This window comes from Myotis myotis, unplaced genomic scaffold (genome assembly GCF_014108235.1).
Source record: "Myotis myotis isolate mMyoMyo1 unplaced genomic scaffold, mMyoMyo1.p scaffold_m19_p_2, whole genome shotgun sequence".
NCBI classification, from domain to species: Eukaryota; Metazoa; Chordata; class Mammalia; order Chiroptera; family Vespertilionidae; genus Myotis; species Myotis myotis.
In genome coordinates, this window is record NW_023416324.1 from 208,582,837 (window position 1) to 208,859,772 (window position 276,936).

General features: G+C 51.9%; 10 protein-coding genes and 1 pseudogene across 22 annotated transcripts; 5 read left to right on the top strand and 6 right to left on the bottom strand.

The window, feature by feature from the left end:
* Positions 1-52,781: 52,781 nt before the first annotated feature.
* On the bottom strand, positions 52,782-91,481 carry FAM207A (family with sequence similarity 207 member A). Of its 3 annotated transcripts, none has more exons than XM_036351290.1 (6): positions 91,242-91,475; positions 74,526-74,634; positions 63,274-63,342; positions 56,414-56,564; positions 55,352-55,417; positions 52,782-54,002 (listed from the first exon to the last, which is right to left on the bottom strand). In XM_036351290.1, exons 1-6 carry the CDS (start codon positions 91,377-91,379, stop codon positions 53,879-53,881), a joined length of 657 nt encoding a protein of 218 aa, XP_036207183.1. In that variant the 5' UTR covers positions 91,380-91,475; the 3' UTR covers positions 52,782-53,878. The 3 variants fall into 3 exon arrangements, with proteins under 3 accessions (XP_036207183.1, XP_036207185.1, XP_036207184.1); XM_036351292.1 differs by lacking the exon at positions 91,242-91,475 and adding an exon at positions 76,051-76,203; XM_036351291.1 differs by lacking the exon at positions 63,274-63,342 and having other exon boundaries at positions 91,242-91,481.
* A 10,455-nt stretch (positions 91,482-101,936) lies between these two features.
* On the top strand, positions 101,937-130,436 carry ITGB2 (integrin subunit beta 2). Of its 2 annotated transcripts, XM_036350638.1 has the most exons (17): positions 101,937-102,173; positions 104,813-104,958; positions 116,602-116,662; positions 116,912-117,000; positions 117,516-117,696; positions 117,938-118,108; positions 118,931-119,172; positions 120,230-120,385; positions 122,027-122,122; positions 123,286-123,375; positions 124,256-124,396; positions 125,876-126,063; positions 126,175-126,419; positions 126,574-126,790; positions 127,150-127,379; positions 129,277-129,443; positions 129,663-130,436. In XM_036350638.1, the coding sequence occupies exons 1-17, from the start codon at positions 102,155-102,157 to the stop codon at positions 129,723-129,725; spliced, it is 2,502 nt and encodes an 833-aa protein (XP_036206531.1). In that variant the 5' UTR covers positions 101,937-102,154; the 3' UTR covers positions 129,726-130,436. The 2 variants fall into 2 exon arrangements, with proteins under 2 accessions (XP_036206531.1, XP_036206532.1); XM_036350639.1 differs by lacking the exon at positions 104,813-104,958.
* Positions 107,763-107,879, top strand: LOC118678087 (annotated as a pseudogene).
* Positions 130,437-132,694: 2,258 nt separating the features above from the next.
* Positions 132,695-154,164, top strand: LOC118675290 (PTTG1 interacting protein). Its single transcript, XM_036347771.1, has 6 exons — positions 132,695-132,900; positions 140,322-140,374; positions 143,424-143,532; positions 148,516-148,693; positions 149,700-149,746; positions 152,217-154,164. The coding sequence occupies exons 1-6, from the start codon at positions 132,786-132,788 to the stop codon at positions 152,258-152,260; spliced, it is 546 nt and encodes a 181-aa protein (XP_036203664.1). The 5' UTR covers positions 132,695-132,785; the 3' UTR covers positions 152,261-154,164.
* Positions 154,165-164,930: 10,766 nt separating this feature from the next.
* On the top strand, positions 164,931-174,683 carry LOC118675291 (small ubiquitin-related modifier 3). 2 transcript variants are annotated; one of them, XM_036347773.1, is made up of 4 exons: positions 164,948-165,115; positions 168,891-169,019; positions 171,645-171,716; positions 173,268-174,683. In XM_036347773.1, exons 1-4 carry the CDS (start codon positions 165,095-165,097, stop codon positions 173,358-173,360), a joined length of 315 nt encoding a protein of 104 aa, XP_036203666.1. In that variant the 5' UTR covers positions 164,948-165,094; the 3' UTR covers positions 173,361-174,683. The 2 variants fall into 2 exon arrangements, with proteins under 2 accessions (XP_036203667.1, XP_036203666.1); XM_036347774.1 differs by lacking the exon at positions 171,645-171,716 and having other exon boundaries at positions 164,931-165,115.
* A 2,204-nt stretch (positions 174,684-176,887) lies between these two features.
* Positions 176,888-205,070, top strand: UBE2G2 (ubiquitin conjugating enzyme E2 G2). 5 transcript variants are annotated; one of them, XM_036350215.1, is made up of 6 exons: positions 176,888-177,042; positions 188,932-188,967; positions 189,060-189,105; positions 198,177-198,295; positions 198,999-199,078; positions 203,347-205,070. In XM_036350215.1, the coding sequence occupies exons 1-6, from the start codon at positions 177,000-177,002 to the stop codon at positions 203,647-203,649; spliced, it is 627 nt and encodes a 208-aa protein (XP_036206108.1). In that variant the 5' UTR covers positions 176,888-176,999; the 3' UTR covers positions 203,650-205,070. The 5 variants fall into 5 exon arrangements, with proteins under 5 accessions (XP_036206108.1, XP_036206106.1, XP_036206110.1 ...); XM_036350213.1 differs by having other exon boundaries at positions 176,890-177,042; positions 198,954-199,078; XM_036350217.1 differs by having other exon boundaries at positions 176,890-177,042; positions 198,999-199,094; positions 203,347-205,069.
* A 30,455-nt stretch (positions 205,071-235,525) lies between these two features.
* On the bottom strand, positions 235,526-241,460 carry LOC118676611 (keratin-associated protein 10-3-like). Of its 4 annotated transcripts, none has more exons than XM_036350776.1 (3): positions 241,287-241,460; positions 240,849-241,163; positions 235,526-236,125 (listed from the first exon to the last, which is right to left on the bottom strand). In XM_036350776.1, the coding sequence occupies exons 1-3, from the start codon at positions 241,458-241,460 to the stop codon at positions 235,526-235,528; spliced, it is 1,089 nt and encodes a 362-aa protein (XP_036206669.1). The 4 variants fall into 4 exon arrangements, with proteins under 4 accessions (XP_036206669.1, XP_036206670.1, XP_036206672.1 ...); XM_036350777.1 differs by having other exon boundaries at positions 235,526-236,093; positions 240,832-241,163; XM_036350779.1 differs by lacking the exons at positions 240,849-241,163; positions 241,287-241,460 and adding an exon at positions 236,206-236,245 and having other exon boundaries at positions 235,526-236,157.
* Positions 241,461-249,620: 8,160 nt separating this feature from the next.
* LOC118676482 (keratin-associated protein 12-1-like) lies at positions 249,621-250,058 on the bottom strand. The gene is made up of 3 exons (XM_036350471.1): positions 249,976-250,058; positions 249,816-249,885; positions 249,621-249,758 (listed from the first exon to the last, which is right to left on the bottom strand). Exons 1-3 carry the CDS (start codon positions 250,056-250,058, stop codon positions 249,621-249,623), a joined length of 291 nt encoding a protein of 96 aa, XP_036206364.1.
* Positions 250,059-254,748: 4,690 nt separating this feature from the next.
* LOC118676480 (keratin-associated protein 10-12-like) lies at positions 254,749-255,450 on the bottom strand. The gene has a single exon (XM_036350469.1). It carries the CDS (start codon positions 255,448-255,450, stop codon positions 254,749-254,751), a length of 702 nt encoding a protein of 233 aa, XP_036206362.1.
* Positions 255,451-269,677: 14,227 nt separating this feature from the next.
* LOC118676481 (keratin-associated protein 10-7-like) lies at positions 269,678-270,472 on the bottom strand. The gene is made up of 2 exons (XM_036350470.1): positions 270,166-270,472; positions 269,678-270,066 (listed from the first exon to the last, which is right to left on the bottom strand). The coding sequence occupies exons 1-2, from the start codon at positions 270,470-270,472 to the stop codon at positions 269,678-269,680; spliced, it is 696 nt and encodes a 231-aa protein (XP_036206363.1).
* A 2,083-nt stretch (positions 270,473-272,555) lies between these two features.
* LOC118676713 (keratin-associated protein 10-7-like) lies at positions 272,556-273,707 on the bottom strand. Of its 2 annotated transcripts, XM_036351047.1 has the most exons (2): positions 273,510-273,707; positions 272,556-273,401 (listed from the first exon to the last, which is right to left on the bottom strand). In XM_036351047.1, exons 1-2 carry the CDS (start codon positions 273,651-273,653, stop codon positions 272,889-272,891), a joined length of 657 nt encoding a protein of 218 aa, XP_036206940.1. In that variant the 5' UTR covers positions 273,654-273,707; the 3' UTR covers positions 272,556-272,888. The 2 variants fall into 2 exon arrangements, with proteins under 2 accessions (XP_036206940.1, XP_036206939.1); XM_036351046.1 differs by having other exon boundaries at positions 272,556-273,707.
* Between the last annotated feature and the right edge of the window lie 3,229 nt (positions 273,708-276,936).

Genomic DNA, 276,936 nt, shown 5'->3' on the forward strand with positions numbered 1-276,936 from the left:
ACAACCCACGAGGTTGCCATGATTACGGTCCCCACTCTCGGATAAGTAGATTTAGGTACAGAGATGCCACGCAGCCCTCCACTCAGGCACAAACAGCAAGTGGTCAATTACCATGAAAACCAGCCAACTTAGCTATAAAATGGTAAAATTAAAGGAGTAACCAGGCACCAGCTTTAGGCACCAGATTAGCAAATACTAAAAAGAATGTCATGGGGGAGGACACTTCGGGGACATGGGTGCTTTTGTCGCTTGTCTCTGTGGGATACTTGGATGTCACCTACCAGAAACCTTAAAAATGAGCCCAACTTCTTAGAATTTGTCCTGAGGATATGAGATATGCCCCCAAATATAAGCACAGCCATATTTTCACAGCTTTCTGACAAAAGCTAAAATCTGAACAACTTAAATGGTCAACAATGAAGAATTAGACAGTAAATTGTATTTCTTCAAACCACGTCAGTCTACGCAACTCTCCATTTACTGACCTTGAAAACTGCTAGTGATGTCATTGTTAAATGAAAAATCCATACGACAGAGAGTATATTACGCGCTCATATAGCACAATGTGCAGAGTTATCTATGCTCAGATAGAGACAGGCATATGAGGCATTTTCTGTGGGGTGGTGTTATGAGTGTCTTCTTTTTGTTTATTAATTCTACTGTTTGCCATGAAGATGTGTAGCTCATGCAGCAAGCATGGAAAAGGTGCCTCCCATGGTGTGAGCAGACTCCGTGTTCCATTTCTTAGGTCTCAGGTCTCTGGAAAACGTGGAACAGCCGACCCTCTGCAGTCTGGCTCCTGCCCTGGCTCTTGCTCAGAGCTCTGCCCGCGGTTAGAGCCTTCTGGAAGGAAAGGCCTTGCCAGCTCCCTTTGCTGGAAGAGTCTGCAGTTAATTAAAGCCTCTCCTCTGAGCACACCTGTCTGGAGTCTGGTCGCTCGGCCGCATGGAGCACCTGCGGGGCGCTCGGGCATCCTGGGGATGGAATGTGCTGGACGTGCAGCAGCAGGTCATAGCGGGAGCTCTAGCCCAGGACGGAGAGAAAACAGCGAGTGTGAGCTGAGCCTCAACGATGGCTGCTGGGAGGACAATGATCACAACGCAGTGCTGAGAACACACGCCCAGTGTCTGAGGATGACGCTTCTGGAGAGTTCCAGTCACAGAGCAGAAGCTGGTACCATGAGGTGAACAAAAAACCCAGAAATGCTCAGCAAGATCTCAGAACAAAGGGGTAAAGGAACTCTTACAATTGGCTGGGCGTGTGGGGTGGGCTAAATGCCCCAACCAGTAGTCACAAAAGTGCTTCATTGGCTCAAACACATGACCAGTGTGGTCCTTGAAAGGGGTTCATCTGCTGGGCAGCAGGGTGAGGGCCGTGGGAGGGCCTGAGTAGCACAGAGGGTCCTTTCCCCACTCAGCCATTCAGGGACCAAGCTGCCATCTTCCAAGGGACTTTGCAGGTCGCTGGGCTGCCTCCCTTCCCACCGGCTGCGAGGAAGAGAGCGGGGAGGCGAGGGCCTCTGGGAGCATCCTGCTCCCACAGTTTGTTGGCTAGAACTTGGTCCCGGGCCACTGGCCACAAGGAGGCTGGGAGTTGCCCCCAGAGCGCGGCCCAGGCAGGATGACGGGGTCTGTGAAGCAGCGGCTGGCGTCTGCGTGCATTAACAGTTAACCGTGGAATATGCTGACCCTTGAGAAGTTGCAATGTTTTCTAGAATAAAAAAATGATTAAGGAAAGTTTGCGTGTGGCCGTGACAGGTATAGCTTCGTGAGCGGCCCTGTCATTAGACAGGGTGGGTCGCTGCAGCTCTGCCACAGAAAGCAAGCCGCAAGGACCCACAAACCTGCCATTTATAACATCTTTTCTCCTTTAAAAGAGCAAATGTAAGTAGTATAATTATTTTGTGAGCATAACAGAGAAACAATGATTTTAGAATCACAATTACTGAAAGTATTTAATTATGTGGTTCTTTACCAAAATTAATGCAAATATCATAAAAATGTGAACTTAATTCCCCGGGCCGGTGTTTCTCGGTGGTTAGAGCGTCAGCCTGCACACCCTAGGGTTGCGGGTTCGATTCCCAGTCAAGGGCATGTACCTGGGTTGTGGGTTCCCTCCCCGCTCCCAGTCGATGTGTCACTCTCACATCTATGTTTCCCTCTCTCTCTCCCCGCCTCCCTTCCATTCTCTCTGAAAAAGGTTTGGAAAAAATATCCTCAGGTTGACTTGAAGATTTTGTTTCTAAAAAGCACTTTTGTGGCAAACATTGCATATCTTTGAATGGCTTTTAATTTTTAAAACACATTTTCCTGTTTTTCTTCCAATGTGTTTTTTTCTGGGTTTTTTTTTTTTTTTTATCCCCGTACAACTTTGCTCTGACCACACTTATTTTTCCAAATTCTTTTGTAATTGAATCCTGTATTTTCAGTTTGTACCAAAACTATGTGAAAGCTACCTCGACCAAGAAGTCCCTGGGCTAATGTTCACCAGATGGGCTGCCGCATGGCCTTCTCTGCAGGACGCATCGGACTCCCGCCCAGATGGGCAGGACGCTTCCTGAAAATGGACAGGGTGGGGGCAAGACGGTGTGTTATTGCCCCTAGAGCCGCCGACACGTAGAAATGAAGAGAAGAAACCGTTCCTCTATCTAAACTGTTTTCAGGTTGAAGGACATTGGATGGGAAATCCTGATCAGAAGAAGGTACATTTAGCATCATCATTGATAACTATTTCCACTCAACATATTTTTAATATGGGTAACCCCCCAAATATAAAATTTTTAAGTGCAGCTATTGAATATGGAACTTTCCTTGAAAATTATTTCTTACCAAAAGGACATGTCAATCTAGTGATGGAAGTCTATTTTAAGGGCTTACTTTCTCTCCCCAGTGGAATGCGGGGAGTCCACAAGCAGATGGAGAAAGCCGGATCCTGTTTTACTGTAGCAGGCGGCCCATTCCTCAGGCTGAGGAGTTTTTCAATGTTGAAATGTATTCTGCAGAAGAATCTTAGGCGTTAACTATCCAACCTCGTGTTGGCCTGTGAAACTTAATCTTCGGCAAAGAAATAAAAGCAACTCTAGGCTTCTATGTTATGGAGCTCCTCTGAGAGTAAAATTATGCAATCACATAATGGAAGTGGCTTTTTTTTTTGTTTTTTTGTTACAGCTTCTGGCTACCAGTCTTCACCACCACCGCTTTGGACACAAAATCAAAAAGACCAGCTGGAATGGAATGATATGCATACCAGCAATATTTCTTACTCTCATCACATTTTGTGCAAAATAAACACCTAATAGTTTAAGAACAACTTTGGATGTATTTGGTTTACTTCTAATATGTATGTGATTACTGTTTGCACTTGATAAGAGTCCATTCTCCCATCTTAAGCTCTGCATGCTGAGCGCCCCCACGAGTGGTGCCCAGAGGGGTGTGTTGTGGGCTCCTGGCCTCCCTCTCCTCCCCACCCCTCCCCCGCCTTTCTTCATGCTTACATTTCACTTTAAATATCCTTGCACCTCCATCACCTGCTTCATTAACCTCAAATAATGCCTTTGGGCCGCTGGCCGCACAGATGTGGACACGAGCACACTCTTTCTCCTACCCACCTGCTGGCCCCTCTACGCTCCAAACCCTTGTGAGTGTTAGGATCTCTCCATGGTCAGAAATTTATGACCTAACATCCTCACACATTTAGTCACTTTGCTCTGGCCTTCGTCCTGTGGTTAAACGGATTCACAGCTCACTGCTAGTTATTTTGGTAATTTTTAAAAATTCATTTTTAGTTGGCTGAAATATACCCACCAGCGCATAAGAATCCTATCTCCTGAGTGTGGCATGTTGAAAAATGTTTGTAGTTGCCTGTCCCTTAGGACACACATAGGGACTATTTCTGCACTTATTTCGTTCTTTGTTTTTTGTTTTTTGTTTTTTGTTTTTTGTTTTCATCAAAGCTTTGTGGTTTTCCTCATAATAGATCTTGTACATATTTTGTTAGATATATACCTAAATATTTCATTTTTGTGGTGCTAATGTAAATGGTATTGTGTTTCTAATTTCAAATCCCACCTGTTCATTGCTGGTATAGGAAAACAATTGACATTTGTACATTAACCGTGTATCCTGCAACCTTCCTATAATTACTTATTACCTCCAGCGGGGTGTTGTTGTTTTTCAATCTTTTGGATTTTCTACAACAGGCATTCATGTCATCCACAAACAGTTTTATTTCATCTTTCCCGATCTCTCTGCCTTTTGTTTCCTTTTCTTACCTTATTGCATTAGGTAAGACTTCTGGTATGATGTTAAAGGAAGTGAGAGGGGATACCCTTCCCTTGTACCCGATGCTAGTGGGAAAGGTTTGCATTTCTCACCATTGAGTATGATGTCAGTTGTAGCATTTTTATAGACATTCTTTATCAAATTGGGAAAGTCCTCCTCTATTTCTAGTTGACTGAGAGTTTATACATTGTTGGATTTGCTCTGGTAATTTTTTGTGGAGGATTTTTGCATCTATGTTCATGGGAGATATTGGTCTGTAGTTTCCTTTTCTTGTAATGTCTTTGGTTTTGTTACTAGAGTGATGTTGGCCTCATCAAATGAATTAAAAAATAATTTCCTCTGCTTCTCTATTTTAAAAAGATTGCAGAAATTTTGTATAATTTTTTCCCTTAAATATTTGGTAGAATTCACCAGTGGACCCATCTGGGCCTGGTGCTTCTGTTTTGGAAGGTTATTAATTCTTCATTAGGTTTCTTTAATAGCTAGAGGTCCATTCAAATGGTCTATTTCTTCTTGTGTGGGTTTTGGCAGATCATGTCTTTCAAGGAATTAGTCCTTTTTACCTAGGATACCAAGTTTGTGAGCATAGAATTGTTCACAGTATGCTTTTATTATCATTTTGATGACTGTGATATTTGTAATAACGTCCCCTTTCTCATTTCTAATATTAGTGATTTGTGGCCTCTCTTTATTCCTAGTTCGCCTGGATAGAAGTTTATTGGTTTTATTGCTCTTTTCAATGAAATAGCTTTAGGTTTTGTTGATTTTATCTATTGGTTTCCTGTTTTCACTATCATTGATTTCTGCTCTAATTTTTATGATTTATTTTTCCCTACCTGCGTTGGATTTACGACTTGCTCTTCTTTTTCTAGCTTCCTAAGGCAGAAGCTTAGACGCTGAACTTTAGCTCTTTCTTCTTTTCTAATATATGCATTCGAGGCTACAAATGTGTCTGTAAGCAGTGCTCTCACTGCGTCGCAAACATTCTGGTACGTCGTGTTTTCCTTTTCATTTATCTAAAAATATTTTAAAATTTCTCTTGGGATATCTTCTTTGACCCATGTGTTCTTTAGAAGTGTGTTGTTTAATCGCCATGTATTTTGGGATTTTTCCAGTTATCCTTCTGTCACCGATTTTTAGTTTTACTCCATTGTGGTTTGCGAGCAGATATGATATGATTTCTCTTCTTTTAAATGTGTTAAGGTGTGTCCTTGACCCAGAATGTGGCCTCCCTTGGTGAATGGCCCATGTGAGCCTGAGAAAAATGTGTGTCCCGCTGTTGTTAGATGGAGTCAGTAGATGTCCAGTGTATCTGGTTGATTGATGTTGTTGTTGAATTCAACTATGACCTTGCTGGTTTTCTGCCTGCTGGAGGCTCCATTTCTTGAGCCCATTATTTGAATCACTGTGACCAGTGTGCTGTGTTCCTATGGCTGCTATTGTGATTTTCTACTGATCTTTGGTTTCCAGTGATTTTACTATGATGTACTTAGGTGTGGTTTTCTTTTATATATATATATATTTTATTGATTTTTTGCAGAGAGGAAGGGAGAAGGATAGAGAGTTAGAAACATCGATGAGAGAGAAACATCAATCAGCTGCCTCCTGCACACTCCCTAGTCGGGATGTGCCCGCAACCAAGGTACATGTCCTTGACCGGAATCGAACCTGGGACCTTTCAGTCCGCAGGCCGTTGCTCTATCCACTGAGCCAAACCGGTTACGGCTGTGGTTTTCTTTATATTTGTTCTGCTTAGGGTTTGCTGAGCTTCTTAAATCTATAAATTTATTTTGTCCACCAACATTGAGAAATTATAAGCTGTTACTTCTCTCCCTTTCTTCTAAGACTATAGTTAATTGTATACTACTATACTTTTTAGTATTACCTACAGGCCCTTTAAGACACACTTCATTATCGAAATCTTTTTCTGTATCTGTTCTTCTGAATGGATAAGCACATTAAAAAGTGATCAACGACATTATGTATCTGGGGCCCTGTGAACTAGAGCCTGCCCTGAGGCTGGGGAGTGTAAAATACAGGAAATTCACCCAGTGCAATCCCGTCCCCCAGTGTCCCCCCACCCCGTCCCAATCTGCCTCATTTGGGTCACTGCCCAGTGCCCTCATGGAGCTGCCTTCATCTATCATCTGAGTTTATAGTTGTCATCTGGGACGGCGATGGACAGATTAGGAGCTGCCTGGACTAAAAGTGGAGCCTGCTAAATTTCTTCTTTTGTTCACAAGTTCCCAACGAAAATATCTTAAAATATTGAGGTAAACCTAGCAGGGGGAAAATCAGCCATCGTCTGAAATTTCTCAGAGAAGAATTGTGTTCCCTGATCAAATCTTTATTAGTCCACATTCAAATTTCTTCAGATGCAAATAAGAAGCTGACATTTTATTTTTTAAATATATTTTTATTGATTTCAGAGAGGAAGGGAGAAAGAGAGAGAGAGAAGCATTAATGATGAGAGAGAATCATTGATTGGCTGCCTCCTGTGCATTCCCCACTGGGAGTCGAGCCCGCAACCGGGGCATGTGCCCTGACCGGGAATTGAACCGTGACCTCCTGCTTCATAGGTCGATGCTCAACCACTGAGTCACACCAGCCGGGCTGACATTTTATTTTTAATGTTGAAAATAGTTGGCTGATTTATATTTAGAGTGACAACTAAACCCTCCTTACACCAACGACAGTAAAGACCGTTCTGTGTCAGGCAAGGGCAGGTTCCCTCGGGCTCTGTCACATCCACTCAGGGCTCAGCATTCCCAGGGAGGCCCCGGCTGGGACGGGAAGGGCGTCTGGTAGTCACCCAGCTTTGTGGCCTCATGAGCCCTGTTGGGATAGATACAGTCTGTCTTGTTATTTTCCACTTTCTTTTGGTGTTAAATTCACTAAAAAAGGAAAAGAAAAAACCCAAAGCTGAACATCGGCACCTTCCGCATCGCTATGCTCACCTCTGCTCACCTCAGAGCCCAGGCTCCGGAGGTCACAGGTCGACATCGGGTCCCTGCCGGCTCCTCCCAGCCTCCCCAGCACTGGGCAGAGCCTGCGTCACCTTGGCTGTGTTCTCCCTTGCCTGGGTCTCACCTCCTCTCTAATCAGGGAGGTGGGGTCTACGTCAGAAAATCGCAGCGCTGCAGTGACGCTCAGAGACGCAGAGAAGGAGTTGGCAGTTGGCTTTGAGTTGACGGGGGTCTCAGGGGAGGAAATGGGCCTCGAAGCCAGCCTTGCTAGCTTCCCACAGGATGGATTCGGTAGTCCTGGCATGCAGGGTTCCTAATATCGAAACCAGGCCGAGAGAGAAGCGGTGAAGGCAGGTGATTTTACATTCCCTGCTAACTCAGCTCACCCATATTACACAGCGGTGCCATCATACCCACAAAGGCCTCCCAGAGACTATCAAGTGATAAATGTGCAAAGGCCATTGGCCAGCTAACGGGTTCCCTTAAGGCTGGGACAATCCCTGCGAAGGCAGAAATGTGTCAGGGAGGTAACAAGGCCTCCGGTCCATCTCACCTTGACCGTGGCTCCCTTACCTTACCAGGGGCCACCTATACAATTGCTCAGGCGGGGCCTCTGGGTACATGAATGAAGTATCCTGGTTAAAAGGATCACCTTGAAAACTTATTTGATTTTTTTTAGATTTTCTTACTCTTTCAGATTTTTACAATCCTTTTATTGTAACACAAACACATACTAAGAAAACCACGCAAGACAAGCACAGCGGAATGAATTGTAAAGTGAGCACCCATGACGTAGAACGTTGACCCCGGCAGCCCCTCTGAAAGCTCTTGCAGGCTCTACCGCCCTCCTCCCTCAGGAGCCACGACCCTGACCTTCACAGTGATCACTTCATGCACTCTGTCTAGTTTCATCACCCAGACACTGCAGTTGGGTCTTGCCTGCACTGCTTTATAGCACTGTGTGTCGTCCAGGTCTCCTTGAACCTACAGGGCCTCCCTCCGTCCCCATCTTGGTGCGATCAGCATGTTCCTCTCCCTCCTGAGCGTAGTGGTTGAGTGAGGGACAGAAACAGGCTCAGGCCCCACCCCTTTGCCAGGAGCCCAGGAAGCAGGGCAGACCGTGTTTCTTCGGGATATCAGCAGCCACTGATGCTTCGTACTTAACATCTCTAAATTCATTGGGTTTACAACATGGTGGCATTCTCATTTTATTATTTCTTTACCATTTGTTAGTTGTAATCTATAATAATAAAAGCATAATATGCTAATTAGACTGGACAACCAAACAACCCTCCAGACGTCCTTGCAGATGACCTTCTGGACGAAGCCGGGGCTGTGAGGCATGAATTTCATGCATCGGGCCTCTAGTACTACCAAAAGAGGCATGCCTCCCTTCTAGTATCTGGCTGCACATGGGACTGCTCAGATAAGAAAATCTTGACTTTTTCCTTCACTGACCAATTTTCAAGAAACAGATTGGTACACTATCCCTCTGATGATGATTAGTTGCTTTTATTAATACTATTAGAGGCCTGGTGCATGACATTTGTGCACTGGCGGGGAGGGGTTCCTCGGCCCAGCCTGCACCCTTTAGCAGTCCGGGATCCCTCGGGGGATATCCAGCTGATGGCTTAGGCCTGCTCGTGGGGAATGGGCCTAAGCCACAGTTGGACATGCTTAGAGCTGCAGTGGAGACGGGAGAGGCTCCCGCCATTACTGCTGTGCTTGCTAGCCGTCAGCCTGGCATGTGGCTGAGTGGCACTCACCCTGTGCGAGCGCACTGACCACCAGGGGGCAGCTCCTGTGTTGAGCATCTGCCCCTGGTGGTCAGTGTGCATCATAGCGACCGGTTGTTCCACCATTGATTTGCATATTACCCTTTTATTATATGGGATTATGAATCTGTGGCATTATTTAGATTGGTTTAGACCACTGCTGTGTTCATTATTGAAGCTCAAATTGTTCCAGTAAGAACCTCTTCAAATGGGTTCCTGGGTCTTTTTTAAATACATTTTTAATTTTCGTTTCTTTTAGATTTATAGAAGAGTTACAAAAATAGTACAGGGTGTCCATATGCTCTGTGCCCCGTTGCCCCATTGTTAGTTAAGGTTTTACTACAGCATATTTGTCACAACTAATGAACCAATATTGTTATGTTACCAAGTTTATGCATTCCTTAGATTGCTTCAGTTTTTATTTAATGTCCTTTTTTTTGGTCCCAGAATCCCATTCAGGGCACCACCCTGCATTTTGTCATCATGCCTCCTGAGGCTCCTCTTGGCTGTGACACTTTCTCAGACTGTCCTTGTTAATGACCTTGACAGCTGAAGGAGCACTGGGCGGGCATCTTATAGAGCGTCCCTCAGTGTGGGTCTGTCTGCTGTTCCCCCGTGTCCTTCTGACGTGACCCCTGTGGGTATCTGAACGTCTGCTCAGGCAAATCCTCACTCTTGGCTCTTCTCTTTCAAACTTGACTCACGTCTGTGTCAATCTCTCTTCTTTCCTATGCAGATATAGAATGTTCTATCCAAAAGAAATTCAGCTAGAATCCGATGGGGTTGCATTACCTTCACAGATCATCTTGCAGCGAATGGACAGCATTGCAGCATTAAATGTTCCACTCAAGAGCATGAGGTGACTCCATGTAATCACATCTTTTATGAATAAATTTAAATGCTTGTCTTCTTAGAGGTCTTATGTATTCTTTGTCAGGATAAATCCTAGAGATGTCATAATTTTTGCTGCTATTTGAATGGGATAGTTTAAGTGTATTTTCTAGTTTGTTACTTACTGTCTAGTGTACTTCCTAGTTTATTAGTGGAGAGAAATGTCACTGAGTTTGCGAGTTGGTCTTGTATCTGGTAACTCTGCTGCAGTCTATTACGAGACCTAACAGTTGTGTGTCTATACTGTTAGCTTCCCACCAGAGATGATCCCTTCACTTATAGATGATGGGTTTTATTCCTCCCCTTTCTGACCCTGCTTACCTCATTTCCTTTCCTGTTTCTTCAAGTGCAGGCCAGGACCTGTAGCCGTGTTACCCCGAAGCAGCGACACTGGGCATCTGTGGTTTCTTTCTTTCCCAAGCTGAAAGGGAAGGTGTTTCCTCACTGAGTGTAATCGTTGCTGTAGTCACTTGCTAGATACACTTGGTCAGGTTGAGGAAGTCCTTCTAATTCTAGTTCCAGCCCCACCTGTTTGCCTCCACACCTGGCCTGTGTCCATGTCTGTGCACTTGACTCCCAAGGGCTCTGCCCCGGGTGCAGAGAGTGATGTGGAAACAAAGGCTGGACTCAGACTGCTTTCCCCAGTTTTATTTTTCTATAGCTTTGTTCCCCCCACCCAGACTGTAGTCACCACACACATCCATGCACACGCACACGTTCACATATGTGCACACGCACACCCATGCACGCACACAAGTTCACCGGGCAGCCTTCTGACCCACTAGGGCCTGGACTAGGCTGATGAAACGGCCCAAAATGTCAAGGGGCACCAAAAACTCAGGAATTGGGATAAATAATGTTTTAATGCAATATCTTACAAGATCAAATTGAATAGAAAGAATCCGTGCAGAATAGAATATCAACACAGTGGGTGAAAGCAGGAGCAGTGTGACTGACCCTTTGGCCTCAGGCCCCAGTCGGCCAGGCCCTGCCAGCTCTCCCGGCTTCTCCACTGTGATTTCTAGGTGGCAAGACGTTCCCGGACAGTCCCTCAGGGCCGGCTGGGACAGGAGCCAGCAGCAGCCCAGGCCGGGCCAGCATCTTGGCAGGGCCCAGAGCCGGGCTTAATTCTCCTGGTTCCTTTCTCCTAAAGTGGATTTCTGGGAAAGGGAATGAAAAGGGCATGAAGGGGGGCTGTTGTGTCCCTTTCCTCCATCACCCCAGGAGACCCGTCCCGGATCGGCTGTGTCAGCCTCCGGAAGGGGACGCGACAGTTACCACAAAACTTCACCAGCACAAACAGCTCTGACATGAATGAGATCCCAAACTCACCCTAGCCAAGCAATTTTTCAATTACTTATAATTTTGTTATTTTTTTTTCTTCCCAGAACCCCCCAGGAGGACTCTCAGAGAAGACCAGACAAATGAAAATTTTCAACATTGAAGTCTCGGCTGTTTTAGATTTATCTGTAGGCAAAATATCAAAATCCTTAAGACGCCTTTCAAGTACAAGCAGGGAATGAATGAATCACCTTATGTAAATTTTAAAATGAAGGAAATTGATTCAGTTTGACTCTAAAATGTGAATTTAGACTGAAACCTTCAGGCTGGAAATAAACATTCGTGGAGCCTTAAAATAAGAGTGACTGTGTGAGGGCTGTTTCCACCTTAATTACCACCTTCCCAGCCACAAATAGAGGCCTCTGTGCCGGGTGCAGGACAGAAGCCACGGGCACACACGCTTGGTGGCTTTGTCATCTCTGGCTACTGTGCTTAGTTCTCGCAGCACCTGAGCACCCAGTGTGTGCCAGGCACTAGGGGGTTTTTCGCCCTTTTTCCCAAATAAAATCTTACCCCATCATATAAATCAGTTCAGAGGGAGCTCTCAGGCCACCTCTTCCCCACCCACACATGAGAGAGAGAGAGAGAGAGAGAGAGAGAGAGAGAGAGAGAGAGAGAGAAGAGAGAAGAGAGAAGAGAGAAGAGAGAAGAGAGAAGAGAGAAGAGAGAAGAGAGAAGAGAGAAGAGAGAAGAGAGAAGAGAGAAGAGAGAGAGAGAAGAGAGAAGAGAGAAGAGAGAAGAGAGAAGAGAGAAGAGAGAAGAGAGAGAGAGAGAAGAGAGAGAGAGAGAGAGAGAGAGAGAGAGAGAGAGAGAGAAGAGAGAAGAGAGAGAGAAGAGAGAAGAGAGAAGAGAGAAGAGAGGAATATTGGTTTCGTCCCATACGGTCCCTGACTAGGGATCAAACCCACAACCTAGGTATGTGCCCTGACCAGAAATCAAACCTGCAACCTTCGGTGTACAGGACAATGCTCCCACCAGCTGAGCCACCCAGTCAGGGCGCAAGCCTCACGTTTATTCAAGTCCTCACTGCACCCGACCACCTGTCAGAACGTCTCTGGTTCGCCCTGGGCCAGAAAGGTTACTTCACCTATAGCTTCTCTAATCAGCACAGAAAAGAGATTTATAATGTTTTTTTAAGTACCATCAGGCCCAAATGATTCATTTCAGGTTTATCTCTGAAAATTAGGCTTGTGTCCCTGTGTCCTAATTTCCATTGTCACAGAAAGGGCTGGTTTCACTCTTACTTCAGACCATGACCATGAGAAACACGTCTTTTCACGCTTTGATTTGAGTCGTGACATGGCCACGTGCCATTCGAGGCAGACCCGAGCCTGGGGCACAGGCAGGCCCTGTCACCTCACAGTTCTGCAAACTCTTGCCACATGGGGTTGGCTTCCTAGTTGGATGTCAACTCACTTGAATAGCTTGTGTTTATCTCGGAATTCCTAATTGCATTTCTTTTTTCTTGATGACAGAAATATGTCCTCAGCCAGCTCGTTTTGCTTCTTAATTATTCTGTTGTTGAAGGACTCTGCCTGCATTAAGAGACATCACTGGGAGGCCTGGACTCCTGCCTGATGTGGATGCTGCCATAGGGACCTGGGCCACCTTCCTTGACCCGGGTTCCTCTCTGCTTTGGGGTGAGGCCACTTTTGCTCAGGTCCCATGACCTCCTTCCTTTTCCTTTCAGATTTTGTCTCAAGTAGGATGGGAGTCTGTGCCTGAGCTCTTGCATGGCTACACAAGTCTCTACTTTGTTGTTGGTCTTGGTGGCCTGTTGGGCTGGGTATAGAATTCTGGGTTCTAAATCCCTGGTTATCAGAAGCCCAGAGACCCTTCCACAGAAATCTAACACCTGCGATGTTGATGGCAGCATGATTCCTTCCTTCATCGATAGCTTATCCTTTCTCTTGCCAAGCTTTAGAAACTTCTCTTTGTGCTCCACATTCCAAAGTTTCCCCAGGTGTGTCTGGTGTGGGTGTTCTGTCCTCACCCCACTTAGGACACCATGGGCCCGCAATCTGATAGTCTTTCTTAAACTCTGGGACATTTTCTTCTATTAATTGTTTTAGTATTTCCTCCCCCAGATTTTCTGTCTTCTCATTCTGGAACCTCTATCAGGTAGTTTTCTGAGTACCTAAATTAAGCTTCCATACTTATTAATTTTTCCCTCATTTGTCCGTTCTTTGTTTATTCTGCATTTAAGAATTTTTCGTCCTCTTCCATCCTTCTCACTAAATTTTTATTTTTGAAAATATTGTTTCAAATTTAAATCCATATATAAGGGGATTCATGCATTTCAACTATAGTTATGACTTTGGGATCATGTGATTCTTTCTAATGGTTTCTTAAAGAAATTAAATCTCTAAAAAATAAATCTATTTTGTGTAAATATTAAATTACAAAAAAATATATTATTTCAAGAAACTTTAAAATGAAGTATTTTGACTACATATTTCTAGTGGGAAATATTCTAAGGACTCAAAGAATCATGTACTCATGTTGTTAGTTCCATTATCAGTGCTGTCATTTTGAAACTATTATAGATAAACTGCCCAACAAAAGACAAGAAAGATACCCTGAGATACCATATAAAGTCAATGAAATGAAGTAAACTTCTTTAAAGTAAATTGAATAAATAGCAAGCAATGATGCTTTTATTCTCTTAAAAATATGTGCATTTCCTAAATCTGTCCACTGATACAACTCAACACAATAGAAATTTAGCAGCAATAGGCACATAGAGCACCCAAATCATGGTTTCTAAAGACCACTTCTCACTCTGGGAAGCCAGGACTTCTTAGAGAAATGACTCTTTCAGGCTTAGAACAGGAAATGTACACCATCAGCCTGGCAGAGAGCAGGGAAGGGCTGGGGGCCTGCAGGGGAGCTCAGAGCGTGGCATCTGACCCATGAAGGGTGGGGCTACAGTTCAGACTGAGGACCCAAGGGTGCACCATGTGCCGCACAAGGTGAGGGTCTCACACCCTCTAGGGACCCTGATATGGGCTCAGGTCATGGAAAGTGCTTTCTATTTCCAACCACCCTTACTCTGGGAGACAAGAGTATTTCCACGCAGGTCTGGTTGTATGACTCTCTAGGCAGGAGTGGGGGGTGGAGGGGGAGGCACACTGCATATCCCATCATCTCTTCACAGCATCGTTCCCATCTCAGAAGGGGTTAAGATTGGGGCAGGCGTGTGACTCCAGTTCTAGGGCTGAGTCTCTCCCATGTGCTCTGCTCAGAAATGGCAGCCATTGAAATGCTAACCATGAACTTCTGGTAATGAAGGTGGCCTGGCCACTCGGAGGGAAACACAGGGAGCAGCTACTAGTATGTGTTGGGGGTCTGGGCGTGGTCCCAGTGTAGTGGTTGTTAATGACAGCAGGATGCTGTACGCAGGCATGGAGGCCCCGACTGAGGCCAAAGACACCACACTCAGCTCTTCCCGGGCTGTAATCCTGCCCTGAGGGAAGTGCTCCCCTGACTCGCACCCTCCACACTCTGTGATCCCCAGGAAAACCCAAAGGCCCAGAGGAGCCTGCCTGCTGCATGCTCAGCTGCCGGCACGAGTGGGGCGGTTTCCTGGTCTGCAACCCATCACCCTGGGGTCGGTGATGGTCACCACTCACAGAGTGGCCCCTCCAGTGGGGGAATCTGTGCCCCGGCCTGAGAGCCCAGCCCCTGCCCCAGCCCGGAGAGTCGTTTGCTGCCTGGTCCCACAGAGCCTGGTCCCTCCTGGCCAGTGGTCGGGGCTCCGGATACACGGGAAGCAGAGCATGGGCAGCTCCTGTTCGCCAGCGTGGAGCTGTGACCCCCTATAAACAGGAGCAGCCTGGGGTCAAGGGATATAGTTCTCATCTTAAAGTTGGCCCATCTTTAAAAAATCCAAATCCTATCAAGCATCGCATTCCTAAAGCTAAAAATAAAAGTACAGCCCGACATTTCCTAAGACCCAAACGTCCTGGCCAAGAACTTTCGTGGCTGCAAATCCCACTGCAAAGCGAGACTCAGACAGGACAATAAATCACCGTGCTCCACAACAGACACGCGGGACCAGCCCTTCGCCACCACTGGGCTCTTATGAACTCTGCCTGTCCCCTCACACACGTCTGCAGCCATGACCCGTCCTCGGACCTCTCCGCTCAGGCGTCAGTTGGGCCAGGCTTGACCCGAGTCTCCCGTGCCCACCGCAAGCCTGGCGTTGGCCTTACCACGGGGCCTTGAAGATGCCCCACGTCCTAGAATATGGGTGCCCCCACTCACAGGGGGCTGCGAACCCCACAGTGAAGCATGAAGACTGGACCGGCTTCTGACTCATGAAGTGGACGCCTCTGGTTTTTCTCCCACCTCCCCAGCTCACTGGAATCACCCAAAGGGACAGGAACCTCTGTGGGGGAAGTGTCTCCCATGGAACACATTACTCAGAGTTTCTAGAACATGCGCACAGCCCAGTGTGATCGCGGGAGCAAGCTGACCCCATAATTCCTTACACTCAGGAATGGAGATGGGTTCAGTGGAGGCCCCCAGGTTCACCCCTGGTGGGGTGGGAACGAAGGAAGGCGGCAACACAGGGCTTCCCAGACAGTCCAGCCCCTTCCCTGGCTTAGCACGTTCTGGGGGGACATCACCCCACAGGGGGGCCAGTGCCTACCCCGACCATTGCTGCCCCCCCACACACTGACTGGGGGTTGAGTCCCCCATGAGACAGGGCCAGCCAGTGGGGCCTGAAGTTTATGATATCCCACTCCAGCACTGGGCACAGACTCTGCTTAAGCTGCCCCTCAGGGAGGGAGGGGGCAGGAACCCCCACATGGGAGAGAAGGGGCCCATCCAAGGAGGCAAGACCATGACCTCTGACTAGGCCCCTCCAGGACACGGGAGCAGGGCTCAGAAACACCACCTGTGCACGCAGCATGTCTCACAGGGAGCTCGTGTCTATAACGTGACTTCCGACGGTTGAGCGGGACTCGCTCTGAGGGGAGCACAGGGTCTTGGAGAGAAGAGATGGGCTTGTCTCCTCTGAAATGCAGCGGGAACAGCTCAGGGTGGCTTGGCCACCCCAGAAAAACAAACCCAGATATTTGGAGATGTTCGGAGATCCTCTCAGGACTCAAAAGATGGACGTAAAAAGTTGGATGTGGCAAGGGGACCCAGCTGTCTGCAGGGACAAGAGGACCCCAGTCTCTTACACAAGACTGGGGTGCTCTCTGGTCCCTGCTGACCTGGCGACGAAGCCAGGACGCAAGGCATACACCGCAATGCCTACAAACAGGGGAGGCAGAGGTGGAATCAGAGACGGAGGCCTTCCCTCTAAGATAGAGACAGACGTAGGTCTCAGGTTGGAAGGGCCCCTGCGAACAGAACTGATTATAAAGTATAACCCTGGACGGGTGGCTCAGTTGGTTGGAGCATCGTCCTATACACCAAAGGGTTATGGGTTCAATTCCCAGTCAGGGCACATAACTGGGTTTGGGGTCCAATCCCCGGTTGAGTCGCATCCAGGAGGCAACCGGTAAATATTTCTCTCTTGCATTGATCTCTCTCCCTCTCCTGCTTCTTCTCTCTCTAAAATCAATAAACATGTCTTTAGGCGAGGATAAAATACTAAATAAAATAAAAAGTGAGAGAGAAGGAGAGGCAGACAGAGACAAAGAGAAACAGACAGAAAGAGAGAGAGAGACAGACAGAAAGACAGACCTATTTTAAAGGATTTGGAATAAAGAAACACCCGGAAGCACATTGCTGGTGATGAGGGATCAGTCCACAAAGGGTCAACCCAGCTGGCTTCTGGGCCTCCACACAGCGGCACCCTCAGGCCTGGGGAGAAGGCGGGGGCGCCTGCCTGCTCGTCCCCACACGTGTGTTTGCAGAGGTGCCTGATGAGGATAAACCCGGGATGAACTTCTGTGGGAGTGGAGGGCGGGCCCCTAGCTTCCCCAGCAAGACCAATGGAGTCAGCACCCCAGGAGAGGAGGCACTAAGCCACTGTCAGCTCCTTAGAAGGACTGGGGAGAACCCTCCCCAGCCTGACATCACCTTCCAGCTATGTTACGACTTGTGCTGCTCGAGAGAAATTTCAGATTCTTAGACCATCAAACAGGTCCCCCTCGCTCTGTGACGCTTGGCCTTCAGGCCACGCTGACGTCCTTGCCCGCCTCAGGGTCTCAGACCATCACTCTAACTTGTTCCAACGGTTCGCGGTTTCAGTGGTACATTTAGATCCTTAAATATCAGGCTCGTTTGGGCTGCGCACGTGAGCTCGCACCTTCTGAGAGACACGTGCAAACTGCTGTCTGCTTACCCATCATTTGGATCCTCACGGGGCCCTTGGCAGCAGCCTGCGGTGGCAGCTCCACGGTGTGGGAGGACGGGGTGCCTACGGGTACAGGGTCCATGGGCCAGAGCAAGCTGGGTGCTCAGGAGGCAGGGACAGAGAGTGTCGCTGGTGGGGTCCACCCCTGGGCATGTGATGAGGGGGCCAGGCACACTCGGGGGCAGTGGGAGCCCATGTGGGCTCGAAGGGGAGTGGGCATAGGGACCCTGAGTGTGCAGAACAGTGCTACAAACAGGCCTGGGGGGTGACATGCCCCATGAGAGAACGAGCAGTGTGGGGGGTTCTCCCCCAAGGGAAGTCAATGCCCAAAGCCATCCCAGCCTCTGGGTGAGTGTGGTCACATCTGTGGATCCTGGACCCAGACACGGCGGGGGGGTGGGGGGGGGGAGGGGCGTGCGGGGGCAGGCTGTCTGGGGTCCTGGTGAGACCAAACTTGAAATATTCTCTGCGTTTCTCCCTCTCAGAGCCCTCAGGCCTCTGCACCCCGAGTTCAGGCTCCTGTGGACACACTCCCGCCCGATGACCGCAGGGTTGGCTGTGTAAGAGACTGGGGCCCTCTCTTGTCCCTGCTGACCACTGACCCCACCGAACTGCCCAGAGGCAGGACCTCACTCTCCGAACCTGAATGCGAATTCCCCAAGAACTGGGCACCTCGATCCTTTCTTTGGAACCAGGTTTAATCTCTCCTGAGTTCCGGGGGGTCGGGGGGCGTCCAGGACACAAGAAGCATTCCATGGTGGGGTCTCTGTCACAGCAGCCCCTCCCCAGAGAGGTCATGCTGGACGAGGGTGCAGGTAGCCTGAGAGGAGCCAGGGTGTGGATGACAGCAGTGGGTAAACGAATGGGAGCAGCAGCAATTGTCCTTCCTCAGTGGCCACCAGCCCCGCCAGGTGGGGGATGGACGGCGAGGTGTGTGCAGAGTTGTGCTCCCTCCGGCTCCGCTCCCTCCAGGAGCGCTCGCCCGCCTGGGAGCATCTCTCAGCTATAAATACATGTGTGAGTCAGAGAAGGAACGCTCCGCAGCCGGCTCTCCCAGCAGTGGCTCCGCAGCCCTGTGAGGGTCGAGGCCCCTCGCTAGCCAGCCTGCCCTACTTTCCAGTGCAGACGGAGGACCGTTAACAAAGGAAGGATTTCTGCTCCTCTGCCCCGCCCCGCCCCAGGCTGGGGAGGGTAACTGTGCTCCCTGCACCCTGGCTGGAGCGAAGAGGACCCCAGGGGCCAGCAGGGAGGTGCCTCACTGTGCAGGGCTGGCTGCCTTGGGACCCTGCAGGCGACTGTGGGACCCCCTCTGGGGAGAGCTCAGGTGTCTGTCTCGATCCCTGCCTCCCTGATTCCTTCCTCCAGACAATAAGTTCATCCATCAAAAACCAATGGAGTCTTAATGTGTCCTGGTCCCACTGTCAGGAGCCCAGCTAACAGGAGTGCAGCCCGGCTACTTCAGGGCAGGCAGAGCCAAGACCCAGATGGGCCTGGAGGGATCTGGCCTTGTCCCCCCCTAACCCCCTTTCCCTCTTCCCATCCTGCCCCAACCTATCTTTCCTTCCTCTCCCTCCTTCCTCCAGGCTCCAGCAACACAATGGAGCACTGATGTCCGGGACTGGTTCCATGGAGACCCTGACCTCTGACCCCTGACCTCCGAAGCAGCTGAGAAGGAGGAGGTGGGCAGAGCCTGGTTTTCAAGTCTCACAGCCTCAGAGTCTCGGGTACTGGGAACCCCGGATTTCGTGGGCTCTTGCCTCCGGCATTCATACAAGCAACTTGCAGCATTTAGAGGACGCTCAGGCGCCCCATCTCTCAGGTGCCCCATGTCTTAAGGGTTTGGAGAAACAGCTATTTCCTGTCCACACCTCTCCCTGGGTCCCCTTCCCCGAACCCTGCCTCCCTGAGCCACTGACCCCAGTGGACACTTGGCCCCACCCTAGTCCCTGCAGGTGCATCCATTTAGGTGAGATCCCCAAATCCTGGACAGAATTTTAAGCCAATCTGGACGGTGTTTATACAACCACGCACATGCTGTGGGACAACTGTGGGACAACTGTGGGGACCACATCAGAAAATAACGTAACATAAAATAAAAGGCTGGTGTGGCTTCTCTGTGTGTTCACGATGTCCCGTATTCTCCACGGCCAGCGTCACCACCTACAAGCACAGAAGGAGCACACCAGTTTCCCACGCCCTGCCCGCCGCCTCTGCCCGGTCCTCCCTGCTGCCTCTCCCCCCCGCCCCATGCCCAACACCTGCCCACAGGCAGCATCTGCGTCTCCAACCAGAGTTCCTCCTCCACGTTCCAGATGCCACCCCCATTCCTGTCAAACAGGAAGCTGCGTGTGCTCCTAAGTCCCTGGGCATGGACTCTGCTGAGGTGGGGCCGAGGGCACATGAGCTGCTCCCCCACCCCCAGACCAGAGCCAGAACCTACATTTCATCCAGATCCCAGCCACTCGTGGGCCCACCAGCGCACACGAGTTTCAGAATTCACATCTCAGAGCTCGAGAAAAGCTTACCCGCTCGGGGCAGGGGGACATGACCTTTAGGGAGAGGTGGAGGCACCTGCCGTACCTTTGGGGGACACCTTTACAATTCCAAAGCAGCTCTCTCACTAGGCCACCGTGTCTGGTGACTGCGCCAGGACGGGCATCAGCGGTACCTGGTTACACCTTCACCTTTGAGTTTGTCCTTCGCTCATTTAAACTGTTTCAAAAGGGGCAAGAGCTGCCAGGCCTGCAGAAGCCATCGCCTACTTGCTGTGCCAGTTGAAGAGGAAGATGAGACACAAACAGAACATTTCCCACCATGGGAGGCGCCATGGGGGGAGGCCAGGTTGGGGCTGGAGTCCCGTGGGAACAGGCAACTTCAAATAATGGGCTCAGCTCCACAAAACCCAGTCAGGCGAGGTGACCAGACGCAGGTTGGGGGAGGGGGGCGGGACTTGCAGAACTGGGCACTCGGGACTGCTGACCACCCAGCCGGGAAGGATCTGCCGCCCCAGGACGTGTTGAATGCCACCCTTGTCCGGCAACGCCGTCATTAGTTCCATTTTCTGAGCTGTCACACAGCAGTGTCTGCCCGTCTGGGGCCTCGTTACATTCATGGGGACGGAGGGAGGTGGGTGAACGCTCCTTCTGGGCACATGCTCAGACGTGTCCATTCAGGAGCGGGGGCTGGGGGCCCCACGGCCAGGTTGTACTTGAGATGAGGGGCTGCCCGTCACTCCTGCTCTTGGGGAGGAGAGCTGCGTCCTGGACAGGGGGCCAGACACAGCCCGATGGGGTGGGGGGCAGGCAAGGCCATCACCACCTGTGCCCTGGGCTCTGTGTTCACTATTAAGTCCTTATAGAAAAGGTCAGCACCCGCCCCCAGACAGAGTGCCCCAGGGCTGCGGAGGGTCCACGCTGCCCGCCACTGAGTGCGGGGCCTCTTCCCTGCAGACCCTGGGCCAGGCCTCTGAGGCGGGTGGGCAGAAGCCGGAGACAGGGTCCTGAGCTGGGCGGCGGGCTCAGTCCCCCCGCCTCTGTGGGACTCTGTTCGCTCCAAGTGACCTGGTGACCCCTGCCCGTCTGCTCTTGTCCTGGCATCCAGGGCTTTGAGCTTCCAGGTGTGGGCTCGCCACACCATTCATGAGTCTGGACCGCACCGGGCACCTCTCAGATCCAACCTGCACAAGAGAGACCAGCCCAGCTGCTTGCGGGCCCGCGGACAGAGCCCCTTCCTCCTGAGCACGCTGCCCGCTTGTCACACCAGCGCCATCCTTAACCAACACTCGGAAAATCCGCCAGCCTGCGGCCCACGGCTCCCTGCACAGCCGCCTTCCCGTGGGCCTGCAGTGGGGACAGGGGTTCTTCTACAAAAGGGTGACTGCGGCCCATGTCGCTCTCAGGTCTCGCCCCCTCCGCCTGCCCCTTCCACCTCTGAGTGTCCCCGTGTCCCCACACTGCCTCCCGGTCCTCTCTGCTCTGCCGTGGCAGGCATAGCCCCCGCTCCAGTGTGACGCGGGCTCGTCTGTCTGGCAGGCACTTACCACATCCCAGAGTGTGTGACAGACCCCTGAGGCCTCTGGTTTGGACCCTTCTGATGGGGCACGTGTGGCCTCAGTGGGACCTACAGCCGGTGCCTGGGCTCGGATGGCACCACCTAGGCTCTGGTCTGCACAGTCAGGTTGCTCCTGAGTCCTCGAGCTAAAAATACAGTTGCTGAAATTACGACAAAACACAACCGTGTTCTGCGAATCTGCTAACAGCCCTCCTGCCAATACATGGACCCGGAGGCAAAACAGCTGCTCCAAGTCTGCTCTTTCGGTGATACTGAAACCAGTGAGGTCACATGGCGTCTTCAATCCCAGGTCAGAGCTGTGACCCATCACCTCCATCACATGGCCACCCTGGCCTCCTTCCTTAGTCCAGCAAAGGGGCTGGAGGTGGGGTCGGCAGTGGATGGCAGCGTATGGCATAGCTCCTGGGTGGGGGCAAGGGGACGACCTCTGGTCCTGGCCTGGGCCACCAGTCTGCCCCCTGCCTGGGCTCTCCCCCAGTTCCAAGCGATTGTCCCTGACCCCTGGCCTCATTCTCCATTTGTTCTGATGCCAGAATCCAGGTGACAAGTAAGTCTGACAATATACTCTGGCCAGTGGGGTGGAAATGGAAGTGGTCTATATGCCTCTCAGGTCATGTTCAAACATACTTGTCAAGAGCAGACATACTTCCCTTTCACACAGCTTTCTCCCGTTGGCTGGAATACAGATGTGATGGCCAGCACTTGGCAGCCGTCTTAGGCTATGAGTTAGCAACCAAGTGAGGAGGAGACTGCGCAGCAGGATAAAAAGAGGATGGTGCCCATCCCAGCCCAGGGACACCAGCCTTTATATGAAAATTCTGTCTAAGCTGCCTTTTATTTCTTGTCTCGTCTTTCCTACGAAACTTTCCTAGGACTTATATAACGTTGACGAGAATGGTGATGGTTGACACCTCTGCCTTGTTCCTGATCTTAAGAGGATGCTTTCAAAAGTTTACTATTCACATATGGTATAGGCTTTTCTAAAAGTCTTTTTTATATATACCCTGAAATAATGATTTCTTTCTTAAATGTTGGTAAAACTTGCCAGTAAAACCATTTAGGTATTCTTTGAAAGGTTTTTATCAACCCTGATCCCATTTAATTTGTTTATAGAACTACTGGGGTTAGTTATTTCTTCTCGGTTTGCTTTTAAGTTACACTGTCCTAGAATTTTGTCCACTTCACCCACGTGTCCAACTATAGCAGCATACAATTATTCATAACATGTCACCTCTGGAGCTCCTGTGTTGTCCTCTTCTGTTCTCACTCCCTTCACCAGGGTCACCAGAGGCTTGTCAGTTTTCTCAGCCATCTTCAAAGATCAGCTCTCAGCACTGTTGATTCCACATGGCATGTTTATTTTAAACTTGACATTTGTCTCCCCTTCTCCTTTTCACCGTCTTTGAGTAATTACACTGTTCTCACTCCTTCCCTGCAGGCTGCCTCTTCCCTTTAGCAAGTTTCAAAGCTGTGTGCTTGGCGTTAGGTTCTTACTGGTTATGTAACCCACCAAGATCTAAAGTGAGCCCTGCCCCGCCATCTGTGCTCTTGCGCATTCTGCATCAGTTTCATCTTGGTGGATGGGCATTGTGGCTATTGTCTTAGTCTACTTTTTAGGTTTAACTGTACATATTTGCTAATTTCTCTCCCACTAACCATGTACTCTTTACGTTTCCCATGTTTTGTTTCTGCTGAATTTGAAATAATTTCTTCAGATCTACCTTCCATTTCACTAGTTCTTTCTTTAACTGTATCTAACTGCAATTAAATCAATCCAATGATCAATGAACCTTTATTTTTTAATTTTATTTATTTTTTTAATCCATTGAGTTTTATTTCCATTCATTATATTTTTCATTTCAAGAAATTCTAGGGGGTCTTTTTTAAGTTGGCTTGATCACTTTTTTTTTTTTTATGGTCACACACTCTTTATTCATATGCTAAATCCCTTTTGATTTACTTAAGCATACCTCGATTACTGGCTATTCTGCCCTGAAAATCCCATAGTCGAAGTACTTGTGAGTCACATTCTGTTGCCTCTGGCTTTTCTGTGATGCTTTATTGCCTGCATGCTTTATGATTTTTTGCTATGATTTCATGTGTCTTGGGCTTTTACCTGTGGGAGCCCCTTGAGATGGGGCTGAGGTTGGGTCCTCCCACAGTCACTGACTACCTAGAACAACTTGAATTGAAATGCGGGGCTTTGGGCCCTCAGGTACCGTAATTTGAGATGCCAACTTCATGAGGGCCAGCTGGTGGTCACAGGTTTTCTCCTCCACTCAATGCCAAAACTAGGGACTGGCATTCCCCTGGCTGGCGGGGTCAGGATGCTGTTCTAGTTCATCCTTAGGGAGAGGGTATGGTCCCTTGAGTAGCAGAGGTCTCCCACTAGCCTGCCCTCCTCCAGTTGGCTTTGATCTGTCATCTTCTATCGAGGCCTCCAGGCCAAGCTCAATTCAAATTTTCAGTCCAGCAAATGCCCCCCTAGGCACAGAGCTTCCCCCAGCTCCCCAGGTTCCTATGCACACTCCAGGGTCAGCCTGTGAGTGCGCATTCCTCACCGGCCAGCTCACTCAAGGGTCTGAGAAAACACCACTCATGTTTTATTCAGCACTTCTGCTTCCAGTGGGAGTGATGATGGGCAGGGAACCAAGTCCCCAGATCTGCCAGAAATCGCAGTCCTCTCTGTGTGTAAGATCCCTGGTGCTAGAAGGGCTCCCCTGCCGGGCCTGGGTGGGGGAAGGGAGGGGAGAGGATGCCTCTGCTGCCCCCAGGGGACCTGTGCTGCTGGAATCAAGGATGTTCCCGGGAGAAACGCTCTTGGTAGTTGCCACATAAGAAAATGTAAAGGCCCCTGTAATACAACAGAGTGCCAGGCCAGCTTTGCTGTATAAAATGCACGTGCTGTAGCTGTTTATGTTTGCTGGGCAGGTGTTTTTGTCGCTGTTCTCACCTCACAGCATTTGAGGGGACCGGCCCTTGTTCCCCACAGGCCGTATGCCTGCTGCTGGGATCCCACTCGGTGGGGACAGACGCTCACCCAGCCTCAGCCTCTCTGTTCCTGAGACAGCCCAGCGAGTCATGAAATGACCTTGTATCACCCGCAAAGGCCACTGGACAAAAAGCCCCTCTGTCGGGCCATGGTGGACGGGGCCATTGTTTGCTGAGAAGTGCCTGGGTGAGCAGAGGGGGCTCCAGTGACCCAGGGAGGCGCCTCCCTACCTGGGAGATGTGAAAGGCACAGCCACAAAACGCAGAGGAGTGCAGCCGGCACAGCAGGGTGCTCGGTGATAAAAATAAAACCGTTTCTGCACACATAGCACTGGCGGTTACAGCCACTTCACTTCGCACGTCCTTTTGTCTTCATCCCTCCCCACTGTTCTCAACGACTTGCCAGGCTTTGCAGACTCCCCAGGAGGCCCACTTTGCAACAGTCCCAGGGCCATGTCTCCCCGGTGGGCAATCCCAGACCAGAGCTCCTCTTTCCTCTGGTTCCACCCAAGTCCCGGGAGGATGCTCATTGGCTGGTGTTGCCCAAGAGGCTGCGTATGTATGTGGTTTGTCGTGGGCAAAGGCGACCTGCTAGGTCCAGCTGGCCGCTCATCTTGCCAGTCCTGGTCCTCAGTGTCCTACATGTCCGTGGCCTCCAGTCCAGGCTGGTGCAGTTTGTTGGCTATGGCTTTCTAATTTTTGAACACCTTTCTGTTGTCCCCAGTTGAATGTGGCTGGGTTTGGGGGAGTGGGGGATCCCTGAGCTAGTTGGCCTAGGGAGGGGAGTGTAGGGAGTGGGGACTCTTGGGCTCCCCTGGCACTGGTCCCACAATCTCCCTTTCATTTGGCCCTTTGCCCCTGTTGGTGGGAAATCCATCCCCTCTCCCAGGGCTTCCACTTGACCTTGGTGCTCCAGGGGCATTAGCCAGAACCCTGGGACATGAGCAGAGGGTCCTCCCTCCTTTCCCGAGCCCCCTCCCCACAAGCCTGACCATGGCTAAGGGTCCCAGAGCCTCCTTCTCCTGCCTTTGGCCTGGGCCTCCTGAGTTGCATTGGAGGAGGCAGGGCAGGACCCAGACACATGTAAGCCTGGCCCAGGGTCCAGCACCTGGCCATGGCTCAGGTCTACTCTCCTAGAAGTCACCTGTCCTCCTGGGAATAGGAGCAGCAGCAGCCCCTCCTCTCAGGCTGTGTGACAAGGAGCTTGCCTACTCAGTGGGGCCAGAATGGAGCAGGACCCTCCCACAGTGAGAAACACACAGCACATGTGGTAGGCATGTCCTTGCCCCTCCTGTGAGTCCCAACACCCTGATTCCCATGGGGGTTTCTCCCCATTCTCACCTGATGAGGTTCTCTGGGATTGACCCCACCGTCTCTGCTCAAGTGATGGGCAGTGTCCTGGCCTGATTAATCAATGCGCTCTACCCATGGCCCCACCACTGTGATTGGCTCAGGATGAGCATGTGACTCAATCCTGGCCAATGAGCTTCTTCCCTGAGACTTTAGCTAGAACCAGAAGGAAAGAGGCCCTCTCCACTAGAATTGCCCTCCTGGGAGAGAGGACCTTGGGGCTGGCTGGGGCTTTTGAGAATGAGCCTAACAGAAAGTTACCAGAGCCGAGGAAAAAGCAGACAGATGACTCCTGGGGTGAAGGCACATCTATTCCTGGGGAGAGTGCCCCCTGCATGCACTTAGCTGATTATAGCATCCCTGCCTTGAGGCTGAGCAGCCAGGGTCTCATGTCCCTGCCGTGACAGGCCAGAGTGGTGGTGTGCAGACCTCACTTCCGGATTTGAGGCACACACCAAACATCAACGATGAGCAACAGCACGGCCTGTAACTGACAGAGCGCTCCACAGTCAGCGATGACGCTCTCCGGAAGAAGCAAGTGCCAGGTTCTGTCAAATCACACAACGAATATACATTTGTTATAGGAAAATGAGAAAACGTAGGCAAGCAAAACAAATATTTAAGGCCATCGCCATTCCAACGTGACCGTGGTTGAAGCTTGCCCTTTCTAGACATTTTCCTGTGCAAAAATTACACCTGTCAGCATCCGCGTATTTATAGAAACGGGCCACTGCTCTGCAGGCTGTGTTATAGTCCCACCTCTTTCGCTTTATGTATCATGAGCGTTTTTCTATGGCGGCAAAGACATAATGCAGCCATCATTTTTCATGGCTACATGGACTTCATCGTGGAAATCAGCGATAATTTACATGAACAATCCCTTGTTATCGGGCTTTTGAGTCCTGTTGCTTTTCCTTGTTTTCACTTTGAACATCTTGTAACTGCATCAGTTTGCATATTTGTGCAATTAATTCCTTGGAGTTAACGACAGACGTGGAATCACGTGTGTCTACTGGTCGCCATAGACGGCAGGCTCACAGGCTCCGGGGCCCAGTTACGCTTTCTCATGATATTAAGACTCCACCCATCTCGAGGGTGAAATATGACTTCCCATTAGAATTTGCAATTCTTATCTCCCTGAGCATTCTTGTGGAGTTGCTGGCTATTTGTGTTTCTCTTTTGGGGACATTCTGTTTATCACTCTAAATGGGTGATATGGTTTTGTTTGATTCCCTCCGGAGTAGATCCCAAGTCTTTGCAGGGTTTGCCTGTCAGTAGTTTATTTGGGAGGTGGTCCCAGGACCCACCAGGGAGTGAGAGAGTGAGCTGGAAAGAGAAGGCAACCAGTGAGGGTCTTATAAGCTACGTGCCCCAGTCCCCCCTCGGTTAAGACATCCCTCCCAAGAGTGAGAAAGCTGGGGGATTCACACACACACACACACACACACACACACACACACACACACACACTCCGTCAGGCACTGTTAAGGCTGCTGGCTTGGGGGTGTGGGGGTCATAAGACCCAGGACTTGGGCCAGTAGAGGGCAGGCCCAGAAAAGAGCCTCAGGGGGGTGGTGGCAGGTGGGCGGGTGGGGGCACCTGACAGGGTCGGCCAGGCTGCTTGTCTTTCTCTCGGTCGTTTGAAAGCTCTCTTTATAGCTCAGTGTTGATTGCATCCTCATTTTATGTCATAAAGGCTGAAATTCCTGCCCCCCTGCCATTCTATTTTGTTCATGGGATACTTCTGCCACCCCAAAAATTAATAATTTAAATCTTAATCCTTATAGTTTCTGCCTTTATGCTGTGTTAGAGCGTATTTCTTCACTCTGAGAGAACATAATCATTTATTTCTTGTATTTTAACCATTTTGTTTTAAAAATAAATCTTTCACCCTCCTAGCACTTGGCCTTTTGAGTCTTCACTGGTTTGGGGGGGAGGATTGGGAAGAGGTGCACGCAGGGCTGCGAGACCCCAGTGACCCAATTCTGATTTTGTATCTGCAACAGAAAAGGGGGTGAATCTAGACAAAGATCAATGACATGAGATGAGAAGTCCCTCTTGTAAGCAGTAAGAGCAAACATCTCTGCACAGGTTGTCCCTTCCTCCTCCGGCCACCTGCTTGGACCCCAGGGCGGGTGGTGGAGGGGGGTAGGGAGCTCCAGGCTCAGGAGGAGCTGAGGCCCCGCTCTGCTATCTGCCGCAGGGGGTGAAGGGCGATGGCACACTGAGGCTGCCCATGCGGGCGGTTCCTGCCTTTTCGGGGCAAGGCCACGGAGGGAGCCACGCAGCCTCGGAACTGCTCCCCAGACCGCAGTGGGCTGTGCTCTGCTGCACCTGCGGCTGGGAGTCCCTCTAGGAGGGGCAGGAAGTCCGTCTTCAGGCCGTGGGCTATGTGGCCTCTCGCAGCCCCTCAGCGGCACGGTCACAGCACAAAAGCAGCCACAGACGGTGCACACATGAGTGGATGCAGCTGCGTGTCGGTAACACTTATGAACACAAAACTTGAATTTCATGTAAATGTCACATGTTGATATTCCTGAGTCGGCATCCTCACGGCCTCCCATCCTGTTCTGTGGGGGGCTGTTTCTCTCTTTTCCACGTCCCGCATGGAAAAGGAAACAGTCCATTTGCTGAGTGGAGGAGCTGGGGATTAAGAAATTAAAGAAAGACCAGGACGCAGAAATAGATTTTAAGCTGGGGCCAGGTGGGCGCCATCCTCTCTGATGGAAAGGCGGCAAAAAAGGGCTGAGCCACACAGCAGGTTTATTTTAAAGGCCTAGATTTACATATCTAGTTCTGCCCCTGCCTGATTAACATGTCCAGCCTTATTGGGGAAGCATGTTCCCAGGGCGTGGCTCTGCCTATGCTCTGAGTTCAGCTGACAATAATTATAAGAAAATGCCTAGGTGCCTCCCTGGCGGCCCTCTACACTGTTCTTTTTTTTTTTTCCAGGGAAACCTCGGAGCCCTCCGCCAAAGGCAGTGTCCTCTCAGACGACCTGTGAGACTCTAGGCAGCGGTTCTCAACCTGTGGGTCGCGGCCCTCTCACAGGGGTCGCCTAAGACCATTGGAAAACACATCTATAATTATACATTGTTTTTGTGATGAATCACTATGCTTTAATTATGTTCAATTTGTAACAATGAAATTGGGGGTCACCACAACATGAGGAACTGTATTGTCTGTCCCACTCTCTCCCACCTTCTCTCCCCCGAACACGTCACAGAGGGGCCTTGGATGCCGCCGGCCGGACCTCCCCGTGGACATCTCGAGGGTCATGTTCCTCCGAGCAAGGACTGCAGATGTCTCCAGGGCGCAGACACCCAGGGAAGGTGGCCTCAGACGGCGTGTGGACTCCGCACATTGGCCCACACGTGCTGCTTCTGGGACACAGCCCCACCTCTGCTCGGGGAGCTCAGGTCACAAGCTGCCAGCCCTCGCCAGCACAGCCCCGTGATGCTCACACCTGGGTGCCTGCTCTGCTCGGTGCTGCAGGAGGCACGGCACGCCGCTGTCCCGCTTGGTGAGGTGGCTTAGCTGCGCCCAGTCCCCACCGGGGCTCATCCTAGTTGCCAAGGGTCAACACACAGACCCCAGGGACCCAGGTGGCATCTGGCCTTGTCATGCACGGAGAAAACAGACTTCCCCATGGGCTTCTGCACAGACACCGGGCGTCAGCGCTGGCCGCAGACTCCGCACCCCAGTTGGTCTCCATTTCCTCTGCCGGTGCCAAGTCCAATGTCATGAAGCTTCCCCTGTGTTTCCTCCCAGGAGTTTTATTTCTTACATGTGGGTCGTTGGTCCATTTTCAGTTAATTTTTGTACAGGATGTTAGGGAAGGGTCCAACTTCATTTTTGCATGTGGGCGTCCAGTTCTCCCTGCACCACTGTTGAAGGGACTGTCCTTTCCCCTCTGAGTGGTCCGACGTCCTTGTCAAAAATCACTTGACATAGGTGTGAGGGTTCGTTTCTGGACTCTGTGCTGTTCCATTGATCTGTATGTCTGTCCTCAGAAATCAGAAGGAGCCTCCGTGAGTCCTCTTCTAAGTGTGCCTGGGAGCAAGCTGCGTCAGGGTGCTCACCTCTCCCCAGCCTCAGCGCCTCTCCCACCCCCCCTGCACACCTCCCCCCATCCCCCGGGCAAACCGGACAGGAGGAGGGAGACGGAGCCCTCCCTCCCGTGAGGACGGGGTGGGGGAGTGGGCCTGGCTCTCCTTGAACTTCAGAGACTGTGAGACGGTGCAGATGGACCTGACCTACCAGGGCCTCGGGGCCATCGCGGTGACCCCTGCATCTCTCCTGTCTGGGCACTTGCTGTTCCCAGTGGGCAGTGCTGCCTGTTCCATCCCTTACGTTGCCTTCTCACCTTTAACCGCAGCAGCCCAGTTGCTCACACTGGCCAGCCTTGGGTCCCTGCCTTGTCGTCTCATGGTCCCTTTCTCCTGTCCTCTCCTGCTGGGCGTGTGTTCTGTGGCCCCACGAAGACCTGCCAGCCCCTCGCTGTTACCTTTGCACACGTGTGTCTCCATGAGCCACGGTGTGTGGCCTTCTCTCCATGCCAAGGTTGGCATCCACATAACGGTCGGGGCCGGGGCCACATCCCATCGGCATCAAGTTTTGTCATCGGCTCTGTTGGAACATGCAGCGTCCAGGAGGTGCTCTGGGCTTCTGGATAACGCTCCATAAGATGCTGGCCGCAACGAGTCAAGTCGTCCAAGTTCCCGCCCGGAGGACTTCAGGGGCCAGAGACAGACAATGAGTGAGCAGACAGGTGGTTGGAGGAAAGTGTTTGGAGAAAGATGGAGCCGGCTGAGACAGCCAGGGGTGCCGGGTGGGCCGGGCTGGGGCCTATGCTGTAAGAGCACCTGTGAGGTCACATGTGAGCAGACAGCTGAAGGAGGATTACCAGGTGCGGCAGATGCCTGGCCAGCGGGAGTGAGGCCAGAGTTGGGGTGCGAGGTCGAAAGGGTTGGCAGGTGAGGAGGCAGGTTCTCCTGGGAAGTAGCAGCCCTGGGAAGGGGCCTCTCCAGCTGTTGTACCCAGGATGGCGGGGGGCGGGGGGGCGGGGTGCAAGGACAGAGCAGAGGTGGGTTGGCCTGGGAGGACGGGTGGCAGTGGGGAGGGGGTGGTGGCAGTGGGGAGGGGGTGGTGGCAGTGGGGAGGGGGTGGTGGCAGTGGGGAGGGTTCTGCCGCAGTGTTTGATTTCTCTGTTGTGAGGCTGTTTCCAGGGTCCAGCTACTGCCAGTGGCACGGCCGTGGAGCGCGTCCTTGTCCCAGCTTCAGGAGAGGCACCCAGAGCAGAACTGCTGATGTCGGATGTGCAGGCTCAGACACGCTGGGCTTGACTCCAAGTCTCAGACACGCTCTGGACCACGTGCAGGCTGTCCTTGGTTCTGACTACCGACCTTTCTGGGCGCACCTAGCTACCTCCCCTGCTCCACCCCTTCCTGCTCCCAGCGAGGTTTCCTGCAGCATCACCGGCACCACTGGGAGCTGCTTAGAAACGCCGCCTCCCAGCAGCCCGGACCCTGGACCAGATCCGCATGGAGCCAGGAGATGTGCGCGTTGCCTGTGAGAAGCTGCGCTCCATCCCGACACTAAGCGTCGCCCGCATCGTTGACAAGCACTCGGGTGATCTGATGCAGGTTGGAGAGGACCCTCCTCCCAGGGGCGCAGGTGCAGTCCCCTGCGCTCTTGTTAAGGCCCCTCCTTTTGCCCAGCACCCTGGGGCCCATGGGTGAGGTCTCAGCCCCTCCCGATGGCCAGTGTCCTCTGCCAGGTCCCAAGGCCAGCACTCCTGGGTCCCATGCAGTCCCAGGGCAGAGCCCTGATGACGGTCATCAGCAGAATAGCGGCCCCAAGACAGCCATGTCCCAATTCCTGGAAGCTGTGAGCCTGTTAGGTTCCATGGCAAAGGGGAGTGCAGGCTGCCATCAGCAGACCTTGACGGGAGCCTGTCCGCGACGATGGAGGTGCTGAGCATGGAGGGAGGCAGGAGAGGACAGTGGCCCGAGCCGAGCCGAGGACTCGCCCAGGTGGCAGCTGTGAGATGGAGGAGGGGGCACGAGCCAAGGAGCACCGCAGCCTCAGCAGCTGGAGGAGGCAGGGAGGTGGTTCTGCCTGGAGCCGCCAGAGGAGCCGCCTGCCCACACCTCCTTGTCAGCCCGGGGGACTGTCTGAGCCACTGGCTCCGGCTTGTTCGGTGCAGCAGGAAACGCAGAGTCGATCTGGAGTCGGGACCAACCCGCGGGAGGCTCCCCAGCTGACCTCTGCTTGGGGACTCTCTGCTGGCCCGGGACCCCCTCCCTGAGCCCCAGGCTACTTTCTGTCTCCCCACTGCACTCCAGCCCCAACATGCCTGCCTAGAGCCATGGGGCAGGGCAGCCCCCAGCCCCTGGCCTGGACCCCCCAGGTTTCCTGCCAGTGACCCACAAACGGGACCATAGAAAACACCAGCTCCAAGGGCAGGGACTGGCAGGAATGGTGGCCTTTTAAGCCCTGGGTGCCCCCGCCCCCAGAGATTCAAACCTTCGGGGATAGGGCTACCTGCTAGAAACACCTCAGTGACCACACCCACCCCCTAGGGAGACAGCCCACCCGGATGGACGGTGGCAGCCTGTCTGCAGCACCCTCGGTCTCTCAACTACACCCACAGCCCTGCTGACATCACAGGACGACTGTCCACAGACCGGGCTGGGCTGGGTGGCCTCTGCCGGCCACGTAGGGATGAGGATGAAGGCTGGTCCCGGGAAGTGAGGCACAGACCAGCCCCGGCAAGCGGCTGAACTGCCCTTTGGAGGAGAACGTTATTTCTATTTCTATTTTACTAGGTCTTCCTGTCCAGAGCACATCACATGGCTGTATTTTTCCTGAGGTCATCCTAGTCCCACTAGGACCTCGGACTCCTTTTCATAAAGGCACCACCGAGTGCATGAGGCCACCGTCCCCTGCCTCCCTCCAACCCGGCAGCTTAGTCTCTCCATCCATGGAATCCAGGGAGGGAAGGAGCTGCAGAGCACTGCCCAGCCTCTGCCAACTGCCCAGCTGCCTGGGCGCCGGGGCCGGCCAACCCCACACCCGAGGCCGTGGAGCCCCCAGCCAGCTGCTCCCTCCTCAGAGCCGTTCCCTGCCTGTCCAGGCAGCGGTGGCCCATGCACAGGGCTCCTCAGGCCAGCAGGGCGGCCGGGGCGCAGGGTGGGAACGGAGCCCCTGGCTGTGCTGCCCACGAAAACAGCGGTGACCAATGGCTGCCGTGGTGACAGAGCTGGGCCTGTGGGAGCCGGAGCCGGGCCCTCTTCCCAGCACCGCCCACCAGGATGCCAGGGGCCAGGGGCCCCAAAGTGTCTGGGAATGTCCAGTATCGGCCGGGGGCGAGAGTTTCCAGCCGCCCGGGGCGCAGCGAGCCTCCAGGAAAACAGTCTCAGATAAGGCCGGCGCGCTTGCCTTCCGGGCCCTGCTGCTGACTTTGGCACTGCCAGCGCCCACTTAGGGACCCGGCGCTGGGGACAGTGGGGACTGGAGGCTGGAGGGAGCTCGAACCTTCCACGTCCAGGTCCAACTCACAGGAGGAAGGGGGTCCCATGGGGGGCTGGGCCCTGCCCAACCCACACCTCACACGCTGCTCCTGTGTTCCCACCACGTCCCATGGGAGCCACTGACCCTTCTCTGGCCACAAAGGGTCTGCTGACAGCCGCAGCCTGAGCACCAGTGGAGGACAGGACAGGAGGCTCACTGGGCCCGGGGACCCTGAGCTGGGTCTCGGGCTGAGCACAGCTCCTGGCGGTGGGCCTTCTGTGGTGTTTGCTTTTACTGTGCTTTTAGTTTGTCAAAGCCACACCAGCACATGGGCGTAGAAGTCCGAACAGCACTAAGGAGAAAACCCAAGTGCCGGCCTGGCCCTGCCACCGGGAGCTGCCTCCCTCCGCCTCTCCTGCCACCTCCTGCCTGGATCCGTGCTCCCCAGGCCCACACTGTCTTCCTCCCGGCTCCAGGTTTCACTGAGCCACGGTGCAGTGCCTGCCCAGGGCAGTCCCCGTTGCCACACGAAGGAAGTCTGAGCCCCACTAACCACCCCCACCCCCCTACCCCGAGATCAGAGGCCGCCAGGAGCTCAGGGCTGGCCCTGGTGACCTGCCACCCAAGGGCGGTTAAGATGGAGCAACTCAGGCCCAGCGTTGCCAGGAAGGGGTCGGGGCTACAGCCCGGCCAGGAGCTGCCAACAGCCCAGCTGGATGGTCAGAGGAGGGGCCCCCAACATTTCTGCCTCATCCTCTCAGGGGCCATGTGCAAAGTTAGCTGTCCACTTCTCACACTGGGGGCAGGGGTCCAAGGCCACCCAGGGCTGGAGCTTCACAGCCGCTTGTTTGTAGAACTTGGGGTTCCTGTGGTTTGACTGCATCAACTCAGTGGGGGATGGGGGCCATTGCCAAAAGGAGAAAATGGTATTTGACCTCTGGCCGAGACTCTGCCTGAGGCCCTGCCTATGTCCCTCGGCCCAGAGATGAGGGGCCACAGGCTGGGAAGGGAGGGGAGGCCCCATTCATGCACCCAATGGAGAGTGGGGCCTCCAGAGGGCGGCCCACAAGGGGGAACAGTAAGGGACCTGGGGGACGAGGCTGTCCAAGGGGTGGGTCTGGCCTCGTTCTGGGCTCAGGCTTCCTGCCCTGGCCTCGCTTTGGAGAAGAGCACCTGCTTTCCCACCCTGAGGGGCACAGCCTCCCGCCCGTCAAGCTGGGACCCCCGCCGTCCCCTGAAGGGGCTTCTCCCTCGTGGCCGTGTTCTTCCCCCCCCCCCCCCCCCCCCCCCCCGGCAAGCGCCTGAGCAGAGCTGGGCCGATAGGAGTGCGAGGCTCCGGGAAATGGCCAAGAGAACATTCCTCGGTAAGCCCCTGGGCCCAGTCCAAGGCCCAGCGACGAGGCAGGAGGCGCACTCTGCCACGGCCTGGCTGGGTTGCCCTGCCTGGGGCCAAGGAGCCCCCCTTGCCGGCCCCCTCCGGCGCTGCCATATGCAACACCCCACTCCTGGTACCACTTACCTGTGTCCACATGCTTCCGACTGCAGACCCAGGTCCACCCTGGGTGTGTCTTCTGCCGGCTCAGACACAAGCAAGTGCCCTTGACAGCTGCCACAGCAACACAACGGGGACTCGGATTTGGCCCTGCTAAGTCACCAGGCCCTGTCCCCTCACACTCAGGGTCTGTTTCTCCCTCCATGGTGGCCCAGAGGTGCCCCCACGGTTGGCATGCTTCAGGAACAGCGGGCACCTCTTTCCCGGGAGGGTTCTGATGGCTGGACTCAGGCCACATGACCATCCCTGACCCATCTCCGCCTGGGAGGAGTGGTCCAGCACACCCACATCTGAGAATGGGGATCCCCAGTTACAGGTCAAGCAGATACAAGACCTGCAGGATTCACAGAGTGAAATCTGGGAGAAACGGAGTGTGTGGCCACGGGGCTGGGTCACACAGGCTCGGGGACATGCACCCAATGGAGAGTGGGGCCTCCTGTTACAAGGCCGGAGTGCAGATGGACAGATGCTCGTATCATGAAGGAGGAGATGGTGCCAGACGATACAAACAGTGGAGGCCCCACATGCCTGAAATGCCGTGTGATACAGCAAATATCCAGGGATTCTGTCTGAGTAGTTGGAATACCAACAAGTTTTATTGTCTTCCTTTGGCCAATCTGTACTTTCTCAAGTTTCTAAAGGGAATGCGCACACATTTTGTAATAAAAACGGGGAGCAAGGCTACTGATGACACCTTGGCAGAGGGCTGGAGGGGAGATCCTGGTCCTCCCCTGGCTTTCACAGGACTGGGTGCCCCTCTGGGGAACCCGTGGCTCTGTCTTCACCCGTGACGTGTGGGCTGCAGTGGACGCTGGAGCTACTTGCCCGCTACTGGCCATCCTCCCATACGGACAAGGCGGGGCCTCCAGCCCAGGCCAAGGGGCCTCACAAAGGCCCATCTCCACCAACGGTGAGCCTGGCCCTCCCCTGGCCATGGGGCTCCCCGCTCCCTGATTCACCTGGCAGGTCCAGCGGTGCCACCTGAACCTGAGGGCAGGTCCCCATGACTGTCCCTCCCACTGTCACCCATCCACTGCTGCGCTGTGTCAGCAGGGCCCAGCCATCCTGACCCCAACAGGCCCCAACAGTGGAAGATGTGGTTATCTCACCAGAAATGCGCCCTACTACACGCACCACCTGCCCCTGGTGCCCCACAGTTCCACGGGCACAGTCACCCCAAACCCTAGCTGGCCATGGGCTGCTGCTCAAAGCCTCTCCCAGGATCACTCAGTGGTTCCTCGCTGACCCTGCTTGCCAGCAATTAGCGATCCTTTTAGGAAAATAAAAACTCAGAACCCAAGTATTGATCTCCTGGGAGGCTCGGTCCATTTCCTGATGAATAATTCACTGTAAAGCAGGCCCACTGCTTACATTTAAGATTCACATCAAGCAAATGGATGGAGATACTTAATTTGACGGAGAGCATGTGCTGGCACTGGGGAGCCACTGGCCTGAGCCCAGCTGCGCTGCGGGTGAGGCCATCTGTGGCCAATCCCTAACATCTGGCCTCTTGGCCTCCCAGGGTGACAGCGGACTCCTAGGAGACAGGCTGAGTTCATGCAACCTGCCCACAAAAGACAAAGAAAGGTACATTTTGCCTCAGAGCGCTCAGACAAATGCATCACTGCAGCGTTGAGGAACACTCCTACTTCCAGCCAAGATGGAGTGGCAGGGATCGGATTTACTTTCCTGCCAAAGAACAGACAAAACATGTGAAACCAGGGTTTTCAAGGTGCTGGACACCAGGCGACAAAGAGCCAGGAAGCCCGAGAGAAGGGAACAGAAGAGGTGAGTGCCCCAGCTGTGCCTGGGGGGAGTTTCCAGGCTACAGGGCAGGGAGGGGAGCCTGGTGGACTTGCTGAGTTGGGGATGCTAAGAATCGGGGATACCCAGGCAGCTACAGTTTGCAAGATGGAGAACCAGAGAGAAGCGTGCTGCACTTAGGGAGACGTGGAGTTTCCCCAAGTAAGCAGCAGAGGACCATCAGCAAACTCAGTTAAAAACCTTCCCGTGAAGACAACCCCAGGACTAGATGGCTGCCCTGGGGAATTCCATCAGACAGTCAAGGAAGAACTAGTAGCAATTCCACATAAACACTTTCACCGAATTGGAAAGAAAGAAAGCATTCCCACGTCATCCTATGAGACCAGCATTTTCCTGACACAAAAATCAGACACAACATTACAGGAGAAAAATGCAGACCAAAACCTCTCATGACGTAAATAAAATTCTAAATAGATGTTTGTTAAATGGAATCCAACAATATGCAAACAAGATAAGACATCAGAACCAAGTGAAGTTTTAGCCCAAGAATTTCAGGGTCGATTGAACATTCAAAATTCAGTCAACAGAATTCACCATATTAACAAACTAAAAGAAAAACAATACGATACTCTCAGTAGACACAGGAAAAGCACATGACAAAATCCAACATTCATTCTGATAAGAATTCTCAGCAAACTAGAAATAGAAGGGAACTTCCTTCACTTGATAAAGGGTGTTTACAACAAAATCTCCCGACTGGTGAGACTGAACGCTCTCCGTCTACGATCAGGAACCAGGGAAGAATATCTGCTCTCTCCACTTCCATTTAGAATCCCAGCCAGGGCGATAAGCAAGGAGGAAAGAAAAAGCACGGCGATTGGAAAGGAAGAGATAAAACGATCTCTATTTGCAGATGACATGTTCATCTCTGCAAAAAAATTAATGGGATCTACAAAAAAGCTACTAGAGCTAATGAGTGAGTTTAACAGGTTTTCAGGATCACGATCAATATACAAAACAACTGTATTCCTATAGACTAGCAATGAACAACTGAAAATGGAAAAGAACAATGCCATTTATAATTAAGTAAAAAGTGAAATGTTGAAGGATAAATCAGACAAAAGATGCATAAGACTTCTACACATAAAACAATAAAACACTGCTGAAAAAAATTAAAGAGAACCTAAAAAAAAATAGAAAATTTTTGTGTCTGTATGGGTTGGATCACTCAAAATTCTTAAGTTATCAGTTCTTCCCAAATTGAGCTGTAGCTTCAAAGTCAGTCCAGTGGAGAAAAGGGAGTCTTTTATTTTCTAATTGATTTTTCCTTTGGCGAGAGAGGAAAGGAGAGAAAGGGAGAGAGAGAGAAACATCAATGTGAGAGAGACACATGGATGAGTTGCCTCCCCAATGCACTGTAACGGGGGAGGATCCAACCGTGCCCTAACTGGGAATCAAAACAGCAACTTTTCGGTGTGTGGGACGACGTCCATCCAACTGAGCTACACCGGCCACAGCAGTCTTTTTAACAAATGCTGCAGGAGCAACTGGCTAGCCATATGAGGAAAAATAAACATTTATCTACACCCTGTACCATATGCAAATACCAGCTCAAAATGGACCACGGATCTAAATGTAAAACCTGTAACTGTAGTTTTGTCTTCTTTCTAGAAGAAAAAATAGGAAGAAATCTTTGTGACTTTGGGTTAGACAAAGATTTCTTAGATTCAATACCAAAAGCATGATCCTTAAAAGAACAAACTGATAAACTAGATTTCATCCAAATTTGAAACTTCTGCTCTTTTTAAAAAAGTTTTAATCCTCCCCCAAAGACATGTTCATTGATTTTTTTAGAGAGAGGGGAATGGAGACACAGAGAGAGAAACATCAATCAGTTGCAACCTAGGTATGTGCCCTGACTGGGAATTGAACCCATGCCTTTTGATGTATGGGACGAAGCTCCAACCAACTGAGCCACCCAGCCAGGGCTAAAACTTCTGCTCTTCAAAAGTCTCTATTAAGAGAATAAAAGACACACCAAAAACTTGAAGAAAACATTTAGAAACTATGTATCTGATAAAAATTGTATCCAAAATATATAAAGAACTCTCAAAACTCAATAATAAAATTAATAACCCCTTTCAAAAATGAGCAAAGAATTTGAACATACAATTCACCAAAGAAGATACTAGTACCCATGTAGTAAATTAAAACACAAAAAAATTGCTCAATATCACTAGTCATCAGGGAAATTAAAACCACAATAAGATACCACTATCTACCTATTAGAATGGCTAGAAATGACAGACTCAGGGTTGGTGAGGACGTGGAGCAATTTGTACACTGCTGGTGAGAATGTACATCTTTTAAAAACAGTTTGGCAGTTTCTTAAAAAGTTACACATATATTGCCCTAACTGGTTTGGCTCAGTGGATAGAGCATCAGCCTGTGGACTCAAGGGTCCCAGGTTCGATTCCGATCAAGGGCATGTACCTTGGTTACAGGCACATACCCAGTAGGGAGTGTGCAGGAGGCAGCTGATCGATGTTTCTCTCTCATCGATGTTTCTAACTCTCTATCCCTCTCCCTTCCTCTCTGTAAAAAAATCAATAAAATATATATATATATATTTTTAAAAGTTACACATATATCTCCCATATGATCCAGCCATTTTACTCCCTAAGGTAAGTGAAGGCACACACCCAAAGAGAAACTAGTACATAAATGTCCATAGCAATTTTATCTGTAAAAGCCAAAAACTAAAAGCAACCCTAATGTCCACCAACAGGGCAATGAATAACCAAACTGTAGCGTATCCATGCAATGGAATTCTAATCGGCAGTAAATAGGAGTGAAACACGGAGTCACACAGCAACACAGATGGATCTCAAGGTAGCGATGCTGAGGGACAGAATGACTCCACTTAGATCAGACGTAGCAATGCCAACCAATCTCCCGTGACAGAAAGCAGACCAGTGGTTGCCTGGAGATAGGGGGCGGTACAGGAGGCAGAGGGAGGGATCACAGAGGGGCACGAGGAGATTTTGGGGGTGATGGGTATGTCATTATTTTGATTGTGATGATGGTTTTATAGGTGTATACATGTGTCAAAACTTGTCAAATGGTGTACTTTAAATGTGTGCAGTTTCTGGTATGGCAATTTTATATCTATAAAGCTGTTTTTAAAATTCTGAATAATGACATCTGTAAAATGGCAGAATAAGAACATCCAAAGAGCCTCTTATTCATAAAAGCGAAGAGAACAGTGGCAAAATTCAGTGAGTTCTCACTAGCATATCTGAGCAAGCAGAAGAAAGAAGTTGCCAACTTGAAGAAAGGTCGGCCTATCCAGTCTGAGGAACAGAACAAAAACATAACGAGGAACAATGAGCAGAGCCCAGACCGGTGGAACACCACAAAGCAAACCAAAGTACACATAAGAGGGTCCCAGAAATAGAAAAAAGGGGCACAAAGAATATTTGAAAAAATAATGGCCAAATTTCCCCCAAATTTGATGGAAAACATTAATCTACACATTGTAGAAGCTCAACAAACTCCAAGAAGGATAAATGCAAATTACTTCACAACTGGACACATTTAAGTCAAACTATGAGAAGTCAAAGTCAGAGATCTTAAAATAGCAAGAGAGCAGTGACTCATTACATACAAGGGATCATTAATAAGATGAAAAGCTGATTTCTCATCAGCCATGGAGGCCAGAAGACAGTGGGAAGCCATATGCAAAGTACAGGAAGATAAAGACAGTCAACTAAGACTTCTATATGCAGTAAAACTGTCCTTCAGAAATAAAAAGAAATTAAGGGGAAACAAATCACAAAATAAAACAATAAAATTATTATTTCACTTATATTTTCACTGTAAATATATAAAATGAAAATATATAAAACTTTTAATGAGCCAAAACCGGTTTGGCTCAGTGGATAGAGCGTCGGCCTGCGAACTGAAAGGTCCCAGGTTCGATTCCGGTTAAGGGCATGTACCTGGGTTGCGGGCACATCCCCAGTAGGGGATGTGCAGGAGGCAGCTGATCAATGTTTCTCTCTCATCGATGTTTCTAACTCTCTATCTCTCTCCCTTCCTCTCTGTAAAAAATCAATAAAATATATTTTTTAAAAAAAACTTTTAATGAAATGAACAAAATTAAATAAAACCTGAGAGAATTCGTTGCTAGCAAACCTGCCCTGCAAGAAATATTAAAGAGAGGCCTTTAAGCTGAAATGAAAGGACACCACTGGGCAACAAGAATCAACAGGAAGAAATGTAGAGCATTGTTAGTAAAAGTAACTCCAGAGGTAAAGATAAAAGACACTGTAAATGTGTTTTTTCATTTGTAAACTCAAAAACAGTTAACAGTTCCCCTATGAGCCAGCAATTCCACTCTGAGGCATACACCCAAGAGAATGAAAATGTCCTCACAAAACCTTGCTCTGTATTTTTGTTGTAGCATTACTCATAATGGTGAAATGGTGAAAACAACCCAGGTGTCCCTCGACTGATGAATGGATAAACAAAAGGTGGTCTATCCATGCAATGGAATCTTAGTTGTGAAAAGGAAAGTGCTGACATGTTACAACATGGGTGAGCCTCAGAAACTTGATGCTCAGTGAAAGAAGCTATACACCAAAGATCACATGCTATATGAGTGCATTCATGTAAAATAACCAGAAGAGAGAAATCCGCAGAGACAGACAAGAGATTCGAGGTTGAGGGACTTTGAGGAGGAGGACGAGGGGGAGGGACTGCTAATGGGTATAGGGCTTCTGTTTGGGGTGATGAAAAAGCTCTGGAATGAGAGAGTGGCGAGGGCTGCACACCTGTGTGTGAATGTTCTAAATGACACTGAACCGTATACTTTCAGGTGAATTTCAAGATAGGTAAATTATACTTCAATCTTTAAAAATGCCATAAGAGGTGATTTTCTTTTTAAGTAGGTAACTATGATTAAAGGGATGCACCAATGACAGGCCATGCCCCTGTGCTCTGTGGTCCCAGGGGGTGGGTGCTGGGCCTGACATCAGGGGAGCAATCCACCTGTGCACCCAGGCAGACAGGCAGCACGTGGGGGCTCGCCCAGGGGCACGGAGGGGCCCACAGAGCTGGTCTCCTCCTGTGACTCTCAAGGAGCAGCTGGCCCCATCCTGACCCCGGATGCCCTTGTGCCAAGAGCTCTGGCATCCCGCCACAGCAGCGGCAGTGTCTGGCGGGCTCCCGGCCCTCTCCTCTGCCCTCCAAGGCCTAATTTACTCTCATCTGCTATCGATTTCTAATTCTAAGGATGCTGTGTTTACAGTGCGGTGAGGTGAGTGTATTCCTGCAGGAAATTCTAGAAGCCAGTCCTCAGGGTGAGGAAGGTGGTAGGCTGGGTACCCCCTGCCCCTTGGTAACTGCCCATCCCTGGAGAACCTGACCTCAGTCCTGGACACCTGGTGCAAGAGGCCTTGGGGTACCAGATCGGGGGGCGTGAGAGCTGGGAGCCCTGGACCATGGTTCATATCTTCACCTTCCAAGAAAGAACCGAAGGCGAGAGGCAGGAACTTGTCCAGGTCCTCAGGGCTGGGCAGTCAGCCTTGAATCCAAGCCCCTAGCTCCCGCTCCTGGGAAATTGTACAAGAGGACTTCAAATTCCCACGTTTTAAGAAATCACGTATCTGGGCACACAGTTCCTTGGTTGTCTTATCTGCTTTCTGGGTCATGCCTGACTCTCTTGATCTCTATAAATTCTATTCTTTCTGGCATGAACGCAGCCAGGGCAGCCTCCGCAACCCCCCACATGCCAGCCCTGCTTGTGACCCCTTCCTTTTCCGCCTCTGGTCTTGCTGAAGACGTGCCCTGGAAGCTCCCACCTGCCCTCAGGGGCATCTCTTTGGTTGCAGAGGGATGCAGACGGAAGCCTCAGCTGGGCCCCTTCCAGGCAGGGCCCCCAGGGCTACCCGGCCGCCTGGTCCCAGCCCTGTAAGCTTGGCCCCACCACAGTCTCTCATTTTGTCCACAGGGGGCTACTGCAGAATGGAGGGTTTTCACCTGTTACCTGGTGTGACCCCACAACAGTAAGGCGGGGGTGGCCGGAGATCCTACTTGTGGGTGATGAGACAGCCTCGGTGGCCTCGGTGGCCCCGGTGGGGCCGGGACACGTGACTGGAGAGGAAAACGGTAACAGCATCTTACTGACCTTGTGTGTTAGTTCTATTTCTCAGCCAGTTCTCTCGGGCGTTTGGAGTTAGCCGGGATCCAGCCTGCAGCAATGACTCATCCGTCATCTGTCCTGGCTGGTGGCATCGCTGCAACTCCTGGGCTGTGTCTGACCTGGACGTGCTCTGTGGCGGTTTTACTGTTGGCTGCGATGCGGGCCAACGGCTCATGGTGGATTTTCACACTATCTTAAAGGGTGTCTCTCATGCCTAATTCTCTAAGATGTTTTTATACAGAATTAAATGATCAGGACAGGGAGTCTCTTTATTAGGGGATGATCACCAGAACGAGCCCTTTATTTGCACAAACGTGAGATTGATGCCACTGAGTTTTTTTGAGGGAACTGTAAAATCACCCTTAGGCTGCCTCTGGCTATGTTGTGCCAAGGGGCTCACGGTACCAGCACTGCGCCCGCCTGGCCATTCCACTCCCTCGGTGTTGATGCCAGGTGAGCAGGACACAGGGTCCCCTGCCCTCTTTGCAAGAAAGTGGCTGGGCTGCTTGGAGAGAATGTATGTCTTGGAAAACATCACAGCAAAGGTCTGCTTGCTACTGCAGAGTTTGCAAATATCACAGAACAATTGGAGATCACCCTGGCCTGGAAAAAATTTCACACAACTGATCCACCAGCCAAAAACTTTGTGAGAGAGAAGACAGAGTGAAGTCCAGGCCATGTTTGTCCAAAGCTCCCCACACCCCAGAGGGAGCTCTCGTTTTGTTTCCCTCTGTTTGAAAACCCAGGTGCCTCTGGGCCCCAGCACCAGGCGGAGCCACGGCCCCCATCCTCCTGACCCCGCTGCCTCAATCCCTGAGGCAGTCACGGTGGGCTGGGTCGCACTCAGACTCGCTCCCGGCCTGTGTGGCTGCCAGGGAATCACTCCAGGCCCAGGCGGCCAGAGCACGACCACCTGACACATGGGGGCAGCAGAAAGAACCAGAAGGAACCAGGGCCCTCGTGCCCCTGCCCAGAAGGGACACTTCCTTCCCCTCATTTTATCCACAGAGAGATGCCAGTGACCAGGTGGGTGGGCCGCCAGAGACCTCCAAACATAAGCCTGCTAATGCCCCTCTTATGGGCTGAGCGGTGTCCCCCCAAATCCTATGTGGAACCCTAGGCCCCAGCACCTCAGAACGTGACTGTATTTGGACACAGTCCTTACAGAGGTGATTAAGGCAAAATGCGGTCTTTAGGGCGAGACCTGATCCAATCTGGCTGGTGTCCTTAGGAGCAGAGATCGGGACACAGACACACACAGGACAACCGCGCGAGGACACAGGGAGAAGACGCGCCTACGCCCCAAGGAGAGGCCTCAGGGGAACCAGCCCTGCTGACACCTGCATCTTAGACGTCCAGCCTCCAGACTAGAGCCGTCTGCTGTGCAGTCCCAGTCTGCGTGCCTGGTCTGTGGTAGCTGTTACAGCCGCCTGCGCCGATGGAGACAGCCTTGAACTCTGGCAAAAGGCAGACAGAAAGAGCCAAGAGCCCGATTCTCTTAACAAACAGAAAGAACTCGGGGTTGCTGTATCTTCACCATTTAGCCATTTGGGAATTTGGGGACAGCTGGGCGGCACCACAGACCCTGGCCCGGCCCCAGCGCCAGGCTGTGCCATCCTCCGCACACTCAGAGCTGCCACATCACCTTTAGTAGCTTCCTCGCCTAAGAGAGCCTGGGTGCCCGTAAGCCAAAGGCGTCTCCAAGAAGCACCCACCTTCGTACAAAACGGCACTCGAGCTGCTCACCCCATCCCTGTTCCCAAGCCCTCCTCACCGGCAGGAGGAGGGGCCGCCAGCACAGGGAGCCGATGCAGGACCGAGAGCCAGGCTTCATGGCGTGGGCCTCCTCTCCCCACAGCTTCCCAGGCCTTGTTGGCTTGGCCCCTCCCTGCAGGCCCAGTGGCCCTGGTCCCAGGGCACCAGGGTGGTGCATGGCAGAAGCGAGGTGACTGCGCAGGCAGAGGCCAGCAGTTCCCTGATGTCCCAGCCCTGTGCAGGGAGTGAGGGTGCTGATGGGTCCTGCAGGGAATGAGGGGTTTTGTCTGATTGTCACATGGCCCTGCACCCCATGGGCTAGACCAGGCTGAGGGGACTGCCTGTCCTCAGGGAGCAGATGACCCCAGAGCCACCAGGGGATTCCTGGGCCGAGGGGAAGGGCAGGGAGGGGACAGTCAGCACTGGGGGTAGCGCAGGGACAGCTCGCTCAGCCTCCTGCAGCAGTCCCGCCTCAGTCCTCACACCCCGCAGAGCTGCAAGCACAGCCTAAAAATAAAGGTGTTTCTCCTGGAGGCGCCACGCTTGTGATGCCGCCCCCACCGCGGCCAGCTGCTGGCTACACAGAGCCTGTGCTGGAAGGGGCTCCGGGGACCATGTGACCCACAGAGAGGGAACCCAGAGTGCCACTGACAGACCGCCACAGAGCCCGGCCCAGCGGCTCTGGCATCGCCCCTTCCGGGCCCACAGCCACCTCCCCCAGGAGCACAACTTGGGGGGCGTTTCCCTCCCCTCCCCTGGCTTAGGAGGCTTCAAATGCAGCTGCACTTGAGTCTCACTGGGAAGAGGGGTTCAAATCTGGATTCCAGTCCCCGCCCAAGCCCTAGGGCAGTGATGGCGAACCTATGACACGCGTGTCAGAGGTGACATGCAAACTCATTTTTTTTGGTTGATTTTTCTTTGTTAAATGGCATTTAAATATAGAAAATAAATATCAAAAATATAAATCTTTTACTATGGTTGTAAATACCAAAAAATTTCTTTATGTGACACGGCACCAGAGTTAAGTTAGGGTTTTTCAAAATGCTGACACGCTGAGCTCAAAAGGTTCGCCATCACTGCCCTAGGGTATGAGGACCTCAGGGGCCGGACCACCAGAGTTAAGTGGGAGCTGGGGCCTTGGACAGAGGCCAGGTGAGTGTGGGACTCAAGGGCCAGGAGGGGGTGGGGGTACAGGCTGATCCAGCACTGGCACCGGGCAGGGCAGCCCCTCATTGACTCTCTCTCCGGACACGGAGGTCCTCTCAGCCTGGGGCTCAGTGCAGGGCACAGCGGTTTGCAGAACCTTCCCGAACCCTTCACTCACCCCTCCCCATGGCTGCCACCTGGGCCCACACAGGAGAAGGTCCTGGGAGAGCTGGGCCAGGCTCTGCTTCCACATCTGGCTTCCAGCTGCCAAGGGCTGCAGCCTCAGCAGACAGACCTGGGGCCAAAGCAGAGCGGGCCTGCTGGTCAGAACTGTGGCTCATGTGCAAAACGAGCAAAGGTCAAAAGCCAAGAAGAGGCAAAGCTGTGTGGGGGCCGGCCTCCTGTCTCCCCAGCAGGGCTGAGGGTTAGAAAAATCCATTTTTCTACAGAATGTCTGTCCTAGGTGCGTCCTGACAGGGCCCAGGCATCGTCCTCCCCTGGGAGGCCACCAGCAAGGCAAGGTCCGGGGAGGAGGCCATAGTCCCGTCTGAGGATCCAGGCCTCCTTGTCCTGTAGCGGGGCCCGTGCTCAGAGGGACTATGAGGGCAGAGTCCCCTCTGAACAGGAGCAGGTGCTGAGGCAGAGGCTGCAGGTCCTCTGGTCTCCATGTGGCCCCAGCTCTGCCCCAGGAAGCCTCTTTGCAGATGTCATGTGGGTTCCTGCTCATCCTTCCTCTGGCCCCAGGGGACAGGCTGGTGGAGCTGAGACTGGAGCAGGCCTCGTGCCCACCTGCTCCTGGGCCTGGCAGTGGTTAGGCCCTGGGCCCAGGCAGCAGCCCTGAGTCTGCCACTGACGTTCACAGGGCCTTTGCATGTGCAGAGCTGCCAAGTCCAGGCCCCTGTCACCGAGGTGGCCGCCAGCTGTCCTAGGTGTGGCAGCCGGCAGCTTCTTGTTTACCTTCCTCTTCTGAAAGACGGGCTGTTCCTGCTGCTTCCGGAAATTGTTTATTTGGATCCTGGAAACACCATCTGATCCAACGGGCTCACCCTGGCCTGCCAGTCAGAGGCTGCAGGTGCCCTGGGGCCTGCGGCAGGAGAGGCTCTGACTTCCCTCTCGACTGACACTGAGACGGGGTTGTCGACAGGGAGAGGGAAGAACTGGGGAGTCTGAGAGAAAATATCCCCGGGACTTACCCGCCATCAACCTGCTGCAGACGCTTAGTCAGCAGGTCATATCCTCAAGCAAATGAGCGCCCAGAGCCCAGTTCAGGTTTAAAAACCAGTACATGGAAAGGTTGCCGGTTCACACCAAGGTTTCGGGGCACATACAGGAGGCAACTGATTGATGTTTCTCTCCCCCATCCTCTCTCTAAAAATAAAAAACAACAACACAAGAGTCCCATTTGCACACATGTGGATGTGCACACACATATATACATGTGCATACAAGGGGCACATTTATGCATTGTGTGCACCCCACATGCAAACAGTGCACATGTTGGGACATACATACACATGAATGCGTACAGGCATATGCATGTGGGACTGTCTCGGCACTGTAGTGCACTTATAGAAAAATTGGCCAAACACCTAATAAATAATTGGACAGAAATGTAAGTTGTTAATAAAGCCTCATCAATGGAAATCAATGGGAATGGTGTTTCGAATGCGTGGGAATGCAGGCTACACTGGCAAACACCTCCCCCATCACCGACCTGCAATGCTTGACAGCTGTCCCCAAACATTCCTTCTTCTCTCCAGGTGCCCCAGCCCCCCAACCACAGCCCATAGCCTTGAGGACACAGACCAAGACCACAGCCACCTAGCTCAGGCAGGAAGGGCTCCTTGGGAGGGACCGGGTCTCCCCTGGGCCAGTCATGATCTGGCCGCGGCTCACATAGGACCTGCGTCATTGCCACATGGGAGGGACTGCACTAGGAGGTGGGGGCGACGGGGCCGGCCGCCAGGCTCCTGTGCCTCAGTTTCCTTGTCTGTAACATGCAGCAGTAATGACACCGGTGTGGAGCCGACAGGGTTCTGAGATACTCGGTCAAGATCCCGGCACCCACTTATCACTCTTACTGACACCCGGTTAACATCTCGGATGCCTCCCACCTCCTTTCAGTCCCGCGGGGAGCAGTGACTCCAGCGGCCTTTGGAGTTTGGGCGCATGGAGTCGGGTCTTGAATGACAGCAGGGAGGCTCCTGGAATGCGACGCTCACTGGGCTGAGGTCGCGCTCACATTTTTCTAGGTGCGCATAGTGGAAACAGAACCAAAATATTATTACAAGGCTAAGTTCTGCTTTACAGTCGTCATTAATACATGACAGTCTTGTTTTAGTTTCATCTAAACACTTTCCCTGCGCTCCGGGCAGCTGCTGGTCTCCCCGCTCAAGGCCCTTGAGCTGGACACAGGCAAAGGATGGCGGTGCTCAGGCCACTTGCTCAGCTAGGAGAGGCCACAGCAGACACGGGGTTCCCCAGCCAGTGTTGCCCCCAAAATGCCGGAGAGAGACCCCTGCTTTCTCCTGATGGGGGGAGGGAGTGGTGCTTACTGAGCAAGTTCCGTTCTTGGTGTTGGGAGGGAGGAGAGAAGGGACCTTTTTCCTTCGGTGTGGGGGTCCCTGTGCTTTTGGAGCTGCGGGGTAGCCTACGGACTCTTGAGACGTCTATGGTCAGCTCTCCTGGACAGAACAGAGAAGACGGGGTCCCAGGACTCACTTTGGCATGGCTGTCGTGGGCACTCTTGGGCACCAGCCCCCCGCCGTACCCCCACCCCAACTGGCCCTGGATGCGGGTGCACAGGGAACCCTCCTGCTCCACAGCCCCACTGCGGCCCTCAGACACCCATATGCTCAGACATCAGAGCCTCCGGCTCTCTGCTCATCACTGGGGGACCACTTGGCCATGAGAAACGACCCCTTTGGGCAGCACAGGCCCTTGACTCCCTGCAGCATCTTGGGAGCCCCGCTTCCTGCCAACCCTTCTCCTTGGTAGAAATGGCGCCCACTGTCTGCCCTCTCCCAGCAGCACCGAGTGGAGCAGAGCACTCCTGGCCAGCGAAGCAGTGTCAGGGGAAGGCCCACCCGTTCCTCCCAGCAACATACAGCGGCCACACAACCAACACTGTACGACTAGGAATGACGTTTGTAGAACCCGTCACTGTCCCCAGTGACGGGTATGGGGGCTGAGCAAGGCACCGAGGGGTTGCCTGGCTGTAAGGGACAGACTGGACTGTGATCCTCCGGCCCCAGGGCTTGTCCCGGCAGAGCGAGGACCACTTTCCTCACAGCCCCCAGGTCAGAAAAATCAGGTCACAAGATTCCTCGACAGGCAATTCCCAGGGGCCGTTAGGTCTTGGCTGGATGGATTCTAAGTTCTACCGTTTTCCTGTTTGCCAAACCGGCCACTTCTCTCATTTTTTCCCCACATCTTCCTCCTGCTTCCTTGGGCCGCGGGCTTTATCTCATTTTTCTTCTCGGCAGCCTGGGAGTGAGTGCTTAGCTCATGTGCTATTTATGCTCTCTTGTACATAATGAAAATATCTGAGATGTACGGTCCCTCCTGAAGGCTCACTGGCCAGTGGGTTCTGTCGTGGTGTTTCCTGAACGGGCTGTCGCGGTGTTTCCTCTGCTTGGACCGCTGTCGCCTGGAAGCATGTTCCTCTCCCGAGCTGTCTGCTGGCCTCAGGGAGGCTGAGGTCACGTTGGCTCCACCAGGAGGGGCAGAGCATCGTCCTTGGTGCAGCTGGGCCCAGTGTCTGCCCGTACACAGGCTCCTGCAAGCAAGGGCTGTCTCTGAGCTGCCCCACAGGGGACAGCAGAGGACAGCAGAGGACAGCATGCGCCAGGCCAGGGTGGGAGCCATTGGAGGCTCTTCTTCTGCTGCTCCCCGGAAGCCTGACTTACCGTTTCTTCCAGAAAGTTCTTGTTTCTCAGCCCTCTGGCCTGACTTGATGATGGCACCTCCCCCAACCTCAGAATGGATAGAGTGATTATTCCTCCATCTCAGTGGGAACCAGAGGGGATGTGTCTCTATCACCACATGCTGGGATGTGCTGCGTAACAAACACTACCACACGGCTGACGATGACTTCTTGCTGGCAGGGAGTTGGCTGGCAAGCCAAGCGGTCCAAGCAGTCCTCATACCAGGACCCGGGGCAGGCCACCATGTGAAGCATTGCCGGTCACCACGTGAGCACAGGGCATCGTGTGCTGACTCAGGAAGCTTCCCCAAAGTGTCATATGTCATGCACATGCACTTGTGTGGGCAGGTCAAGCATATGGCTGTGCCTGAGTCCAGGTGGAGCAGAGGGCACAGGCCGCTCTGAGCCCAGGAGTGCCAAGCCGATTGGCACCACCACTCCCCAGGCCCCACCTCCCCTGGGCTCAGCGTCTCTTCTTGATAAAAGAGCTTTATACTTAGGCTTCACTCCTACTCAGACAGAGCACCCACTTGGACACAAATGCCTTCCTAGTACCTGCTTGGCTTGGCCCCTGAAACACACACACTCACACATGTGCATGAAAAACGTGTGCACACAATGGGAGCTACACAACCACACACATGGGTACCCTTATGTGTGGGCATATACACATACACACACTTGCACACTCGGGAGCACACACGACACCCTCATACCCATGTGTATGCACATACATATATGCGTGCTCACACACACCATAGCTATGTTCCCAGGAGTGTGGGTTGGTGTCACGGAACAGCCCCCTCATCTAAATCAGGGGTCTCTGGGTGCAGGAGCAGTGAGGGAGTTGGCTGTATGGCCATGTTGGGGTACCTGATCCCCTCAGGGCAGCCATCAGCCCCATCCCACAGGAGCCACCCTTCCCAGGGTGCTTCTTCCCTCTCTCCCAGCCTCCCTCCCTCCACATTCTCCCTCATTTAATCCCAGTACATTCTTTCCCATCATTCCCATTTGGGACTGGACTGCCTAGGATCCCCGAGGGGCTAGTGTAAGGATGTGAGGTTGCCTGGGCACCAGGGTGGGGACTGGTGCTGGACATGGCAGGGTGTCCGGTACCACTCACCCAAGTCTTATTTCCAACAGTGGGTATTTCTTTTCAGCTACACAAACCGAGGATCCAGTGCCCAAGCGACTGACCAGGCCCCTCAGATGGGGCATGGGGTGGACCCCAGTTTCTCTGGCCCCCAACCCATGGCCTGCCATCCTTATCCAGTGAGGAGGGCGGCCCCAGGCTTCGGAAGCAAACCTAGACACCCCCTTTAGTTGCAACAAGGGCTGTTTTCAAATGGGAACTCCCCCAGGATAGGACAAAACCATTATTTCCCAACTGTCCAGCACTGCTATGAGAGAAGTTTGCATTTTAGTTTGTAGGCTTGACATTCTGATACCATGTAACACTTTACATAATTATAGAACAAATTGAATGTATAAGAAGCAATCCCTAAAAATCAAATGAGACGAAGAAAGCCAGCTGACCGATGGCAGGAAGAGTCGGGTGCTCCGAGGGTCTTGAACATGGAGAAGTGACCCCAACAACGGCCAAGAAATGGGACACTCACACGACGTGGAGGCAGAAGACGGACAATAAGACACTGTCATTCGTGTTGTCTGGTTTGACACGGGGCCTGTGGTCGCACTTAGGAGCCCTGCCTCTGAGATGCCTGGAAACACTCCAGGGGCGGAGGGAATGCCTGCATCTCCTCGGTGGGGCTGGGGTGGGACCTGAAGGTTTGGACACGCAGGACCGCCTTAAACTCCTCTCTGGCTTCTACGTGCCTAACACCTATACAACAAAGAGCTAAAAGATGCCACTCAGACTGTATTTTGAGGAGCAAAGGGCTATTTTTGGAAAAGACGTCCATATGGGTAAAGGGTAGGCTTTCTGGGGAGCCTGTGGAGCAGGCGCTCTGGGCTCGGTCTAAAGGCTGCTGGGGGGATGCAGAGCTGACCCCACACACTGACCCTCCCCAAACTGGGGAGGGGAGTGGGGAGCAGGGCTACCTTTGTGCTGGTGTCTTCTCATCAGGCAGAAGACACAAACAGGCAGCACGTGGTCCTGGAGCCCCTGAGGCCCGTTAGGAGGCCCAGCTCCGGGCTGACCCTCCCCAGGGCTGGGGCCCAAAATACACTTGGATAGACCCGGGTCTCTCTGAATGAGTGAGATGGAGCTGAAGATGGGTCCTGCCAGGTGACAGGCCAGAAGACAAGGGGCTCATTAGCCATGGGGGGGGGGGGGGGCGCGGCACCTGCAGGAGGCAGAGGGAAGGCTGCAGCTGGTCCCGAGGGAGCCCAGCAGCCAGAGGGCTGATGGTACTGGGTCCTCTAATTAAACTTTGTGATGTAATTAGAATCAGCTCCCCAGCCCAGGAGAGACGCTGAGGTGGGAGTGATCACCGCTGTGCTAGAAGCCCAGGCACAAAGGCAGGGAGAAGGCATTCCTCCCAGGGCACCCTGAGCTCCGTGCTGACCTAAACTGAGGGCAGAGCTCAAGTGTGCAAGTGGTGGTCAAGGGGGATCAGGAAGCTCTGAGGGCGGCATCGGGGAAAGCACTGACAGCTCCCAGAGCCCGGCCACCACTCAGCCTGTCACGGGAGTGGGGGGTCTCCTCCTCTCTGTGCCTCAGTTTCCGCTCGGAGAGAAGGTCCTAGCCAGTGCCCAGTCTGCCTGGATCCCAGGGCCACCCCTTGGGTACAGGGGACAGTAAGGGTAAGGCTCCAGGCCTGTCGTGAGGCCCCACGGAGACTCCATGGTCCAAAGCCTCTGGTACCAGGAAAAACACTTGTGCTCAGAAACACAAGAAATCACTGTTTTTGTACCAAGAATCTTACAATTAAGATGTCTCCAATCTTAAGAAAAACTTAAGAAACACAGGCCAACATCAGGAATATGCATGTAATTGTCATTTTAACCAACATTATTTGAACATCTTTAGAAGAAAACAGTTTGGCCGAGTCTCTCTGACTGAAATTAAAAAGCGTCTTTCTTCATGCAGACGCGCTGTCTTAGGTCCAGGAGCAGGGGACCAGCTGCCCTAGGAATACATCAGAGAAAGGCCCGGAAGGCCGGCGTCCTGCTATCTCCGCCAGCCAGCTGGCTCTCCCGATATCCTGGAAGCAGGCACCCTGGAAAACCCCAGTCACCGGGCGAGAGCCCATGGAAGCATGAAGGGGCTGAGCCCCCATGTCTCAGCACAATGACCTCAGCCCAGACTGCCGGCACCAGCTTTATCGCTGCACAAGGAACGTTCCAGAAGCAGCACAGCCGCCGTTTGTACAAGAATTGGCTTCAAGCAGCACAGGACCTTGAGGGGTGCACCCCACTGGCTGATGTTGCATGGGCTCCATGCACCCCCCTGTCCAGGACAAACCTGGAGAAAGCCAGTGCGTGGAGCACACATGGGGTCTGAGACCCTCTGAGGGCTGGCACATGACGCGTCGGCATGTTGGATGCCGGGAAGGTGGCCACACGCAACCCCGACGCAGCCATCAGTCCAATCGTCCAGCCGTCTGAGGGCGGGCCCCACACACCAGCCAAGGCTCCGAGGCAATTCCAGCAACCAGTGACCAGGGACCTCAAGCAGAGGACCCAGCGTCCACCCTCCTGAGCCACATCCTCCACTGCCCCTGAGGTCATGATCAGCTGGTCCCCGCACAGCACAAACCCCATCTCATTCCCGAAGGTCTGAGAAAGGCACCCACCCCCTTCCACATCCTCAGATTGAAGGTTTAAGTCAATGCTCCTACAGCCCAACCTTCAAACCCGGGACTTGTAACAATAACTGTCTTGCTCACGGGACAGCCAAGGCACAGAAGGAAGCGCGGTCCCGCTGCCTGAGTTCATGGCGTTTATTCACCCTCCAGAGGGGGCAGGAGGCCGAGGAGGCTGCCCCCAGGATCCTGGTGATAATGGCGAGGAGTCGACCCTCTCTGGCACCTCATGTGCATCCTTGGAGCTCACGGCACACCCCAGGCCAGGTCAGAGCAGGCCACCGCCGTCCAGCTGCATCTGCCGGGCCAGCTGCTGCCCGATGGTCTGCAGGGGGCTCGCTCTGTAGGCGGGACTGGCCAATAGGTCCCGGAAGCGAGTCCTTTCTTCCTCACTGAAAAATTGAGGTTGGAGGTCAGCAGACTCCATGCCCCTGGGGCAGTGGGATGCGTATTCAGCACCCAGGACCCACCTCGGCTGGGCCCCCCCACACCCAGGCGCTGCAGGGCAGGCTGAACCCTGGATTAGACAGGAGAGGCCAAATCACCACAGGAAGTGGGGGGGGAGAGAGGGGGGATACCAGCAAAGGGCTGGGCGCGGGGTGGGGACTAAGGAAGACAGCCTGAGCTTCTTGAGGGGGCGGGGCAGGCCAAGGGGGCCAAGGGCTGAGCAGGGCTTTGGGTAGGAGAGGAGAAGCTGCCTGGGCCTCCTCATGGTCACGCAGTGACCCTGGAGCCACTGGGCCCACCCATGGGGTTGGGGTGCTAGTATCCCTGCCCCTTCCCCAGGGAGGGGACTCTAGGCTCATCCCAACCTTGACAAGGAGCTGCTATTAAAAGCAAAAGGCTGCCAAATGCAGGGAGGCAGCAGCCTGCACACACCCTGCAGACACACAGCCTTACATAAGAGGCGCCCTCCCTCTAGCGCTGCCAAAATAGACGCGGCCACTGCAGGAACGAAGGGCCAGGAGTTGTGAGTGCCCACAGCCCCAGGTGGCACCACTGCCTCACAACAGAGAAGGGAGGTGATCCTTTCCTCCTGCAGGAGCCCTGAGCCCGAGTCCACAGTGCAGGCTGCTTTCCCTACACGCCTGTCTCTGAACCCAGCCAGCCCCTGGGTGCATGCACGGTCATCCCACTTCCTGGAAGCGCTGGGACAGCTCAAGCTCTGCAGGCCCTGAAGCCCAGACATGGTCCCTGCTACCCTGGCCAGGGGTTCCTGGGGGACAACACCTCTGCCCCCAAAGCAGAGGTGACCCAGCCAGAAACCTCAGGTGGCAGCTCCAGGACAAGTCCACATGGGCCTGCTGTGGTGGGAATGACCTGTGTGTGGTGTGTGTGGTGGTGGGGGTGGTGGGGGGGGGGGGTTGCAGCCTGTGCTCTATCCTGCATGTGTGACTGTGGGCAAGGCCACACCATGCCACCAGGCCCCAGCTTTCCTGGTTGTTAACAGGAGAACTTGAACCCCACTGGGCGAGTAATTACCTGAACCAGGTAACAATATCTGGGATGCCCTCCCCACCCCAAACCCAGGACCGGGGCCCGAGGGCAGCCTCTGAGAGCCAGCAGCTGCTCCCCTCCCCACCCAGGGGAAGGGGCTTCCTGACCTCCCCCTGGAAACAGGCTACTTCATGCCAACCAGACTGTGCCCCAGAGGCAGCCTGGCTGAGCTGACCACGGCACCCGAGTGGACTGAGGTTGGGGGCCCTGGCCAGAGCCTCACTGCGGTGGGGGCGGTACTCACAGGAGCTGGAGCCTCTGCGCCGCGCTCATCCGGCTGAGCTCCGCTGGCCGGGGCTTGCTGCTTGTCCTGTGGACAGAGAACCAAGTCAGGGCCACGCCCAGTTCACCCGGACTGTCTGCCAGAGCACATCTCTGAGGCTGCAGCCACCCACAGTAAGGCTTTGGGATGGTGCGGGACCAGCACCCTCCCCTAAGGAAGACTCTGTGAGCATGAGGCTCTGCGGAGAAGGACCCAGATTGGGGCGGGGGGGGGGGGGGGGGCGGGGAGAAAAACTGCCCAGTCCTGACCAACTCAGCTCCAGGTCAGAGGCCCTCATCTTTAATTGAGATTTCTTTTAAAGTAGGAATGAAAAACATTTCTGGCCCACCCAGGACAGCACCTGCACCGCATGCTCCTGTCACCCTGGCTCAGCCCGACTTGGCCCCAACTCTGCCTGTCCAGGGCGTTGCTCTGCTCTTTCAGCCACTGACCCAGTCCCTGTGTCCACCTGGGTGTGGGTCCCTTGCTGAACACCCACAGCTCTTCCAGGCCTGCATGTGCAGAACTGGGCTCAGGGCTCCCTTCCCCCCCGCCAGAGCCCAAGAAGGTGGCCGTGCGCTAGGAGGTCCAGAAAATAGGGTCCAGCATAGCCCTACTGGCCGAAGGCCTAGGGCCCTGGACCTCCACCCCCCGTTACTAAGGTAGAATGCGAGGTGGGCTGAGGCCTCCCGCAGGTCCTCACAGCCCCAACGTGTCTCGTCAGTGAGAGGCAAGAGGGAGCAGGACCCTCTCCAGCCTCAGGGCCTGGTAGGCAGCTCCCAAGCCAGGCACAGCTTCCTCCCCAACGGGCTTCCCAGGAGTTAAGGACACGGCAGACAAAGCCAGGCGGGTAAATCCCTCACTCGGTAGCATGGGGCAGGGCTTTCACCCACGGTGCGAGCCCCAGTCCTGCCCGCTGTCCTGGCAGGTCTGGGCTTCGGCCCTAGGACGTTTTTCCAGTGGAGAACCCCTGGCTGGGCTGACTCCCTCGAAGCCGAGCCATCGCAGCTTGGAGCTCTCCAGGTAGCTAAGATGGACACTCACCCTCGGGTGTGTGGCCGCCGGGCGCCAGCTTCCAGCTCCAGCAGCTCAGGGAGGGCGTCCCGGAGGGGCTGCAGGTCCCCCACCACCACCGTGGCCCGCCGCCTCCGCTCTGCCTTGAGCTTCTGCTCAGCCAGCTTTATGGCTTCGATTTCTGAGGAAGGGAAACAAGGAGTTAGCGAGGGAGCAGAAGGCTGAGGAGCCCAGCCATCTGAGCCCAGGTCTGGGCTGCTCCCTTCCTGCCCCCAGTTTCTGGCTGGCTGGCACTTCCAAGCCGCCTGGGAACTGGGGGGCAGCCTGGCTCCGGCTATTTCTCCCCTAATCACAGAGTTATGCTTTTAAATTACAGGGTTGATGATGAGACATGGAGGACTTTTCCTCTTGAAAAGGGACTTGGTCACAGGGCCTAGGCTCGTAGTGGCTGCGGAGAGCCACACAGTCACAGAGAGGTGGTGGGCGCATCCCATTCTTGCTCGCTCCCCGAGCGCCTCCTGGGGATGCACATGAAGGGAGAGTCCCCGTGGGAAGAGGTGACAGTTTGGGGAGAGGGGAGCCAGCTTCCTAACACTGAAATGGGTGAGGGGCCGAGTGCTGCGGGGGTCTCACAGCCCTGGGAAGGAGAGCGGGACAGAGGAGAAGGTGGCGGGGCAGAGCAGGGTGTAGAAGAGGGAGAGGGAGAGGCTGAGGTCAGTGGCATGCAGCGGCCTGTGCCCTAGAAAGAGGTTTGGGCAGGGCTTGAATGGAGCATGGCCTTGCAATTTGATTTCCACTTAAAAATATATTTATTTCAAAATTGCTAATAAAATACATGCTGAAAATTGCTAATAAAAAACGTGATTTCCAGTGTGGCTTGTGGAAAATGCTGGCTCGCTGGTGGGCATGCTGATCTTGTACAAAGTCCCTCCCTTCCCCAGGGATGCAGGGGCCAGGCCCCCGACTGGCAGCCTAGATGGGCCTGAGGAGGGCCAGGGGCCGCTCTGCTAACTGAACCTGTGCTAACTGATCTTTAACTGGCTCTGCACCAGGTTTCTCTCATTTATAAAAAGGCTCTGCGCTTGGAAATGAGGACAGCGATGGGCTTGGTGTGAGACCTGAGCTTGACACTCATCTCACCCTGCTTTGTGGGCTATAAATAATGGGGTGCAGACTCTGAATCACATGTAACTGGGAACTAAAACCCCCTTCCTGACAAAGGACCAGGACAATTCACAGCCAGCTCCTCACAGAGCAGCAGGTGCCCCTGGAGGGAGGCAGCCAGTGCCCAGTGAAGGGAGCGGCCTGCTCCCCCTGTGCATTCCTGTGACTCCATGGCCAGGGCCATCAGAGCGCTGCGGCTGCCGTCAGCCCCACAGGGCGGATGCAGGAGACAACGACAGGCACAGAGCAGGCACAGCACAGGGTCCTGGCTGGGAAACCCCGTGCACAAGGACAGACTCAGGACAGCCCACTGATTAGTGCAGAGAAAGTGTGCACGGCACAGGCCCCCGGCAAGTGTGTGAAAGTGAGAACCCTAACAGGCGTTTTCAAGAGGTGACTTTCCAGAAACCGACACCACTCATCTACCAGGGGGAAGTGCCTGGCAGGCTTCCCAAAGGCCAGCTCCTCTCCCAGCCCGCAGCCGAAGCAGCACTGACGGCCCTAGAGCCCCAGGATGGCCAGAACAAGCTCTGGACGGCCCACCCTGACCAAGCCCACTCAGGGACACATCCTCCCCCTCCCCGAAGGGCCCTGTGTAGAGAGGGTTTTCTCCTGGCCCCAGATAGCTGAGTCCAGGGGACAGACTACCCACCCTCCTGGGTCCTTGTGCACCAAGCCCCATACCATCCCTCAGAGCCCGGAGTTATTAGGGCTCATGAGGGGACAATCCAGGTGTTCCCATACTTCCCAGTCAAGGGCAAACTGTTTGCCCAGCACCTTGTCACACCAGATGCCTCTTCCCGAGAGCTCAAGCACCCTGGAGGGCGGGGGTGGTGGTGTCTTAGGGTCTCAGGGTGGTGGCCTCAGGCAGGGGAAGGAGATGGGAAGGAGAGAGGAAGGGTGGCACCCTGGACCTCAGGCAGGGCGCCAACGCCACACCAGGACCAAGCACAGCCTGTGGCTCCCAGGAGGACAGAAGCAAACACTAAACCAATGAAAGCCAAAGCTTTTTAAATTAACGTGTGGTGCCCAACTGGGTTGTGTCTGAGGCAGGCAAGTCTGACTGACCTGGGGACAGCTGCCAGGCAGTCCACTGCAGTGGCTGCTTCAGAGGGGAAGGCCATTAGTCTCCACAAAGTGCCACTCATAACGACAATGACAAACCACAGAAGAGGACCTGCCTTAATCTGACACATGACCTCCCAGACAGGCCGGCAGTAAGTATCACCCGTGTTGGCAAAACACTAGCCACACTCGTCACGCAGCAGAGCAAGGAGAGGAGACTGCGACCCCGTGCCAGTCCAGGCAGTCAGTGCGGTCCCAGGGAAGGGGTGGACGGCAGGCCTCCGCCTGAGGACACACCAGCTGCCGCGACAGCCTGCAGGGCCAGCTCGGCCGCCCACCAACCCCAAGTCTGACACGGCCTCAGTCAGAGCCCACAGGAGTCTTACCCAACCAGGGACACTAGTTCTATCCCAGGCCCACACGTATTGTCTCTCCCACACGTATGTTTCTCTCTCTCTTTCTTCCCCTTTTCTCCCTCTCTCCCTTCCACTCTCTCTAAAAATCAATGGAAAACTACCCTCAGGTGAGGATTAACAAAAAAAAAGGGGGGGAGGGGGGAAGCAAACATATGCAAATCAGGTCTCTAAAACCAACCACACTGGCTATGTTGAACATGGAAAATTTTTATTGGCTGAAACCTGCATTTCAATATGGTGGCCAGGATGGCTGGCACCAGCTCCCTGAAAGCCCACCCATGCCCATAACAGAATTCAGAAGACAGGCGACAAGAGAAGTCCCTGTCATTCCTCCTGACTTCCCACCCATTGTTTGCTCATCTACAAATAACTGAAGGGAAGTTCCATGTAAATAGGGCCTGAAACAAAGCACTTGACTGCAAGTTGCCTTATGCAACACGTGCCTGGGATTCCTCCTCCTGAGCAAAGCAGGCTGGTAGGGCACCAGCACGGCCTCAGCCCCTGATCCCAAGACTAGGAATGAACCTCACAGCTTTTATCACTGCACCAAAGGTTTGAGTCACTGCAGTGAGATGACAAGAAGACTCTGAAACAAAGCTTGGAAGGACGATATACAACTGTCTCTATTTTAAGTCATATTAGTATTAGTGTAGTAAATTCTAAAGACGCTACTACCAGAACTAACATGATTTTAGCAAGGTCAAAGGATACTAGATTAATATTTAAAAATACTTTTACGTACTAACCAAAAACTGGAAAATGTAGATTCCATCTATAATAGCTTTAAAACTAGAAAACAGCAAAAAAGTTATATTTTAAAAAAATGTGAGACCTTTACCTAGATAACACTGATGACAGAAACTAAAGAAAAACCTCAGTAACTGGGGAGCTATACCATGTCCATGGACTTGAAGAGTCAATATTGTTAAAACAAAAATTCTCCCAAAGTTGACCTATAGATTTAAAGCAATCTCAATCATAATGCCAACTAGATTTTTGTTGGGGATGGTGGTTTTTGAAATTGACTAGCCGATGCTAAGATTTATAGGGCAATGCCGAGGACCTGGAGTATTCAAAGCAATCTTAAGACTGAAGGACTTCCATATCTGAGTCCAAGACTTGCTCTGAGGTACAGCCGTCCAGGCTGCCCAGGACCTGCTAAAGTACAAGCAGCAGGAGGCCATTTGGTGTCACAAAGACACCAAAGCAATTGAATATCCACATTGGGGGGGAGAGGGGGGTGCGGCTCTACCACAGGCAAACATTCAAGATGGATCAGAAACCTAAATATAAAAGCCAAAATGGCCGAAACCGGTTTGGCTCAGTGGATAGAGCGTCGGCCTGCGGACTGAGAGGTCCCAGGTTCGATTCCGGTCAAGGGCATGTACCTGGGTTGCGGGCATATCCCCAGTAGGAGATGTGCAGGAGGCAGCTGATCGATGATTCTCTCTCATCGATGTTTCTAACTCTCTATCTCTCTCCCTTCCTCTCTGTAAAAAATCAATAAAATATATTTAAAAAAAATAAATAAAGCCAAAATGATGAAGTTTTTAGAAGAATAGGAAGTCACAGTCAGAGAGAAAATTATTTGCGAAACACACAGCTGACCAAGGACTGGTGTGCAGGACATTGGGATCCTTAGAGCTCAATGATCAAAAGGCAAAGAGCCCCAGGAAACACTCGAGGGAAGAGGATGCACAAAGGGCAGCTAAGACATGAAGAGGCTGGTTCATGGCAATGAACGTGAATCCCACTATGAGCTACCACTTTGTGCTGAGCAGACGGCCACCACCACATGCCGGCAAAGCCATGCCACAGCCAGAGCTCCCAACGTCGTTGGTAGAAGTGTAAATGCACAACCACTTTAGAGAAACATCTGGTAGTTGCTTGTAAAACTAAACATACAACTACCCTATGACCCAGCGTTCCATTCCCAAGTATTTACCCAAGAGAAATGAAAACATATGTCCACAAAAAGACTTGTAAAGAATGTTCATAGCAGCCTTAGTCATAGCAGCTAAGAGAGAAAAAAGACCAGGTGTCCATCAACAGGAAAGTGGGCACTGAATACTATGTCCATATAAAGAAACGCTTCTCAGCAACAGACCGGCATGGACCACAGCCACATGCAGCACGGATGAATTTTAAAAACACAGAAAGAGCACATCCTACATGACCCCACTCACAGGAAGTCCGGAGCAGTGGACCTAAACTGCGACCCAGAAAGAGCCGCAGTGGTCACCCCTGGGCAGTCATGGGATTTCTGGGTGGGGAGGTTCTGAAGTGGAAGAGATTATGGCTGCACAGGTGTGTACAATTGTCATAAATCTCTCAATGGCACACTTAAGATCTGCATTTAATTGCATGTAAATTTTATCTAAAAATAAAAAGAACCATAAACAAATACTGAATTCTAGCCAAATTATTTGGGAGAAAGTGTACTGATGTCTGCACTTACTTAGGAATGCAAAGATAAAACATGGGTTGGAAGATGGATAGGCAGACATGAATGAACAGATGAACAGATGTGTGACAAAGAGTTTAAAAATTACAGCACATACAACTACGTACAGTACATAATACCTGATCATTATAATAAACAACTGTTACTGGTTTATGTATTGACTACATTATTTTATTGTTTTGTTTTTAATCCTCACCCAAGAATATTTTTCCATTGATTTTCAGAGAAAGTGGAAGAGAGAGGAAAAGACAGAGAGAAATATCGATGTGAGAGAAACACATCGATTGGTTGCCTCCTGCATGTGCCCCGACCAGGGCCCGGGCCCGGGAGGAGCCTGCAACCGAGGTATATGTGCCCTTGACCGGAATCAAACCCAGGACCCTTTGGTCTGCAGGCCAACACTCCATCCACTGAGCCAAACTAGCTAGGGCTACTACATTACTTTAGAGTATCCTCTTTCTACTTCAAAAAAGTGTTATTCAGTGATTAGAGTATCAGCACAGGCACCAGAGGGTATCGGGTTCAATTTCTGGTCAAGGAAACATATACTGGTTGCAGGTTCGATCCTCGGCCCCAGTCCCAGTGCGTGCAGGAGGCAACCAATGTGTCTCTCTCATATTGATATTTCTCTCTCTCTCCCCCTCTCTTCCAATCTCTCTAAAACAAGATCAATGGAAAAAATTTTCTTGGGTGACAATCAACAACAACAAGTTTCCTGTAAAACAGTAGCTGTGTCACACTGCAGCAGCCTCATACATGAGGTGTTTATCTCATCTCTGACGGCGTCATTTCTCCTGTGCTTGATTTAACCGTTTTGTACGGTAATCTCCTACACAGGCTTGCAGCCCAGGAGCAAGAGGCTGGACCATACAGCCTAGGTGTGTAGTACAGGCTGTGCCATTCAGGTGTGTATAACTGCCCCTGTGATGTTCTCCCTAATGAGGCCTTTCTCTGACCTGCCCCATCAAGTGGCATGTGACTGCATTTTCTATCAAGGTTGGTTGAATCAAAGGATGGATACAGAAAGTCAACAGAGTAACACTAAAACCAGTAAGGAAAAAAAATTACAAAACTATGTCCACAAGAAAATATTTAGAAAAACATTAGCAAATACTCAGCATCATGAAAAATAACTACTGTATTTTCCAAAACAAAATTAGTGGGAAGAGTGGCATTCGACCTGTCACAAGATGTTTAGCCCGCAATGCATGAAGGAAATTCACCGTTAGAGACAGGAACTTGGAGAGAAAGGCCCTGCTGACCCCAGAAGACCCGGGACCCAGGAGTCCTGGGATCACGCAGAACACGCCGCCCAAATGCCCTGTGCAGGTGCGTGCCTGGAGCCTGAAAGGACACTCGCCAAAGGGACATGACTTCATCTACCACTTTAGACAGTTCTGTGTCCTAATGGACTCACGACCAGCATGTGCTCTTCTGTAATTACAAATTCATCATAGAACTAAAAGCAATCATTTTTAGATGCAAGAAGCTGGGTGCAGCACCTTCTTGAGACCATTTTCTTAGGGAGAAGTAAGCCAAGGCTTTGCAGAAACTCATACAGAGCCACCTCCTCTGGGACCATCTGCCTGTCACATCACAGGCCATCGCAGGCCCCAGTCCCCCCACCCACCTCCATGGTGGGGCCTTGAAAGGGGTTCCAAGCCAGCCCTTGAGCATGCGTCCCCACCCCAGTCCTCGAAAGGTGCAGAGGACGAGGAAGCCTGTGCCTTCCTGGCTATGAGTGAGCCATGTCACCGCCAGGAGACAGGGGATGCACTTACTCTGCAGCCACCGCTCACGCCTCAGCTTCAGTTTCTCCTTCTTGGGCAAAATCGTCTTCGCCTCGGCACCTGAGGACAGAGCACACGTGCAGTGAGTGGAGCATCCCGTTCCTGCAGGACAAAGTCTAAAGTTCCCCACCCACAAAGCCTGGGAACAGAACTGGGCAGGTTCTGATGGTGCCAGGCAGCACTGCCGCCCCATGGGCCACCGTGCCCACAGCAGCCGGGCTGCACCTGGGGGTGAGGCCAGCCCCAGCCTTTCACAGCCCCCAGGGAAAGAGGGAGCAACGGCCCTGCAGTGCTGGGGACACGACACTGCACGTCAGCACAATGTCAGGAGGGTGCCCTAAACACAGGGTCCCCCTGAGGCAACAGCCTGGCACTTACCACGGGGCTGCCCCAAGATGCCAGGCAGGCCTTCACCTATCATCCTCGCCACCCCAAACCCAGGATGACCCTCAGGAGGGCTGCTGCAAAAGCATGCTGACAAGAGAGGGCCATGCAACTCAAGGAGGAGCCACAAGCTGTTGAGAACGGGTGAGCACCTCAGAGCACCAAGGCGCCCCTTCTGCCGAGCCCAGGACCTGAGCACACTGGGCTAGGCTCACAGTCCCCGAATGCTTGCAATTCCTCTGCACAGGTGCTGCCGGAAGCCAAGAGGGCGCAGGTGAGATCAGTCTAAGCAAGTGGTGGTCCCACCTCTTGTCACTGAAATCAACCGGGATAATAAAACCCACTCCCTTCAGACGTGCCTTCTCCCAGAGCCCTCTGTCCACCCTCGCCTGCCGCGTGGGGATGTCCCCAGCCTCACCTCCAGCATGTGTGGGGTACAACACACACCTTCTCCTTTGTTCCCAGCTCTGTCGTTAAACACTGGTCACCTAGCTGACCCTCCCACTGCCCACCCTTCTCCTCTCAGCTCCTGTCCCATCCCCCAGCGCTGCCTGCTCTGACTCTGTGGTGACTTCAACTGCCCAGGTCTGGGGCCTCCCCTTCCTTCATGACCCCCTCCTCACCACCATGGCCTGTCTGCACATCTCTACTGTTAAGGGCTAAACTGTGTTCCCCGAATTCACATGTGGAAGACCTCATCCCAGTACCCCAGAACATGGCGGTGTTGGGGGAGAGGGTCTTTAATGAGGTCATTAAGTTGAAATGAGGTCACATGGGTGGGCTCTAATCCAGTAAGACTGGTGTCCCTATCACAAGAGGCGATTAGAACACAGACATGCACAGAGCGATGACCATGTGAGGACACAGGGAGGAGGCGGCTGTCTACCCACCAAGGAGAGAGGCCTCAGGAGGAACCAGCCCTCCTGTTTGAGCCACCTGGGCTATGGTGCTTTGTTATGGCCACCTGAGCTAACTAAGACACCCATCTTCTCTTGAATAACTGGGAGCATCGTGCTTCCCGCATTCAGGCAGGCTGAGCTTCACCTCCCCACCCCTCCCCTCCCTGTAAGCAGCCACCTGTGACCCTCATCGGCCCGCTCCCCACGAGGAAATGCAGCAATCAGCTGCCAGGCGCCAAGACCCCGTCACACTCACTAGCTATGACATTGCTAACTACCTGGAGGAACCTGATGACCGTTAGGAGCCCTGGGCACATTGTGCCAGTGACCCCGTGACTAGTCCCATTTTACAGTTGAGAAAAGCAAAGCTTAGAGGGGGCCAGGCCATGGGGAACTGCTGTGGCTCAGGCCTGGAACAGAGTGTGAGGTGGGCCCACAGCCATCAGGCCTCCGCAGCACCATGTCCTTGGCTGGGCCCCGCTGAAGCACCCCTGGGACCAGGCCACTGGAGGGGTGCTGGGGACATGGGATTCGGGAGTTTATTCCCCCAAATAAACTATGAACCAGGGTGTGTACGTAGGCGCAGCTCCTCAGAGCACCCAGATAATGCCCACGGCCCCAACTGCAGGACACGGAGTGTCTCGGGTCTGCCTCGCTGGTCCCCAGGCTGCCATCTCCTCCCTGGCAGGCAGGGGGTGGGGAGCGAGATACAGACCCTTTTCCCCAACAGGCACATTCGGGGTGGGAGGCCCACCAACACGCAGCATGGTACCCGCTGCACCGGGTGCGAGCCACACCCCATGCTGGCCAGACCTGAGTCCCAGCTGAACAAAGACAGTCAGTGTGTCTGAAGCCGTGGGGCCTCAAGAAAGCTCTGTAGTGCCAGCTGGCATGTCAGGTGGCACTGGATTCCGTTTGGACAGGCTGGAGCACCCAGACAGAGCCCCCCACCCCCACCCCACCCGCGGGAATGTGCACTAGGGGGAGCGGACGGTGCCAGGCTGGCAGGTGCGCCACTCTTGGAGCACAAAGACGATGTAGTCCAACGGCTGTCTGCCTGACATCAGGGCTATGGCACGAGGGCACGCACATGGGAGGGCGGTAGGTCAGAGACGCTGGACCTACTGACAGCTTCTCTGCTTCCAGCTCTAAAAATGGAGCAAACTCCAGGCTGCTGCACTTCCTTGGCCTTAACTGGGTCCCCAGAGATAAGGTGGCGTAAGCCCAGGACGTTCTATATGCGATGCACGTCCTGACATCTTTACTTCCCGCAGATGTTCTTGGCTGTTACAACAGATCCATGACATCTAAGAAAAAACAACGAAGGAACAAGTTCTGTCGAGAGCCAGGTGGAGATCCTGCTCATGAATAAGCCTGGGGCACATGACTTCATGGGAATGACAGCCCTTTTCCAGGAACGAGGCGCTACGTGTCAGGCCCCATGTTACCTTCTGGACACACCCCAAGTCGATACTGGCCACGGGGGAGAGGGACAGGGGAGGGGGATGAGGCATCCGAATGACAAAGTGAGAGTGACTCCACACTCTGGGCAGGTCATCCCAGCCTGAGGGCTCAACCTGAACCTGGGCAGGTACCAGAAATGCCTAATCCAGGGCAGGCCTGGCCAACCTGGAGTGTCCATGTGACCCAGCGAGCAGTTTGTTCTTATCTTAAAGATGAGTAACATTCTCCAGAACCTGAGACAAAAACATTTAAAACCATCAACCAACCAAGCTGAGCACAGGCAGGGAGGGTGGGGCTGGCCACCCTGGGCCTCCTGCTCAGCACAGCAGGCTTCTCCCAGTGCCCAAGCCTGCCCTAAGCCCGCCCTGAGGCGCCTCCATGCCGCTGGGTGCCAGCAGTAACCCTGGGTGTGGACCCAAAAGGTACCCAGCAGCCCACAGAGAAGGCCTGGTGCAAACTCAGGCACAGGTTGCTTTCACAAGAAAAGTAGAAGGTAAGACCCTGCTGTATATAACAGAATAATGAACTTTGGAGCTTTGATTGTAGAGATACAACTTGGGCAGCTAACTGAGCCTCAGTCTTCTCATCCAGAAAATGGGAGTGCAACTACAGCAGTGTTGATGAGGTCAGTAACCCTCTGCTCTATTCTCATAAAGGAGCCTCGAGGAACGGAACGCAAAGTTCAAGCAAGGAGATGCCGTCTGCCTGCCCCAGTGCCACCCCTGTACCCGGGAGGCCCACCCCTACTCCCAGTCCTTGTCCAGTCACCACAGCTGCCTCCAGTGGGGATAGTCAGAGGACAGGATACGCTTTCACAGGTGTTGCATTTCAGGAGGATATGGTTAAAGGGATATCACATGAGTACATTCTAATGGAACAGTAAGGAAAATCAGTTTGTAATCAGCCTTTCTATCAACAACATCAACAACACTGTGGGAAAGGACCTGGGCACAGGCAATGAGAGATAACTATAGGTTATAGCTGATGTGACCGAAGTCATAAAATACAAGGCATCTGGGATACTGACTGTCTCCTCACCACAATGGTAAACACAACCTAACACGCAGGTTTGGGAGGAATCGTTTACCTCCCTCTGTAAGGTCCCAACAGATTAATACGTAAATAAAAAAATAAAGACACAAAAGTACTACAAAAAACACAGAATTACAAAACACAAAGAAAACACAGATTTGGCTACACACAATTTTTTTAACATATGTATATTTTTATTGACTTCAGAAAGGAAAGGAGAAGGAGAGAGAGATTGAAACATCAATGATGAGAGAGAATCATTGACTGGCTGCCTCCGACATGCCCCCCACTGGGGATAGAGCCACAACCTGGGCGTATGACCAGGAATCGAACCATGACCTCCTGGTTCATAGGTCGATGCTCAATCACTGAGCCACACCACCTGGGCAACCACATGCAAACTAAAAACCTCTGCAGAGAAAAAAAATTATGTGAACAAATTAAAAAAATTATGTGCACTACCAATGAGGTGGGGGGGAGGGCGGAGGGGAGACAAACATCTGCAAATAACAAACAGGTTTTTCCTATAGCTCTTCCAAACCAGTAAGAAAGAGCCTAGACCAGCCGTGGGCAAACTACGGCCCGCGGGCCGGATCCGGCCCGTTTGAAATGAATAAAACTAAAAAAAAAAAAAAGACCGTACCCTTTTATGTAATGATGTTTACTTTGAATTTATATTAGTTCACACAAACACTCCATCCATGCTTTTGTTCCGGCCCTCCGGTCCAGTTTAAGAACCCATTGTGGCCCTCGAGTCAAAAAGTTTGCCCACCCCTGGCCTAGACGAAAACTAGGAAAAGGACATAAAAGGCCCTTTACAGAGAAACACAGCTAATGAAAACTCTTACTAGCCCCTAGCCAGTTCAGCTCAGTGGACGAAGCGTCGGCCTACGAACTGAAGGGTCGTGCGTTCAATTCTGGCCAAGGACACATGCAGGCTCGACGCCTGGCCCTGGTCGGGGCGAGTACAGGAGGCCACCAATTGATGTGTTTCTCCCTCTCTGTCTCTCCCCGTCCCTTCCACTCTCTCTAAAAGTCAATGGAGAAATATCATTGGGTGAGGATTAACAACAAAAAAGCTCATTCTACCAGTAAGAGCACATTTTACAAACCAGACCCCACTGTCCACCCTTCATATGGCAGAGAACCGAGTCTGGAACCGTTGGCACAAACCAGAGGCAGACTTGTGCGCGCTGGGTAGAAGCTCCATGGCAGTGCCTTCACCAGGCAAACTGGCACCATCTACTGGCATTTCCAATGGCCGCACATATGCCTCAGCAATTCCACCCCTATGGTTTTATCTGCAAATGTATTCACTTGTGTTGACAGATGTGTGGTCCCGTCATCCCACAAACATCAACACCTGGAAAAGGAACAAGGCCTTCGTGTGCTGACCATCGCCAAGCCTATGTGTGGGGACGTGAGGGTGGGCATGCCCGCGTGCAGGGAGAGGGGCAGAGACGGAGACCCCTATGGTGGTGAAGGCTGCACCAAGGCCCTGCGCCGAGTTTTCATGCTCACGTGGGCCACATCCCAACTTACTAACAAGAAGGCAGTGGTATGGGTATCAGCTCAGGAGCCATCAGTGGGTGAGCTCCACAGGGAAACCCGGGGCGAGAGGACAGCCCAGCATCAGGAAGCCAGAGAAGCAGCCGAACACAGGAGGGCACAGCATTACCCGCTATGGGCATGGCTGGACACAGGTGATCACCAGCAGAGGGTGCAGGTATGTGGGCTTTGTTCCCTCGTTTTTCTGTTTTCCAAGTTTTCTTCATTATTTATACTGCACACTGACCTCCCAAAGCCCTGACGCAGAAAAGCCAGGAAACAGGCCCCTCCACCACCAAGGAGGAGGCAGGGACCCTCGGGCCCAGCCCCACTGCCATTCATCCTGCTCCAACCCTTTCCTTCTCAAAATGCCCAGGCAGTCCTCCTGGGGGTCCTTCCTTGCCCTTTCCCTTCCCTGCTTCTGTCTGTTAAAAAGAACGGGCTCCATGCAGACAAGGCGAGAGCAGCCCGGCAGCGGGGCCCCTCCCTCCTTCCCCCTATGCCACTGCAGGGTCAGAGCCACAGCATGTCCACGCCTCTGGTCCTGCACTCGGCCAAGCACACAGGCCTTCAGGCCCTGCTGGCCAGGGTGGCCTTGGAGACAGTGGATGACCTCCCCAGGGCCTGGTGGAGGCATTCCCACCGAGGACCTACTCCCCAAAGCAGACACCAGGGCCCAGGAGGCATGCAAGAGCTCACAGCCAGCAGCTGCAACCACAGAGGATGTAGCCCTCTCGGACGGCTAGCAGCACAAACATGGCAGAGACAGGCTCCCAAATGCAGTAAATGCCACCCACTCGACGCCCATCCCCTGTCCTCAGGGACCCACACACAGCTACAAACAACTCTGAGACAGTCATTCCCCCTCCATAGCCCCTCTTTGTTGGTTCCCCTTTTACAGCTGGGGGGGGGGGGGGGGAGAGGAAGGGAAGTGGTCTAAGGGTCTGTACTACCCCTGACTGCAAGGCTGGAGGAAAGGTGGAAAACTCCTGAACAACCCCTGGAAAGCCTGAGGGTTCCCCGGGTGCTGGAGCCCGGCCTTCCCCAGCTCCTCTCAGAGCAGGGCCAGCCTCTCCAACCTGGGCTCGGCTGTAAGAGGATGCAGCTTTGCCGCCCTCTGCCGAGCAGTCCTGGGCCTGCACCTGCTTCGGACTGGGTTTCAGAGGGAACCCGTGCGGAGGGTCAGGCACAGCGGGCAGCTCCAGCGTGTGCACAGGGAAATGCACACGCAGCACTGTGGTCTGCACGGCCGTGAGGCCCGGAGCTCTCTCCGCTAGGGGGACACAGGGGTCTCAGCAGCAGTCCTGGAGACAGAGAAGGCGGGTGCACGCACTCCAGGTGTCAAGGTCCCTCACCGCTTGTCCTTGTCCAGCACCACTGCCACTCACCACTGCCACTTCCCCGAGCTCTCCCGCCAGAGCCCAGCAGACATGCTTCCACCGCCGCCCCTTGGTGGCCTCCAAGTTGTCCAGCGTGCTGACCGTCCAGCGTACTGCCCACCCAGCATGGCGGCAATGCTGAGACTCTCCTCCCATACTTCTGCTCCTGCCTCCCTAACCAGGCCTATCCTCCTCCAGTCCCACCCCACCCTGCCCACCTCTCCAGGCGTAAGTCTAGAACTAGTGATACCCAGAGGCTGCAGGATGGAGTGCTGGCCTAATACCCCAGGTGCTCATCTGAGAACTGAATGGGCTTATTCGCTGCAAACTTCCAGCATAAAGGAATATAGGACTAGAAGTAGATGGGCAGAGCAGCAATCTGTGTGGGGGAGGAACGCACAGCCACACATCCCCACATAGGAGAGGACAGAGGAGCGAGGAAGCTGCTTCACAATGCAGGTCCATGAGCCCCGGGACCCTGACTCTCAGGGCAAAGCCAAGCTGGCTGGTGGTGGAAGGGGGAGCTGGGCTGGTGGTGGCTGGGGTCCGTCTGCAGGGGGAGCTGGGTGGTGGTGGAAGGGGTCATCTGCAGGGGGAGCTGGGTGGTGGTGGAAGGGGTCATCTGCAGGGGGAGCTGGGTGGTGGTGGAAGGGGTCATCTGCAGGGGGAGCTGGGTGGTGGATGGGGTCTTCTGCAGGGGGAGCTGGGTGGTGGTGGAAGGGGTCATCTGCAGGGGGAGCTGGGTGGTGGATGGGGTCATCTGCAGGGGGAGTTGGGTGGGGGACAGCCTCTAGCTTAGTGGTTCCCCCACAGGAAGTATGGAGCCCCTGCCTGCAAGAGGGATCGAAGGGAAACCGCGGGCAGACTGGGCTCCAAAGGCTGCACAGCTCCAAAGGCCGCAGGGCTCTGTGCAGAAACCCTGGCACAATGCCACCAGCAAAGCAGGTTCACCGGGTCCTAAGGCTGCAGGGAGTGTGAGCACATCTGCCTGAAGGAGAGGAATACACACAAGCACATGGGAGCCGCACAAGGGACATTCACCCATTAGGGTGATGGACCCACAACCAGGCCAGGCTCACCTGAGTGGGCTCAGCCTCTTCCAGTCCATACCGGCTACAGGGCAGTGGCACAGCAGCAGAGACGCAGGCATAGTTCTATTTGTGACTCAGCCCAGGGAAAGATGCAAAGGAAGGACGCCTCTAGGCTAATCCGGGCAGACAGGTGCCCTCACCTTCACAGCCCAGCAGGCCACTGATCAGCCAGGGTATGGGTCATCGATATGCCTTTCCATATGACCTGCACCTGCCCAGGCCACCAGTCCAGCTCAGGCCTGGAGACTACAAGAGCCATTGTTCCCGTGTAGGATCAGGCACTGGCCAATAAGGAGGAAGCAAGGCTGAGGAACAACCTAAATCGGAAGAGATGCTGAAGTGGGAGGCTCGGGTGGGGGAGAGGCTGAGACAGTCAGTCACCTGCCACCAGGAACCTGGGGCATCTTGACTCCTTGGGGGCTCCATCGGGAGCTGCAACAGCTGTGACAATGTCTCACAGAGAACCATTCAGCAGTGCTGGAGGAAGGGCCATCAGGACCCCCATTCCCAGATGGGCTTCAAAGCTCTGACTCAGCAAAGGGAGGAGCCGGCACCTATGATGGGGCTTGGCCTCCCCCTGCACCGCATCCTTGTCTGTGAAAGGGGACAGAGTGGGCCAGCCCCTCAATGACATGGGAGTACCCTGGGATGACCCCAGCCAACACCAGCCCAGCTCTCCCTGGAGATGACCCCCAGCTACCACCAGTAGTGGGCATGACTGAAGGCCAGTAGGACTTCCAGGCAGGCCCACGAAGCACACTGCCCAGCAGATGCCACGCTCATTTGATGCATGAGGAATTAACGGTCCTGGGAAGCCACACAGATGCCCCCAAATCCAGTGGCCAACGAAGCAGAGCACCGGGACCTCAGCTTGGCTCCTTTGACTGCAAGCTAAAGCTTTGTCCCCTCCACTCCCTCCAAACTGCTCGGGGATACCGGCTGTAGCACAGATGGCTTCTCCTTCAGAGTGTATGCACCACCAACAGGCAGGGCAGCATGCCAACCTGGACCAAGAAGGCAGAGCCCGTTCTATGGACAGAAAGCAAACTTGGCCCCACAACCAAGGAGAGAAAGGTTGCAGAGGTGACAGGCAGGAGGGGCGAGAATAGCCGCCACAGGGAACTGTCAGGAAACGGCATTGTCAGCTCTCTAGGGAAGTAACTTCCTCAGCAATTTTTAAAATCCTAGAAGAGTTTTTTGTATGAAATGACAAACAGCTAACCTCTGTAATAGGTAAAGCACTCATCCAAGGTTAAGAAAGGTGATCAGCACTGCCCCAAATACACAGACGAGCCTTAAGAGAATTGGTGAACATACAATACCCTTGATCGAATTGGTCACCAAAGAAATTTCTGAACAGGGGGGCAGGGTCGGGCTGGAGAGGGTCAATGAGGGGAAAAAAGGGACGTATGTAATACTTTCAACAATAAATAATTATTTTTTTAAAAAAAGAAGCTTCTGAAAAACGAGGACTGCTAGGAATCCCCTCTCGGAGGAAACTCATTGTGAAGGTGAGGGAAGGTCACAGCCCAGATGGAGCCTCACAAACACCTTCCTCATTCATTCCCCGTGACTTACCTTCCCACGGTTTGTGCCCTGCAAGGCTATAAACATACTGCTTGTTGCTAAGATGCTATAGAAGCCAAGTTCTCACCACCCCTTTGAGTTTCTCATCACACCCGTTTCTCCTGGGTGAAGTGCACTGCACACATTAATAAACTGCTTTCCCTTGATCTGTCCTTAGTGAATCTAATTTGCAGGATCCCTAGGAGAGGAGAGGGAAAGTGTTTGCTCCCTGCAGTTTCAATGCACAAAGAATGGCAAGGAGAAGCACGTGTATCTCCCCAGTGACATGAAAAAATCCAGAGCAATGATGCGAACAACATAACCCCACAGAAGATGCTTGATGTAAGTCAGACCTGTGAAATAATCACATCTTACAACTCTGAGCTGTTTGCAAATGACCGATGGAAACCTGAAAAATGATACTAAAAACCTGGATGCTGCTGAATCCTCCAACAAGAAATCATTCAATTCACTAGAGAGCCCCAGGAACACAAAGACTGTTTGTTAAAGCAGTAAGACAAAAAGGACAGCTACTTACAACTTCAAAGATGAGAACATACAGTCAATTAAACCAATGGAAATCGATGTGCAGGTAAAGTACAGTAGGATTACAGAGACTGAGGCAAACAGCCCTGCCCGGGAGGCCTGAGTGTTCTTAACAAGGTTACACACCTCTCTTATTTCACATGCTCAGCGGCATATGTGCAGCTCACACCTACGCAGCAGTAAGGTTTCTCTCCAGGCACGGTGGTGGTGCACCCACCCAGGCCTTGGGAGCTCACTCCACCTCCAGGGCAGTGTGATCGGGAGCAGCGCTGCTCTCCTCTTCCAGGGAAGCTCAGCCAAAAAGCTCTGGCCAAGAACTGGGCTGGGTCAGAGAAACATGGTAAAGACACCAAGAGAAGGCAACAAGCAAAATCCAAAATGGGAGAAGTGCAGTCAGAAAAATGCCCTCCCCACATCATAAAAACATGAGGGAAAAGGTTGGGAGGGGGCACTTGTTTGCACCCTGATTTTTTTTTTTTTAAATATATTTTATTGACTTTTCACAGAGAGGAAGGAAGAGGGATAGAGAGTTAGAAACATCGATGAGAGAGCAACATCGATCAGTTGCCTCCTGCACACTCCCCACTGGGGATGTGCCTGCAACCAAGGTACATGCCCTTGACCGGAATCGAACCTGGGACCCTTCAGTCCGCAGGCCGACGCTCTATCCACTGAGCCAAACCGGTTACGGCTGCACCCTGATTTTTACAAACAACTTGATGAGGCGATCAAAAAGGTGTGAGCACTGCATGTATATTTGATAAGAAATTACTGCTAATTTGTTTAGATGTGAAAACAGCACTGTAGGTATGCTATTTAAGAAAGAGCCCTTAGAAATAGATACTAAAGAATTCATGAGGGAACCCATTTGCTTCAAAATAATGCAGTATGTGTGTGTTAAAGATGGGTGCTGGGCACAGGGAATTTCTTTATGCCATTCTTTCTATTATAGTATATTTTAAATTTTTCCATTAGTAAAAACCTTTTAAAAATATAGTTAGCCCTGGCCGGTGTGGCTCAGTGGATAGAGCGTCAGCCTGCAGACCAAAGGGTCCCGGGTTCAATTCCCATCAAGGGTGTGTGTACCTTGGTTGCAGGCTCCTCCCTGGCCCAGGCCCTGGTCAGGCTCATGCAGGAGGCAACCAATCGATGTGTTTCTCTCACATCGATGTTTCTTTCTGTCTTTCCCTCTCTCTTCCACTCTCCCTAAAAATCAATGGAAAAATATCAAGTGAGAAAAAAAAAGTAGTTAACTGAAATTTGCTCTTGCCTACACATCTGAACAACTCAAAGCCAGCTAGGCACTGAAGCATGCAAACCCTAAGGTCTCTCACCTCTCCTCATGGAAGCAACACTCCTTGTGTCCAAGTCCAGCTTCTGCACCAAGGCACTGGGGTCTATCTTGGTCCTGGCAAAGATGTCCGTGTTCACAAAAGCCCATTCCTAAGAACGAAAGAAAGAAGACCAGGTAAGACTTGCACCATGGCTTTGTGGTGAAATGCAAGGCCCGTCACACGGCAGGGAGACCCCTGGGTGAGAGCCTCCAGATGCACAAGACTGGCTACCACGGAGGAGGACCTGGAGAAACCAGCCTCGCTCCACAGGGAGGAGGCCCCAGGACCCCCAGGAGCTCAGACTCCAGAGCACTACGGCAGCACCTCCCTGCCCGCCTCACATCACCAGGTGGGCCGTGCTCCTGGTTTAAGAACCATCTTGGACCAGATTCAGGATCTCCTTCCAAACCTCACACCTTCTTACTTGTACAGCCCTCTCCTGTGTCACATCCCTTCCTGCACCTCACACTGTCTCTCCTAGGTCTGTTTCTGACCTGCATTCATCCCTACATCAAAGTTTTTTGTGTGTGTGTTTTTTTTATATTTTATTGATTTTTTACAGAGAGGAAGGGAGAGAGATAGAGAGCTAGAAATATCAATGAGAGAGAAACATCGATCAGCTGCCTCCTGCACATCTCCCACTAGGGATATGCCCGCAACCAAGGTACATGCCCTTGACTGGAATCAAACCCGGGACCCTTCAGTCCGCAGGCCGACGCTCTATCCACTGAGCCAAACCGGTTTCGGCCCTACATCAAAGTTTTAAAACCCTCCACGTCACTCTGCTCATCACACCGTGCTCACCCAGCACCCACTCCCCATGCCCATCTGGCTCATTCCAGGGCCAATCTCCAGGACAGGGGCCTCGGGAGGGACCTCAGCATCCACTCCCGGGAGTCACACACCAAAGGACAGAATGGGGATGATGCAGAACTTGTCTAAGTGCCAAGAAGGTGTCGGGCTGAGTGCGCCCACATAGGACCTGACAAAGCAGCTCTGGCTGGCTCTTCGGGACTTCTCAGGAGCAGGAAACAAGAGAGCTCAGAGAAAGCGAGGGAACAGTGCTGGAGCGTGGGGGACGCAGGGCGGGTGAGGAAGGCCATATCCGCTGACACCTCCCAGCAAAGGGGAGCCCAGGTCACACACATAAATCTGTACACACTGACGCTCAACTTCTCTCTACTCTCACTTGGACATTTTCTGCAGTGGTAATTTATCTCTCATAACTTCACATTTTGGAGCTTAATATAAAAGGTACTGATGACACATTGACTGTTTTCCACAAATAACCATGTCATTATGTGACTAGAAATCAGAATTGTTTGTCTATTCCATGTTAAAGTTCAATGATCATACCCCCCTGCCCCCCTCCCCATCCCATCTTCCAAGAAGGTGAGGGCAGAAAACCAGGACTTCCTTCCCCTGCCCCCCTTATTAATACAAGGTCTATGTACTGCTTTTATTGCGAGTCTTATTCTCTTTTCTCCTATTTGGTTCCTTCATGTCTTTCATATTTCAGGCACACCTATCTTGTAGTCTCTAACAATTCCGTTTTCTGACTTCACAGCAGTCTGGTTTTGATGCTTGCACTGTCTGCTGACTCTCGCTTCTGGTGGGTTGTTTCCTTATGATGTCAGCTGCAGTCTGAGTCTGGCAGGATTTTATCTGCTGAGGGAATCCCAGCTGACCTGGTCAACACAGGGCAGGGTGAGGGTGTGGCAGACCATCTCCCCAAAAACCATTTAACTGGAGAAAAGTTTAAGTCTCATTAAGAACAGAAAGAATTTACAGCATATCAGAAACTACCAAAGAAGCTTTATCCCTTCCCCCAGCTCCCAGCCCATGACTATGGTTTCACCAGGGTCAGGGGAGAGGGGAGGGGAGGTAGGCTGCCAGCAAGTTCCCTCCACCCCACCCCACCCCACCTTCCAAGAAGGTGAGGGCAGAAAACCAGGACTTCCTTCCCCTGCCCCCCAACCCCTCTTGTTGGGTAGACACTCCACCCTTGGCAGAGCAGGGAAGGTCTAGAACAAGCATGTCAAACTCAAAGGCTAACACGGGCCAAATAAACAAGGCTTAAGTTTATGTGGGCCGCAAAAAAAACAAAAGCCTCAATTTTCATAAAAGATTTATTTCGATAGAGACATGCTGAATACAAAGGGCTGAAATAAACGAGTAATCATTAACATAAAATAGAACATTTTAATAAAAATTAATATTTTTTCCTTGAACATTAACTTACCAGACACTATATAACTGCACAAATTAATAAGGGTAATGCAAATAAACCTATTTTTCTTGTTCTCCGAAAGCAAAATTATTTCCTGTTGCGCACACCAAACAAATCAGTTCAAGACTAACGACGTGCCCATTGGCTGCTAAAATATTCACTGCTAGTATTAGTGGAGAGAAATGGTGCGCCTGCACGTAAGGCGTGTAATGAATGCAACACGCTTATAGTAATCAGTCATTAGCGAACGTTGTAATTCGTTATTAATAATTATGTATAACAGGATATTATAAAAATTAAGTTATGAAATTTTTATTAAAATGTTTCTTAGAAATAGAGATTGGAAACCAAGATGGCAGCATAGGTAAACACCGGAGTTAGCTGCCTCAAACAACCACTTCAAAAATACAACTAAAAGACGGAACGGACATCGCCCAGAACCACAGGAAGACTGGCTGAGGGGAAATTCTTCAACTAGAAGGAAAGAGAACAGCATACGAGACTCAGAGGAGGCGCAGTGCGGAAAATACAAAGGTGCGGAGGTGCGTGCGGAGCGGGCTGGTAGCTGAGGGCGCGGTTGTCGTTTTCAATCGGGAGGGAGTCTCAGATTCTGAGCTCCAGTTCTGGGCGAGTCTCTAGGGACCCAGACTCAAACGGGAGAAGCGGGACTGTCTGGCATCGGTCGGAACGTGAGGGCAGCTTTCTCTCCGAGGTTTGCAGCGGTTGCTGGGACTCTGAGAGGCAGAGCCTCTGGGGACGGGACTGAGAGCCGCCATAACTGCTCTCTCCGGCCCACCCTGTTGGTCCTGTGCGACCCGCCCCGCCCAAGCCCTGCACAGAGGCATTTGCCGGATAGCCTCAGGCAAAGGCTAGATTAGCACCTCCCTAGAGGACAGAAGTTCTCCCACTGCAGAAACAGCTGATTCTCACAGCAAGTTGGCCTGGAGGTCAAATCCCCCTAGTATTAACTACAACAATCAAGGCTTAACTACAACAAGACTGCGCACAAAGACCACTAGGGGGTGCACCAAGAAAGCATAAAAAATGCGGAGACAAAGAAACAGGACAAAACTGTCAATGGAGGATATTGAGTTCAGAACCACACTTTTAAGGTCTCTCAAGAACTGTCTAGAAGCCGCCGATAAAGTTACTGAGATCCTCAAGAAATCTAATGAGACCCTCAATGTTATGATAAAGAACCAACTAGAAATTAAGCATACACGGACTGAAATAACGAATATTATACAGACTCCCAACAGCAGACCAGAGGAGCGCAAGAATCAAGACAAAGATTTGAAATGCGAAGAAGCAAAAAACACCCAACCAGAAAAGCAAAATGAAAAAAGAATCCAAAAATACGAAGATAGTGTAAGGAGCCTCTGGGACAGCTTCAAGCGTACCAACATCAGAATTATAGGGGTGCCAGAAGATGAGAGAGAGCAAGATATTGAAAACCTATTTGAAGAAATAATGACAGAAAACTTCCCCTACCTGGTCAAAGAAATAGACTTACAAGTCCAGGAAGCGCAGAGAACCCCAAACAAAAGGGATCCAAAGAGGACCACACCAAGACACATCATAATTAAAATGCCAAGAGCAAAAGACAAAGAGAGAATCTTAAAAGCAGCAAGAGAAAGAAACTCAGTTACCTACAAGGGAATACCCATACGACTGTCAGCTGATTTCTCAACAGAAACTTTGCAGGCCAGAAGGGAGTGGCAAGAAATATTCAAAGTGATGAATGCCAAGAACCTACAACCAAGATTACTTTATCCAGCAAAGCTATGATTCAGAATTGAAGGTCAGATAAAGAGCTTCACAGATAAGGAAAAGCTAAAGGAGTTCATCACCACCAAACCAGGATTATATGAAATGCTGAAAGGTATCCTTTAAGAAGAGGAAGAAGAAGAAAAAGGTAAAGATACTAATTATGAACAACAAATATGCATCTATCAACAAGTGAATCTAAGAATCAAGTGAATAAATAATCTGATGAACAGAATGAACTGGTGATTATAATAGAATCAGGGACATAGAAAGGGAATGGACTCACTATTCTTGGGGGGGAAAGGGGTGTGGGAGATGCGGGAAGAGACTGGACAAAAATTGTGCACCTATGGATGAGGACAGTGGGGGGGTAAGGGCAGCGGGTGGGGTGGGAACTGGGTGGAGGGAGCTATGGGGGGAAAAAAAGAGGAACAAATGTAATAATCTGAACAATAAAGATTTAATAAAATAAAAAAAAATAACAAAAAGTAAATAGAAAAGATACTTAAAAAAATAAAATAAAACGTTTCTTACATACCATTCATTATATTGGCTGGGCCGCAAAAATATTCGTTGTGGGCCACATGCGGCCTGTGGGCCACAAGTTTGACATGCTTGATCTAGAATACTGGGTCCTGGCGCCCTCTTAGCGCAGCAGGCAGCGCGTCAGTCTCATAGAATACTGGGTCCTGACCCAGCTCTGCAGGGTGGAGCTACTTACAAGCCAGGGAGATTAGGGGCCACCCTCCAACTGCACTCTCCGAGGGGCTGTCACCAGGGAGAAGCTGCACTGTCCCTGCCCCCTTCTCTAGTGTGGGCACAGAGGTCCTACCGAGGCGAGGGTCAGGCTCCAAGGAGGGGACTGACTCTATCAGGACAGAATGAGAAGCCCGTGCCTAAGGGTGTTGTGGGTGTGAGAACCATGCCAGGTGCCCAGATAGTGAAGGCCAGTGGGAGCACAGAGGCCTTGTTATCCGTACACCAGAATGACCAAAGGCCGCTCTGGGCATGAGCCTAAAAGGAATGTTCAAGGACTCTGAGCCTGGGAATCCTAATCAGACCAAGATACCATGATGGGTGTAAGGACACATGGTACACTGTGCCCTTCAGTAGCCAATATGATTGATGTAACAACTGGCATGAAGCCTTCTTTGTCTAAATGGTATAAAAGTAGGTTACTGACCAGTCTAGTCGGCTGAGGCGGGAGTGAGAAGAAGTCTGCTGGAGTATGGATTGATTGCAGCTAGGATGGAGTGTGTGAAGAAGTCTGCTAGAGAGAGCAGCTGGGCAGAAGAGACAGGAGAAGCTGCTGAGCCAGAGAGCTCAGGTACCGCTATGATGTTAGGCAGTGAGTCTAGGAGGCAGCGTGCGGCTGCTCAGATAATAGCTGTGGGTACAGAGACTGATGCTGCTTTATGGGAAAGATATATGTTCACCAGCCAGTGTCCGGCTGCATGCCTGTATGGACTTTGCAGTGAAGACTGTTCTTTTTTTATTATTATTATTTTTATTAATATTTTATTGATTTTTTACAGAGAGGAAGGGAGAGGGATAGAGAGTTAGAAATATCGATGAGAGAGAAACATCGATCAGCCGCCTCCTGCACACCCCCCACTGGGGATGTGCCCACAACCAAGGTACATGCCCTTGACCAGAATCGAACCCAGGACCCTTCAGTCCGCAGGCCGACGCTCTATCCACTGAGCCAAACCGGGTAGGGCCGTGAGGACTGTTCTTGTCTAGTGGGTAGATGGCCACTGGCTTCAGCAATAAAGACTCATTCTTATATACTCACAACCTCTCATGGTTTCTCCATCTACGACCCAGCATTCTAGGAGGTCCAGCCCCAGGCAGAGGGGCTCAGACCCAACACCTGTGACTAGTGAGCAGAGGATAAAGCAGGAACTTGGACTAAGTTCCCAACAGTTAGTACAGTGGGCAGGGTTTGAGAAGAACCAGCCCTGGCGCAGCTGGATAGGAGAATTTAGAAGAATCATGGACTCACAGCTCATGTATTCAACTCAGAGCACCGTGCAGGGCTCTGGTTGTGCCCTAGCAGTGGGACACAAGGGATCTGTGCAGGCTGTGCAGCTCATGGTGCCACAATACTGGCAGCAACCAGCTACACGTCAGAGCAAGCAGAGTGTAACAGAGAGAACACCACAAAGACAGCCAAGAGCCCTCCTGTGATCAGAGTCAACCCTGAAGTCCAGGTTGCACCCCCTCAGCAGCAATCTACTGCGAGCCCTTCCCCATCACAACCACCTCTGGATGGGCACGATGGATGGCATTCCCCAAGCAAACCCAATGCAGGGCGGAAGGCCCTGGGCGCAAGGGCTTAGGCACAGCTCTGAGCTAGCACTGGCTGAACGTCACCTGCTCTAGACCAGGAGCACCCCCAGGAGTGCACCCATGGCAGTCTGCAGGCCAAGGGGCTCTAGGCCATGATGGTTCAGGACCGATCAGAGGGAAATTCAAAGCTGCTAGTTCCTGACTGAAGGTGTCAAAAATGTAAACTCCCAAAGGTAATAGCAGCCTACAGGCCCCATGCACATCCAGTGGAGATGGGCCAAAACCTAATGGGACCAAAAGGGCTTTCACACAATATATATATCCATCCTATATAATAAAAGAGAAACATGTAAATTGACCATCCCTCCAGTCACCAGCCAATCAGGAGTGAGTACGCAAATTAACCCAACAAAGACGGTGGGTTAATTTGCATACACAGGCGCTGGGTGGAGAGCAGAGTGGGAGAGCCAGCAGCTTGGAGGACTTGGCAGAGTGGGAGGCCATGAGATGGAGACCGAGCAGGAAGGGAAAACCAAGAGCACGGGGAGCACCAGGAATTCTGGGAATAGTAGTTCTGGTGGCAGCCCCAGGACCGGAAGTAGAATGCTGGAAATCGTAGTTCTGGTGGCAGACGGATCTCCTAAACCAGTGATGGCGAACCTATGACATGTGTGTCAGAAGTGACACGTGAACTCATTTTTTTGGTTGATTTTTCTTTGTTAAATGGCATTTAAATATATAAAATAAATATCAAAAATATAGGTCTTTGTTTTACTATGGTTACAAATATCAAAACATTTCTATATGTGACACGGCACCAGAGTTAAGTTAGGTTTTTTCAAAATGCTGACACGCCGAGCTCAAAAGGTTCGCCATCACTGTCCTAGACACTAGAGCAGCGATTCTCAACCTGTGGGTCGCCAATCTGTGGGTCACGACCCCTTTGGGGGTCGAATGACCCTTTCACAGGGGTCACCTAATGTTATGGGTTGGCTCAGCGAGATAGACCACCGACTCCGAATTTAAATTTAAGAGCCTTTATTAAGCTGGCCAGCTGACCACAGTCACAGCACTCTGCCGAAGCAAAGGCTGAACTGCAGTACAGACTGCAAAAGTTACAGTGTTTTATCTGCAAAACCCATAAAGTTACAAAGCCTTGTTTACGCAATTAGTTCCCAACACAGTATAGCATTATCACCTTCCTATCTATGTTTTCCTGGAACAGAGAGCACAGCATATTGAGGAGGGACCATGAGACCATATCTCAAGGCCTGACCTGATGTCAGTACCTTCCTATCTATGTGTTCCAGGAACAGACAGCACAGCGCGCCCCGTCTGGCCGAAGTGCCAGATATGCAGCCCAGTACACCTAAGACCATCAGAAAACACGTATATAATTACATATTGTTTTTGTGATTAATCACTATGCTTTAATTATGTTCAATTTGTAACAATGAAAATACATCCTGCATATCAGATATTTATATTACGATTCATAACAGTAGCAAAATTACAGTTATGAAGTAGCAACGAAAATAATTTTATGGTTGGGGGTCACCACAACATGAGGAACTGTATTTAAGGGTCGCGGCATCAGGAAGGTTGAGAACCACTGCACTAGAGCAAAGCGAGCCTGGAGCAAGTTACTGTTGAGGTGGGGGATGGAGGGAAAACAAAGGTGAGAGACATAAGGAAAAATTAAAGGGAAGATACCCTAAAACTTCCAGGAAATCTCCACCAATGAAGCAAAGAAAAAAAAAAGCCTCTATTATTCTGTGAAAAACAAACCAAACTGAGTTGGGGTCTCAGAAAATTCGCTCATATGATTGCAAAGACAGACAGAAACTCCCGCATTGGAGAGGGCTCCCAGATTGGAGAGAGTGCAGGTCGGGCTGAGGGACTCCCATACCCCCAGTGCATGAATGTCGTGCACCGGGCCTCTAGTGTGTGTGTGTGTGTGTGTGTGTGTGTGTGTGTGTGTGTGTGTGTGTGTAGAGAGAGAGAGAGAGACAGAGAGACAGAGAGACAGAGAGAGAGAGACAGAGAGAGAGAGAGACAGAGAAAGAGAGATTTGAGGCTGCACACCAGAGGGAGAGTAGAATAGACTACACATAATTAGTTCAGAGCTAGGCCAATGCAAACATCAACCCTCTGGGGTGCACAATGCACTTCCCAAACATCCTGTTTTCCACAACAAAGTCTGATACATGCAGAGAAAAGTGTGATCCAGGTAGTGGCAGCTGCAGTGAGGGGCCACATGTTGGACTTAAGACTTCAAAGCAACCATTGCAAATAAGGCCACAGAACTGAAAGAGACTGTGCCTACAGAACTACAGGAGAGTACAATGACATCTCATCAAACAGAGACGATCAGGAAGAGAGAGAAACTATTAAAACATAAAATAAAATCCTGGAGTCAAAAAGTAGTGATCAAAATGAATAATTTCACTCAAGAGATTCAAAACTAGATTTGAGCTGGCAGAGGAAAGGATCAGCAAATTTAAAGAAAGATTGATAGGGAGGATGCCATCTGAAGAAAAGAGAGGAAAAGAACAGAGCATGACAGAAAAATCAATAGAAATAAATTTATAGAATAGGCTTGCAGAAGTGAAAACAAAGGCAAACCTGACTGAAATGGAGTGACCAGGCCAGGAGGGGAGATCCAGCCAGTACCCACCTGACATCAATTACAGGAAAATAGTCAATTATAGGCTCCAACAGAAGAATCCTCGCAGAAAGGAATCATCAATTACAGGCCCAACAAGAAACGCTGTACACGCTGAACACGGCATCTCCTACAACAGGGGTGGGGAACCTTTTTTCTGCCAAGGGTCATTTGGATATTTATAACATCAAAATTATCAACTTAAACTGACCTCCCCAGCATCTCAGCCCATGAGACACGTCACCTCCCTGAACTCCCCCTTTTCTCTCATGGCCTTTCGTTCAAAACAACCCTTCTAGCTTTCTCCTTTTTCTCCATAAAATAACTCTTTCCCTTTGTTAGACTTGCCTGCAGTTTTTGCTGTAGCTAGCTTTCCCAAATTGCAATTCTTTGCTGTTCCCAAATTAAACGATTTTTGCCAGTAAGATAACTTTTATATTTAAGGGCAATGTGGAAAAATGAATGGCTTCTTAGAGTACCTTTAAGCATGCCAACATAAGTAATGGAAGTACCAGATGAAGAGACAGAGAGGGAGATAAAATATTCATAGAAACAATGGTGGAAAACTTGCCAAATTTGATGAAAAACACTAACCTACACATCCAAGAAGCTCAATAAACTCCAAATGGATAACGAACTCCAGACAGAATAAACACAAAGAGATCTACGTCAAAGCACATTACAGTCAAAATACTAACCTTGAAAGCAGTAAAAAACAAACAAACAAACAAACAAAAACAGAAGAAGATGATTCATCACAATGGAGTGCACCCCTATATGATTAACAGCCGACTCCTCATCAGGAACAATAGAGCTCAGGAGGCAGTGGTATAGCATAGGCAAAGCGTTCAAACTATCTTTCCAGAATGAAAGTAAAACAAATACAGTCCCAAATAAATCAAAGCTGAGAGAATGCGTTGTTCACAGACTTGCCTTCTAAGAAATACTAAGGATGTTTTTTAGGCTGAAAGCAAATGATACCAAACAGTTCAAATCCACAAAAACAAAACAGGGAGTCTAGAAAAGGTAAACACGTAGCTAATTATAAAAGAACAGTCATAACCTCAGGCTGGGCTGTCACATATAGAGGAGTGGGCACACGTAGGTTAAATTGCTAGGCATCGTAAGAATACAAAATAAAATCAAGAAGACAAACAATACAAATAAATACAACAATTAATAAATAAGTAATACAAGAATAACTGTGTTCCCTGAATTCACAAGTGTAAACCTACTTTTGTCTACCCCTGTATAAATACAAGTTGTATAACAATATAGCAGGACAAGGGGTGACAGGAAATGAAGCTGTACAGATTCTATCTTTTACTGGAATTAAAACGTAAATACTAAAATATATCGAGGGCCCTACAAAGGATAACCGTTGTCAAAGAGTCTCTCCATGACCAAACACTGCTCAAGCTCTCCTGCGATTTCCTCAACTTTTCATAACACCAAAAGCACAAGCAACAAAAGAAAACAAAATAAATTAGACCTCATCAAAATTAAAACCTTTGTGCTTCCAAGGACAGTATCAAGAAAGTAAAAAGACAACTCACAAAATTCAAAAAAATATTTGCAAACCATACATATCTGATTGCCAGAAGCTGGTCCATCCTTGCTGCTTGACACAGTCACTGCAGGGAAGAAACATCTGCACAGCATATGTTTCAAGGGACCTGGAGTATATGGCATACTGTTCTTAATATGTTTGCTCCTCTACTTAGCGCTATATGTTTCAACCAAGGTCACGTCTCCAAGAAAGGTTGTTTCCCCAGGTGGGGATTTTTCCCTGGAGTTAGGGATTAACAGGACTAAGGAAGGGAATAAATCAGTAAAACCCCTTAACTAAGTGCCAGGTAGGTAATCACTTTACGAACAATCACGCTTAAGCTACATAATCTTTACTTAGGATAATCTCCTTCAGTTACTTCCTTGTAGCTTAACAGAACAATAGAGTAGTGACCTTGGAATGGAGATAACAAACGCCCTAACCTTTGGAATAGAATGGATAGGATTAAAATAAACTGGTATAAATACAGATGTAACAGGAGAATAAATATAGAACCTGGCTAGAGAACCTGGCTGGAGAACCTGACTAGAGAACCTGGCTAGGCTGCTGATCAACTGAACGCTGTCTCCGTGTCATTCCTTCTTCGCCGACTCCGTCCACACCTTTGGGAACCCCTGGACCTGCTGGGGCTGGACCCCAACATCTGATAAGGGCTTGCCATCCAGAATATATAAAGAACTGTTAAAACTCAACAAAAAGACAAACACAATTTTGAAATGGGCAAAGGACATGAACACACATTTCTCTAAAGATATACAAATAACCAACAAGCGCATGAAAAGATACTCAACATCAAATGCAAATCAATGAAATACCACATCACACCCACTAGGATGGCTATAGTAAAAAAAGGCAATAACAAGAGTTGGTGAGGGAGAAACTAAGATGGCGGCATAGATAAACACCGGGAAATCGCTGCCTCCCACAACAACTTCAAAAAAAACAACATAAAGACAAAACGAACAGCATCCAGAACTACAGGAAAGCTGGCTGAGTGGAAATTCTACAACTAGAAGGAAGGAAAAGCACACTGAGAACCAGAGGAGCTGCGGAAGTGAAGTGCAGAGGTACGGAGGCTCGCACGCATGGAAAGGGGCTGGTACCTGAGGACGCGGCTGTCTTTTTAAATCGAGAGGGAGTCACAAGCTCCCAACTGCTCTGAACTCCGGTTCCGGGAAGTCTCTGGGGACCCAGGACTCATACGGGGAGAAACTGGACTGTCTGGCAGCGGGCAGAACTCGGAACTTGAGGGTGGCTTTCCCTCAGAGGTGCTTGCAGCAATTACCGGGACACTGAGACGCGCGGCCCCTTAGGGCAGGGCTGGGAATCCGCCATAGCTGCTTGCTCCGCCCTTTGATTCCCTGAGACCCCGCCCCACCCAGACTGCAGCAGAAGCTTTTGCATATGAATGCCCCGGCCCTTTGCAACCTGAAAATTACCTAACAAACTGCAGCAGGGCCACAGACCCAGAACTTCCAAGAGAAGGCCCAAGGCCCCACAGCAGCTTGCATTGCTTCACAGCTGGGCCTCATCAGGGTACCTCCAAATTCCAAAAAAGGAAGGGGAATCTGCAGTTCTCTTCGTAGCTCCTGCTGTGTAACTGCAGGCAGAGGCTAAATTAGCACCTCCTTAGATCCAAGAGCCAGTGGACCCAGTGGTCAGAGGGGGACCATCCAGATTACAACTCCTCAGATCCATAAGGGACACACTCAGGGGGCAGACTCAGTGAGCACCAAATCCCCACTGAAGCAAGTCTTGCCCCAGAAGGGGGTCTTCAGCACAGAAGTTCTCCCACTGCAGACACAGCTGATTCTCACTGCCAAGTGGCCTGGAGGTCAATTCCTCCCAGTGATCCTACAACAATCAAGGCATAACTACAACAAGACTGTGCACAAAGCCCACAAGGGGGTGCACCAAGAGTGTCCACCTCAGGTAACTGGGGAGGCTGAGCCACTGGGCCCTACAGGACACCTAGCACACAAAGCCACTCTACCAACACAGGGAAGCATAAAAAATGCGGAGACAAAGAAACAGGTCACAAATGACAGAAATGGAGGAAAGCAAACGACTGGATATAGAGTTCAAGGCCACGTTTATAAGGTTTTTCAAGAATTTTATGGAAACTGCCAATAAATTTAGTGAGGCCCTCGATAAATCTAGTGAGACTCTCGAGGATATGAAAAAGGACCAACTAGAAATTAAGCATACACTGACTGAAATAAAGAATAATATAGAGATCCAACAGCAAACAAGAGGATCCCAAGAATCAAGTCAAAGATTTGAAATATGAAGAAACAAAAAAGACCCAACCGAAAAAGAAAAAAGAAAAAAGATTCCAAAAATATGAAGATAGTGTAAGGAGCCTCTGGGACAACTTCAAACGTACCAACATCAGAATTATAGGGGTACCAGAAGAAGAGAGAGGGCAAGATATTGAAAACCTATTTGAAGAAATAATGACAGAAAACTTCCCCTACCTGGTCAAAGAAATAGACTTACAAGTCCAGGAAGCGCAGAGAACCCCAAACAAAAGGAACCCAAAGAGGACCACACCAAGACACATCATAATTAAAATGCCAAGAGCAAAAGATAAAGAGAGAATCTTAAAAGCAGCAAGAGAAAGACAGTCAGTTACCTACAAGGGAGTACCCATACGACTGTCAGCTGATTTCTCAACAGAAACCATGCAAGCCAGAAGAGAGTGGCAAGAAATATTCAAAGTGATGAACAGCAAGAACCTACAACCAAGATTACTTTATCCAGCAAAGCTATCATTCAGAATAGAAGGTCAGATAAAGAGCTTCACAGATAAGAAAACGCTAAAGGAGTTCATCACCACCAAACCAGCATTATATGAAATGCTGAAAGGTATTCTTTAAGAAGAGGAAAAAGAAAAAGGAACTCTTACCATTTGTCACAGCATGGATGGAACTGGAGAGCGGATAAATACCACATGATATCACTCATTTGTGGAATATAATGAACAACATAAACTGATGAACAAGGACTGATCCAGAGATGGAGAGGCACTGATTGGACTGTCGGGCCTTGGAGGGAAGGTAGGGGAGGGTGGGGGTAAGGAGGAAAGATCAACCAAAGGACTTATATGCAAGCATATAGGCCTAAACAATGGACACGGACAACAGGGGGGTGAGGGAATGAGTGTGTGTGGGGGGGGGGGGGGGGTAAGAGGGTAACGTGGGGATAAGGACACATATGTAATATCTTAATCAATAAAAAATATATTAAAAAAAAAGAGTTGGTGAGGATGTGGAAGAATTGGAACCCTCATGTATTGCTGGTGGGAATGTAAAACGGTGCAGTCACTGTGGGAAATAGTCAAGCAATTCTTTTAAAAGTAAAACTCAGCATCCTATACCACCCAGCAATTCCAATCCATAAATCCACTGGAAGCTCTGCACAGGAATGTTCACAGCATTATTCCCAATAGCCAACATTTAGAAACAACCTAAGTATCCATCAACTTATGAATGGACAAACAAAATGTGGTGGGTATGGTACACTACACCCATACAATGGAATGTTTTTCAGCCATTTAAAAAAAAAAAACTGAATGCTACAAAAATAATACTATGAGGAACCTCAAAAGTATGCTAAGTGAAAGGACCCAGATATAAAAGGCCACATATTGTACACTAGAGGCCCAGTGAGCGAAATTCATGCACTTGGGGGAGGGTCCCTCAGCCCGGCCTGCGCCCTCTCGCAGTCCAGGACCCCTTGGGGGATGACCACCTGCTGGCTTAAGCCCGAAACCCCCAGGAATCGGGCCCAAGCTGGCAGTCAGACATCCCTCTCACAGTCCAGGGTTCTCGCAGTCTGGGACCCCTCGCTCCTTACCACTCACCTACAGTGGAGGCAGGAGAGGATCCTGCCACCACCACTGCACTCGCCAGCTGTGAGCCCAGCTTCTGGCTGAGCAGCGCTCCGGCTGTGGGAGCACACTGACCACCAGGGGACAGCTCCTGCGTTGAGCATCTGCCTGCTGGTGGTCAGTGCACATCATAGTGACTGGTCATTCTGCAGTTGTTGATTTGCATATTAGCCTTTTATTATATAGGATTATATAGGATTCCATTTATATGACATGTGCAGAACAGGTAATCATTGAGACAGAAAGTAGAAACATGGTTGCCTCAATTATTGATAATAGGGATTGCTTTTTAGGGTGATGAAAATGTTCTGAAATTTGTAAAAATAACAACTCTGTGAATATACCAAAAAATACCCAGTGAATAGTCCACTTTAAATGGGTGAATTTTATGACATGTTAATTATACATCAATAGTTTTTATAAAATCCAGAACACTGGTACCAGACCCTAGGTTCAAACATCAGCTCCTCCATCAGCAGCTGAGTGTCCTTGTTAGTTTAAACACTCAGCTTTTTCATCTTCAAAACAAGGGTTAGGGACGTGGGGAAGATATAAAGTGGCTGGCACTTAAAGTGCTCAATAAACATGGCTGGTCTCAAAGTCTTGGTCCACCTGGTCTTGTTGCTTTCCCCCTGCCAGCCCTTTGGTTGCACACTAAATGTTTCCACAGCAGCCCAAGGGTCAGCCACTGATAGATAAAATGCAGTCTACCCATACCATAGAGGGTCATCCTGCCACAAAAGAATGACGCACTCATATACACAAGGTATAATGAAGGTTGAAAAACATGAGAAGTCCAAGAACCCAAACACAAAAACCACATCGATGACTCCATCCATGTGAAATGTTCACAGGAGACAGAAAGTAGATCAGTGGCTGCTCAGGGCAGAGTGGGAGGGGAGGGGTGACTGCTACATGGCAAAGGGTCTCTTTTCAGTCCCTTCCTCACTTTTTCATTAACTTTGGAAATTTCCTTCCTATTCCTAGATCAGTAGGGACTTAAAAAAAAATTCTGCCATATTTGTGTGGCATTTATGTTGTGGTGGTGTTACCGGGAAGTGGCCTGGTCCTGAGCAGGTCTGCCCAGGGCCAGCCTATAGTGTGCGGGTTCTTCGTGCAGGAAAAGTTTCACAACACGAGTGCAGGTGAATTTCAGAAGATGTTTATTAAAGCTGGGGACAATGAAACAAAGGAAGAACTGGGGAAATGAGCCTTGGCTCATTCTCTTAACTTCATCTGTCCTTAGGTATGGTTGGCATGAATGGCACTAACTGGATTTCTGTTACCTGTCTCCCTGAGTAGGGTGATTTAAGCTATGTACCCTCTGCTTGGGGAGAAGTGCAAACCATCCTATCCTATATAATAAAAGGCTAATATGCAAATTGACCTAACGGCAGAATGACTGGTAGCTATGATGCACATTGGCTACCAGGGGGCAGATGCTCAATGCAGGAGCTGCCCACTGGTGGTCAGTGTGCTCCCACAGTGGGAGCACCGCTCAGCCAGAAGCCGGGCTCAGCCAGAAGCCGGCAGCACTAAGGATGTCCAACTGCCAGCTTAGGCCAGCGGGCCCAGCCAACAGCCGGCCATCCCCTGAGGGCTCCCGGACTGTAAGAGGGTGCAGGCCAGGCTGAGGGATGCCCTCCCCACCCCCCCCCACCCCCACCATGCATGATTTTCATGCACTTGGGCCTCTAGTCCTAATCTATATAGTAAAAGCCTAATAAGCAAATTGTCCCCTGGACTGGGAGTTGAAAGAAAGTTGACCAGGGCGGGGCCTTGGGCCAACCGCAGGAAGGGAGGTCCCAGCCGGCAGCCCAAAGCTGCTAGGGTCCCTACCCATGCACGAATTTCATACCCTGGGCTTCTAGTTTACTCATAAGTGTCCTGGTTGAGAGAAGACAGAATTTACTAGCTAGCTGAAACTGCTTGGCACCTTGATTTTCTAGATGGCTGCACAGTGCTGTCTCCGTTCCCCTGTTCCACTTGTCCTGGCTTACTGGCCTGTCTCAGTGGGAGGTGCCTGCCTGGTTCTCGCACACCTCAAGGCTGGGGCAAGTCAACCCTACCAGCCATCTCAACGTGGGAAGAGCCTGGGGGCCCCCAGACCTCGCCGACGGAGGTCACACAGCAAACACCGCGAGGGCAGTCCCCCGGGTCGCAGGAGACCGGCCTGGGGAACCACAGGGCCGAAGCCAGCACGGGACCCCCAAAGCTGCACAGTGTGGCGCCCCAACCGACCCCCGCAGACCCTACCCCCACCCCAACCGCCGAGGGCCGCCTCCTGGCTCCCAGTTTACCTTTCTCCCGACTCCGCCAGCCGAGGCCTGCGGAGGAGCCCCCTCCTGGACCGGAGGCGCGAGGCCGGGCGCGGACTCGGCCGAGAGCCTCACGGCAGCCTGGTGCACGCGGGCTCGCAGCCCCCTCACTTTCCCCATGTCTCTGGGCGAGACCCACAGTGGACCGGAAGCCGCCGGGCGCACGAGACAGAGCCTGCAAGAAGATGCCCGGGCGGAAACTGGAGCCCAGGCAGCTAGGTTCCGATATCCTCCCTGCAGCGGCTGCGCAGCCGCTTGGAAGGGGCGGGGCCGCGGAGAGGTGTGGCCACGGAGGGGCGGGGCCTTGTGTCCTAGTCCCGCCCGGTCCCCGCCCCCGGGAACGCCCCGCCTCCCAGGCGGATGCGGTCTAATTGCTGGAATCCAGGCAGCCTCATTGTGATTTGGGGATGATGAATATGGAGCTGGATGGAGCAAGCTTGTTGAAAACACACGAGTGTGTTCACCGCACGGCACTTGTGCCTTTCATACAGTCTCTGAGGGAGAAAAAGAATCAGAGGACTGGGTGGGGCCCGCATATTATGAGAAGTGGTGACCTGTCTGCAAGGGTAGATCTGAGACTGAATGAATATGGTTGAATCTAAGAGGAGCCCCAATAACCCTTGCCTGGGCGAGACCATTTGTTTTATTAACTGTAACTGAACCTTTACTTCGTGTCCATTTTTTTTTACAGCATTTCATTTACTCCTCAAAACAATTCCTGGAAATGGGGTGTAACTCGTCTGTTTAAACTGGAAACTACATGGTAGATGAACTTGTTGCAACACACACAAGTCATGTGCTAGGAAACTCCTCGACCAGGCCCTGAGTGAGCCCTGCAGTTCACTTTCAGTCTCCTGTGCATTCAGCCCTGAGGGGGAACAAGCTGGTGTGGGTGTGACTTTCATCCTCAAAGAGCCCCTTGTTCTGTTAGGTCCACACAGGAGTCCAGGCTCAGCCAGAAGAGAGGACACACCTCCCCCTCCCCACACAAGGGAGGCCTTGGGTGCCAGCACACAGGATTCCACCCTGTTTAAGAGCCCAGCTGAAACTCAATACAGAAAATGGGCTTCGGAGAGGAATAGTCAGCCCCATACAGAGCCCCAAAAAGGATGAAAAGGTGCTTGCCCTGGTGTGTGGTCCCCCCACTGCAGGCAAGTCAATGCTCTGTTTTAGTTGTTACAGGTCTGTTCAGGGTGTGCAGGGCCTGACCTGTGCAGTTCTGGAAGGTCCAACATGGATGGGGACGTTTGTAGATGACGAAGGCCCCTGGGTACACCAGGCTGAACATACAGGAGCAAAGTCACAGCATGGATCCAAGCTGAGGCCAGAGGGAAGTGTCCCTGCAAGAGCTTGAGAAGCCAGCGACTGGGTGGGCCATCCCGCTCCTCTGTGAGAGCTCCTGGCTGTCAGTGCTTTCCAGGCTCCAGGGCACCTTCCCAGCACCTCCAGACCAGGGGGTTGAAAGGAGAGCCCAGTCTTCTTTGGATGAACCTCCAGCTGGGCCAAGAGCTAGACTGGAGGAACCTCTGGGAAGTGAGAGCTTTGGCCCAGCCAGTGGGCTTTCTGGAGTGTGGAGAAGTCCATGCCCACCCCAAGTCGGGTCCCCACCAATCCCATGGAACCTCTGACTTCTTTAAGCGGGTGTCATCAGATGTGAAAGAGGCCTAGTTCCAACCAGTTATCCGAAGAAACATCTCGAGTCCCCAGCTGCGCCATGACAGAACAAGAATGCAGAGGTCATTTCTGCTCACGAAAGTCACACAGGGGTGAGCTACGAGCATAGCACCCAGACTCAGAGACAAAGCCCAGCGGCATCGAGGACTGTCCTCTTGGCACCCCTCGCAGGGACACTAGGGGACACCCCAGAAGCAGCTCCATCGGCCCAGCATCGCTGACCTGACCTTTAACACACTCTGCATCCAACCAGCCTCATTTCCTGAGTTGTCCGAGGCAGGGAGACCCCAGCTTGGCTCCTGGCAGGTGACAGGGTCCCCCACCTGACCCAGGCAGTGATGTAGACACCTAAGCAGCTCCAGAGGCCTGCAGGCAGCTCAGTTTCAGGCTCTCCTTTTTGCTCCCTGTGCAATCCATGCTGTCTGGGTAAGAGGAAACGAATGTGAACTGCTCCAAAATGGATCTGTCAAAAACCCTGGGGCCCCTGATTTCCTGTCTTTCCGCTCATCTCTCTGTGACCAGGGCACTCCATGCCAGAAAGGTACCCAGGCCATGATCTCCCTGGAAAGGAACCCCTGACTTTGGCCTCCACGGGAACCCCCCTCCCCCACCCCACCTCCCTCAGCCGTTCTCCCCTTCCAGGCGCTCAGCCCTATCTTGATCTGCCCAAGGCTTCAGTCTCCCAGCCTTGGTGGTCCCCTTGTTCCAACGCCTGGCTGGGGCCCTGCGAGGTAATTCTTTTTTCTCTCTGATTCAATTTTTTGTCGCCGGAGGGCGCTCACGGACCAAGGAAGGCACACTCTGCTATTCCGCAGAGGTGAGGGCAAGGGCGCAGATTCGGGGGTGCCCGGAGGATCCCAGTTTTTGGGGGGGAGGGGGGGAGGACGCTTCTCTCCGTCACTATGGTCCTCCAGTCCCCGCAGGTCGCGGACCACGAAGGAGCCATAGAAAGACCTCCGGCACTGGGGCCTGGGGTCCTTCCCAGTAAGGATGGTTTCCGGAACGTGCAGTGCAAACACCCTCACCGACCCTCCACCAGCGCTTCCCTGTGAAGCGCCAGGGTCTGCGAGGGGGTCCCAAGCGCCCAGGCTAAGCTTAGAGCAGAGACACCTGACCTGCGAACAGCAGGGCCAGTGACAGTCCTGGGACCTGAAGCTCAGGGCCGCCAATCCCAGCCTTGCCTGACCCTGGTCCAATGCTTAACCACAGGTGCCCTGTGCTCAGTGTCAGGCCACCTTCCTGGTCTGGTCATGGGGGCTGGCCACCAGCGTCCTGGGTGCAGTGCCCAGCCCAGACAGGTCAGCCTGGCTCCAAATGAACCTTTCTCCTCCCAGGGCAATGGTTTTATCAACTGCTCTTCCCACTGAATCCTCTGGCCCCAATGCTGCCTGATCGGAGTCCAACCTCACTTAGGGAGGGGAGGCCCTACTCACAGCGCCCAGGGAGGCAGCCAGGATTGGAGTTGACTTGGATAAGGTGGGACCTTCTGAGCCTCGGTCTCCCCATCTCTACAATGGGGATGGTAGGAGTCTCTAAGGATCAACAGCTGCAGGTAGCACGTGCTCAGTAGATTCCAGTGACTCCGGAGTCCTTAAGGAGTAAATGCAGATAGCTCAGGTGTGAGGTTTGGGGTGTGGCGGAGCCAGTGCAGGCAACAGCCAGGATGCCCGTGGAAGGTGGAGGCTCAGTGCCCTGGACTTAGGGTTCCTGGTCAGGGGCTAAGTCCTGAGTATGACCCAGCCCTTCCTGCCCACTCCAGCCCCTGGGGCTTTCTCCCCCTCCCACCTTTCTGGGGACCCTCCCTTGCTTCCCTCAAGGAATAGGCTCTGGAAAGGAGGCACTGTGTTCTAGGACATTCTCTGAGACCTGCCCAAGCCTCAGTGCACCATGGGCTCCATCCACCGGCTAGGGGTTGGGAGACAGGCAAAAGCCAAGTCCGCTGTCCTGCACCAGGCCTGGTTCCGGAAGGGGTGCCCAGCCTCCCCTCTAGCAGCTTCTCCCTTACACAGTGGGCAAGCAGGTGAGCAGCTGCCCATGGGGGGAGGGGGGAGACAGGTGTGTGTCACCTGTGCCTCCTGAACGTGTGGGACCCTGGACGGATATGTCTCTCAGTCCCACTGCCCGAAGGAGGCACCCTTGCCTCCGGGACCTGGTGTGGTGGGCTGCTGGTCAGCACTGCCCCCTTGACCTGCAGCCTTTGACTTTGGTTTCAGGACGCCTGGGGTTTTAAATGACCTGTTCAGTCTCTAAGAAGCAGTTCATTGTCTGAGCACCTCCTTAACTGGGCGAATTTCAGGGAATCACTGCCCCATTGGCTCCTGGGGCAGCAAGGTGGGTGCCCAACCTGTGCACCTCTACCCACAGAGCCTGGGACCTAGAGCCCCAGGGCCAGCTGCATCCCAGGAATACAACAGGAAGTTAGATGTAAACAATTACAATTCCCAGGCTGTGGAAGTCCAGCATTTGGAACCTCCTGGGGTAAAATACTGTGCCGGACTCGGACTCGGACTCACCGTGGAATCACTGGGGTGATTCAGGGAAGTGGGTGGTGTAGGAGGAAGAGGCCTGGGAGGAGGTTGCCCAAGCCACGATTTCGACAAGTGGTAGCTCTGCAGCTCCACCAGAGTAAGGCGTGGCCCTCGAGGCTTGTCCCCTCGTTGCCCTCAAGAAGCGAGAAGCGAGGAGCAGCCCCAAAGCCTCCCCTCCCCCGCCCTCCCCGCCCTATCCTTCAGCTGCATTTGTTTCCTCTCCTTCCAACCCTCTCCTAGCTCCTTACAGGCAGGCATGTGGGGCTTGGGTCCCCTTGGTTTTGTCCTGGGTCTGATTAACTTGTTTTTATAGTAACATCCTATATTAACTTATTTTTATAGTCACTAGGAAGATTAGGTCTTCCTAGTGACCCCCCAGCACACCGCCCAGCCTGGCCTCCCATGCGTGGCTGACCTTCAGCGGGTCATTTCCTGCATGGGTGAGGTCACACCCAGATAAGGACAAATAGATGTTTTTATAGTAACATTGATTATAAAATTAATATGTGGCCTTCATAGACAATTTGGGAAAGATAGGACCCTATTTTATTTTTTAAATATATTTTTATTGATTTTAGAGAAGAAGGGAGAGGGAGAGAGAGATAGAAACATCAGTGATGAGAGAGAATCACTGATTGGCTGCCTCCTCCACACCCCCTATTAGGAATCAAGCCCGCAACCCAGGCACGTGCCCTTGACCAGAATTGAACCTGGGACCCTCCAGTCCGCAGACAGGTGCTCTATCCACTGAGCCAAACTGACTAGGGTGGACCCTATTTTAAATGCTAAAACCACTCTAACTGGTTTGGCTCAGTGGATAGAGCGTCAGCCTGCAGACTGAAGGGTCCCAGGTTTGATTCCAGTCAAGGGCATGTACCATGGTTTCGGGCACATCCCCAGCAGGAGGTGTGCAGGAGGCAGCTGATCGATGTTTCTCTCTCATCGATGTTTCTAACTCTCCCTTCCTCTCTGTAAAAAATCAATAAAATATACTTTTTAAAAATGCTAAATCCCCTTTGATCCCGTTGCTCAGAGATGGCAGCAGGGCAGGTGGGTGGGCAGTGCCTAGGGACCAGCCCCTCCCAGCATCTGTGCCCCTCCCAGCATCTGTGCTTTCTCTCCCTGGGTCAGGCAGCCTGTTTAACGTGGAATTTTCATTGTTGCTAAACTGTGGAAAGATTAGTCTTCCTAGTGACCACCCAGCACACCGCCCACAGTCTCAGCTCTCTCTGCCCAGCCTGGCCTCCCATGCGTGGCTGACCTTCAGCGGGTCATTTCCTGCATGGGTGAGGTCACACCCAGATAAGGACAAATGCGCCTTCTCCCGCTGAGCTTCCGCTTGACCTCTGCTGAGTCAGCATCAGGGTGAAATCCCCTCTGTCCTCCCCCTCTGCCCGGCTTGATCCCTGCTGGGCTGACCCCAGGCACTTGGTCCTGACCCCATCCCCTGCCATGTTTTTCTGTCTGTTGAGAGCCTCACATACCTCATCTCAGCATCCTGAGAGGCAGGCCCCTCACCCCCGTTTTACAGGTAGAAAAAGACACCTTTCCATAGCTGTCCCGTGGGTGCCCAATGGATGCCCAGAACTTCAGTCCAGGCTTCCCAGAGCTCAGCCACATGGGCCACCACTGCTCACATGCCCAGCTCCTTTGTGTGCCAGAAACAAGAGTGCCCATGGGCTCCATGCTGAGAAAGAAAATATGAGGGAGAGGAAGATAGAAGAGAGCCCCCACCCCCACCCCAGTCAGAGGTGGAGCACTTCACCCCCAGGAGGGAAGAGGTCTGCCCGGCCCCCATGTCTGCAAGCGCTGGAGCAGCCACCCTCGAGGATTCTGCGGGAACAGGGGACTCATGAGGTGTTTCAGTCCACTCTGGGGAGGAGGAGGTGTCCTGGAAACTGGCAGGATAGGGCAGGAGAGAAGGTTTAGAAGAGAGGGGAGAGGCCCTTGGGGTTCCCTTCAGTGTCCCGAGGTCTCTGTTCTGCTCCCTGCCTCTCATGTTCTCCTCTTGTTCCTCCCCAGCCCAAGGGCCTTCTACTATATGCAGGCCCAGTGGGGCCCGAGACTCGGTGCGCTGGGCTGATGATCAGACCACCCAGAGTGTGTTTGTTAAACAGACATCAGGGCCAACTGCCATCTGGATCCAGTGGGTTGAGCATGGACCAGTGGATCAGATCGGCATTTCTGACAAGAGCCCAGGCCCAGATTTCCAGTTTCATATGTGTAGCTCCCTGTCCCCTCACACTATCCTCACTCCCCAGAGAATCACGGTCTAGGGCTGGGTTCAATGTTCTACCACCCACAGGCTGGCCCTCCACCTTATTTGTAAATAAAGTTTTATTGGAGCACAGCTATGTTCATTCGTTCACAGGGGTCTGTGGCTGCTCTGGCACCACAGCAGCAGAGCTGAGTAATTGTGGCAAGAGCCCTATGGCCAGGAAAACCAAAGTCGTGTGCTTTCCGCCCTTTCCAAGAAAAGTTTTCCACTCTGCCCTAGTGGAGTCATCACAGCCAAGGTTTGCTGAGCGCTTTCTCTGTGCCAGGTCGGGTGTGTGTGCTTATCTGCTCATAACCTCACCCACAGCGACGTGCTCATCGCTCCCATTGGCCGGTGAGAGGACTGAGTTCCAATGGGGCTGGGTATCACCATGCCCTTCACCTCTGCACAACTGACATGCCATGTGGCTGTCAGATGTCACCCAGGGGCCAGAGAACCGACAGGTCCTTACAAGTCAGAGATACAGCAGGATAAGGGAAGCTGGGAAGACAGCATTTGGGCTGTCTAGCTGCTAGACCCTTCAGGAGGGTAAATGGGGGCCCCAGGGAGGGCTTCCGAGCCCATGGTTGGGTGAAACAATACAGGCGTGCTCAGGGATGAGGCAGGTGATTAGATGTGGCTCAAGCAAAGGGTTCCCAGTAGGAGGGGGGTTGAAAGTGTGCTTTCTCTGTAGACCTTCCCAGGGATCCAGGTGGGGATTAATGCAAAAGAGAATTCCTCTGGCCCTAGCTGGTTTGGCTCAGTGGATAGAGTGTTGGCCTGCAGACTGAAGAATCCTGGGTTCGATCCGGTCAAAGGCACATGCCCAGGTTCGCGGGCTCGATCCCCGTAGGGTGGTGCAGAGGCAGCTGATCAATGATTCTCTCTCATCATTGATGTTTCTATCTCTCTCTCCCTCTCCCTTGCTCTCTAAAATACACACACACACACACACTCACACACACACACACACACACACACACACACACACACACACTCTAGAGGCCCGGTGCATGAATTCATGCACGGATGGGATACGGTTGACCTGCCCTGATTGGGGCTGATTGGGGCCGGGTGGGCCAGGGGGAGGGGCTTAGGGAGGTTGACCAGCCGGCCCCACCCCCAATCGGGGTGAGGGGGCTGATCGGGGCGCAGTGGACGTCAAAGCAACCAGTCGTCCCAGTCGTTCCAGTTGGCCAGTCACTTGGCTTTCATATATATATTCCTCAGATGTTCCTCCAAAATATCAACCTGCCCCAAACCCACCTTCTCCTGGGGAGGGCAGAGGCAGGGCTCCTACCCCCCCCTTTACCTCCTCGCCCTGAGGAAGCCTTGGATGCCAGGCCTTACTCTACCTTCTTCCTACTGCACGTTCTCAGTGCTCAGAGGTCAGGGTCATGAGCGCTGTGTCGCCTGGACAAAATGGGAGAAAGAATTTGATTCCTATCTATGACATGCAAAGAACCCAATGCAGGAAAACTAAATTGTTCCCCCAGGTTCAAAAGTTAAAAGGTAGAAGCAGAAAATTCAATGAGATGAAATTTCTCTATAAGTCCAGATATAGACACTCCCCTTAAAAAAAACATATGCTGTGCTCTGCTGGTGTGGCTCAGTGATTGATCATTGACCTAAGAACCAGGAGGTCACAGTTCCATTCTTGGTCAGGACACATGCCCAGTGTGGGGCATGCAGGAGGCAGCCGATCAGAGATCAGAAACATCTCTTATCATTGATGTTTCTATCTCTCTCTCTCCCTCTCCCTTCCTCTCTGAAGTCAATAAAAGTATATTTTAAAAACACACATATTCTGTGATTTTTATCAAAAGCTCCATGATCTCTGTGACCACGCCTCATTCTCCTTTTTATTATTTACTAGGGGCCCAGTGCATGAATTTGTGCAACTTGAAAGGAAGTTACCGTGGGCTGTGAGGCTGCAGTGGACACAGAGGTAGGTCTTGGTCCATCCTCTGCGCCCCTGCAGGGCCACTCCCGCCGCGGCCCTAGTCCCCTGTCTGCTGGCAGCCCTGCTCCTGCCACCGCTGCTCCCATGTGGAGCTATTGGGACCAGTGCCAGCAGCGAGTGTGAGTGGCGGCTACTGGCCCCGATTGCCTCTCAGGAGCAGGGGGATGTGGGGAAGCCCTGAGGGGCCATTGGGGCTGGCAGCCACTGTTCCCACTCACTCATGGCACCAAGCAATCAGGGCTGGCACTGGGTGCCACCAGCAGGTGAGAGCAGTGGCTCCGGCACTGGCAGCGGGTGCAAGTGGGGCAGGTGCCAGGAGCAGGTGTGAGTGCTGGGTGGGACCTTGGAGTGTGGGAGCAAAGAATTTTCAGTAACCACCAGAGGCTCACCCCGATGACAGTGATTGGAGCCCCACCTTGGTCTGGCAACCCTGCTCACCTGCTCCACCATCCCACTGCGGCCAACGCCTGCCATGTTCCACACGTGCTCCCTGGTGGTCAGCCCATGTCATATCGACCAGTTGTTGGGTTGTTGGGTTATTTGGTGGTTCAGCCGTTGGGTCTATTTGCATATTAGGGCTTTATATATATAGATGTCTTTGCATTTCTTGGCATCAGCTGTGTGCCAGGCCCTTTGCAGGACCCTTTCACCACATGTCCCCACAACATGGTGGGGCAGGGGGAGTGGCTAGGGGAGGGGGAGGGGTAAGGGAAACTGAGGCCTAGAGAAGGAAAGGGACCCAGTGTCCTCAGGGTGCCACCACGGGCCCAGCCCTTGGATCTCAAGTGCAAGCTCTGTCTCTAACCTCAGCCTCTACCTCCCTCAGCCAGGCCCCTGGGGCAAGAGGAGCTTAGAAAGCACTTGTGGAAACTGAGTCCCTTAATCCAGGGTCAGAAGGGACAAACCCGTTTGACAAAGGCAGCCAGACATTAAGCGGGCACCCATCTCCAAGGACGTCTTCACGGCTCTGTTCATCAGCATTGCTGGAAACCACAGGCTGCGTGGGAAATGACAGGTTGATGAGTCCCAGGACGGAGAGGAGTGGCCTGAGCCTGGGTTAGAGTTCGGTGGCCCCTCTGACCTACCGGAGCCCCCAGGCCAGCCTGGCCTTCACATTGAAGGGAGGAACTTGATTCAAGTGTGGGAAGGCATTATGAGCTTCCTGTTCTGGTAGATGGGGATAGCTCCTCAACCCCCACCCATCCCCTTCCCCTCCGGGCAGCTGTATGATGGTTTGGTTTGTTTTTTAAAAAAATATTTTTTATTGACTTTTAGAGAGAGGAAGGAAAAGGGATAGAGAGATAGAAACATCAGTGAGAGAGAAACATCGATCTGCTGCCTCCTGCACATCTCCTACTAGGGACTGAGCCTGCAACCCGGGCATGTGCCTTGACTGGGAATCGAACCATGACCTCCTGGTTCATGGGCTGACCCTTATCCACTGAGCCACACAGGCTGGGTAATGGTTCGGTTTTTAATCTGTGCCCATTGCTTTCCTTAGTCTAACCATGTAACTGTTGTGCATCACCAGGCAAGGTGGACATACTAAATTACATTTTCTTCCTTCTACAACTTTCTGGTTTCTTCCCAGAGTTAAATTTTCAGCCGGGCTCAGGGCATCCTCAATGATACCTTAATCTCTTTGCCCTGACAGATGTGTAATACACTTTTCAGTGCGATTTCCGACATGGTCATGCCTGTCAGAAAATCTCTGCATTCTTATAAGGATTGGGGACCCCCTACTCAAGCCAAAGGCTAGCCCCCCACCTCACCCCAACTTTCCTGGCTGCTCTGACACCTTCCTTTGGGTGACTTCGAGAAGCAGGAATGCCACCTCTTCAGCTTGCTCCCACGGAGGGAGGAAGCCAGAAAGAGGAAGGCTAAGGAGAAGTCTGCTCAGTGGGGGTGGGGACTGGGTGGGAGATGGGCTGAGGTGTCCAGGCCAGCGTTCAGAACAGTAGGTGGCTGGAAACTCCTGGCCTCTGGCATCTCTCCTCTCCTTTCTAAGTCACCTGGCTGCCCCCTGTGTCTACATGGCCCAGATTACACTCAGGGATCTACTGGATTACTTACTGCCTGTTTCTGTGGATCTGTGGGGGTTAGAGTGAGATAGAACTATTTGGAGCTCTTACCACAGGCCACACTGTTTCCTGCTCTGCACCCCCACCCCCAGGGAGTGTGCCTGCCTGCCCCTGCTCCCCCACAGCTGCTTCTGGCAGCTCCTCCCACCCTCTGCCTCTGCAAAGTGGCAAAGGGTGCAACAGTTGAATTCACGCAGGAGGAAGTTACTAGTGGGAAGAAACTTTTTAAAAAAAGCAACGATGGGGAGTTTCTGAGAAAGAGGAGAGTTGAGTGGCTGGGAGAATTTGCAGGCCCGCTGGGAGAGAAGCTGGCACAGAGGCCCAAGAGCGAAGGTGTGAGAGGGAGGAGCTGAGAGCTGGGAAAGGGCTGCCAGCAGCCTCCCTTCACCTGAATGCCCTCAGTCACCCCAGGTGAGATTGCTTTCTGCCTTTTGGGGAATGGGGGAGGGGGAGGGGGAGGGGAGAGCAGGAGGGCAGGCTCAACCCCGGTTTTCCCAACTCACTCAGTCCACCAGCACCCACCAACACAGCATTATGGGTTTCGGGGTCTGACTCTCTCCAACCTTCCTGCCAGCATTGACCGGTGCCAACCCTCCCCCCACTCCCCACCCCGGAGAATCTCTGTGAAGTGAGCCTGGGTGCTTCACAGCCTCCATTATGAAAATACTTCTAATCTTCCATCCATCACGAGGGAGCCCCCTTCCCAAGCTTTCGGGCTGTGTGCTGTTGACACATGGCTGGGTGGGCAGTAGGACTGAGATGCCAGGCCTGTGTTCAGCAAGGAGATGAAAAGAGCCTGCCTCTCTCTGAGCCGCCCTCCTGGCTGCCCCCTGCCCCCACCACACCTGGATTACTCTCCGGGGACCCCTTCCATTCTGCCTGTATCAGAGTCACTGATACAGAGTCTCCTGACTGGGCCGTGATGTTCTGAGGGCTTGGGCTGTGCGGCCTCCGGGGATCCAGCTCAGCGTCGGACAGGCTCAGGGCTTCCTCAGTGATGCCTGGAGAAATACAGTGCGTGTTCTGGAAGACCTAAGTGAAAGTGACAGCAAAGGGAATTTCCTGGCACTTGGCTGACTTGGGGGAAGAGGTTATTCCAGAATCCTGCCCCAAATCTCACCCGTCCCTGCCTTCCCTATGCAAGCCTTGTCCCTGAAATCTCTCCCCAGCCTGCGGTGTCTCTTTCAGCAGGTTGCCTGATAAGTAGCATTTCGTACACTTCCTTTTTCTTTTCAATTGTGATAAAATACGCATAAAATAAATTTAACCATTTAATCATCTGTAGCATTTTTAAGCGCACAATCAGTATTAAGTATACTCACACTGCTGTACAACCAATCTCTAGAACTTTTCCATCTTGCAAAACTAAACAACTTTATACCTCTTTTTAAAGTTCTTTTCCATCCCGCTGGCATGGCTCAGTGGTTGAGCATTGACCTGTAAACCAGGTGATCAGGCTTTGATTTCTGGCCAGGGCACATGCCAGGTAGCCGGCTCCATCCCCTATAGGGGATGTGCAGGAGGCAGCCGATCAATGATTCTCTCTCATCATTGATGTTCCTATCTCTCTCTCCCTCTCCCTTCCTCTCTAAAATCAATAAAATACATAAAGTTCTTTTTTACATTTACTACAGAAAGTTTCACACATATAAGAGTTGACAGAATAGTTTAATATGCCCAAATGCCCCCAACATCTACTTTAATAATGATCAACTCATGGCCTATCTTGTTTCCTTTACACCCCTCCCCCACTGTCCCCCATTCCTCCCCACTCAATTATTTGGAAGCAAATAAAAAACATCATATCATATCATCTGGGATATTTCAACACGGAACTCTAAAGCAGTGGTTCTCAACCTTCTGGCCCTTTAAATACAGTTCCTCATGTTGTGACCCAACCATAAAATTATTTTCGTTGCTACTTCATAACTGTAATGTCGCTACTGTTATGAATCGTAATGTAAATACCTGATATGCAGGAGGGCAGGCTCAACCACTGGCAGTGGTTCTCAACCTTCTGGCCCTTTTAAATACAGTTCCTCATGTTGTGACCCAACCATAAAATTATTTTCGTTGCTACTTCATAACTGTAATGTCGCTACTGTTATGAATCGTAATGTAAATACCTGATATGCAGGATGGTCTTAGGTGACCCCTGTGAAAGGGTCGTTCGACCCCCAAAGGGGTCGTGACCCACAGGTTGAGAACCGCTGCAAAGGATGGGGACTCTTATATAATCACAAAACCTTGGTTACGCCTGAAAATCTATGGGACCTTCACCAGGTCTTTCTCCCTCTCCCCTCTAGCAGCTCCCTCACCCTGTGAAATTTCCTTGCTATCTTTGATGTCTTGTGACAGCCTCAGGATAAACCTAGTAACAAGACCTTCTCCCTCCGTCCCTAGGGCCTGCAGACTCTTAATCTGGGTCCTCTCTTAGCTCTGGCTCTTTTGTTGTCTGAGCATCTCCTCCTCTCTGTTCACCCTCCTTCCCCTGGACTCCCGTGGTCACGTGGACTTTGGGCATCCACAGACAGAGGGACGCGCCTTCCTCTTCCCATCTCCTTGTGCCCCCAGTGGATCTCTCATCCTGCTCTCTGAATCGCTCACCAACCTTGTCCTTCTGTTCTTTGACTCGTGTAAGCCTTTTTTATTTCCATGACAAGTGCTTTTCCCCAACACCCCCGTTTGCTTCTTCAGTGATGGAGGCACTCTCCTCGCTGGGTGCTCAGTCGCAGGCCAGGCCCCGCTCCTAGGCACTCGCTCTGGGGTTCCCTGTTCCCTGGAGGGCACAGCCGAGACCTCCTCTGTATGTGCCTGAGTCCCTCCGTGCCACCAGGGGCCCCTCTTCCCAGTAATCGCGCCTCCTTTCCTTCTCTCTGCTTCTCGCCATGACTTGCACAATGAATGGCACATCCCATCATCTGGCTTGTAAGCGTGTTCCTCTGACATCCCCCCTTGGGAGCCCGTGTAGAGCAGAGGGGCTGGGTTTCATGGGCCGCATGTGGTGCAATCACCCACATGTAACTACTTCCTCCCTACTGCTGCTGTAGAAGAGGAAGCCTTGTGCCCTCAACATCCAAGTCTTGGCTGGCCAGGGTCCTCCCAGACGTGCCACAAAACCAGCCTGGTCAAGAGCGGGCAGAGGCCCCTGCCAGCCCACCGGACGCCCTGCCACATCTCCAGGACCTCACGCGGGGTGAGTGAACAGGTCTGATGTGCCCAGGCTGGTCTTTCTAATGCTGGTCTTTCTGGGGCTCTTCCCTGGAGACTGGCCATAGCCTTTCCCAGGGGAAGCAGCTCCAGGGGGTCCAGCCCTAGAGGGGCCCTGGCAGCCTTGCTCCCTCTTGCCTGCCCTGGGATCATCCAGCCCAGGCCTCCTGTCACTGAGATCCAGTGAGGGGTGCGGTGCCCACCGCAGGCAGAGCTAGCGGATGCTGGGAACGTCTGTGACTGAAGAGGATGGGGCCCAGCATGGCGAGAGGACTGGCACAGACCCCAGTCCTCGGCATCTGGGTCTAGGGTCTTCCACAGCCACAGACACTTGCTGAGCCCCCAAATGAGGGCTGCGAGGCTGGCAGAGCCAGAAAGAGGTGGGGGCAGGGAAGATCACCCCGCCCCCCCTCCGGCTGGTGGGTGCAGCACTGGGCAAGGCTGGGCTGTGTGGGAGGGGAGTGGGGCCTCACCAGCTGTGCCTTCCTCTTCCTGCCTGAGTCAGTCCCCCTCCTCTCCTCGCGCCTCCACGCTGCCTGGGCTGGTCTTTCCCCCGCAGAGTCTGTGTGTGTGTCTGAGTGTGAGTGTGTTATGTTTGGTGTGTGTAAAGGGGGGGGGGGCGGAATGTGAATTTGTGGTGTGTGTATGAGTGAGTGTAGGTACATGTGAAGGAGTGTGTTAGTGTGTGTGGTGTGAGTATGTGTGTCTAAATGTGGATGTATGGGGGTATGAGGGAGTGTGTGTTATGAGTGTGTACGTGTGTGTAAATATGTGTGAGGTGTGTTTGCATGTGTGGTGCATTTTCTAGGTGGTGGGTCTGTCACTTCTCTTGGATTCTCGAAGTTTCACAAGCTCAGGCCTGAGGATGTGAAAGTGCTGGGTGACAGTGCGTTTTAGGGAGACAGGCATTAGGTGTGTGTGATGCCTGAACCAGTCTCCTGGAGGGGCAGCTACTACCTGGAGATTTCGTGGGGGAAGAAGGGGCAGCCCAGTGCCTTGCCGAAGTTCTGCAGAAGAGGCGGCCGCTGTCCAGGGGATAGAGGGGCCCATCTGCACCCAGGGAGAGTGTGACATGAGGAGGCCGCTTGGCCTCCCATCTGTGAAATGGGAGGGTGGGCTGGGCCAGCCTGTAGTTTAAATTCCAGCTGACTCTATGATCAAAGGTCGCTTCTGAGCAGGTATGAGGGACACGTGGACAAGAGGCTGATGTGTCCAGGCTGGTCTTTCTAATGCTGGTCTTCTAATGAAAACCAGCAACATATCAAGGACCCCCGCTCCACCCACAGCCCTCCCTGTTCTGAGAAAAGGTGCTGGGGGGCTCTTTCCTGCCTCTCCAAGCACAGAACAGCACCCCTCTCACCTCTGGTCCAGCTGCCATAGCTGAAGACACAATCCTGCAAGCCCAGCTTTGTGGGGAGCTCACATGTAGGGAGGAGGCCCAGCCCTCGCAGCCAGTGCAGGTGACAGGCGGCCTGTGTTGTACAAGCTGGTCTTTCTCCGGCAGGTTCCGCTCAGGCCCAGGCCGAGCTCCACAGTGAACAGGGTTGTGAACAGGTACTTGCCCATGGATGGGGCAGCACCAAGCCCGAGGTAATGCCATGTGACTCGGGCCCCCGCCAGCTCTGCGGATCATGTCTGTAGGGCTCACCTTTCTGCTCACCTGTCGCGTTGTGAGTGTCCCACAGCCCCACCTGAGGCAGTGTCATGGGCAGCTGGCTCCATTTTGCAGAGAAGAACACTGCCTGCAAGGCGCTGATAGCACTGTGTTCACCCAGAGGATGGGGAGCCTGGCCATGCTGAGAACCCTCCCTTCAGGGGCCTCTCTGCCCATCGCTGGGCAATCTTTGGGTGATGTCTGGGTGACAGCCACCAGGCAGATCCGGTCAGGGGCTCACTGTCTGTTTTCCTTTGCACAAACTGGACCTAAAATGAAAATGTTGAATTTGTCGTCATCTCACCCCCGACCCTGCATGTGACCGTCGGGCTGGGACCCCGTTCAAGAGCATCTGCCTAAACGCTCCAAACACACCAAAGGGAAGCAAACATCTGGGCGGGGGCGGGCCCCTGGGCCTCAGTGGGCCCTGTGATCTGGAGACCCCACTCACTGGTACAACACAGGCCGCCTGTCTCCTGCACTGGCTGCGAGGTCTGGGCCTCCTCCCTACATGTGAGCTCCCCACAAAGCTGGGCTTGCAGGATTCTGCATTCAGCTATGGCAGCTGGACCAGAGGTGAGAAGGGGGCTGTCCTGTGCTTGGAGAGGCAGGAAAGAGCCCCCCAGCACCTTTTCTCAGAACAGGGAGGGCTGTGGGTGGAGCGGGGGTCCTTGACAGGTTGCTGGTTGCCATTCGCTTCTATTATTGGCTGGTGGGCGTCTTGGTGACATGGTGCAGGGAGGAGAGGCCTGGCAGGCACAGCCAGGTCCTAGAGCTCCCAGTCTGTGACCTGGGCAGGACTTCCTGTTTTGGCCCAGGGCTCTCTCCTCTGAAAGCTGAAGGTGTCTGGGCCACTCACCCTCCCAGCGGCCAGGTAGCAAGGCCCAGGGGAGTTAGGGAGCAGGCAGACCCCAGCTCCCAGGTCTGAGAAGGGTGTCACGTGGGCTCATCTCAGCTCTGGGGGAGCTGTGATGCCACAGCCCACAGCTCTGATTAGGGGGGAAGAGAAAGGGGCTCAGAAGTGCCCTCGTAGCCTCCGGAACCTGCGGAGCAGGAAACCACGGTGCAGTTGGCTTCCCTCAGCTCCGCAGTTGTTAAAAACACCTGTAGCAAGTTTTTCTAAAATAGACATATATATCGCTTCTCGGCCTTTTGGCTAAGATCAAGTGTAGTATCTGTTCTTATCAGTTTAAAATAGACATATATCTTGGGATCTGCAGCAGCCAGGGTTCTCTAGAGAAACAGCACCAATAGGACGAGCGTGTGGGTGTGTGTGTGTGTGTGTGTGTGCGCGTGCGCGCGCAGAGAGAGATTTATTTTTTTATTTTCAGGAATTGGCTCATTGCAGTTGAGAGACCTACCAAGTCAAAACTCTACAGGGTAGGTCAGAAACCTAAGAAACGTTGATGTTGCAACTCAAGTTGGAAAGCCTTCCGCAGGCAAAATTCCCTCTTCCTCCAGAGACCCCTAGGTCTTCGGTTCTCTTTAACAAGGAAGGAAACTGAGGCTGGGAGGCTGAGGTGGCCTGTCCATAGTCACTCAGCTGCTGAGTGTAGGTTTGAGAGTGTCAACCCTGGGGTCAGGCCGGTGTGGCTTTGTAGTTTGGGGAAGGGACTGACCCTTTTGATCCGCTGTGTGGAAAAGGGGAGCAGGCAGCTTATCCCCTGGTAGATGCAGCCCAGGGTGCAATGCTCCCAGGTGACCCTCTCTCCGGAAGCTTCCAGTGCGGCAGAGTCATACTACGTTGGCCAAGTGTAGCCAACAGGGTGATGCTGTGGGCAATGCCCAGTCTTGTTCCTGTGAGGTCCACAGTCCTGAGTGGCTATCTGGGCAAGAACCACTGCCCGCTGGCAGAAGCTCCCCTGCAGACTGGCCGTGTCTGCTGTGATCCCCATCCCTGCATGCCAGGCCTCCCACAGCCACCGCCCTTCACCCAGGAGGTGTCACAGAGCGAGTCACACCTCTTTCCCTTTGGCAGGAGATGTGGGGTTGGGGTGTGATTCGGGTCTTTTGGATGCTCAGATCCAGCCACTCTGAGATGCAGTGACCTCTGTGCCCATGTAGCATGACTCCACTGTCCTGGAAGCTTCCCGACAGAGTGTCACCTGGGAGCATTGCACCCTGGGCTGCAGCCAGAAGTAGTCTTGTTAACGGTGGAAGTGGGGTTCTTGGGTGCTGTGAGGAAAAGAGTTTCCTGAGGCCCCCACGAGAGGATGGGGTTTTGCGGAAAGCTCTATTGATGATGTAAAATTAAGGGGATTCCCCTTCAAGGCCCCATCTCTGTTTGTCTCGCTATGGAAATGTTGTCTTCAGGAGGGCCAGAATTAAGGGCTCAGCCCAGAGTTCCTGTTCCATATGAAAACACAGCCCAATCCAGCACCTGGCTAACTCAGCTTGTGTTCCCAGCTGCAATCCATTGCATGTGGGGGCCCCATGGCCAGGAGCCTTGGAGTTACTTATGGCCACACGGCGATGAAAAAGAAACAGGTGTGCACTCTAGTGAGTGTGGATCAGGGAGCAAAGGAGCAAGAACGAGAGCAAGCAGGAGAGAGGGAACTCTTTGGGGATTTTAACTTTCCAAGATTTCATGCACTTCTGATGGGGCCCACCCGCTAGCCACTCCATTGTTCCCCAGGCTAGACTGGCAGGCACATACTCCCCCTGCCCCACCTTGACTTCTACTGTGCATGTGCCCATCTCCCCTTTCCCCCTAAAATCCAGTACCAGATGGGGCAGGGCAGGGGCGTTAATCTCTTGGAGGACAATGCTGTGTGAGGCTGTCGCTTCCTGGTGAAGCTTCCCAGGTGACCCACAGTGTCTCACTTCCCTTTACGTTCTTTCCTGAATTGATATTAACTAGCTAATTACGAGGATAACAGTCTGAAGGGTTTTCTGGTGGCTGAGGAGCTAAGGCAGCGTCTAAGGCAGTGGTTCTCAACCTTGGCTGCACATTAGAATCACCTGGGAATCTTTTTAAAATCCTGATTTCTGGGCCTCATCCTCCAGAAATTCTGTTTCTTTGTTATGGGGTGGGGCCACAACATTAGTAACAAAGACACAGAATTTCCGGAGGATGAGGCCCAGAAATCAGGATTTTAACAAGATTCCCAGGTGATTCTTATGTGCAGCCAAGGTTGAGAACCACTGGTCAAGGCCAGCCTCAATGACTTCAAGACCTCACCAAGCCAGGACTCCTGCCTGGGAGGAGCCATGGGGACAGCATTGGGCCACCTGGGAGAACCCCGAGCAGGGGCCCGGCCAGGTTCTCTCCCAGCGCCTCTGGGGCTGGGGGCACTCGCAGAGTCAGCTCATGGGAGCAGCATTTTAGACAGTGTGGATGCAGCTGTGCTTCGGCTTTTGGCGTGCAGAGGCCTCCGAGTGTGACGGACATTCAGTGGGAGTGTGGGGATGGGATGTGTTGAGGTCTCAGCAGAGGGCAGAATTCCAGAATCTGGGAGGCAGTGTTGGAGAAGAGACCAGCCAGCGTTTGTTCAGAGAATGAATGAGTGAGTGAGCGAGCGAGTGAGTGAATGAACCACCTACAAGCCTGTGTTCCATCCAGCAGGGAGGGCCGGACGTCGGCGTCTCAGTTCTTCCCACCACCAGGGAGTAACCGTCCTCAGAAGTGTTGGCAGTAGGAACAGAAACTTCAGGACAGTTTCCTCCGCCCCCATAGTTTGGATTTTCGCAGATGAATGGATATTTCTTAAACCGTTATAAACGTTGACCGTAGAAAGTTTGGAAAATATGAGCAGACATAATGAAGAAAATGGAAAATACTTCTAATTGCACCACCCAGAGAGAGAAACCTGGGCAGTGCTTGCGAACTTACTTTTGCTGGTTTCCCACAGTCAGTTCTTACCGTGAAAACCGAGTCATTCACACGTTCTAATTGCTGCACAGGTTCCGCCGGGTGAGTGTCAGAAATGTTCAACACATTTGCCATTTGATAGCGAGACAAGAAATCTCATTACCTGACCACTAAGCAGGGTGACTTTCAACCAGTTACTGACCAGGTGCCTTTCCTTGAGGAACTATGGGGTATTGGCCTTTTTGTCATTGGAGAGGAAGATTACCACTCATTTTGTTGTTGTTGTTGTTAATTCTTACCCGAGGATATTATTTCCATTGCTTTTTCGAGAGTGGAAAGGAGGGAAGGAGAAAGGGAGAGAGAGAAATATCGATGTGAGAGACACATTGACCAGTTGCCACTCACCTGTACTCCGACTGGGCAGGGACGAACCTGCAACCCAGGTACATGCCCTTGACCAGGAATCAAACATGAGACCCTTAGGTGTGCAAGCTGATGCTCTAACCACTGAGCACACCAGACAGGACACCATTTACTTTTTTTATCCTCATCTGAGGATATGTGTGTTTTTTTATTTATGAGAGAGAGAGAGAGAGAGAGAGAGATGAGAAAGAAACATTGATCAGTTACCTTCCTCATATATCCTGATCAGGGGTCAAACCCACAACCTAGGTATGTGCCTTGACCAGGAATCAAGCCCACAACCTTTTGGTGCACGGATGACACTCCAACCAATGGAACCACCAGGTCAGGGCGGCATCATTCACCCTTTTGCATTAGATAGTAATTAAATATTTTCATCCATTCAAATTTTTAATGTACCCATTTGTTGTTTTAGAGTCATCTATCTTCTTGACCTTTTTTCCCCTTAAGTTTTAAGCGTAGGCTTCCTTATGGTAAAATACACATTCGCTTATTTCTTCTATCACTTTATTTCCTGAAACGGACTTAACATGCCTGTGTTGAGAGGGGCGTGTTCTTGACAGTCTCCTGGCTCTGGGTGTGCGGTGCTCGGTGAGCAGGCTGCCTGGGGGCTGGTGTGTTCCTGCTCAGCGCCTGCGGAGGCTCCCTCTCACCCCTGCGGGGCCACACACCTTCACCAGGGTCTCCCAGACTCCATTCTCAAAGCTTCTTAGTGCGTTTATCGCCCAGTAAACGACACTCCCCATTGGCCTGCCTCTCCCTTTCAGAGTTCCTCAGCTGCCGCCAGACATGTTCCCCTTCCAGGTGACCCATTTTATTGCTTTTCCCCAGGAAATGGGTTTCAGTGTGACTCTCAGTTTTTGCCTTTGTTTTCTGATTCACCCATTTCCATCCTCGTCTGTGTGCTTCCTGCCTCCGTTCCACAGCTCTGCTGCTGTTTCTCTCACTTCTGGGTCCTCTGGCCCTGGAGGGAATTTTCCTTCCTTCATGTTCACAATTAGGGCACCTAGGGCATCGGCTTCACGTCCCCGAGGGGCGCAGAGGGCATCACCGCCCTGCGCAGAGGATGTTTGCGTCACTTCCTTGTCTACAGTATCTACTGGTATAGATATGTTTGATTTCCTCTTTAAGACAGCGATTTTCCGCCGGTGTACTGCGGCACACTTGCAAGAAAAAACTTGCAACACCTGACTATTTAGTCAGGGGCTCTGACCTCATTCCCTTAGATTGTCAAATTTAAAAATAACAACAGCCAACACAATAGCCACCTGGTGTGACTGAGTCAAAATTATACCTTTTTTTCCTGTCAGATCAGCAAAAATATATATATATAATTGGTGAGCCACAGAATGTTAGTAATTAGTTTATGTGTGCCATGAGATTAAAAAAAAAAAAAAGTAAAAGGTGAGAAATTGCTGACTTAAGAGATGATCAGCAGCATTTTGCAATTTCTAATTAATGTGTGTTAGGGAGGGGGGTCTTGTTTTATTCCATTAGGTCAGAAACTGTGTTCCCTCAAATTCCTGCTCTCCTACATCACCAATGGTGAAAGTAATAGCTGTGACAATGTCCCTGCAACTTGGACGATGTTTTTGTGGGGCTGGAGTTTGGGAGGACTGTAGGCTGTGTCCTCCTCCATCCTGTGTCCTTTTTGTCCCTGGATCAGTCTGGACCTCTGTGATCCAGGGTGGTGTGTTCCTGCCCCCGCTGGAGGCAAGCCCTGTCCAGTCTTTCTTATGTTTATACTGAGGCCCAGTGCACAAAATTCATGCACTTGGGCAGGGGGCGTCCCTCAGCCCGGCCTGCACCCTCTCACAGTATGGGAGCCCTTGGGGGATGTCTGACTGCTGGCTTAGGCCTGTTCCCCGTGGTCGGACATCCTTAGCACTGCTGTGGAGGCTGGAGAGGCTCCCGCCACTGCCGCTGTGCTCGCCAGCTGTGAGCCCGTCTCAGGGCTTCTGGCTGAGTGGTGCTCCCCCTGGTGGTCTGTGCACGTCACAGTAACCGGTCATTCCACTGTTTGGTTGATTTGCATATTAGCCTTTTATTATATAGGATAAAGCAGATAAAACAGATCCCATGCTGACACTCTTTGATTTTAAAAGACTGAGGCCTCTTTAAAATCCATTGCAGACGTTTGCTTTTCTTCTCCATAAAACAGCCCTGACTCATCCACCTAGGCAAAGAGGGACCCCTGCCTTCTCTTCCTTCTCACTCTCTTCCCCAGAGCATCATCTCTGCTCACAGCTCCCTGTCGCTTGGTTTGTGGTCTCTTGTCAGCTAGCACTCAGGAGGGCTTATTCTCTGACCCCAGCAGTCAAGGGCAAGCTCTCAGGGCAAGTGCTGACAGTCAGTGTGGCTGTGGCAGCTCGAGTGGCCTCATCTGAGGGTTCGTACTTTGGCAGATCCTCCATCTTTGACGGGAAGCCTGAACCGACACCAGCTTCTCATCCTGACTCAAACGCAGTGCTTCCCCCTGCTTCTTGCCCAAAGTTGTATTTCTCTTCTAATGTTCCCTTTTTCGTCTGTCATTTACCAAATATGGATATTTTTTCATGTGAGTGAGTATGATTTGGAAGGAGTGTGTGTTCCTTCTGATGCACCTTCTGCATCTCAGAACCCGACTGGCGCTTGTTTGTGGTGAAGGAGGACCCCCTGCAGCTGCATTCATGGGGTGTGGAGGGGGGGAGGGCTCTGGGCCCGGGCTCTGGGGAAGCTGGCTGGTACAGAGGACTTGGGGACACCACCTCCTACAGTTTCCCTCGATTGTGCCATCTCTCTCCTGGTGGGCAGGGTCCAGGTCCTCACTGGCCGGTGGGGCCTGGGGTTTCTCAAAGCGCCTAACTTAGGGATTTGCACCTTGAGTCTTGGTGAGGGGTGCTTCCTGGATCCAGAGAGATTGCGGCCTGGCTGGTGGGAGGGCACTCAGGCCTCTGGCAGAAGAAGGGTGGCAAGGGGCTGCCCATCAGAGGACCACCTCTGGCATGAGCTCTACAGGCCTAGGCTCAGGTGGCCTGGCTGGAGCCTGTGCCCTGCTTCCCCCTGGCCCTGCCCTCTCTCCTTGGCTCAGCCTGGGCCTCCCACTTGCCTGCTCATTCTCCCGCCCACTGTCCTTGCGAGTCTAGGTCCCTTGGGTGCCAGGTGCCGAGGCCGCTCTACACATGATCACTCTCCAAGCCTGTCCTCTCCAGTCACACAGAGGAAACTGAGGCAGAATGAGCTCCTGAGGCAGGCCTGCCACCCAGGCTCAGGCACTGCGCCTGCTGAGGCAGCCTCAGAACAACGCCCGGAGGAGGGCTTGGTCTCTGTGTGTCCACAACCCAGATTCAGGCAAGGCCCTGGCCTCTGAGGTCTGGTTCTGGCTGCCATGCACAGCCAGTGTGGGCCTGCGCCCCAAGGTCCCATGAGGAGAGTCCTGCCTGGCCCAGCTTGCCCATCGCTGAGAGGAGGGCTGACTCCTGGGCTCCTCAATCTGCCTCCTTCCCTCCATCCGCCCTCTGAGCACCCAGAGCCACCATGTGCCGGTCTCCCGCCCCCACTTGCCTGTGGGTTGGGGTGAGGCATCCGCAGTGGCCGTCCCTGTGTTGCAGGAAATTAGAAGTAACACTGGGGAGAGGGCAGCCCCCTACCTACCCCTGCCTGGCTTCCTGTGGTCAAGGTCAGGACCTTGTGGCCTGTGGGCCCTGCCCTAACCAAGGTGCACTCCCCTCACTGTGGGAGGAAGTGCACTGAGCGAAATCGTGCCCAGGTCCTGCTGCTGCTCAGGCCTCAGTTTCCTTGTGTGAGGACCTGGGGAGTATACAAGCTGGTTGTGGTGAATATTTGGGGGTTCAGGTCTGTGGCCATAGGAGGGAGGGCAGAGCTGCATTTGCAGGTCCCGCCCCAGACTTGGGGGATCCGTTCACCTCGCCAGACCACAGCATGGATGGGATGCTTGGGGAGAGGACTCACTGTCTTCTGCTTGGAGCTGCCTCAGCCTTAGAAGTGGGGTGCTATCCTGGGGTCTACTGGACCTTGCACCCTGAGGCAGTGCAGTCAGCTGAGGGAGTGGGCACACTCAGGCACCAGTCCAGCCGCCAAACTTTGGGGTGCCCAGATGGAGAGCTGAGACCAGCCTTGGCCTGAGCCCCAGGGCCCATGATTGGGAGTCCACAAATGGGGGGCCCAGAGTGAACTGAAACCGCTTCTCAGGCTGGCCTGCTGTGGCCCAGGAAGCCAGAGAAACAGGAGTTCTGCTTTCAACCCGTTCTGGAAGAATCAAGGGTTCTGCTTTGACATTTTTGGGTCCTAAGTATAACCTTGGTGGGGAGCCTCAAAAAGACAGGAACTTGGGCAGGGTGGGAGAGGAGTGGGGAGGGAAGGATCCACCCACAGGGTGCACCCCGAGACCCACAGCAGGGACCACACTCTCCCAGAGCCCTACAGGCCACGGGAGGAGCCACGCAGGCCCCAGAACAGGCAGGTGGGCTCTGGGTTGGGCCTCTGCCAGCCTGGATAGACCCACACCGACTGGGGGCTCTGAGGCCTCCCTAGAGGCCCACCACCACCTGGAGGCAGGGTGTTGGCGGCAGGGCGCCCCAGGAACCTCAGAGGCCCGCCCCGGGGAGAGCAACTGGCATTTGCATTACCTCCAGGGTGAGCTGATGTTTGCTTCTGATAAAGAACAGCTCCTTCCTGCCTGCCACCTCCTGGCTGCCAGCTTCTCAGCACCTTCTCCGCTTCCTTGGTGTCAGATAAAAGGTCACAGTCAGCTGCAGGGTTCTCAGACCTGGAAGCCACCCACCCAGGAAGCCCAGCCTCCCTCCTTGGTGTTCTGAAGGGTCATTGCTGCTTTGTGCCCAGGCTGGGTCTGCAGCCCCCGCGACGTCCCTTTTCTGGCCCCTGCCCGGTGGGCGGTGGGTGAGAACCAGAAAGGAACTAGAACGCCAGGCCTCCGACCCTGCAGCCACATGGTGCTTCTGGGAGCATCAGCAGTGACCACTGCATGAGCCACTTTCCTCGATGCCCTGTCCGCGCCTCCCCCTGGCACTGGGTTTGTAAAGACGGCAGGTGTACATCAAGGAAAGCAAAATAATGGCCAGCTACAGCTCGTGCCTTGGACAGGCAGGTCGTGGATCTGCATAGCCCTCCCTCGCCCCTCAGTGCAGGAGCGCCTTCTCTGCTGCCACCACCTGCCCGAGGCTGGGCCTCCCGAGCCTGCTCCGAGCTCAGTGCTCAGTTCACTGAGGACTCAGGGAGAACAAAGGGCCCCACGGCCCTGACCCAGGGTGTGTGGCACCAAGTGTGTGTGTGGTAGGTATGCATTTGTTTGTGATGTGTAGGGTGTGTGCATACATGTATGCATGTGTGAGATGTATGGCTTATGTGTGTGCATGTGTGTTCTCTATGTGAACATGCATATGATGGTGTGATGGGTATGGGGGTTTGTACATGCATGTGTGCACCTGTGTGTACTTGTGTGGTGTGGGTGGACAAGTACAAGTGGACCCATGTATGCTACTGGCCTGAGGCCCCCTCTCTGCTCATTCTGGGAGGCCGGCAGGTCAGGGGTCTGATAGCTGCCTTGCAGGGCAGTCACAAAGACAGGCCTGTGCTGGCCTCACCCAGATGCCAAACGCCACCCGCAGCAGGGACAGGGCCTCCTGGCTCTGCATCTCCAGGCTCGTGCGGGAGGGCTCCGTGGGTGTTCAGCCCCAGACTCTGGGTGTGAGGACCTGTCACTGAGACCTGTCCCTCCACAGGACATGCTGCGTCAGCACTCCCTGCTGCTCACCCTGTGGGCTCTGCTCCTCCTCGGGTCTGGTGAGTTCTGTGGGACATTCCTCGTCAGGAATGATGGGTCCTGCCCGCCAAGCCTCCAGGAGTCCCCTCCCTGGATCCTGGCAGACACACACCCCTGGTTGATCCCATCCTTCCTGGTGCTTCTGCTATCCCTCCTTCTCCTTCCACACCCTGCTAGCGGGCTTGGCCATTTGTCCACCCCGTCCATGATAGCAGCCCCTTGTGCCAACTGGCTTTGATGAGACAGAGCCGGTCTCATCTCGCCCCCAGGCCTCTCCCAGGAGTGCAACAAGTACAAGGTCAACACCTGCCGGGACTGCATCGAGTCGGGGCCCGGCTGCGCCTGGTGCCTGAAGCCGGTAAGAGCTTTCTTCCTGGCCAGTCCTTCCACCTCCTCGGCTGGACCCCCTTTCTCTGCCTCTGAAACTGCGGGCACCCAGGACCATCCCAGGCCCTTTCCTAGCGGGACAGGAGCAGAACCTCTGGGAACAGGTCTCAGGGTGGCTGACTCACAGAGACAGACAGACAGGCCCGACCCCTGTCCTAGGGCATCTTGGAGGCTAACCAGAGAGGGAGGCTGTACTAGGTCAGGACAGGCCCCGTGTGGGCTGCTGCTGGAGGCAGTGGCCGACTGACTGCCCCACACTCTGATGTGGTCTGGGAGCTGAGGGAGAAGCTATCAGAGATAGGTGTCTCCCCGGGGACTGTCCAGCTCCCCACCTCATCCCTGTATCATAAGGATGGTTGTCTTGAGTGCCAGAGCAAACGAGGAGGGTCAGCCTCTTCAAGTGACCCTGCAGGTCAGCCTCACACAACGCCCACAGCGTGGGCCCCCCCCCCCATTTCTCCTCCTTCTTCGTGACTCCCCTCCCAGAACTTCTCCAGGCCAGGGGAGCCCGACTCCGTTCGCTGTGACACGAGAGTACAGCTGCTGTCTAAGGGCTGTGCAGCCGATGACATCATGGACCCCAGAAGCCTCGCTGAGACCACAGAGAACCAACAGGGGGGCCAGAAGCAGCTGTTCCCACAGAGAGTGAAGCTCCACCTGAGACCAGGTAGGCTTGGTTAGGACTGGAGTTCTGTGGCTGGGGACCCGGGTGTCTTTCAGCCCTATGTTCTGTGTAAAAAGGAGGGAAAAATCACCTGGAAAACACCTTCTATTCCCCTCTCAGAAGGCCAGGTACTCCTGGCCGAGTAAAGGTTCTGATAAGTCCTGCAGCCAGCAGCCCGAGTAACCATTTACACCAGCTTTGCCCAAACCAACTTGGCCCTCGCTCTCTCGCATCCCCACGGCAGGTCAGGAGGCTGTGTTCAATGTGACCTTCCGGCGCGCCAAGGGCTACCCCATCGACTTGTACTACCTGATGGACCTGTCCTACTCCATGCTTGATGACCTCATCAACGTCAAGAAGCTGGGGGGTGACCTCCTCCGGGCCCTCAACGAAATCACCGAGTCTGGCCGCATTGGTGAGGTCAACCCGCTGAGTCCTGCTAGACTCTCAGCTGGCCCTGCGGCCCACACACCTCCTCCCACCCCGTCCTGAGGGACAGGGGCTGGGGCTTCATGTAGTGCTCCTGTGTGCATCCTCACCGAGGCCGTACCCGGGGCCGGCTCTCCTGACACTGCCCCCCCTCCTCTCCCTCCGTCTCCTTTTGTTTGTTCTTCAATATGCTTGAAAGACAACAGTCCTACAGTGCTAGTTATTGAAAACTAAAGATCACAAACGTATATAGACTGCAGAGTAATCACAGCGTTAATGAAATAACCACACACACACTCACAGCCCTGACCTCAGGGCCAAGGGGCCTCAGCGCTTGACAAGCATGTGTGTGCATGTGTGTGAGGGAAATGGAACATCCCACCCTCATCTCTGCCCCCCTCGGGGCGGTTGTCTCCATATGTGGGGACACACACATTCACATACATACCTAATTACAGTGGGGCCTTGACTTACGAGTTTAATTCGTTCGGAGACCGAGCTCGTTAAGGAGCTCGTTAACTCAAATTACTCTGTCAACTCAATGCAAAAAATCGGAGAGACAGCTGGTATCTCAAAAAACTCGTTAGTCGGGACACTCACAAGTCAAGGCCCCACTGTACACATGTGCACACACTTGGACACACACACCCACGGGCGATCTTACCTTCTCCCCTGCTCTGTACCAAGTAGGGAAACCAAGGCTCTTCCACCCTTATGGCCTCCCCCCCCTCCCCCCGGGCTTGTGGCCCTGTCCTCCCACCACCTGGTGCCACCTCTCCCTCCCACACTTACGCCTGCTGTCCCTTAGGCTTCGGGTCCTTTGTGGACAAGACAGTGCTCCCCTTTGTCAACACACACCCCGAGAAGCTTCGGAACCCGTGCCCCAACAAGGAGAAGGAGTGCCAGCCCCCGTTTGCCTTCAAGCATGTGCTGAAGCTCACGGACAACTCCAACCAGTTCCAGACAGAGGTCGGGAAGCAGCTGATCTCTGGGAACCTGGACGCCCCTGAGGGCGGGCTGGATGCCATGATGCAGGTCGCAGCCTGCCTGGTAAGGCCCTGTCCCTGCCCCTTCCCCGGATCTCCCCGATGGGGACCTCAGTCCCGCAGCCACAGGAGCCACCTTCACCTTGAGCACCTTAGGGCACCCTCCAGTCACCCAGAAATGTCACTATTAGTTGTGGTGTGGGGAACATCTTCTCAAGCCTAACTATAAGCAAAGGATCTTGTATGACCACCAAACAGTCAGATCCTGGCGGTTCCTGGAGCAGAATCACCCCCAACCTCCGCCCCTCGGGAAATAAGGGGCATCATCTGAGGTTCTACCATGTTGTGTGGCTTAGGAGGCCATTCTGGCCTGTCCCTCCCCCAGTGGCCTCCCCTGCCCCTGGCTGCCCGCTCGCCTGCGGAGTCCTGCCTCGTCGGCCCACTCACTGGATTTATGATGTAAATAGTACAATACCACCAACCCCATGTTTTTAACCACTCAGTCCTGATCCTTTGCAAACTGGCTTCCAATCCTCCAGCTTCTCTGCGGATTGTCCCTGCATCGCAGGCACACACTTCATTTGCGTGTGATGACACTGTGATAACACGCCTGTCGCAGGCACACACTTCATTTGCGTGTGATGACACTGTGATAACACGCGTGTGGCGAATGTGCCTGACTCATCTCCCATTTCGGGGCCCCTTGAGTTCTTTGCTCTTTGTGTCTGCAGTGTTTTTACGTCGTGATACACATTTCTATGAGTATTTTCTTTTCTTCTTTGGGAATAGTTCCTTCGGATTTAGGCTCAGGTCTGCACTGATTGGGCCTCAGAGGACTACGTGTTTTCATATAAACAGGCATTGCAGTCCCCTCAGTGTCTGTCCCACACATTCACTGGGCATTTGGGAACTTGTTGTTGTAAAGAAGTACCTCCAGCCCCAGGCACTGGAGCCTGGACCCGAGTTGAGAAGCTGGTCCCGGCCTGGGTCCTGCCTCTGGGTCGTCCCACCTGGAACCACCCTGGGGGGTAGGGGGGCACAGCACCTTGTCAACTCTCCTCTGTGAGGGCCCCGCGAAGGAAACCAAGGCAGGTAACCCCGCCTTCTCTTCTCTTTCTCAGGAGGAAATTGGCTGGCGCAACGTCACGCGGCTGCTGGTGTTCGCCACGGACGATGGCTTCCACTTTGCAGGCGACGGGAAGCTGGGAGCCATCCTGACCCCCAACGATGGCCACTGCCACCTGGAGGACAGCATGTACAAAAGAAGCAACGAGTTTGTGAGTGCCTCTCCCCGGGGTCCTCGTTGGGAGGGGACATAGCACAAGGGACTGCAGAGGAAACACTAGGCTGAAAGGGGAAGTTCAGGGGTGTCTATAGATCTATCCAGGGAGACCGGAGACCAAGGTCACTCCAGGCCAGCAGAGAGAGCACATCTGGAGAGTCAGAGGGGCAGGAAAGGGGGGTGCATCGTGGGCCTGAGCCACCACCTTTCACCTGGCCTGCTGCGAATGATGCTCTGCACCCTGAAATCGTAAACTCTGGGCGCTGCGAAGCATCTCTGAGATGGTACTACTCAGGCGACCTCCACCCAGAGCCTATAGATGCAGGGGAGGGTGTTGGTGGGTAGATTTCAGGGGTCCACAACTTGGACAGGAAAGAGACACCACCTGAGGTTCTGGTGAACCTCTGCCTGAAACTGAGACTGTCCCTCATTTATGAAAATAAGGTGCCCTGTGCTGGGGGTGGCGGGTGAGGTTTTGCCCCTGATAGAAGTCAGAGGGATTCCCAGCACCGCACAAGCGCAGAGACTCCAAGATTATCTTCACTCTCGTCTCCACATTGCACGTCGGGGAGTGGTGACTGGCCATTAGGTTTCTTCTTTAGGGCACTGCTCAAAAGCACGCCACATGTTTAACATTTTCATGTCAACGGATGGTTGTCGGTGTCAATTCCATGCCAACGGGAATCACTACGTGCAAACAGCTCAATTATGATAAAGCATGACTGTGAGGTTGCCCAGGGTGGCCCCTCAGCCCTGGGGCTGCAGCTTGGCACCCCTCGGGCTAGACACTCTGCTCTGCTCCAGTCCGCAGTGGCCCAGTCTGCCGAGTGGCTCCGCGCTGCTCAAGTGTTAGCAGCTCGACACAGGGAAACACAGTCTTTGGTGGAAAGGGAAAATGCCTCCCCTACCAGGCTAGAGGGGAGCTGACTTATACAGAGAGAAGTCCCTGCCCCTGATCATTGATTGGTTCCTTCTCAGGCAAATGAGGATTCCAAATCCTCACAGTTTGATTGGTCCAAAAAGCACTATCCTGATTGGTCAGAATGGAGCCACTCTGATTGGTCAGGGAAGATGCTGATGGGGATCTAACCGTGTAGCGCCAATTGGACCTGGAAAGTCTCAGTCCAACTAGTTGAAACACAATTCCAGGAGCTTCTTTATGAGGACTGCCTCCGATGGCAGGAGCGCAGTACAGGCAGGAGGGGGTCAGTGGGGGGGGAAAGAGGATCATCTGTAATATTTTCAACAATAAAGATGAATTTTTTTTTTTTTTAAAAAGAGGCAGGCAGTTTAGTACAGGTTTCTCCCTGGAGTGTGTCATGCACGACAGGCCCCTGTTCAGTAATGGCTTCTAGGTTCTGTTTTTAAATTTGAGCCCAGTTACACTAAGAGCCCTTCTTGCAAGTGATTGCTGGGCTCAGTGTTACCATTCTTAACTGTGTTTTGATATCACTGGTTTCCCTCTGACTCCTGCTATTTTATGCATTGTCAATATCATTCGGAAGGGCTCCATGGACAGCACGTGGACGGGCTCAGCCTCTGGGCCCCGCGCAGTCCCCTCTGCTGCGTGGTGTGGGTGGTTGGCCTGGGCAGGTTGCCTGGCCTTGGGCTACCTGACTGGGTGTCTCCTCTTCAGGACTACCCATCCGTGGGCCAGCTGGCACATAAACTGGCTGAAAACAACATCCAACCCATCTTTGCTGTAACCAAGAAAATGGTGAAAACCTATGAAGTAAGTGGCCTTGAGGTCTTGAGCAATAGGGCAGGATACGGCCATTTCAGCGTTGCCACAGGCTGAGTTCTGCTTCTGCGTACCGGGCGGGCGTCTGGGGCAGGAGGCCACGCGGGGCCATGAGTTTCGGAGCATGAACACTGTGTGGTTAGGGAGTTCAAGGCCTCTTTCTGCCACATGATATTTCTGTGTGGATGAAAGAGGATGGTTTCCCTTGAAATTTAGCATATCTGTGGCGTACATCTTGGCATTGGTTCTGACATTTTCATTTTGCTTCAACATAGCAAGTGTTGTGGATTAGTCCCGCTTTCTCAAACCACGGCAGAGACCCACAGCTGGGAGGCGGAGGGCGGGGAGTGGGTGGTGGAGGCTGGAGGGGGTTGGTGGCCAGGCTGAATGGCCCTTGTGAGCTCCATGGAGGTGACTGAACTCCACTCTGGCGAGTCACAGCAGGCCTTTGAGGCAGGAAATTGACCCAACCATCAATTCTGTAAGAGAAAGTGTTGGAGCAATCATCCATGAGTGATGGTGAGACCCTTGAACCAGGCTAAGGCGAGTATCGGGGAGGAAGTGGCCAAAGGTTCCCTGGGGGCTGGCCTCAGGTCTGCCTGCATTATAGGTGCTCGGGCCTGCTAACCCACGGACATAGCTGAACCAGCTGACCCTGGCCTGCTAGAGCAGATTATCACATTATTCCTAACACGATCATTATTAAAACTGAATTACATCAACTCATTGAAATGCTCCAAACTTACCCCTAGCCCCTGCTTTGGCAGATTTCCAATAACCTGTGCCCTGATTGTTTCTGCCGGTCATATCTGCGTGGTGGGAACACTGTCCAAGCCACATCTCTCCACAGCTCAATGTTCAGTGATATCGGTAGTGTGAAATCCACCCAGGGGGAGTATTTACACCAAGGAAATTGGCAAATGCTACAACTCAGGGTTTTTCCCCCTGAGAACCCGATGTTAACAATTTACCAGCACACCACTGACCATGCGCTGTCTTAACTGAAGACTGTAAGAAATCGGGTGGAGGGGGTGACAGTTTGAATCATCTTACAGGCTAGAAGGAACCCTCTGGGGTGTGGCCAGCCAGTAGATGTGAGGTCTCCATGGCCCCAGAGTTCCACCTGTGACCCACCTGGTCTTCTTGCCTTGTAGAAGCTCACCGAGATTATCCCCAAGTCGGCGGTTGGAGAGCTGTCAGAAGATTCTAGCAATGTGGTCCAGCTCATTAAGGATGCCTACAATGTGAGTCCTGGGTGCTTTGCTGGGGGCTAGACACTCAACACAGATGCCACCCCCCTGCAGGTCAATAAAAGCGTGGTCTGGACAGGAGTGCATTGCAGGCAACACCCTTGGGCCTTGTGAACAAACTGGCCCTGGGCTTCCCACAGGGCAGCTGTGTCCTATCGTGTTGATGGTGCGGTATGGGCCACATCTGACCCTCCTCACCAGTGCCTTCTCTGAAACATGGACCCCAGGTTCATGGCCAAAGGTCCTGATGGCCTCCCCGAGCCAAGCTCACGGGAGCACCCGATACACACTGAAGCCATTGACTTTAGTTAGAGCCCCATCGAGGAGGTTCTGATGGCTCCTTGTATGCTCTTGGAGCCCTGTACCCCCAAAACGGGCCCTCCTGCACCCCAGCCACTGCCTGTGGATGTTCCCATATTTCCTGAAATGATGCTCATTCACCATCTTTCTGCCCTCCCCCCTCCCCCACTCTGTCTTTCTTTTTCTCTATTTCTCCCCCTTTTTTTTGTCTCTCTGACTGTCTTTCTGTCTCATTCTCTCTGTCTCCCATGCACTTAAGTAGTTTTCCACTCCTACCTGTGCCAGGCACTGGGGATTCAGTGGTGAGTGGGATGGCCAAGCTCCTATTCTCATGGGGTTGTGGTCAGTCTCCATGTTGGTCCTTTCATTGGCCCGTCTTGAGGGCAGGGCCGTGGTGTTGGTAACCCCCACACTTGCTGCATGGACACAGGACCAAGCACCTACCCAGCTCTCAGTGTGCCTGTGGGCGAAGGGAGAGGGATGCAAAATGGGAAGGTGTGCAAAAGCATCGCCTGGAAAGACCTGGGGATAGCAGAACGGCCCTCCTTAATCAGCAGCCACTCTTTGCCCACAGAAACTCTCCTCCAGAGTCTTTCTGGATCATAACAACCTCCCCGACACCCTGAGAGTCACCTACGACTCCTTCTGCAGCAACGGAGTTTCGCAAGTGAACCAGCCGAGAGGGGACTGTGACGGCGTCCAGATCAACGTTCCGGTAAGGTTCCACCCCAACATTCCCCTAGGGACAGCTAGAAGGAAGTGCACCCAGGCAAAAGGGAAGGGCTCAGGAACAAGTCAGGGGCAGGAGCCCAAGGTCCACCAGAGGTCCAGTCCCCTTCCTTTAAAATCCCCGCAGAGGCGAAATGGTGTAAGTTTATATCGTACCTGTTCAGGGGGAGCAGGTGGGGCACTTTGCACCGTCCTTGGCAGGATCACCCTGGGTATCAACACCGAAGACGTCCCTAGTGTAGCCATAATGACCGCGGGTCTGCAGCGCCCCCTGGGAGCAGACGCTGGAACAGCGTGTCCCCGCAGAGAAGGACATTCCTTTCACATACTACGCGTCTGGGTTGGTTTTCCTGATTTATGGTTTTGTTTGTTTGCTGAAAACATTACAGCATGGGCCAAGCAGATGAATAGAAATAAGCACTGGCTTATTTCCCTCCTCGTGTTTTAAATTGATTATGACCACAACAATTAAATTTTTCTTTCACTGGCTGCGAACTAATATTTAGCAAAATAGTTGCCTGTATTACATTTTACAACATGGCATGAGGATTTCTTCAAACGTTACTTACTAAATGTTACCTGTGAATTTTTACCAAAATATCTCCTTCTTGCCCTACGTGATTCACACGGGAATTTACTCAATCCTGGGGTTGGCTGCTTGCTTCTTTTACACACATTTTTCCTGACATTTCTGCTTTTTGTTAATGTACCGTCTGGAAATTCATTAAAACTGATTTGGGGGTGCCTTTGCTCTCTTTTTAAAAATATGTTTTTATTGATTTCAGAGAGGAATGGAGAGGGAGAGAAAGACAGAAACACCAATGATGAGAGAGAGTCATTGATTGGCTGCCTCCTGTATGCATGGAGCCCACAATTGGGGCATGTGCCCTGACCAGGAATTGAATCGTGACCTTCGGGTTCATGGTCGACAATCAACCACTGAACCACAGCTGGGCAGGGGGTGCCTTGCTCTCGACAAGCCGGCGCTCCCTGCAGCTCAGTGCTGGTGACCACTTCAAGTGTGCGTGTGGCTGGTGGGGACTCTGCTCTGTCCCACTCCTTCCTCCCAGGCATGATCTTGACCCTTTATTCAAGGTCAGAACACAATTCTGCACTCAGAACTTAGGACCTCCTGTGGGATTCGGGCACCTTAGCATGCTGGACTTAGGGACAAAGTATATGTTCTTTACAAAGTCATTTTAAAATCCTTTGGAATGCTTGTGCGATAGAAAGTATCCTAAGAACCATCCCCGCGGCCCAAGTCCCAGCCAGAGACGGGGGTCGGTGGGTCAGGGAGCCCCATGCGCCTGCTACTGCCATGTTCCAGCATCTCACCGTTTTCTCATCTCTAGTCCCAAGTTCCAGAGAACCTCCATCCACTCCCTCTCGGGACCCTGAGGCCTGCATCCTTCATGCCTGGAAGCAGGGTCCTGACCTCTCCTGCGCCCTGTTGTTCCCCACACAGGTCACCTTCCAGGTGAAGGTCACGGCCACAGAGTGTGTCCAGGAGCAGTCATTTGTCATTCGGGCGCTGGGCTTCACAGACACGGTGACTGTGAGCATCCTTCCCCAGTGCGAGTGCCAGTGCAGGGACCGGACGCAGGACCGCAGCATCTGCGGTGGCAAGGGCTCCGTGGAGTGTGGCATCTGCAAGTGAGCCCCCCCCACCCACCCACCCCCACCCCCACCCTCTGGGGCAGGAGCCACAGGCAGCAGCAGAGGGCCCTGGGGGAGGAGGCCTGAGCGGTGTCCCTCCCGTTCCAGGTGCGATCCTGGCTACATGGGGAAGAACTGTGAGTGCCAGACTCAGGGCCGGAGCAGCCAGGATCTGGAAGGAAGCTGCCGGAAAGACAACAGCTCCATCATTTGCTCGGGGCTGGGGGACTGCATCTGCGGGCAGTGCGTGTGCCACACAAGCGACGTGCCCAACAAGAAGATCTTTGGGCAGTTTTGCGAGTGTGACAACATGAACTGCGAGCGCTACGATGGCAAGATCTGCGGAGGGGCCGGTGAGTTCTCAGGGGTGGTGCTGGGGACAGAGGGACAGACAGAGCCCCAGGAGCAGGTCCCGGGTTTGGGCCCTGGTGAGTGGAAGGCCAGCTGGCGGGGGGGCTGGTGCCGGGGGGGGTGGGGTGACTCTGCGGTGACCCCGCTGTCTCCCAGATCGTGGGGAATGCCGCTGCGGCAAGTGCCTCTGCAAACCGGGCTTCGAGGGCTCGGCCTGCCAGTGCCAACGGTCCACAGACGGCTGCCGAAAGGGGGGGTCCGTGTGCAGCGGCCGGGGCCAGTGCCTCTGCAACGTGTGCCAGTGCGACAAGGAGTACCTGCTGCCCTTCTGTGAGGAGTGCCTGGGCTGCTCGTCACCCTGCAGCGAGTACATGTAAGCGCTCCCTCCACCGGGCCGGTGCGCATGCCAGCTCCCAGCAGAAACCCACCGCCCGGCTGAGGCCCCAGGGGGAGGCGGGGGCCTTCCGCACGCCTGCTGCTGTCCTTCAGCTCCGGTCGCTGCCCATCTTGGACCCCATCTGTCAGGCTTCCAGGTCCCAGGGGCTCTGCCCACCTCCCTCCCCAGAGCACCACCTCCCCCCCCCCGCCCCCCAGCCACACAGGCACCAGTGTCAGCCCCACAGCACCCAGGACCAGCCCCACCTGCCACCCTGGTGCCCAGACTGGCACTCTCATGCTTCACACCATCTCCCTCCCGGTCTCTCGCGTGCTCACACAGTGGCTCTCCCACAGCTACTGTGCCGAGTGCCGGAAATTCAACAAGGGCCCCTACATGAAGAACTGCACTGAGGCATGTCAGGGCCTGAAAGAGCCGAGAGAGCCCCCTAATCCGGGTCGGTCCAATAACCCCAAGCTGACCCGGAAGTGCAGGGAGCGGGACTCAGAGGGCTGCTGGCTGACCTACACCCTGTGGCAGTTGGACGGGAGGAACACATATGAAATCCTCGTGGACGAGATGCGAGGTGAGGCCCTGCCAGGTGGGACATGGGGGCTGGAACTCTGGCTGCTGCGCGGGGCCCTCTCCTTGTGGGAAGGCCAACTGGCGGGGTCAGGAGGGCGTCCTGGACTGTGGTCCGCCTGCCCCAGACCCTCTCCCTGTCTCTGACCTCACCTCCTGGTGCATGACGGGCAGTGGATGTACTGTGCCCTTGGCTCACAGGGACAGGACGCTGCTGGAGGGAATTCATGACCCAAGCTGGTGGTCACCCACGGACACTGACCCGGTCCTGGAGCCCCGTCCAGGGACAGCTATGTGGCCTGAGGTGGACAATTTGCATGCTCAGAGCTCAGCCCTCGAGTGGGGGTCCAGGGGCCCTGAGCGACCAGGTGCCGCATTTCCCAAGCGCTGCTCACTGTCCGCTTGCTCAGCTCGGGGTCAGTACCAGGCCCCAAAAATGGTGAAGGGCATGGAAACACCAACCCTGTCATCACGGGTTTCATGTGCAATGGGTTTGGACCCCCTCCACCAACAGCCCAGAACACTAGCGCCACGATGGGGAGGGAGCGGGGCCTCCGGCTGGGGGCCCAAGGTGCAAAGGCCACGTCAGCGGATGCTTCCTGAGGTCAGAGGTTAACAGGTCTCTCCGAGGACAACACATTGCAGCTCAGAGCAGAGGATGAGAGCATCCAGACATGGGGGACAGAGGGTGTGCCGTCAGAGGCCTGTCCTTCGAGGGCCCTGGGAGCCCTGGGAGGCCTTCGGGTCTCTTTTCAAACATAGTCGGAAGCCCTTAGCAGAATTTCAGGAGCGTGAGGGACACGTCTGAACCGTGTTTTCAAAAACCAGACGCAGACCCGTCGGGGAGGAGGGGGCGGGGCGAGTGAACATAGGACTTCGAGGGGCCAGGTGGACACAGACCTGGATGGGCTGCTTGAGGTCCGGTGGCTAAATGTGAAGATGGATGGGGCGGGTTGGGCTGGGTCCTGGAGTATTGAGAACAGAGGAGGGGCCTGCCCATAGATGGAACCCGGGGACCTAATCAGGAGAAATGAGGGGCAGGGGCAGGATCCACAGGCCATGACAGCTGGTGGGTTAGGTTAATTTCCAGGAGGCACATGGGGTGACAGTGACACAGCATATGTGGGATGCTGGGACTTATGGTAAACAGAGTCCCATGGGATGGTTTAAGGTAGCGGTTCTCAACCTGTGGGTCGCGACCCCTTCGGGGGTCGAACGAACCTTTCACAGGGGTCACCTAAATACATCCTGCATATCAGATATTTACATTAAGATTCATAACAGTAGCAACATTACAGTTATGAAGTAGCAACGAAAATAATTTTATGGTTGGGGGTCACCACAACATGAGGTACTGTATTAAAGGGTCGCGGCATGAGGAAGGTTGAGAACCACTGGTTTAAGGGCTTTAGACAAGCGGCATGGGGAGCCCACAAACTCTCAGCACCCCCACCCTGTTTCCTCTCAAAGAGGCTGAGGGGACACAGCTGGGATGCCCGGCCGCTCGCACGACTGCACATGGGCCAGCAGTGCACCACGGTCCTTGCAAGACTGAGACCTTCTCTTGGCTCCCTTCCCTACAATGAGCCCTTGTGTGGCCTCGAGAGCGCAGCCTGTTCACAACCCGTGTCCCATCCATGCTCTGCCCTGGTTGGCTGGTAACCTGGGCCCTCTTTCTCTGTAAACAAGAGTCCTCACAGTTGCATTTGGAACTGCATGGCCTGGCCTTGTCCCCAGCCTTGCCTTGACCCGGAGTGGGTCAGGTTGTTCGCTCAACTACCGGTGGCTGCAAGCTCTGTCCACCTGAGCACTGCACGGTGACCTGGGGTGGGGCACGCACGAGGCCTGGTTCCTGGGGAGGACCTGACACTCAGTGTGCATGTGCTTCCTCCTCACCTTAGAGTGTCCAAAAGGTCCCAACGTAGCAGCCATCGTGGGTGGCACCTTGGCAGGAGTCGTGCTGATCGGCGTCCTCCTGCTGGTCATCTGGAAAGCCCTGACCCACCTGACTGACCTCAGGGAGTACAAGCGCTTTGAGAAGGAGAAGCTCAAGTCTCAGTGGAACAACGTGAGTGGCCATCCCCGGGGGCCCGAGGCGGCTGGTCCCGCGTGGAGGGTCTCGCCCTCCGGCCCCTATGTAACCCCTTCACTTGGCTTCCGCCTGTCCCCCATCCTCAGAGCTGCTGAGTGCAAGCCCTGCCAATGGGACTAGAACCTGCAGGAAGGTCACCCGATCTAAGCTCTTCCCTTCCCTGCACTCACAAGTCTCATTTGCTTTTCTCACCAGGATAACCCCCTTTTCAAGAGTGCCACCACGACAGTCATGAACCCCAAGTTTGCTGAGAGTTAGGGGCACTGGAGAAGATAAGGTCGTCTGAGCTGACCTGATGGAATCACCCCCAGACCACATCTCCTCCATCAGGCTGACTGACCGTGACCCTGCTCCATGGACGTGGCTTGCAACGCCTGACAATTTCATCTATTAACTAGAAATCCACTCTTATTTTCTGCCCTCAAAATGACAGATACCCCCTGGCCAGTTTTCCTTAGTTGTTAGAGCGTTGGCCCATGCACCCAAGGGTCATGGGTTCGGTTTCTGATCACAGGCACATACCTTGCTTGCAGGTTTCCCAGCCCCGGTAGGGGCCCATGCAGGAGGCAACCAATTGATGTCTCTCTCTCTCACATCAATGTTTCTCTCCCCCCCCCCCCCCTTCCCTTCCACTCTCCCTGGAAATCATTGGGAAAATATCCTCAGGTGAGGATTAAAAAAAAAAAAGACAGATATGACAGGGTGATTATGTGGACTCCTCAGGAGACACAGTTCCACCTTCTGACCGGTACGGCTTCTGATAGAGACTTGCAAAAGGTATCGCTGGAGTCTTATGAGGTTCGATCCATGTTTTCCTGTGTAAAAATGAGGATGGTGGTCTAATGAAAGGCGGTAAAAATATATTTATAGTTGCACTTATCAGGGTATAGAATCACACCCATTGATTCCACTGTTCCCCAATCATATGTATAGAAAACATTAATAAACTTTCCTAGACTCTTTCCATGGGAGCTTGCTCTGCAGGCTATGTCCTCCCTCCCCCACCCCACTCTCAACAAGCTTAAAGGGTTCATGCCAACTTCAATCCCTGGCCCAGGGTTCAGCTTTCTTGCCTCCTTCCTCACCTGTTGGCCATGCATGCAAGGCCTTTCTTGGTCCCATTCCCTGCCCCACATGTAAGCAGATTTCAGAAGACATGGGGCAGCCCCACCAAAGAGGGTCCCTACAGAGCCTGAACAAGGGGGAGCAAGCCCAGAAATGAGCATCCCTTACCTCTTCTCCAGGTCTTACCTGCTCTTGGGGGCAAGGGGTATGGGAAGCAAGTGAGTTTAAAGTGAGTGGTTTCTCCCTAGCCATCTCCTAGGGGTACCTGGAAGTCATGGCTGATCAGTGCCATTTGGCCAACTGAACCAGCCAAGCCTGTGTACTTACCGTCATGGCCTTATCCCAGAGTGAGAACCAGACACGTGGGCACCTGCCAGTTGGCACCGTGTCAGCAAGGTCTGGGTGTAGCCAGTGAGAGCCCGTCAGGGTGGGGAATCCAGGGGTCCCAGGAAAGGGCCACGGTCTCTAGGACTTTAACACCCTCTGCAACCACATTTGCGTTTCGTGTTGCTCATCTCCATGTCGCACAGACAGGAGAGATGATGGATGTGGACACGGGTTGTGAATTGTGAGTCCACAATCTCATACATAAACACACTTTCAGGTAATGTTAGTCCTTACTGTCTTCTCTGGAAACGTATGGCTCTTTATTACAATCCCAGCATAACTCTTGATTTTTAAAGCATCCATTTGTTCATAAAGCACTAATGGAGCATGGCTAAGTGCCTGTCACCATGAAGAAAACATGGACAAACACGGATACATTCCTGCCCTCAGGGAGGTGCATGGAACACATAGCCAGTACAAAGTTGCAAATGACATGTGCTGGGAAGGAAAGCACGTGACCGACTTAGAGCAAGATCGAAGGAAACACGATCCTAGACGGCAGCAGAGTAGGTGGAAGTTACACTCACCTCCTCCCAGGACTAACCTGGAATTACACCTAAAGTATAGATTAGAACAATCAGCCTGAATAAGCAGCTGAGGACCAGATGAGCAAAAGTCTTATAGCCAAGGATTTACAGGAGAAGCCCCTTGGCAGCTGGTAGGAAGGGCAGAGACATAAAAAGAGCTGGCCCTCCACCCACGTGTAGCAGCTGAGAATCTGGAGGGTCATCTCAGCTGCAAAGGGAACCCCTAAGGAGCTTGGTGTCTCAACCCCACACCAGGAATCCCAGCCCAGAACACCAGGTCCGGGAAGAGGAGCTCAGGTAACATCTGGCTGTGTCAATCAGTGGGAATTCCATCTGCCGGGGGGAGACAGAGAGTCTGCTAGAAAACCAGTGAGTACTCACCTTGACCATGACTTAGAGATTGGTGATCAATTCATCCTCTGAGGTTACTGCCCATTACTAGTTTAATACAGAGCCCCTTTTTCCTTCATGGGAATGTGGTGGGGGTGTGACTGGAGAGGGGATAGAGGTGTGTGGGTGAATGGTCAGGGATCAGGGTGCCCAGGGCAGGGCTCTGGGGAATTTGGGGGGGTAGGGTTCAGCGATGAATGGCCCGCTAGCCAGGGCAGCAGAGGATTGGGGGGTGTCTTTCTTCCAGGCGGGATTCTGGCCAAGTATTTGCTCTGAGTGGCCCTCAGGATCAAGCTAGGGGAGGCTGTGGCACAGTCAGTCCCTGGGGCCACCTTCCAGGGCTTGTTCACCTTTTTAGGGTCAAGGCTGCAGCACACCCTCTACTCTTCCAAATACCACTCACAGCCGTGCAGGCGAATTAAGAGACAGTGACCCTTGCCCGCCCAGTGTGGCTCAGTGGTTGAGCATTGACCCATGAACCAGAAGGTCACAGTTCCGTTCCCAGTGTGAGCACATGCCCAAGTTGCAGGCTCCATCCCCAGAAGAGGGCGTGTGGGAGGCAGCGGATCAATGATTCTCTCTCATCATGGGTCTTTCTCTCTCTCTCTCCCTCCTCTCTTCCTCTCTGAAATCAATAAAAATATATTTAAAAAAAAAAAATACTGCGACCCTACCTTTCAGCCGCGCAGGAGCACTGACCCACAGGGGGCGCTCCTCGCGGCCTCCGCCTTTCCGCTGCGCAGGCGCACTGAGCCCCGCTCGCGTCCCGCGGGGAGGCGGGAGCACCCTCCGCCAAGGGTGGGCCCGAGGGCGAGGGGCGGGGCGAGTTGGGCTCGCGGCTGCGCACTCGCTAGTGCCGCCCGCCCCGCCCACTTCCGGCGCGAGTCTGTTCCTGGTCGAGGCTGCCGAGCTGACCACCGACCCGCCGACCAGCTGGGCCATTACCACCATGGGCTCCGGCGGGGCTTGCGGGCGGACAGTGCGCTGGGGGCTGCCCCTCGGCGGCGCCACGCTGCTCCTGCTGCTCCTCCAGGCGGCCGCGCTGCAGGAGTCGCCCGGATCAGGTGAGGACCTCGGAGGGGGCTCGGGTCCTAAGGCGGGGCGGGGCCGCGGAGGGGCCGTGGAGGGGTTACGAGGGTCGGGGGGAAGATTAGGGGGGCGCGGGGTTCTGGCGCCAGGCAGGGGGCGTGGAGGCATAGGGGTTCTGGGATGCGGGGTGGTCACAGCTACGCGGGGTCGCGGCCCCACCTCCGGGCCGCGGTCTGCGGGGGCGGCCACCCGAGTGTCCGGTCACGCGGGTCTCGCCGCAGCTGGGCCCCTGGAGGGGGCTGGCCATCCCTTTGTCTTGGTTCAGCCGCTGCCGCCGCCCCGCGGGAGGGCGAGGGGGTCCAGGCCCGCGGCACTGCCCGCTGGAGGAGGGGCCCTCGGAGTTACCAGGGCATTAGGGTGAGGTGGGGATGCGTGCGCAGCGCCCCTGCGGTCGGGCAGACCCCTGCCGCACTCCGGACCCGCGGGGCCTTCTGCATGGGTGTGTCCCGCCTGTTACTAACCACCTGTGTGTGCGGGTGCTGGGAAACGGTGGGGACCCAGGGTTCCTGTCGGTGCCTGAGAAGCTGAGTTTCTGGGGAGACTGACCAAGAAACAAGCTCTCAGGGTGCTGAGGGTGGGGAGCGGTGTAGGTGAGGGAGTGTTAGTGGAGCAAATTGCATGCCCTGGGGGCAAAAGAGTTGCAGGCGTGGAGGTCTGTATTGGTGGAGGTGCAGGTGAGGGGGCCACAGCCCCGGGGCCCGGTGGAAAATGGGGAAGTGCGGGCGCGGAGACCGTAGTGTCCATCTGTTTCAGAAATGTTTCAAGCTGGCTGCTGTGTGTGGAGTTACCCATGTGATCACTAGTTGTGGGACATGGAGCCAGGGGCGGGCCTGTGGGTCTCCCTTTCAAGATCTTTACAAGCAGAATTGAGGTAGCCCAGCCTGAGGCCAGTATATTTCCCAACGCATGTTAACATTGTTTGCGGGTAGTTTTTATCGCACGGTAACAGGTGGCGCGGGCCATTTTTGCTAATTTTTTGCGCAAATGGCAACGTTCAGTAAAATTACGATAACTTTAGTTTACGTATTTATACGTTACCCGCATTCTACCGCTAGTCTATAAAAAACGTATTAATACGTGTCCCGCGCTCTACTACACTGGTAGGACGTATAAATACGTAAAACGTATAAGTACGTTTCCCGCATACAATGTGTTAAGCCCAGGCTTTGACATTGTCTGTTTAGCACAGTAAACACCTTTCCTCTTTGTGACCTATTGCATACTTATTCCAGTGCGGGACTGTTGGAGTTTCTTCTGGTCTGCTTCCAGAATAATTGTGTGTGTGTTTGCGACATTGGTTCGCGAAGCAGTCCAGTTGCACTGTAGAGGGAACTTTTGGTCTGAGTTGAATTCTCAGCAGAAATTGGGAATGATTGCTTTTTAGGAAACAGAATGCATATCTGGCAAAAGAATCTAATTGCGCAAGAATCTTCTCAATGGCTGAGGGTGCGTGTCAGGAAAGGCCCTGAAGTGTTTGGGAATTAAACTAAAACTGTCCTAATATTTTTTGGTAAAAAAGCAGCTCCTTTTCTAGCCACAGCGTGAACACTTACTGTCAGTCCAGTTGGAAGCTGCTCTCATTTGCTTCAGCTCACAGTGTCCCACTTTTGTCTCCTAGAGGTGCCCAGAGTCCTGGGTCAGTGGTGGGTGAACTGTTGTTTCTCTCATCAACAACACCGTCAGATGGGAGCAATGGTGTCGTGTTGTTAGGGTGTTTGCTGTCCAGGTGCCCTTGGGGTCTGCATTCGAGGGGGCACTGTTAGAGCGCTGAGGCTACCCCTTCCCACAGAGTGTGTACTTAGTGTGCTATTTTTTTCTGCTTGTAGTACTGTAGGAATGTGTGTACACTATTTAAAACATTGTGTCTTCCTTGTAAGGATATGAGTGTTCTCCAGAACCAACATAGCTGTAGCGAAAGAGAGTTATTGTGAGGGATTGGTTCACATGACTGGACACTGAGCAGTCCCGAGATCTGCCGACTACAAGCTGGAGGCCAGAAAAGCGGGTGGTGTAGCTCAGTCCAGATCAGAGGGCCTGAGAACCGGGAAACCGGTGGTGTAAGCTGCAGCCTAGTCTGAAGGCCCAGCAACCAGGAACACCGATGTCCCAGGGCAGGAGAAGATAGAAGTCCTAGCTCCAGCAAGTAGACAACACTCAGACATAAGGTTTTACCAGCCCCCTAGGCATTCCTTAGCCCAGTCAAGGTCATACTTAAAATTAACCCTCTGGGGTGTGTGAATTCTAAGCAAACATCATGCCCATCCAAAACCAACAATTTCTGCTGTCTTCTTGTGTGCTTTGCTGGTGGGAGATGGGAGGAACCCACCAGGCATTGAAGAAACCTCCCTGTGCTTTTGGACCCCACTTGTATTGTGCATGTATCAGACTCCATCCTAGTTTCATCTGCACATCTCAGGGAGAGAAGACACTTCAAAGGACCGTAGACTGGTGTCTTAAACAGAGGGACCCAAAGGAGCTACCTAGAGCCTGACCGCTCCTGATAGTAGCGGCTGGGTTTGCAGGGGTCTGCAGCCTCCTTCACTGCCCACCAAGAACTGGGGCTTTCTCAGCAGGTAGTGTAGGTGTTCTCAGTAGGTTCTGTACACGTGGTCCATGGTGTTATGTACTACAGTCTTTACTCTTTTTCACAGGGATAGGAAGGTGGCCAGGGCTTTTTTGTCTAAGAGAATTTTCTGCCCTCATTTCTCATGTGAAATGGACAGTGTCAGCTCTGTCATGTGCAGTGGGGGCACAAAGCCCGAATAAGGGGCTTGTTCCACCGCCTAAGGGCTCAGCAGCTACAGCCCTTTGGCCTCTTGTATGACATATTGACCATAAATAATATACTTACTTGTTTCCTTATTTTTAAAAAACATTATCTCTTTACTCGTGCTAGCGTATGTCCTTTTGTACTTACTCAGTTGACTCACCTGAGAAGAACTGGAAAGTGGGTCATGGGTTAGTGTATCCTACAGAAGAACAATCCAGAGTGAGTGAGACCTGAAGTTCTTTAATTGTTAATAAATAGAATCTAAGTTGAAGATTTTATCAGTCATCAGATTTCAGAAGGCAGGCAGGACGTTCACATTCAGCAGTAGACTTAGGAAACAGTGCTGGTGTGGCTGGTGTGGCCTATGAACCAGGAGATCACGTTTCAATACCCAGTCAGGGCACATGCCCAGGTTGCGGGCTCGATCCCCAGTAGGGGCATGCAGGAGGCAGTCGATCAATGATTCTCTCTCATCATTGATGTCTCTCTCTCTCTCTCTCTCTCTCTCTCTCTCTCCCCCCCTTCCTTACTCACTGAAATCAATAAAAACTTATTTAAAAATAAATAAAAAAGAAAGAAACAGTGTTGATGTTTTTGTTTTCTCTGGCTTTGAGCACATGGTTTTCTCTATCCTGTGATGAGATGAGATGCAGTGAAGGAAAACTCCCTGTTTGAAGCGGCAGCAAATGGTTAATGTATTGTCTTTTCTTACCATGCGGGAGGATGGGGGTGTTTGAGAACAGGATGGCCTTTCCCAGCTCTGAACCTGTTTAACATGGCTGTTTCTGCCTGGGTTGAAAACCTGCCCGGTTCCTGGCTGTGCTGGTGCAGGAGGCGGGCTGGGCCGTTTCCTTGGCCTCCGCCTCCCATGCTTCTTTGTTGACTCATACTGGCCCGTAATCAGAGGCTCTGGGGTGGATGGAGCTTAGGGTGTGTGCTTTGGAGCATAGTTCTTTTAGTTCACGCAAGGCCAGTTCACAAAGACTTTAAAAATGAAAATCCCCGTGGAAAAAATTCCTGTCCCACATCACCCCTGCTCCCTGAGGAGGAAGTGCGCCCTTCCTTGTAGAAGTTTTCACAAAGGACTGGAGGGGGGGTGTGTTAGGTGGTATGCAGATTCCCACCTACCTCCCCTGCCTGACTCTTTATTTAGAAAAAGTTCAGAGCCACAGATAAGTTGAAGAAATAATTAGAACAATGAGTTCCGAATCCCTTCCTGCTCCCACAGCGTTTGCCACGTCTGCTTTGCCACTCCTTCTCCCTGTCTGCTTGTTAGTTTTAACCAAACCATTTGAGAGTCAGTTGTGAGACCCCTAAATTCTTGAGAGTGTGTCTCCTGAGAATGAGGACATTCTTTCACATCACGGGAATATAAGACCAAAATCTGGACAATCACCAGTGATAATGATACTTGAATATTGGACTTAACATAGTCATCCTTGTACCCAGTTTCCCAGGAATGTTCTGTGTCCCCCATCCTGTCGTCTGGCCTCATCCAGGCTCACATGGTACATTTAGTTATGTCTCTTAATATCTGTTCCTCTGCAATAGCTCCTCAGTCTCTGATGTTTTCAGAGAGCTGCTTTGTGAAAGACCCTCAGTTTGGTCTTGTCTGGGTTTTCTTTGATTTGATTCCAATGCATTTTGACAGGATTCAACCACTCAGTGATTGTCCTTCTCTCTCACCCTCTGGGAGGCACCTGCTGTCACTTTGTCCCATTGTCATGTGGTCACAGGTTACTCTGGTGATACTTCGATCACTTTTCAGGTGCCGTTTCTCCTGATTAAGTGATGATTAACATGGGAAAGCACCACCAGTGGGCACAATGGTCTCGGCGTCCCTGTTCACTGTGATGGTTGCAAAGTGGAAATGCTTTCACCTTTGCTAGTTGCCTTCTCTCTATATATTTCATGTCAGCATGAAACCATGGACTATTCAAGAGATCAGAGTCCATTGCTGTCATTCACTTGGTTATTTAAATGGTCCCAGTTTAACAAGGAGGACCCCCCACTCCAATCTGCTTCTGGGTCCTTTTACCATTTATCCATCAACTCGTGCCACTTTCTGGCACAGCAAGCTGCCCAGGGCTGATCTTGTCCTTCCTCTGTGCCAACTCTATACTCAGCCGTTTCTCCAGGGAGCCCTGGTTTCTCTTAGTGGGGAACAGCGTCTAGAAACCAAGGCCTGGGCACTACACGTGCCCCTAGCTACTGGGTGTTGTCCTTTCCAGGACCTTTAGTGGACAGACCTTGGAACCGAGTTTTTCAGAGTTCATCTCATCCTGACACCACGGGGGTCTCTGCTTCTCCCTTCTCCCAGTGCCCGCGCATTGGGACCTCTGAAATGGCGGTGGCTGTTATCAAAATGCCACTGTTGCCCTGTCTCTCTTAGTAGTATTTTGAGAAATCAAGGCATTTCAGGGGTTGTCAATTTTCTTTTCTTTCCTGAAGCTAAGTGAAATCTGTTCTGAGTACTTGAAATAGTTTAAAAATAAGCTTCAACATAAACCCAAGAGCACACCATTAGAGATGCTGAAAAGAACACTATTTGATAATAATTGCTGCAGAATAATACATGAAAGAATGGATTTATATTTCATTTAAAATAAAATAGGATTTTATTTAGAGAAATGGAATGTAGAAGAACTACACTATTGAATAGAATAACCAACTGTTTTAGAGTAAGTCCCACTTAGCAAATACAGTGAATAAAAAATGTAACTAGAAACTAAAGCTCTTTTCCCTACATTTTATTATGAAAATATTCATACAGCAAAATTGAAAGAATAGTATAGTCAACACTCATATACCCAAGAAACTCAGCTTTTATCCTTCACCTTGTGCTGTGTCGCCGCTGTACAAGTGTCCCTCCTCCCCTCATCCTTCCGTGAAGGCATTTTGAAGTAAGGTACAGACATCCTGCACTCTCCCCCAGTACTTCGCTGCATGTCATTAACTAGAGTTCAACATTTATTTCTCTTGAGATAACTTGTGCGTACAGTGAAATGCAGGAACAGCAGTATGCCTCTGGATGAGTTATAAGATGATGCTAACCTAAAGATAAAAGGCCCTTCCAAGTGAGAGGCAGCAGCATTTAGCCGAGATCAATAAGGATAGTTATGGGTAGATGTACTAATTCAGGCGGAAACCCAGATCTTGCCCCAGTTAGGAGACAGAAGCAATGGGTATTTATGAGAAAGGGAAGGGGAACAATTACATCAGTAGAAGGAAGGCTGTTGGTGCAGATAACATAATATGGTGACATTAATTCTAAACAGTGGATTTTTTTTTTAATCCTCACCCGAGGATATTTTTTCCATTAATTTTTTTTTTTGAAGAGAGAGTGGAAGGAAGGGAGAGGAGGGGGCGAGAGAGAAACATTGATGTGAGAGAGACACATCAGTTGGTTGTGGTGTTCTAACCACTGAACAAACCAGCCAGGGCTAAATAGTATTTTTAATTTTCAGTCCAATAGTTATAAGTATGTGCTTTCTTGTTCTCTTTACAAATAGTTTTTTGAGAAACAAGGTTGCTTGGGTCTAGTTCAAAGGTTATTTTGCCCTGTTCTAACATTCCAGAGATTCGGGAATGAAAACATGCAAGGCAGTTCCTCTGGCGTGGCAGCTCCGGCTCAATGTTCAAGTGGCTCCATTTAGATTATTGGTGACAGGTCCGTTCGTCTGTCCATCCTGCTATACATGGACATCTGGGCTGTTTTCAGCTTTTGGCATATTAAAAATAAACTTGCTATGAACACTCCTGTACAAGTCTTCCTGTGGACGTATGTTCTAATTTTTCCTGGGTGAACTATCTAAGAGTGGAATTGCTGAGTCATAGGGTAGACATATATGTTGTTTTATGGGGAAGCGCCAGCTCTATTTTTCAAGTGGTGGGACCAGTTTGTACTCCCAGCAAAACTTATGAGAGTCCCCACTTGCTCTGCAGCCTCGCCAACATTTAGGATTGTCAGTCTTTAATTTTAGCCATTCTGATGGTAATGAAGTGGTATTTTATCATGACTTTAAGTTGCAGTTCCTGGTGATTAATGAGTTTGTGCAGAGTTCTTTTCAAAGTGTGTGTTTGTTTTAGGAGATAGGGTGGGGTATTAGCAGCTGCCTGATGTCATACTGGAAATGTTTCATTTATCACACGATCTTGGTGTGGGGTTTGACCCCTCCCTGAGGCAACAGTGCTGGGAGGGTCCCCAGCGCCGCTCCTGGATTGCAGCCAGCTTCTTCCGTGTGTGCCCAGAACATACCCCCTCTCTGAGGGGCTGGTGGGACTGGCCAGGGGCCAAAGCCCTGGCATTAGTCAAGTGGGCCTGGCATTGCTGTGGTCTTAGCTTCCACAGGGAGTGTCTGCTGCTGAGCTGGTGGCCTCAGCTGGCTAGTGGTCCATGGTATCGGACCCTGTGGCTCACCTCCTGAGGGTATGCTCAGTCACCTTTTCTGAAAGACCCCCGTGGGTACAACTGTGTGTGGTGTTTTCATATACCTCTTGGTGCCCTGCTGCAGCGGGGCTCAAACTACTCTGTCCCTGGAGGCTTAGTGCCCAGAGAGGACCCTGTGCATCACTCACTAGCACCCTCCCTGCCCTCCTGGCTGATTTGTTGTTTTTCCCCCACAGTTTGCTCCCAGAACACAAACAAGACCTGTGAGGAGTGCCTGAAAAATGTCTCCGTAAGTAGCACGTGACTGGAAGCAGGCCCACTTTTGCTAACGGGGGTGTCCCTGGTGTGTGTTAAGGGCTCAGAGGGTGGGGATGTGGGAGATTTTTGTGATGGATATTAAGTATTACTTTATCCCTTCTCAGGCATCTCCAGCTGTCCCATGGGGACTGCAGATGCCACCTGAGCATCATTAATAGGCATATTTAACTCCTGAACAGGTATGGGGTCATAAAAGGTGTGCACCAGGCCTGTGGTGGGAGCATGCGTGGCCGGTGGGGAAGCCTCAGACCCCCCTGAGGGGGTGGTGAGCGTTGGTGCGCAGTGCTGTTCAGACAGGGATTGCGGGGACAGAGGAGCAGATGGATGAGCGCCGGGCAGAGGGGTCAACCGGTGACGGTTAACCTGTGACTAGGGCCTCATGTTGGTGTCATTAGACCATAGAGGCCCAAAGCCCTGGTCATCCACCGCTGAGGGGTCAGAGGAACATGAGCCGCCTGTAAACCTCTAGCCAGAGTCCTAGCTCTCTGTGTCCCGTGTCTCCACCAGGGCCAGGGAGATGCTTCTCTCCCAGCTCTGCACGCAGGAGTGGAGAAGAGAGGCGAGAGCCAGGGGGCACACAGGCGCCAGGTCAAGGGGGGAGTTGGGGGCATCTGGTCCAGTGGGTCAGCCTGTTCACAGCTCACTAGTCAGGAGGTGAGCCTCGCAGCCAGGATGTTCCAGTGTCCCTGGTTCTTGCAAGTCCCTGTGTGACCTTGAGCAAGAGGGTAGCTGTTCCTGGGATCTAGCACATGGGTGTGTGCAGCAGGCCATCAGGGAGAAGTAGAGAGTCACATGTGCTGCTGGGGAAACCTCCCACCGTATCTGGCCGTCACAGGGCTTGTGGGAACAGTGCTGCTTTGTTAGAGTCCGGTTGCCACTCCTCAGGCACTGACTTCCTGGGCAGCTCCCGATCCAGCAGCCTGTGAGTGTCTGGCTCCGTTTCACCGCAGCGCTGTGTGGTCAGCACCGAGGACCCGAGAGAAGCTGACCCGGGGTAGGGAAGCTGGGAGAGAAAACACCCTTTGTGGGGCCTCGGCCTAGGGCCCTGGGGGAGGCTGCCTCCCCGCTGTGGCCGGGTCCTTGCGTGTGTTGGAACTACACAGCCTGTGTTTCCCTTTCCCTCACATTAGGGTTTAATGACCAAGGGCGGGTCAGGAAAGATGTATCAGATGACTCCCACTTCAAGACGTGGGGCCATGTTTGGGCCTCGGGTCCCAAACACATCTGTGGGTTATAGTACTTACCTCTGCCGGTTACACCGGAAGGAGCTCATACTGCAGGTTCAGGTCTTATCGTTGACAACGCTGAACCAGATCGGGGGGCTCTGGTCCGCAGGGTGGCATTTTCTTGATGTTGCTTCTTTTCAGTGTCTGGGTTTTTCTATTGAAGTCATTTCAGCCATAAAGATGGCTTAGAGTCTATGTGGCTTTGCAGTTCCCAGAGCACCTGTGCAGCACTGTCCTGTTCAGCTCTCCCTCTCTGGGAAGGACATTGGGAGGTGCAGGTGAGGGACACGTTCAGATCACAGTGGGGAGGGCACTTCATCTGAAGTCCTGACCCCCATCTGAACCCAGACAGATCAAGTCAGAGCTGCGGGCCACACGTGCAGGGGGGTGAAAGCCGGGGTAGGCCGTGCGTGTGTGGGTCCAGGGGTGCACAGAAGTCTCTGAAAGGATGGGCAGTGCCTCGGGTGCCTGAAGAGCCTGAGCAGGTTAGAGGGAGGCTGAGGGCACGCTCTGTGTCCTGTTGGTGTCACTCAAATTGTTTACCACGAACATACTCCTTCACTCATGTAACAACACCACCACAGGAGAGAACTTACCCTCCTAGTGAACATCTATGGCTTTTGGAAAATCACCATATAAAATTGGAAAATTAGACATTTAAAACTTAAGCTTTTTGAAAATGGAAGATTTACCAAACATTGTTAAACCAAAACAAAACCACTAAAATGCAAGATATTCTCAAACAGCCAAAATAAAAAGGGTTTTTCCTGCTGTTTATTAAGTATGCTCAACATTTTAAACACAACACAGTAAAGTAGATGCTATGTAAAGAGGCCTGGGGAGCCTTTGTTTTAATATATTTTGCAGTAGACATTCATCCTAACCTGGGACAAAAAAAAAAAAAAATACCATGACTTTCCATCCTATTAAAATCTCAAAGGAAAAAGAATGCCATAAAACTGTTACCTTTAAGATCTAAAATAAGAAGCCAAGTTCTTCCTGTGCAGGCACGATCTGCAGCCTAAGCCCCACTTCCTTTGTTGCCAACGCCCACAGTGCCAGCTCCAGACTCCCCCGCACACACGCACTGGGTGAAGGCGCTGTCCCTGCCCCAGACCGCCTCTCCCCTGACACTGTAGGACTTAGGGGCATCTGTGAGGTTCCAGTAGGTGCCTTTGAGCCTCGGTTGCACTATCTATAAGACGGCTGGAGGAAATACTCACTTGCTGCTCTTGTAGAGGTCAGAGGTAGGATCACGGTCACAGAAGACCACTAACATACTGAGGTCCTGCCATGGGCCAGCCTTGGTCCGCCTGCGAGGGATCCTTCAGTGATGCACATAGATGCCTATCCTCCTGATGATGGGCCATGATAGGCAGCTTGAGTGTGTCAGGAGGCGATGCAACAGCAGGGGTGGAGGTAAGGGGGCAGTTTTAAGTAGGTTTCCCAGGTTAGGCCTCATGGAGGAGGTTAGAGAGCCACATGCATCTGGGAGGAATGTTCCAGGCAGAAGGAGCAGCCCATGCAAAGGCCCTGGGCGGGGGGAGCTGCCTGGCATCTTTCATGACAACACAGAGGCTGTGTGGCTATTCAAGGTGCCTAATGGAAGTGGTTTGAGTGACATGGTTCTTGGTGGGCAGTTGAACCTCTGTGTTGGGGTGAGAGCCCAGGCCGTTACCATCCTCCAAGGGTGAGCAGACCAGGTGGCTGATGGTTTAGGGAATCAGGTCCTGGACCGTCTGGTTCTTTGGTGTTTACGTTGAATTTCTAACATTTAATGTTTATCTCTCTCAGTGTCTTTGGTGCAACACGGATAAAACATGCGTGGACTATCCAGTGGCAAAAATCTTGCCCCCTGCTTCTCTTTGTAAGCTGAGCTCTGCACGCTGGGGCGTTTGTTGGGGTAAGTGCTCATTTTACAAAATTGGCTTCTTGGTTGTGCTCATTAACATAAGCTGCCAGAAAATGTATTCCCAGTAGTTCTTTGATGTTCCCAGTGGGAAGTTGGGGAGCCAGTGAGAGCTTGTGGTGTCTCAACTGGGGGGTCCTTGCAGATCTGGAGGCCCCCTTCAGGCCTCAGCCTTGGCACTGGGACTCCACACCCTTGGGGGTGGTGAATTGAAGGCTGCTTTTTGGATGGCTCAGCACCTTATGTCTTGGTGATGTTCGTGGGTCACTGTGACCCCTGTGGTTCCTGTAGGGACTCTGACTTCCCAAGCAAGGAATCCCTGCTCAGCATGGGCCTGTGTCCCATTGTCTCCATGTGGCTGTTACAGGTATTCTGTCATCAGAAATTACCCCTTTGTGAGATTCAAATTGTTTTCTAGTTTACTTTTATGTATATACTTATTTTTTTAGAGAGGGAGAAAAGGAGAGAGAAGGGGAGAAACATCAATATGAGAGAGACACATCCATCAGTTGCCTCCCATATACACCCTGACTGGGATCGAACCTGCAACCTAGGCATGTGCCCCAACCAGGAATCAAACCCACGACTTTCTGGTGCACAGGACGATGCTCCAACCAACTGAGTCACACCAGCCAGGGCTCTAGTCTGCTTTAAATATAGATATATATATATATCATTGTGACCTCCTGGTTCATGGGTCATCGTTCAACCACTGAGCCATACTAGACAGACTCTAGTGTGCTTTTATTTATTTATTTATTTTAATTTTTTTCTAGTTTGCTTTTAAATTAGGTTGCTGGTATATGTTGCTACACAGAACTCATTTTTATGTGGTTGGGCTTATTAATCCTTTCTTTTTATGGCTTCAGGTTTGGGGTCAAACAGAGACCACCTTCTTTCTATCTATCTGTCTATCTACTTACTTTTAAATTGGTTTTAGAGAGAGAGAAAGAAACACTGATGTGAGAGAGAAACATCAGTGGGTTGCCTTTAATACATGCCCTGACAGGGGATTGAATTCACAACCTGGGCCTGTGTCCTGACCAGGAATCGAACTGGCAACCTTTTGGTGCACTGTACACACTCAACCAACTGAGCTACACAGGCGACGGCGAGGCCACCGTCTTAAGCTGCATAAAGGAGCTGTTGTTTTCTTAGGGCACCTTGATACTTCGCTTGGTGTGTCTGCAGCTTATTCCTAATTTATCTGTCTTTTTTCTAATTGAATTCCATTTTAGAATCCATCAGCCTCCGTTAGAAATACTCACTTGTAGTGCTGAGGTCCCAGGGAATCCAGGATTGTGTGTGTGTGTGTGTGTGTGTGTGTGTAGTTGAGGGGCCTACTGTGTGGGCGTACACGTGTGTGCATGTGCCCACATACCCTTTGTCATTTCCACCCAGTTGACCATTCTCTCTGCTGTCCTCATACCAGAAAGGCTTCACTGGGCCTCACTGCCCTCTGCTTCCGTCCTGTCTACTGTCTTCTCCATGGAACCTGTCCTTGCTCACTGTTTCACAAAGACCACTCCTGGACCAGGGGACCCTGGGACCCTGGGCATGTTGAGCATGAGCTGTTTAAGTTGAAGTTTAACTTCTGTTGGGGTGCACACATCTTAAGTCTCCCTCTATAGACTACAGTCTGCAACATAAACACACATGTATACACACATACATCTACTCAGTAAACGTTTACGTGAGTACATAGCTGATTCCCCCCTTAGCAAAATACACAGACCATTTCTGGCACCCACAGCTGTTAATGCCAGGACTCCGTGGGTAACTGCTGGACTGACTTGCCATCAGCATAGGTAGTGCTGCCTGTCCCTGCCCTTCACATAAAGGAGGTCCTGTGCTGCCTCACCTAACTTCACCCCGTAGTATGTATGCCTGAGGCCCTTCCTTGTGTGTTGTGTGTGCCGGTTTGTCTCCGACTTCAGGCAGTGTTCACAGGTGTGCCTCCATTCTGCTGCTGAAGGACATTTGGGCTGCTTCCGGTGCTGCTGCGGTCTTGTGTTAAATGTGTGCCAGCCCTCCCTCCACAGGGCAAATATGTAGGTGTAGAATTGCTGCCTCACCACGTGTTCATCCTTAGTAGGGCTGCAGGCATTTTTCCAGAGTGGTGTACCAGCTCATGCTCCTCTAAGCAATGTGGGGCTTCCAGTTGTTCCACGTCCCTGCCAGTGCTTGGGCACTCAGTCATCCTCGGTGTGGTCCATCTGGTGGGTGTGAGTGGATCTCACCGTGGTTTTCATGTGCATTTCTCTGAAGGCTAATGATGATGAGCTCCTTTCCAGGTGGAGGGCAGTTTTGATAATTCTCTTGTGAAATGAAAGTCCCTCCCAAGGGCTCACAGGGATGGTCAAACCCGACACTGGACAGACGAGATCCATGGCAGTTTACTCATCACCTGTAGTCACAGCCCTTGGGGAGGGGATACTGGATGAATTAGCGGCTGTGGGAGGAGGCTTTGCAGTAACAAGAGGGTGTGGTGCCTGGGTCAGAGAGGAGATGTGATTGCTTGAGCAATTCCAAGGGCTGACAGGGAAATGACACCTGCACCTGGTTCCCAGAGTAAGGACGGTGGTTTGGCTGGGGGCCTCGCCTGTGGGAGTTAGTGGGGAGGGGAACTTGCTGGGCCACTCAAGGCCCTCCTGGTTTCACCAGACACAAGGGTACGCTTAACACTAATGTTAGGCCTATACCACAGGTGGGTTTTTGGTTTTTTCCCCCCCTCACCAGAAGATATGTTTAGTGATTTTGGAGAGAGAGAAACATCGACCGGCTGCCTCTTGCACCTGCCCCAACTGGGGATTGAACCCGCAACCCAGACATGTGCCCTGACCAGGAATTGAGCCCACCACCTTTTGGTGTACAGGACGACGCTCAAACCAACTGAGTCACCCGGCCAGGGCCACCACAGGTGTGTTTTTGTTTGTTTGTTTGTTTGTTTGTTAATCCTCACCCGAGGATATTTTCTCCATTGCTCTTCAGAGAGAGTAGAAAAAGAAGAGACAGAGGAAGGGGGGAGAGAAACATCGATGTGAGAGAGACACATTGATTGGTTGCCTCCCGAATGCTCTAACCACTGACCCATGCCGGCCAGGGCACAGGCGCTTTTTACTCTTACAGTTTAGAATCCTTTTATCCAGTTTAGGCAAAAATGTTTTGGAGTTTTAATTATAATAACCTTAAAAATATAAGTGTGCTTGGAGAAAAATGAGGACTTTGCCATTTTGAAATTTTTTCCAGAAGCAAGATGTCACTCCATCATCAGGGTCACCCGGGGTCGTTTTTTATGTCCTTTGGTAGAGGGTCATAGATTGCCATACAGGATAACAGGGAAAGGGCTCATAGTTTTGCTTCCTATTATGATGTGATTTCTGTTTTTATTTTATGACTGGTTTTAGCTGCTAAGCAGGGAAGCTCTTTTGGGGGTAGATATATTTCAGAGCCAGTTATCTAATTGATCTCCGTCATTTTTAAAGTTGATGGTTGTAGAGTTCTCGAGTCAGAAACGACACCATCTGCTAGTGAAGGTCTCTTTCTAGTTACACCACTATTGCAACTCCAGCGCTTCTAGAGCAGGTCAAGGAAGGAGCGAATACGGTTATTGCTCAGAAGGACTTGGTCAGATGTCACACTGTTCCTGATTGTAAAATGATTGGGTAAACCCTAAGTGAGTGCTATTCTGCTGGGAGCCAATCTGAATGTGAGGTGGGTCCATACCGGCACAGAGCCCTCCACTCGCCTCCCTGTCCCCAGAGCAGAACACTCACCATCCAAGCCCGACCCGGACCACAAGTGAGATTAGAGATTATCCGCTTCCTGTGGTGGCATTTTAACCTCATTTTCAGAAGCAGCTGGAGCTGGTATGGGGTATGCAAAGCATGGAACCCACTGTTGGCCAGGTGGCTCTTCAAGCCTCTTCAATGGCTGGTGGGGGTTTTTGTTTTAAGATTTTATTAAATTAATTTGTTTAGAGACAGAGAGAAACATGGATGCGAGAGTAAAACATCAGAAGGCTGCCTCCTGCACGCCCCCACTGGGGATTGAGCCCGAAACCCTTTGGTGCAATCTCTCTGCCACCTGGCCACCCAACCAACTGAGCCACACTGGCCAGGGCTTCAGTGGCTGTTTTAACTGGATGATTAAAAAACACATTCAGCCCTAACCGGTTTGGCTCAGTGGATAGAGTGTCAGCCTGCCGACTGAAAGGTCCCAGGTTCGATTCCGGCCAAGGGCATGTACCTTGGTTGCGGGCACATCCCCAGTAGGAGGTGTGCAAGAGGCAGCTGATGGATGTTTCTCTCTCATCGGTGTTTCTAACTCTCTATCCCTCTCTCTTCCTCTCTGTAAAAAATCAATAAAATATATATTTTAAAAAAACACACATTCACAAAAGAAGTATTAGAGTTCAGATGGAATAAAAAAATAGTGACTGGTTTTAATTTATAAATCCTTAGGAGGAGCTGAAAAGAAAGTAAAACTTGTGTTAAGTTTGTCTTTGTCTCAGAAGTTTGGTCTGGACAGAAAGTCATAAACTCATTGACACTGATCGGAAGCCATTTTCAAACCCCTGGGGAAGATCCCCTGTCCTTCTGCTTGCCGTGGTCAGAATTTAGTTCCTGTGCAAAATAAATGTATTGCTCTTGACTTTGACTTAAGTAATTAAATGAGCTGTATTGGGCTTAAATTTTCTTTCAGGAAAGTCCAAATACACAGCTGAGTATTCTCTTCCTTCCTGGTTTTAACTCTCCTCGGTCTTAACACATCTTTTCAGTATCTGGTGGTGGACCCCAAAACTTGGATCCATCCTGATTAATGGAGAAATTGTTAGATGGCACAGCTGTGTACTAAGAAAGGCCTGCTCCGCAGGCGTGGGCCTCACTCTGACATAGCTCCCCCTCCAGGAGGGGGTGTTGCTCCCCGGGGTTTCCTGCTCCAAGCAACTCTGACTTGGCCGCTTTGCCCTTACAGTGAACTTTGAGGCGTTGATTATCGCCATGTCGGTGGTTGGGGGCCTCATCCTCCTGGCGGTTGCCACATGCTGCTGCTACTGCTGCTACTGCAGAAAGAAGAAGAGCCGGAAGCCAGACAAAAGCGAGGAGAAGGCCATGAGGGAGCAAGAAGAGAGGAGAATACGGCAGGAAGAAAGGTGAGGCCACAGACTCATTCCCAGATGATTCTAATGTGCAGCCAAGGTTGAGAAAACCACTGCTTTAAGGGGACTCAGATCAGGAAAGTGACATTGATAAGTCACAAGTCTTCTCCATTTTTAAAAGCTATGAACATGTAGTGTTTGTGGGTTTTCTAGGTTGTGGTACAAAGAGTGAAAAGCTACATATGCAGGGACCTAGCCAGGGGGCACGACCTTCCTTGTCATAGGCCTGCTGCTTCCCTGTCCGTTTCCTCCAGTCGGTGACATCAGGGTTGCAGCTGGAGGTTGCAGCGGGCAGAGCCTTCCTGCTTACAGTCATGGTAGTGGGTTCTCACGCTGCAGGGGCAGGAGCCTTTGAAGGCAGTTTTTCAATCTTCATTTGCAAGCAGACCAAGGCTCAGAGAGGGAGGAAAGCCTTTGATCTGGTCACTTGTCTCAAGCCCCTGGCCGAATCGGCCTTGTGCCACCAGCGCTGATCAGCACTTTCCTGGTTATAGAGCATTTGGCAGGTGTGTGTGATGCAGCCCTTGGCCACTCCCTGCCTGATTAGGAACGAGGTGCTCACGTGTCAGGAATGCAGCCAATAAGGCCTAAGGCTCCACAGGTCTCCAGGTCATCATCCTGAAGTCATGGGCCTAAATAAAAACTAGCTTTTGCATGTTCCTAATCATCTTTAGAACCTAGCATAAGGTTTTTACTGAGTACTACCTTTTCTTTATATGAGAAAACAATTTTTTTAAAAAATCAGTATTGGACATTTGAATTGCATTTATTGAAATAAAGAATTGAATAGCATGATATTGGAGCAGCTCAGAAGGCTGTGTTCAGCATCACCTTGCCTGTCCCAGTGGGAGTGTGGCCTGATGGCCAAGCTCAGCCCCACCCTGCTCTCATTCTGGAAAAGGAGAACAAACCACAGCTTCTCTGCTGGGGAAAATGGAAGGCGCTTCTTTTAAAGTTACATTGTATGTTGATGCTAAACAAGATTTTGTTTGTTTTTTAGGAGGGCAGAGATGAAGTCAAGGCATGATGAAATCAGGAAAAAATACGGTAAGAATCGACTGAATCTCTGTTTCAGTTGGTGAGAAATTGCTGCCAAGCCATCTTGGTCATTGTTGACGTCCGTGAGGTCTAACTGTAGGTATGGGGACAGAAAGATGGCTCTACTTTCCAAGTGGTGCTGTTATAACTAATTCCATGCAATGTCTTAAAAGATGAATATTTTTATCTCAGCCAAACTGCTCCAGGAATACTTGGCTTATGAAGTGTGGGCCGTCACAGGGGTCTGCTGTAGCCCCTTTCTTGGTCTGACATCTTGTTTGCCTTAAAGGTCTGCTGAGGGGGTGGGGGGGACATGGAGGGGGTGAGTCTGATCTTCTCTGTGCCTTCCCCCCACCCTGGGATCTCCCAACTTCTGTGTGTGGAGCTGCATTCCTTCTTTAAGGCGTCAACCAAAACAGAGGCTATGCTGTCCTTTTCCTGTTTCTGAGTGTTTTGTCCTGGGTTTGTTTCGGTTTTTGCTTGGAGAGATTGGGGGGCAGGTGGTGAGGCTATTTTTCAGTGTTGGAGAACATTAGGTCTGCTCCTGTGTTTAGTTGGTTCACATCCGTGGACAATATGAGCGTTGATGCTCTTGCTCAGTGATGGCTCAGTGTTGTTGGAAATGAGAGAAGTGGACTTGCTTGGCCTGTCCTGAGGCCAGGCCCTCACTGATGACAGCCCTGGGGCCTCTGGCCTTGAGCCACTCTGCCTCTCTTGACCTTGTGACCTGGGGATTCGGTTAAGTGGACCAAGCAGCTGAGCTAAATCCTAAATCTGACCAGGAACATGTCAACATCTTATCCAACTAATGCACTTATTTTGAAGTCCTCAGTGTATATAAGGAAATACTGTGTTGCGGTGGAAGATTAGGATCCTACTCACTAAAGCAGTAAATCCTCAAGGCTCAGTTCTCTGACAAGGGCTGGTACTCTGGGCTGTGCACGCTGGTTCAGCCGGCCCACACGCTGGACGTCCTACTCACTGTCTCTGCGCCTCCTGAAGGACACCAGTGTGCGCTGTGCACCCTGCCCTGCCTCGGGCTGGGGTTGGCCTTGGTGGCCTCCAAGTGTTGGTTCCAGGCATGAGGCTGCTGCCCCTCTTGCCGCTCGGTCTCTGTTTAAGATGAGCAGTCCGATGGCTGGTAGAGCCTTTTTTTGTGTATTCCCACCCCTTGGCCTCCTCTGGGTGCTGCTGCACAGGCCTTCAGAATTATGTGAGGTCAGAGCCACCAGTCTCTCTGCCACCTGGCCACCATGCTCTTCCTGCCCACAGCACAAACCCCAGTGTTGGGCCTTGTCCTGGGACAGGTGATGATGGGCTCCTGTGTGGGTGCAATTCCCTTGTCCAGTGGCGTCAGCACACTCCCCACTCTCCCTGGTGCCTCTGCCTGGGTGCGTGCCCATGCCCACCGAACGGCCATGTACACTCCTGTGACTGGGGACAGCTTGATTTTCCATGAAAGTGAGGAGCCTCGAAAGGAGCTTTGACATCTGGTTAATATTAATGTAAATAGCCCTAGTCCCAGTGCAGGCAAAACCCAGGTCTTGTTTTAGAAGGCGTTTGCTTTCCGTAGCACGGAACAGTTTTCCTTCTGAACCAGAAGTAGAGCTGGGAGCTGTTTCTTTTCCTTAGACTGCTTGTACTTGGCATTTGACATGATAGTTCTTTATCAAATCTGTGCACTTTCTCCCCAAGGCCTGAGGCTCCCCTCCCCTTCTGACACGAGCACTATGTTGCATCCCCTGCCTCTCTCTCCCTTCTTATCTCTTCCCCACCCCTGCCCTAAAAAACCCTGCTGTAAGCAAGTGTGTTGCAATGGTTCTAGATAATTCAGTGTATAGTACAGGTTCTTACCAAGAGAGAGTCTGTGTGTGTTTCCACCTGCAAAGAGAACACTCCTAGTCTGGGTATTTATTTAGCACTATAGATTCTACTAGTTATGTAAATGCTTGACAGTTTAATTGATGATGACCTTCTTAGTTCTTTTTACAGCCTTAATTTTAAAAGTTAATCCACATTTATAAGGACATTTAAAGGAAGGTGCTTTATTTATTTATTTTGTTCTGTATAATATTAGCTAACCACTAATATGGGGGAAGAAATATTGGCTTTAAATTTCTTTTCTTTTTTCTGTGTGTGCACTCCAGTTTTCTCCTTTATTTTTAAATTTATTTATTGTTTCTATTTAATTTATTTTTTTCCCCTGGCTTTAAATTTCTTAACTTTTCTTTGAGCAAGTAAGTCTTTCTTTCTTGGGGTCTGTTTTTCTTAAAATTATTGGTTTGGGCACATTTTATTTCAGTGTTAAAGTCACTGTATTTGGACTTTCAGAAAAGGTTTAGCATAGTATTCAAACCTGCGTAGGATCCCCATTTTCCTATTGGCCTCAGTAAACCTCCTTAGAAAGCTTAGTTGTATTGCTGTCTTGAATTTTGTTGTTGCCTAGATGCACTTGTAACCAAGTCCATTTTGTTTGCAGGTTTGTTTAAAGAAGAAAACCCATATGCTAGATTTGAAAACTAAAACACACTCCTGCCGTGTCAAGTCCCAAAGGCGCTCCTAGGGACAGCAGTCTGCAGGCCTGGCCGCCCCCATCCTGCCTGCTGACCTTGATGAAGTGAGCGTGACGCAGCTGCCCTGAATGCTGTCCGTTCTTGTGAGCTTCTGTACCCTTTCCTGATTCTGTATTTAGTCACCTGAAATGTTAAGCCTGTGCAGGTGGGGGAAGGCTGCTTTTGTTTTTGTTGTTAATTTGAGGAGGAATCATGCACATTCCACATCTCAGTTTATAAGCTGATTGCACACCAATAGCCGCAACACTAACGCCATCCTCCTGCTGCAGCGGCGCGAACCTTCTTCACATCCACCCACTAACAGCTCCACATAGCAGCCAGGAGAGTCATCTCTGCCTGTGACGTGGGAGGATCTGCCAGTCCCTCGTCGTTTCCCCCTAAAGCCACAGGTGTGGGCCTCAAGTCCCTGTTGCCCCGTCTCCCAAATGTCAATTCTGGTGGCTTTCCGCATGCAGGACACAGTGTCAGGGGCCCTACTTCCTAGGCTGTAGTTGCAATGAAGCACATTGAAGAGTGAATGCATTGAAAACCTTTTTTAAAAAATCCTGGATTTATTTCCCCACCTAAAAGATTTCACCAGGAAACTTCACTATCAATGTTCAGACCATGCATTGTATATTTTAATTTGTATCTTTAGCAGACCATGAAGCTTGTTATCCAGTGAAAACCTCTATTGTCAATGAAGTTTTGAAACAACCTCCCTAAGGCAGAAGATGGGTACTCCCATGTGCCTGCTTGGCGCTCGAGAGTGCTGTTCACTGCCCTGCTCGCTGTTCTAGCCCCAGTGACACAGGTGTCAGTCGAGTGTGTGAGGCGCTCTGAGACTCTCCCTGCCGTTGGGCTGTGTGCCATCCCTGAGGAGGAAGGGCTCTGTGCCTGGGAAGTGGGGTGTCCAGGGCCAGCTGAGGGGATCTCCACACACTACCCAGAAACAATGGTGACTGTCCTGCTTCTAAGATGACCCTGGCTCTGAGCCGCACTCCTTTGGCTCAGGTGTGTCATGAGACTTCCCTCTAGAGGCGGGTTCTCGCAGGTCACCTGTGGCCTCCGGGTGCCCAGTGGCACCGTACATGATGGTTCCATTTCTTTCAGAGCAAGAAATGTGGCTTCAGTAATAGACTGAACTCATGGCAGGGACAGCAGCAGACAATGAAGTGACAGTGGAAGCAGCCTTTCTTAAATCTGAACATACTCCCCAGTGCCAGATTGCTTTGAATTAGAAAAACATGTAGCTTTGGGAAAGTAGGCCAACAGGCACATAAAAGAAGCCATGCATTCAGTCTTCACACGCCTGCTGCTCTGCCATCACACAAAGTTCACCTGCAGACCAGGGTGATCAAAACAGCATGACACGCCTTGAACCATGGAGACTGGTGCTGGGAATTAACGTTTCTACAAAACTGAGAAACTAACCTTTAACGAAGTCTGTAGTCTTATTTCTCTGACTTGGGCATTTGACAGCATTTTACAGTGTTACGAAACATTCCTTAATATTTTAAAGCAGCCTGATAATTTTTACTTTCTGCTGTTTATTCATCGGAGAAACTTTGTAATCGACTTTAATGAACTTTTGTATTGATACAGTAGTTAGTATGTATGTAAAATCATTCAATGTAGGTTCCTGAGCTGACAGTAGAGCTAGGGATTATTAAATACAGTGAGTACAGTGTATTCCTCTCACAAGACATGGAGCCCTCACTAGGGCGTCTGAAAGGCCACCCCAAGTCCACATGCTTTTCTCTGAAATAGTTCTAAAAGCAACCAAAAATTATAACCTCAAGAAACCATAACATTTGGAGTGCCTTAATTTTTAACCAGTTTCCAGTAAATGAATTAATACATGCTTTTGCTGAATACTCTGTTCCTTGTGTTTCATTTCTTAGCGGTATTAATATGGCTATAGATTCTCCTCGACTGACGATGGGGTTACATCCTGATAAACCCATTCATTCTAAGTTGAAAATGTGTGTGATATGCCCACCTAACAGACCCAGCATTAGAGCTCAGACAAGTTCACCACAACATGCTCAGCAACTCACCTGAGCTTGCAGTTGACAGAACTGTTTGACAGGGAAGACAGACATGTAGGGTGTCAGTTGTTTTGACCCCTGTGATCACGTGGCTGACTGGGAGCTGCATCTCACCCCTGCCCAGCATCACAAGAGGATCACACTGCGTATACTACCCAGGAAAAGACCAGAATTCAAAATGCAAAGTAGTTTCTGCTGAATGTTTCTCTTTTCATCATAGCAAACTTGAAAAATCGTAAGTCAAAGAACCATCATAAGTTGGGGACTGTCTGAACTTGAGAGTGAGGGCAGTTAGACTTTGTAGATACAGACAGACTTCTGAACCCATCACGTGATGGGTGAGCACTCTCTGCTTTAATACCCTGACTGACGGGGAATGACCATACTATGCCCTGAAACTCCCCGTGCCCTTGCCCTCAGCCCCCGCCCAGCCAACTGTTAGCTCTCTAGTCAGTGCACCACCCCCATCCCCACCCCCAACCCAGGCTTCCCTACTACTTAGCTGGGATCAGATAGAGAGAACCCCAGGAGAAAGCAGTTCTGCCTTTGAGCTTTGTGTCCTTGGCTCCCGTTTGAAACACATAACTACCAACAGGCACTCAGACTCCACCCCTCTCTTTTGGGGGTTCTTAAATGCCTGGTTCACGGAGAGCCGCCCACCCCTCAGTTGCTGCTGAGCTATTTTTACCATTGCATCAGTCACTGGGACTCTGGGACTTCCTCTGTGTTGAGTTTGTGTCTGCAGATAGTCCGTCAGTCCCGTGGGAAGTGTGAGCCTGCCCCACTGGACCCAGCTGTACTCTGCTCACGTCCAGGTGAAAGCACACGGGCAGGTCAACTCCAGCTCCTTCGCCCTGAAATGTCTAGAGGTCACTGGCCTATATCTAGAATGTGGGAGGCAGGAGGCCATGTCTCCACCCCCAGGTGTGGTCACAGGATGGCCTTGGGCCTGGTGAGTCCTAGAGTCTCCAGTCTGAGTGGGAAGCTTACATCAACCTTGGCCTCATTTAAGAAGATGGATGATGGTGAGACCTGTTTGGAAAGATAAGGACAGGGAGTGAAATGCTTCGTCATAGTGCCTGCTCTTCAGGAAAAATCACTGCCGGTTAAAAGGTGAAAATTTGGATGGGGAAACAGTGGCCGTGTCCCCATCACCTGGTTCTGGGCATCCTAGAGCCCAGTGGTCCGTGTTGCAGGGCTCCATGCACATGGCCACTGCCTTCCAGGTGGTTTCGCAGCACCTGTTCGTCTCCTTTGGGGGCCCTGTGTTCCCAAGCCACGTCTGTTTGTGCTGCTTTGGCATGAGATGTGAGTGAACCGTGGGGTCAGTTCCTAGAAGTGGAATTCTGGCTCAGAGTGTCCATGGTGCTTATTTTAAGTGTTGGTAGAATTCTGCCAAAGTGCCCACTCGCTTGAAGGGGTCTGTAACACTTTGCAAGATGGGTGCAGGTAAGTAGCTCCAAACCAGAGCCTCATCTGGAAGTCGGTTCTCTGGGTAGACAGGAGCACAGGCCCTGCATGTGTGTGTGTTTTTGGTACAGTTGACTGTACAGGCAGATGCTGGCCTAGGCGCAGTGGTCAGCAAACTGCGGCTCACGAGCCACATGCGGCTCTTTGGCCCCTTGAGTGTGGCTCTTCCACAAAATACCGACGTCTGCGCATGGCCACAAAGTTTCAATCGCACTTTACGTGTGCGCCCACACATGGTATTTTGTGGAAGAGCCACACTCAAGGGGCCAAAGAGCCTCATGTGGCTCGCAAGCCGCAGTTTGCCAACCACTGGCCTAGGGCATCATTAAGAGCCCTAGGGCCATGGCGGCTGAGAGAAGCAGGCCCGGCCGCCTGTGAGAGAGGCAGGAAAAGCAGGCACAGCCAACCAGGGAAACCTGAGTGTCAGGAACTCCATCCTGTCAGCGCTTCGGCAAGGTAGTGCTGTCAGTTTCTGAGAAATAAGACCAGGAAGGAGGCAGGACAAGCCCTGGACCTGCCACTGTGAGTGGTCCCCAGGCTCCCCAACTTCCCCACTCTCCATTCTAGGACCCCTCTCCGCAGCACCCCTACTGGTCCAGCTGCTCCCTGCAGTGCTGTTGTGCAGGTCCCAGGCAGTGGCTGATTCAGTGGTCATTTGTGCTCACTCTCCCAGGAAGCACACCAGCTGGCCCCTGAGTCCCCAGACAGACTCACTGCAGCCTGATATTTCGCAGAAACCCGCATGCCTCACGGTCGGCATTGCCACTGCTGAACTTTCTCGGCCCACATGTCCACTTGGAGGAGCTGAAGGACCCAGCACCAGTCACCTCTGGGGAATGGGGACCTTACTATGTCCCCTGGTACAGGTGCCTGGTCAAGCCTGAGAGGGCACCAGAGGCACCAACTCCCGGGTGGGCCGCTGGGAGGGGCTGAGTGGGCAGTCCACCCCTTGGGGCTGGGTGTCCGGTGGGCTCTTCAAGTCCTGTGTCCCCAGCCAGCAGGTGGGGAGGACAGTGGGGAAGTGACCACTCGATTTCATTGGCAGGAGTGCACTCCTGGCCGGGCAGCCACCTGCCTCACCAGGGCCACATCAGGAGCACATCTAGCTGTCGGGAACTGTGTCCACTTGAGATGGTTCCATTCTACCAGCACCCCTACTTTCTCGGTAAAGCTGGTTACAGAGGCCCCAGTGTGTCCTTCCCTGCACAGAGAGGCAAACCAGCCAGTTCAGTGGAGACTTGCTTGGCTTGATGGGTTTTCTCTGCAGAGCTGAAGAGCATCATTAATCCACAGTTGGTTCTAAAGCCTGAATACTAAGAATAATTCCTAACTACAGATAAATCACCAAATACAGTCAACATAACATTCTTGAGTAATTTCACAAATTCTAGTTCTCTAAGCTTAGGGGGAGGGGCACTGAGTCCACAAAATGAATTTTCTTTGATAGTGGGAGTTGACTTGGGGTGAACTTGGGGTGCCGGCATGGCAAGAAGCCTTACACTTTTACTAACGTTTCCAAGAGAATGCTGTTCACCAGCGGCTCGTGATGGATGGGTGGTGAGCCCTGTCCCTGTCCTCTGCTCCCTGCTGGCCTCTGGACCACGGTGAGCCCTGTCCCTCTCTGAGGATCCCCACCAGCTGGCTGGCCTTCCTTGACACTAACTCTCAGCCATCACTAACGCTGTCTCTGGCACTGCCCATCTCAGGGCTTAGCCTTACGCCCTGTGTTTTGTATGTGTTTGTTCCTCTTGTCTACTTTACAAGGGATCACATTTGGTTAAGTTGATGAGTATGTCAGACAGGCTGACGTGTGCCGTTTTCTTCCTGCCTCATGATTTCCAACTTTGTATCCCAAGTAACAGCATTGCCATTTTTGTTTTTATAAAATCACAAAGCCACTTCCAGTTACTCAGTCTCAGGGACTCATGTTCAGAGGTCACAGCAGGGAGGGTGTGGCCCCGGTGTCAGCTCAGGAGTCGGGGCTCTCAGCCGAGGAGCAGCACCAGTTTCTCTGATTGGAACCTAAGCTGAAGAGTCGTTAACTCGGCATGAGGAGTCAATATAAACAGTAGTTAACCCAATATAAAGACTTGTTAACCAGGCATAATGAATAGTTAACTTGTATAAAGAATATTTAACTAGGTATAAAAATAGTTAACCAGGCACAAAGAATAGTTAGCCAGCCCAGCTAGCCTGGCTCAGTGGTTGAGCATCAACCTATGAACCAGGAGGTCACAGTTCAATTCCCAGTCAGGCCACATGCCTGGGTTGCGGGCTCAATCCCCAGTAGGGAGCATACAGGAGGCAGCCAATCAATGATTCTCTCTCATCATTGATGTTTCCATCTCTCTCTCCCTCTCTCTTCCTCCCTGAGCTCAATAAAAATATATTAAAAAAAGAATAGCCTGCTTGCCACAGAGGGTTGCTAACTGGGAGACTGATGGGCAGTGGGCATGCAGAGGCAAGCTGGCATCTGGGAGGGGGTTGGATGATTCACACGCAGGACCTGAGTAGTGGGGCTGGCCCCAAGCAGGAGGCACCGCTGTCCTGAGCTTGCTTGAAACCTTCCCCCCTCTCCCTCTCCAACCCCCAGAATGAGTTCGGAAAGGAAACCAGTGGGTGGGAGCATGCAGCTTGCTCAGGAGGTCTGAGCCCAAGTCCCAAGAAGGTTGCCAGGGTGTGCCCTTCCCCAGGTGGACACCGACCAAGGGAGGAAGGGAGGGCAGGGAGAGGTGGAGCCAGCCCATGCGAAGCCTGCATGCTTAGCCACAGGGCAGGGACTGAATTCCAAGTGTTCAGACACCTAAATCAGAGGACACCGGAAGCTCGTGCTGTGCTCTGGTGGTGGGTTCTAGGATCAGAGCCAGCAGGCCTGAGACTGGCGGGGGCTGCAGGTGGCCCACGCCCTCACCCTCCTCTCTTCCCTGGCCCGGGCTCCAAGGCTCCCAGGTGACAGTGACTCCACAGTCCTCCTCCACCACCCTCTCCCTGATCCCATAGGACTCTCACCATGACCAGCCCAAGCCAGACCCTGTCATCAAGCCCTACTGTCTGCAGAGCCTGTAGCATCCCCGCACTGCCCTGACCAGGTCCACACCATATCCTTCTCCACTGGGGCACGGCTGGCACCACTGCTCTCCCTGCAGACTCTTCTCCTCCCTGGCCTGAGGTACCCCTTTAAACTGCAAATATGATTGTGGGGACCTACTCAACACGCCCCCCCCACCCCCCATGATTTTCACAGCCCTTAGAAAAAGGCCCGAGTTCTATGAAAGCTTAGAGGGCCCCTTGCTCTCCTCCACCTACCTCTCTCTCTCCCCCTCCAGCATCTTTCTCTCCTCCTTCAGCACACCAGCAGCCTCACTCCTGGAACACGCCAAGGCCCTCACCTGGAGCATCTTTCCAGGCATCCTGGCAGCTCCTGACTCCACTCACTCCATTTGAGGTCTGTCAACTTTTCCTGGCCACCTACCTGAAGAGGCCTCCTTTGCTACATTCTGTTCTCTAACTCAGGTCTACTATTCGATTCTTCTGCCCACCTAATGTAGGTTTAACTACAGAAGCAGAACCAGCAGGATATCTGTCTGTCCATCCATCCACCCGCTACCCCCAACACATCCATCCATTCATCTATCCATTCATCCACCAATCAGTCCATCCACCTTCTATGGATCTATTACAGGGAATTGACTTTCACAGTCACAGGGTTGTATGTCCGATTCAGTCCCTGTAAGACTCTCTGCTCATCTGATGCTGGCACTTACACTCCACAGGGTGGGCGGACAGGAAGGGAGGATCCTGAGCAGCAGGACCTCTCAAGGAAGGGCTGAGCTCCCGGATAGCACCAGCACCTGCTACGAGCACAGCAAGCACTTGTGAAATGGATTAATAGATGAGATGGGTGCATGAGTACATGGGTGACTGGGCGGATAATGGATGGTTGGGTTAATGGATGGATGGTTGGGTGAATGAGTAGGTGGGTGGATGGTGCATAGATGGATGGATGGGTGGGTGGATGGATGGGTGAAGGGATGAATAGGTGGGTGGGTAAATGGGTGGATGGGTGAGTGGATGGATGTTCAGAAGACATTATTGTTGTTTTACTGATTCAGTATTTAATTAGATTTACTTACATATGTATGCTCTTTATTGTATTTCCATGCTTCATTCCCTCTTGTATATCTATCTATTTTTTTTCTTGCGGCACAAGCTTTAATTCAATGGCCAGAGAATGGAGAAGTGGGAGTTAAACTTAGATCAATTTCTCATTCTAGAGAAGCCTGGGGAGATTATCGGGGCAACATAATGAGAGGGAGTCCTATGCATTAGTTTTCCAGGAATAGGCAGGTCTCTTTGCAGAACTGGGGCACCATCCCTTTTCTTCCCTTATGGTCCAAGTTGGATCTGTCATGGCACTTGCTATCTGTGTCAGATAGCATGCTGATGCATTATAATTAGGGTACAATGAGGTTCAGGTCTCCTGGAGGTCAGATTCAACGCCATCTTTGTTCAGGCTGGCTCTGGTCAGTTTTTTGTTATTCGAGTCCTCTCCCTTCTTTTGTGTAATTCCAATAAAAATCAACCAACACAGGTGAAACATGATGGTAGAAGTACAAGTCAAGAGAATTGGATTGTATGTTTGCTGACAGTCTGGTGAGAAGCAGGATAGGAACTGGTATCATGTTGATTAGATTACAACATAAAGTGTAATTATATCTTGGCATTTATCTGGTTTGTTAATCATAATGTTCATATATGCACACACCAGGAACTAAGCAATATTCTTAGTATAGTCAGCCTTTTGTATTCTCAGTATCTGTATCTTCTGGCCACCTAATGTAGGTTCAACCAACTTTTGAAGTGATACACAAGCAAATTGGCAAGAAGCACTCATTACTTAATACCAAAAACTTAAAAAAATCTTAATTATATTGTTGCTGGGTAGTAAACCTCTTATATTTCTATGCTTCGATCTGGGATCAATTTACCTCTGCCAGAAGATATTCTTTTAGTATTCCCCTTCCTGCATGCTTTATGGCAATGAATTCTTGATGATTTACTTTATTTCACTTTCGTACAAAATTTTAATTGTTATAGAACTTTATGTTGGTAGTTATTTTCTTTCAGCATTTTGTAGATGTTATTCCATTGTCACCTGGCTTCCATGTCTCTATTGCAAAGTCTGATGTAAGTCTTTTTGTTTCTCCTTTAAATATCTGGCTGATATTCTCGTTGTCTTTGGTTTTCAGCAGCCTTACTATCATATATGCAGGTGTAGTTTTCCCTATATATACTCTGATTTGGGTTAGTAGTTTCTCTGTAATCTGTGGTGTGTTATCGTTGGTAAATTTTAAAAAATCCTCTTTTATTATCTTTTCAAATATTGCTTCTGGGATACTTTTTTCAATCCTGAGATTCCATTTTACAAGTATGTATGACCTTTTATAACCTTCCATACTTCTTTCCCTCTTTGCTTCAGTCTGAATATTTTCTTTTGACATATCTTCCAGTTTATAATCTTCTCTTCAATTGTGTCTAATCTGTTAAACTCATCTACTGACATCTTTTCATAATTTCAATGATTGTATTTTTGTTTTCAAATTTATATTTGATTCTCTTTTATAGATTCCACTTCTCTACTGAAATTGTATCAAGTAATCTATTTCCTAGAATACATTATTTAAAGCAGGGGTCCTCAAACTACGGCCCGCGGGCCACATGCAAATACAAATATTGTATTTGTTCCCGTTTTGTTTTTTTACTTCAAAATAAGATATGTGCAGTGTGCATAGGAATTTGTTCATAGTTCTTTTTTAAAACTATAGTCCGGCCCTCCAACGGTCTGAGGGACAGTGAACTGGCCCCCTGTTTAAAAAGTTTGAGAACCCCTGATTTAAAGTGACTTTCAAGTCTGTGTCTGATAATGCCTATTCTCCTGTGGGTTTTAGATATATATTTAATATATAAGTACATTAAAGAGTATATATATATATATATATATATATATATATATATATATATGTATATATATATATATATATTTATTTATTCTTCAGTTTTCTTTGTAAACTTTTATTCGATTCTGGATACTGTGTATGATAATATTTTAGTTAATTCGAGGCCCTGGCTGATGCCATTTTCCTCCAGAGATTTCCTTTTGCTTCAGGCTGGTAATGGGAAGGAGAGCAAATCAGCTTAACCCAATTTGGATGCTGGGGTTTCACTCTTTGTGATCTATTCACACCTCAGCCCCACTGCTTTATTGTAGGCCTCAGTGCTTTAGCTCAAGGTTCAGGTTATTTATCAGAGCCCCCCGCCCCCACCCCCCCACAACAATTTATCTTGCTGTTGCCCAGTTGTTGTCTCCTCCATTCTATGAGACTCAAAAGCTGTGCTCAGTGTCTTAACTTCTTGTCCATTGCATACATATGGACTGCCTTATATGTATCTCTCACCCTCCCTCCTTCCGTTCTTTCTCTCTTACGCTCCCTCTCTCCATGCACACCCAGAGGAAAGGACACATGGAGGCAGTGAAGAGAGGCTTCACCTGAAATCAACCCTGCTGGTACCTTGATCTCAGACTTCCAGCCTCCAGAATTGTGAGAACAAAAGTGTCTGTTATGTAAGTAACTTAGTCTGTGGTTTTTTGTCATGGCAGCCTGTGCTGAGTAATACACCATACTAATCACCAAATGTCCCAAAGGTAAAGATCACTTCCCTTCTCTCTGGGATCTTAGCTCCTCAGAGAAATTTTTCTGTTTTGGTAGCTGATTTCTTCAAACAGATTTTCACAATATTTCATACAGATTTTCTGGTTGTTCAAAAACCACAATAGGTTTTTTCTTTCTTTTTTTAAAAAAGATATTTCGTTGATTTAGAGAGAGAGAGGAAGGGAGAGGGAAAGCGAAACATTGATGTGATAATGCAACATTGATTGGCTGCCTCCTGTATGCTCCCTATTGGGGATAGAGCCCAGAACCTGGGCATGTGCCCTGACCAGGAATCGAACCAGCAACCTTTCAATGCACAGGACAATGCCCAACCAACTGAGCCACACCGGTCAGGGCCACAGTAGTTTTATAATTTGCTTTAAAAAATTTATCATCTATGAGCATCTTTTCCTGTTATCAACTACTCTGGTTTTTTTACATATTTAAAATATGTACATAACCTTTCATTACATGAGTGGGCCATAGTCTAATTTCTTATTGTAACACATTTAGATACTGTATCAGTTCTAAATTATATATTTTTCACACATTATTAAGTCTAAAGCCAGGATGTGTCTTCCATCCACAATCGTTTAATGTGTATGTAGCACATAGGATGTTATATTTAGTCATTGATACTGTCTTAGAGTTGTTGATGGATCTGAACACTGCTACCCAAAGTCACACCATAGCCAACAATTTGGGGCTTGATTCCCATTGTCCATCGCTGTCTTGGAAGGGGCTGGTTCCTGAAGGCTCCCCTCTCCTGGAAGCACAGCTTGCGTTGGCCATTCTACCTAGGGATCCTCTGGCAGAGGAGGGCCACAGTCCAGATTCCAGGGTGAAAGGGACCACACCCTTGGACCTGGCTGAGAGGGGAGGTTGGCTCTGACCTTTCACGGAGAGACTCCGTCAACCTGCGACAGGACAACTCCATTTTGGGGAACCCCCTTCCCTCTCCTAAATGTATCTCTGGCCAAGAAATTGAATTTTTAAGAGTCAAGGTGGTTTGTGAAATTAGAGACCATGAAAACTTGGCTCTATGGCTTAGAGATGTTAACAGGAAATGAGTGGAACCTAGTTGGCTCGGTCTTAGGCTGGAAGTGGTTCTGTCACTTAAATTCAAACCCAGGCCCTGCTATTTCCTAGCTGCCTGATCCTGTGCAGTCCACCCTCTCACTAAACCTTAGTTTCCCAACTGACAACATAGGGATCACGACTTCAACTTTCTGAGGCTTTAATAGGATGATGCAAGCTCGGTACCAGGCTTGGCACACTCTGAGTGATAAATGTTGGCCATCACTGGCCCATTCCTCCTGAGAGCATTAGGATTACAGGCAGGGAGGATAGGAAGAGCCAGGGCTTTCTAAGAACGTGCATCCCAAAGTACTGAAAGGACCTCCTAACTGTGGCCCCTCTTCTCCAGCACATTTCCAGTGTCCACCCGAGCACCCACCTGGTCCATCTTGGCGGGGGGTCTAACCCTGGGTTTGCCCTGATCGGTAGGGCACACTGGTCACTGTCAATGACCAACTGTCTGCTTTCAAATCCCAGTTGTATAAACCCTGGGGCCTCAGGTATGGAATTCACCCTCTGAGCACCTCAATTTCCTCACCTGTGAAATGGGCTGCTGTGAGGATTGGGTACAGAGTACTAGCATCTGGTGCAGGGTGTGCACTCCAGAAAAGTTAGCAGAATAGTCACCAGAGGATCTCCTTCACCCAGCGCACCACCTCCCCCAGGTGCTCAGCTTTCACTTGCCAGGTTCAGAAGCCTCAAATGGGGACCAGCCAACAGGAGAAGAGGAAGCCTCAGAGGGAAGCCGGGCTAAGGTCAGAGTGAGCAGTGGACAGAGAAGGACACTCTACACCCCCAATCCTTGCTTATGCCTCTGTCCACCTGCACCTCGGGGTGACGGCCAGACTTGAGCGTGTGTGGGCTTCACAGTGAACAAACGCAGTGTCCCCGGTGGACGGAGCCGCTGGAGGGTCAGCCTTGGCCCGCCCTCTCGGTTCCCTCTGCAGTCCTTCGTGACCTGGCATTTGGCACCTGGGTGAGGGCACCTTTTCCAGGCAGCACCCTGGCCGGGGGACCCCAAGCTAGTGCGCCTGCCCTGGCCCCCGACTGCGCACCTGGCCCGGCCTCAAGGCCTACCTCTTTGTAGGCCATTTCCCTCCCCAAACCCTCCCCAGCTCCACGTCCGGGGCGACCCCGCCCTGCATGCCCCGAGGGCCCCGGAGGTCCCAGCGCGCCCTACCCCCACCCCTCAGTGCCTGAGCGCCCCCCGGTGTCGGGGCGCGGGGATGGCGCGGGGCTCCGCCCCGTGACGCATTCCCAATCGCCGGGAACCTCGGCCCGACCGGGCGCGCGCTCCATGCCCCGGGCGCGCGCGTCGTGCACGCGCGCCCGCCACGTGACCTCGCGTCGGCCAACTGGCGCGCCAGGATTTGGGGGGCAAAGCGCGGCCCCGCGAGCAGTTGCGGCGGGAGAGCGGCGGGCTGAGAGCGTGACTCGCCCGCTCCCGCGCTGCCTAATTCCCTGCCGCCGCCCCACCACCCGCAACCGCGCGCAGCCATGTCCGAGGAGAAGCCCAAGGTAAGGGCCGGTGGGCGCGGGCCGGGCTCCGCGGTCGGCCCCCGCCCGCGCCGCTCCCTGCAGCCCCCTCCGCGCATTGGGCGCTCTCCGCGGCTCCGCGCGGCCTCCGAGGCCAGGGACCGCGGCGCCGGCTGGGCCTCCCCGCGCCCGGGCCTCCCGCCCCTCCCCCCGCAGTCGCGCCGCTGGGCTCCCCTCCCCCCGCCCGGCCAGGCTCCGCCCTGCCCCGGCCCAGGCTCCGCCCCCACGACCCAAGCCGCTCCGCCCTTCGCTTAGGCTCCGCCCTTCGCCTCGGCCCCGCCCCCGGCCCCAGCCGCTCCCACCCCCGACTTAGGCTCCGCCCCAAGTGCTCGCGCCCGGCCCCACTGCTTCCCCCAGTTCCTCGCGCGCTGCTGGACCTCTCGCCCCGCTTCCCCGGCTCGGATCCGCGGAGCCTACGCGGAGCTCCGAGGTGGAGCGGGGCGACCCCTTGTCGGGGCCCTCCTCGCCCTGGTCCCCCGCAACTGCCGCCCCTTACCCGCCGGGACACGTCGTCTTCGGGACCTCCCGGCCGCATCCAGATTCCCTCTCCCGGGAGTCTCCCGCCGGGGACCCTATTCTCTTCCCGTTCGGACCCCAGTTGCGGGGATTTCGGACACACTCTCCCGCTCCCGCCATGACCCCTCTCGGGGACCGCCCCCAAGACCTTCTCCATTGCGGGGGCCGACCCCCCACTACGCCCCTCGCTGGGGGACCCACGTCTGCGATTCTCCGGGCGGTGTGTAGCCTGGTCTGTGCGCGCTGCCACCTTTACCATGCAGCCCTCCGCCTGCCGCTCCGCCGCCCGCCCGGCGCTGTGCGCCCGCTCTCCTCTGCTGTCCCCCAGGGTGCGCCCGCTCTCCTCTGCTGTCCCCCAGGGTGCGCCCGCCGGCTTCCCTATCGCTGTACCCGCCGGTCCCTATGGCGCCCCCTGGTGTGCACTTCTCTAAGACAGCGATGTTTTGTTTTGTTTTGTTAATCCTCAACAGAAGATAGTTTTTCCATTGATTTTTAGAGGGAAAGGGAGGGAGGGAGGGAGGGAGAGAAAGAAACATCGATGTGAGAGAGACACATGGATTGGCTGCCTCCCGCACACGCACCAACCAGGCCTGATGGAACCTTTCAACCCTCAACTGGAAGTCGATCCAGGACCCTTCAGTAGGGAGGCTGATGCTCTAACCTCCGGCCAAGGTTCTTTTTTAAATTTTCTACTTATTTTTTCTTTTTAGAGCTCCCCCCACCCCCAGGGCTTCTTTAAAATTTTATTTATTTATTTATTGCTTTTAGGGAGAGAGAGAGAGAGAAACATCGATTTGTTGTTCCATGTATTTACGCATTCATGGGTATGTACCCTAATGCAACCTTGGCTATGCCAACCAACTGAGCTACCCAGCCCGGGCCTAGCACAGTGATTTTCAACCATTTTTAAATCTCACAGTACACATAAACTTATCGCTAAAATTCTGCGACACACCAAAAAATACATGTTTTGCCAAACTGACCAAAAAATAGGTATAATTGTGATTCATTCACACCAGATGGCTATTGGGTTTGCTGTTGTCATTGTATTTGACAATCTAAGGGAAAAGAGGTCAGTGCCCTGACTAAATAGTCAGGTATTGCATGTTTTAAAAATTCTTGTGGCGCAGTGGTTGAAAATTGACGCTCTAGGGCAGTGGTTCTCAACCTTCTGGCCCTTTAAATACAGGTCCTCATGTTGTGACCCAACCATAAAGTTATTTTTGTTGCTACTTCATAACTGTAATGTTGCTACTGTTAGGAATCGTATGTAAATATCTGATATGCAGGATGGCCGTTCGGCCGCCAAAGGGGTCGCAACCCACAGGTTGAGAACAGCTGCTCTAGGGTTTTGGCTGTCAGTCTGTGGGGAGGTCCACAGCTGTTGTGCTAACTACTCTTATTAAAAACACTAGAGGCCGGGTGTATGACATTCGTGCACTGGGAGGGGGAGGGTCCCTCAGCCCAGCCTGTGCCCTTTCGCAGTCTGGCAGCCCTTGGGGGATGTCCAACTGATGGCTTAAGAATGTCCAGCAGTTGGGCATCCTTAGTGCTGCCATGGAGGTGGGAGAGGCTCCCGCCACTGCCACTGAGCTAGCCAGTTGGCAGCCTGGCTTGTGGCTGAGCAGCACTTCCCCTGTGGGAGTCAATGACCACCAGGTGGCAGCTCCTGTGTTGAGCATCTGCCCCCTGGTGGTCAATGTGTGTCATAGCTAATGGTTGTTCCACAGTTCAGCCGATTTGCATATTACCCTTTTATTATATAGGATAGGAAGGATGCTTCCAAAGCTTTTGGTCTGCACTGTCAGAGTTTGTTTATTGACCAAGAGGAAGATCTGCTGTTGAGTTGAATGCTTTGCACACAGGCTGCCTCTGATACCAGCCTGGTACTAGAGATTGCAGCCCTCAAGCATGTCACACTCGCAGGCATGCCTCGCTTAAGTATTTAAGTAAACAAGGCGTGTGCCCGCTGGCTGAGGGTGGGAGCCAGCCCCCTCCCTGCCCTGCCTTGAGTCAAGATTGCACTGCACTTGGAGCCGCCTTTGCTTTGTACATTTTGGTTCCAACTCAGCCTTTTATACCACTCCTCTCAGCCTGGTCATTGGGCCAAATATAAATGCCTTTCTGTGTTTTCTGGGTGGCTTCCTCTTACTGCAGTTTACATACAGTGAGATACACACTGTACTCATTTCTCCAGTGGGTTTAAACTTAACTCTCCCACATGGTCAACTTCCATGGTCCTTTCAGTTGAACAAACTTGTTTGACCCGTGTCCAACATGACTAAACAGTGTGCAGTGCCCTTTGTGCCTGCTGAGGGGCCCTCTGCTCTGGACTCGGCGAGGAGGGGGCAAGGGCCCCAGCCCTCCAGCTGGGAGGGAAGGGGAGCGATATGACTCCTCCACAAAGCCAGCAGCCCTGGCCAGGAGCCCTGTGGTGGTCAGCTCTTCTGGGGATGCACCAACAAGGGAGCATGTGTGTCAGCTGGAGGAAGTACAGAATCACTTTGCGTTCCATCAAATCTTTATTTTCAGATTGACTTGGGTCAGTTTCATCATTTTGCTCAAAGATAAACTCTTTACTCCCAAACAGTTAGTGCCAGATAAATGAGGTGGCTCTGTGACTGCAGGACCCTCACTGGCGCTGCACCCTGCGGCACGTCACTCTGGTTCGTAGGAAATGCTTCTCAGACTGAGCTGCTGCTGCAGGACACAGACCTGTGGCATCCATTCCGTGTGTGGTTGCTCAGGAGCTGTGAGTGAGCCAGGAATTCCGTAAGATAAAGTACTGTGTGTCCCTGGCCAGATGGGGCTGATTGAACTACATGGCGTCGGCAGCTAGAAGGTGGAAGGTGCTGCTGCTGCGCAGTCCGCTCCCCCAGGAGGACGGGCATACCATGGTTTCCCTCTGGCTTCACAGAGTCATCTGTGGCTGACGTGGACTTTAGTTTTTTCTAGATTTATTGAACAGATTTTTTTTCTTTGAATTACCAGCCTATGAACTCTGTAGATTTGCATTGCATTTCCTTACACATGGATGCTTAACAAGTAGAAGTGAAAAATAATTTCTGTGTACAAATAAAACCGTCACATGAGTGACTGGATTGCTGGAGAGTTTTCAGAATTAGGTTGCTTTTTAATGACTTAAAAAAAAAAACCTCCAGCAATTACCTAAAGATGTGCCCTTTAAAAGAGTGGTTATTTTGGGACACGGCGTTGAGGCCTAGTGTCATGTCTCTTGCAGGAGGGAGTGAAGACAGAGAATGACCACATCAACCTGAAAGTGGCCGGGCAAGATGGCTCCGTGGTCCAGTTCAAGATTAAGAGACACACCCCACTGAGCAAGCTGATGAAGGCCTACTGCGAGCGGCAGGTGTGCCTGTGGGCTGGGTGGGACTCTGCTGTCACCCCATGTCCAGGCTGTTCAGGGCTCCACTGTCCTGGAAGTGCACATGTGTGTCTGCACATGTGTGCATTGCTGTGCATGCTTATTTGTGTGTGTGCATGTATGTGTGTCTGCACATGTGTGCATTGCTGTGCATGCTTATTTGTGTGTGTGCATGTATGTGTGTCTGCACATGTGTGCATTGGTGTGCATGCATATTTGTGTGTGTGCATGTATGTGTGTCTGCACAAGTGTGCGCACTCCTTGGTGGTCTTCTCTCTTCAGCCCTCTTCATCTCCAGGTTGTGCCCATCAGCTCTTGCTTCAGCAGGCCAGGCACAGTGCTGCCTCTTCCTCTGGGGGTGGAGCGTGACCACATGTCTGCTCTTGGATCAGTGTTGTGCGGCTTCCTTCCTGGGAGATTGCAGAACAGGGAATTTGAGTGCAGGTCCATGGCTCCTTCACACGGTAGCTGGAAAACGCTGTGGAGACACATCCCTCATCACAGTTTGGTTTCCACAAAATGCTTGATTCTTCCCCTTTACTTACCAGTTTTCAAAGTAATGAGCTGACTCACTTGTGTCCTCCCACAGTGACCAGTTAAATTGAGCCTTTTCAGTTGTGATTGTCATGAACTTACAGCTCAAATGCATCTGTGCTTCATCCCTGCGTCTGTTTTGCTCTCATCATGCTCCATGGACTCACCTTTGGTCCTGGCCTATCCCCTCCACCTGGGCCCCTCACTCAGTGGGGGAGGGACCTCACTGCTGTGGTGTGATAGGTGCCCTGTCCTCTTCCCCAGGGAGTTCTGGGTGTGCGTGCTGCTCCTCACGTTTCACTCCAGCCCGGAGCTCCCTCTGCCTGTGGACGGCACAGCTCCTGGCCGCTTGGAGTTGGCGGCCCTGACTTGGGGTCTGATAGGAACTTCTAGGCATCATCCAAAATCAGCTGCCTGCTGCACCTCTGCCTCCCAGACCGTCTGTGCCTGCCCCTCCCCTCTCAGGGCTGCATCTTGTTGGCCCCCCTCCCACCCAGACCTTGGGGTCCAGCATCCGGGCTTTGGAACTTGCAGCCCATCAGTAGCACCTTTTTTCTGCTGGCTCGTCCCCTCTTCTGTTCTTTGTCCTGCTGACTATGCCTTTTTAATTTCTTTATTGATTTTTTTAGAGAGAGAGGAAGCGGGGGGGGGGGGGGGGGGGAGAGAAACATTGATGCGAGAGAGAGACAGATCGGTTGCCTCCGGCATGTACTCCAACTGAGGATTGAACCCGAAACCCGGGTAAGTGCCCTGACTGGCAATGTAATTGGCAACCTTTTGGTGCACGGGACGACGCTTAACTAACTGAACCACACTGGCCAGGGCATCTTTTTTATTTTTTGTCTTTTCAGCAGGGTTTCAGGAGGAGCCGAGATGTATGTTTTAATCCCATCTCTCCTGTTTAAGCAAAATCAGAGCTGCTTTTAAAAGGGCAATGTCTTTGCACCCTGACCATGTTTACCATTCCCTCAAGATGCAGAAAGTCTGCACGTGCTCCTTTTTGGATGGAAAATGCCTTTCCTCCTGCCTTTCTCAAGGCCACAGCCATCGGGACTGCTTCCAGTTTCGTGCAGTCTTGTCACATGCCTCTGTCACCTGACCTGTTCCTGTTTCTCTCTGAGAATTTTTTAAAGGGGGAAGGTGGTGGTGCCAGCAGTTAGGAAATCCTGCTTGGCTTCTGGAGGGAAGTGAGAGGGACCAGTAGGGGCAGGTGCCTGGAGCTATAAGTCGCTAGAACAATAGTTTCTGAAGGTGCTGGTGTTGGCCTCACATTAAATGCATTGTAGGCCCACCAGTAGGTTTATAATCCACTGGATCATCCATCTGCACATTCAGAACCCTCAGTCCATGTTCTATTTCGTGTTTTTAATGTCTGTTATCTATTGACTTGCATTCTAGTTATTCCTTTAGCCCTGTTATTCGCTTCACAAAGTCTCTTTTCAGCTGTGTCCGATTTGCTGTTTCAGCTGTCATTGAATTTCTAATTTTAATTTCTAAAATTTCATGTGCTTTTCAAGAAATGATTTCTTGCTAATTTTTGATAAACTCTTAAGCAAAGATATTTTATATTACTTTTAAAAAATTATTCTAAATATCCACTTTTTGTAGGTATATTAATACTAAAGTATATTCTTCAAGTTTGTGACATTTTTAAAAGGGGAACTCAAGTGCCTTGAAACTTTATTCTTGAAATTCACTGAATCCTGGTTTAATTAAAGTGTGCTACTCAGCAAAGAACTGTGTTTGCTTTCTGCAGCATGTATGGGGCCTTTACAACCTGAGGACCCATTAAATGAAAAAACGGTTTTTGGCCTTAGCCGATTTGGCTCAGTGGATAGAGCGTCAACCCACGGATTGAAGGTGCCAGGTGCCATTTGGTCAAGGGCACGGACCTGGTCAGTGTGCGTGCAGGAGGCAACCAATCGATGTGTCTCTCCCTCTCCCTTCCATTCTCTCTAAAAATCAATGAAAAAATATCCTCTGGTCAGAATCTTGGTATTTTGGTGTAAATATTTGATGTTTTTGAATTAATGCATAACCTAGAAATATTTAATTATATTTGCCTTTTCTTTTCAGGGCTTGTCAATGAGACAGATTAGATTCAGGTTTGATGGGCAGCCAATTAATGAAGCAGACACCCCGGCCCAGGTATGAAAGCAGCTTCCAAATCTTGAGGCCATTTCAACCTGCATTTGACTAATTGCTGTTTGAAATATTCTTGTTGGGGAGCTACTGATGGGTGTTCATATGGGATACCTTACTTTTTCTTAATGTTCTTAGTTATTAGAGTATTTAACATATTAATTGGGCAGTTCAGTGTTTCAGATGAGAATGATGCCCTTTGTTGGACGTCCTCCAGGCTGGGAGGTGCAGCGGGTGGCCTGGGGGCTTATCAGAGGGGTCCAGGCAAGATGGGCAGAGGCACTCACACCCCCTGGTGGTTTGGACATGGAATTTGTAGTGTTAGTCAATTTGTGGCTAACTTACTGGCTTGCTTCTTGTGCCCTGTAAGCATTTGTGCATAGGGGTATGGATGGAAAGTAGTGTGTACCCCTTCATTATCGGTCAGGAGTTAGCTTTTGCTAAGCCCGTGACACGTCCCCCCCTCCCCCCAACAGTCTCAGTGTTGGCCCAGCATGTTGCATTGCATGGCCCCACAGTGAAAAGTTTCGGATGGAGTTGGAGGCCGAGGTTCAGTCTGGTTCTTGTCATTCATCAGCTGGATGACCTGTGATCCAGAGTCACCTACTATTGGGGTCTCACTCAGTCTTGCCCTTCACAGAGGCAGAATCCATTGGGCTGGCACATGTAAAAGAGCTACATATTTCTGCTCAGTTGAGGAACTCTGCTGCTGAGATGGTGGTTGGCTTTGTGAGGATTTCTGGGGGCTTGCACTGGGGTGGGGGGCTGGAACGCTCTTCTCTGGCCTGTCACTCTGGCTCCTGTTCAGGTAGTGTCCACAGCAGCACAGGGCCCGCTCACCCGGACCTACTTCCCTGTTTTTGAGAACGTTTCTGAGAAATGTTACTGCCTCCAGCCCTGTTTAGTGTCTGTGATTTGGCAGAAGTTCTTTTGACCCGAGAATGGACAGAGATCAGGGCAGATGTCCATTCCCGTGTTTTCAGGAGCAGCAGGTGGGGAGCTTTTGCCCATCTCTGGCCTGGTCTTGAAGGGAAGGGACGGGGATCAGGGGGACAGCCAGCAGCCGGTCCCTTACCAAGGGTTCTTCTTTTCTGACTTGGTTTGCTTTGAAATCGCCATCCACTGCACCTGCTATGAAGTGCATGGCTGGCCCCTGCTAGTCCTGAGGACTTAGCACCACTCTGTGGTTGTTCCTAATTGGGATCTGATTTTGTGTAATTTTCAGTAACAATTTCAGATACTTGTTCATTTTTTAATGAAACCTAGTTTTTCTGTCACTTAAAGTTAGTTTTGAATATTCTTTTGTGAATTTTGTTAGGGGAAGGTTGCAGAATAGTAGCTTATTGGAAATCCTAAACAAAGCCTCTTCTCCCTGATATGACCTAGCGACCCCGGAGCAACCCACAGAGCAAAGGTGTGGTGGGGTGTTGTGCGCCGGTGCGAGGGAGACAGTGCAGTGGACATGTGTGTTCAGTTGAACAGTTTTTGTTCCTGTGATGGCGAGAAAACTAACAGATTTCCCCTCTCTCACTGTGCCTGTCACGTCGACCCTGCCAGTTGGAGATGGAGGATGAAGATACCATCGATGTGTTCCAGCAGCAAACAGGAGGCTCACGGGCGACTGGCTGCCTCTTGGGATGTGGTCTGTAGAGGGACCGGCCCACTTTGTCACCGTCCTTGCATTTGCTGTTGAATAGTGAACACGTGACCATGCCAATCACAAAGGAGTCTGCAGGAACCAAGGACATCCACAAAAATTCCTTTCCTCTCTGACATACTGCGGGTGCAACTCAAAACTGTCTGCAGGGACGAATCCTTACCTGAACCGGGCCAGCCAGTGTCATGTTTGTTTAGGAAAATGAGTTGCAAGGTTTTGGGGGTTTGCTTTTGCTCTCATTTTTGTCTTTCCCCCTCTCACAACATTTCCCTGAAGCTTGTTGTGTGAATGTCCCTTTTTAGTCTAGACAGGGATCTTATCCCAGGTATTGAGTAAATCCCCCTGCGTATTCCATTGTAGAGAGCTCACATCATCAAAGTGGGGGTGCTTCGGTGGGCCGTTTTGGGGGCATTGTGGGGAGACAAACTTCCACTTACTGTTTCTTGTAGGTCCACATCCTGTCTTGTAGGTTTTTTCAATGCTAAATATTGCAAGTTTAAGTTTTGTGAGAATATGGTAAAGTTGAAGGGAGAATACTGGAATGCTTTTTAAAGTAACTGAGTCCCTCAGTAGCACGGGCCTGGCACTCTGTTCCTTTAGCTCCCCTTGGGCAGGGGCAGGCCCAGGGCCCCTGATGGTGCATGGGCAAAGCAGGGTGCAGCAGAAATTGGCTTTTCCCCTTCTTTTTTTTTTTAATTTTTGAATTACAGTTTATATTCAATACTATTTTGTATTAGTTTCAGGGGTCCCCTTTTAATAGAGGAAAGCAATTGCCATGCTTCTCACTTGGCAGTAGTACTGTGGCCTCAGATTTCTTCCAGTGTTTGCTCTGATGAATAATTATGGTTTCTATATAACAAAGTACGATTAAGTATTGCTGATTTTGCAGTGACTTTTTTTCTGTCAAAGAGCTACTTCAAGTGTGGTTACAGATGGGCCCTGTGCAAAGATGACTTCACGTTGTTCTCACGGATGTGCTCTGCCGCTTTCCTGACATTAGCTGTGATTTCATTTCTATGAAACATTTTGGAACCTATACCTATTAAACCTTCAGTTCTCCTGCCCTTCTGTATGGAACCCCTGCTGCCTGATGGGCCTGCTCTGCCTCCTGGTACCCGAACAGTGCGACCTGGACCATCATCTCTTGCTTGCCCGGAATCTTGCCTTTCCTTTGTGTTTTGCTGTTGGGGTGTGGATGTGGTGTCTGCTGGCTCTGCTGTTTGTTCACAATTTGTACATTCTTTGTTGTCCTTTACTACTGTAAACAGTAAATATAGTTTGATATTCTGTCTCTTGTATTAAATATTACATTTGGAGTTTGCGGCTGACTGTCACAATTCAACATCTGTAATGACCATTCAGCAAGGCCAGAGTTTTGTTTAAAGGCTAGTTGCTGAAAAGTAAGTATTCATCTGTTGCCTCCCCCACTCCCTGCATTCCTGGCAGAGCGCCTGTACTGGGCTGGCACCTCCTGAGTCGTCCACACACTCACGTATCCCAGAGCTCTCCCATGGGGTAAGCTAAACTGGCTTTGTGATGCCGCGTGTAAAGGGTGGGTTTTGGAGGCAGCTGATTTGGACATCCGTAGCCTCTCAAGTTGTTTGGTGCCTTACTGTCCGACTAGTTTTCTTCTGTGTGATTGACAACCTTGCTTGCTTTGCGGCTGAGTGAACTGCTGCTAATTTGACAGAACTTCCCAGGGGACTGTGCTGTGACAAAACCAGGTTTGAAAACGACCTAGCTGTTTTAGTTAGTCCTTCAGGTGAGGTTAGTACAAACTGAAAGATGAAGGGGAGCTGGGATATAGCACGTCCACTCTCGCACCTGATCATTTACACCAGCCACAGAAGATGGGTTCCAGCACATTACAGGGACTGAGTAATTTGCTAGGTGCCCCGGAGAGTGGAGGTGGGGGCACTGCATCCGCAGAGAAGCCCCTGCACTCCTCCCTCAAGCTAGGAGAGGAGAGACAGGCTGAGTTTGGGACATCAGAGCAGTGCTGCTTGAATTCCCACCCACTGCACTGACTGTAGATTGAAGAAAGAACAGGGCATGTCCTTGAGGTTATCTTCTCTCTCAAAATTTATGCAAATTGTGCATTTGGAATAATACCTCTTGGTATTAATATTTTAAAAATATTTATAGGCCCTAGTTGGGTAACTCAGTTGGTTAGAGCGTCCTCCTGCTATGCCAAGGTGGTGGGTTCGATCCCCAATCAGGGCACATAAAAAACCAACCAATGAATGCATAAATAAGTTGAACAACAAATCGATGTTTCTCTTTTCCTCTAAAATTAAGAAAATGAACTCCTAGGATCTTAGAGTTAAATTGATGCTTCAGGAGGAGACGGGCACTATTTATCCTGCCAGTGGTGCCAGGGTCCCAGCGGGCAAGGCCCCATTTCAGCACTGAAAGGCCCTCATCCCAGGAACCTCCCTCCCAGGAAGACCCCAGTAGGTGTCACCTGCCGTGCCGCACAAGCTCCCAGCTGGGGAAGCAAGATACTGAGGTTAAAACTACCTTCAACCGGGTTCAGCTGTGAGAGGCCTTGCATACTTCAGAACGTTAGTTACCAAAGATATAAAACACACTAACCTCATCCTGAACTTGGCCTCCCCCTGTGATGGCCCAGGAAGCCCTCACATACCATGCCTGCTCCTTAGAACCCAGGTCTTGCTGGTCAGCGGGCTGGCCGAGGCTGGGGGCCCCGGGCCCCCCCAGGTCCCTCCCTCCGTGGGGCCGAGTCTGGGCACCCCGAGTGGTGGCCGCGCTGGCAGAAAAAACCCGCCACCATCGCCAACCCGCCTTCCAAACCCAACCCCGGTCGGAAGGCATTGGGGGCGTCACTGTCTTAGGAGCCGGTCTCCTTTGGCTGCCATTGCGCCGCGTCAGGACCTGGCTCCTAGCGGCGGTGGCACCACCGATGGCAGCGCCTCCATTCCGGCCCCCTCCTCCCGGTGTCTTGAAAAGACCCCCTGCCCTGGCTGGTGTAGCTCAGTGGGTAGAGCCAGGGCCTGCGGACTGAAGGGTCCCGGTTGGATTCCAGGCAGGCGCACGTGCCCGGGTTGCCGGCTCCGTCCCCAGTAGGGGGCCTGCGGGAGGCAGCCGTCAATGATTCTCTCTCATTGATGTTTCTTTCGCTCCCTCTCCCTTCCTCTCTGAAATCAATAAATATATATTTTTTTAAAAGTCCCCATCTAAACGACGTCTGCCCAGCTCGCGTCCCCAGCTCGGCCGTCGCGCCGTCCTTCGTCCCCGTCCTCCACTGGACCCTCCTGCGGCCGCCGTGACGGAACAGGCGGTTACCAAGCACCCGACCCTGGAATCTCCGGGAAGACCAGGCGCCGCAGGAACGGGGGCTGCTAGAAGCGGCTGGAACCCCACAAAGCGGCCGCAGGGCCGAGCCGCCCGGGACCACGGGCCAGAGACGCGCGACCCCCTCCCCGCGACGGTCCCGCTCCGCCCCTTTCTGCGAGCCCCTCTCACTTCCGCGCCTGCCCCGCCCCCGCGCGCGCCCCGCGACCCGGAAGGGCTTCTGTGCTCCCGGCAGCGACCGGAAGTAACCCCGTCCTCGGGCGGGAGGATACGAGCGGTTAGCGGCGACGTCCGACGGCACAGCTGTTTCCCCGACGATGGCGGGGACGGCGCTGAAGAGGCTGATGGCCGAGTACAAACGTGAGTCTGGGGCCTGCCCGCCGCCGAGCCTCATGTCGGGGTGGCGCCCCTCCGTCCCTCCTTCCGGCTCCCTGCTCTGCGCCCCGTCCCCAGTCCGTCGTTGCTCCTAGAGGCCTGGGCGGAGTGCGGGGCAGCGGACTCCTCACCCCACGGGCCTGCCGGTTTGTTCACGGTCAGCGGGCGGAGGCGGGGGCGGGGCCGGGAACCGCAGTGGTCTCCGGCGCCCTCCGCCGCCCTGCCCGCCGCCTCCTTGTAAGGAGGACGCCTTAAAGGACAGAAGTGAACGTTACTGCTGCGCTGGTTCAGAAATGCTTCAGTGACATTCAGTCGTCGTTGGTTTGTTTTCTTTGCCCATTTTAGTAATGTGGTGACTGCCTAATTCCAGCCTTGCCCACATGCAGAGAGAAGGGGAGGGAAGCCTAAACTGCGTAATGAGAAGTTTTTTTCTTTCTTTAAAAAAAAAAAATTTTTTTTTATTGATTTCAGAGAGGAAGGGAGAGGGAGAGAGAGCTACAATCATTGATCATTGATCGGCTGCCTCTTGTATGCCCCTATTGGGGATTGAGCCCGCCGCCCGGGCATGTGCCCTAAACAGGAATCCTAAGGTGACCATGAACCTCCTGGTTCATGGGTCGATGTTCAACCACTGAGCCACACCAGCGAGGCCATACCAAGAAGTTTGTTTTTGTTTTGTTTTGGGGTTTTTTTGCCTCAAAAAATTTTTTTAATGTTTTATTGCTTAACGTATTACAAAGGGTATTACATATGTGTCCTTTTTTCCCCCCGCCCTTGACAATCCCCTGGCCTCCCCTGCCCCCCCAGTGTCTTATCCTACCGAGACGTTTTTTATAAAAAAGTGTCTTAAGAGAAAGAACGTATTGTGATGAGTCTGAGTGGTTAGTCCAATACCTTTTTTATATACTTACTTTTCCAGTGAGAGTTACTCTTTCATATGTGTTCTTGTTACTAACACCCTTTCTTTTTAGCTTGAAGAAGTCCCTGTACTGTTTCTTGTAACGTCTGATTGGTGGTGATGAACGCCTTTAGCTTTTGCTTGTCTCCTTCATTTCTGAATGACAGTTTTGCTGGGGAGAATATTTTTGGTTGGCAGGTTTTTTTCTGTCAGCCTTTGAATATATCGTGACACTCCCTTCTGGCCTGTAAAGTTTCTGCTGAAAAATCTGTTGCTAGTCTATCTGTCTCCTTATTGGTAGGAGACAAGCCGATCAATGATTCTCTCATCTTTGTACACAAGAAGTATTCTCTTGCTGCTTTTAAAACTTTTCTTGATTTAACTTTCGACACTTTAGTTATAATGTGTCTTGGGTTCCTCGTGTTTGGAACTCTCTGAGCTTCCTGAATCTGGGTGTCTATTTTCTTCTCAGGGTTAGGAAAGTTTTCAGCCATTATTTCTTCACATAAGATTCCTTCCCCTTTCCCTCTCCTCCTGGGAGAGCTATGATGGAAATGTTAATCCATTTGATGTCCCATAATTCCTTTAAACTTTCTTCATTTTTTAAAGTTTTTTTTTCTTTTTGCTGCTCTGATTGGGTGAGTTCCACTACTTTGTCTTCAAGTTGACAAGTTGGCTTATCTTTTCTGCTTCATCTAGTCTGCTCTTGAACTCCTCTAGTATATTTTTTAGTTCAGTCAACGAGTTTTTTTAGCTCTGTGACTTCTGTTGGTATTTCCTATGTTTCCCATCTCATTGTTGAAGTTCTTACTTTGTTCATCCATTTTTCTCCCCAGGTCAGCAAGCATCTTTATAACCATTACTTTGAATTCATTATCATTTATTTATCTCTATTTCATCAAGTTTTTTCCTGAAGTCTTACCTGTTCTTTCATTTGCAGTATATATTTCTCTGTTTCTTCATTTTGCTTGACTCTGTGTTGGTTTCTGTACAGTAGTAGAAACAACCACCTCTCCCATCTTGGAGGGAAGTGGCCTCTTATAGGAGATGAACCTTGTCATTCAACCCTGTCATTCAGCTCTTAGTTGTCTTTCAAATTTTTGTGCTTGTCCAAGCCGTAGTTGAGTGTGGTCAGTGTCCTGAAGGAAAGGGTCTCACCTCCTGGATTCAGGCTAGTTGTAAGCCACGCTCTCAGGCAGCAGCTTTTAAAAGTAGGCAAATATATATATATAAAGAGCCAGGGGCCATCGCGACCAAATGGATGACCGAACAGGCTGAGTGGGGCAACAAGGCCGGCAGGGGGGTTAGTGAGTGGCAACCAAACAGCCGAACAGCAGGCTGTGTGGAGCGACCAGGCCGGCAGTGGGGGCAGTGAGCGCTGACCAGGCCGGCAGAGGGGGGCAGTGAGGGGGGCGCAGTGGCAGCAACCAGGCCGGCAGGGGGAGCAGTTGGGGGCGACCAGGTCGGAAGGAGGGCTGTGAGGGGCAGTCAAGCTGGCGGGGGGTGGGGGCAGTTGGGGGTGACCAGGCTGGCAGAGGGGGCCAGTGAGGGGCGACCAGGCTGGCAGAGGGGGGCAGTCAGGGGCGACCATGCTGGCGGGGCGGGGGCAGTTAGGAGCGATCAGGTTGGCAGATGGGGGCGACCAGGCCAGCAGGCAGAGGCGGTTAGGGGTGATCAGGTTGGCAGGGAGGCCAGTAGGGGCTATCAGGCAGGCAGGCAGGTGAGCAGTTAGGAGCCAGCGGTCCTGGATTGTGAGAGGGATGTCAGGATCGGGCCTAAACCGGCAGTTGGACATCCCCCGAGGGGTCCTGGGTTAGAGAGGGTGCAGGCTGGGCTGAGGGGGACCCTCCCCCCTCCCCGCACAAATTTTGTGCACCGGGCCTCTAGTATATATGTATGTATGTGTGTGTGTGTGTGTGTGTGTATGTGCGTGTATAGTCCTATGGGCTTGCAAGTATAAGCCTCGCTGCCACCAGAGCCAGTCTCTCTGGAGGCGTCCCTTGGTTGGTAGAGAGATTGTGGCTCCTGACAAATATACACTCTTTTCTGGGTGATGCAGTGAGCTGGAGCAAGGCAGAAGGAGACGGCCAAGATGGTGTCTACAACCTATGTTCCTTGAGAGCAGCTACAACCTATGTTCCTTGAGAGCAGCTACAACCTATGTTCCTTGAGAGCAGCTACAACCTATGTTCCTTGAGAGCAGCTACAACCTATGTTCCTTGAGAGCAGCTACGTAGGCCTTTAAGTCTGGGCCAAACCTGAAGCCTGCTCCTCAGGCTGAAGCTACTGGACAATTGTGTAAGAAGCCTCCTTCGTAGAAAGACTGGAGGTGTATCTCAGTTCACTATCTGGGCGGTGCCCTAGGGTTGGTAGCCTGCTAATAATCACCTGTTTGATTGCCACAGTCCTGTGAGACCTAATAAGAATGCAAGACACCCCCTACCCATTCCTAACATCACAGCAAGGTGATCAAGGGGCAGCAGACATGTAGAAAGCTCCCTTCCAGGAGACACTGGCACTCTGGAGCTCCGCAGAGGGTGAGCATGATGCTAGCACTTGCCTTCTGAGGTCTCTGGAAAGGATTACAGTTTAATTAGAAGCCTGCCTCTCAGGCTGCAGTCATGATGATTTGTTAATAGGCCTTCTTCACAGAAAGACTAGGCTCCTGGGCCTGTTGCCTCTTGCTGTGCTCTGGGGTTGGTAGCTGTTTAAAAAAATCTTTCTCTGGCCCAGCTGGTGTGGCTCAGTGGTTGAGCGTCGATCTATGAACCAGTATGTCATGGTTCGATTCTCAGACCAGGCACATGTCCCGCTTGCAGGCTCCATCCCCAGTTAGGGCATGCAGGAGACAGCCGATCAATGATTCTATCTCATCATTGATGTGTTTATCTTTCACTCTCTCTCTTTCTCTCTCTCCCTCTCTGAAATCAGTAAAAATATATTTAAAAAAATAAATAAAATAAAAAGTCTTTCTCTGTTGGTTACAGTCCAGAAGGCCCACCAGTGTAAGCCCCACTAGCCACCAGAGGTAGGTGATGTAGAGGTGTCCCCTGACAGCATTCACAAATATTGGGGTGCCAGACTGGGGTATGAGCTTTTTTCTGGGTGACACTGATTATTATAGTCCCATGTAACCAGAAACATAGCTCCCTTGGCCTCCAGAGCCAGGTGATCAAGGGCAGTTGCAAAAATTGGGGCATCAGGCATGTGCTAAGGCTCCCTTCCAGGAGATACGGGCGCTCTGGAGCAGGGCCGTTTTTCCTGTTTGCCTGATGTGTAGTCGTCTAGTTGTTTTTTGTTTATTTGTTTATAAGAGGGAAAAATGTGTCTTTTCGGGGTAATGAGTTCAGATATTTCTACGTCACCATCCTCTCATTGTGGTTTTAATTTGCATTTTCCTAATGACCAGTGACATTGAGTATCATTTAATGTGTTTATATGCCATCCATAATATCTTTTTGAAGGTGTGTCTTGAGTTTTTTGCTCATGTTTTAGTTATGTTTGTTTTATTAAGTTGCAAGAACTCTTCATATAATGTAACCTCTCCTGAGCATATAGACAGCTGTCTTCTCCCTGTGTCTGTATGTGGTAACCCTTTGTGTCTGTGTCCTCCTCTCCTGTAAGGGCACAAGTCAGATTACATTAGAGCCACCCCAGTGACTTCATTTAACCTGAGTCACTTCTTTATAGATGCAAGTTACACATTTTCCTCCTCTTTGTTTTTTATTTTATACTAGAGGCCCACTGCACAAAATTTGTGCAAGAGTAGGCATGCCTTTCCCCGGCTGCCGGCACCGGCTTCTCTCTGGCACCTGGGACCCGGGCTTCCCTCTGGCCACTGGCAGGCACCCGGGACCTGGGCTTCCCTCGCAGCCCCTTAGTCCAGAAGGACGTTCAGTCTAATTAGCATGTTATGCTTTTATTATTGTAGATGTCCTAGAGTTTATTCTGTGTTGGTGCATAGAGGTGTTCATCATTCCTTTTTACAGCTGCAGGTATTCTCTAGGTAGATGTAACATGAGTTGACTGGTCCCCTCTGGATAGTGTTGGAATCATTTCCAGTTTTTTTGCTATTACAAGTGGTCCTGAAATGAATAGCTTTATGCATGTATCTTTTCTTATTTTTACCAGTTTTTCTGTGGAATCAATTCTGAGACATGGGATTGCTGGGTTAAAGGTTAAATTTATATTTCATTTTGTGTGGCAGCTGTTTTTTAAGCCACTTTTAAAAAATGCTTTTAACAACATTGTCAAGTAATGAGTGGCATGGTCTTTGCAAATTTCTCTGGCATTGTTAAGATTTTGTTTCTCTTTTTGAAGTTGTTTTATCTGTAAATACAAAACTGTAGTGTGTGTGCGCGCGCCTATGTGTGTGTAGTCCACAGCATTCCTTCTATCTAGTGAACTGGGTTACTGTAGTTTCATACTGACCAGTAGATGCCGCTGTTGAATAAGAATGCTGGTGGGAAGGCTGCTGCATGTGGGCTGTTTCTCCAGCTACAGTTAGACAACCCTTTGCTCTCTCAGGAAAGGGAGGGTGGCACAGAGGGAAGTTCCAAGGGGGAACTCCACAAATGAAGAAAGCCAGCTCTTTTTGGTGTAAGCTCCTCCTTGAGATTCCATGAGAATTATTGGTGTAATTATTTCTCTGTGTTGCTCTTAGGCACTCTTCTCCATTAACATTGACATTGTCATCCTTCCAACCCCAGCCCCCCTGTTCCCCTTAGCAATTTATAACCCATCTGCCTTAATCTGTTGTTTATTTCTTTTTTGTTGTTGTTGTTTTTACAAAAATGTGATTTGACATAAAAACCAGATGAGATTTCAGATGACTATGTATATAAAGCCTGGGGTTACTTCTCCTAGTCTATTACTGTGAAGAGATACAAAGGGGCCAAGACAGTCAAGGTCTGTCTTGCCAAATCCAGCGGTCTCAGTCTCCCTGATAATTGACCTCATTTGCACTTGGTTCTTCCCTCCTTGAAGTATCTACTAAAGCACTTGGTGTTTGGAACCAACACTTAATTTGTGTTACTTCGCTGGCCTCACCTAACATCTTCTGCTGTCCCTTCCTCTTCATCCTCAGTAACAGACGTCCCTTTACTAGTTTCCTGGGTCACGGTTTCTCCACAGGTGTTACTGGCATTTTGAGTAAGATAATTTTCCCTTGTGTACGACCCATTTATGGCAGAATGTTAAGTGCTCCTGGTCACTTCCTACCAGATGGCAGTAGCATTCCCCAGTCACTGTGCAGTCTAAAAACGACCCCCTGTATTTCCAAATGTTCCCTGGGAAATACTGCTCTGGAGAATCCCATCAGGCCCTGGGGGCTCTGTGCACTCCCCATGCAGTAACTCCCCACTTTCTGCCTCCAACATCCATCCTTCCTGGAACTTCAGACTCATTCTCGACTGCTTGCTAGTCACCTCTGCTTGTCTGTTTACTGATGTCTCGGCCTTCCCATGTTTAAGTGAGAACTCTCCCATTCCAGTAATGGCGCCCCCACTCCCTCAGTGGTTTGGACTCCCCTTGTTTGTCCTCACATAGCACATCAACTTTATCACCAAGCCCTGCCACCTCTGCCTATGGGCCACTTTACCACTTTCACAGTTGCCATTCCGGCCTAAGGCATCATCTTCCCTGTCAGAACTGTTGCAGTAACAGCTTTTAAAACTATTTACTAGCTTGAAATATAATGGGACAAAGAAAAAAGTACAAGGAAGGACACATTCAGCTTAGGGAGGTCTCAGAGAGAGCATTCCCAGCCAGGGGAAGTGAGAAGGCTGCCAGCCCTCTAGAACCCCATGGGGTGGGCCCCCCACCCCGTGGCAGCTCTTCCTCACAGGAGAGTCTCCTCCTTGTTTAGCTTTACTTTTCCATCAAAGCATGCATTCTTTTCTTTTTTAATCTGAGGATTTAGGGTCATCACATGCTCGCTTGCTTAAGCTGGTATCCTCTGTCTCTTTAGGGAGCATGCCAGAATGTTAAGTATCAAGCTCCATAATTAATCCAGTGACATTCACCTAGTATTTCCCTGTATTTTTCCAGAGGTGGATTCATAGGGGATTTGTTATAATTTGGTATAAGTTGTTCTGCATAGAAGCATGTTGGTTGCTACTTAGAATCTGAAGCTCTTCTGAGTGATGACATCAGGAAGCGGGAAAAAAGATTCATAGACATGTCTCTTGATGCACATATATCTGTGTTCTTACTCCTATGAGGAGTTGCTGGGTCTTAGTAGGTAATAGCAACCTCATTTCCAAAATACCAACTTAAACTCCCTCCAGCAATGTGTTTTCATTGCTCCTTATCTGTACAGACACTTCTTATTTCAGTTTTCTAAATGAAGGGAGAGGGAGAGATAGAAACATCACTGATGAGAGAGAATCATCAACTGGCTGCCTCCTGCATACCCACCACTGAGTATGCAGGGCATGTGCCCGACCTGGAATCAAATCATGACCACCTGGTTCATAGGTCCACGTTCAATCACTAAGCCACACCAGCTGGGCTGTGGCTTACCTTTTTACTCTCTTAAGTAATCTTTGGAATATTTTTTTTAAAAAAGATGCATTTATCAGATCAAAACCAACCCGGTCAGCCTCCCCTCGGCCCCTCGCGGGGCCGTGGGGGCGGGCGCCGGCGGCTTTGGTGACTCTAGATAACCTCGGCTCCTCTCCTAAAAAAGAGGTATCTTTTGATGTCAAGAGTTTCTTACTTTTAATGTTCTTAATTTTTTCAGTTTTTTCCTTTATGGTTAGTACTTCTTGGTTTTTAACTGTATTATTACTTTTACTAGAGCATGAAGATATTCCCCTATATTATCCTCTAGGAGATTTATTGTTTTATATTTCATAAAACAACTGCAATTAATTTTGGGGGTGTCAGCTTATTGATAAAATTTACATTTTTTTCCTAGCGTTTCATATAAATAGATTTCTTTCACTTAGTGTTTTGAGAGTAATTCATTTTTTTGGGTGTGTCAGTGGCTTGTTCCTTCATTGCCAAGTGCTGTACACAAGGTCACACCTTGTTCATTTACAGAGGATGGACATTTGGGTTGATTCCAGTTTGGGTTTATATGAATGAACTTGTAAGAACATTCATGTGTGCACCTGTGGGGATATATGTTTTCATTTCTCTTGATTGATATCCACCAGTAAAATTGCGGGTCTCAGGGTAAGTATACGTTTAAATTGTTTTTATTAGAAATGGTCAAACTGTTTAACAGACCATTTTGCATTTCTACCAATGATGCATCAGAGATCCAATTGCTAAACTTGCCAATACTTGGCATTGCCTGTCTTTTTTAAAATTTTTTTTATTTTAGCAATTCTGTTTTGAATGAATAAAGGTATTTTTACAGATAAAGATGTAGAGCCACATCTTTTTGTGGTTTTATTTTTCCTTTTCCTTATGACTCACAATGTTGAACATCTTTCCACTGCTGACTTGCCATGCATGCCTTCTTTGGATGTCTGTTCACATCTTTTGCAGTGTTTAGAAACTGTACTGTGTGTCTCCTTTGCTCTCATAGTCACAACACTTGTGAAAGTAGATGTGGGGGGTTTCCCTCCACCAGACAATTCTGTGACACCAGCTGGGTGCCCTCCAGTCCTGACACCATTTACCTGGAGATGATGTCAGATGCCAATTGTAAGTCCAGATTGTCACCTGTGCTTCTGACTGATTGGCTATAAATTGACCCTCAGAGGGAAGAGATGTGTAGGGCAAGATATGGGGAAAGGGTGTGCAGCTTTGGCGCTCTCTCTGGGAGTGCTACTCTCCTAGCTCCTCTGCATGTTCAACAGCCTACAACAGGGGTGGGCAACCTTTTTGTGAGTGCGTGCCAAAACCAGCAAAATCTCTGACTCAAAATTCTTCTGCGTGCCAACCCTAATTTTTTGAGAACGTGTTACGCCTACTTGATATCTCTTAAGGTGTATGTATGTGAAGAACCTTGAAGAAATAATAAAATTCGTTCGAGCGACAAAAACACAGATTATGATGATGAAAAATACATTTATTTTTTAATGTATACATGTACACTGATAGTCCGACAGAAAACTTTATGACTCGGTTTGATATTATCAGTGGGACTTTTGCTGCTGCATCACTGATGACAGAGAGTTTACATCAGGTTTATATTTCGTGACCTTCAGAGATATGCACGAGCTACTACTTTCATCCGTCAGGCTACTCCTATTACGAGACTTAACAAAATTCATCACTGAGAACAAAGATTCACAAGCGTATGTGGATGAAACCAAAACACTGGTCGGATCTAGGAAGGCAGGGAGAGTTAAGGCAGAGGCATAGAAATTGCTCTTCCCCTCTTTCGTCAATCCATGTCTATGGTCTTTAAGATAACTTGTTATGCAAAATTATGTATCTTAAGATGCACTTACAGTGAATTTATCTGAAAAATAAAAAAGTCGATATTAAGAAAAAAATTGTAAATGGAAGATTATAAGAGAGGGTTTCGCATGCCAGCAAAAGTTACTGGCGTGCCGTGTTTGGCACGCGTGCCAGGGATTGCCCACCCCTGGCCTAGAAACTCTCTGAGCCTCATGCTATTGGGATTCTATGGAGTCCTCTCATAGGCCTGATGGATCATTACCTCCATCTCCCTCTGGGGGGGGGGGGGGGGGCTGAAAGTTCCAAGCTTATATCTAGTCATATTTCTGTCTTTCTGGGAACCAGCCCTCATCCAGGAGCCACCCGGGAGCCCACCTACAGTCACCTCATTAGAACAAAAGACTCGTCACCCAGCAAGTTCAAGGGATTTAGGAGCCTTGTGTCAGGGACAAGGAGTTGGGCAGGACAGGAGCAGAGCCCAAATAGAACCAAAGATACTCCTGATTTTCTTATCACTTAGGAATGAATTTCCCAGGGTTTCAGGAGCACTGAGCCAGGAGCTGGGAACAGAGACCAGCATATATTTTTTATTATCTCACATGTCCCTTCTCTCCTTTTTCTTATATATTTTGTTTTTTTGTACATAGTGTGAAATGGAGGGAAAGTTTTATTTTTAATAATTTTTAATTGATTTTTAGAGAGGAAGGGAGAGAGAGAGAGAGAGAGAGAGAGAAAGAAAAACATTGATGTGAGAGCGAAACATCTATCAGCTGCACCCCCCATATGGGGGACGGAGCCCACAAGCCAGGCATATGCCCTGACTGGGAATGGAACCGACAACCTTTTGGTGCATGAGACAATACCCAGCCAATTGAGCCGCACTGGTCAGGGTGAAAAAGTGCTATTTTTTTGTCTAAAGATTAGCATCATTTTTGGGAAAGCCTGTCCTTTCCCTCTGTTCTGTAGTACTGCCTTCAGAGTGAATTGAGGGTCTGTATTTCCATGTGTCTGTTTCTGGTTGTGCTCTGTCCTATTCCATTGATTTATGGAACTCTGTGCCAGCAGAGTAGAGGCACAAGCGGAAGGCAGCCAATGGATGTGTCTCTCTCCCATTGATGTCTCCCCCTCTCCCCCTCCCTCTCCCCCTCCCCCTCTCCCCCCTCCCCCTCTTTCTCTCCCTCTCCCCTTCTCCCCCCCCCCCCCCCCCCCCGTCTAAAAATCAATGAAAAAATCTCAGGTGAGGATTAAGAACAATGAAATTATTTTTACATGTTTCCCATTATAATTGGTATCATTTTTATTACTTCCCTTTTCTAACTTGCTAATATATAGAAATACAACTCAGTTATATATACATCAAACTATTCAGCAGTATTGGCAAATGTACTTTTTCTAATAATTTTTCTTTAGGTTCCTTTGGACTTTCTATGTATAGTGGCACAGCATTTATGACTAATGACAAATTATTTTTTCTTTTCCAGTCCTTAGGCCTGTTTATTTAGCAGGGATTTGTTAATTTTATGTCTCTTTAAAAACCAATGTTTGTCCAGGCAGGCGTGGCACAGTGGTTGAGCGTCAACCAAGGAACCATAAGGTCACAGTTCAATTCCTGGTCAGGGCACATTACCGGTTTGTGGGCTCTATCCCTGGTGTGGGTTGTGTAAGAGGCAGCCGATCAATGATTTTCTCTCATCATTGATATTTCTCTCTCTCTCTCTCTCTCTCCTTCCTCTCTGTAATCAATAAAAATATATTTTAAAAAAACAAACAACGTTCACGTTTATAGATCTTCTGTTTGCACGTTTCTTACTATTTTAGTGATTTCCTCGGCCCAAATGGGGCATGCATTTGGCCTACTTCCTTACTCCTGTTTGCCATCCTTATTGCCCATGAGTTTTCATCTTCTCATATTTCTGGATTTGTTCTCTGGGAGTATCTCATAAAAACTAGGAGGCCAGGAGTTAAAATGACATTTCTTAGTGGCAGCTTCTAAGTCCCAGAGCTTGGCCTCACCGTTTTCAACAACTACATAATAATCTTAAATTGCTGAGCAGTGCTGCCGCTGACTTATTTCTTAGTATTTCTGCTGTCAGTGCTGAAGTCTGATACTCTGGAATATTACATTTGTGGGGCTCATAGATTGTGCAGTGATGTTAGAGGCTGGCAGCTGGTCTGTGCAGTGCTCGATGTACTTGGTTCAGAGTTAAGCTTTTGAAGCCTCAGTTCTCCTTACATCTCTAGTTTGTCAAAAGTTGGCAAATAATATACTGTGTTTTTCAGTTGGAAAATAGTACACTGTGTTTGATTTATGAGCTTTAATCAAAATAACCAGCAGGAGTATTTTGGAAAGACAGTTAACTCTTTTTGTTTGTTTCTTCATCTGTAGAATGAAAGGGTTTTTAGTTATAAAATTCTGCTTCTTTGCTGGAATAAAGAATTATTCACATAGTCTTAATCAGAAATGTAACTGGAGCAGTCATTCACTTTGTACAAAGAATTTTGACCTGCTAATATGTATACTATATAATTTATAGTTTGTTGTTTTTACAGTTGTTTTGTTAAAATGCCAACGTAATATTCATTCTGTTTCATTATGGTGTTACTTTTTAATTTTATAGAATTAACACTGAATCCTCCGGAAGGAATTGTGGCAGGTGAGACACTAAAGTTAACCTTTTTCTAATGTACTTTTAATAGCCAAAGCTGCCTTCAAAGTTACAATGTGGCTATTTTTCTTTTTCTGCAGGCCCCATGAATGAAGAGAATTTTTTTGAATGGGAGGCATTGATCATGTAAGTTAATCCTATGTGTTGTTAGTCTTTAAGACTTTACTGGAAGTTAGACCTGCGCATCATGTTTGGCAGTGCAACTGTACTAAGAAGTGTTGATCAGAAAAAAGGGCAAGTGTGTCTGAAATTTAGCTCTTCTCTAGTCTGATAATCTGAAGGTGGAAAACACAAACATTTATCCATAAGAAATGAAAGAGTTTCCTTAGCACCACCAGTAAAAGGTTTAGTAAGCATTACATATTTGTAGAGTTTAAAATAAATGTTGAGTGGTCTGTGTTGTGCTGAATTAGTTTCAAACAGCATGGGTGGCTTTGGCTTCAAGAACTTCTGAGAGCCAAGGCTTTGAGGTTGAAAAGGCTCCTTCGTGTGGGGGTGGCCACCCCACCTGCATACCAGGACTGGTCTTGCCCTCTGCCTCTCCTGTGTGCCTTGTCTGGCCTTCCATCGTCCCTGACCGGGAGACAGGCTCAGTTCTTCTGAGATGACTGACCAGTGCGGTTCCTACCCAGTCTAGAAAGATTGTAACTGTGTTTCATGTACAGTGATGTTGCTTAAAGAGCAACAAATAGACCTCTGACTCTAGAGTCTTCTCTGGCTCTATGACCCAGGCTCTTTTTTTGCCTTCTTTATACCTTAGATGTACAATTTTTGGCTATTCTTAGACTTAGTGTATTTCAAGAAAATGTGGTCAGCTAACGTTTAGGTAGTTGAGATTTATAATCAGTCCTCAGTTTTCTCATGAGATGAGGTCTTCAACTAGCTAGGAAGTTTTCCCGTTGGATGCAGTGCCTTAATGGGAAGGGACTGGGAGAAGCTTGAAGCTGCTGCATCAAGAGTGAACTCTGATTTCCGGATGTAATTTTAAATGTAATCAGACTTTCTAAAATTTCCTGGCACTTGTATGACATTAGTTCCTAATATTTACATGTTAGTTTGAGAAACAAGTTGCTGCTGTCATCTATGAGTTAGATTAATACTAATATGTGAAAATTGATGTGAAGATAAGTTTTTTTTATAAGCAAAAATGAGTAAACACTATCCAGAGACAGTACAGCATGCTAATGTTTCCTGATCATTTGTAATATCTTCATTGCTTGGGTCCATGATACCCATAGTTTTCCTGTGTTCAGTGTTTCTGGCATGAGCATGTCTTTGCAGCGTGTATTTGTAACTGCATTGTGTCTTTCACCCCACAGCATGGGCTCCGGGACAGCAATGACCTACATTCAATGGAATACTGTACTCATGTTAGCGTAGCTATTTGTATTTTTAAAGAAACAAGATATCACACTGTAGGAACTTGTTCTGTAACCTGCTTTTCTCATTTACTGTATCATGTGCACCTTTGTGTTAACAACGACACATACACCAGGCAGCAGGCCTGGTTGTAGGGACAGAATTTTGGAAGTCCCTCTGAGCGCAGAGGTCTGTGGGCACCTGATAGGCCTTTTGTCTCTGGGAGGTAGTGACTGTGCACAGCCCAGGGGACTATTTAGAAGCCCTTAAAGGGACACATGAGCCTCTCACTATGGTTTTCAATAGTGTTTATTGTTTAAAATCTGTTAGGGTAACTATTACTAATTTTAGATAAACAGTATAAAATTAAATCAATATTATGAAAACCTGTCTTAAAAAGTAATTAGAACTGTTTTTTAGGTAGAGCACTTCTCTGTTTGAATAAAGCTTTTGCTTTAATGTGGAATTCCCCTGCTTCAGGATCTTGTGAGTTTGTGGGTTTTGGTCCTGTTCCAGATCCTTTCACAAACAAGAGGCCGTTCACCAGTGTGCTTAAAACATCTATTAAGGAATTAACTGTCCTCCCATTGATTCGGCTCACCCTCCTGTCTTGGCAGACAGCTGGCTGAGTTTCTCAACTTAGTGATAGGTTTTCTTTATTTCTTTTTATTCTTTGACTGTTTCTAGAGTTTCTCCTGTACCCTAGTGTTTGTAAAAGTCATGCTTGTCTCATTTTCCAGTTTGCAGCTTACCTTCAGAGCCTCCATCCCACATGTGCCGGGAAGAAAACATCTTTTCACATGTCCCAGCCACACAAACACTGAGAGCCTGTTATTAGGGTACTTGTTCACAGACACAGGCATAGGCATAGTAGGGGTGACCCTGAACCTCCATCCTGAAAGAACAAGACTGGGGGGCTGGGGTGGGAGCACAACACATTAATGAACAAAGAAGAACTAAATAATAAGATCACCGCTGCCCGTTGTCTGGTCAGTAGGGAAAATAACTCTGGTGACTCTCTGCGGAACTTATGTTAGAGTTGAAGCCTATATTCAGTAAGAAGGGCAGGGGCTTCCTATCAGACTGAGGGAGGTGGGCCAGCAGGGCATATGGCTGATGTGGCTTTATGGTCTTGGGCCAGTCACTTTGCTTCTCTTACCTTCACTTATCTGGATCAAAACAAAGAAGTTCAGCATCCTTTTCTTTCTTTATTTAATGTTTTTTATTGCTTTTTTTTTTTTTTTTGAGAAAGGAGAGAGATCTATTGGTTGCCTCCCATATGCACCCCAACCCGCAACCTAGATATGTGCCCTGACCGGGGATCAAACCCACAGCCTTTTGGTATATGGGACGACGCGCCAACCAGCTGAGCCACTTGGCCAGGACTTTAGCATCCATGAACTAGTGGCTTCATGTTCCAGGGTCTGGCTGTGTGACCTCTTTGGCCCCTGGCTGTGGGTTTGGGGAGCTATCTGAGGTCCTTAACTGTGGAGGTTGGACATGCTCTTTCTTTGGAGCCCTGTAGTATGGGGTACAGGACATCTGTTATACCCTCAATGGCTGGAAAAAAACATAAAGTTCCTAGGAATTTTTCCACCTTATTTCTGTCCTTCCCCAGCATTCTTTTTTTTTTTTTTTAATATATTTTATTGATTTTTTACAGAGAGGAAGGGAGAGAGATAGAGAGTTAGAAACATCGATGAGAGAGAAACATCGATCAGCCGCCTCCTGCACACTCCCTACTGGAGATGTGCCTGCAACCAAGGTACATGCCCTTGACCGGAATCGAACCTGGGACCTTTCAGTCCACAGGCCGACGCTCTATCCACTGAGCCAAACCGGCTACAGCCCCAGCATTCTTGAAGTAGTTGGCAGTGGTGACCTCCCTGCCTGGTCCATGGCCTAGCTGCTGTCCCCTCTCTAGACCAGGGGGATCTGTTGGTTGTGATAAAATGACAAGGACTTCCTCTTCCTGAATGGTTGGGGACCCTTTGCTGACTCTACCCCCATGTTACTGTGGCACATTTGGGTCCAAGCTGGGTTACCACCGTGGGTGCAAGGATCCCCAGGCTGTTGCTTCTCCCTAGGACTGGGCTTGACTTACATTAGGTGTGAATATCATGGTCACAGTAGCCACCCTTACATTAGGCTTTCGTGTTGACAGAAAAGTATAGAGCTTCTCTCATGGGTATTGTGCTACTAAAACAGACCTGAGACATTAAGATAGATGCTTATAATTTGTATTGTATTCTCTGACCAAACAGTCCCAAGTCCAAGAATTTCTTCAATAGAAGTGCTATTGCGATGATGATCTCAGTATGAGCCCTGGCCAGCTTTGCTCAGTGGTTAGAGCAGCCGTGGGCAAACTATGGCCCGTGGGCCGGATCCGGCCCGTTTGAAATGAATAAAACTAAAAAAAAAAAAGACCGGCCGAAACCGGTTTGGCTCAGTGGATAGAGCGTCGGCCTGCAGACTGAGGGGTCCCAGGTTCGATTCCGGTCAAGGGCATGTACCTGGGTTGCGGGCATATCCCCAGTAGGAGATGTGCAGGAGGCAGCTGATCGATGTTTCTCTCTCATCGATGTTTCTAACTCTCTATCTCTCTCCCTTCCTCTCTGTAAAAAATCAATAAAATATATTAAAAAAAAAAAAAAAAAAAAAGACCGTACCCTTTTATGTAATGATGTTTACTTTGAATTTATATTAGTTCACACAAACACTCCATCCATGCTTTTGTTCCGGCCCTCCGGTCCCGTTTAAGAACTCATTGTGGCCCTCGAGTCAAAAAGTTTGCCCACCCCTGGGTTAGAGTGTTGGCCTGTGCACCAGGAGGACACAATTTCAATTCCCAGTCAAGGGCATGTACCTGGGTTGCAGTAATATGGACATGTCATTGTCCGGTGTAATTTACAGATCATCCATACAGTGGAATGCCGTGTGGCTCTGGAGGGGCTCAGGCAGAATACACATACTGCCCTAGAGATGTGTCCACAGTGGCTATGGAGAGGAAGAAGCAAATTATGGAACAGCAGGTCTAGACCAGTGTCAACTGGGGTTGATTCCCCCCCCCCCCCCCCATGGGACATTTGGCAATGTCTGGAGACATTTTTGGTTGTCACAACTGAGGGGTAGAGGGAGCTCCACTACTGGCATCTAATGGGACACTGCTAAACACCCCACAGTGCACAGGATGGCCTCCAACACAGCACGGGGCTGTCTGGCCCAAGATGCCGCAGTGCTGAGGTCGAGAAAGCCTGGTATGGCTTGAGGCGTTGCCCCAGTGTAAAATTTTTCACAGTTTTGTTGAGATGTAATTTATATACCATAAGTTGTCCTGTATTAAGTGTATAGGTCAGAGTTTTTTAGTCATCATCGCAATCCAGTTTTAGAACATTTTCAAGAAGGTCTTCATGCCCATTTGCAGTCAGTTTCCATCCCCACCTCAGCTGCAGGCAGCTCTACTCTACTCTCTACCTTGATAGATTTGCCTTTTCTGGACTTTTCCTGCAAATGGAATCATAAAATACCTTGTCTTTTGTGTCTGGCTTCTGGCACTCGGTGTACTGCATAGATTGCATTCCTCTGGGTCACAGAGTGTCAGTGGTTCCTCCCTTTTTGTTGCTGAGTCGTGTGATGGCTTCCATCTGATGTGTCCGCTCATCAGCTGATGGACACTTGGGTGTCGCCATGTTTGGGCTAGAGCGCTGCTGTGAACTGTCTGTGTGGACATGCTTTTCTGTTTCTTTTGGTTGGATACGCAGGAGTGGAGTTGCTGGAGGATAGAATAAATCTGTGTTTAACAGTTTAAGAAGCAGTCAAACTGTTTTCCACAGTAGCTCACTCATCACTTTATATTCCTACCAGCCGCAGGTGAGGGTTTTCATTTCTCCACTCTCCCCGCACACACACTTGGTGTTGTCTGGTGTGAAGTGGGATCTTATTGTGGAATTTATCTGCTTTTCCTTGAGGACTACACGTGTTGACTGGGTTGTATTGACGGTTCCCCTCATGGCCTGCCAGGCTCTTTGGGACCCACCTGGAAGTGGAAGGTGTTATGAAGCTGGGTGCCTTTCTTTTCTATGCTTCAGGCGGTTATGTCTTTGGAGCGTAACCGTCCTTAGTAATCCAGTTCAAGTTTAAGTACTAATGAATGGGTTTACAATCTTTATTATTTAAACCCTTGTCACATGTATGAGACGTTTTGTTCGTGCACTGTGACAAAACTGAAAAAGGGAACAGCAAAAGCAGCTTCTTCATCACCTGCCCCAGCTGGAGAGCCATGTGGGCTGTGGTGCTAGGACATGCCCAAGGGCAGGTGGCTCACACCACGCGCGCCTAGCTGCACAGGTGATCGGTTGTTATGGATGGTGCAGAATTGGGCGCCAGGACTCCAGGAGGAAGCAGCAGGCAGCTGTCCCTCAGGCAGAGCGGACACTATGAACAGTGGTCAGGGTTAGACTCCATGTTGCTCTCAGTATTTGCTCCTCAGCATCTGACTCACCTGATGTAGTCATCAGAGGAGCGATTTGGAACAATTTCCTTTATAGAGTGCAGCGTGGGTATTTTGCTTTAATACTCGTCTCAACAAATAAGTACCTATCTCAGAGCTCTGAAATAATTTAGGCCATTATTTTAATTAATAAGATAAAAAATAATTTTCAGGCTTTGAAGAATGTATAGTTGCCTCAGATAAATAAAATGTTTTGTTTCCTTGGTTTTTCTTGTACATTTTTTCTCCTGAAGATTTTCAGATGAGGCATTTAGTGAAGAAGGAGGCTATCACTTCTTTATTGCCTGGAGTATGGCACTAAAAGTTGTCCAAAAATAATACTAATTATGACTCTGTCTTGCTTCAGGAATTTACTCGCTAGTGTTTTCCATCAGTCAGCTGGCATGCCACTGCCCACATGGGCCCAGCTGTAGGCTTGTCCCAGGCACCAGCACCTCTGGAAGAGAAAGGATCCCTGGTTTTAAACCGGTAGCGAACCAGAACATTTGAAAATCACTTTGATATTTAAGATGTGGGAACACTTTAGGAAATGTTTGATCATGTTTCTGAGGCTGCAGACGATCCAGTGGATTTTTTATTTTAAAGAAAGCTCTATTATGAGAAACAAAGAACTGTTATCAGAGTATTGAGCAAGTACCATTTGGCTCATTCCAAAAACATTACCCAGACATTTTTTTCCTCTACTAAATCAGAGGTGCCAGAGAGACTGAAGCACTGGCACGCATTCCTGACATAGTAACACTGTTGCTTTTAAAGATAATATCTCTGTTTGCCCAGCCCCTGAGTTAGCAGTTTGAACGGTTCTACTCTTAATTCTGGGCCCGAACTGATTTAAGACCTTGACTAAGTCATTTCATCCTTCGATATCCCAGCTTTGCTTCAGTGAAAGCAGCACTTCCTGACAGCTTTCATCAGAAGGACATAAGGAGTAAGGACAGAGTGGCACTTCTGTCTGCTTTGAGGTCTTCTGGAAAAGAGCCGTGGGCCGATGGGAAACCTCACGTGTGTGGTCTGTCCTGACCCTGTGTGCAGAAAGAAAGGCTTCCAGGGCACCGTTCAAGAAGAGCACAGCTCCTGGTGGTGGTGGCCTGCAGTCCTGTCCCAGGCGTCTGCCTTCCCCTGCAGCTTTGCTGGGCCACCTCTCTTCCAGGAGCCCACCCCATTCCTGCCTCTTCTTGTGGCTTTCCTGTCCTGATTTCAGGCCAAGGCCCTGGGCGCTGTTATGCAGTGGCACCCTCCAAAACAAAGTACCTATTCACTGTGGCTTCCCCCTAAAGTAGCAAGGACACAGTTTTCAGAATCAAGATTAGCCTCTTAAATTGAAAATATTTAGCTCCACTGAACACTTCTTGCGTTGTTCCTGTCTTGAGCATTTTACTACAGCACAGCCTCCAGGCTTGTGACTCGGTCCTGGCGTCCACTATGGTGGTGTCATTGAAAGCCCTTAGTGTTGGCACCAAATGAAAATAAAGCTCTTCCCCCCTTCCTTCCTCCCTCCCTCCCTCCCTCCCTCCCTTCTTTCCTTTCTTTAAATATGTTTTAAAATTGATTTTAGAGAAAGGAAAGGAGAGGGGGGAGAAAGAGAAACATCTGTGTGAGAGAGAAACATTGATCCCTCCCGCTCACACCCTGACCTGGGACTGAACCCTCAACCCAGGCATGTGTCCCAACCTGGAATTGAACTGTTGACCAGGACAATGCTCACTCAACTGAGCCACACCCGCCAGGGCTAAAGTTCTGTTCTTTTTGAATTTTTTGACTATTTCCTTTAATTGTAGAGATAAGTGTTGTTTCTAATATTTGCAAATGTACATAAATTTTTAAAATTTCACTGAATAAAAATAATTTTATCAAGATTTAAAATAAATTTATACTTTTAAAAGACAATTTTTAAATGTATATAGATCGTTTTAGAATATTTTAATTTTTTTCCTGTGCTATATCTTGTATTTATTTATTTTGAGAGGCAGCAGGTCTCCTGTGTTGAACTGCTTCTGCAGTGGCCAGGCTTTTGTCCTTGTGATGGCACTCACTACGCTGTAGAATTAACATGCTGGGGTCATTGCTTGCAGTGGTTCTCAACCTTCCTAATGCCGGGACCCTTTAATACAGTTCTTCATGTTGTGGTGCCCCAACCATAAAATTATTTCCGTTGCTACTTCATAACTAATTTTGCACTGTTATGAATTATAATGTAAATATCTGATATGCAGGATGTATTTTCAGGGGTCGCGACCCATCGGTTGAGAACCGCTGGCTTAGAGAAAGACAGGTGTTGCTAAAGAGACCTCTCGGTTCACAGGAATAGAGTGGAATTTCTTTTCTTACTGAGTTAATGGGTCATACCCAAAGTGGTTGCTGCTATTGTAGTGTTTAGTTGTTTAGCAATTCTGTTTTCTATAAAAATGTACATAGGAAAAATGGTCTGAAATCTGTTAACGCTACTCTAATGCAAATTCTATAAATGACATTTGTATGGGGTGGAGGCGTTCATCTCTTTTAAGTTTCAAGCTGGTGGCTCTCACTTCTCTCCTGCTGGCCATGGTATTGTATATTGATCAAGAGAGTGTTCATTTATATGCGTAGAGTTTTAAAGTGATAAGACTTCTGAAGTGGTTTAGTCTGTTTCTGCTACTTTCCACATGAGTTGGTAAACCCAGGCAGACAGGCATGCACGTGCCTGGTGACACTGAGTGCTTAGGTGACCGTGTAAGTGCAGGGTGTGGCCCCGAGCTTAGGCCTGCAGGTCAGGGCTTGCTTGCAACACTGCTGCACGTGTGCATACCTGGCCTTCTGTAGGAACCTGGCAGGGACCACACGTATGCTCTTTACCTGTTCCTGGAAGGTTAGAAAAACTACTTCTGAGGCTCATTTAAAAATTAAAAATAGCCTTTAGAAAACAACTCTCAACCCCTCATTTATTTACTACAATAGAATCTTGCTCTAACATGTGCCATAATTTATATCTCCCTCCTAAAATGTAATTGTATCACATACACAGAAAAGCACAGTATCCTCAGGGTCTTGCAGTGCTGGCCTTAGTTGTTTTCTCTAATCCTATGATGATAGAGGTTCTGTGGCCCCACTGTTACCTCTGTTAGTGTAAAAACTACCTGTGACTTCGTCTTTGTGCTCGTACCTAAGATTTAAACCAGGTTGGAACGCAATAATGAGACAGGATTTTCCATTCAGAAAAAGAACCAATTCATCATTAGTATTTAGAGAATCTTTTCGTGTGTAATTAAGCAGAAATGTCTTGAACTCATTTCTAAAGCGTGGTAGACATTGAAAAAATTACGTTCAAGTTCTATGTATTTATGTCTTTCAGGGGCCCAGAAGACACTTGCTTTGAGTTTGGTGTTTTTCCTGCCATCCTGAGTTTCCCGCTTGATTACCCATTAAGTCCCCCAAAGATGAGATTTACCTGTGAGATGTTTCATCCCAACAGTGAGTACTTTGGGAAGTAGGTTTAGTGATTCCAGGAGGGGCCCAGAGTAACTCCATGAAAGGTAGTGTCAGTGAATGACATAGACCACTGAAAACACTTTTATGTTCTGAACTTCAGCAAATTAATCATGGTGGTATTGACCTCATGGTTTCAGTTTAGGACGACAGTTTAACGTAGATAAAAGGGTAAGTTACCAAGAGAAATCCGGTGCCTTTTAAAAAATACTTAAATAATTTCAGTTGTCTTTGTCCTAGCCATGTGAACATTTCTCAGGGATTTAATAGTAGAATTATTGTGGACAATCCTGATTATATTTTGGTGAAATATTTGATTGCCAGATAACCTTTCCTTTACTCCTTTTGGATGTAATATTTTTAAAAGACAACCATTTGACAGTGGAATTGTCCCATAATGACTAGAACTGGACAGACCAGCCTAGAGTCCGTCAGGGGGTGAGCAGTGACCTGAGGGGTCCGTATAGGCCCACCAGGACCATGTGGCTGGGAGCGTTGTGGATGGGAGCTTGACACTTGGGGTCTCAGGCTGTGTTCCAGCTGTACAGACAGCCATTCTCGGTGTCTGCACCTCCTGCTCCCTGCCTCTGTGGCTGGGTCACTGGCCCGTTATCGCTCACCTGGTGTGTTCTGGCCCCCGCAGTCTATCCTGATGGGAGAGTCTGCATTTCCATCCTCCATGCTCCAGGCGACGACCCCATGGGCTACGAGAGCAGTGCCGAGAGGTGGAGCCCGGTGCAGAGCGTGGAGAAGATCCTCCTGTCGGTGGTGAGCATGCTGGCAGGTGAGGAGAGCCTTGGCCACTGCGGGCTCGCTGCTTGTAGAGGAAGCCAGGTAGCTCAGTGGCTGTGCCTCCTCCCGCATTTCATCCTCGACTTCATAATCCAGCTTTATGTTTTTGACGAGTTTATATATATACTTTTCTGCCTTTTCATTTCATGTTATTTGTATACACTGTTTCAAGCATAATCCCTTCTGTGTTTCTGACCTGAGTGCCTGGGCAATGGGGTGCTGTCTTTGGGTACAGGAATCCAGAGGAAGCGTAATTTTTGGAAGGGAACAGTTTGGGGTATGAGTGTCTACCCTCCGGAAGCCATTCATTTGAGGGTGGGTCGTGGAAGTGAGGATATGGGATCATCTGTGGATAAGACAGTCGGTGACAGGTAGGACAAAGGGGATAATGGAGAAAAGGGCACATAGAAGGAGAAAGGTCCTCACAGGAGTGGAGGACGTGGTCTGGAAAATTAGGAAATGGAGGCATGTCAGAAGGAGAAAGGTGACAGTGCTGTAGGAGGTCCCAGCTGGAGGCCAAACTGAGCGGCCACTAGGTTTGGGCCGTTGGAGGTCCTTAGCTGACTGCTTAGGATTCAGTGAAGTCCAGGAACCTGAAGTCAAAAATTTCAGTGTATGTGTTTTTTTTGTTTGTTGTTGTTTTAAAGAATAGTTTATTGATTTTTAGAGAAGAGATGAAAGAAGAAGAGGGAAAGAGAAATATCTATGTGAGAGTGCAGCATCAATCAGCTGCCTCCTGCACGCTCCTCAACAGGGATCCATCCTGCAGCCTGGGCATGTGCCTTGACCAGGAATCGAACCAGTGACCTCTTGGTGCATGGGACGATGCCCAACCAACTGAGCCACACCAGCATGCGTGTTTTAAGCTGGAGACTCTCTCCATTCTCACATGAGCAAACAGAATCAGACAAAAGGTATCTGAAGACGAGAGAGAGGCATTGACTTGGCTATCTTCAGATGTCAGCTATAAGTTCTTTTTTTTTTTTTTTTTTTTTTAATTAAATCTTTATTGTTCAGATTATTACATTTGTTCCTCTTTTTTTCCCCCCATAACTCCCCTCCTCCCAGTTCCCGCCCCACCCTCCACCCTCACTCCCCACCCACTGTCCTCATCCATAGGTGCACGATTTTTGTCCAGTCTCTTCCCGCATCTCCCACACCCCTTTCCCCCCCAGGAATAGTCAGTCCATTCCCTTTCTATGTCCCTGATTCTATTATAATCAACAGTTCATTCTGTTCATCAGATTATTTATTCACTTGATTCTTAGATTCACTTTTTGATAGATGCATATTTGTTGTTCATAATTTGTATCTTTACCTTTTTCTTCCTCTTCCTCTTCTTAAAGGATACCTTTCAGCATTTCATATAATCCTGGTTTGGTGGTGATGAACTCCTTTAGCTTTTCCTTATCTGTGAAGCTCTTTATCTGACCTTCAATTCTGAATGATAGCTTTGCTGGATAAAGTAATCTTGGTTGTAGGTTCTTGGTATTCATCACTTTGAATATTTCTTGCCACTCCCTTCTGGCCTGCAAAGTTTCTGTTGAGAAATCAGCTGACAGTCGTATGGGTATTCCCTTGTAGGTAACTGAGTTTCTTTCTCTTGCTGTTTTTAAGATTCTCTCTTTATCTTTTGCTCTTGGCATTTTAATTATGATGTGTCTTGGTGTGGTCCTCTTTGGATTCCTTTTGTTTGGGGTTCTCTGCGCTTCTTGGACCTGTAAGTCCATTTCTTTCACCAGGTGGGGGAAGTTTTCTGTCATTATTTCTTCAAATAGGTTTTCAATATCTTGCTCTCTCTCATCTTCTGGCACCCCTATAATTCTGATGTTGGTACGCTTGAAGCTGTCCCAGAGGCTCCTTATACTATGCTCGCATTTTTGGATTCTTTTTTCATTTTGCTTTTCCGGTTGGGTGTTTTTTGCTTCCTCGCATTTCAAATCATTGACTTGATTCTTGCGCTCCTCTGGTCTGCTGTCAGGAGTCTGTATAATATTCTTTATTTCAGTCCGTGTATGCTTAATTTCTAGTTGGTTCCCCAATATAAGATCGAGGGTCTTATTAGTTTTCTTGTAGATCTCATTAAGTTTATCGGCGGCTTCTAAACAGTTCTTGAGAGACCTTAAAAGTGTGGTTCTGAACTCTATATCTTCCATTGACAATTTTGTCCTGTTTCTTTGTCTCCGCATTTTGTTATGCTTCCTTGGTGCACCCCCTAGTGGTCTTTGTTCGCAGTCTTATAGTTAAATCTTGATTGTTGTAGCTAATTCCAGGGAGGGTTTGACCTCCAGGCCAAGTGGCTATGAGAATCAGCTGTGTCAGCAGTGAGAGAACTTCTGTCCTCTAGGGAGGTGCTAATCTAGCCTTTGCCTGAGGCTATCCGGCAAAAGCCTCTGTGCAGGGCTTGGGCGGGGCGGGTCGCACAGGATCAACAGGGTGGGCCGGAAAGAGCAGTTATGGCAGCTCTCAGTCCTGTCCCCAGGGGCTCTGCCTCTCTGAGTCCCAGCACCCGCTGCAAAGCTCGGAGAGAAAGCTGCACTCGCTCTGACTGAAGCCAGACAGTCCCGCTTCTCCCGTTTGAGTCTGGGTCCCTAAAGACTCCCCTGTATCTGGAGCTCAGAGTCTGCGACTCCCTCCCGATTGAAAACGCCAACCGCGCCCTCCGCCGCCAGCCCGCTCGCGCACTCCGCACCTCAGAATTTGACTTCAGCACTGCGCCTCCTCTGAGTGTCCGTATGCGTTTCTCTTTCCTCCTAGTTGTAGGACTTCCACTCAGCCAGCGTTCCTGTGGTTCTGGGTGATGTCCCTTCCGTTTTTTGGTTTCACTTTTGAAGTAGTTGTTCAAAGCAGCAAACTCCGGCGTTAACCTATGCCGCCATCTTGGTTCTCCAGCTATAAGTTCTATTATAAACATTTTTGCTCTAAATTATTTTCCTTTTTTGAAAGGTTTTAATGTAGTCTTTACACACTCCTCTTGGAATACCAGTCCCCTGTTCCGAGCTGCTTTTCCAGCACCGTCACCGCGCTTAGTCTGGCCAGGCGGTCTCCTGTTCAGTTGTGTTGTCTGTCCCGGTGCTGCTCTAGGAGAGTATGGTCCTTGGGCCTCTGCAAGCCATTGGGGCACTGGAATTTCCTTGGGCAGAGGCTGTGGACAGGGATTGGGGGCTGGCTCTGTCCATGCTTACCTGTTCCCTACAGTCTGGCTCAAACAGGGGTCCCCTAAGTGCCACATTCTCTGAGAAGCCTGCGTACCCCCAGTCATCCTGCCTCCTGCTGTCCTATTCTTCCCTTTGTAGCACTTAGTTTGACATGAGGCATTTGTGGGTCCATGAGAGGGTGTCTCTCAGAGGGCCCAGGTCATTGGGTCCCCTGCATAGTCAGTATCCAGAATGAGGCCTCCCACACAGGAGCTGGTGAGGAAGTGTTCGTTGAATAATGGAAGAAGGGAGGGAAACAGTGCTATTGGTTGGAGGATCACAGACGCTGTGGCAGCTTAGGGAAGGAGGCTAGAGGGCTAGAGTCCATGCTAAGCTCAGGACTGTACTCATTGTTCTGCTGGCCTCTAGGCAGCCTTCTCTATTCTGATCTGGTTGCTTGTCGGTTTCTACATGTTGGTGACTGCCTGTACCTCTGTCACTGCTGGTTCCCGTGTCCACTTCCCACTGGCCCCGGCTACCTCTCTGTATGTCTGCTGATTCTATTCTGGAGCCACTGCTGGCCCTGTGTGGCCAGCCCATGGACTAGTCTGGGGCCAGATGTCCACATGGGCTGAAAGACCATGTGGGGCCACATCTGCCTGGCCGTGTACTCTGGTAGTTGCTAGGGGGAGCTGCACCGAGAAGGGCTCTGAGAGAAGTGTCTGCACAGAGCAAGCCCTGGAGGAATAAGCTGGCGGGTGGGTGGTCTGTGACTCGCTCTCTGGGCGCTCCGCAGGTCATGTGCCAGTTGTCCTATGTACTAAGCGAGGTAGGTGACTTCTGTGGGCACATTTAGACGCTCAGAAGGTAGGAGTCATGAGAGTTGATCTTGCCTTGAGATGTGTGTCTCCACTGACCTCGCGCCTCTTCTCAGGCGAGGGGCTGTTGTTTGTTTCTTAAACAACAGGCTTCCTCCCCAGCATTTCAGTCGTCAGCATCTCTTATTTATTTCTGGGACGCATCTTGGGGGTGGAATGAAGATTTTGTCAATTCAGACCTTACTTTAGGAGCCCCTTTCATGTGGACAACGTCTGCCTTCTCTTCCAGAGCCCAACGACGAAAGTGGAGCTAACGTGGATGCTTCCAAAATGTGGCGGGATGACCGAGAGCAGTTTTACAAGATCGCCAAGCAGATCGTGCAGAAGTCTCTGGGGCTCTAAGGCCTTGCCCGTGTGTGCACACGCACCACCAGGCGGTCTCCAGTGTTTCTCCTCCAGGACACTGGGCGACAGCGACACTCTGTGCTGGTACCAAAAAAGGAAAGCTGTAGACCTGCAGCTCTGCTCTTCTTTTCCACCCCTCCCGCCCCAAACGGGCTTCTCTTCTGAAATTACAATTCACGTAGGATAATGACAGTTGGATGCAGCTTTAGAGTGTTCCAGCAAGGTGGTTCAGGTAGATTGTCAAAGCTGTCACCACTACCTCTCCCAGCTGAGCGCCTGCGAACCCAACAGTTAGTAGCTTCCCTTCCCCCCTGAGTGCCGAGGGGTCTGTGCTGGCCTCCTCGGGACTGGAGCCCAGGCAAAGGGCAGGGCTGGGCGTCTGTGGTCCCTCTGGCTCCTGTGTGCCCCACGAGCAGTGCGCAGCTGTTTCAGTGTGTTGTCTTTTACAAGCAGGTGTTTTTGTTATCTAGTTACATCTTCTTCATTTGTTGTGAATTCAAACTATCACACTTAGTAATACTTTCAGGAAATAAATACTTTTTAAAATGTGGATGACTGAACATTGGGGCACATGGAGAAGCTCACTGCTACCACACAGACCAATGATCTTTCCTGATCACATTTGTCAAAGATGACAGTCATGCCTCAGTTACTAATACAGGAAAATATGAGGCTGAAAGTTTTAATCACAGTTTCTTCTGGCTCTATAGGAGTTTATCTTTTCCAGTCTCAAAACCAGAGAGTTTTAGGCTTTTGCACATTGTGGTTGCAGCAGGAACTTTGACTTATTGGGACAAAATTATTCTTTGCAACTTGGAAGGGATCTTTGGTTAGCGCAGAGCAGAGGCGTGCCTTATCTCCAAACTTGACCTGCGCTCACTTGTGGAAGTGTGGCACGCGGGGTCCCGGGCCCCAGTGGACATAAATCACTTACGTGTGGATTACAGTCAGTCTTCTCCAGTATGGGCGGCTCAGCAGCACGATGCCAGGGGCCATTATGAGCAATAACAGATCTGTTGCTTGCAGAATCACACATTCAGCCTGTTTCAAACAGGTTACATTTAAATAGGTATTTCTATTTTTAAAATAAGGGACGGCCTTCAAGACATAGAATAGATCTTTCTTTCCTTTGTCCCTTCCTCCCCTTTCATGATGTGTCTGGTGGGTAGGTGTGGTGTGTGTTGCACTGCCACCTCACACATAATCTCTTGGGTTAACAAATACTGGCTAAAGGGGCTCCGTATTGGGCTTCATTGGAAACCAGATTCTCTCCTCAGAAGGGCGCCTTTTAAGATTTGGAATTTAGTACAAGGACTTGTATTTGGAAGGGAGGGAAAGAGGTGTTGCACCTAAACAGTATTTAGAGGCTCATTTGCAGGAGGCCGAGCCTTCTCCAAAGAGAGGGAAAGTGTGTGGGGATGTGATCTGTGGACACGGCTGGAGCGTGGGTATTGCAGCCACATTAGCAGGTGGCTACGGGGGCTTCCAAGAAATCTGGAGAAAGAAGAGAGATGGTCTCTTTGCAAAACAAAGTATTTTTATTAATTTGTATTTATTAAATGGAAAGAGAATCCCCTGGTTAAAAATAAAGTTATATATTTTCCCCATTCTGCAGTGTATTTTTATTTGTTGCATCTGTACTAGTAAAAGGCCAATTAGACCAGACATCTTCTATACAGCCTTCCGAACGTCCTTCCGGACAAAGCCACAGTGGTGGGGGCCAAGGCAGAGGTGGTTAGGGGCGACCAGGCTGGTAGGGGAACAGTTAGGGGCATCAGGCAGGCAGGCAGGTGAGCGGTTAGGATCCAGCACCTCGGATTGCGAGAGGGATGTCCGACTGCTGGTTTAGGCCCAATCCCAGTCTGACATCCCCAGAGGGGTCCCAGATTGGAGAGTGCAAGCCGGGCTGAGGGAACCGCCACTGTGGCCCCCGGCCCCGTTCTCCTCCCCCCCCCCCACCCCCACAAATTTCATGCACCGGGCCCCTAGTTTTTATATAATGATATGGAGACCCACGATCAAGTGTCTGCTGTGGAATATGCCAGAGGCCCTCAGTAGAGCTGCCCTCCCATGGGCAGTGTGCATGGGCCCCATGACTCCATGTCAGGACTGTTCAGAGGTCACTTTATTCTGGACTTGTGTGAGCCTTGGAGGGGTTCATTCTCTTAGTCCCTTTGCTCCATTCTTCGAGTCTTTCCTTCTGGAGTTCTTGCGTTTCTTACCTGGGGCTGTGGCAGCATCAGACTGTGAACTTGTCCAGAGGAGATGTCTGTTAACCAGCCTCTGATTCTCATCGTACCGTGAAGTCACAGTCCCTGTGGGACTTGCCGCTGAAGTTCCTTGCTTAGTGTGTAAATTAGTAAAGGGGCCCAGGTCCCAGCTTTGCTGACCTCAGTACTGTTTGGTGACTGTCACGGTAGGCTTTTCTGTTTCGTCCCCAGGCCTGGCCTCCTCTCCCACCCTGGGCCACCTGAGGTGCTCCAGGCTCAGGTCTTGGATCCCCACCCCCCCCCACCCCCCCACCCCCGGCCAGCAGTGCTAACTCTGTCTTCTGTTGAGGGGCTTTCATTTCTTTAATGTCAGATTTCTGGTGTGATTTCAAATTGGGGTGCCTAAGACCAGCCCAGGTTTGGTGACTTGCTGGACTCTCAGCCATGATGATACAGGACAGTGAAAGCATACAAGGCACGATCAGCACAGGAAAGACCTGTGGGAGGATTTGGGGGCACCAGGTGAGTGATTAGAGCCCATCCTGGTGTTTCATGCAGGATGCACACAGCAAGGAGTGTGACAGCACCTGTGAGATGTCTACCAGGGACCTTGTCAGAGATCAGGGACCAGGGTTTTTATCGGGGGCTGGTCACCTGGCACCTCTGCCTGGCACTTCCTCAAATTCCAGACTCCCAGAAGGAGAGCAGGTGTTGGCACAGCCATCGTCAGCACAGACGGTTTAGGCCCAGTGAGGCACCCTAGTCACACATGCTGGGAACTCTCCTGCAATCCACATTCTCAGGTGCCAGCCAAGGGCCCGTGTTGGGCGGGTGGGAGAGGCCATGCTGGCTGAATTTGCTGGTGCTCAGGCCAGGGGCCTGGCCCCTTCGGCAAGTCCCAGGAGGTCTGATTGCAGGGGAGGCACCCTCGTGGACCCTACACCACACATCACCTTCCATGCAGGGAATAGTGTTCCTAGGCTGAGCTGTGTGGCCAGAGGCCCAGTATTACAGCCCCCCAAATCTGTTCAGGTCATGCTCCCTCCCCCGGGACTGGGCTTTTACAGGGGACAAAATTGTTCACTCCCTCAGAGACCCGTCCCACCACCACACCAGAACCACTGCCCAGCAGCACCTTTAAGATCCCCTGCCACCCGGGCCCCATGGGTCATCAGGCCTTGTGTCCGGGGTGTGAACCACCTGGTGTCCACTGCCTCCCCACTCGACTGAAACCCAGCTCTGGTAGATGCTGGCACCAGCCCAGTCACATGGAGGTGGCTGCTCTATCTCCACATCGAGAGGCATGCCACCCTCCCCTCAAGGCCATCTGCCTTGGCCACCAACACCTGTCACCCCAAGTCCTAGGAACCTTGGTTTTAGGTGTGGCTTATGCATTTGCCGAGACTTCCTCTCCACCTGGCATCTGCCCTACGGGGTGTGTCACAGTGTCCCATAGGTGACCAGAGTCCCCAGGCTACTCGGGGGTGCACAGATACCCGCAAGTGTTCACAGGTTTTGCCCAGGAAAGCTGGGCATGGCTGTAGATGCGCCCGCCGCGGCCATTCAGCTGTGCGGGGTGCCTGGACCTGCCTGGCCAGAGTGCGGCTCACTGTCGAGTGGCTCAGGTGTCCGGTCAAGGGGCCGTGCTCTGGAGCCAGAAGTCCCTGATGGCCTCCCGGGCAAGAACCAAGGCTCTGGTCCTGGGGGTGAGGGACATGGGCTTCTGCCTCCAAGCGCTTGTCTATAAGCCAGCTCATCAGGCCAGGGTTTATTTTGCCCTCAATCTCTGGGACAAAGCCCCTCTGCCCTCCATGGGAGGTGGGTCTCTCTCTGTGGCTGCCAGAAGCCCCTGGCTGTGCAGCTGGGGCCCAGGTCCATCTCAACCCAGGGACCTGTCTCACTGCTTCCAGCCCCTCCACCTCAGCTTCTGCTGCTGGCTCTTGGCAACACTAACCCTGTCAGGTATCAGCCACTGGCGCAGGGTAGGGTGGGCCTCGAGGAATCAAGACCAGAGTGCGGATCTCGCAGAGTGCAGGTGGCGGGTGCTCAGTGCTTGCCCCTTGGGCCCAGTGGATGCATGGCCAGCTGTGTGTGTGACTATGTTGATGGCACTGACCTCACGTCCTGCCTCAGTCCTCCTGACTCCTGTTTGCTCCAGGGTAACGGTGGCGACAAGTTCCTTTCAAGTTGTGTATGTGTGTGTGCGTGCACGTGTGCGCATGTACATGTGTGTGCGGGTTTACCTGTCTGGCAGAGGACCTGACGTTGGCCCAGATTCAGGTGGAAACCAGGGACTGAGGGATTGTCTTGCTAATGGCTCTTTGAAATCCTGGATAATACACTAAATGAGTTGGAACCACATGAAACAGTTGCTGCTTCAGGGCAGAGCAGGCTGGGGGTTCTCACGGGTTTCTCCCTCTTGGACCAGTTCCCGCCCACGGGAGCAGCTAAGCGGGGATGGGGCGGCAGCAAGGTCCCACCCACCAGACCTCTGGGCGCCACCTCACCCAGCAGGGCCCTACCTTCGTGAAGACCTGTGCACACACACATGAGTGCACATGCACTCACCCGTGTGCACAGCTCATACATGCATACAAATGTGTACACATACATATCACTCCTCAGGGCAAGAAGCCCCAGTGGCTTTGAGGCTGGGTACCCGATTGCCGCCTCCATCTTTATTTTCCCAACAGTGAAGTCCCAGGAGGCTGCGGGCACCTGAGGTCTGCCCGTGCGGGCGAGATGGGGCTTGGCTTTCACAGCTCACCGCTGCCAATCCCTGGGCACTGCCTGGGACCCCACCGGGCTGGCAAGTCCTGGCAGGGACAGATGGACACTCAACGGGGTACTTGGAGGGTTTGTGGACAGAGGTGTGGGCAGGTTTTGGGGGACCAGGGCAGGCTTACATGGGCCTGGGCTGCAGGGACAGGGTGGAAGGCTGTCCAGACCTGCTGAGCTGTAGCTGAGGAGAGGGGCCCTGACAGGTGAGGGCTGCAGGGGTGGAACCAACCCCTGCCAACTAGAGCCCAGCGATGCGGAGTGTGGGGGCGAATTCCATGCCCATTCTCTTTCCACCCACAAAAATATGCTGGACCCCAGGAATGCAGGGCCTGAAGCAGGCGGAGGGGTGAGCGGGTGCAGGGAGGGGGGAAGGGCTCTGAGCACACAGCATGTGGGTCTGCAGTGAGGCTTCAGGGCAGCCTTCCTGGGCTGGGGCCATGGGCAGTCAAGGGAGAGGACAGGCCCATGAATGTGCCCCAGGGCCCCTGGGGTGTCTGAACAGCCTCTGGAAAATGCACATCTCTTTGTTCTGTAGACTCTCCTCTTCTTCCCCAACCCATCATCTGTCTGGGCTGTTTTTTGGGGTGTCCTGTCCCATCAGCCCTGACTGCTGTGGCTCCCTGGACCTGGTCCACTCGAGCTCCCCAGTTCTGTTGCCATATGTGGATGGTAGAGACTGGGCTGGAACAGGTGCCGCACCAGGTACCCACTCACCTGGGACCCCAGACCAGCACAGCCTGGTGGCCGGCCCACTGTTTGCATAGGTTCCTCTCCTCCTGCAGGCTCTGAGTGGATTCAAGTGTGGCAAGAACTCGACCACTGAAACCAATGGGGTGTGGGGGAGGTGTCAGGGCATACACGTGCCCTCAGCAGGTCCCTGTGGGCCTACAGAGTTATGTCCAGGGGTCCTCAAACTACGGCCTGCGGGCCACATGCAAATACAAATATTGTATTTGTTCCCATTTTGTTTTTTTACTTCAAAATAAGATATGTGCAGTGTGCATAGGAATTTGTTCATAGTTTTTTTTTAAACTATAGTCCGGCCCTCCAATGGTCTGTGAACTGGCCCCCTGTTTAAAAACTTTGAAGACCCCTAGTTATGTCCCTGGCCTTGGGGTGGGCGTGGGGGAGGGATTAATGGCTCCGCCTCTTCTTTTAAAATCCTCACCCAAGTTGATTTTTTTTAGAGAGGAAGGGAGAGAGAGAAACATCAGTGTGAGAAACATTAATGGGTCACCTTCCATGCGTGTCTCCACCTAGGTATGTGCTCTGACCGGGAAGGGAACTCGCAATTGACCCACCTGGCCAGGGCGCCTCTGCCTCTTTTAAAGTGTAAGCCTCTCTGTCTCCCTCTGCCCTGCGAGAGCACCAGAGCCTGGGCCACTGCTCCGCCCACAGGGTCTTCCCAGGGCGTTTTCCAGGGCACTGCTGAGACGTGGCTCCCTGTGAGCTCCTGTGCTGCCTGCCCCACCCGCCTGCATCCTGACGCCCTCTCTGTTCATCTGTCACAGTGAGTTACATTTCTGGGTTTTCTGGATTTAAACCCTTCTTATGTTTCTCGGTAATCCAGTTTGATTGTGGTGGGTTACTTCGTTCAGTTTGACTTGCTGGTGTCTGTTGAGGGTTTTGTATTCGGATTCAGGAGTGCCTGGGGACCTGACTTTCCCTCTCTTGTCTGTTTGGTTTGGGCATCAGTTTTACAGGCCTCAGAGAAGGACTTGGAGAGCGTGTTTTTTTTGTTTTGTTTTCCCCCTTATAGGATTCCCTATCCTTGAAAGTCTGGTAGAACTTACCGGTTAAGCCACCTGGGCCTGCTGGTCTCTCTGGGGGAAAACGTTGTTAACATTTAACCCACCTGCGGCATTGCTTTTAAAGTGGGTTTCTTTACTGGGATCATTGGGTTTGGATCAGCAGTTTTACTGTTTGCCTCTCTGTCCCTCTGGTGTTTGTTACTTTGTATCAATTTTCCTGCCTCCTTTTTGGATTATTTGTATGTTGTTGAGTGGGAACAGGAGTGCTCAGCAGAGAAATGGAATTGTACGTAGGATGTGGAAGTTAGGACTGTGTGTTATTATCCCTAGAGTGGGCCTCTAAAAAATTAATACTACATACAATTCATATTTTATTTTACTTCAGACGCTGTATTTTTTTAGTTCTGAAGTTAGGTTTTTCTAATGCTTTCCATTTCTCTGCTGAGCACTCCTGCTTCCACTCAGTTCAGGTGGCTCACCACGCCTTGTGGAGGGCGCTTGTGAAAACCACCTTCAAGTCTGGGAATTCTGACATCTGCGTCTTGTGGTTGGCGCCTGTTAAATTGTCTTTTCCCATGGGAATTGTTCATTTTTAACATGAGTAATTTTTTAATTTTACATGTTTATGGGCATTGTCCTGCGGACCCTCAACCCCGTGTTTATGTCTCTTCAGGCCCCTTTTTCTCTCCTCCTCGGGTTGGTTCGTTTTTAATAATCCAGTGAATTATTCCTTTTGGATCTTCCAGAACTGAGAAGTAGGATTTGCACGACAGTTTCTATGTATCTGCGGAGACTCCTTTTCTCCATATCAGCCTCTGCCTCCCGGTTCCTGGAGCCTGTTTACCACACCTGCTTTCAGTCTTTCCGAGTCCCACCTTTGGCCCGTCTCAGGGCTGTTAATTGACTTCCTTATTCCCACTGTGCTCTCCTCCCCCTGCTCCTCCTCCTCATCTCTGCTGAACTTGGCTGCGGAGGTCGTGGAGACTCTGGGTTCCTGTCTTCCTCTGAAGAGTGCTGGTTTTTATCTAATTGGCCCTGGATTTGTGTGAGTTTGGTTTTATGCTTTGTTGGGTTAGCTCTGAGGCATGCCCTAGGTGTTCTCCAAGCTCCTGTAACTGGGTGGGACTCCACTGGCAGCCCCTGTCCCTGTGGCTTCTTACGGCTTTGTGGGGGTGGGTGTCTAGCATGGACCTTTCAAATGTTGTCCCCACTACAAGGCGTGACCTTCCTCGAGTCTCAGGCATGGCTGTCCTGGTGTCTCCGCTGGATTCCCGGGGGCTGAGTGAGGGCCAAGGGCTGTCCCCATGCCGCTGGGCTGGACCAGTTGACTTCTCGGTCTCTGTTCCGGAGCAGCCTCTCCGGCAGTTCCCACGTGCTCACGCTGGTAGGTGCAGCCAAGGACTGGGGGCCCTGGATCTGGGGCCCCATTTGCATGCAGCTTCTTTGGTGCACATTCCCCTCTGAGCTCCACCTGCCATGCTCTGCCTGGAGCCCAGTGCTGAGCCACGTGGGAGACCGGGCCCTCTCTCCCTCTCTGGGGTCACAGTCTCGCACCAGCCCTCATCTGCTACCTGGAGACTGGCCTGTGTATTCTGTCTAGTGTGTTGGTTTGGCAAAAGCGCTGGTAGGACCAGTTGCCATCGTGGCTGCAGTGGGACGGAGGCGATCACCTCCCTTGCTTTGCATTGGTCCCTTGTTACAGCCGACACGTGCTGCCTTTAAAATTTGATAAAGATTAAGACGTTGGTAAAGCTGGTTCCCACCCTGTGCAGGTGCATCTGACGGGGTTTCAGGCTGTTTGCTGGCGCTCCTGGACGTAGTGAGGTGGAGCTAAGGAATTCCACTATTTACCCGTCAGCCTGCTGCGGGGACGGGCCGCTGGGGGAGGGGACGTGGAAACGTGCAGTTTTGTTTGGTGCCCGTGCTTCATCCTCCACAGACAACATTTACGGAGCTGTCGCGTTACCTTTGGGCTTTAGACCAGCCTCTCAGAACCATGCTCTGTCCGGCCTCACACGCCTGTCAGTCCACCCGAAGCAGCGTGACCCAGAGCTGACTTGCACGGCCTGTGCGGGGTGCTGGCCTTGTGGGCCAGGGGTGGTGGTGTGTGGATTTGGACAAGAGGGAGTCTGCTGTCTGTGGGGCACAGTCCCCGGGAGCAGAGCAGGGTTTCTGGCCTGGTGTTCGAGGGAGAGAATGGAGTACACAGGGTCAGTCACAGGGCAGCAGTGGGTCCCCTCGGCTTCTAGAGCGTTCTGAGTTGAGACATGGGAAGAGCCTGGAGGGTGTGCCAGTGTGGCCAGCGCTCTCTGACTGTGGCTGTGCTGGCCATGTGCCCCTTGGAGCTCCTCTGTGAGGGGGCAGCCCCTCACTTCCATGGTCAGCTGAGGAGCCAGACAATTCTGCCAACAACTGTGAGCCAGAGTGATGGCTGAGCCAGTAGTTGCCCAGAGGGCTCCAGCCGAGGCAGGGCTTAGGGGGGCTGAAGTCTAGTGGACGGAGCCAGATGAGGGTACTGGGGGAGGAAGGTGAGGATCCTGGGGGAGCCAGGTGAGGATCCTGGGGGAGCCAGGTGAGGGTGCTGGGGGAGCCAGGTGAGGGTCCTGGGGGAGCCAGGTGAGGGTGCTGGGGGAGCCAGGTGAGGATCCTGGGGGAGCCAGGTGAGGGTGCTGGGGGAGCCAGGTGAGGATCCTGGGGGAGCCAGGTGAGGGTGCTGGGGGAGCCAGGTGAGGGTCCTGGGGGAGCCAGGTGAGGGTGCTGGGGGAGCCAGGTGAGGGTCCTGGGGGAGCCAGGTGAGGGTGCTGGGGGAGCCAGGTGAGGGTCCTGGGGGAGCCAGGTGAGGGTGCTGGGGGAGCCAGGTGAGGGTCCTGGGGGAGCCGGGTGAGGGTGCTGGGGGAGCCGGGTGAGGGTGCTATTGCAGCTGGGGAAGCGGCAGCAGTTCTGGAATGAAGCTCGGAAAGGCAGGGGCATTGAAGTCCAGACTGGTGGGGCTGGGTCTGGGGGCGGGAGATGTGCTGGGAGGCGCTGGCAGCACAGCTGGGCAGGTTGACATTTCCGGGTTCCAGAGTGACTTTCTGGAAAGTTCAGTTGTGTGGTTGATGAGGAGACCAGGGAGAAGCGTCTGTGGTGGGATCCCAGCTAGAGGGCTCCCCAGGTCCCCATGTCTCCGGGTACTAGCTTATTGGGTGAGGGTCCAGGGGAGGGAGGGAAGGGGGCTGCAGGGCTGGGCAGGCAGGCAAACTGCACACATTCATGCCTAAGTGTCCAAAACCCCACACGGGCTGCCAGTTTGCATGCTGGACAGCGACGCCTCAGCTTCTCTCCGCTGGTGACCCCGGTTTCCCCATGTGCAGGGCAGGGCCCGCACCACCAGGCTGGCATCGGGTCCATCAGATAGCAGTGACGGAGCCTGTGGACCGTGTCAAGTATCTTCATGCACCCTAAGGAGAATGGTTAAAAAGTAATTAACCTAAATTTAGCCTGATTGTCATAAAGAAATGAGCCACATGAGTCATCCGTGACTGCCAGCCTGCACATGCTTGCTTCCAGGTGAGCGTCACCCGGGGACAGACAGCTGCCCACCGCCAGGAGCTCAGGCCTGCAGCTTCAGTCAGGGGGGCGCGGATACTTGCACACACCTGCTGACTTCTTGTCAAACCCTAGGTGGCCACGCCGGTCGCCAGGCTGCCATCATCCCCAGGCTGCCTTGGTGGCTGAGGCTGGGGTCGGGCCTGCCGCTCCTGCGTGCCAGCAGAGAGCAGAAGCCCATAGGATTGCCTGGCTGCTGGCCAACCTTCTGTCCAGCTGATGGCCGAGGGGAGTTCGCACTGCAGCAGGACACCCTCTGGCACAGGACCCAAGGGTCTCAGGGTCTGGCCTGGGTGGCTACTCGAGCTGCCGTCAGATGTCACAGACATGCCCGTGGCTCTGTGGGGATCCAGGATGGAACGTGCTTCTTTTAGCCAGGATGGGCCGGTTCACACTGCAAAGATGCCTCCAGAACTCGGGGCTCAGGGAGGCTGACTCCCCACCCTTCTACTGTCCAGGTGGTCCTCAGGGGTGTGCCCCACTGAGCCGCTTCTCCCTTCATGTGCACACAGAGGCTCAGGGCGAGTGTGCAAGGGAGGCCACTGCCAGATCCACACATGGAGACAGCAAGACCCCACAGCTGACAAGCTGCGAAATAAAAAAGCTTTTGTCCCCTTCCTGCACAAAGATGTATAAAGAGCTGGTGTTCCTACCGACAGCAAAGTGTCCACACACGTCCGTTACACTGGACGTGTAATAAAATATAGACACACATTAAAGTTAAACATAAAAATCTGAAAGTATTTTTTCAGTGCTTTCAAAAAGTTATTTGCTTCTGAGGTAGTTAAAGGTATATATTAAAATTAAAATACAAAGTAAATTGATTAATAATTTGCAAAATATGAGTTATAATGATTATAAAATATAAAGCCAAGTTATGAACATTAGGCTCTTAAAAAGTTAATTCTTTTTAAAACTTAGTTAAATTTTATTGAAGAGGCTTTAAAGAAATATCTGCAATCTGAACATTCACGTGAAGTCACATGTCGGGCATGCCCGCCTAGCCCGCCGTCTTCAGGTGATTCATGATGTGCAATGTTCCTGGTGGCAACAGCAGCTTGCAAGTCCTGAACTAGCACCTGAGGACCTGAGCCACCACTCAGGATGCAGAGAGAAGCAGGGAAGCAGCTGCCAAGAGCTGACCGGTTAATTCACTAGTGTCTGCTCTCACCTACGACTCTTCCTCCCATCAAGTCAGGCCCATGTCCAGCTCTGCAGCTGAACAAGCCACAGGCCCACCCCATCTCGGGACACGGCTGAGACCCCAGCTGGGCCGTGGTGCCAAGCGCTCCCTCCCTCATCCTGCAATAAGTGTTGTTCCGTGTTTGTGACCTGCAGGCATCTGAAGTGTTCCCCAAACAGCCGCCCTGCTGGTTGAGCTGCCCTGAGCTGAGCTGCTGGTTGTGAGCTGACCTCTGAGAGGCTGCAACATTGAAAACTCACCCTAGGCCCATACATCTGAGGTCAGACCATGGCGTCCCCATCAGGGCCTTGTAGAGCGGCCTGAGAGCCCGTTAAGAACTTGGCTTGAGAACCAGGTAGACTTGGGTTTGGTTCTGGATCCGCCTCAAAAGAGCCTGGTACTTAGGGTGTGTGTGATCAACAGACCATTCTTGTCATTATTATCACTGTCATAGTTATACGACAGTGCTGCCCACTGTGGCTCCCCAGGAGACCTCCAGGGCTCAGGGGCTTCGACAGGAAAAGGCACTTTCTATTAAAGTGTCTTCCAAGTGCTGTGCTCCCCTGGATGACGACACAGTGGCCGGCCTGTCTAGCCAGAGAGACACTGGAGCAGGGCCTGGGCCCCTGAGCAGCCCCGACAGCGAAGTGTGCGAGTTCCACGGGGGCCCTTCCTTCTTCTTTTATGGGCACAGACACGTGTTGAGACGAGTTGTGAGCCGGCTCATTAGCGACGGCACTGACGACGTCGCTCCCGGTGCTTCCCCCTTCAGAACGGGAGTCACATTCGGAACGCATCCAGCTTCCTCCCCTTCAGCCACCTGGAGATGCAATCACTCACTGTCTGCCAGATCCTATCTTCCCGTTCAAAGCCACAGGCCTGCCCCAGTGCTCAGTTCCTGCAGCAGGAGGTGACTCACGGCCTCGGATTTCATGGGGCGGTTGTCCTTACTGGTTAAATGGCCACACACACACATACACACACACACATATGCACACACACACATGCACACACACACACATGCACATACATGCATGTGTGCACACATGCATACACATCACATACAGACACGTGTGCACAGGGAAGGCTGAGAGTGGCAGCTTCCCCAGGTGGGGGTGGACAGGGAGCAGCCCAGCCATTGGCCTCGTGGGCAGCGGGTCCTGCAGTGTTCTGGTGAGTTGTGTGGGTACCTTCTCCGCATCGTGCATCCCTCCCTGTCCCCAGGTCCCTCACTAGAGGGAAGAACGGCCCCACCCCAGGCCGTTTACCCCAGGGAGCCGTGTTTGGTTGTCTCTGTTTGCTCTGTGCACTCAGGGCCCTGGCCTGCTACGCTTCAGGAGCTCGCTTGGCTGGTGAGCACACACCTGGCATTTCATTCACCGTTTACGCACACCATTGCACCCAGCCACGGTGGGGTGAGGAATTAGGCTGCTCTATAAACCACCCTAAATTGGAATAGGAAGCCAGCCAGCCTCCTAAGCAATGGTGTCCAGGCACAGACCTAGCGCAGAGCTTGGAGGAAACGTGGCTTAGAGTCACGGCTGATTCACGGTCAGATCATAAGTGGAAACATAATGAGCCAGAGCTGTGTCTGGCGGTTTGACACCTGGTGAGGCCTCTGAGTTGCGCAGTCGGGAAGCCCAAGTCCCAGCTCCTCTACCGCTCAGAGCCAGTGTGAGCGAGTGGGGGTTCCTGCTCCAGCCTGGGCCCTGGGCCCTGGGGCTGCCCGGGTGCGGAGGGGTATGGCAAGGGAGTTCCAAATCCTCAGTGGTGGGCCGTGCTCCCCAGTATCGCCAGCTTATCAGGAAGGCTTGGCAGGTCCTTGCAGAGGAGGTGAGGCTGGAGCAGGGGAAGACACAGACACAGGGCAGGGCCGTCTGACAGCCGAGGCAGAGGTTGGGGTGATGCCGCCATAAGCCAGGAACACCAGGGATTCTGGCAGCACCAGGAGCTGGAAGAGGCAGGGGGATCCTCCCCAGAGCCTGGGGGTCAGGGAGCGTGGCTTTGCCCATGCCTGGATCTCCACTGGCTGCCAGACTGTGAGAGGAGGAATTTCTGTTCTGTTAAGCCCCTCAGTTTGTGTTCGTTTTTTCCGGCTGCTCCACCTGTCATCTCGCGTCTTATCCCTGCCTACCTGGCCAGCACCTCTCTCCCTGTGGTGCCCACCCTGTAGGCAGCACCCCCAGGACCCCGTGGGGAATGAAGATGCTGTGTTTTCTGAGAGCAGCCGACACATGATACACCCGATGGAGAGAGGACAGTCAGTCACTCCTCTCCCACTGCAGACTTCAACTTTGCAGCTTTGAACCAGCTAACAGCCGAGCGGAGGTGTCTCAAGTGGGAAAATCCTCCACAGGTTCTGCCCTGCTTTCGCTTTGGCTCTGAGCCCAAACACAGCATCACTTTCCTGCCTCCAGGGAGTGGGGGTAAGGGCTTCTGCTTGGTAGATGGGAGCCGTGGGGCCCGGAATGGGCATTTGCTCAGCCAGGCTGGCTGGGCAGGAGTTGCTGGAGCCCTGGACACCCTCGAAGACTGTCCTCCCACTCTTCATCCGACCCAGAGCACCCCTTCAGACTGCACCCTAACGTCCTGTCTTTCAGATAACTTCAGTGATGTCATCAGTGGGCCTCACGCAGATTCACTGGGTCTCACAGAGTTCCTGGGCCCCCGTTCTCACGAGCATTCACCTGCCGCCCTGGGACATGGACTCTTCACATTGAGAAGTCGGAGAAGGAACCACAGCTAAGGCCCCTCCAGGACCAGGGAGCCCACGCTGGGCCGTGCACAGGGTGGCTGAGATAGTGAAGCCCCTGCTTGTCCCTCCGCTGTCCCTGCTGCCCCCACTGCACCAAGTTCCCCCCTCGCCCCCAGCCCTTTTGCTCAGGAGCTGCCACTTTCCCTGATGGCATCTTGTCAGTTCCTGGAGCAGCTCCCAGGCATCTGCCTCTGGGGCTGGGGTCTCGAGACCCCAGGATCCTGTCCCAGCACTGCACAATGGGGTGGGAGTTGGGAGCAGGCGAGGGAGGCCAGGCAGCAGGGAGGGTTCCAGCTTTGGATAGAGAGGAGGCTCCAGGGGGAGGCTGGGCCTGGGGGGAGGCTAGAAGAGGGAGAGAAATTGGAGGGGCAGGTGGGAGAGGGCAGGGCCAGAGGCATGCACCTCAGAGGTCTACCGAGCTGCGTGGGCCCGTCCACCATCTGGCTTCCTTCCTTCCCACTCCAAGTCTAGGGAAGTACAAGAAAAAACGTGTGTCCTGAAGGCCTGGCCCATGCCCTGCACCTGGCGTGTGGGTTAGGAACCATCACATGAGACAGTAAATCCGCATGGAGAGAGACCTCCATGTGCCAGGCGCAGGGAACCGGCCTGTGCCCTGCTTGGGGGACTCCAGGGTGAAGGTGTGAGCGTCCAGGGGCTGCGTGGCCTCTGAAAGTATCTGCCGCGCTTTGTACTGACAGAGTCAGCCCGATCCTTTGTGGTGATTCCCTTCTCCCTTGAGGGAGCTGGGCCAAGACCAGCCCACAGAGGGCCCCGGTCACCTGCTCTGCATCCACTCAGCCAGGCAGGGCGGCCACCACGGGTGTTCCTGTTGTAGGACCAGGAAATGGAAACAGCAAGGCAAAGGGTCTTGCCCTCCCTCCCACCTGTGGGTGGTGGCCCCCAGTCCAGAGGCCTGGCCTCAGGCAGAGAGCCACAGGGCCTGGCAGGGAGGCCAGCTTCCATGGGCGCTGCCCCTTTGATGAAATGCCCTGTCACCTGCAGGGGAGGTGGATGGAGGTGCGGGCCCCGGGTTGCAGGGAGCATCTGCTTGACTCTGACCAGGGAGAGGGATGCACAGGGGCCCGGGCTCACCCAGAACTGCAGCGCCAGCTCTGCTCGGCCCCACGGGAGGAGCTGGGCCTCCTGCACCCCAGGGGGCCCCCTCTCTGGATCCCCATAGAAATGGGCACAGCAGCGTGTCCTGCTCGGGGGCCGGGGCTGTTTACAAGGACGGCCTCAGTGCTCAGGCTGCCTCACATCACCAGCTATATTGTCAGTAAGAGGAGATGGCAGGAGAGGGTGTGTTGTATGCTGATGACGTATATGCAGTATATTGTAGTATATGATTCTTGCTGCATACGCCACGATGCTAAGTGATCACCTGACAGGGGGGTTACGGATAATTTTCATTTCCTCCTTTTGGTCATCGTGATGAGGTTTCAACAACAAACCTACTTTTACTTGTGTCATCAGAAAAATAAAGTTATTTTTAAAAGCACCTGTATGTCCAAGTGAGGTCATTTGTTTGCAGGCTGTAAGAGGCGAGGACCGTCCTAGACTATTGAGAAGGCTTCTCGGCTGACAGTGCCCCTCAAATCTGTCAGCGGGGAGTAAAGCCGTACATGCTCAATGGCCTTTCTGTCGCTGTTATTTTAACAGATTACACAAATAAGACATGAGCGCATGCTTGTTGAGCCACACAGAAGTGTCTCCCTCGCATGGGTAGGACCTGTGCTCCAGACTCAGTGTGATTCCAGAATTCCAGCTGAGAAAATGCAGTCGTTCCAGTCACAACACACTCCCTGTATTTGGCGTGTGCAACGTGCAAGGAGCGTGCTTACCGTGGCGCCTGCCGCACTCATCACGCCTCCACACCCCCCCGCCAAGGACATCACTCAGCCAAGGCGAATATTTAGCTATCGTGCTGCCAATGTTATTCCTGACACCGAGAAAAGGACTAATACCAGGTGTGCTTTTATGTATTTGCTTTTGTCTTAAATAAATAGTGACTTAACCTCTCTCTTCTAGGATGGTGGTTTTTATGGGCTAAGTTGAAGCCCTAACCCCCAGTTCCTCAGAGTGTGACCGTATTTGGAGACGGGTCTTAGAGAGGCGATGGAGGTGAAATGGAGGTGGAATGGGCCCTGATCCACCATGACCGGCGTCCTTATAAGAGGAGGATATTAGTCAGGCACGGTTCACATGGGGACCTGAGCCTCGTGCCCCCATGGCCTCTGGTGGCACAGTCCTCCCATTGCCTCAGGCCCTCCCCTCCCTGTCTCCTGCTTCTCTCCCTCCCCTCCCTGCAAGGGGCTCGGCTCCTAGAACCCTCCAGCTCCTCCTCCTGTCTTGAGGTTTTCCCTTTGCCAGAGAAGCACATGCCAGCTCCGACCCCTGTCCTCAAGAGGGGGGCCCACTCTCCTGGGGGGTGAGGTCATCACACCTGACCTCACCCTCTGCTGGGCGTGCCCCTCTCCCAGCCCAGCCATCACCAGCGAGCAGCCTGGGCCTGGCCGTCGGGCAAGTGGCCAGGGGTCGGCCACCAGGAATCTCATGCTTCCTTCTCCCCCCGTGGGCCCTTGGGGAGGCATTCCAGCCAGTGCTTCCCCTCTGCTGCGCTCAGGCCCCCTGGCAGGGAGGGTGTGGCCTCTGCTCTTCAGGCCTCTTCCTACGCAGGTGCCCACGGTGGGCCTGACCAGAGAGGATGCGCGTTGTGCGGGGGTCCTGGGTGCAGGGCGGAGGTGCACACCCTCCTCCCGGACTCTGGGTGATTCACATCAAACACTGGGCGCCTTTGTTCCCGCCGGCTGTGCGTGCGCACGCGGGGCTTTGGTGCCCGGCGGCCTGGCTAATTACAGCTCTGCCCGCGCCCGCCCCTCACGCCTTTGAAGTGGGTGCTGCTGCCCGCAGGCCTCGCACCCTGGTAATTGCAGCTTCCCTCCAGGCCGGCTGCCGGTTGCTAAGTTTCCCTGGGTCTTTTCAGCAGGTTGTTGGGGAAATTACAATGCAGCTCAGAGCAGAAGGCAAAACCTATGCTTTTATCGGGGTTAGATTACTGTAGGTTAAGCTGTAAAGAATTTTAAGAGCATGCTCTGTGTGGTAAGGATAGGTTTTGCCTGGAGGTGGGACTGGTGCCCCTCACAAGCTGCAAATGACAGGCTTGGTGAGCCAGGGACAGGAAGCGGGCTGGCGGCCTCAGTGCGAGGCCCAGGCAGTGCCATTTGTCCCCGCGGCACACGTGTACCCGACACCCCTCGTCCTGCCTTCGGAGCTCAGGAACAGCACCAGGCAGCAAGCCCTCCCGGCGTGGCCACTGGGCCTGTGCTCCCTTCTCATAACCAGCTAATAAGACCAACTCGAGTGATTCCACAAATGCAGTTGTTGGTATATAAAGCTAAAAGCCAGTTATGGGAGAAAATGAGGGAAATATTTCTTTCTTACCCCCCCCCCCCCCCCCCCCCGCAATTTGGTTTCCTATGAGAAAGCATCATGGGCGCGGCCTTAGCGATGACCTTCAGCAGAGGGTTTTGGTGTTCAGAAAAGTAGCAAAGAGAGAGTCAGTCTGCTGTCCTTTGTGGGATGGACGGCCTCCTTCAGCGCACGCCACATTTGCTCCCCAAACACGACTGTCACACCCACTGTGAGCAAACCTGGCTGAGCCCAGAGCCTTCGAAGGAAAACTCCCAGGGCCCTCCTTGAATCGTAAATAAGACTCCATTGCTGAGCCCTTGGACAGGGCTTGCCCGGGTGAGTCCATAGGAAAGACCTCTTAGACTCTACGGCATGTTATTATAGGACCGAAGGGTGCAGAAAACGGCACACAATGCCTCGGGCACGCATCACCTACTCGGGGAAAGAGGGGCTCGTTTAGAAGAGATCCCACTGCTGGCACCCGCCCAAATGAGTCCCACATCGAAATTCCCAGAACAGTGGTTTCCAGACTTAAATTTAATCTAGGGGAATCTTTCCCCCTAAAGTGACATCACATGGGACTCCAATTTATAGGAGTACTAAAAGCAAGGCTGCTTCACTTTCTCAGCTCAACTTCCTCCGCCTCAGACCATGATTTAAGAAGAACTGCCTTAGCTGTCGTAGTCAGGGTTCTAGAAATAGAACAACAGGAGACATAGCCATATATGGACATATCTATATATTCTATCTATCTACCTACCTATCTATTTCTATCCATCCATCTATCTATCTATTCATCTATTTATTATCTACCCATCATCTATCTATGTATCAGGAGAGATATTTGAAGGAATTGGCTCACGTGATTGTGGAGGCTAGCAGGTTCATGAAGTCCAAAATCTGCAGGGTGGGCTGGCAGGCTGGAGACCCAGGGAAGAGCTGGTATTGCAGCTCAAGTCTGAAGGCCGATTTCCTCCCTCCTGAAGGAGCCTGTCTTTTTCTGGTCTTCAGCTGATTGGATGAAGTGCATTCACATTAAGGGCAAAGAAGAGACCCTGGTATTACCCCACCTCATAAACACTTTAATTCTAGGTCAGCACTGGGATCTTACTCTACCAGTTCCTACCAGTTCGTCTGTACAGGCCTCTGGCAGATCGCGTTCCTCTCCCCGCAGACCCCTTTGCTGAGCGCCTTCCTCTCTCCTTGTGGCATGCGTGAGGCTCGGGCTCTGTCCATCTTTATCTTTTATTGCTGTGCTATCTTCAGGGAGCAAGTCAATTTCTGCAACATCGAGTGATCCGCCCAGATTAGAAAGAGCACCAACACTGGGCAGCAAGACAAAGGTGCAGTTTTTGTAAAGATACAAAAGAAAAAGGCACCACAACCAAAGCAGCAAAACACGTTCAGCAAACCTGTAGAAATATAAGACCTTTCGGATAAAGAGGAATGTTCTGTACCAACCAGGAAAGAAATAACTCAGGAGCATATAGTGGTCACAAACATATATGCACCTAACAACACGGCAACGGAATTTATGGTGCAATAACGGACAGAGTTACAGGGAGACGTGGAACAGGACAGAGAGCTTGGGAACACACACACATATTCACACACCGTATGAGAATATAGCATACAAGTAAGTTTAGAGGATATTTACAGGAATAACACTAACATTTTTTTGATGAACTTAATTCAAGATGGAAATAAACAGAGATATATGTGTTATGAGTCAGAAAATGTCGTATCATAAAAATGTTTATTATTCTGAAAGTGATCTACAAACTTATACCATGCCAATGGGTATTCCTATGATTTTTTTTTAATTGTTTGTTTGATTTTGGTTTGGGAGGTGAAGATGAGAACCAATAATTTTTAAAGTGCATATGGAAGAGAGAATATGTGAGAATTGCTAATACATTTGTGCAAAGGGAAGGCTGATGCATATGTCCTGTATCTGTAGGCATGAACCCTTACTATAAAGACTGTTATTGAGATAATGTGCTGGCAAAGGAAAGAGACCAAAGGATTTTAAAACAAAGGTTAATGGACTGGACCCCAGTGTACGTCGGAGCCTAATCCATCCTAAATGTGACATTTCCAGGTGGCGGGGAAGGGGAGGCATTTAATGAACGGTGCACGACAGCTTCTGGAAACGGAGTCCCACTCACTGCATTGCCCATGTTCATGCTCACACTCCAGACAGAATGGAGAGCGAAACATAAACACAACAAGAGCCTGGAGACATTTAAAAATTGTATTTTAAGATCCATAGGTCTTAAGAAAATGTTACTGACTAAATAAAAGCTTAAAATACCTGGCAAAAGACAAAAGCACCAAAAAGCATTCCTTTAAAAAAAAAAAAAAAGCAATTAAACCAAAGCATCAAAAAAGAGGTGATAGGGATGAAATATTTGCAGCAACCGTTCAGCAGACAGAGAGTTAATGGCCTGCTGATCCGAGGAAATCTTTTGGTGACCGGAAAAACCAAGTCTTATTCTCTTATTCAATAACCTCACGAGACCTCTCTCATGAAATCACTTTCAAAATGGAATTCTAACCTGCGTCTCCTGGAGACCCCGGACCTCACATGCGCCCCTCTAGGTGTCAGCGACTGATGGACCCAGGCTGGGTGCCAGGTGGGAGGCCAGGTAGGTGGCCATTGCTCACTGTCCAAGCCTGCCACCTATTCTAGTCTATCTAGACCCGTGGTCACATTTCCCCCCAGTATTCCACATCAGTGACAGGTTTTCATATAACCGCAGACTGGGGGAGTGCATGGCGTTAGCATCTTATTTTTGTAACATGGAGTTATCATTTCCAATTTCTCCTTTACCTGTCACTTCATCCCATTTTCCTAGAGAAAGCGTCATTCCCTGGCTGGGGTATGTTGAACAGCCCCCGAGGAGATGGGGACACACGAACGGCCACCTTCCGCCACACGGTGATGCTCTCAGAGGTCGCGCCATAAGGAAGCCCAGCCGAGTGCCTGTGGTGCAGACTCATCCACGTGGGTAAATAGCCTGTCCCAGCAGAGTCGGCGTGGCCCTGCTCTCCACCAGTGAGCGGAACGAGGTGAGAGCGACAGGTCTTCAGCGGAGGCAGCAGGATGTGCTGGGGGGAAATTCTTGGGAGATGTCCTATTTTCTCATGGGAAGGCAGCTGGCAGACCAGGGTGGGCTGGTCTTCTGGCCTGATTTTGGGGGCTCTCGGGGCTGTGTCTGGCTCCCAGGAGGAGATGTAGCCAGCCTGCTTCCTGGGGGTGACGCCTGACAACGGAAGGTCTGAGCAGGTTCTGGACAGTCGTGGCAGGAGCTCTGGTCTGTGACACTGTGGCAGGGCCACGCTCTGCTCTTTACACCTGGGCTGGTCTAGTGGCTTCCTGGCACCTCAGTGTGTGGCAGGGGGCAGTGAACTCAGCGTGGAGAAAACGGGCAAGAAACCTGAAGCGCATTCTTTGTTGCGAGGGCCTCAGAACCTTCATCGAGTGGCTGTGCTGGTGTGTCCCAGGGAGGAGACCTGGAGGAATCCCACAGCGAGTCTCCTGTTCTCACTGGGCACCTCGGAGCCCGCGTGCTGGCAGCGTGTCTGCAGAAATGCTGGTGCATGTAGATTGCACTCATCACTTAATTTGCAGGCTCTCCCTCCCATGCAGGTCCCCCGGCCAGGCACAGAGCCTGCAAATTAAGTGACTTGTCCAGGGCCATACGGGGCCCAGTCTAGAGAAGGCAATTCTGAGCACTTTTCTGCGTGCAGGCATGTCCGTTAGCATTTTAAAATAGGAACGAGATCCCACTAATTACCCCGTTTGTCATCAAGAGCATTACTAGCATTACTGGGTCGGATGTAACAGAGGAAACCTTTCCTGGGAGGGTTCAAGGCACCACAATTCTGATGCTTCAAATCTGGTTGTTAAAAGATGACACATGATCTCATTTTTATCAACCCATTAAAGGTTAGTGAGAGACTTGGAACCAGAGGTCAAGGGTCACCTGGTGAGGTTGACAGGAGTCACAGAGACGGGGCCTGGGTTTGTGGCCTGCACAAGTGACATCTCCCATCCTGTGAGGAGTCCCCTTCCCTCCTGACCTGCTCCTGCCCCACCCAGGGCCACTGTGACCCCCAAAGTTCTCAATTGGGAAAGAAGAGGAAAGCTCGATTATCCAGTTTGCACAGCTGCCTTTCCCCCCAAAGATCAGCCTTTCACATCTGGGGGGCTATGTCCTTCCTTTGATCAGATAGTGGTTCTAATGACTGTTACTGGGAGTGTGAGGTTCACAGCTCCTAAGATCCAGAGGGTCAGAGAGCCTTTGTTCCCACACTGGGTGCCAGCCAGGCCTGCGGGGCCGGGGGGGGAGGGGTTCACCTGGGGCTGGGGCTGGGGTTCTGGGTAATAAGAGCCACTTCCAGGTTCTCTTCACATGCAACCCCAGATAACTGAGACCATATGACTATATGACCAGGACGAAAACTGTCTCTTAGTATCTGTTGAATATATATGTATACATATACACATACACATATACACATACACATATACATATACACATATCTATACACATATATATGTATAGATATATATATTCAACAGATACTAAGAGATACACACACACACGTCTATCATCTATCTGTATATTGACAGAAAAAGAGAGAGAGAGAGAGAGAGAGAGAGAGAGAGAGAGAGAGAGAGACTCTCCAGGCACAGAGGTTGCTTTACGGAAAGAGCCTAACCCTCCCTCCCTCCCTGCCTGTCTCTCCCCTGGTTGCTGCCTCTGTCTCCACCCTCCAGCAAGCCCCAATCTCGGGTGTGTGCTTTTCACAAACACCTGTGTCCCGAGCAGCCTCTGCCCAGACCTGGAGCTGGGGTTCCCCAGGGGCGCTTGGGGCTCACACGGCAACCCTGCATTTTAGGGGCCACTGAGAGGGGTCCCACTGACCCAGGGGCCGCTGCCAGTGCGGGACTGGGATGCCAGGGGTCTCCTACAAGGGCATAAGCCCCTTGCCAACCGCTGGGAACTCCCTCCCAGGCTGTCCCTGAGCCGTTGGGAGGGGCAGGCGGGCAGGCTGCTTTGTAAAGACCAGCCTCACTTCACGGCCGTCCGCCTGGAGCGGCACCTCACGTCAGCTGCGGTTTGGAGAGGTCAGACTGGAGTGACCCCGGGCCTTGAAGATGCGAACCACCCGCTGCACACGCACGTGCACACTCCCCTCCCCCGGGCGACTCTCTTCTCATTAGCTGTTCCCTTGAAGGACTGACTTCCCTCCGGAGGGAAATTCCTGAAACCCAACAGTTGACAAACCCACACACCCTCCGGAGGGCCGGGCACCAGATAAAAGGGGGACGTCCACTGCCGAGAGTGGGGACCTGCCGCTGCCACCGGGGGACCCAGCCGAGCGCGGGCACCTGGGGCTGGGGCCCGGCAGAGCGTGGGGGCCTGTCATCGGACCCCAGCACAGTGGGGCACCTGCAGCGGAGCCCAGCCAGCGCCCTCGGGGATCTGCTGCACCCCCCGCCCCAGCTGGTGGCCGAGCTCAGTCCCAAAGGCTGCCAGCGGAGCGCTGCCTGCGAGGAAAACTGGTTCTCTGAGTTTTTCTGGTTTGCTCTCCGCTCTCCCCTGGACGATCTATTTCTGTCTTTCCTTTGGGAAAAATGTGCTTTGCCAATGACTAATCGAGGCCCGTGCGGAGATGTTATCAGCTGTCACCTGCACCGCAGGACCCGAGCCCATGCGGAAATGAGGAGATAGACGCGGGCGGCTGCAGCCCGACCTGCCAGCACCACCTGCCTCCCCAGCAGAGCGGCTAGACGCGGGCTGCCGCCAGGGCCACCTCTGTCCCTGCCGCAGGCCCTGGCATGTGGCCATCCCAGTGACGGCCAGGGGCCCCCGTGCCAGGGCTGACCCAGGCGTCTGAGGAGCAGCTGCCTCCCCTCGGGCCAGGTGCGCGCCCTGGATGGAGCTTGGGACCCAGACCCCTCATGTCTATCCTGCTGACGCTGTGCGCCGTGCTCCTGCCCCTGGTGCCTCCAGGCCGAGGTGGCCGGCGATGGGAGCCCTGCACAGGTAAGGGGGCTGCTGCCCTGGGGGCCGGGAGGGGGTTGCTATGCACTCAGTGCCACTTCCTAACGCCATTCAAGGTCCCAGGTGCCCTCGGACAGGTAGGGGTGGGCCGGGCAGAGGTGGAGAAGATGAAAGGGAGCAGGGAGGCAATCACAATGGAAACTCGTCTTTAACTGCTAACAGGGTGGGGACTTGGTTCAAAGAGTGAAGCAGCCGCCATCGGAGGCCCTTCACATGTATTTACCTGCTTGCTCTCCTGGGGAGGGGCCTCACTTACACCTGCTTTAGGAATGAAGCCCTCGAAGGAGGCGGGGAGCCCAGGTCTGCACTTAGCAATGCGCAGGCCGCCCCCCAGCCTGGTAGTTCTGTCCCACGAGAAGTGAGGCAGATGGGAACAGCCCCAAACACACCTTCTGGGGTGGTGTCCATCAGAGCGGGGCTCCACTGCCCAGCTCACCAGGGCGGCCGGGTGGGCAAAATGGGAGGGGGGCAAATTATGCCTTTCAGCAAGGCCGAGTGGGCTTGCTAATGACCATGACACCGTCAGACCTTCCTGGATTATCTACCAAGAGATTAAAAAAATAATTAAACAAAGCAAAGTAACAGGGAAACGAGGCCTGGTAGCCAGAAAGCTGGTTGCTGGACCCTGAGCAAGTGATGTAGGCACGTGCGGCCTCACGACCGTGGCGATGTGGGTGTCACAGGGCGTCACCGAGAGGGGTTGCTGTGTGCTTCTGGTTTTATTTGAAAATTATTCATCCCTGCTTCCCTGGAGTCAGCGAAGCCCCTCCATGTCATGGCTCTCTGCTCTGATGGCACTTGGTTCCCAATGATGAGACCAGGGGATGCCCGATGATGACCTAAGTTGGAGCACTGACTGGCATGGGTGGGGGTGTCTATTACAGCCCCCAGCCCCCACCCTGAACAGCCAGGGCCCCCGAGTGGGAGGTGAGCAGCCCGTGGGGCGCTGGGGCAGCCGCTGCGTGGGGTGTAGGGGCGCCTGAGCAGGGTGCTGCACCTGCCCCTTTACTGTCTTGGGCACCAGATTTGAAAATCATGCAGGAGCCAGGTCAGCCTATGAGAAATCCCCGGCTTCACGTGATTGGAGCCCAGCTCTCTCCCTGGCACAAGGAGCAGCACACGGGGTCCCAGCAGCCCCCGAAGGACCCCGCGCCGTCCTGAGTTCGCGGCAGTGTCCCGGTGGGGATGAGTCACTGACATGTACCTTCACGTTCCCTTCAGCGCTGGGAACAGAATCAACCTGCATAATAATAAAGGTTATTTATAAAGCCCGCCCCCTCTCCCCTGAAGGTACATTGCAAATAGTTAAAAGATGACCCAGTTCTAAATACCACCATCGAGAGAGGAAAGATAAAAGTCACGTAAGTAATATTGAACTACATTTGGAACACTCCCAAGACACTTGCATAAAGGCGAGTCAGGAGCTCAGAGAGTTAAAAACACCGCTTTGATTGCATTCAGTTTTGCAAAGCACACGAGTTACGCTGCAGGGTTGCGTGTGTATGTGTAGAGGCTGGACTTCACTGCCCTTTGGGCTTTTGTTCATGGACCTGTCATTGCGTGTATGGGAGATGCCGGGGCCTCGCCGGTGGTGCCGGGATTTGAAGTCCTGGCCCTGACTCTGTCCAGGTTGGAGTGGTGGCTGGTGGCTGACATGCAGGTCACAGGACAGCGGTAACGGCTTCCGCTTGTGCGCTCCCCTCTCAGGAGGGTGCTGGCTAGGAGGAGGCCACTTTGCTTGCCACCACTGTGCCTTCGCTCTGTCCTGGTCACACTCTCTCCCTAGTATCAGGTTGTAATTCAGGCCACTGCAGGGTTGTGGGTGCCTCCAGGCTAGGATTTTCAGGTCCCCAGGCAGTGGGGCAGCAGAGGGGAGAGAAACGCATCTTACAAAGCCTGGGCTAATGCAGAGGCTGGAGGCCCAGGAGTTGGGAGAACAGGGGATTATGGCCCAGAGGGACTTGGTGTCTGTATGGCTTCAGGAGGTACGGGGAGGGGCCGTGCAGGAGGCCAGGGGTGGGGAGGGAGGGCCTTGTCTGGACAGGAAGCAGGCCACTTCAGCTGGCTTTCGTAGGGTTGGGACTGCAGGAGCTGTGTTCCAGTTAAAGTGAGCGTGGGGTCTGGGCAGGGGTCGCTGGGAAACTGGCCAGGACCATTCAGGTGTGGACTGACCAGCAGCTCCCCAACTGATTAGCACACTGACCAGCAGCAGATCACCAGGCCCTTCTCGGGCAAGCTCATGGCCAGGGGCACCTCCTGCGGGAAGGCGGTGTGGCTGGGACCCTCTGCAGAGGGGGTGGGGCCTGGGGACTGGCTGGCCCTTCCACACAGTTTGTCTGCTGGTCAAGTCTCCGTCGCAGCCAAGCAGGTGGTCAGCATGAACAAGCCGCCAGGGGCCAGGGGCCAGGTGCGAGGTGCAGCCACTGGACCAGCCTCAGGATGGGAGGGGCTCCAGGTGGCCTGGGGTGTGTTGGGTGGGCTCCCTGGGTTGAGTGTGGCTGGCAGGATTCTGGGCCAAGATGCCTTTCATGCTATTGGCCTCCCTGACCCTTGGAGCCAGCCTGTGCCCTCTGAGGCTGGACCCCTCAGCAGGGGCCAGTTGCCTTGGGATAGAAAAGTTGAAATAGGGATTGCGAAGATCCACTCAGCTCCTATAAAAGGCCTGTGGTTCCCGCTGCATGACATGTGTGTGGGTGTCCTTTGGGGAGACGCCTGGGTGGGCATGTTCTAGGGGGAGCTCTCCATCAGGGAAGGGGCAGCAGTGGTCATGGGTGGGGGCCGGGTGGTGCTGGTGGAAAGTCCCTGTTGTTCATCCCGACTCAGCTTGACCCAACCAGGCAGGAGGCCAAGGTGGAGAATTCTGTGGGAACAGCTTGACCCAATGCATCGCGGTCACTGACAGGCTTAGGGAAGCAGGGCAAGGGGAAGGGGTAAAGTGGGGTGTCTGATGGGGATGGGGAGTCAGGAGAACCGTGTCCCGACTTCTGTGTTGTGTCTGTGAGTGTCGTCTGTCACCTGGAACCAGTCAGAGGTGGGTCCTCACCCAGGACTCAGGGCCTAATCCACACGGCACCCTTCCACGCCCCCTCCTTCCCTCCTTCATTTGTTCAATATCTAGGCAAGGACGGCAGCTGTGCCTGCCGCTGGGTCACAGCAGAAGGCAGTGCGTCCCAAGGGCTGGGGACTTACACCTCCATCGAACTGCAGCTGTGCAGAGCAAACAGCTGTGGCCCCCTGGGCAGGAGGCCGGGAGAACCCAGAGGTGCCACATGGCCTAGGCTTTCGGCCGGGGCCCCAGGGTGGGCCGAATGCAGGAGCGGGTAGAGTGGTCAGACCTGGTGTGCCCTGCATCCTTGGAGATGGAGAAATACCAGGAAACGCTGGGGACAGATTTGCATTGGAAAGCCAGCTGGCTGGGAGGCAGTGGGCATTTGGCCCCTTTGCAGCTGGGGCAGTAAGCCGAATCCTTTCAGGTTCTTTGTCCTTGGACTCCTTTACCAGGAGCTCTGTGGGGTGGGTGGTGCTTCAGTGGGTGACTCCAGGTGTGAGTTCTGGCCGGTTGCTGAGAGGCCCCTGAAACCCGGTCCTGGGAGATGCCCCCTGCTGGTGGCTCACATCCACAGAGTCAAGCCTTTTAGCCTTTTGCAGTTAAGGAACCCGTTGCTTCTCTCTCCTGGTCCGCTGTCCTTTGTGCGGTGCCCGCCGGCCCCTGGGAATCTGAGCAGCAGCCCCAGGCCCCACTGGAGGTCCCGGAGGCCGGAGGCCGTGGAGGAGGAGGAGGCTGACCGTTCCACTGGGCCCCGGAGTGGTTGGCAACTAGGGACAAGCCAGTCCCAACACCTGTAGCCCTGACGCTTTTCATGTATGTCGCTTTCAGCAAAAGTTCATACGTGACATTAAATGTAGGACAACCCCTGCCCCATCCGCGACCTGCACTCGGAGGAGGCCCCAGCACACCCCTCGCCCTTGTCTCGCCAAACACAAGTCTGAGGGACACCCATCCCCTTCTCCCCCCAGCACAGAGGAGGCCTCGCCTTACACCAGGGCACTCCGTCACCCTGACACCTGTTTTCCTTTTAAAATTCTCAGCTGTTAGGACAGGGGTATTTTTTAATTTTTTTTTGTCTACACAGAAATCAGAAAACAAAGAATATTCATTTTTTCTAATGGAACCTCGTGAAGATCAGAACCGCTGACTCTGTGGTTTCGATCTTTAAAAGTAAATCATGGATTTCCCCACGGTCTTTTTCCACAGTAAAGGCGCATGCTTCGGGTCTGGGCGGTTTCCTGATGGACCACCCCATTTCCCGTCCCCTCTGCACCCCCTCCCGCGCCCCATCCTCTTAGGTGGATTCTGAGCCCCGGGCTTAGAGAACTCCGTGTTGGGGCAGGAGGCGCCCCCTACCCTTCTCATTCAAGTCTGGGGTGGGGGGCGGGGGGCGGGTAGGAAGACGGGACAGGATGCTTGGCCGTCACCCTCCGCACCCCAACCCTGCATCTCCGACTGCAGGAGCACCCCGAATGCGGGCTCTGGCCGTTAGAGCCCCTCCCTTCCCTCCCGGCGACTCTGTTAGCCTTTGCCCTGCGGTGGAGAAACTTGCGCGGAAGGGAGGGGGGGGTTGGGGGGGTGTCCTCGGAAGAATCCAACCTAAGGAGCATCTCAGGCAATGCCAGGCGTACTTACCTGCCATTGGTGGTGGTGGTGGTGGGCGGGGGGTGCCGACCTCGCTGCCCAGGTGACTCCAGGGTCGGCGTGCAGCCCCGGAGCCCCCTCCGCTGCCGCGTGGGTCGCTGGGGACGGGAGGGGGAGGCGGGGCGACCTGGAGGCGGGAGCTGCCCCTGGGGCGGGGGAGGGTGGGGTGGAGTGGCCCGCGGTCGGGTCTGCGGGCAGGGCTGGGTCCGAGGGGAGCACGGGGGACGGGAGGGTGTCGTGCTACTCAGAGGGGCAGGCGGTGTGTGCGTGTGAACGTGCGTGTGAATGTGCGTGTGAATGTGCGTGTGAATGTGCGTGTGAATGTGCGTGTGAATGTGCACGCGCGCCGCGGAGAAAAACCCGGAGCATATCCACCCAGGAGATGAAATTCGTTTCACGCTCTTCCTCCCGCGGCTGGAACGGCGCCCTGACCCTGACGTTGGGGGGTGAGGGGCCTCCCCGGCTCGGCTGCAGCTCCACAGCGCCCCCTGGCGCGGGAGTGAGCTGCCGGTGGAAACTGAGCAGCCGGTGGAAACGCTGACCGGCGGGCGGGCGCTCGGGGAACCCCTGCGCCGGGCATCACCTTCCCTGGGAGTCTGCGTGTCGGCTCGGGGCTGGGGGGCACTCCAGGGTCACCAGTGGGGGGGGGGCGTGGACAGGCCGCGGCCGGCGTCCGCAGGGCGGAGCAGAACAGTGCCCAGGCGGCGGCTTCTCTGGCCACTGTTTCTGCCTGTTGTCAGGGCGGCTTCCCGGACTCTAACTGCGCTGGGGGCGCCGGGCGCCGGGTGGGGCATGGAATTCAGGGCCGTGAACTTGGGTGGGAGCTACTGCACCTTTGTCGTCACGACTCCAACCCAGCAGCAGCCCTGCAGGGATGTGCGGGTGTGCGCGGTGCTGGCGGCACCTGGGACTGTCACCCGCATCCTGTGGTAGATTTGGGGGGACATCTGCCCCCCATCCTCATGAGGCCGCCTTCCTCTTGTTGGCTAATACCTTAATGAAGAGGCCACCTCACTACATACTTGTTTTAAGATATTTTGGGTCCTAGTGGACTCGGTGGAGAGAGCGTGGACGGCCCTGGGTACCGATGCAGCCGGGTTTGATTCCCGTCAAGGGCAGGCATGTACTTACTTCATTACAGGCTGGAGCGCAGGTCCTGGCCGGGATGTGTCTGGGAGGCAACCAATTGGTGTGTCTCTCTCACATCATGTCTCTCTCTGTCTCTCCCCTTTCCCTCCCACTCTCTCTCTCTAAAAATCAATGGAAAAATATCCTTGGGTGAGGATTAACAACAACAAAATATTTTGGTAACTATATTTTCAAACAATTGTCTCCCCTTGAAATCTAGAGTATTATATTTAGGCTAGAGGCCCTATGAACAAATCCATGCAAGAGTAGGCCTTCCTTCCCCCGGCTGCCGGCACCGCTTCCCTCTGGCACCCAGGACCCAGGCTTCCTTCGCAGCCCTGGCTTCATCTGGAAGGTCATCTGGAAGGACGTCCAGTCTAATTAGCATATTACACTTTTATTATTATAGATTAGAGGCCTTGTGCACGGATTCATGCACCAGGGGTGTCCCTCAGCCTGGCCTGCAGGGATCTGGCTGAAACCGGCTCTCTGACATCCCCCCGAGGGTTCCCAGATTGTGAGAGGGTGCACGATCGGGGCCGGGGAGGGACTTCGGGAGGGCTCCAGGGCATGTCTGGCCTACACGCTCAGTCCCATTCGGCTGGACTCCAGCAGCAAGCTAACCTACCGGTCAGAGAGTCTGCCCCCTGGTGGTCAGTACACATCATAGCAACTGGTCGAACAGTTGAACGGACAGTCAGATAAACGGTCAGACACTTAGCATATTAGGCTTTTATTATATAGGATACCTGTTTCCAAGAAGTGTCTTATGGATTTCCAGTGCCCAGAGAGGTCCAGGCCCACAGGAGGTTGAGTCCCCAGTTCACGGTCTCTGGTGGGGGGAGGGGTTGCAGATGAAGTTGTCCAGAGGGAGGCTGCTAAAGGCTACAGTGGACAGAAGTCCAGGGAATTTTCTGGGCCCATGACATCTGGGGAAATTGATTTCTTACCAGCCCTTTCATAGTAGGCTCCCAGGGGGAAGGGCCAGGATTCCCCCAGGAGAGTGGTGGGGGTGGGCAGGGCAAGGTCCCCCAGGGAAAGCGGCCTCAGAATGTAGGAGGAAGGACGGTGGGCACTGGTCTGCATGAATCCATGCCATCTGAGTCTCGTTCCACTGGCAGGTTCCCTGAGGACCCCCACTTTGTGTGGGTGACTCTGGAAAAGCCAGTCCAGAGCAGGGGGTCTGGACCAGGTTCTCCAGGGGAGAGTATGTGAGGGTCAGATGATCTCTTAAACCTGCTCTGAGGGTGGGGGCGCTCACGTTGACCCGCCTTTGAAGAGTGCTTTGCTGGGTTTCTTGGCCTCCTCGGTGGGACAGGGTGTCATGTCAATAGCAGGGGAGGGTCAAGAGTGAGGAGGTGGCATTGGCTGGAGTATGGAGGCAGGAGGACCTCAGTTAGGAAATTGCTCTGTCCAGGAGTGAGGGCTGGGCTTGGGAAGTTTGGGAAATGTGGGACCCCCAACCAGACAGGCAAGGAAGGAAAACCCTCCAAAGGCAGCAGGCCTGGACCCCAGAGTGTGAGCCTTTGAATCGCCTCCCCTCTGTCTTTCCCCTCTGACTTCTGCCACACTCAGGCTGGACCTAGGGCAAGGGTCCCCGTGGCTACTGCCACACCCACTGGACCTGGGGCCGGGGGAAGGATGTTGTCATTGGCCTGTGCAGGCACAGTCAGGTAGGTTTGGGACATTTGAATGAAATGAGGATGTTCAAGGGGAGATGGAGGGACAGACGCAGACATTTGGTTGAGTGTAGAAACCCTCTGTGTCAGCTCTGGCCCAAGAATGTCCTGGTCCCACAGCCTCCTGGCCCAGAAGCCAGCTTAGGCCCTGCACCCTGGGGTCCTCACCCTGATCAGGAGGGACCAACAGGGCCTGGGACAACAGGGTCCTCCCGCCAAGGGCCTGCTGTCCAGGGGGCTGCTGGCCATTTGAATCCCAGACATGCAGCACAGCCACCCAGAGCTGCCCAGAGGTGCAGACACAGGAGTGCGGGCCGGGGACCGCCCTGGGTGGGCCTCAGACAACATTGTTGGAAAAGCTCCCAAGCTGTGCCTTGTGTCTAAAGATGCAGAACCCAGGGTTCTGTTAATCTGGAAATCTGGACAAAACCCACAGCTAGGCCCAGAGAGAGGACAACAGTAGCCAGGACAGCAAGTTTATTCACTCAGCTCGAGACACGTGTATGAAGAGAGGAGGGCAAACAGCAGCTGGGGTGCAGGGGTCGAGACCAGGCAGGGGCCTCAGTAAGGCTATGGGAGAAAGGCCAGGAGCCATGTCTGTCAGAAACAACCTGGGACCCCCAGTGATGGGGAGCGTCATCTCAGCTTCATGGGGGCCTGATGTGGAGGCTGAGACAGGCTCAGCCTGGTTGTTGGGGTCTGAGGGTAGCGAGCGTTCATGCTGAGACACGTCCCAGTGCATGTGCTGGGTTAAATCCTGAAGGCAGTTGTGAGAGAGTGGGGGCTGGGCCTGGGGGATGTGCTCACTCAGCAGCAGGACTTCTGGGCCGAGGTGAGGACACAGCAGGCCGGGCGGGAGCACACGGGGCGGCAGAGCAGGGACATGCAGGAGGACGGGCGGCAGCAGCTGGGCTGGCAGGAGGAGGTGGGGCCACAGCAGGAGGAGGCGGGTACACAGCAGGCAGGCCTGCACACGGGGCGGCAGATGAGGGACACGCAGGAGGAGGGTCTGCAGCAGGATGAGGTGCAGGGGGTGGGCTGGCAGCAGGAGGAGGCCCCAGAGCAGACGGGCACACAGCACAGGGGCTTGCAGCAGACGGGTGTGCAGCAGACAGGTGTGCAGCAGACGGGTGTGCAGCAGGCGGGCACACAGCAGGCCGGCTGGTAGGGGGAGGAGGTGCAGCAGGAGGGCTGGCAGCTAGACTGCTGGCAGCATGAGGGTGTGCAGGAGCTGGTGCAGGCTGATTGGCAAGGGCTGGACACGCAGCTCACTGGGGTGCAGACAAGGGTCAGGCAGGGGGCTGGGGCACAACAGCTGGGGACACAGCAGGTGGGCTGGCAGCAGCTGGGGACACAGCAGGTGGGCTGGCAGCAGCTGGGGGCGCAGCAGGAGGGCTCACAGCAGCTCTCTGGACAGTCGTCCACCTGCCAGGAGGAGTCTGTGCAAGAGTCACCAGAACCAGGCAGGCAGGCGCGGTTGCCATAGCTCAGGTTGCTGGAGCAGACAGACAGGGCGGATGCGGCCATGGTGGGGCAGTGGGGCTGGAGGTGAGCTGGGAGCAGGGTGTAGGTGTGTGAGTGTGAGTGTGAGTGTGTGAGGTGCCCAGGGCTGTCAGCTTTTATACCCTCCTCTGTGTGTGTGTTGCCCCAGCAGGAAGCTCACCACGCGTTCCCTTCCTTGTTGCTGTTTGGAGCCTGTTCCTGGGGAACCCTCATTAGGGCTGGTTTATTTTCTTAGGAGATGCTGGCCAGCTCGTAAAAGTCCTGCCTGTGCTTGAGGTTGGGTGGCCAGTCCTGACCAAGCCTGCTGAGGGGCCTGAGAGACCAGGTTGGGGTAGAGCTGAGGCAGGTGGACAGAGGGTGGGCTGCTGAGTGCTCATCGCAGGGACCTGGTGATGGGGGAGGGTAACTTGGATTCTGGGTCCCAGGAATGGCTCCTCATGGGAGTGCCTGTCTCTGGGGCATGTGCTCCCCTTTCTCTTGCATTGTCACCTAGTTCCTGTAGATGGCGGAGAGAGGGGGAGGGTTGTGGCCAGTTCTGCCTGTGGTTGGCGCCAGCTGCCCCTGCCTCGGGTTGTGGCCTGATAGACAGGTGCAGCTTGGAGATGAGTGTCTTTGTGCTGTTCCTCCTCCAGCCGCGGCTCAGGCTGGCGGGGTTATGCTGTGGGCAAGGGCAGGGTGGTCAAGACACATGTAGGAAGGGAGAGGGAGAGAGAGATAGAAACAGCAATGATGAGAGAGAATCATTGATTAGCTGCTTCCTGCACGCCCTCTATTGAGAACTGAGCCCACAACCTGGGCATGTGCTCTAACCGGGAGTTGAATCGTGACCTCCTGGTTCATAGATTTCTGCTCAACCACTGAGCCACCCAGCGGGGCTCAATGACATTTTAATCAGAATCCTTAGAAAGTATGAAAGCTAGCCCTGACCGGTTTGGCTCAGTGGATAGAGCGTCAGCCTGTGGACTGAAGGGTTGCAGGTTTGATTCCGGTCAAGGGCATGGACCTTGGTTGTGGGCACATCCCCAGTGGGAGGTGTGCAGGAGGCAGCTGATCGATGTTTCTCTCTCATCGATGTTTCTAACTCTCTATCCCTCTCCCTTCCTCTCTGTAAAAAATCAATAAAAATATATTTTTTAAAAAAGAAAGTATGAAAGCTATATGTATCATGCAAAATTTGTCATATGCAGCAGGTCCTCCAGCAATGATATTTCTCATTATGACGTTGATGCGATGCCGTGGGAACTTAACTCTTGTTTGTCTCGGTGCCTGTGGTTAAGTTGACGTTGTTATTTGTCATTTCACTTAAAACTGGAGAGTCTCCCCACAACGCTCAGCGAGGCTGACTGTGCATTCGATTTTGTGTCCTGGGGCTGTAACAATTGACCATAGACCTAATGGTTTAAACTGACCGACATGTGTCCTCTCAGACTCTGGAGACCACCCGTGCCGTTTCCTGAGCTGAGACCCCAGGTGTCGCAGCCCCCCCGCCCCCCAGGAGGCTCCAGGGGTGTCTTTCCTGCCGCTTCCAGCTGCTGAGGCTCCGGGCATATCTGGCCGTGATGCCGGCGCTCCAAGCTCTGCCTCTGGTTCTGTGTCCGCCTCCTTGTCAGTGTGAGAAGGAAGTGCAGCCTCTCTCCCTGTGAAGCACACTGTGAGGCCCCAGGGGCCAACCTGGCTGACCCAGGACTGTCTCCCATCTCGAGATTCTTAACTTAATCAGCAGCCTCTGGTCAGCCTGCAGAGTCCTTCCTCACCAGGTGACACCCACAGGTGTGGAGTTAGGACCAGGCTGTCTTTGGGGACGTTCTTGGCCAAGGGCAGCACTCTTTGCAAACACTCCATGTCTCACCTGCCCCACGTGGTCTCTCTCCTGCTCCACCCACCCCTCACTCTCACTGTCTGATTTGGTGTGTCTGACCCTGGCAGGTCACTGTGGGCCCCCACTTCCTCTTCAACAAGATGGGGCCCCAGTGTACCCAGGCCATTGTGTGATTGATTGATTGATTTATGTATGTATGTTAATCTTCACCCTAGGATATTTATCCATTGATTTTTGTTTTTTAGAGAGAGTGGAAGAGAGGGGGAAAGATAGAGAGAAGCATTGATGTGAGAGAGACACATTGATTGGTTGCCTCCTGCACGCACCCTGACCAGGGCTGGTGATTGAACCTGCCACCGAGGTGTGTGCCCTTGACCGGAATGGAACCCGGGACTATTCAGTCCACAGGCCGATGCTCTATCCACCGAGCCAAACCGGCGAGGGCCGTGGGGGTTTAGACACGTTCAGTGCTTGGTGCTGACTGGGTGCTTCACAAGGCCCCTGGCCTTCCTGTGCTTTCATCGGCCACACGGCAGCATCGCGCTTAGCGGGGCAACTCCGATTGCCATTAGAAGGACTGGGATGCATTCTGCTGCTGGGCCAGCAGGTGGGTTTGACCAGAACAGGCACAGCAGAGGGCTGAGGCTTCAGGCCCAGTGGTGAGTTCACACTACCCACCCTGCAGTAAGATTCGAAGCACTGACTTCCTGGGCGTCTAGAGCATTCTGATGGAGCAGGAGGCCTTGTCCATCCTTCCAGACACGTCTTTCCCAGGCAGCCGCCTGCTGAAATAAGCTCCCAGGCTGCTGCTTGCAAGGTAGGTGGCTTTGGGTGGCAGGAACACCCCAGGCGGTCTGTTCTCTCCGCTTCTCTTGCTCAGACTCCCCTCCATCCTAGCTGTTCCTGCTCGGAACTTCCGGTGAGGGCAGGACCACAGGACAGACAGATGGCTCTGCCCAGCCAGGCGCAGTGGGAGCCCGCAGGGCCACTCCTCCCTGCCGGCGCTCCCTTCGCTCATGCTGTGCTGTGATGATGGGGGACCCTGGATGGCAGTTTCTCCCAAACCTTTCAGATTTGCCATCATCCTTCTCCCGGATCGGCATCTCCTACTGGACAAAGGCTCATTTTCTTCCCAAAATGCATTCTAGAGAAGAATGTGCACGTGCCCCTGGGAGCCCCCAAACACCGGCTCTGCTGGGGAGGTCTCACCCCAGAGCCTGGCAGCGGCAGCCTTGGGGCGCTGAGAGCTGGGACCCGGCCTGTCTGGGCTGCCCAGAGTTGTCTAGCAAGCAGGGGAACAAAGACCAATGGGAAGCACCTCGGGCTCAGTGGCAGGACTGGAGGGCGGGGAGTGGGGGCAGAGTCCAGAGGGCTGGGCAGGGGTCCCCCTCTGAGGCAGGGGTAGGTGGACTGGGAGAGGTGAGTGTGGAGGAAGTTCCTGTCTGAAGGTGTAAGTGCCCTGAGTCTGGGAGAGGCCCTGGGGGTGCGTCAGGAGAAAGAGCCAAGTCCCCATACCCTAGGGAAGTGGACGGGTGATGGGCACAGGACCGGCAGAGAGTGAAGGGGCAGGAGGGACACCTCCTGGGGCTGAGGGCCAAGCTCTGCAGGGACAGGGCCCCAGGAGAAGGGACGAGAGTGAGGCTGGTCTCGGCAGTTGTTGGCAGGGCCAGCGGCGAGGTGTGCGAGGGGAAGGGAAGGGTGTGTGGTGCAGGGGTGAGTAGGGGAGAAATGGGGCAGCCCTCTGCAGGGGTGCAGGCAGCACCAAGCGGGAGGGAGGACAGCTGGCTTTGTTTATCATTGCTATGTGGGAGGAGACTTCGGGATCTGTGTGATCCCAGCAGAATGCTCCAGAGAGGGGCGGGTTTAGCAGCGAGAGGAGGAAGGTGGGGCTGGAGGGCTTGGGAGGCAGGTCACAGTCTTGCCTAACCCCAATCCTCCAGGCTTGGCAGAGTGGCTGCTGCTTCTCCGTGGGGGAGGCACTGAACCCCATGTCTTGCCAGGCCCTTCTGCAGGGAGCCTCCCCCTAAGGGGGCTTCTGAGGGAGATGCCCAGGGCAGTGTGATGACTGTGTCAGGACTGGCCACTGCCAAGTGCCTGAGGACTGACCGCCAGGTGGGCTCCTGGGAAGGGGGCTGCCCACACCGAGGCCACCATTCCTGGCCTGGCCAGCAGTGGGAGCCCGCAGGGCCGCTCACCTCTGCCGGCGCAGAGATGAGAACCAGGGGCGGGATGGGAACCAGGGGCCAGGCCAGCACAGGCAGGGCCAGAGTAGGGTGCCTACAGCTGGGGTCTGGCAGGGCAGTGAGGGCAGGAGCCAGGCCTCTGTGGGGACTGGCCAGCAATTCGAACAGAAATGGCCAAAAGAGAGCCAAGTGCCATCAAGGTTAAATGCAGGTGAGTTTATTAGGTTTTCCAAGCAGCTTCTGAGGCGGTGAGGCCACTGAGGCTTGCACTGTGGACAGAGACCCCATCCTGAGCCCTGGGGCCCCAGGCGGAGTGTGGCAGTGGGCCTGGGCCATCCTCCTGGGCTGAGAGGAAGAAGGGCTGTCCATGCACCTCAGGAGTTCCTAAGTTCCCCATAGTGCCGGGATGGCCCTGGGGGTCAGGGGAGGGAGTCATGCCGGCTCAGCAGCAGGACTTCTGGGCCGAGGTGGGGACACAGCAGGCCGGGCGGGAGCACACGGGGCGGCAGAGCAGGGACATGCAGGAGGACGGGCGGCAGCAGCTGGGCTGGCAGGAGGAGGTGGGGCCACAGCAGGAGGAGGTGGGCACGCAGCAGGCAGGCCTGCACACGGGGCGGCAGATGACAGACATGCAAGAGGAGGGTCTGCAGCAGGATGAGAGGCAGGGGGTGGGCTGGCAGCACGAGGAGGCTGGGCAGGGGGTGGCCCCAGAGCAGACGGGCACACAGCACAGGGGCTTGCAGCACATGGGTGTGCAGCAGGCAGGCACACAGCAGGCCGGCTGGCAGGGGGAAGAGGTGCAGCAGGAGGGCTGGCAGCTAGACTGCTGGCAGCATGAGGGTGTGCAGGAGCTGGTACAGGCTGATTGGCAGGGGCTGGCCCCACAGGTCACCTGGCAGCAGGGGCTAGACATGCAGCTCACTGGGGTGCAGATGAGGGTCTGGGTGGGGACCAGGGCACAGCAGCTGGGGACACAGCTGGTGGGCTGGCAGCAGCTGGGGACACAGCAGGTGGGCTGGCAGCAGCTGGGGACACAGCAGGTAGGCTGGCAGCAGCTGGGGACACAGCAGGTGGGCTGACAGCAGCTGGGGGCGCAGCAGGAGGGCTCACAGCAGCTCTCTGGACAGTCGTCCACCTGCCAGGAGGAGTCGGTGCAAGAGTCACTGGAACGGGGCAGGCAGACGCGGCTGTCGTAGCTCAGGTCGCTGGAGCAGATGGAGAGGGTGGATGCGGCCATGGTGGGGCGGAGTCTGGAGGAGGGTGTGAGTGTGTGAGTGTGAGGGAGTGGTTGTGAGGTTGTGTGAGCTGCTCAGGGTAGTCGGGCTTTTATATGGCTCAGCGGTGTGTGTTGTCCCGTCACGAGGGCACAGAAGAGCCTGCTTCCTTGTTGTTGGAGCAGGTCCCTGAGGACGCTTGTCATAGACCCATGACTGCTTAGCTCATTAAACCCCTGAGAGGTTGGAGGCCAGGGGCCCACAGAGCTGGGATGCAGGGGAGGCCTCACCACTGGGGCCGACCTGGGCATGGACACAGGAGGGCCAGGTGTTCCCCACAGCCCCCCTCTGAGCAGCTTTCTGGGGCTTCTTACTATTATTTCTCCTATTTCTCAACGCTCAGTTGAATCATAAACATGTTTTGTTCTTTTTTTATATCCTGTTTATTTAGGGGTGTAATTCTCTCCTGCATCCACAGCAATGAATGGTTTGGGAGCTGTGTTGACTTTTATTGTATTAGCAAACACTTCAATAATAGCTCTGGCTATGCCAGCATCTATTCTGAGCAACTTCATAAATATTAGTTCCACAACCCTCACAACAGCCTTGTGAGGTAGGAGCTGTTGTTATTTCCACTTTACAGGGGAAACTGAGGCACAGCTAAGAACTTGCACGAAAGCCACACTAGCAAGCAGAAGAGCCTGGGTCGGAACCCAGCGGCCTGTGTCCTTAACTATAAACTCCGCTCCCCAGAGAACAGAGAGACAGGGAAAGCCACAAGAAATCTGGATTCTGTGGGAGGGGTGGGGGGCGGATGAAGGTGGATTAGAACTGCGGTGTGAGGTTTATGTGGAAATGTACCGCGGGTGCCTGGAGAGCAGGGGCTGGCTCTGAGAAAGGAGCCTCTCCGATGGAATTTGAGGAAATGAGCGTTAATTTACCTGCAGGGAGGAATGTGGACAATATGACGGTGAGGGGAAGCCACCACCCAGCAGGGGTGTCTAGGAGGCTGGAGGTTTCCTTTCGGGAGGCAAGTGGTTTGTAAAGTTGAGAACAGAGACATTTTTGTCAACTGTAATCGAAAAATAAAATAAAATAAAAAGAACAAAGACATTCTACAGCCTTCTGTTTTGAGAACGCTGCGGCCCACGGCTAGGACGGGGCTGAGAGTCAGGGGGGCTGCTTGGTGGTGCCCAGAGTCAGAGGGAGCCCGATGCCCACAGGCAGTGGGAGAAGCGAGGGCTGACTGAGTGGACTGGACCCTCTGAAGTGAAAAGCCCGACTGGCAGGGTGGCCAGTGACGGTGGCATGAATATTCCCGCCGTGGCTGACTTTAGGCCAATAGTGGTTTAACAACTGGCTTGCAGACGTCCTGACGGTTGCACATCTGGTTCTTATAAACCAATGAGCTGGCACGCCTTGGGGGCCAGGGACTTGGAGATGAAAGGGGTCTCAGATGTGGGGGCTCTGGCACCCTAAGGGATTCTGAGCCAAGCTGGGGTAAGGGCCCTGGAGTGTGGCCTTAGCATAATGTCCTCAAGGTCCATGTGTGTTGTAGCATGAATCAGACGTCCTTGTATTTCCATGGTTGAATTATATTCCTCTGTGTGGACATCCCCGCCGTGTTTATCCATGCCTCCGCGATGGACACTGGGTTGCTTGCACTTCTTGGCTACTGAGAGTAAGGTTGCAGGAAGAGCTGAGTCCCCTTTTTCAGTTCTTGTGTGTATTAACGTGGGAGAGGAATTTCTGGGTCATAGGGTAATTCTGGTTCCTTTCTCTGGTGCCTCTCAACACGTCCTCTCCCGTGAACGTTCTGGTTTCCACTGCCTCTCATCCTGCTGCATGGACCTCAGCATTTCTCTTTATTCTCATGTGTGTTGTGCTTTGTGACTCAGAGGTAAGCGTTTTTCTCATTCCCTGGAAACAATCTACATTCTCGAATGCTGTCTTTTCCCGGGTCTCCCTGGCCTGTTCCTCTGGAATGTCAGTTAATTGAATAGTGAACCTTTTCTATCTCCCAAGTCTCTTAGCCACTTTTTAATTTTTAAAAAATACCTTGTTTTTGTATAATTTTCCAGGTCAGCATTCTAATTCATGCAAACTCCATGCAGCCTGTCTATTCTTCCATCTCACCCAGGCAGTGGGCTTTATTTCAATGACTTTACATATTTTACCTTTAGAAGTTGTATTGGATTCTCTCCAATATATCTTTCTAGAGCAGTGGTTCTCAACCTTCTGGCCCTTTAAATACAGTTCCTCATGTTGTGACCCAACCATAAAATGATTTTCGTTGCTACTTCATAACTGTAATGTTGCTACTGTTATGAATCGTAATGTAAATACCTGATATGCAGGATGGTCTTAGGCGACCTCTGTGAAAGGGTCGTTCGACCGCCAAAGGGGTCGCAACCTACAGGTTGAGAATGTTGTTCTAGAGCAGGGGTGGGCAAACTTTTTGACTCGAGGGCCACAATGGGTTCTTAAACTGGACCGGAGGGCCGGAACAAAAGCATGGATGGAGTGTTTGTGTGAACTAATATAAATTCAAAGTAAACATCATTACATAAAAGGGTACGGTCTTTTTTTTCAATAGTTTTATTCATTTCAAACGGGCCAGATCCGGCCAGTGGGCCGTAGTTTGCCCACGGCTGTTCTAGAGGATATCTTGTCCCTTTCTTATGTTTCCCGTTCTATTTTTTATTCATAAGCACCCGATTTACAATTCTGTGGTCAAGATTCCCACCTCAAGGAGTCCTTGGAACGTCTGTTGTTCTTGACCCTTGGCCTGTGTGCGTACATGCTCTCATGTGTTTTGTGTTTGGGGTTGTGGGCTCACACGTGAGGTTCTTGCATGATGTATGTTAACTCTGAAAAGCTCAGACTGAAGGTGTGCATGGCTCTAGAAAACGCGTGCCAGGATCTATAAATGCTGTCCGACTGAGCATGGCAAGCTCCTGAGCCAAGCACGGGTAACGTGTCCTTGTTCCGGACACACTCTTAGCTGTGTCAGGTGGGGACACTGAGGTCACAGAGAGGCAGACTGTGCCCAGGTGGCTATGTAGATGGCAGAGCTGCAATTCACACCCAGCTCCACCTGACAGCACAGCACTGAGCCCCTGGCGAGGCAGATGCCAGCCTCCATGAGGGAAAGGCGAAGGAGAAGACTGTGAGTCCAACAGTGTGCGAGACACCACTGCCAGACTACAGGCTGAGAGAAGGCCAGGATGACAGGCCATGCAGGAGGGCGGGCTCCTCTGTTCTGCTTCAGCTGAACGTTCACCCTGACCTGTGTGGTCACTGAGAGCCACCTCGCCCCCCACTGGACTGGGCTGGGCTCTGCCGTCCCAGCTCACGGCTGTCCGCCCTGGGCCGGTGCAGAGGTGCGTGGGAAACGTGGTCAGACAGGAGGGCCTGGTGTCCTGCACTTTATCGTTTCGGAAACCATGGCATCCCCAGCCAGCTGATGGCAGAGGCCAGCATACCAGCATGCTGCTCAGGGAGCTGGACGAGGAGCCCATCGGTGCTGTGTTTGGAGAATGCACCACTTCTCTGCCGAGAGCCAGTCCATGGGAGAAGTGAGCTGCTGGGGAGTGGAGAGGGTCATGGCTGGGCTGTCACCACACCCTGTGCTGTCTCAGTGTCAGTCTCCCGGTGGCGGCCCTGCCCCCGAGTGCTCTTTCACAGGTGTGGCCCAGGGCAGAGGCATGCCAGCCGCCTGCAGGAAGGACAGAGGTGGGCACCAGGCTCTAGCTACACTCACCATCCTCAGGAGGATGGGCCAGCCCAGCCCTTCATCCCAGACCCTCTTTCTGGAGGATGCACTACCCCTTCTCGCCCCAGGGGAGGGTGCTAACGGCGATTTCCAAGGAGAGAATGCCAGATTAGTCAGTGTCTTAACCAGCCATCGGGTGGTTCCTGGCTCAGTCGTCCAGTAGGAGCCATGCAAAGACCGTGGTCATTAATCAGAGACCAGTGATGGTGCCTGGAAAGGGTGTTCCCCTGCAGGGCACAGCTCGGCTGTCTGACCAGGGAGAGGCTGGTGTGCCGGCCACAGCATCAGCAGCAAACAGGGGTGCAGCAGAAGACGGGTAGGCAGGCCGTGGTGATCCCAGAGGAGGTCTCGCACATGGTGGGCTGGCAGCAGTCCGGGCTGCAGGCAGGCTGGCAGGAGGCAGCCGACCCATCTGTGGGCCAGCACAGCAGACAAGGGAGGGGAAAGCAGCAGGAGCTCCCGCAGCCCATGAGAGAGCAGCAGGCAGGGACAGGGACGGCAGATGGTTAGACCTGGGAGCAGCGAGCGTGGCACACAGTGGTGGTGGGGGGGGGGGGGGGAGGCGGGGGAGGGGGCTGGTCTGGAGGCTCCTCCCCCAGGGTGGCCTTTATTACCCGGGCCTTGTGTCTTGGCAACATGCCCACTGTTTGCTGTTATTGCTGATGTCACGTCCCTGTTTCTGTTTTGGGTGCCCCATGAAGCCAGTCCAATAAAGAAAGCCCATGTGTAGAGGGCAGTCTCTGAGCTGGAGTGTCCAGTGCCAGGGTGGGGTTTTATTTTCTAAACCAGAGGCCCGGTGCATGAAATTCATGCATGGGTATGGTCCCTAGGCCTGGCCAGCTACCGAAGCGTGAGCATCTGGTGTGGAAGGACAGGTCCCAGCTGATCTCTGGGCCCTGGGAAGCACTTGGGCCCCCAACCCCCCGTACGCCCCCCCCCCCGCCCCCGGCTCCCTCAGCGCCTGGGAGTCACCGCCGCCACTGCGGGGCGATTGGGCCCTGCTCGCATCTGCCTTGGCCTGGCGCCACCCGCTCACCTACTCCACCATCCCGCCATGGTCCCACTCTCATCAGGGCCAGCAGTGCCTCCATTGTCGCCTGCTGCCAGTGCTGCATCACCGATGCCCGCCATGTTCCATGCCCCCAGCCCCCAGTGGTCAGCATATGTCATAGCATATGTCTTGGTCAAGGGGACAATTCGCATATTAGGCTTTTATTATATAGGACTAGAGGCCCGCTGCACGAAATTCATGCAAGAGTAGGCCTTTCTTCCCCTGGCTGCCGGCACCAGCTTCCCTCTGGCACCCAGGACCCAGGCTTCCCTTGCAGCCCTGGCTTCATCTGGAAGATCGTCCGAAAGAACATCTGGTCTAATTAGCATATTATGCTTTTATTATTATAGATAAGTCCACCTGGGACTTGGAGAGCAAGGCTTCCTGCTGCTCCTCCCTGGGACGGCCAGGCTCCAGTCTGTACATGGCAGGGTTTGTGTGAGAGTTTCCTGCCCTCCCTGTTGTAGCAATTCTATTTATTTATTTATTTATTTATTTTTATTGTTGAGAGTATTACAGATGCCCCCCTTGCCCCCTCCCATTGCTCCCCTTTACCCAGTTCCTGCCCCACCCCAGGCCTTCACCACCCTACTGCCTGTGTCCATAGGTAAGATTTTTTTTTTTTTAATCTGAACAATAAAGATTTAATTTAAAAAAAAAGAAAAAAATGGGGCAATGGTATCACGGCCATCAGGGATTGAGCTCAGGCGAGGCAGGGCAGGCACTGTGCCCCTGTCATGGCAGCCACAGCAGCCTGGCGGCAGGGGGAAGGGGGCCTGGCTGTGGGGGGCTTGAGAGGAGCCCAGGCTGCCAGCATCATCCCTGGACAAGAGTGAAGGCTCTGGCCCAGCTGGTTCTGTGAAAACCTCAGGGCAGACACCTGGTGGCTCCCAGAGCCTCCTGAGCTTAATTACTTAATCACACCCTGGGAGTACTTAATGATACCACGGGAGTGAGCCCGCGAGCTGAGGGAGCCCGCCAGCTGGAGGTGGGTCGGGTGCGAGCTCCATAGGTAAGATGTTTAGTTCATCTCTTCCGGCCCCACCCTCCGCCCTTCCCTCTGAGTATCATCAGTCTGTTCCATGTTTCCATGCCTCTGATTCCATTCTATTCACCCATTTAGTTAATATTGTTCATTAGATTTCTTGTTCATTTATTTTGATTTTTAGATTTGATTATTGATATATATGTATCTGTTGCCATTTTATTGTTCATATTTTTTCTGTTCTTCCTCTTCCCCTTCTTCTTCCTCTTCCTCTTCTTAAATAATACCCTCCAACATGTCATATAATACTGGTTTGGTGGTGATGAACTCCTTTAGCTTTTTCTTGTCTGTGAAGCTCTTTATCTGACCTTCAATTCTAAGTGAGAGCTTTGCTGGGTAGAGTAATCTTGGTTGTAGGTCCTTATTATTCATCACTTTGAATATTTCTTGCCACTCCCTTCTAGCCTGCATAGTTTCTGTTGAGAAATCAGCTGACAGTTGTATGGGTGCTCCCTTGTAGATAATTAACTGCTTTTCTCTTGCTGATTTTAAGATTCTCTCTTTGTCTTTAACCCTTGGCATTTTAATTATGGTGTATCTTGGTTTGGGCCTCTCTGGGTTCCTCTTATTTGGGACTCTCTGTGCTTCCTGGACTTGTAAGCCTATTTCTTTCACCAGGTAGGGGAAGTTTTCTGTCTTTATTTCTTCAAATAGGTTTTTAATATCTTGCTCGCTCTCTCTTCTCCTTTTGGCACCCCATAATGCTGCTGTTGGTACACTTGAGGTTGTCCCAGATGCTTCTTATACTTGATATTTTTTTATATTTTTTCTCTTCTGATTGGGTATTTTTTGCTTCCTCATATTCCAAATCATTGATTTGAATCTTAGAATCCTCTACTCTACTGTTGAATCCCTGTAAATTGTTCTTTGATTTAGTTAGTGTGTGCTTAATTTCTGACTGGTCTTCTTTCATGTCTTTGACATTCTCACTAAGATCCTTGAAAGTCTCATGAAGATCCTTGAGTAACCTTATAACCATGTTTTGAACTTTGTCTCTAATAGTTTGCTTGCTTCCATTTCTTTCAGTTGTGAGGTTTCTTTGTCTCCTCATTTTGGCTGCTTCCCTGTCTTTGTTTCTATGTATTGGGTAGAGCTGCTATGTCTCCTGAAATTGGCAGAGTGGCCTTGTGTAGTAGGTGTCCTGTAGGACCCAGTGGCTCAGCCTCTTCAGTCACCACAGCTGGGCACTCTAGATGCACCCCTGTGTGGGCTGTGTGCAGTTTTGTTGCTGAGCCTTGATTGCTGTTGGCGTCTCTGGGAGGAGTTGACCTCCAGGCCAATTGGCTGGGAGGACCTGCTGTGACTACAGTGGGAGAGCTGCCATGCAGGTTCAAGGCCCAGCTGTGAAGCAAGGCAGGCTGGTGCTAGTGCCAGGTCTTGGACCTTTTATTCATAGGTTTGGGGCTGCCACCAGCTGCAGCTTGTTTAAGAGATTTTAGCAGAGCCTGAGCCAGGACCAGCCATTCATTTGGAAAGCTGCTGCATACCACTTGGGTGGGGCTTCAAATTGGATTGGGCAGAACAAAGAGTGTGGGCCATGCTGATATGGCTGCCAGTCAGCCCTGCGACAGAGGAGACCCCGGTGTGGGAACAATGAGCCTTGTGAGCACCCCTGTCTGGAAGAAAGCCACCCCTGGATTCCTGCCCGGATGCCAGACAGTCCAGTTCCTTCATGTATGTGTCTGGGTCCCCCAGAGCCACCTGGTGCTGGAGCTCAGTGGTATCGAGTCCAAGTAAGTTTGTGCGCCAGCCCTTTAATAGGAACAGCTGGGTCTCCAGCAGCCTCCATATCTCTCAGCCACAATTCCTGCTGGATATTACAGCCTGTAGTTATGGGGACTTTTCTTCCCAGCTCTGGACCCTGGGATGGGAGTCTGATGTGGGGCTGGGATCCTTTCCCTTCTCCGGCAGCTTCCACAAAAACAACCTCCCTCCCGATTGAAAAACTGGCACACGTGGGTGTTGTACCAGCCTGCTCAGCCTGGGCTCCCCTCCAACTAGTCTCATTATGCTTTCTTCTTTACTTCTCTAGTTGTAGGACTTCCATTCAGCCAGCTTCCAGGTGGTTCTGAATGATGGTTGTTCTGTATTTTAGTTGTAATTTTGATGTGGTTGTGGGAGGTGGTGAGTACAGGCATTTACCAATGCCACCATCTTGGTTCTTGTCACCCCTGTTGTAGCAATTCTGGAGTTCAGAGGGCAGTGCTTTTCATCTGCCTCATGCAGAACCTGGAGGCCTGCTGAGGACTGGTTGTGGGAGAGTGCAGGTGTGGCCCGTCTGCACTGGGAGCAGCTGGGGAGGAGGCTTGTGGTCAGCAGCAGGAAGGGATGCCACAGGAGATGGGTCTGCAGACCAGGGTGGGGCAGGAGGGCTGGATGCACCCAGAGGACTGGCAGGAGGAGGAAACACACACGGCGGGCCTGCAGCTCACGGGCAGGCACACGGGGGACTGGCAGGAGGGAGCCATGAACACCATGGGTTTGCAGCTCACAGGCCAGCAGGGCGCCTGGCAGCTCACGGGTACACACACAGCTGGCCTGCAGCTCACAGGCAGGCACACGGGGGACTGGCAGGAAGGGGCCGTGCACACAGTAGGCCTGCAGCTCACGGGCAGGCACACGGAGGACTGGCAGGAAGGGGTCGTGCACATGGTGGGCCTGCAGCTCATGGGCAGGCAGATGGAGGACTGGCAAGGGCTGGGCGAGCAGCAGGCAGCCTGGCCGCCTGTGTGGCAGCTGGTGTGGCACATGTTGTTGTGGGCTGGCTGGGGTGGGAGTGAGGGCGGAGATGTCTGCAGGTTCCTTCTCTGGCAGCCTTTATACCCAGGCTGTGGGCGTCCTGGCAACACGGAAGCACGACTGTTGACTTTCTCCTGCTTCCTCACGGCTGCTTCCTCGTGTTTCCAGCACCTTCTTTCCTGGAATGCGCTCTCCTGTGTGAGGCTCCACATAAACAAGCTTGGCTCCGAGGCCGGGTCCCCTCTGTAAGCAGGGTGTTCTGGTTTGACTCCGTGGGCTCCTGGGGTTCCTCCAGGCCATTATTTTGCACAGAGCACCCTGGCTCGCTCCGAGAACCGTGTCCTTTTAGCCATTTGTGTCTCATGCCCTTAGTGGAGACGTGAGGCAGTCATGTAGGCTGAGTGTGTATTCCACACAGGAGGCATTAGAGCAGGACTCTGAAAACCGAAGTCTGCAGAAGGATCTGGCTACTGCCGTGTGTGAATAAAAGCTTTGTTGGACGCAGCCACGTCCCTGTCCCTGCGTCTGTCTAGGGCTGCTTAGGTGCAAGCTGCTGAGCAGTTATGGGAGAGACCTTGTGGCAGCAAAGCCTGAAATGCTCACTATCTGCCCTTTGCAGAAGGTTTGCCCAAAGTCTATGCAGAAATTGACTTGTTTATGCAACAAACAGTCCACACCGTGTGCAGGCAGTGGGGCCATCCTGGCCTCAGGAGCCTTCCAGGGCAACGAGTGAATGCGCGGATGGAGAAATTAATGCACAAAGTAACTCCAGGGAGGAAAACAGGGCAGCAGAGAGTGAGGGTGCTGGCGGGCGGCTGGGCCTCTGTGAGGGGGCGATGCTGAGCAGCACTGGGTGATGTGATGGGCAGTGTCCCAGGCAAAGGCACCCGGGGATGTGAGGGCCCTGCTGCAGAAATGGGCATGCTCGGGGAGCGATGGGGAACCCCATAGTCTGAGGTGCTAGGGCACCGGCGCAGGTTGAGCGATTCAGGTCATGCCACCCCTGCTGATGAAGAAGAAAGAGTTGGTGAACTCGAAGACGCTCAGTAGAAAGTATCCAATCTGACGAAGAGGAAAAAGAAAAGAAAAGGGCCTCTGAGAGAACATAAAAAAAACCTAACGTCGAGATACTTTTAACCCAAGAGGAGAATGACATGGAGACATAGGAATGTCTTGAAGAAATATGGACAAAATCCCCAAGTTTGACGTGGAAAACCCTAACTGATAGATGGAAGATCCCAGGACCCCAAAGCCCCAGCGTTACTTGGCACTATGGACTCCAGAGTGAAACAGCCATTTCGCAGGCCTGCTTCTCTGTCTGCGGTGACCGGGCGGGCACGCGTCACCCATCCCGGAAGAGTGCGGGATGGATACGTAATCAATTAGGAGACAGTGCGTGTAAAACACTTAGCACAGACCTGGCACCAAGCTACATCCGTTACTATGTCATTGCGGTGACGTGGTCCTTGCGCTCGCCCTGGAGAGCCCAGCAGCGTTGGGAAGACCTTCTGAATCATTGATTTTCCACATGTAAACGGGGGACCCCCAGTGCAATGAGTGTGACTGTGCTTACGTGGACGGAGGACAGGGTATGTAAAACTGGGGAGGACCTTGACAATCATTGCTGGGTCCCCTGTCCCACAACGATGGCCCTTCGCTATCCAATCTGGGCTCTGGTTCCAGAAATCATAGGACCACTGGGTCCTGGCGACCTGCAGCCAAGAACGAGCTTCCTGAACACCTGGGGTCACTTCAGCCAGGAAGAGGCACAGGAAGCGGGAAGAGGAGAACCCGGCGAGGCAGCCACGAGGAAGGCGCCATGCGGCTGGTTGCAGGGACACTGCTGCCTGGTGTAACGCTCGCCCCGGGAAGGAGCCTGCAGACCAGCCCTGTCCTCTGCCACCATGTGCCACACCAGCTGCCCCACCAGTCCCCTGGGCTGAGTTGCTGCCTGCGGCCCACCCCTGGGCTGCGGGGGCTCCTGCTGTGCCCCCCATGAGGCTCTGCTGTGCCTGCCAGTGTGCAGCTCAGCCACCTCCTGCCAATGGGCCTGCAGCTGCCTGTCCCCATGTTGCCCAGCAGCCCTCCTCCTGCAGCCTGGCCAGCTGTGTGCCCAGCCCCTGCCAGGCGACCAGCTGCATGTCCCTGGGCCTCCAGGCAGCCTCCTGTGTGCCCGTGAGCTGCAGGCCCATTGTGTGTATGTCCCCTCCTGCCAGTCCTCTGGATGCAGCCAGCCATCCTGCTACACCCTCATCTGTAGACAGGTTCCCTGCTGCACACCGTCCTGCCACTGAGCCTGTGGCCTCCCAGGATCCCTCCTCATGGGGCCAGGAGCAGCCGGTTGCACGGACTCCTCTGAGTCGGTCCAGACGTTCACTTCCGACCTCCTGAATCCCACAGACCACTTTGTAGCACAGCCACTGGATCTCAGCGAGCCAGGCTGAGGGACTCGCCCCCAGTTCATCCCACCGGCAGGTGCCGCAGTGCCCAGGCTCCGCACCCTCCAGCAGCCAAGGCCTAATAAATATCGGAGTGTGATGCTCACCGAGTGTGGCTGTGTCCCTCCTTCAGTGTCTTTCCCTAAACTCCTTCTGGGTGTGTTTTCCGAGGATTCTGGAAAGTTCCTTCTGCAGAGAGGGCAGGGACTGACCCTTCAAAGGCCACCTCAGAGTGATTGGGGTGCTCCTAGTGTCCAGTCACATGGCTTCCTTTGTCCCACATTGTCCCTTGAACTTATGAATTCAGTTCTTAGCCAGCTCTGGGTGAGACTGAAGGCAAATCTCTAGCTTGCTGACCTGACCCCACTTAGGTAAACAGGTCCCCTGCTCCCCTTCAGCTAAAGCCAAAACTGCACGTTCCATTGAAAAATATGGCTCCGCCCTAGTCGGTTTGGCTCAGTGGCTAGAGCGTTGGCCTGCAGGCTGAAAGGTCTTGGGTTCGATTCCAGTCAAGGGCACATGCCCAGGTTGCGGGCTCGATCCCCAGTGTGGGGCATGTAGGAGGCAGTTGATCAATGATTCTCTCTCATCATTGATACTTTGATCTCTCTCTCTCCCTTCCTCTCTGAAATCAATGAAAATATATTTTAAAAACAAAAAGTAAAATATGGCTCCTTCCCCCAGTCAGCAGAGAGGGCTCAATGGGCAACTTCCATGGTCCCCAGAGATGTCCTTGTCCTAATCCCAGAGCCTGTGACTATGATGCTTGTAGGCAAAGCTACTTGAAGATGGGAGCCAATGAAGGGTTTTGCGATGGGAGATGATCCCGGGTGATCCAGGGGCCCCAATGTCATTACAGGGACTTATGAGGGGACCGGGCTACAGAACAGGAGGCCCCGGGAAGATGGAAGCAAGACGCTAGGCTGCCGGCTTAGAGCATGCAAATGTGGAATGTGGGGGGACCTCTAGGAGCCGAAGGGGACAAAGGACAGGTTCTTCCCGGAGCCTCCAGAAGGGTCCAGTCCCGCCCACGCCTTCACTTCAGCCCAGAGAGACCCATGGTGGGCTCTGGCCCCCAGAGCTGTGAGACAATACATTTGCTTTGTTGTAGCCACTGTGTTCATGGGCACTTGTTCTGGCCACAGGATAGACCCAACATTCGTTGCACAGTTGCCAATGTCCACTCTTCCTCCGTGATGCTGGTGGCTGCCGTGTGACCGTCAGGGGGTGGAGAAGCTCAGGGGAGGAGCAGGTGGCGTCCAGAGCGGGTTGCCGCTGGCTCCCCTTGGCCCAGCTGTGGGGACTTTGAGCCGCTTCTATTTCTGTGGGCTCTTCCTGCTGGCCAGGGAGGAAGCCCCACTCCAGGTGATCTGTTCCCTTCTTAGGTGCTTAGCAGCAGGGGGGCTCCTGGTCAGATCTGTCCTGCTCCAGGCTCTCCCCTGGCCTGCGTGTCCACCCTGTCCTGGGCCCCAGGGTCTACCCGGATCATGGGGACTCTTGGGCAGCATCGCCCTTAGTCCTCCCACCCACGGAGCCTCCAGCACAGATTCCGGCCGTGTCTGACCCAGGCCATGGTGGTCCTCCTGCAGGGGACACTGTCACACAGCTCTTGGCCAACAGGGTTTCTGCTGCTCCCAACTCCCCTTCACCTGGACGGGCAGGTGGACAGACATGGGCAGGAGCCCACATCCCTCAAGGTCCAAGCCTCCAGCACCCACACCCGCCTCCTGGGCCCAGCCTTGGAGGGCTGCCCACTGTGGAGAGGGTGGGCCGCTGGGTCGGGTAGGGAGACGAGCGTCCAGCTGCTCTGAACTTGGATTGGAGAGTATCTTCATTGTCTGGCTCCTACCAGATGGAGCACCCAGAGCCCAGATTTGGAGTGGCCCAGGGGGCGCAGGGGAGGAGACAGCAAACACACATTTCCCGGTACAAACATTTTATTGATTTAGCAACTGGCTTTTGTCACATGGAAAGCAAAGCACCAGTCCTGCAGAGGAGGCTCCTGGGGCCCCAAGTCCACCCAGTGAGGGGTTTATGGGTCCTCTCTTCTCAAAATCGCCTGGGGCGCATGTTCAAATCCAGCAGAGGGGGGGAGGGGGAGGGCCTGGCACCAGCAGAGGGGGGGAGGGGGAGGGCCTGGCACCAGCAGAGGGGGGGGTGGGGGAGGGCCTGGCACCAGCAGAGGGGCTCTGGGGGCTCCCGGGAGAGGAAAACTGTGCTCAGGAGCAAGGAGAGCAGCTCCAGAGGCAGAAGATGGAGCTGCTCAGCAGCAGGACTTCTGGGCCGAGGTGGGGACACAGCAGGCCGGGCGGGAACACACGGGGCGGCAGAGCAGGGACATGCAGGAGGATGGGCGGCAGCAGCTGGGCTGGCAGGAGGAGGTGGGGCCACAGCAGGAGGAGGCGGGCACACAGCAGGCAGGCCTGGACACGGGGCGGCAGATGAGGGACACGCAGGAGGAGGGTCTGCAGCAGGATGAGGTGCAGGAGGTGGGCTGGCAGCAGGAGGAGGTTGTGCAGGGGCCAGTCTCAGAGCAGATGGGCACACAGCACAGGGGCTTGCAGCAGACAGGTGTGCAGCAAGCGGGCTTGCAGCAGACAGGCACATAGCAGGCCTGCTTGCAGGGGCAGGAGGTGGGGACACAGCAGGTGGGCTGGCAGCAGCTGGGGGCACAGCAGGTGGGCTGGCAGCAGCTGGGGACACAGCAGGTGGGCTGGCAGCAGCTGGGGACACAGCAGGTGGGCTGGCAGCAGCTGGGGACACAGCAGGAGGGCTGGCAGCAGCTGGGGACACAGCAGGAGGGCTGGCAGCAGCTGGGGACACAGCAGGAGGGCTCACAGCAGCTCTCTGGACAGTCGTCCACCTGCCAGGAGGAGTCGGTGCAAGAGTCACTGGAGCCGGGCAGGCAGGCGCGGCTGCCATAGCTCAGGTTGCTGGAGCAGACGGACAGGGCGGATGCGGCCATGGTGGGGCGGTGGGGCTGGAGGTGAGCTGGGAGAAGAGTGTGTGAGGGGGTGAAGGTGAGTGAGTGTGTCAGGTGCTGGAACTGTCCAGCTTTTATACCCCTCCCTGGGTGCCTGTGTTGTCCCCGCAGCAGGCTCACGCCCTCCCTTCCTTGTTGGTGTTTGCGCTGTGAGCACCTTCATTATGGTCAGTCCTCTTGTCATGAGATGTCCTTGCTCAGATCATCAATGTTTGTCCTGGACGGGCTGGTTTCCCGGGCCTGAGTCTGACCCCTGCAGGGATGCCTGGAAGGAAGCCACCGCTTCTCCTTGGCTCACCCTTCGGTTTCTACCTGGAGGGCACCTGGGGCAGCTGGGCCCTGGGGACGCACTCTGTGGGCCCAGCCTTTGGTGCCCTCACCTGGGCTGGAGGCCTGGCCTGTGATTGGAAAAGAAGTTGAACAGGCCTGGCCTGTTCTGAGGGAAAGGCAACGTGAGGACAGGCCCTTGCTGGGGGTGGTCTGTGAACGTCCATGGTGAGGGTTGCAAGGGCGATGAGGCTGAGGACAGGGAGGGACCTCCTCTTGCCAAGAAGAGGCAGCTTCCAGCGGGCCTGGCCCCTGGGTTGTTAGGGGACCAGATTCACAGGCGGACCTGTGGGTGCTGAAGCACGTGCCTGAAGCCGTGGGCAGCTCCTGGGAGAGGCACGTCCCGGGCAGCACCTGTGGGTGGGGTGGGTTAACCTGGAGGAGGCAGGCATGGACGAGGCTGGGGGACAATTCATCAACCACAGCCCAAAGGGAACCTTCATGAGATATAGACTGAGGATACTGAGCTTCCGGAAAATATTTGCAATATGCATGTTTAGTGTGAACATTAAAAAGTCCTTACAACTAAAGCAGAGTAAGATACAAAAGGATCAAATACAAAATCCAAAACACTCAGATTTTTAATAACCATAGGCAAAGCTATTCATCTTGTTAATAATTAAAATTTCTCAAATTAAAACCTAGCTGTTCCCCCTGTAAGATCAGCCAAGATTTACAATATGCTCGTCATGTGCAGTGCGGCTGAGCGTGGGGCCTCGCTCTTAGGAGCACCTAAAAGGCGCGTTTTTCATGCCTGTGTGATAACACATAACATTTACCAATTTAACCATTTTAAAGTATACAGTTTAATGGCATTTAGTGCAGTCACAGTGTTGTGCAACCATGACCCCTCTCTAGTTCCAGAACATTCTCATCACTTAATAGTAAATCCTAAGCTATTCAGCAGTCCCTTCCTGTCCCTGCCAACCACTACTCTGCTTTCCTTCTTATGGATTTGCCCATTCTGCACATTTTGTGGAAAACGAATCATACAAGATATGGCCTTTTGTGTCTGCTTATTTCACTGAGCACAAAGTTTTTCAAGGTTCGTCAGGTTGTAGCAGGTGTCAGCGCTTCACTCCTTTTTATGGATAAATGATATCCCATTGTATGGACATACCACATTTTTTTATCCCTTCATTAGTTGATGGGGGCATTTGAGTTGTCTCCACCTTTGGCTGATATGAACAATGCTGCTGTGAACATTTTTGTGTAGGTTTTTGTTTGACCACCTCTTTTCAATTCTCTCGGGTACACACCAGGTAGTGGAATGGCTGGGCCGGACGGTAACTCTATGTTTAACTTTTCGGGACCTGACAGACTGTATTCCACAGTGACTGCATAATTTTGCATTCCCAACAGCAATGTATAAGCGTTGCATTTCTTCACAGGCTGGCCCACACTGTTGCTGTTTATTTAGTTTTTAATTAGAGTTACCCTCGTGGGGATGAAGTGGCGTCTCATTGTAGTTTTGATTGGCATTTCCCAAATGACCAGTGATATTGGGCTTCCTTCCACGTCCTGTTGGCTGTTTGTATGTCTTCTTTGGAGAAATGTCTATTAAAGTGCTTTGCCCATTTTTAATCGTGTTGTCTTTTTGTCGTTGAGTTGTAGGAGTTCTTTATGTCTTATGTAGACTGGACTCTTATCAGGATTATAATTTGGAAGCGTTTTCTCCCATTCTGTGGGTTGTCTTTTCACTCTCTGGATACTGCCCTTCAATATAACAAACTTTAAAATCTTGATGAAATCCAGTTTTGTTGATTGTGCTTTTAGCGTCATATCTAAGAAACCATGGCCAAATCTAAGGTCATGCAGGTTTGCCCCTATGTTTTCTTCTTAAAATTATAGTAGCTTTAGCTCTTATATTTAGGTCTTCAATCTATTTGAGTTCATTTTTTCTTTTTGGTTGTCAAATGATCTTTAATTGAAATATTTCCCTTTGTAGTTCTTAACTAGCGGGGCATTTCCCTGCACCACTGCTCATGTCATCTATGATGTCATGAGTGTGACGGCGTCAACATTGCAGCCCACAGACTGGGCAGTCCCCAGGATCCCTTAAGTGGTTCCAGAGAGTTCTCTAGCTAAAGATCGGTGCTGCATCCGTCGGGCAGTGCTGACGATCTCATCAAAAGGGGCGTTTCCACTGCGCCTCGTGTTTTCTTGCTTCTTTCTGTCTCCTTGCAGTTCTTTGAGGGCTGTGATGATCAGGGCTGAGGCAGAGGCACTACCTCAATCTGGGCCCGTCTGTCCTGAACAGGCAGTTTCATTGTAACCTTAAGATCCTTCCCATTGGTTGCCTTAGTGATGTCGTCACCAACCTTTTTTAGAGACAGGCCCGGAGGTCAGTCTTGGGTGCCAGCACAGACATAGCACCGATTTCCCCCTGCTGCTCAGTTTTCTGACTTCAGTCTTGTTGGGGTTAGAATTCGGCAGCACGGTGGAGGTGGCTGATGTCAGATAAACCCAGATTTGTATGAAGAAACTTGCACCTAAGGCTTCTCTGAGCTGAAACTGAGTTAATTTTTATATATGGTGTGAGCTAGGGTTCAACTTCACTCTTTTGCATGTAAATATCTAGTTGTCTCAGTAACATTTGTTGAAGAGACGATTCTTTCTCTGTTGAATGGTTTTGACACTACTGTTAATAATCAATTGGCCATATATTTGTGGGGTTTTTTTTCTGGACTCTCAATTTTATTCCATTGATCTATATGTCTATCCTTATGCCAGTACCTCTGTTTGGATTACTGTAGCTTTGTAGTAAGTTTTCTTTCTTTCTAATTTGGATGTCTTTTCTTCTCTTCTCTTCTCTTCTCTTCTCTTCTCTTCTCTTCTCTTCTCTTCTCTTCTCTTCTCTTCTCTTCTCTTCTCTTCTCTTCTCTTCTCTTCTCTTCTCTTCTCTTCTCTTCCCTTCCCTTCTCTTCCCTCCCCTCCCCCCCCCCTCCCCTCCCCTCCCCTTCCCTCCCCTCCCCTCCCCTCCCCTCCCCTCCCCCTCCCCTCCCCTCCCCTCCCCTCCCCTCCCCTCCCCTCCCTCCCCTCCCCTCCCCTCCCCTCCCCTCCCCTCCCCTTTTCTTTTCTTTTCTTTTCTTTTCTTTTCTTTCTTTTCTTTTCTTTTCTTTTCTTTTCTTTTCTTTTCTTTTCTTTCTTTTCTTGCCCAATTGCTCTGTTAAGAACTTCCAGTACAGTGTTGAGTAGAAGTGGTAAAAGTGGGCATCCTTGTCTTATTTGTCTTAGAGGAAAAGCTGTTAGTCTTTTATCGTTGAATATTGTCAGCTGCGGGTTTTTCATAATGTTCTCTGTTATGCTGAGGAAGTTTCCTTCTATTCCTAGTTTGCTGAGCATTTTTTATTGTGAAAGAGATGGTTTTTGTCAAATGCTTTTTCTGTAGCATTTGGGATGACATGGTTTCCCCCTACATTCTATTGACCTGGTGCATCACACTGATGGTTCTCACATGTTGAATTATTCTTGCATGCTTGGGATAAATCCCACTTGCTCATTGTGTATAATTCTTTTAATATAATGCTGGATTTGGCATAATTGTATTGGATATTGGTCTGTAGTTTTCCTTTGTTATCTTTCTCTGGCTTTGGCATCAGGATAATGCTGACCGACCTCATAGAGTAAGTTAGAAAGTGTCGCCTCACATGGTGTTCTTTGGGGTGGATGAGAAGGGTTGGTGCCATGTCTTCTGTAAATATTCAGCAGAATTCAGCATTGGCATCACTGGGCCCTGGGCTTTTCTTTTGGGGAAGGTTGTTTATTACCGACTCAGTCTCATGACTTGTTTCATGTCTCTTCAGCTTGTCTATTTATTATTGAGTCAGTTCACTCACTTTAGGTCCAAAGGTACAAAATATATTGAAAACGAAAGATTGAAAAAAGATATTTAACGCAAATAGTAGCCAAGAGAAATCTGAATGGTTATAATAAAATGGCAAAATAGATTTTAAGTCAAAATTATTGTCAGAGACAAATAAGACTTCAACTATTGATAAAAGGTCAATATATCAAGAATATTTGACAATTATAAACATATATATCTAACAATAGACTTCCAAAATACATAAAGAAAAAATTTACAGAACTGAAGAAAGAAATAGACAATTCCAATTCTACAATAATACTTGGAGACTTCAATAAGTCATTTTCACTAATTAAAAAAAAAATGAAATGGTAGAACAACTAGATCAAAGATCAAGAATGAGCCCTAGCCAGTTTGGCTCAGTGGATAGAGTGTCGGCCTGCAGACTGAAGGGTCCCGGGTTCGATTCTGTCCAAGGGCACATGCCCTGGTTGCAGGCTCGATCCCCAGTAGGGGGCATGCAGGAAGCAACCAATCAATGATTCCCTCTCATCATTGATGTTTCTATCTTTCTCTCTCTCCCTCTCCCTTCCTCTCTGAAATCAATAAAAATATATTTAAAAAAAACATCAACAATGAAATAGAGGACTTGAAGAACACTATAAAGCAACTAGACCTAACTGACATGTATACAACACTCAACTCTACAACAGCAGAATACACATTTTTCTTAACTGCACATGGGATATTCTCCTGATTAGACTATATGTTAGGCCACAAGACAAATCTCAATACATTTAAAAATATTGAAATCTCACCAAGTATCTTATCTGATCACAATGAAATGAAACTAGAAATCAATTACAGAAGGAAAACTGAAAAATTTACAAATATGTGGAAATCAAACAACAAAGAAACAACAAATGGGTCAAAAGAAGAAATAAAAAGGGAAGTTGAAAGTACTTTGCAATGGATGCAAATGAAAACATAATAAACCAATATTTAAAGAATACAGAAAAACAATACTCAGAGGAAAACTTATAGCTATCGGCACAATTAAAAAGAAGAAAGATTTCAAATCAATAACCTAACTTTACACTTTAACAAACTAGTAAAAGAAGAGCAAACTAAACCCAAAGCAGCAGAAAAAAGGAAATAAAGATAAGGACACAGATTAATAAAATAGAGACTAGAAACACAATAGTGCGTTCAATGGAACCAAAAGTTTATTCTTGAAAACAACAACAAAATTGACAAAACTTTAACTAGATTGGCTAAGAAAAAAAGAAAGAAGACTCAAATTACTAAAATCAAAAGTAAAAAATGGGGCATTTTTACTGCCCTTACAGAAATAAAAAGGAGTATAGGAGAATACTGTGAACAACTATTCACTAAAAAGTTAGACCTAGACATATGGGAAAATCCTTAAAACACACACACTACTGAAACAGATACCTTACTGGTGTTCTTTATTTCTTCATATGGCTCCAAGTTACTGATTAGTACCCTTTTATTTCAACCTGAATTATTATTTCTTGTAGGGCAGATCTACTAGTAATCAACTCCTTCAACATTTATTTATTTGGATATGTCTTAATGACTCCTTCATTTTTAAAGGACTTTTTTGCTGGATAGAGACTTCTTGATGGACAATTTTTAATGCACTTTAAATATGGCATCCTACTGCCTTCTGGTCTCACAGTTTTTAGATGGGAAATTGGCTGTCAATCTTCTCTCTTGCGTTTTTTAAGATTCTCTCTTCGTCTTCTAGTAATTTGATTATAATGCATCTCAGTGTGGATCTCCTTGAGTTTATTCTGTTTGAGTTTATTGAGCTTCTTGGATGTAGAGTCCTGTTTCATCAAATTTGGGAAGTTTTTGACCATTATTTATTTATTTTTTAAATCATCACTCAAGGATACGCTTTTATTGACTTTTAGAGAGAGAGGAAGGGAGAGAAAGAAACATTGCTATAAGAGAGAAACATTGATTGACTGCCTCTCATATATGCCCTGAGCAGGGATCAAACCTGCAACCTAAGAATGTGCCCTGATTGGGAGTCAAACCTGCACCTTTTGGTGCATGAGACAATGCTCCTACCAACTGAGCCATCCAGCCAGGACTTGACCACTATTTCTTACAATTTTTTTCTGCTCTTTTCTCTACCTCATCTTTCTGGGACTCCATTTAGTATATGTGGTTGTGCTTGATGGTGTCCCACAGGTGCCTTAATCTCTATTCATTTATCTTCATTTCATTTATTTTATCTTCTCCTCAGACTACAGTATTTCAGTTGACCTATCTTCACTCTCACTACTTCTTTCTTCTGCCCGCTCAAATGTGCTATTCGGACCCTCTAGTGAAGTTTTCATTTCAGTTATTGTACTCTTCAACTCTGAATTTTCATTTGGTTCCTTTTTATATTTCTGTCTCTTTATTAACATACTCTATTTGGTGAGACATAATTTTCTTGGTTTCTCTTAACTCCTTGTCCATGGTTTTCATGAACTCTTAGAGTATATTAATAAAGTTGATGTAAAGACTTTGTCTAGTAAATTCAATTCCTGGATTTTACGTGCCTTGTAATTTTTTTGAAAACATCTTGAATATTATAATGTGACTAGAGGCCCAGTGCACGGATTCATCGAGGGACACTGATGGGGTCCCTCGTCCTGGCCTGCACCCTCTCGCAATCCAGGACTCCTCGGAGGATGTCGGAGAGCTGGTTTTGGCCTGATCCCCGCAGGTCAGGCCGAGGGATCCCACTGGTTCACGAATCTGTGCACCAGGCCTCTAGTATGCATATAAGATCTTTGTATAATCTCTTCCCACCCTCCCCCTCTCCCCTTTTCTCTGAGATTCATCAGTCTGTTCCATGTTTCCATGCCTGTGGTTTCCACTCCTGTGTTGAGCCTCTGCCCCCTGATGGTCAGTGCGCATCAAAGCTACCGGCCAGTCAGCTGGTCACTTAGGCTTTTATATAGAGAGAACTTTTATATAGAGAGATAATTGACATCAGATTCTCCTCCCACCATGTAGTTTGTTGTTGCTGATTGTTGTGGCTTTTTGTTTGTTTGTTTGTTTGGCAACTCTTTTAAACTATTTTGTAGTGACTGTACTCTTTGTCATGTGTGGTCTCTGTTAGTAGTCAAATAGTAATTTGACAGATAGTTCCTTAAACACCTGGATCCCCCAATTTTATTTCCCCTCCCAGTCTTTTTAGCCAGGCTCTGTTGGAGCATACCTTCAACCCTCAACTAGACAGTTTACAATTCTGCCTTTACCTTCACTTTCTGCTTGCTCAGAGCTTGAGGTGCAGTCAGAGGTGAGTATTTAAGGCCTTCTCAGGTCTTTTCTGAGCACGCACCCCCTCATATGTACTTAGGGAGCTTTGAGACTCCCAGGAATTGGTGGAAGCTTTGAAACCTTATTCTTGAAAGCATCTCATTCCCCAGCTTGTCATTCTAGGCTTATCAGGGTGTCTTCTGTTTGCCACAGCTGATACTCTTCCCTCGGGTCCCTTAACTTGTTTACTTGACAAACACTGCCCATGCGCATGCCTCTATGCCTTGAGGAAGTTCTGAGTTGGGAGAAATAAAGGCAAACCCTTTGCGTGAGTCCTTCAACAAGCCACCAGGCAGGTTAAAACAAACAACCACGCTTACAGCGGTTCTCAACCTGTGGGTCGCGACCCCTTTGGCAGTCGAGCGACCCTTTCACAGGGGTCGCCTAAGACCATCCTGCATATCAGGTTTTTACATGACAATTCATAACAGTAGCAACATTACAGTTATGAAGTAGCAACGAAAATAATTTTATGGTTGGGTCACAACATGAGGAACTGTATTGAAAGGGCCAGAAGGTTGAGAACCACTGCTAAGACAAGGTCTGCCGTGCTCCCTCCAGCACCAGGACTCACCGGGAACAGCACAGGCTGCTGAATTCAGACTGCGGCTGAGCGGGGATAGGGGTGGCGCAAGGGACTGTGAACACGCTGCAAAGTGGTTCTATGTGGCTGCACCTGCTTTTTCTCTTGACAAGGCATTTCCTTGGCTGTTTTAAACCTTTGACCATTTTCCAGAGTTTAGATACAGCTGATTCTGCCAGCTTTGCCCCCCTCGCCACCCCCCCGCCCACAGTGTTTTGGGGAGGGGAGCTTAGAGTTTCCTATTTTCTATGTTTTCTGACATTTTAGTGGCACAATTTTGAAAAGCCCTTAGAAGGGCATTCGTCAGTATCTCTCAGAATTTAAAATTGGCGAACATTCCGACCTAGAAATACCACATCAAGCAATGTAAGCGCCATGAAAACGTGCACTGGTGCACATGGGTATACTGTATGTGAGGACCCTCACAGTGGTGTTTGTAATAACCAAGGCTAGAGAGACCTTAAATGCCTGTCCATCTGTACGGTGCATAAATTGATAATGGCGTGCCCACACTTTGGGAGGATGCATACCTCGGCAAAGGAATCATGATAAAATATGTCTCTTATCAAACTGGCAAAGATAGAGAAATGTTAGTCTCCATGTTGCAAATCTGTGCTATTTAAAAAAAAAATTTAATCCTCACCTGAGGACATGTTTATTGATTTTTAGAGAGAGGAAAGAAGAGAAGGAGAGGGAGAGAGAAAGAGACAGAGAGAGAGAGAAACATCAATCGGTTGCCTCCTGTATGTGCCCCAACTGGTGATCAAATCTGCACCTAGGTATGTGCCCTGATGGGGAATTGAACCCACAACTTCTGGTGTGGGGAGCGACACTCACACAACTGAGCCACTGGCCGGGACAGTCTGTGCTGTTATACAGACCCAGGCCGCTACGGGCAGCGTGGTGTGACCCACGTCACCAGTGTCTGCACGCTTTGCTCTGCAGTCCTCGTTCTGGGAGTCTGTTCTCAGATTTGCTCAATCGTGCGTGAACCTGCATCTGGACACACGTGTTCACATCTACCTCCCACTTCATGGTTTGGACTCGCTCCCACACGTTCTGGACGTTCCACACCATTGCCGCCCAGGCAGGATCTTCCCTTTCCCACCTGCTCTCCCTCCGCCCAGCCCAGCCCAGCAGGTGGAGCTCTGAAGGCTGCGTCCTGGTCTCTGCCCTCGGTGTCCCAGTAGCTGGCTCGGTGCCGGGGCACAGGGTGTGTGTCCCAGTGTCTATGACTGTGTGTGAGTTCGGGTGCCCAGCCATCCCGAGAGGCCAGTCTGGGTGCTAGGCCAGGCGGTGCCCACAGATTGGGCCCGTAGCAAAGCTAGGACCCTGCACAACCTGTGATGGTGGTCAAACAGCCGAATGGCATGAAGGGGCATGAGCTTCCAGGTGTCGTGTGCAGGAGCCTTCACAGTTCCTAAAATGGTGATATCACGACAGCCGAGGGCACAGGCCTTGGCACTGTCCCGCCCACCCCGGATGTGTGCAGTCTCATGAAGGGCCTGTGAGGGGAGCAGCGTTTTTATTGGTGCTCAGAGGTTGAGTGACACTGCTCTGTGCAGGACCAGGGTCAGGCAGGGCCCATCCCTGACCAAAGGAGGGCTACGGCCTTGAGCCAGGAAGCGTGGTGTGGCGCAGCCAGGGCAGCCAGGACCATGGTCAGGCGAGGAGCTTCGTGAGCTTTCAGGGCCCCAGACCTGGGCTGGGCTGGAGGAAGTGGGGCTGAGCTACACCCAGACAGGGTGAGCCAAGGAAGCTGGCGGGCAGGGTCTTCCAGGGGCTTCCAGGGGCTTCTAGGTGCTGGTGAGTAGGGAGAATCCCTGGGCCTGCTGGCCCTGGAGAGAACTCTGCTCAGCAGCAGGACATCTGGGCCAAGGTGGGGACACAGCAGGCCGGGCGGGAGCACACGGGGCGGCAGAGCAGGGACATGCAGGAGGATGGGCGGCGGCAGCTGGGCTGGCAGAAGGAGGCAGGGCCACAGCAGGAGGAGGCGGGCACGCAGCAGGCAGGCCTGCACACGGGGCGGCAGATGAGGGACACGGAGGAGGAGGGTCTGCAGCAGAATGAGCAGCAGTACGTGGGCTGGCAGCAGGAGGGAACTGTGACCCCAGAGCAGACAGGCACATACAGCTCTCTTGGCAATTGTCCACTTGCCCGGAGGAGCCAAGGCGAGTGCTCGGGGCGCATATGTGGCTGCCACAGCTCAGGTCACTGGAGCAGACGGACAGGGTAGACGTGGCGGTAACACAGGTTCTGGAGCAGCAGGTGTCTGCCAAGCCAGACTTCTGAGTGTGGCTGGTGACGGCTGGTCACTGGAGGAGTGTTTGTGCCCTGAGAGCAAGTGCTGAGACGCAGAGATCCCGAAGGACGGCTCAGGAGGTGGGTGTGACTCTGAGGCCTAGCCCCTCTGTGCAGCTCTAGCATGAGTTCCAGGCTCGGGGTGCTTTGCACCAGCAGATGCTGCACTTGTGTCCCACACCGTCCTCCACGGAGCAAGGGGGCCTCGGCCAAGAGGAGTGCCCCCTTGCCTGTGACCCACAAACCCCATAGGGCGTCAATGGCTCTTCTCTGGGTGCTTCTCTCCCAATGTCCGTCCAAGACCCTGTTCTTAGTTCCCCTTTTATCTCGATTACTGTGCACATTCTGTTATTTCTTGAGTTTTCAGTTTTAGATACGAGCTGATTTCTGTGGAGGAGGCAGGCACTCCTTCTTTGCCACCAGCCCCGCGAAAACCCCCACTTCCCAACCCCAAAGGGCAGCCTGACCCTAATATTGGTTACATCTGTGTTCACACCCGTATTATTTTAACTGAGTGTTGCTCACAGCCACGTCTGTGTAGTGCAGTGGTTCTCACCCTTCTGGCCCTTTAAGTACAGTTCCTCATGTTGTGACCCAACCATAAAATTATTTTCGTTGCTACTTCATAACTGTCATGTTGCTACTGTTATGAATCATAATGTAAATATATGATACGCAGGATGGTCTTAGGCGACCCCTGTGAAAGGGCCATTCGACCGCCAAAGGGGTCGCGACCCACAGGTGGGAACCGCTGGCCTAGTGGAACAGATGTTAACATCCTTACGTGCATGTGTTTTGTTTCTTGCTTGATTTTCCTTTCGTGGGATTAACGATGGCCTCTTGTGTATGTTTGCTTGTTGTCCTGTGTGCCGTCCTCAAATCGTCCCCGAGCTCCGCTCAACAGGTTCACACGCATCAGGTGACCGGTCAGCTTCACTGAGAAACCCCTCCTGGAGCCCCTGTGGCTGCGGCTGGCCCCCAACAGGTGCAGAGGCGTCACCCGGCTTCTCCGATCACTGTTTGTCTGGATGCTCCCTCCTCTCCCCAGTCACGGAGCTCTGACTTCCTGGATGGGGTGTGGTTTCCTCCCTGGGTTTTCGCCTTGTTTTGGTGGAGCACACCCTCCAGGAGCTTCTGAAATTGGTGCAGCAGAGAGGAACGTGTGAGCCCAGCATGGTCACAATGCCTCTGTTCTGCCTTCGTAGCTGATGGATCGCTTCGATGAGTATAGTCCTCCGGATTAAAGAAGTTTCCCCTTAGACCAGCGGCTCTTAACCTGTGGGTCGTCAACCTGTGGGTAGCAACCCCTTTGGGGATCGAGCGACCCTTTCACAGGGGTCTCCTAAGACCATCAGAAAACACATACATAATTACATATTGTTTTTGTGATTAATCACTATGCTTTCATTGTGTTCAATTTGTAACAATGAAAATACATCCTGCATATCAGATATTTACATCACGATTCATAACAGCAGCAAAATTACAGTTATGAAGTAGCAACGAAAATAATTTTATGGTTGGGGGTCACCACAACATGAGGAGCTGTATTAAAGGGTCGCGGCATTAGGAAGGTTGAGAACCACTGCCTTAGACTATTTCTTGAAGATGTGCAACGTTTCCAGAAATGTAAACGTTCCTTGTGCTGTTTCTTAGTTCACCCACCTCCCCAAGGAGAAGTCACGATTCCACCTTCTCTCCTCCTTAGTTAGTTCTGCCTGTCTGTCTGCTCTTTCATTTATGGCCCATATTGCAAAAAAAGAAAAAAAAAAGAAAAATGCCTATAATAAACACATGTTGCTGCGTGAATCAGTAGTTCTTTTTTTGTGTGTGTTTGCTGTGAGGTAAATCATTGCATTTCAAACCCTGCTTTATGTTATTTATCCATTCTCTTTGTCAATGATGGAAATTTTTATTATTTCCAGATTTTGGCTAATATTAATAATGCTGTTATGAAAAATCTTGTACAATTTGGTTTTGATGAATATATTTAGTACTTTCAGGGTACAAATGCAAATAGAATTATTGGGTCACACGACAGGGATGAGTTTAGTTTAGTATATACCGCCCAACAAGTTTCTAAAGAAATGTACCTTCCTATTAGGCAATTTTATGAATTCCAATTGCTGTATATCCTGTATAAATGGAGGTATTGTCAATCTTTAAAAATCTTACACATTTTGGAAAGTGTGTGAGGGAATGGTGTTGTTGCATTAATTTGCTTTCCCTGATTAGTACAGCTGCTCACAGAACATTTGAGTATCATTTCTTACAGGTGCTTGTTCAAGCCAATTGCTAGTCTTAGTTAAATAGGGTCATTGTACTTTCTGATTTGTAGAAAATGATTACATATTCTGAATCTGAGTTCTTTGTTGCCTATGTGCAGGGTCTGATGAAAAATGTTTAATAACTGGCTGCCTGTGAAACAAAAACAACAAAAAAGACCCGATTGAGGTGTCTGCCCATTTCCATGGTGTAACTATTCTCACAATTGCTCCCAATGTGATGTTACTGAACACTGAGCTGGGAAGAGAGGTGCCTTGTCAGCTCTCAGGAGCTGGGCAAGGCGGCCTCGGCGCACCCTGGGCGTCTGTGCATTGCGAATCTCTCCTCCCGCCTGGGGCTGTGTTTTTCATCCTCCTGGTCATATTCTTTAAACAAGTCAGTGTCACTCAAGTGGGATTTACATGTTGTAACATGTGCCTGTCTACCCTCTAGGCCTGTTAGTTATTATCAGCCTTGAACTTTGTTTTCATTCTGACGGGTGTTGGGGTCCTCAGCACCCCCGTTTCGATGACGCTCTAGAGCTCTCAGGACACGGCACACAGAGCTGAGTCAGCGCAGGAAAAGGCTCCTGGAAAGGTGGTGGGACATCAGGTGGGGCTTCCAGGGCCTGTCCCGGGGGATCATGCAGGAGGCACTGAACTGCTCACAGGGAGTGTGACAGCACCTGTGAGGTGTCTACCGGGGAGCTAGTCAGAGATCAGGGCCCAGGGTTTTATCGGGGGCTGGTCACATGGCACCTCTGCCCGGCACTTCCCCAAACCCCAGGCTCCAAGAGGGAGAGCAGGTGTCAGCACAGGCGGTTTCGGCCCATTGAGGCACCCTAGTCACATGTGCTGGGGACCTGCTGTGCGAACCCCTTCCTGAACCAGCCCTTCTGAGTGGGACGCTGAAGGCAGCCTGAGTCACCCCTGAGGAGTAGCCCCTCCCCAGGGCAGGCACTGCTGTCAGATGATCAAGCTTTTGTGTCCAGAAAGATGTCCACCTCCTGGACATAGATGTGGTCAGAGTGAGGGAGGGCTCCCAGGTCACCACTGAGGGGCAGGAACATGGTGGCCCTCGGAATGAGCTGGGGTCAACCCTACCTGGGGGTGTCAGGTAGGGGTCTTTGTTGTAAACAACAGAAATGAATCCTGTAAATGCATCAGCACGGACTTTATTAAGGGGAAGACTGTACACAGAATGGGGGGGGTGGTTGGGGGGAGTGAAGAAGCCAGCACAGGAGGCAGTGGGGTGCTAAGCCACACGGGTGAGGTGGCGAGGAGAAACCAGCTTCTCTCCCTTCACTCCTCTCAAGGCCCCAAGGCCTGGAGCGTCCAGCTGGCCTCCCTGGGTCACTACCAGCCGGGCTGGGTGGCAGGGCACGTTGCTTTGGGGGAAGTCAGTGGAGAAATGGGTGACCTGTTTCCAGAGGGAGAAAGGCACAGCGCTGGCCGGGCGACCACAGATGCTCAGTGCGGGGACCCATGAAGGGACTTGGCAGCGTCTTGGCTCTTAGTAAAGAATCCTGGGGTACAGATGGCTTGAGCTCTTGAGTGTTTGGGTGCCCTTAAGAAGATCCCTCAGCAGCAGGATTTCTGGGCCGAGGCGGGGACACAGCAGGCCGGGCGGGAACACACGGGGCGGCAGAGCAGGGACATGCAGGAGGACGGGCGGCAGCAGCTGGGCTGGCAGGAGGAGGCAGGGCCACAGCAGGAGGAGGCGGGCACACAGCAGGCAGGCCTGCACACGGGGCGGCAGATGAGGGACATGCAGGAGGAGGGTCTGCAGCAGGATGAGGTGCAGGGGGTGGGCTGGCAGCAGGAGGAGGCCCCAGAGCAGACGGGCACACAGCACAGGGGCTTGCAGCATACGGGTGTGCAGCAGACGGGTGTGCAGCAGGTCTGCTGGCACGGGGAGGAGGTGCAGCAGGAGGACTGGCAGCATGAGGGTGTGCAGGAGCTGGTGAAGGCTGATTGGCAGGGGCTGGGATCACAAGTCACCTGGCTGCAGGGGCTGGACATGCAGCTCACTGGGGTGCTGATGAGGGTCAGGCAGGAAGCTGGGGCACAGCAGCTGGGGACACAGCAGGTGGGCTGGCAGCAGCTTGGGACACAGCAGGTGGGCTGGCAGCAGCTGGGGACACAGCAGGTGGGCTGGCAGCAGCTGGGGACACAGCAGGTGGGCTGGCAGCAGCTGGGGACACAGCAGGTGGGCTGGCAGCAGCTGGGGACACAGCAGGAGGGCTCACAGCAGCTCTCTGGACAGTCGTCCACCTGCCAGGAGGAGTCGGTGCAAGAGTCACTGGAGCCGGACAGGCAGGCGCGGTTGCCATAGCTCAGGTTGCTGGAGCAGACGGACAGGGCGGATGCGGCCATGGTGGGGCAGTGGACTTAGGTGAACTAGGCGGAGGGTATGAGTGTGAGTATGAGGGTGAGTGAGAGTGTGAGTGTGTAAGGTTCCTGGGCTGCAGGCTTTTATACCCTCTCTGGCTGTGTTTCCCACAGGATGCCTGCACGGCTTCTTCCTTGTTTGTGTTTGGGACACAGGGCACTCTCATTAGTGCCGGGTTTGTGTTTTTGTTCTGAGTTGTTGCTCAGCGATAAAGCTAAAAGGTCAGTGATGGCAAACCTATGACAAGGCATGCTATTTGCTGACACACACCGGTAAAGTTGGCAGGTCAGCCAGTGGCACCTCCAAGTCCCTGGGTGCGCAGTGCACATCCCTGTCTCCCGTCTGAGCGCTCAGTGAGGGACAGACCCGGCGCCTGTCCACAGCCTCCCCAGCCATCGGCATGTTCCCGACCCTGAGAGCTGTGTGTGTGAGCCAGAGGTCCCTGTGTGCCTCCCTGCAGAAAGCACCGCCAGCACGGCCAGGCCTCTGTATGGAAAACGAGCCTGCTTGTGCCTCCTGTTTACTTTCCTGATTGTTAATCCTACAGAATAAAAGGCTAATATACAAATTGACTGAACACCAGAAGGACTGCTTGCTGCGATGCGCACTGGCAACCAGGGGGCAGAGACTCAGGGCAGGAGCTGCCCCCTGGTGGTCAGTGCGCTACCACAGGGGGAGTGCACCTCAGCCACATCCCCTCAGTCAGACCTTCCTCAAGGCCTCCTGGACTGCTAAAGGGCGCAGGCCAGGCCCAGGGACTGCTCCCACCCCCCAGTGATGTTCGCAAAACGGGTGTCTGCAGGCTTTGCTCTGCAGCCCTCGATCTGGGAGTCTGCTCTCAGATTTGCTCAGTCAGGCGTGAACCTGTTAAATAGGGTTATTGTACTTTCTCATTTGTAGAAAATGATTATAAATTCTGACTCTGAGTTCTTTGTTGCCTATGTGCGGGGTCTGCTGGAAAATGTTTAATAACTGGCTGCCTGTGAAACAAAAACAACAAAAAAGCCCCGAGTGAGGTGTCTGCCCATTTCCGTGGTGTAACTATTCTCACCATTGCTCCCAATGTGATGTTACTGAACACTGAGCTGGGAAGAGAGGTGCCTGGTCAGCTCTCAGGAGCTGGGCAAGGCGGCCTCGGCGCACCCTGGGCGTCTGTGCATTGCGAATCTCTCCTCCCGCCTGGGGCTGTGTTTTTCATCCTCCTGGTCATACTCTGTTAACAAGTCAGTGTCACTCAAGTGGGATTTACATGTTGTAACATGTGCCTGTCTACCCTCTAGGCCTGTTAGTTATTATCAGACTTGAACATTGTTTTCATTCTGATGGGTGTTGGGGTCCTCAGCCCCCCCGTTTCGATGACTCTCTAGAGCTCTTAGGACTCGGTACACGGAGCTGAGTCAGCGCAGGAAAAGGCTCCTGGGAGGTGGTGGGACATCAGGTGGGGCTTCCAGGGCCTGTCCCGGGGGATCATGCAGGAGGCACTGAACTGCTCACAGGGAGTGTGACAGCACCTGTGAGGTGTCTACCGGGGAGCTAGTCAGAGATCAGGGCCCAGGGTTTTATCGGGGGCTGGTCACATGGCACCTCTGCCCGGCACTTCCCCAAACCCCAGGCTCCAAGAGGGAGAGCAGGTGTCAGCACAGGCGGTTTCGGCCCATTGAGGCACCCTAGTCACATGTGCTGGGGACCTGCTGTGCGAACCCCTTCCTGAACCAGCCCTTCTGAGTGGGACGCTGAAGGCAGCCTGAGTCACCCCTGAGGAGTAGCCCCTCCCCAGGGCAGGCACCGCTGTCAGATGATCCATCTTTTGTGTCCAGAAAGTATGTCTACCTCCTGGACATAGATGTGGTCAGAGTGAGGAAGGGATCCCAGGTCACCACTGAGGGGCAGGAACATGGTGGCCCTGGGAACCACCTGGGACCAACCCTACCTGGGGATGTCAGGTAGGGGTCTTTGTTGTAAACAACAGAAATGAATCCTGTAAATGCATCAGCACGGACTTTATTGGAGGCGACTGACCGTACACAGAAGGGGGTGGGGGAGTGAAGAAGCCAGCACAGGAGGCAGTGGGGTGCTAAGCCACACGGGTGAGGTGGCGAGGAGAAACCAGCTTCTCTCCCTTCACTCCTCTCAAGGCCCCAAGGCCTGGAGCGTCCAGCTGGCCTCCCTGGGTCACTACCAGCCGGGCTGGGTGGCAGGGCACGTTGCTTTGGGGGAAGTCAGTGGAGAAATGGGTGACCTGTTTCCAGAGGGAGAAAGGCACAGAGGTGGCCGGGCGACCACAGATGCCCAGTGCGGGGACCCATGAAGGGACTTGGCAGCGTCTTGGCTCTTAGTAAAGAATCCTGGGGTGCAGATGGCTTGAGCTCTTGAGTGTTTGGGTGCCCTTAAGAAGATCACTCAGCAGCAGGATTTCTGGGCCGAGGCGGGGACACAGCAGGCCGGGCGGGAGCACACGGGGCGGCAGAGCAGGGACATGCAGGAGGACGGGCGGCAGCAGCTGGGCTGGCAGGAGGAGGCAGGGCCACAGCAGGAGGAGGCGGGCACGCAGCAGGCAGGCCTGCACACGGGGCGGCAGATGAGGGACATGCAGGAGGAGGGTCTGCAGCAGGATGAGGTGCAGAGGGTGGGCTGGCAGCAGGAGGAGACCCCAGAGCAGACGGGCACACAGCACAGGGGCTTGCAGCAGACGGGTGTGCAGCAGATGGGTGTGCAGCAGGTCTGCTGGCACGGGGAGGAGGTGCAGCAGGTGGGCTGGCAGCATGAGGGTGTGCAGGAGCTGGTGCAGGCTGATTGGCAGGGGCTGAGATCACAAGTCACCTGGCTGCAGGGGCTGGACATGCAGCTCACTGGGGTGCAGATGAGGGTCAGGCAGGAAGCTGGGGCACAGCAGATCGGGGCACAGGAGGTGGGCTGGCAGCAGCTTGGGACGCAGCAGGTGGGCTGGCAGCAGCTGGGGACACAGCAGGTGGGCTGGCAGCAGCTGGGGACACAGCAGGTGGACTGACAGCAGCTGGGGGCGCAGCAGGAGGGCTCACAGCAGCTCTCTGGACAGTCGTCCACCTGCCAGGAGGAGTCGGTGCAACAGTCACTGGAGCCGGGCAGGCAGGCGCGGTTGCCATAGCTCAGGTCGCTGGAGCAGACGGACAGGGTGGATGCGGCCATGTTGGGGCAGTGGGGCTGAGGTGAACGAGGTGGAGGGTGTAAGTGTGAGTGTGAGTGTGAGTGTGAGTGTGTAAGATTCCTGGGCTGTTGGCTTTTATACCCTCTCTGGCTGTGTTTCCCCGGAGGATGCCTGCACGGCTTCTTCCTTGTTTGTGTTTGGGACACAGGGAACTCTCATTAGTGCGGGTTGTGTTTTCGTTCTGTGAGCTGTTGCTCAGCGATAAAGCTCCTAGGGCAGTGATGGCGAACCTTTTGAGCTCGGCGTGTCAGCATTTTGAAAAACCCTAACTTAACACTGGTGCCGTGTCACATATAGAAATTTTTTGATATTTGCAACCATAGTAAAACAAATACTTATATTTTTGATATTTACTTTATATATTTAAATGCCATTTAACAAAGAAAAATCAACCAAAAAAATGAGTTTGTGTGTCACCTCTGACACGCGTGTCTTAGGTTCGCCATCACTGTCCTAGGGTGTTGTGTGCTCTGCTGATGCATCCCCAGCCGCCTTTAGTTCATAACATTGAGGTAGAAGGCGTGTGTGTCTGCAAAGAGCATGCCCCGGGGTCTGAGTTGGCCTCACGACAAGACCATCCCTCCTAGTCCCGCTGCCCTTTCTGGACACCTGGGATGTGCTGGGAACACTTGGGGATTCTGAGCGTTTGGCTGCCACGGCTTCCCTAGTGCCTGGCTGGAGAGGCCTGGGCCAGAGAGGGAAGAAGGCGGCAGCATGTCTAACTGTGGTTCCCCAGCATGCCCTCCGGTTCAGGGACTCCCCTGGGGCAGGTGACAAGCAGGGAAAGTTGTCAGGTCTGTCAGTGGCACCTCCATGTCCCTGGGTGCGCAGTGCACACCCCTGTCTCCCGTCCAAGTGCTCAGTGAGGGACAGACCCGGCGCCCCGTCCACAGCCTCCCCACGACATAGGCATGTTCCCGACCCTGAGAGCTGTGTGTGTGAGCCAGTGGTCCCTGTGCGCCTCCCTGCATGAAGCACCGCCACCACGGCCAGGCCTCTGTATGGAAAATGAGCCTGCTTGTGCCTCCTGTTTACTTTCTTGGTTGTTAATCCTACAGAATAAAAGGCTAATATACAAATTGACCGAACGCCAGAACAAAGGTTGCTATGATGCGCACTGACCACCAGGGGTCAGACGCTCAGCACAGGAGCTGCCCCCTGGTGGTCAGTGCGCTCCCACAGGGGGAGTGCCACTCAGCCACATCCCCTCAGTCAGACATTCCTCAAGGCCTCCTGGACTGCTAAAGGGCGCAGGCCAGGCCCAGGGACTGCTCCCACCCTGAGTGATCTGCACATCACCAGTGCCTGCAGGCTTTGCTCTGCAGTCCTCGATCTGGGAGTCTGCTCTCAGATTTGCTCAGTCGTGCGTGAACCTGTTAAATAGGGTTATTGTACTTTCTGATTTGTAGAAAATGATTATATATTCTGACTCTGAGTTCTTTGTTGCCTATGTGCGGGGTCTGCTGGAAAATGTTTAATAACTGGCTGCCTGTGAAACAAAAACAACAAAAAAGCCCCGAGTGAGGTGTCTGCCCATTTCCGTGGTGTAACTATTCTCACCATTGCTCCCAATGTGATGTTACTGAACACTGAGCTGGGAAGAGAGGTGCCTGGTCAGCTCTCAGGAGCTGGGCAAGGCGGCCTCGGCGCACCCTGGGCGTCTGTGCATTGCGAATCTCTCCTCCCCGCCTGGGGCTGTGTTTTTCATCCTCCTGGTCATACTCTGTTAACAAGTCAGTGTCACTCAAGTGGGATTTACATGTTGTAACATGTGCCTGTCTACCCTCTAGGCCTGTTAGTTATTATCAGACTTGAACATTGTTTTCATTCTGACGGGTGTTGGGGTCCTCAGCCCCCCCGTTTCGATGACTCTCTAGAGCACTTAGGACTCGGTACACAGAGCTGAGTCAGCGCAGGAAAAGGCTCCTGGGGAGGTGGTGGGACATCAGGTGCAGCTTCCAAGGCCTGTCCCGGGGGATCATGCAGGAGGCACTGAACTGCTCACAGGGAGTGTGACAGCACCTGTGAGGTGTCTACCGGGGAGCTAGTCAGAGATCAGGGCCCAGGGTTTTATCGGGGGCTGGTCACATGGCACCTCTGCCCGGCACTTCCCCAAACCCCAGGCTCCAAGAGGGAGAGCAGGTGTCAGCACAGGCGGTTTCGGCCCATTGAGGCACCCTAGTCACATGTGCTGGGGACCTGCTGTGCGAACCCCTTCCTGAACCAGCCCTTCTGAGTGGGACGCTGAAGGCAGCCTGAGTCACCCCTTTGGAGTAGCCCCTCCCCAGGGCAGGCACCGCTGTCAGATGATCCATCTTTTGTGTCCAGAAAGTATGTCCACCTCCTGGACATAGATGTGGTCAGAGTGAGGGAGGGCTCCCAGGTCACCACTGAGGGGGCAGGAACATGGTGGCCCAGGGAACCACCTGGGACCAACCCTACCTGGGGATGTCAGGTAGGGGTCTTTGTTGTAAACAACAGAAACGAATCCTGTAAATGCATCAGCACGGACTTTATTGGAGGCGACTGACCGTACACAGAAGGGGTTGGGGGAGTGAAGAAGCCAGCACAGGAGGCAGTGGGGTGCTAAGCCACACGGGTGAGGTGGCGAGGAGAAACCAGCTTCCCTCCTTTCACTCCTCTCAAGGCCCCAAGGCCTGGAGCGTCCAGCTGGCCTCCCTGGGTCACTACCAGCCGGGCTGGGTGGCAGGGCACGTTGCTTTGGGGGAAGTCAGTGGAGAAATGGGTGACCTGTTTCCAGAGGGAGAAAGGCACAGAGGTGGCCGGGCGACCACAGATGCCTAGGGCGGGGACCCATGAAGGGACTTGGCAGCGTCTTGGCTCTTAGTAAAGAATCCTGGGGTGCAGATGGCTTGAGCTCTTGAGTGTTTGGGTGCCCTGTGGAAGATCACTCAGCAGCAGGATTTCTGGGCCGAGGCGGGGACACAGCAGGCCGGGCGGGAGCACACGGGGCGGCAGAGCAGGGACATGCAGGAGGACGGGCGGCAGCAGCTGGGCTGGCAGGAGGAGGCAGGGCCACAGCAGGAGGAGGCGGGCACGCAGCAGGCAGGCCTGCACACGGGGCGGCAGATGAGGGACACGCAGGAGGAGGGTCTGCAGCAGGATGAGGTGCAGAGGGTGGGCTGGCAGCAGGAGGAGACCCCAGAGCAGACGGGTACACAGCACAAGGGCTTGCAGCAGACGGGTGTGCAGCAGACGGGTGTGCAGCAGGTCTGCTGGCACGGGGAGGAGGTGCAGCAGGTG

Excerpts from the sequence above, each read along its gene's own strand:
- FAM207A (XM_036351290.1), bottom strand. The coding sequence starts at position 91,379 with ATGGGGAAAGTGAGGGGGCTGCGAGCCCGCGTGCACCAGGCTGCCGTG. Across the intron at positions 74,635-91,241 it reads CTGGCGGAGTCGGGAGAAAG|GAATGGGCTTTTGTGAACAC; the intron begins GTAAACTGGGAG and ends TTTCGTTCTTAG. Across the intron at positions 55,418-56,413 it reads CGGCGGCCACACACCCGAGG|GACAAGCAGCAAGCCCCGGC; the intron begins GTGAGTGTCCAT and ends CTCTGTCCACAG.
- ITGB2 (XM_036350638.1), top strand. Across the intron at positions 116,663-116,911 it reads TCTGCTCCTCCTCGGGTCTG|GCCTCTCCCAGGAGTGCAAC; the intron begins GTGAGTTCTGTG and ends TCTCGCCCCCAG. Across the intron at positions 129,444-129,662 it reads TCAAGTCTCAGTGGAACAAC|GATAACCCCCTTTTCAAGAG; the intron begins GTGAGTGGCCAT and ends TTTTCTCACCAG.
- LOC118675290 (XM_036347771.1), top strand. The coding sequence starts at position 132,786 with ATGGGCTCCGGCGGGGCTTGCGGGCGGACAGTGCGCTGGGGGCTGCCC. Across the intron at positions 140,375-143,423 it reads AGTGCCTGAAAAATGTCTCC|TGTCTTTGGTGCAACACGGA; the intron begins GTAAGTAGCACG and ends TATCTCTCTCAG. Across the intron at positions 148,694-149,699 it reads AGAATACGGCAGGAAGAAAG|GAGGGCAGAGATGAAGTCAA; the intron begins GTGAGGCCACAG and ends TTTGTTTTTTAG.
- LOC118675291 (XM_036347773.1), top strand. The coding sequence starts at position 165,095 with ATGTCCGAGGAGAAGCCCAAG. Across the intron at positions 165,116-168,890 it reads TGTCCGAGGAGAAGCCCAAG|GAGGGAGTGAAGACAGAGAA; the intron begins GTAAGGGCCGGT and ends TGTCTCTTGCAG. Across the intron at positions 171,717-173,267 it reads AAGCAGACACCCCGGCCCAG|TTGGAGATGGAGGATGAAGA; the intron begins GTATGAAAGCAG and ends CGACCCTGCCAG.
- UBE2G2 (XM_036350213.1), top strand. The coding sequence starts at position 177,000 with ATGGCGGGGACGGCGCTGAAGAGGCTGATGGCCGAGTACAAAC. Across the intron at positions 188,968-189,059 it reads TCCGGAAGGAATTGTGGCAG|GCCCCATGAATGAAGAGAAT; the intron begins GTGAGACACTAA and ends CTTTTTCTGCAG. Across the intron at positions 198,296-198,953 it reads TGAGATGTTTCATCCCAACA|TCTATCCTGATGGGAGAGTC; the intron begins GTGAGTACTTTG and ends TGGCCCCCGCAG.
- LOC118676611 (XM_036350776.1), bottom strand. The coding sequence starts at position 241,460 with ATGGCCGCATCCACCCTCTCCATCTGCTCCAGCGACCTGAGCTACGAC. Across the intron at positions 241,164-241,286 it reads GCTGTCAGCCCACCTGCTGT|ACCCTCATCTGCACCCCAGT; the intron begins GTCCCCAGCTGC and ends GTCCCCACCCAG. Across the intron at positions 236,126-240,848 it reads GACCCTCCTCTTGCATGTCT|AGCTGCTGTGAGCCCTCCTG; the intron begins GTCATCTGCCGC and ends GACTGTCCAGAG.
- LOC118676482 (XM_036350471.1), bottom strand. The coding sequence starts at position 250,058 with ATGTGCCACACCAGCTGCCACACAGGCGGCCAGGCTGCCTGCTGCTCG. Across the intron at positions 249,886-249,975 it reads TCCTCCATCTGCCTGCCCAT|TTCCTGCCAGTCCCCCGTGT; the intron begins GAGCTGCAGGCC and ends GTGCACGGCCCC. Across the intron at positions 249,759-249,815 it reads GTGTACCCGTGAGCTGCCAG|TCCCCCGTGTGCCTGCCCGT; the intron begins GCGCCCTGCTGG and ends CCCTCCTGCCAG.
- LOC118676480 (XM_036350469.1), bottom strand. The coding sequence starts at position 255,450 with ATGGCCGCATCCGCCCTGTCCGTCTGCTCCAGCAACCTGAGCTATGGC.
- LOC118676481 (XM_036350470.1), bottom strand. The coding sequence starts at position 270,472 with ATGGCCGCATCCGCCCTGTCCGTCTGCTCCAGCAACCTGAGCTATGGC. Across the intron at positions 270,067-270,165 it reads CTGCTGTGTCCCCAGCTGCT|CCTTCACCAGCTCCTGCACA; the intron begins GTGCCCCAGCTT and ends CCTGCCAATCAG.
- LOC118676713 (XM_036351046.1), bottom strand. The coding sequence starts at position 273,653 with ATGGCCGCATCCACCCTGTCCGTCTGCTCCAGCGACCTGAGCTATGGC.